At 48.4% G+C, this 288358-nt stretch overlaps 1 protein-coding gene across 3 annotated transcripts; it reads right to left on the bottom strand.

Moving 5' to 3' along the window:
• Nucleotides 1–25213: 25213 nt before the first annotated feature.
• LOC138516192 (basic proline-rich protein-like) lies at nucleotides 25214–224394 on the bottom strand. Of its 3 annotated transcripts, none has more exons than XM_069631132.1 (3): nucleotides 221652–224383; nucleotides 121320–121410; nucleotides 25214–25593 (listed from the first exon to the last, which is right to left on the bottom strand). In XM_069631132.1, the coding sequence occupies exon 1, from the start codon at nucleotides 224256–224258 to the stop codon at nucleotides 222684–222686; it is 1575 nt and encodes a 524-aa protein (XP_069487233.1). In that variant the 5' UTR covers nucleotides 224259–224383; the 3' UTR covers nucleotides 25214–25593; nucleotides 121320–121410; nucleotides 221652–222683. The 3 variants fall into 3 exon arrangements, with proteins under 3 accessions (XP_069487233.1, XP_069487232.1, XP_069487231.1); XM_069631131.1 differs by lacking the exon at nucleotides 121320–121410 and adding an exon at nucleotides 150623–150678; XM_069631130.1 differs by lacking the exon at nucleotides 121320–121410 and having other exon boundaries at nucleotides 221652–224394.
• Nucleotides 224395–288358: the final 63964 nt, after the last annotated feature.

Below are 288358 nucleotides of genomic sequence, written 5' to 3' on the forward strand. Positions count from 1 at the left end.
AGACGTTTTGTTATAATTTGTTCCATATAAACTATCATAAAACTGATGGAACACGAGGGAATCAAACGTTTCGTCAATACATTAACCACTGAGCTGTTTAAATGGTAAAATGCAGTAGTCTTTCAGACCCATCTTATTCAAAATACAATGAGGATAATTAAATGGATCCAAAGATAGAGAAATCATTCGTTTATTTATTTTACAGTGTTACATTGAAATATGTGGCACTTGATAGCGAATAAAAACAAGAGAAAAAACCAGTACCAAAAACGTCTCCCAAAAAAACCAAAATATTATTTTAAAACCACCACTGTGTGGTCAGAATTCTGTCTACAATCAAAACACAAGAGGCATGACTATGGGAATTGCACCACCAAATATCCTTCCACACTTCTCCAGGTAGGTTTAGTCAAAAAACACCATTCAGGACAGTGGTAGAAGTGTGGCAAAACAAAGCAGAGGAACTGTAACTCCAGCGGGGACGGGGTAGGCAGGAGGGGGCACGCTGCAACACATGTTTCAAGTGGTGGTGGATGGGCCAGGTTGACAGCCAACTGGGTGGAACAGGTAAAAGAAGGCAGTCCACTGTATTGTGTTGTTCATGCATTTCTCTCATTTATATATGGCCTTGTGAAAATGATCGCCTCTACTCTCTGATCTTAACTCTGCTGGAACCCATACTTAACACCTACTTGAACAGCAGCTGCTTCAACACACGCCTTCCACTAGAAAAATGTGTGCGTTCATGAATAGGATTTAGCAATTTATTACAAAACCTGGCTCCCAAGACTGAACATCTTTTATCTCCTCTGGTCTGAGAGAGTCAGAGGGATGCGTTGTCTCTGGTCCTGGAGAACCAAAAGGAGTGCATTAGAGTAGTCCAAGTGACTAGGCACTAAGGCTCCAACTATAACTGCACACTTGTCCATTGGCATGAAGGGAGAAACCTAATGTAGCCTCTTGTTTTAAAAATAAAAGAATTCCTGTGGTAATGGCCTGCACCTTTTTCAACTATAAAATCTAAGCATGTGGCATGAGATAACAATTTAACACGTTTTCCAAAAACCAGGTGGAGATTGGGTATTGTGAGAGATCATTTCTTAAATTTAGTAGACCTCCTTCAGCTTCTGATAGTTAAGACGAAGCCAGATAGAGTTCATCCAGGCTGAGATGTCATTCAGGCTTTGTGAATTTACAGTGAAACGAATTTCAGTTTAGCTGTTACAGCCGTAGGGTGGTAAAATAAAGAGGTATGCTTTAACTTCAAAAACAACCATTCCGGAATGGTGAAAATGGCACCACAAAATAGTGGAACTGTTAAAGGTAAACAAATCAAAGTAGTGGCACTCAGCTCCTGATAGCTCCCGCTCACTTCGACCACTGCTTCAGGAAGATTTTGCCCATTCTATTTTCTGGTGTTTTTGATAGTGTTGTGATAGTGGCACATGGCAGAGGCTGGTTTTGGTGCCAGTAAAGGCAAAGGGATCCTAATGTGACAATGGCCTGGCCCAATGAAATAGGAACAGAGCTTAATTGGGGACATCCACCCCCAGCCCTTCCTCTAGCGCTGCCGCTGGAGTGACCAATATTTTAGATGCAAGCCGTATTCCTAAAAACGAATATAGCACTTTAAACTATTCTGCGTTTTATAACAAATTAAAATTTCAAGGGGGTAATACTCCTTCCTAACTAGTCATGACAAACGAATCCATTAAGGTCTCCAGCTTAAAACTAGACTCAGACTGGTCTGCAGGGCAATGGCCAAAGTACAGACCACAATGTTAGTGTGGCCAAGGTCAGTTTGATGAGTTACTTCACTGTGCAACTAGTGACTGTGACTGGTTTAACTGAACAAGTATTCTTTAAAATACACAATTTCTAACGCATTGTACCCCAAACTACCTGTTGGGTACTACTAAAACAGTCTGCCACATTAATTGCAGTTTGCGACTTCTATGGGCCACTTTTTCATTGGTGCCCAATCCAATTTTATGGCCAAGTCCTATCCTGCTTAAACCCTAGTTTTGTTTTTCTGTGCCAGGCTTTGTAACTTCATTTACTTTCACTTGTCCATGACTTCTTCTTGGTGATCACGCCATGCAGAGACTACCCTTTCCATTAAGAAACATTTTTTGAGTTCTTCCACACATAGAAGATTAATTTTGGAGGTAAATAGGTCTATCATTGAATAGCTCAAATGTTCGAACATTGTATTCCCCAGTACATTGTTAAGCTCACACCTCATTTGCTTAGATAGTTCTCTTGAGTGTAGTAGACTCCTGCTAGGGGAAATGCTCCAGAGCTCAAGACCAGTACTCCATCTCTATGTGTCACCCTGGCCGTGGATGAAGGATATTGCAGTGGTATTGTCGGCCTGAATTCTGACTCTGCATTTATGAATACTTATTAAAGCTGTGCACAAAGGAAACACATAAATGACATTCTCCTCACCTTTCCTACCAGTCCGTCTTCCCCCCTGTTTCCCTTTGAGTAGTGGAGCCGGTGGTGACATTTTACACACTCGTATACTGGCAATGTCTTAGTATATTGAGAAGCCTTTGTGAACTGAGAGTCTGTCTGTTTTTACCTTCTGTATCTCTTTATAGCCTAGATATGTTGCACAATATATTTGTAAAGTTCATACTTGCAGGTATGTTTACTTTCTTTATCAGTAGAGCAGCACATTATCTCATTCGACAGGGTTGATGTTTTGTCTGTTCTTCCAAAAATGCCCACTGATGCACAGGGTGCTAAACAGATATGAGTCTGCAATTTCCCCATGTATGTGTATCCATGAGTCACCTCTGTCACTCTTAGCAGTGATACTATTGGGTCTGATTCAAACACTATTCCTGTTTTATCCTAAATCTTGTTCATCATATGATTTGGAAAAGATTGAACCAGGAGTGATGCCATGTAACCTTGTTTCCCAGTGCCACGCCAAATCTGGGCACCTCTTTCCCTCAAAAGGGCAGAATCTATTTCAAGGCAAAAAGGGGGCTTTCAGTTAAAACATATTTAGCTGTAGCTTCATGTCTTCTTAAGATCATAGATTGTGACACTATGGGCCCCCAACATGTCTTTCCATCTGACGAAGAATCATCAGCGATAATTACTTAAGAATTCAGAGGAAGAAAAGGTAAACTCACAAGGAGAATGGATTCCCATAAACCGCATTACAACCAGTACAAAATGGGATCCAGGATAGAGAACTGAGCTCACTGAGGGTCTTCCTCTAGAATCCAAAGAGAAGCCATGTGCACTTGAACATTTCTCATTTTCAAGTGGGTCAGGGATATTACACGCACACATGAGTCTTGACTCTTGGAGATCTTCGTAAGATCAACTTCTGAAGCATTGGTATATTTGTTGAAGGGGAACAGCCTTTTCAATGAGGAGGGGAGGTGTTGTGTTCATTAATACTCCCAGATGTGTGACCGTCTTTTTTTAATATTTATTGAGCTTGATGTAAGAGCTCCATCCTCTCTCAAATCAACAGTTAGCATCAATGGAATCCTTCCTCCACACTCTCAATACACATTCTTGTGTTACCATTGAGCAGGATCAGTACTTGATGGCAAAGAATGCAACACATCTTTCCCAACAGGAGTCTTTTTTTTCTTTTTATTAGTTATAAGTTTCCCTCTCAAAGCACATCGGGGCACAAGATGTTTACACTTTAACTTTCCTTCTCATGTTCCATACTTGTCCACTCACCAAACCACGCTGTGCCACTGAACACTTCTTCAACCCTATCAGGTTGACCATACCGGACATCCATCTTATTCCCAGTCACACCCCCCTTCACTCTCACCACATCCCCTATCTTGACACTCACAGATCTTGTTGTGCACTACCTTTTCCTCAATCTTGACTTCATTCACCTCTCTCTGCACCAATCACCTTACCCACGGAGGACACACGGGTGTATGCCTTTTCCCTCTCCTTAGTAATTCAAACAGTACCACACCCATCACTGCATGTGTTGTTAACTGTAGTCCCTTTACCCTTTCATTCACCACTTCCCTCCAACTGATTCCATAACTCACCACTGCTAGACACACACCTTCTATGAGACACCAGTTAACTCTCTCAACCACACCATTGGTGGGGATGATATAGTGGCACACACGTGTGCTTAATCCCTTGACTTTCACAATACTTCTTCATCTCCTCACACACAAACTGGGGTCCGTTGTCTGTCAAAATGCTGAACAGAATGCGTTCTATGACAAATACCTATTTCAGAAACTTCTCCACTCCACTCATAGTAGTTTCGTTAACCACCTTTACCTCCATTCATTTAGAAAATAGGTCCACTAACACCAACACATGCTTCTTCTCATGAGATTCCCCTACCTATGGGACCTAGAATATCCATGGCTACTTCCTCCCACACACCTTTCAGCAGTTCTGGAATTACTAAGTGTTGCTCCCCAACACACCGTCCTTTTCCCGACTCACTGCATGCTACACACTCCTTAAAGTTGTGTCCAACATATTTCTTCAACCCAGCCCACCGGTAATTAGCTTTCAAAAATGTTTTGGTCTTCGACATCCCAACATGCCCCTCATGGGCGATCTCAATAAACCTGTTCCTCAGGCTACTGGGAGTCACAACCCTTCCTTACTGATAGGTTACGTTATTTTCTACACTGAGTTCTTCACACACTTCCCAAAACCTTTTTAATCCTCACTCATACTTGCCTTCCTCAGCCACCCCCCACTTACAAAGTCCTTTACCATTTTGACTACTACATCGTTCTCACACTCCATTTCCCATTTTCTGCGTCCTATGACCCCATTATGTGTAGCACATACTTGCTCACTCCATCCTTCTTCCACATCTTCATCTCTCCCTCCTCCTCGTACCCTTGACAAGCGGTCAGCAAACACATTGCGTTTCCCTGGCACAACCTCCACATCAAAGTCACTGATGCGGGTTGCCCATTCTGTAAGATGCCTCAACACTTTGTCCCCCTTCTCTCAAACAATGCCTTAAGCCTTTGTGGTCTGTTCTCATTTCACTACCCACACAAATGTGTGAAACCGCTCTACCGCCCAAACACACCCAAGGATTTCCTTCTCGAAAATGGAGTATCTCCTCTCATTTCAAAACACTGGAAGTATGTGCAATTACATCTTCATCCCATCTTTGTTTATCTGCAACATTTGATGAATTTGGGAAATGTGCCCCTTCTTTCCAGGGGGGGGGGACCATCTCCTTTGATGCTAGGAATGCTAGGATGCTAGGAATGAGAGCCCGCTCAGCAAATCCCTCCTCATGGGTTTGGGAAAGTGGACCTCAATGGGAGTGACTCCCCTCTAGGGGGCAAGGACTTCCATTCCTATCCGTAACTCCCTCTAGAGAATACCTTGCCTGCCTATATGGAAATAGAAAGAACTGATGTTTTTTCAGTTGCTCTGCATTAAAAAAACACAAACATTACTTACCTAATGTTGGCTCCAGACAATGCTGGAATCTTTGCAAGCAGCTGACGGAGAACAGCCCCCCCCCCTTTTAAACACTGTGATGAGAATAAAGTGATGAGAAACCTTGAATGCAGATAAAAAGATTGTATGTAGAGGCAGGCCTCTGACGTGAGAACATCCTAGAGGGGCACAGCCGTGCTACGCCACAGAGCTAGCAGAGGCGTGCAGGAACCAAGAGAATAGAGAGAGAGAGACACCAGAAGGCCGACATTGGAAAAGGCAATATTACCGAGACGGAAGAAAAACCGTCTTACCTGGTGGTGTGACCACTCTGCAGCCGTGGTGGGCTTTGGGCCCACAAACAGATGCAGAGACCAGCAGGTAACAGAGAGACGAATCCTCTACTCTCAGGGCAAGGGCCGCTGATTGTGCCGAGACGGGTAGGATACAGGAAGAACATCCTTATGAGACGGCAAAGCCAAAGAGAGGGGCGAATGGCTACATCCCCGCTGAGCCGCCACTCCACTGGAGCGTTCCCAACAACAGTAAAGGTACCAGGGTTGCCCAGGGCAGAGTGAGGTGGACTGAACAAAGCGAGAAGACAAAAACTAACAAGGGTTATGGGTGTCCTAGAATTCTGAATGGTGAAGATTGGCAGAGGCCAAAGATAAAACCACAAAAGTTAAACAAGTCTGACAGCCTGAGGGGCCTGGCAAGTCCTAGAGAATGAAGTGACCTTTTTTCAACTTGTGAGCCCATCATCCCCGGGAGCAGGCATCCAGATATTTATTAAAACCTCAGCAGCCCCGGATAGGGGCTGTTTGGGTTCAGTCCTGGCGCCTTAGGCACCAGGCTCATAATAGAAATCAGTGCTGGCGCCATAGGCGCCAGGCTCATAGACATTACTTACCTCATGCAGACCATGCTGCAACTGAATCCAAGCCAACGTGAGGCTTGGATGGGACTATTTTGTTACAGGGATTATTTTTTACTCGGGTGTGGTTCTGGGGAACTTCTTACCTGGAACTACTTTGGAGGCTATTTAAACCACGCCCGATCAGCAACACACACTTTGTGTTATTTTGCATCCAGCAGCATAACGCTCACTGTGCCTGCAGTCAGCATACAGTCTTCAGCCACGCCCGTCTCGAATCCAGAGCTCCTAGCAAAAGAGGAAACAACAAGGAAAGGTTAGAACACCAACCTTATTTCAATTCTTACCGGATTCCGGATCCATCACGTCTTCGAACTTGAAAAGGACATTATTTCTGCACGCATCGCATCGCCAGCTGCAGCGCCGCGCCATACTCACCAGTCCTCACAGCATTTTTCGATCCGGCGCTGCCTCCATCATTTTCTTCGCCGAACACCAGCACCTGGGGGAAAACAAAAGAAACAACAAGGTGAGCTAAGAGAGCCGACAAATACAATCTCTTACCACCATAAGCTTACCTGATTTACCACCGGAGGCATTACCCTTTAATAAACCTCATCTTCATTTGCCGCACCTATAAAGGGAGAAAACAACAAGTTAAACTCATGCAACTTTTACCGGACAGTGTTCGGATATACAGACTCTTACCTGAACGCCATCTGCTGCCTCCAAGCAATATTCTTTTGAACCAGTTGCAATTCAACAAGGGAATGGAATAAGAGTGATCTGATCATCGGACATATTGAACTCTTTGAACTTTATAAACCCCCGAGTCAATATTCCTCCGGAACTCCTCCAGCACCTTCAAACCAGTAAAGTAACTGGTATCTACACGCCCCTGCATGCCATGCAGGATGGAGAGCTCATCATTTAAAAACATAAGGTGAGGTTACTAAAAGGGGATATCGGAGGTGACAAGAGGGGAGAACGAGAACAGTGGGAGGGGGCCATCACTAAAATCCACGGGTGGCTAAATTCCTTTCTCCACCTGCAGGAGAATACTTCTACGGATCAAGCAGATGAGATTAGGCGGGCCAGTCCAGACAGTCATCTCGGCACTACGCATCACGTTGGTGGAGACCGCAGATGTCCGGGTCCGATCGACGCCCCTGTGGGAACCAGGTGAGCGTAACACCTGAAGGGTTCAATCAGTCTGTCCAAGACATAAAACTAGTGGCAAGGAAACAACTAAGTTGGATATAGAAGCACTAAGGGAATCATCCCTCCACTCAAATAACTTGAGACATTTAAAGAGAGAGCTGACAACTTTCATTAGATGAACTGTGAGGAACCCAAGAGAGAACCAAGTAACATTGGCCGGACGAAGCCTGAACTAAGAGGCCATTATTCTGGCTTATATTTATGTATTTTTTCCGTTTCGTAGTAGGGCCAGATAGTGGATAGGTTTTTGGACTGAGGACTGATAGGCCGGAAAATCCCTCTTAGCGAGTTACAAGTCGGCATGTTTTCATTTAATTTAAATAAACAAGTCAGAGTCTGACTCCTTCTTCTGGTTTGCCACAGTCAACACAGCTCATAAACTGTCATGATGCCTACCCCCGGGTATCAGGATCAAGCCCATCAGCTCCGGGAGCAGCCATCCAGATACTTATTAAAACCCCAACAGCCCCGGCTGGGGGCTGTTTGGGTTCAGTCCTGGCGCCTTAGGCGCCAGGCTCATATTAGAAATCAGTCCTGGGGCCATAGGCGCCAGGCTCATAGACTTTACTTACCTGATGCAGACCATGCTGCTAGTGAGTCCAAGCCAACGTGAGGCCTGGATGGGACTATTTTATTACAGGGACTATTTTTTACTCGGGCGTGGTTCTAGGGAACTTCTTACCTGGAACTACTTTGGAGGCTATTTAAACCACGCCCGAACAACAGCATACGCTTCGCGTTATTCTGCATCCAGCAGCGTACCGCTCACCGTGCCTGCAGCCTGCATCCGGTCTTCTGCCACGCCCGCCTCGAATCTGGAGCTCCTAAAACAAAGAGGAAAGAAAAGGACAAGGTTAGAAAACAAACTATTTTCAAATTCCTCACCTGATTCCGGATCCATCTCGCCTCCGGACCTGGAAAGAACATAATTTCTGTATGCGTCGCATCTCCAGCTGCAGCACCGCGCCATACTCAACAGTCTTCGCAACATCTTTCGATTCGGCGCTGCCTCCATCATTTCTTCGTCGAACTCCGGCACCTGGGGGACAAAAGAAAACAACAAGGTGAGCCGAGAAAACCAACAAATATAACTCTTAACACCATATACTTACCTGATATACCACCGGAGGCATTATTCTATAACTCTCCACATCTTCATGTGCCGCACCTGCAAAGAGAGAGAAAATAACACGTTAAACACGTGCAACATTTACCGGACAGCGTCGGGTAATACAGACTCTTACCTGGGCGCACCAGCTGCCACGAGAGCATCTTCTATGATCTCAGCTGCAAGACAAGGAAGGAAGGGGGACAAGAGTGAAACATCGGACATATTGAACTCTATGAACTTGATACTTACTGGACCTTGCCAGGAACCTCAGAGTCAATACTCTCCGGAACTCTCCCACGCCTTCAAACCAGTGAAGTAACTGGCATCAACGCACCCCTGCAATCCATGCAGGATGGAGAGCTCATCTTTCTAGAATATAAGGTGAGATTGCTGAGAGGGCACTTCGGAGGTGATTAGTTGGGAGGACTGTGGGGGGTGCCATCACTTGAATCAACGGGTGGCTTAATCCATCCCTCCACTTTCAGGAGAATACTTCTACAGGTCAAGCAGACAAGATTAGGAGGGCCAGTCCAGTCAGTCATCTCTGCACTACGCATCACGTTGGTGGAGACCGCAACCGTCCGGATCCGACCGACGCCCCTGTGGGAGCCAGGTGAGCGTAACATAAGCCAACTTCACTAGCATATGTGGTAATAATCGTTTTTTAACATGTGTATTAAATTGCCCCAAAGGCCTAGCAAGAACAAATTCAGCCTTGATTTCCTCAAACTCTCTCTCACACCTAGCATCCAACTTGAAGACCCCAGTATTCCCTCAATGCCTTTCTCATTGCCTCCTCTTTCTCACAAACCTCTGGTACAATTGTGCAAGACTAAGAAATCACCTGAGTTCCACCTTAAACTTTGCAGCCTCAATTATTTTAATAGTCCCTACCAATTATTCCTTGGGCCTCACACCCTTTCTGGATATCCTGCAACCCAGGTACTCAACCTCCTACTTCCTGAATACACTGAATACTCATGGTTCCCTTTTAAGTGAGTGTGAGTCCACCTTCACTCAATATCCACAAAACACTATCCAAACAGCAATGTCATCTTGGAAACAGTAAATGGTTCGGACCTTCTTGAGCAATTTATACATAATCTTTTAAAAGACAGAGGCTGCAGACACTAGCCCAAATGGCATGCACAGAAACTAAAATATCCCCTCATGCAAAATGAATGCTCTCATATAACCTCAACAGATCATCCCCCACAACATCCCTCAAAGCCATGGGCTCAGTCCTCAATTTTATAAAAACTAGAAGAGTACCCTCACTGTTGTAACTATAACCACAGAGATTCAAGAAAAGCAGGACAAAACCATTCTTTGGCCTGATATCTCGGGCTGTTTAGAAAAGAAGTGAGTTGCTTAATTCTAGCAATCCCAAAATAAATCAGCAGCTCAATAAATCTTTACCACCCACTCGGGAGGTTGGTTCTAAACAGTTCAACAAAACAGTACAACATTTAAACCAAAAGTTGATAAGAAATGTATTTTAAGAATAAGAGTAAAAGACATCAGCAGATTTTTAGACAAGTTATAAACAGATAATACAGACAAGTTTCATCTATTTGGAACATAATCAAACAGCTCAAAACGAATAATGCTTCAAATTGAGTTCAATAACAAAGAACAAAAACAAAGTATACATGCATGTGCAATTTAGTGAAAAATTCATTGCATCGTGAAACCCCCTTCTTTGGTACATTAGTTCCTCATTAGTGGGGCTAGAGTTTTTTGATAAGAGAGTTAATGAGTTATGCAGGGTCTTTCGATGCAAGATATCTGATCAATTGCCAACGTGAACGTGATTAAATGCTAGTTGGTAGCGGAGGTTCCAACAGGCTGTAGTACAGGTAGATCACTGTTCCCTGTAATCGTCACGTTTCGGCGGACAAAGGTGGATGTATAGGCCTTCTTCATCAGGGCTCCAAGTCAGGGATCCTGTATAAGATAACATTGGTGTAATATGAGTGAGTCGTGAGCCACGAATGCCCTAGTTAATGGGGCATAAAGTAATACTGAGTTAGTTCTCATGGCAACCGGTTAGGAAACTTACTTGCCGGTGCACATTATCTCAAGCGCATTGGTGCGCCCACGCATTAGATAGGGAGAAGGACGCAAGGGCCAGTTGTGCAGGTGCTGGGTCAAGTGAATAAACTTCACAGTGAATGCGGAAGTTTCACAGGTAATCTTGAGGCTGTGAAAAGGAGAAGTCATGGAGGACAGCCATTGGTGACGGTAAGCCATCGTAACAATCATGGCATAAAGATCAAAAGGTAAGTAGTGCAAGGGTACCGCAGCCACATTTGAGTTCGGGTGGCGGTGAGTGCATAGAAGTAAATTCGGAGAAAGGGAAAGGGGGAGAAAAATTGGTATAGGGGCAGGATCGAACATTCTAAACTTTTGTTGTAACTTTGAGAGATTTATAGTCGCTCCGCTGGGGGCTGGTACATAAAATAGTAGTGAACAAACCCAAGGTGAGTAGCCCATATAAGTGACTATCATAGTGTTCAAAACGTCAGGGCTGCTGGTATCAGGTGCTAAAATGGAGTTAACTTCGTGCTGAGGGAGCAAACAATGTTGTGTTTTAGAAGATGTGAATTACGGGTCTCAAGCTTGTCCGTATGCTGATGATTCTCATACTGCATGCGAGCTGGAATTGGGTGCCGTGAGAATGATACATCAGCAAATTGAAAGAAGGGGGACAGGCGCGCACACGTGAACTGATCAAGAAGACCAGAGTAACACGTGTGCGCGCACGGTCAGGCGACCCATGGCTCACCTTATTCTTTCAGTGCGGCATGAGAGACGGCAGCTGCTCGAGTCTGTTCTGCCTGAGTGCGACTGGATCGCACTTGGAGATAATGAGGTGATTCAGAGGTTGTTGCAGTTGTGAGCAGTCCTCAATTTTGCCATGATGGGCTTGGCCCCATCTTTCAAGATGATCTTATGCACCATCCCCTTCAACTTCCCTGTCCTGTGCTGTCTGTCTGAGAAGGCACTCTGGATATTTCCTGACTTCCAACATAGTACCATGCCCACCCGTAACATAAATGTTTTTGATACTTGTGTGATTAAGCAAATTAATTAAAATATGATATTTTAGTGAAAGTATTGTCATATGTCATTAATTAGATTACACACAGCCCACATTTGCTAAGTGGATGTATGGTAGGTTTCAGATTTTAGAGGGTAACATGTTGTGTTATTAAGTATGTATATGTCTCTTCTTTTGATGAAATAGACTAGCATCTAAGCTACCACCCCACAGCCATTATGACCACCTTGGTAAAAGTCAGAGACCAGAGCTAAAGCAGAAAAAAAGCACTCTCATTGTTCATTTTAGTTCCTTGCCACAAACCGCATTTTCATATCCTACTGCAGCGTCATCCTCTATTGCACCCACCCAGACTCTTTACTCGGCCCTGGCCACACACTTCGCCGCCAAAACATAGGACATCCCGTCCTCCCTCGCCTCCGCACCCACTCATGCACCAACATCTCTTGGCCCCCCTCGGCCGCCCCAACCCCACCCCATCTTCTCTCCTCCCTCTCCCCTGTCACACCTGAGGAGGTCTCTAGACAAGTCCGGTCTATAAAAGCCTCTTCCAAACAGGTGGTCTCATGCTCCTCCAAAACCATCAAGGACAACATTGACACTCTCGCTCCAGCCTTGCAGACCTCTGTAACCTCTCCGTCGCCACTGGTGTTTTCCCCACTTCTCTCAAGCACTCTCTTGTGCACACTCTGCTAAAAAAAACTTCTGCGGGCCCTTCTATTCCGGCAAACTACCGCCCGATCACTATCACTCCTTTCCTGGGAAATCGCCTGGAGAAGTTAGCTATCTCTCAGCTTACCCTTCATACTGAATATGTTGGTTGTCTTCATGTCAATCAGTTTGGCTTTAGAGCATCTAGAGGCATAGAAACTGCTCTTCTGAGCAGATCTTCACAGCTGCTCTTAAACCTTGACTTTAACTCTCCCTCTGTCTTCATTCTTCTTGACCTCTCTTTTGCTTTCGATGCGGTAAACCACAACACACTGATCTCCCGTCTCCGTGATAACCTTCGCATCACAGATCAGGCCCCGGGGTGGCTTGCCTCCTTTCTCTCTGACCGTCCTTCCCAGGTGGAACTTGGGTCTTTTCTCTCTGCTATCACTGTCTCTACTTGTGGTGTCCCCCAGGGATCTAACCTATGCCCCTGGTTTTTCAATGTCTACATGGCACCTCTGGCCCGCAGGATCTCTGCCTTTACCTCCAACTTTCAGTGTTATGCGGATGACACACAGCTCACTTTCAGGCTACCCCAGGCCTCCTCCTCCTCGCTCATTCCTGACTGTCTGTCAGCAATTCAGTCTTGGTGTGCTGTGAACGATCTCTGCTTTAATGCCAGCAAGACAGAGATTGTCCTCATTGGGACCCCTGCTCCCGCCTTCACACACTCACTCTGGCCGACCTCCCTTGGCCCTGCACCCTCACTGAGCAATAAAGGGGCCCTGGATCATTTTATTCTAGTGAGCAAAAAATCTGGGGGTCATCTTCGACTCCACTCTCTCCTTCTCCTCTCACATCTTGGACATCTCTAAAAAGTCCCACTACCAGCTGCAACGCCTCAGAAGCATACTACCTTTTCTCACTTTCCGCCAGAGGCTGTCGCCAGAGCCCTGGTCCTCTCTAGACTGGACTACTGCAACAGTCTCTTTCTCAATCTGCTTACTTCTACTCTCCTACTTCTACAACACACCCAGAACAGAACTGCAAGACTTATCGTTGGCCTCAAGCTCAGGGACAGCATCTCTCTGGAACTGAAATCGCTCCACTGGCTCCCCGTGGCTGCAAGGATGAAGACCCTCTGCATAGTCCACAAGGCTTTCTGGGGCCGGGGCCCACATTATCTACAACTCTCTCTCCTTAAATACTCTCGTTCTAAGCCCTCAGTTCGTCCTCTTGCAACTCTCTGCGGGTGAGCTGTTTTTTCCAAACAGAGATTTGGGGGTAGATCATTATCCTCTGCAGGTGCTTCCCTCTGGAACAACCTCCCTGCCCCTCTCAGTCTTGAGCCTGATTTCCTTAAGTTCTGGAAACTCCACAAGACCTTCCTCATCTCTTCCACTTTCTCTCTCCCTCTCCCTTGGTAACCTCCTCCTTCTCTTCCCTAACTCTGCTCTGTTTTTGCTGACTGGTCACCTGGTGCACCTACACAGCCTCACAGGTCCCAGGTTCCCCCGCCAGTCTTTGCACTTGCCCCCGGGCCTCTGCACTCTGCTCACCACTACTGAACTTCTTGAATTCGTTCAATGAAAATGGTAATCTCTCCACGCTTAACCCAGGGAACTGTTTGACTAAGGCACACTTGTTCCCCTCCCATGGACTTCCTGTCTGCGCACTTACATTACCTAGAATGCACTAGGCCTAGTTCGCCTGGCCTAGTACGGTAGTAATTGTTTCTGTATGTCTTCACCTTCTCCCCCCCGCCCATCTCCTCACTCTTTGTCATGCACTTGCACTATCTGAAATGTCGCTGGCCTAGTACGGTAGTCTATGTGGATGGTATGTTCTCTCCCTCTCCTCCCCCGTTCGTCATACTTACTGTCATGCACGTCACTAGTAGTAATGCCGCCAAGCCTAGTATGCTAGTCATTTTTTGTTAGATTGTTTCGGAAACTTCAAGGCCTAAAAATGACTCTGTGTTCCCTTGTTCCCTTCCCGCCTTCTAGCGCTTTGAAGCAAACTTGTGTATAAGCGCTTTACAAATAAACAATTACAAACCAGAGTATTTCATCCAGGCTTCCAAGTAGTGCTATTGAAGTGCACATACTTTAAGTTGGTCATCTGAATCTGTTCTTCTGTTGGACTCTCCTCTATGGATCCTGGTAGCAGTAACTTGTAGGTTTCAAGAAGATCCAGAGTTATTGTCATAAACCTAGAGCTGGGCGATGGGTGGAGAAGAATAAATGGGAGCATGAAGCCCTGATTTAAAAGGGATAGCTGTAGGGTTGGATTGTGTTGTGTACTAAGCAGAAAGATGAAGAGAAGGATTGCCCTACACTGGTTAACAGAAACACCTTGATGGCTGACGTGTTGTCACAAATGTGTCTTTTGCTTTTGAGGCTGCATTTTAAATTCTGGAAGCTTTCTGCTGCCTGCCCCTTTATTCAATGGTGTAGCCGACATGTGGGCTCATATAGTTCGAAAATCTTCGAAAGCCCTGGATGTATCTTCAATTGTCCTTATAGAAAAGTGCACAATTAGCCTAGAAAGTCTTTTCAGCATTGAGGCTTTGCATTCATTATAGCCAGAGGTGCTGCTGTCTGAGCCTAAAGCATGCAGCTTGATGAGTTCGTCATTGATGCTATCTGGAAACAGTTTCTTGTTTCTTTCCATCAAAAGGGAAGAACTTTAGTGGATCATAACAAGGTATTTTCACTTATTACCACACTTAACGCCTCATTACAAGTTTGGGGGTATTTCAGCTGTAAATCCACCAAAACGGATTTACTGTTACCGCCATGGTCCTGCAGAATTACCGCTGGACTACAAGTGGTGGTACGTGGTGTAAGTCCCTATTTATTGGTGCTCCTAGGACTCCATAGGGATTTTGGCAGAATTACCACTGGCAGTAATTCCACCGATTTGGCTGTGTTTTGGTAGTAAGATGGAGGAATTACCTCCTGCATTCTGCTCGAGGTGTTTCCTCCACCTTACTACCAAACCTGTAGTTTGGCGGTGTGGTAATGAGACGGTAATACAGTGGTAACTCTGCCCTACGGCCTCATGAGTTTGGATGTGCAGTCAAAGACGGTGGTAATGCAGTGGTATCTGAGTAACCACTGTATTACTGCTGCAAACTATGGGTTTGGAGGTAAGGCGGAGGAAAATGCTGTAGGTAATTCCTTCCGTTTACCACCAACTAACTACCAAATTGGCAGAATTTCTGCCGGTGTAATTACCGTCTGTTGTAATTCCGCCAAAATTCCTATGGACTCCAATAAATGGGGACTAACACCATCTACCACCACTTGTAATCCGGCTGTAATTCCACCAGACCATGCAGCACTAACAGTAAGTCTGCCGCAGTAATGCCACCAATTCTGCAAATTTTTCAGCGTTGAGTGGTAAGATTTACCTCCAGGGATTTGCTGGACGTAAATCTTCCCTAGTGGTAAAATTGGAGGTAACTCAGTTACCTCCAATTTTACCACTTGCTGCCATCCTCGCAATGAAGCCCAGTTTCTAAATGTGCTAGTGCAAGTGGTCCTACTTGAAGAGCACCAAACCTAACCACACTTTGTCATCACAACCAGCGAACATTAGGTCAGCTTTAGTCATTCATAGTTGTAAGGCAGAATTTTGGCAAAACTTTTTTCGAGTAGAGACATGAAATCTAACTTTAATCCAACATGTCCTCAGCTGTTTGTATGGATGCTAAAACAATGAAAGATTGTGATGTATAGTGTGAAAAGACATACAAATGTTTTGTATGACATATGTCATGTTTGGTATCAATCTTTCGGTTAATCACTAGTTTTGAATCAGGCTTTTTCCAGATGAAAATAGAGGTGTGATACAGTCTGATTTTAACAGAATGTCTATTCTTCCACTGATCAAAGACAGTAGGACTGAGTCCAGCAAACTTGAAGGACTGATTCTTTAAGATTGAAGTTTAAAACGTTGGCTTAAATGACTTTCTTCTTCCGCTTCCCCAAAATTGATTGAGTTCTGAATCTGTGTCAGGATGCTGAGATGGGCCTAGTGTAAAATGTGTCAGGAAACATGGTGAGGTGGATGTTCTGTGCCTGGCTGTAGAAAAAGCCTGCCTAGGCAATGCTTTGCCAGAGTGTGGCTGAGGGTACCAGAATTGGAGCAGATGCAGGGGTCACAAGGGGCAATCTTACTGGTTGAATTTCGCTGATTACATTTGTGAAGTAGTCCCTTTCTACTATCAGATAACATGAACTTCGTCCATTCCTACGGTACAGATGCATTATCTCAGATGATCAAGACTATTCCAATAGAGCAAGACAGCTCCCAGACAAATTCCTCAACCGTGGTTATAATCCAGATTCTGTTCAAGAATGTGCCCAGAAAGCCATGAACATTACAAGAACAGAGGCCTTAAGTCCCAAAAATCGCACACCAAAAAACGACCTGGTATATGTGACCACATACTCTCAGCAGAGTCCCAAGATAAAGAAATTCATTAGACGCAACTGGAAAACTTTATCACTGGATCCAACACTAGCACGATTGTTTCCAACTCCCCCTCTCTGTGCACATTGCAAGAGTAAATCTATACCAGACAAACCTTGCAACTTTAAAGGCACTTTACCATGCAACAATTGCAATAATTGTCATAATGTGATTAAAGGAAAGACCATCACACATCCCCACAAAGGCTACAACATTGCCCTTCACCACACTTCCACCTGTGACTCCAGAAATGTAATTTATGGCATTAAATGCCTACATGGCCTTTATTATGTTGACATGACTTCAAGGAAAGCCAAAACACACTGGACTGAGCACAAATCCAATGTCAGACAAATATCAGAAAGATCACCAGTCGCACAGCATTTCAGAACGTTTGACACACCATTGCCCAAATGCAATTCATTATTCTTGAACAGATATGCCTACCCAGGAGGGGTGGAAACGTTACCAGATTATTGTTACAAAGAGAGATCTACTGGATTGATCGGCTTGACTCTATGTTCCCACTTGGGATGAATGTTGATTGGGATTTAAGTTGTCATTTGTAATTCAAGTGCTATTTAAATTACATCCTGTATTTACCTGCCTTTTAACATCATATACTCCTGAATGATTATGCTTACCCTACATCTATGTAAGATTTATTATGTTCTCTGAGATATTTGAAAGGTTGAGACAATAATGTAGTCGCGTCTATTCACCTTAGACAATAATGGTCATGTTGAAACATTTGAAGTGCTTCAACAAACGTTTCACTGACAATTGTCGCAGCCATTTGCTGTTTTTATTCATCCATTTGAATTGAAACTATGATATCCACCTTGAATTCTCACACTTAGTAGATCCATTATTCAGTTACACACACCATTCCTCAGACATCCACTCAAACATCGCGGTCTGCTTTACAAGCTTGCCAGACATCATATTTAACAGGACACATAAACGCATGCGCGCATTGCCCTGACTACACAGATCAACATCGCTCAACGCAAAAGGACAGACATTCCTGCGCTTCGCTTGCCAGACAGATCTCCACAAAATCAAGTAAGCACCTCTAAAGGCCCTCCCTATTTGGCCACACTTGTTCTGTTTATCTAAATCCCTGAGTCACTATTTGTCAGATGCAACAGCACAATTTGGACTCCACGTCTAGACTCCCACGTTACAGCATGCCGTTCACACAATGTTTTCCCCAAGTAAGGAGCACACCATACTCCGTATTAGTTTAGATACTCACTGCTACTATCCAGGATCTCCTGCCAGAGAACTGTTCAACTAATTCAATCAGTTAAAAGATGTCACCACCCATTATCAGTTACTGTGGATGATGACAACGTCTCGAAGTACAATCCACTTAAGTGAATCACGCTTCCCGATATACACGGTGAGTGCAATGCTCAAGTATCTGAACTCACCCTTACTTATTATACCAGCTTCCAGAAACTAGTGGTCTAGACGTGGGACCCAGCGCTACACTTTAGCAACTGAGCCCATGCCAGAGCACTCAATGCAAAGAGTTTTGAAATGTATCTGTCACATAGCTCATTCTTTAAACAGCCCCCCGCCACCCCTATTGTTGCCTTTTACAGTGCGAACTAGCAGCATTGGAAATAACATCTGACAAGCGTAGCCAGACACTGAACTTCCCACAATTGGCATTTCTCAGTGAAACTGCAGGTTAGTCTCAACTCTTAACTCTTCACAGGTCGTGAAGTATTTCTTAGATTTAAAGTTTTACTTACACATTATTATCATCTTTATTTTAGTTGAGAAAAACAGATATCCTCTACCTGATGAAGGGCATGATCGCCCAAAATGCATGGTACTGCACACACACAGACACATTAGGACACAGCAACTTGTCCCAAAGCAATAATCTTCTTGACAGTGATATCTGTCTTTATTAAGAAATCCTCCTTGATTGTCACTGTATATTTATCATGATCACGCATATTTACAAAGAATGCCTATGAAATGATGATGCACATGTTTTGTAAGTCTTGTTAACCATTATGTTTATCAACGAAATAGGTTGGTAATTTGTATATTGTCTAATTGATGAACATATTATTTTTTCTGAACTAACCCACAATTAAAATATTGCACTTTGTCAAACTGTTTCATTTTTGGTTGAATGTCAACAGGCAAGGTTTGCCGCTAGTGTGCCCTGGTCTTGTTCCTAAATTTTTGTGGGACCTTTTTCTCTCAAACTAGTTGGGATACATACCTTGGATGCTTCAGCAGTAAGTTCCTCCATCGGCCAATCAGTTATGCTAGTATGAGAGTTAACAGTGACCAGGGAAGGGTGAGAGGCAGCACCAGTCCCAGACACTCCATTCTGAGAATAGAACCACATGGATATTTTGTTTTTGGTGGAATGTAAGACTTTTTGCTGTTGAATCTGGGCAACTTGAGGAACAGTTGCTAAGACTGACAAGAACTGTTTTCTTTGAGAGAAACTGTTACTTCTAACCATTGGATCCAGATCCAGGAGGGATTCCTGGGACAACCAGAGACACCATTGGGAAGAACCAAGAGGGTAGGGCACTCCACCTATTTTTTTTACATTTTGTTAAGCGGCAGGACCAGTTTAGTGGATAGGTTATTCCGAGGACTACTTTTGATTTTGACAATAGACAAGCACCTTAGTTTAATGTTGTTAGGAAGGGACCTCCCTTTTAGCAGTACTGTCAGTGAGCCGTTTTTCCTTTTATTGAAATAAAACAATGTTTAAACCATGTTCTCTGGTCCGAGTCCTTCTTCTGGCGTGCCAGACAAGACATTTCAACAAATCAGAACATTCCACAGAGCAATTGAGGTTTAGATATTAGAAATGATGCTATGCAATCCACAGGGTAGAGATAGAGCCGCACATTGAAACAAGGGGAAATATGTTGTATCCGTTTTTTAAAACCAAGGCCTTACTGAAAATATCAAGTTTCAAGTAAGTAGCAAACACTGCGGGTACTGTTACTGTATAGCCAATGAACATGTCCTATGCATTAGGTACCTGTAAAATAATAGGGCCTCCACCTGGAGTGTATGGCGAAGAAAACTTCAGCATCTGCCTGTGTGCAATCCAAAACAATATACAAACATGACACAATGGATTGGAATTTAACCACACTGGCAGTACAATAATAAATACTAAAAAGTCACAAGGAAAGTGATGTAAAGCCTCCCTGTAGTGTCTTTTGTTAATTGTTCTTTTCCAACTCGGTGACACATAAGGCACCTATTTTCATGAATTATAGATGCACATAAACAGTAGTTGCAGGCCCTTTGCCCCAAATGAGTTACTTTAAAACACAAGTGTGTCTGTGCAATGGTGTTAATAAATATGTGCCCGGCAACAGATGTTCCAAGTTGTCAGTCTATCCTCTAGAACACATCATTTTTCTTTCATGCAGTATTTGTGGAACAATAGCATGCAGTATGTTAGTGTTCATTTAATTTCTAAGTATCTCTACAATTGGTTTATAAGCCACAGAACGTCAAAGATATAGTTGTTTGACCATGTTTGGTCAAGTGGGAAATCTGGGAGTGATCCTAGACCTTCCAATTTCAGAGTTGGCAGCTTTTCATTTACTCTCCTTTATTACCTATCCTCTCTTCTCTTCCTTTTCCACTCACCATTCTTACTTCTTTCGTTTCTCACCTTTCACCACATTGCCCTCTGCTCCTACCTGCTTCCCCGTATCCCATTTACCTATGGTCGTTTGAGTATGTTCCTTTTGGGTATGCATAGACGGAGAAGCTATCGAAAGAATTACAATCAAAGGCAATTCCATGATGGTGCAGATGGGCGATACCACCTGCGTGTGGGTGGGGATGTACTTCTATGGTGTGAGTTGCATGTGTGTGGTTTTATGGGATTGCCCCTTTGAGGTGTGGCCACAGTGTGGTGCTATGCCTGCTTAGAGATTGTTGTGGATGTAGAGTGGGAGAGTGGGTTGAGTGTTGCAATTTCTGGTTTGTTTGGATAGTGTGCAGAGATGTTCGGATAGATAGTGTGGGGATGTTGCTCTGAGAGTAGTGCTATGCCTGTGAGGATGCGGCTGGGCTAGATTCCTAAACAATATAATTTAAAAGATACCCAATTTGTAATTATTGCAAATGCTGCATGAGTCAATTATGGCTAGCTAATCCAGTCTAGCAGTCTTTAATATTACTAATGTGTTAGGTCAGAATTGCTAATCATCTGTCTCCTCTCACTTCTGCTAATCACTGGTCAATAGATCCTAATAACAAATCCCCTACCTACTCATTAGTAATGTTAACCATGCCTTATGTGGAAGCTTTCTAACGACCTACCGGCTCCATTAGTGCTGGTCTCGTGCTTACTTGTCAATATTGCAAATTCTGCTTCATGACCTCATTCCTAATCATGTATAATGGCCTTTCTTTCTAATCCTGTCTCACATCGTTATTGCTCTTTGAGAGAGAGAGTGGTATGGGCCTTAAAGTCTCACGAGAAAAATGTGTTTAACAAGCAATGTTAGAAACAATCTTAAACTGCCTTAAACTATTTATGCCTGCTTGCCTGCTTGCCTGCTCTGTGACTGTGTTTGATAGTGGAACATATTGCACAGTAATCCATGGTTTGTGGGGAATATTTTGTTTGACAGATGATTTTGCATGGCTGTGTTTCCTTCAGTCAAGTCTGACAGCAGCCATTACCTATTATTTTAAGAAGTGTCCTGCAGTGGTCAGTCAAGTCTACTATTGATAATTCATAACATGACCTATTGCCCCATTTGAAGCAGTGGGAAAGATGGCTGCATCCTGGAGACAACTGAAGAGATCACATTTGGGGCTATCTAACATTTTTTTATAAGCCTTATAGTGTCATCCAAGGCTTCAATGTATTAACATAAAATGATCCAGGGCCCATTTATTGCTCAGATGATTCCCACCCTAAGAGGAAAGAATAACCTGAAAGTCTAAAAAAGGCCCAGCACTGGAGAAAATCCCCTGATGTGGAACTTGAGCCATTAGAGCACTAGTTTAAAAAGAATTATAGTGTAAATATCGGAAAGCAAAAACGATGGCCACATATCCAGGGTTCCATGTGTTAATATCCCTGCAAAAAGATCGCCATACAAATATATTGCCATATTTTTGCAGCAATATTAAGGCATGGAACCTGCATGGGGACACCCCTGCAACCACCCTATTATTTTAAAAGGAGCAGGGGACACCCCCGCAACCCCCGCTCCCAAAAACCCTGATATTATCCCCGTTCCAGACGACCATATATACGGCGATATTTTTGGTGGGGATAATATTACCTGATACCATATCCAGGTACAGCAAGTGCAGATCGGCTAAATCACACCATGGTTGTAGATCTGCCGTTGTAAGACAGGGCTATGTGGAATGTGTGGGATGCCAGAAGGTTGTGTACGCGTGCCCATAATACCAGAAGAAAAGGTTCTGAAGCACAAGAAACAAGTACAAAAGGAGTGCTTGGAGCTATGGAGTGCCCAAGGGGATTCTGACCTTTTGTCCTTGTGCCTCTCTCCATCTGCTTATTAGACATATATGCTAGTACATCTTTCCATCTCTTAAGTGAAAGGGAGTATACAACCCATGTTAGAACCTATGTGTTAATTATTGTAGTGGTTGTTTTGCACCAATAGCCCTTAGCTCCTGTCCCCTAGGCAGCCACCTTCCAACATCGTTGTGTGTAGTAAAGCCCTGACGAGTTAGTAGGATCTCCAGTCTTCATACTTGCCAGTTGCGGACATACTATCATGACGGGAACAAGGGACTTCTTGTACCAGTAAAATGCCTACGAGAGCACCCAGTCTTGACCCCAAATCATAGACTCTTTTATATTATATTCTAACTTCTCTAAATTGTTTTTCAATGTAGCTGTGCAAAAAAACTCCACAAGAATAGCCGTTTCAGAGTAGAGCGTTTCCGAATGGATGTTGCATGGATCATATTCCGCTTTCAGTAGGCAAAACGCCCACCCCCTTCAAACCCATTATGCAGCACCATATCTTCTTGCACAAGGGGTTGAGGATCTGAAGCAGCAGATGTCATCTGTTGCAGACTGGGAAGTAGATATATTGCGATATGACCATATAGTCCGCAAACACTACCGCGTGGGTGCAAATTCTACAGCAAAAGCACAAGTTGGCCAAGAAAATGAAATGTCACTTACCTCGAAAAGTCTTACCCAGCATGTGCCCCCTATTCCTTCCACATCCAAGGAAATAAGAAGGACATCAAGGACTAGGAAATTCATTGACTTTATGGCTCAATGAAAAGCAGGCATCTTCTGTGTGTTGTTAGCATGCGGCTATTTTGAAGACGCACAAACAAATCTGAATGCTTATGAACCTTGTATTAGCAGTACTACTGATATATATATATATATATATATATATATATATTCAATGAAAAAACATAGTTAAACGGACGTTATGGTTAAGTTGCACTAATAGAAACCTATGAAATTCATTGAAAAAACATTGTTAAAGAGACGTTATCGTTACAAGTAAAACCGAAAAACCTCAGAAATTTGCCAGTTATGGTAAGCTAAGCACCCATAACTCACGCCACCACCGTGCACTGCTAAGACTAACACCCAGGACATCAAAGATGACATCACAAATGTCACATCACTGATGACATCATATGTGAAATTAATTTTGATGAAAAGTCCTTTTCCAAGATGGCCACCATGGAAAGGGAAGGCAGGGTTTCATACAGGGCACCTCTTCACTTTCCATGGCAGCCTGCAGAAGGCGAACAGAGAACCCTATGACCATATTTCCAAAAGCACATTTTTCTTCCCTTTCGACACTATCCCACTTTCGAATAACTTTGCCACAAAGCCGGTCCCAGGGGGACATGGTCACTTTAACCCCATGTGTTGTCCCTCGTGGTCATGTCCAGCAGCCAGATTATCCGGATCATGACCTTATTCCATGACCCAGACAATGTGGTCACTGCCCATGGCCACAGGCTACACCTCAGTCACCAAAGGTATATCTCTATTTTTTGTACCTACATTATGAAACTTGTCAAAAAATAAAACACGGGCATATTTGCAAAACCATGCTTTAAGGTCCTTGCCAATGCTCCTTACACATGTTTGGTGGAAAAGTGTCAAATGTATGCACATACAATAGTCATTTAACTTAGCCCCAACTTGACAAAATCCATTCAGATTGTACAAAAACATTTATATCTAGATCTAAAATCTTTTTGCAAACTTTTGTATAGATTGGTCAAATTGCACCACATTTATAAGCCGTTACAATATTTTGGGACCCTTTGTGTAGATTCGTCAAATGGCACCACATTTATAAGCCGTTACAATATTTTGGGACCCCCTCTCTAATTTTGCCCCCTATTGACAGAATCCCACCAAACTTTGCAAACTCGTTCTGAATCGGGTCGAGAATATATTTGCAAAGTTTCATGCAGTTTCATTAAGTGGTGCCAATGTTATAAGCCATCCAAGAACTGCTTTTCACCAACCCTGTAATGCAGAGGTGTCCGCAAACTTCACAGGACTGTTCGCGAACATCAGGACTGTTCGCTGACTTTTACGGTGAAAAACACCCGTTTTTTTTGCTTCTTTTAGCCATATCCCATCCCATCCTCAACACCCCTCACCTCCCCAGAGATTATTTGATAAGTTTGACAAGTGCAATGTTGTGTTTTTTAATATGTTTTTACTGCAATGTTCGTGGACACCGGCCGCTGTCTGCGAATCCAAGATGGCGGATGTTTCCAAAAATCTGATGCACTTCGTGCTTTTCACCACCCAATCAGTAGGCACGTCTGATGTCTGCGGACACCACATTGCCTTCTAAGCCAATCAGAGTCTGGTCCACGGACCGAACAGGGAAATGAGTCCGCGGACAGGACACAGATATCAATAATAATTTTTACTTACTTTTTGGCCGTTTTAAAAAAACTACTGGACAGATTTACACCAAATCAACAAAAGCACGCTTTTGGGACAAAGCTGTCGCTCCTGACGCAAATTTGGTGAAAATCCATCCAGCGGTTTGGGCTGTAGGCATGAGCAAAGGTTTTTTCCCATTATGTCTATGGGAAAAAAAACTATTTTGGAAACCCCCCTACAACTTCGCCCCCCCCCTTGACGAAACCTCACCAAACTTGGCAAAAAATAATTCAGAGTGGGCCATATACTTTTTTGCAAAGTTTTGTGACGATTCGTCCACAGGGAGCGAAGTTATAAGCCGCCCAAAAAGTGCTCTTACTATGAGTTGAGCAACTTATCTATAACTACATGTCCGCTACCGCAGGCCGTGTAATATAGCTGTGTGCTTTAGACACTGTAAAATATATTGGCTACTGCAGGCCATAATTAACCACTTTGTTACTGACGGTGTTCTTTATTATCTGTGCAACTTATTCATCGAACAGCTTTGGTTTTCTGTGTGCAGTGACTTAAGGTACTGGTCTGTTGATGTGCAAGCAAGTACTGAAGTTTTCTTGTTGTAGCCAATGAGCCATTTGTGCAGGCAAGGGTATGTGATAGGGTAAGTTGTTTAAAATGGCAAACCCTCGGTCAAATGCTTCTTTTAAAATGCTGCACATGTCTCCCATTGCTTGTTCAGGTCAGTGTGGTGTCCAATTAGAAGTTGTGTTGGTCCAGCTTCCCAATGATGCTTTCATGATTGTTCTGACTTCTGTGATTGGCATTCTCCATTGGTATTGTGGTACAACCCTTCTGGTAATCAGCAGCTGAAAAGATATATAGAGGCACACCATACTCAGTGTTATTTCTGGTTTAGTGAAAACAATCCACCTTATGGACAAAGTACGATAGTTTCCAGACGCATCAGCCACAAAAGGAGGGATGCAACCATATCCTACTCATTAGCTTTCAAGGAAAAGCTACTTAATTCTAGTTCACTATCATTGATATCGTCATTAAATTCATAATAAACACTTAATAGCGCCTGCAATCGGAGAGATCTTGGAACACTTAATTAAAATGTAACTTCCAAACACGTCCAAACAAACTGCTATAGTGGACGTTTTTTTCTTTAAAAAGAGTGAAGTTCCTACCTTCAAAAAGGTAAAGTCCACAAACATTTGGAATGACAATATTAGTTTTCCTATCAACACCCCAAAACAATAGAAATACAATCTACAAATGCTGGGAATAAAAACGTCAAGTTGCAAACAGTCCAAACCAACAGTTTCCCTAATATGAAGTCCATTCCAGTACAAATGAAACATTAACTCATGTCAACTACTCATGTCAACTCATGTCTACTACCTAATACTTAAAACGAATACTGTGATAGTGTGAATTAATGTTTCATGTACAAACTGGACTGCATTGCCACGATGCACACGGTAAACAGGTATTCCCTGACCTCATCCATTCCAACACCCCGAATGAAAATACAAGAGGTGAGAGGTTACCTAAAAAAGAACAAGTTACTTCTTACCTTGTAACGTTCTTTCGACTGGATGTTCCTCCGACGTATTCCTCATCTTAGATATCTCCTTCCAGCTCTGCAAGCCTCGGAAAATTTTTTCTCTCTAGAGGGCGCTGCGCGTCGACGTCCTCCGAGTCGGTGTCCCTCGACAGCCGCCGTATCGACGTCATCCTGCCTATAAAGGACGCGCGCAGCGTCCGTTGCTCAGTTCCGTTTTGTAGCCCACAATAATTCTTTCTGGACTAGACTAATCACCCTGAAGGAGCGTAAGCTGCAACAACAAGGGAAGTAGAACTGCAGGGATGGATGGGAGGGTTGATGAGGAATACGTCGGAGGAACATCCCGTCAAAAGAACGTTACAAGGTAAGAAGTAACTTGTTCTTCGAAGGGATTGTGTCCTCTGACGTATTCCTCATCTTAGATAGGCTCCCATAGCAGTATTCTATTATTGGAGGAGGGAGTACTGACTTCACGCTGTCTTCTACTGATGAATAGAATGTAGTACAGCCCTTCCAAACCTAGTCTCTTGACTGGAGGAGGAATCCAAGTTGTAAAATCGTGTAAAGGTATGGACAGACGACCATGTAGCGGCCGCACAGATGTCTTTAACCGGCACACCTCTTTTGAGGGCCGATGAAGCTGCAATACCTCTGGTCGAATGAGCCCTAAGGTTTTGAGGGGGCACTTTCCCTGCCAGTTTATAACATTCCAGAATGGCCAGAATGATCCATCTGGAAATGGTCTGCTTAGTTATTGGTAACCCCAGCTTGTGACCTGTGTAACCTACAAACAGCTGGTCTGCCTGTCTTATCCTGGCTAGTCTACTGATGTAAAAACTTAAAGCCCTTCTAGGGTCTAGCCTGTGTAACCTCTCTTCCTCTTTCCCCGGATGAGGAGGAGGATAGAAAGATGATAGGGTAATCTTCTGAGTGATATGGAATTCAGAAACCACCTTTGGGAGGAAATTAGGCTTCACTTGCAGGACAACTTTGTCTTTGTGAAAGATTGTGTGAGGGGGTTTACAAGAAAGAGCTTGTAATTCGCTCACCCTTCTAGCAGATGTAAGTGCTATTAATAAAACAGTTTTAAGGGTAAGGAATCTTAACGAACAAGAATGGAGTGGTTCGAAAGGTGTGCCCATCAGAAAAGTTAGGACTAAGTTTAAATCCCATAGGGGAACTTGGAATGGTCTTGGGGGATAAACATTGGTTAACCCCTTTAGAAACTGTATTACCAAGGGTAACTTGAAATAGGATGGTTCTTCCGCAGTGCGTTTAAAGATGGATAACGCTGCGAGATAGCCCTTAATGGTGCCAACTTGAAGGCCTGAATTCGCCAAATATAGTAGGAAGGACAAAACCATTGGAGTACCAGATGAAAAAGGGTTGATATTCTGTTCTCTACACCAGCTGCAAAATCTGTTCCAACGGCAGCGGTATAAAGACTTTGGTGCTGGCCTCCTTGCCGAAAGCAACACCTCCATAACATCATCAGGGAGGTCCCAATCCTTGTACCTCAGCCTTTCAGAAGCCAAGCGTGAAGGTTGAGGGTTTTGATGTCTGGATGGAGAACCTGACCTCCCTTCTGTGAGAGTAGGTTCTCTCTGAGTGGAAGTCGAATTGGAGGGCAGATGGACAAGTCTAGAAGGTCCGGGTACCACGTTCTCCTGGCCCAATCCGGGGCAAATAGGATCATGGTTCTCCGGAATCTTCTCAACCTCCTGATCATTTGAGGAATGATAGGGACCGGTGGGAACGCGTACAGAAGCGGAAACTCCCAGTCCACTATGAACGCGTCTCCCAGAGCTCCTCTCGGGGGAAATTCCCTTGAGCAGAACAGATCGCATTTTCTGTTGAGGCTGGTGGCGAACAGATCCACCTGAGGGGTTCCCCAAAGGGCGAAGATCTCTTGAAGGACTTCCTGAGCTAGCACCCACTCGTGGGAGACTGTGCTCTGCCTGCTCAGAGCGTCCGCTGTCAAGTTCTTCTCTCCGGCTAGGTGAACTGCCGATAGAGAGATTCCTTCTTGGATTGCCCAAAACCAGAGCTGCATGGCCTCTCTGCACAGGGGTAGTGATCCTACGCCTCCTCTTTTGTTGAGGTAATGCATGGCCACCGTGTTGTCCGTCATTATCAGGACGTTTTTCCCTTGTACAGCTGGCAGGAACGCCTTCAGCGCAAGTCTGATGGCTCTCAGCTCTAACAGGTTGATATGTAGTCTGGACTCCGATGGAGACCAACGACCGCTGATGGTCAAGTCGTTGGCGTGGGCTCCCCACCCCGTGAGTGAGGCATCCGTGACTACTGTTATCTCCGGCCAGGGTTGCCAAAAATGTTCTCCTTTCAGAATGTTCTCCTGACAGGCCCACCACTGAAGGTCTCGAGCCACCCTGTCGGGAACCTGAAGAAGATCTGTCATTCTCCCTGAGAATTGTGACCACTGAGTCCTCAGTGCCCACTGGAGGGATCTCATTCTCAGGCGAGCCTCTGGCACTAGGAAAATGCAGGATGCCATGAGGCCTAGCAACCTCAAAAAGTCGAAGGCTGGGAGACGTTGGGCATCTTGGAACTTGGTAACCATCTGTAGAATATCTTGAGCCCTCACCTCTGGTGGCGAGGCTTTTCCCAGGGAAGTGTCCAGGATCGCTCCTATGAACTGGAGTCTCTGCGATGGTATAATTTGTGACTTCTTTAAATTGAGGGGGATGCCCAGTTTGTGAAGGAAGTGGCACACGTGATTTAGCTGGATCTGAGCTTGTTCCGAAGAAACAGCCCTGATCAACCAATCGTCCAGTTAGGGGTAGACGTGAATCCCTTCCTTCCTTAGACTTGCCGCCACTACCGACATTAACTTGGTGAAGACCCTTGGGGCGGAGGTCAGCCCAAATGGCAGCACTCGAAATTGATAGTGAGAGTTGCCAATTGCGAACCTCAGATATTTCCTGTGTTTGAGATGGATAGGCACATGGAAATAAGCGTCCTGAAGGTCCAGAGATACCAACCAGTCCTGGAACTGAAGGGCCTGGAGGATCTGAGAAAGAGTGACCATCTTGAATTTGTCTTTCCTGAGGAATTTGTTCAATTCTCGCAAGTCCAAGATGGGTCTCAGCCCTCTGTCTTTCTTTGGAATGAGAAAGTAAGGGGAGTACCAGCCCTTGTTCCTCTCCGCTACAGGTACCGGTTCTATGGCACCTTTCTCTAGCAGGTCCAAAACTTCCTGCAAGAGGAGCGGATCTGGAGCTTTCTGAGAGCTGATCCCCGGTGGATGACTCTGAGGTATGCGTAGGAAAGGCAGGCAGTAACCTTGGGCAACAGTTTCCAATGCCCAAGCATCTGACGTGATAGCCTGCCATACCGCCAGATGCTGAGTCAACCTGCCTCCTACAGGTGTCCTGTGAGGGAAGTCCTCAGAGTGGTTTTGGGGCGACTGGTGCAGATGCTGATGGTAAAGAGGCACCTGCTGTTGCTGCGGCTTTTGAATATCTACCCCGTCCACCTCGGGTAGTTCTTCTTTGTCCCCTTTGAGCCGGTCGTCCTCTACCTCTTCCGAATGTGGAGTAGAAGCGAAAGGACTTACCCCTCGCAGAGGTTCCTGTGGGACGAAAAGGTGTCTGACGGATTGCAGCACCTAGGGATTTTGCTGCTGCTTTTGAAGTTTGCAGTTTCTCTAAATTGTCATCCGCCTTTTTCCCAAACAAAGAAGAGCCATCGAATGGCATGTTCAAGAGCCTGGCCTGCACATCTGGGGCAAAACCAGACTTTCTCAACCAAGCGAATCTCCTGGTTGTTGTACTTGCCGCCATTGCTCTGCTGATACTGTCAGCCGAATCAATGCCCGTCTGGAGGGATTCGCACATAGCGTCTTTACCGTCCTGTATGATATTCAGGAACGCCTCCCTTTCTTCTCCCTTCCGGGATGCAGTCAGCCGCTGTAGAAGCACACTTCCAAAGTGTATGGCTGAATCTAGCAAGGGTGCAAGTAGCATTAACAGATTTTAACGCCATGCTACATGCCGAAAAAACTTTCTTTGCCATAGCATCATATTTTTTATCGTCCCTGTCCTGCGGGACGGTAGGATAAGCCGTCTTGACATGGGTAGAAGATGCTGCCTGTACCACCAGACTTTCTGGGGATGGGTGTTTTGACAAAAACTCTGGGTCTGTAGAAGACACCCTGTATTTTGTAGACAGTTTTTTATTTACTGCCGGGACGACATCTGGGGTTTCCCAGTTCGTCATAATCTTCCTCTGAAGAGCTTTATGAAAAGGCACCACAGGATCCTCCTGTGGGCCTTTGTCAAGAATATCGGTGAGGTCATCTTGCTGGAAAGATTGTGAAGGTGCAGACCACCCCATAAACTCTGTGATCCTGGCCATTAAGGCTCTATAGGGGGTTTCCGCATGCTCCCCCGGGTCTGGCCTAGCAAACTCCACCTCAGGGGAAGTGTCTAACCCACTTGCCTCATGTAAGGAATCATGAAGATCCTTTAATATGCGTTCTTCAGAGGAAATTTCCTCTCTAATTGGGGTTACAGGTCCCTGGAACTCAAATGGGTCTTCCTGTTCAGACAATTCACCCTCTTCCATAATTGAGGACATAGTTCTCAATTGTTCTGAACTCATAAAGGGTGTAAAACCCATTTCCAAAGCAGAGGGTGCCGAACTTGTCATAATCGGCCTCGAAAATGTCGATGTCGTCGACGTCGAAGGCTTCGAGCGTGGCGTCGAAAACAAAGGCGGAGGCCTCGATGACCTCGACAGAATTGGGATTCTGCTCGACAATCTCGAAGCCATCGTCATCAAGGACCTGGGGATAGTCACTGGGTGTGTCGTAACCGTGACTTTTCCTGGCGTCGACGCCGGTGTCGAAGCTGGCGTCGAGTCGACAGCCCCGTGTGTCGAAGGTCCCTTCGACAATGGCGTCGAAGACACCGACCTCGGCGTCGACGGAACCTTCGTCGACGGAACCTTCGAGGAAGGTTTGGAGGTCATAATCCTACTCGAGGTTTCGGGACGCGCTCGAGAGGTTTCCTTCGCCGGGTACTGCGACTCGCAGTGTTTTTGACCTTCGGGTCTTTCGACCAGAGCATCGCTCTTGGCAGTCTTCGAGGGGGTTGAGGCCGCTTTCTCGAAGACGCTCATCATATTTTTGCGGAATTCCTCCCATTCAGCCCGGGAACTATGTTTCGTGGGGCAAGGGATTCTCTTTGGCGAAACAGAGGAAGAGGAAGACGGAGAAGGGGATCTTCGACGTCTCCTCTTCGAGTGCTTCGATCTCGAGTGATGGGACCCACTTCGAGACCTGGAGCGCGAATGGTGACGAGGTGACGAATGTCTCGACTTCGTCGACGAAGAAGAAGCTTTAAAAGTCTTACCTTTCTCCAGCTTCCCACTACGCACCTTCAGGGCCTTAGCTGTCATGGACATACAGTCCTCGCACTCCGAACAATGGTGTTCAGCTCCCAAACACCACAGACAAACTCTGTGACGGTCAGTCAGCGACATCTTTTTCCCACAATCTCGGCATTTTTTGAAGCCGGATCGAGGAGTTGTCGGATCCGACGAAGAAGCCACCGAGTATGGATCGAATAACTCGAGGTAAATAGGTAAAACCTGACAAAACTGAGCAACAGTATTCCGAGGCACTGAGTAAGCGCGGAAAAACGGAACTGAGCAACGGACGCTGCGCGCGGCCTTTATAGGCAGGATGACGTTGACGTCGATACGGCGGCTGTCGTGGGACATCGACTCGGAGGACGTCGACGCGCAGCGCCCTCTAGAGAGAAAAAATGTTCCGAGGCCAGCAGAGCTGGAAGGAGATATCTAAGATGAGGAATACGTCGGAGGACACAATCCCTTCGGAATGTCCTGATAAATGATTGAGCAGACTGTTTCTGAGATTTCGTCTGAACCAGCTAAGAACAAAGGAAATCCAGGCATTAAGAAAGCAGTCAGACTCTGACATCTGTGGTTTTTGCAACCAGAGAGACAAAGTAGAAACCAGTTAACATCTGCTGTTGGAATGCAGTACCCTAAAGGATGTCAGGTCAAAATACCTAGCCAGGGCACTAACAAACTATTCAAACCTGGAGGAAAACAAATTATGGTCACTCCTGACGAGTGGGGAAGACACTAGATGTGTGATTGGTGTGACTTTGTTTCTAAAACACTTGGACTTAAACAGCGGTGAATCAATTGGATAGACGAAACAACTCCAAAGTAACATGAATTTTGAACTTAAACAGATGTCTTGGAAAGGAGGATTTTAACAATGTTATTGTAAAAATTTCTATGCAATTAAATCAATAAAAAAAATATTTTTAGAGAAGGCTACAGGAAGCGTTGGCAGGAGTCCACAAGGGAAGCCAGCCGTCAACCATCAACTACAAGGACCAGTAAGGTAGGAGTGGCCTGGGTTAGGAGTAGATCAACAACTCTACCCTATAATCCTAGCCACTTAACAAACCAATATAAAACAGTGTTATTAGCTATAGACACTATACACTATACAGGTTTCCTAATTTATCAGTTTCTGTTCCCAAATTGTATTATAAGATATTCAGACTGCATTGATAGGCCCCTCTCCCACTATACAGATCTCCAAAATCTATCAAAGAGTTTCTGTTCCCAAACTGTATTATAAGTTATTCGAATTGCACTGATAGGCCTCTCTCCCACTATACAGGTCTCCCAAATGTATCAGTGTTTCTGTTCCCAAATTGTATTGTATGATATTCAGATTGCATAGACAAGCCTTTCTCCCAAATTGTATTGTATGATATTCACATTGCATAGATAAGCCTTTCTCCCAATACACAGGTCTCCCAAGTTTGACAGGGTTTATGTTCCGAAATTGTATTGTATGATATTCAGGTTACATTGATAGCCCTCCCCCCACCCAATAAACAGGTTTCCCATATCTAGGAGGGTTTCCGTTCCGAAATTGAATTGTATGACATTCCGATTGCACTATTAGGCCTCTCCCCCACTATACAGGTCTCCCAAATCCATCAGAGGTTCTGTCCACAAACTGTATTGTATGATATTCAGATTGCATTGATAGGCCTCTCTCCCACTATACAGGTCTCCCAAACTTATCAGGGGTTCCATTCCCAAACTGTATTGTATGACATTCAGATTGTATTGATAGGCCTCTCTCCCAAACTTATCAGGGGTTCCATTCCCAAACTGTATCGTATGACATTCAGATTGCATTTATAGGCCTCTCTCCCAGTATACAGATCTCCAAAATCTATCAAAGAGTTTCTGTTCCCAAACTGTATTATAAGTTATTCGAAATGCACTGATAGGCCTCTCTCCCACTATACAGGTCTCCCAAATGTATCAGTGTTTCTGTTCCCAAATTGTATTGTATGATATTCAGATTGCATAGACAAGCCTTTCTCCCAAATTGTATTGTATGATATTCACATTGCATAGATAAGCCTTTCTCCCAATACACAGGTCTCCCAAGTTTGACGGGGTTTCTGTTCCGAAATTGTATTGTATGATATTCAGGTTACATTGATAGCCCCCCCCCAATAAACAGGTTTCCCATATCTAGGAGGGTTTCTGTTCCGAAATTGAATTGTATGACATTCCGATTGCACTATTAGGCCTCTCTCCCACTATACAGGTCTCCCAAATCCATCAGAGGTTCTGTCCACAAACTGTATTGTATGATATTCAGATTGCATTGATAGGCCTCTCTCCCACTATACAGGTCTCCCAAACTTATCAGGGGTTCCGTTCCCAAACTGTATCGTATGACATTCAGATTGTATTGATAGGCCTCTCTCCCAAACTTATCAGGGGTTCCATTCCCAAACTGTATCGTATGACATTCAGATTGCATTTGTAGGCCTCTCTCCCACTATACAGATCTCCAAAACCTATCAAAGAGTTTCTGTTCCCAAACTGTATTATAATTTATTCGAATTGCACTGATAGGCCTCTCTCCCACTATACAGGTCTCCCAAATGTATCAGTGTTTCTGTTCCCAAATTGTATTGTATGATATTCAGATTGCATAGACAAGCCTTTCTCCCAAATTGTATTGTATGATATTCACATTGCATAGATAAGCCTTTCTCCCAATACACAGGTCTCCCAAGTTTGACGGGGTTTCTGTTCCGAAATTGTATTGTATGATATTCAGGTTACATTGATAGCCCCCCCCCCCCCAATAAACAGGTTTCCCATATCTAGGAGGGTTTCTGTTCCGAAATTGAATTGTATGACATTCCGATTGCACTATTAGGCCTCTCTCCCACTATACAGGTCTCCCAAATCCATCAGAGGTTCTGTCCACAAACTGTATTGTATGATATTCAGATTGCATTGATAGGCCTATCTCCCACTATACAGGTCTCCCAAACTCATCAGGGGTTCCATTCCCAAACTGTATTGTATGACATTCAGATTGTATTGATAGGCCCCTCTCCCAAACTTATCAGGGGTTCCATTCCCAAACTGTATCGTATGACATTCAGATTGCATTGATAGGCCTCTCTCCCACTATACAGGTCTCCCAAACTTATCAGGGGTTCTGTCCCCAAGTTGTATTGTATGATATTCAGATTGCATTAACAAGCCTCCCTCCCACTATACAAGTCTCCAAAATTTATCAGGGGATCTACTCCCAAATGTTATTGTATGATATTCAGATTGCATTGATAGGCCTCTCTCCCACTATACAGGTCTCCGAAATCTAGCAGGGGATCTATTCCCAAATCGTATTACATGATATTCAGACTGCACTGACAGCCTTTCACCCACTATACAGGCCTCCCAAATTTAACAGGGGTTCTGTTCCCAAATTGTATTGTATCATATTCACTCTGCATTGATAGGCCTCTCTTCCACTCTACAGGTCTACCAAATTTGGCGGGGGTCTGTCCCCAAAATAGCATTGTGCGATGTTCAGACTGCATTGATGGGCTTCTCTCCCACTGTGCAGGTCTCCCGGATTTAGCAGGGGTTATGTCCCAAGGGGTTCGGTCCCCAAAATTGCATTGTGTGATATTCAGATTGCATTGTTAGGCCTCTCTCCCACTATACAGGTCACCCAAATTCATCAGGGGTTCTGTTGCCAAGTTGTATTGTATGGTATTCAGATTGCATCGATAGGCCTCCCTCCCACTATGCAGGTCTCCCAAACTATTAGGGCTTCTATTCCGAAATTGCATTGTATGACATTCAGATCACTTTGATAGTTGTATGTATGACATTCAGATTGCATTTGATAGGCCTTTCTCGAACTATACAGGTCCCCCAAATTTGGCAGGGGCTCTGTCCCCAGACTGTATTGTGTTGTATTCGGATTGCATTAGGGGGCCTCTCGCCCGCTGTGCAGGTCTCCCAATTTTATCAGGGGCACCGTTCTCAAACTGTATTGTATGATATTCAGATTTCATCGATAGGCCTCTCTTCCACTATACAGGTCTCCCAAATTTAGCAGGGGTTCTATCCCCAAAATTGCTTTTTGTACCATTCAGATTACATTGATAGGCCTATCTCCCACTATACAGGTCTCCCAAATTTAGCAAAGACTTGATTCCGAATTTTTGACTCATTAGGATTACAATATTCCTTAGGGTCGCCCGTACCGAACGAGACTCCAGAACATAGTCAGAATTAGTCTCAAGCACAAACCTAGCTTAACCACCTTAACATACTCCTGTTGAGGACCAGACCGTGATAGAACAGTTCTACCGCCTTCACCCTTTCCGAGAGACCTACATAGACAGCACTGAACTTTGACCTACAACCCTGACAACAGTACGCCCAGCACCAAAACCCACCGGACAGCGTCCAGAGGATACACAAACTGACCCACCACTCAAGCCTACCAACACAAGAAGAAATACCAGCACTCCCATCACAAGACACAGCAGCCAACCACTCAACCGGCACCTCCGCACTGAGCACCAAAATGCCCCGGACCAGAAAGGGATGCCGAGAAAGGGCACAAGACAAAACTACCACCGAAGCAGCAACCTCAAATAGAGGAAACACAACACCAAAAACCAAAACGACCAGAACATAATTCCAAAGGGAAAATTCCTTATATCTCAGACCATACCTCACAACAACCCCAGAACCAGGATACCCTAACAACATAGAAACATCAAGACACACTAAGAATATCCCAGGACAACCAGGAAAAATAAGGGAACACTCAAGAAGAATGTGGCTAGAGTCCGACCCCATCACCCCATACATCACAAGAACAGAAGGACACCCGCGCCATACCGGACATAACGACGACAAAGATCTGATAACCAACAACCCAAACATGAACCTAACCGACCAATTCAACGAAGAAGAAGCCGTCACGGACTGTCACCTAACCAGCACAAACAGAGAAGCAACACCATTGAACAGCCAAGCTGCCAATCTAGCAGACCGCTCCAATGAAGATGCAGCTTCCGCTGATCCTCATACGCCCTCTTACAATGAAGATGCAGCCTTCGCTGATCCTCATCCACCCCCACTCAACGCCAATAACGATGCACCGCAACCAAACAATCACAAACCAAAACAAGGAACAACCAACAAACAAAACCACACCAAAAAGATCCACTGCAACCTCATCAATGCAAGGTCAATGTCCAAACATGCCACCGAGATATACGATCTGCTCTGCGACGGAGGGATCGACATCTTATTTGTAACAGAAACCTGGCTAGACGACAATTACAAGATCACCCTCAACAACTGCTTGCCTGAATACTTCAAATGCGTCCAATCAAACAGAAAGACCAAAAGAAGGGCAGGGCTGGCAATCATTCACAAGGAACACCTGGATATCAAACCGGAAGACCCACTAATCATCGATAAATGCAAATCCCTAATCATACTTCTAGCAGTAACACCCAAAACAAACTTGAAATTCGTACTAATATATAGACCACCAACCTACGATGCAACCTTCGTAGACTCCTTCACAGAAGCAAACACTGTCCTAGCCATCAAACACAATCACCTGGTAGTCCTAGGAGACTTCAACATCTGGTTTGAAGGAGAAAGCACGACCATACAAAAATCGCTAACCAGCCAACTAGCAGCAATGAACCTACAACAACTAGTCAAAGGAGCAACCCACTCGGCAGGGCGTACACTTGACGCAATCTTCACGAACAAACTACTCCTCACCACAGCACCCCCAATTCGAATACCCTGGAGCGACCACCTCATCATCCCCTTCGTAATCAAAATGACCACGCTAACAGTCAGTCAACCGGACAAAACAACGAAAACCATGAAAAACTCCAACCTGAACGAACTCCTGGAGCTAAACAAACCACACCCAACACACATGGAAGATGATGACCTGGACAAAAAGGTAAGCCTGCTGCATTCCTGGATTATAACTACTATAGACAACATCGCCAAAGAAAAACCCTTCGCTTCTTCTAATAAACTGTCAATGGCAAAATGGTTCTCCCCACTACTTAGCACCATGAAAAGAAAAAACCAAAGACTAGAACTTGATTGGAGAAAACAAAACGACGCGGCGAACACACTGAAATTCCTACAACACAACCGGGCTTACAAAAAGAAATACAAAAAGCTAAATGGAAACACTACGCCAACAGAATCTTCGAAGCACCAAACACGCTCTTCAAAATCATAAACGAAATCAAAAACCCTCCGGGATGTAACAACACACCAACTCCGTCCGCGAAACTTTGCAACAACCTTGCAGACCACTTCAAAAACAAAATCACCAACATCCAACAAACCATACAAAGCAGACCATCTGATCTGACCACAACCCCAACCTACACCTGGGAGGAGCACCCAAACAAACTATGAAGCTTTCCAGAAATATAAGTGGAGACATTTGTCAAACTGGTGAATGAAAGCAATAACTCAGGGTCCCCCGAAGACCCCTGCCCACCAGACATATACAAATCGATTCTTAAACAAGGAACGCCCATGGAATACCACAGGAACGTCCTCAACCATTCCATCGCAACTGGGAAAGTGCCACAAGCCTTCAAAACGGCGTACATCAGGCCACTACTCAAAGATACAGCGGGAAATGTAGAGGACCTCTCCAACTACAGACCCATCTCCAACATACCGTATACAGCCAAGCTGCTCGAAACGTACATATACAAAACAACCCAAGAGTTTATAGGCGAGCACGGCCTACTAGACCAGGCACAGGTTGGCTTCAGACCACTGAGAGGAACGGAATCAGCTCTACTCTCAATATGGGACGATCTAAAATTCAACGCAGACTCGGACAACAGCACTGCCTTGATACTCCTAGACCTATCTGCAGCATTTGACACAGTCAACCATGACACCCTCATAACGAGATTAGAAGGACTTCGAATAACATACACCGCCCTACTATGGATCAAATCCTTCCTAACAAACAGAACGGAAACCGTATGGATGAAACCCTTCAAATCCAGCCCGAGAGATTCCACCTGTGGAGTACCACAAGGATCATCCTTCTCCCCACTACTATTCAACAACTACCTGTATCTACTTATCAGAATCATCAAAAGCCACGGCCTCACCTGCTACAACTACGCTGACGATACACAAATAATCTTCAAAATACAAGACAACCCGGAAAGAAAATCAACGCTAGAAAATTGCCTCTGCAATGTATTCTTCTGGATGAACTCCAACTCTCTCAAAATCAACCCAGGCAAAACTGAAATAATGATTGTCACAAAAAATGGAAGAGAAAACCAATTCATCCCTTGGCCAAGGGAACTCGGGACAACCCCAGCACCCTTGTCAATTGTAAAAAACCTGGGGGTACTGATGGACAATAATCTCACGCTAGAGCCACAAAAACGCTCTCATCAAGAAATGCTTCTTCCTCCTGGGAGCAGCAAAGAGAATCTTACCTTTCCTATCGTTTGCCAACAAAACAACCACCATCATCGCCCTCGTCATGTCCAAGGTAGACTATGCCAATAGCCTATACCTAGGCATGCCTGAACGACTCCTAAAAAAACTACAACGTATTCAAAACGTGGCAGCCAGACTACTTCTGAAACTACCCCGAAGAGAACACACCGCACCAGCGCTGAAAACACTACATTGGCTACCAATAAAACAACAAATAAAATTCAAAACAATGTGCATTACGCACAGAGCAGTACACAACGAAGGCGCTGAGTTCCTAAGAGACAAACTGCGCCTACATCAACCAACAAGAACGCTCAGATCAAGCATGGACATCCGCCTAGAACCGAAGCCCTACAACAAAAGAAAACTTGGAGGATCCTCTTCTCTCACCATGCCCCGAAAACCTGGAACAACCTCCCAAGGTACATACGTAACACAAGAAACCACCTATTATTCAGGAAATTACTCAAAACTTGGCTCTTCACACCATAACTAGCACCGACATAAAAAAATTACATAAATGAACATAGAGCGACCGCGATACACACCGATCAATCAATGGGAAAAGCCAAGGTAAACATCCCACGACATACTAAAGGACCAAACGGGAGACAGCCGCAATACGACCAAAGACAGTAAACATAGCAAACTAAGACAGAAAGACTAGAAGGAATCATCAAGAGGACCATGACCCTAACTATTACCTCCCCAACAGCCCTAAGGACAAAATACAGAGGGGGGAAAGGAAGCACTGCACCACGGGCCCCAATGCAATGGGTGAGAAACAGAATGTTTCATCACTACACACTGTCCACCAATACATAACAGGAAGCACAATACCCCACCACAGAAAACCACAACTAAACAATAGCCCCAAGGATGGTCACCCCACGGAAACCAAAGAACCAGTCAGGATAGAAGGATACGAACGTCTGAATACACAGGCTCACCACGACGGATCCACCAGGACAACACATCAACACGACTCCAACCCTGAACCATTCAAAGCCTTAACCGACCAGGGTCACACTAGATAACCTGAGAATAGTTATTACCCACCCAGTCCCACACCTGAAGATTAGGTTCAGACGCACCTACCAATCCAAACTATACTCAATAGGATAAAGTTGGATCAGCGCAACATCACCAACATGAGTTGGCCCACAAGGAACCAGCAACACCCCAATCCACAGGTATACAACTGTAACGGAACCATATGTACCTGAATCAGGACACAGACCCCACTAACCCAACCGTCAATCTTCTGCATACTTAAACCCACACAAAACCACACAACCATCTCTCTCCCAGCAATCCGCACGGACTTTACCACATCGCATGAACAACACATAAACTTCACCCACAGCACTCGAGGCCTTTGCCCGATCCGATACTAGCACCAAAGCCCAGCACTCGGTGTATACCGAGCTGAAGCTGCCAACAGCACACCACCTCTCCCACTCTCCTTCTCCCCTCTTCCCGACTAACCCTACCCACCCTTCCTCTTTACAGATCCGCCAAAGCGCCTGGGGACCAATTCTGTTGGTGACGGTGCGCTATACAAGTACCGCTAACATAACATAACACTTGTAGTGCGGTTAACTTTATAGAGACAAGGAAAATAGTACATTTGGACTGAGTGTTTGGATTTTAACACTGACATTCCCAATGTTTGTAGACTTCCCCTTTGTAGGTATTATCCTTAACTGTTATTTACATTTAAAGTGGTCGCAAGCGAGAAAGAGTAAGGAGAGCTTGGAAATAGCAGCTAAAAAAATGAAATCATGGCTGATACTCGCAAAAAAACAGGAAATACACTGAAACAGATAAACAATTTGAATAATAACAACTTGAATGATGAGACAGCTGCAACGCAAGTCTATTCACAGGATTATACTATTAAAATCTTGCCTTTTTAAAAAGAAACCTCTAGCATCATTGTCACTTTGATAATACATATTTTGTGTTTGACTTTTTTGTTATTGCTAGTTGGTGCAAAGTTTTTTAAATGGTGTCCGGTCTTAAGTCACAACTTTTGAGATGACATCACAGCAAAGGGAAGGTTCAGGTGACCAGATATCCATATTTGCCAGCCCAATTCTGCACTTCTGTCCTGGCATCACAACAGTTTGGAATTAATGTAATAACTGTGATAACATTGAGCTAGTGGCTCTACTGTGTTGTGGCTTCTAAAGAACCATAGGCCTCTTCCTGCCTCTTAGGCACCAACTAGAATCTGGGGCTACATGAAAGTTTGGGGTGTGTTGGAGAACCGCTGAGAGGGAGGGAAGACAAACAGGGACAGATGCAAGGGCATGGGAAGGTAAAGGACTTGTTCCCACCATTAAACTGACACAGATGAACAAGCATGCGATGAGCAGTACTTGGCATTCCAGACAGCCTTTTAATGTGTAACCATTGTTTGAAATCAAACGCCACAAGCGACTTTCTTGACATTTTACGCCCTGTTAAGTGGTATTAAATGACCTTGGGATTCACGCAAGAGGTACTCAACAACGATTAACCAGGACCTTCAACGATTAATCAGTGACCCCACCTGCCACTGCTATCTGATAATGTTGTGCTCGCAACCCAATTTTCCCCAAAACATTAAGTACCTCTGCAAGTTGCAACTCCACTCGGGTGTCGAACTAAGAGGGGTGTGTGGCCTATGGACATATCCTTAATTACAGGTGATGTCTCCGCAGTCAACAAAAGAAAAGTAAATTCCCCCAAAATGCCCTCTCCCCTTGGCTGCTAGACAGCAGGCATGCACAACCTGCCACAAGAGACCTTGGCATATAGTACAGCATAAGCAAGCAAACCCCACAGCCACGAAGGCGAGCCCCATGTCCTGCAGATCTATTTTAACTCCCGACAAACACTATCCAGAAGCCCTACAGCTGCGCCTGCTTCAGAAAAAATACCTTTTTCTAGGAACAAGTTTTCATTGTTTTAATAAAGTAAAGAGCAATGCAACTTATTTTGCAACTAAATATTCTCATCCACCTGCGCAGGAAAGTACGCAAGAACCATCATAAATGACTCCCTCTCCTCAGGAATCTTCCCCGACGCCTTCAAAACTGCTCATGTCAAGCCTCTTCTAAAAAAACTTTCACTCGACCCTCTTGACCCCAAAAACTACCAACCCATCTCAAACACCAGGTTCCTTGCTAAACTCATCGATCGAACTGCATGCTCCCAACTAAATGTCTTTGTCGAATCCAACAATCTCCTAGACCCTGCACAATCAGGCTTCAGACCTCGACACAGAACCAAAACCACTCTGACCTCAACCTGGGACGACCTTAAGAACACCGCAGACTCTGTGGGATGCGCTGCACTAATCCTTCTAGACCTCTCCACCGCCTTTGACACAATTACCGCCGCCTTTGACACAATCAACCACTCAATCCTCCCTCGACCGCCTCCACTCCCTAGGAATCCATGGAAACGCTCTCAAGTGGATAGCATCCTTCCTCAACAAAAGGAATCAAATAACCCTCCTCTCCACCTTTGCTTCTGCCGCCCGACCAGTTGATACCGGAGTTCCGCAAGGAGCATGCCTATCAGCCCTCCTGTTCAACCTCTATATTTCCACCGTCCCAAGAATAATCCGCCTGCACAATATCTTGTGCTATAAGTATGCCGATGACACCCAATTAAGCCTAAAACTCCTCAACCCAAACCCCAACTGTCAGCCCAACCTCACAGCCTGCCTCCTTGACATTGATCGCTGGATGACCACAAACCACCTCCTCTTAAAACCCCACCAAAACCGAAATCATGGTATGCGGCAACACCGAGCTTCTCCCCCATCCTCTACTATGGCCATCATCCATGGGCAATCCACCCACCAACTCGACCACAGTAAAAAACCTTAGATGCACTCTCGACTCTGACCTAACCCTCTCTCGCCAAGTCAACGTCTCTAAGTCCTGCCATTACCACCTCAAAATTCTTAGACACATTTTTCCGTACCTCTCCTTTCACAACAGACTTGCTGCTGTCCAATCTATTGTAATATCGAGACTGGGCTATGACAACTCCCTCTACCTCGGGGTCCAAGCATACCACCTCATTAAACTACAAAGAGCACAAAACGCTGCAGCCAAATTGCTTTAAGCACTTGGCCCAGACCACACCTCTCCTGCTCTCAGAACTCTCCACTGGCTCCCGGTTGGATGAAGGGTGACTTTCAAAACCTCATGCATCTCCCACGAGCAGTGAATAAAACGGGTCCTCCATACCTACAGGACAAGCTAAAACCCTACTACCCACCCTGCACTCTAAGGTCAAGCTCCGCCCTCCTTTTAGTGATACCAAACACCACCTCAGTCAGGTTAGGAGGATCATCATTCTCAGCCTTGGCCCCCACTCTATGGAACTCGCTTCCACCCCACATTCGACACATCAAAGACTACCTGCGATTCTGCAAATTACTGAAAACATGGCTCTTCCCTTAAAGAATCGACACGTAGAGCAAATGGAATGAATAGCCAAAAAAACAGAAAACCAAGGTTGTTTGAACAAAGAAAATAAAAGAGCAAAGGGAGTCAATGGAACGGATAGAAAGACTAAAACGGATAGTGTAACTAAAACGGATAGTCTGAGTGAAATGGATAGAGTAAGTGAAAAGGATGGAGCGGATAGAGTGGATTGAGGGGATAGAGTGGATGGAGCGGATAGAGTGGAAGGAGCGGATAGAGTTGATGGAGCGAATAGAGTGGATGGAGCAGAAAGAGTGGATGGGAGCGGATAGAGTGGATGGGAGCGGATAGAGTGGATGGAACAGATAGTGGATGGAACGGATAGTGGATGAAACGGAAGAAGTGGATGAAAAGGATGCAGTGGGTGAAACGGATAGAGTGGACGAAACGGATGGAGTTGACGAAACGTATGGAGTGGATAAAACGGATGAAGTGGATGGAGTGAATGGAGCGGATGAGGGATGGAACGGATGAGGGTGATAGAACCGATAAAATGAATGGAATGGATGGAGTAGATGATGAGAACGGAATGGATGAAGTCGATGAATAGGACAAAGTGGATGGGAAGGATAGAGTAGATGGAACAATAGAATGGACGGAACGGATGAAGTAAATTGAACAAATGGAATGGATGTAATAGATGAAGTGGATGGAGCGGATGAAGTGGATGGAGCAGATGAAGTGGATGGAACGGATAAAGTGGATGGAACGGATGAAGTGGATGAAACAGATTAAGTATATTGAACAGATGAAGTGAATAGAACGGATGAAGTGGATGGGACAGATGAAGTGGATGGAACGGATGAAACGGATGAAGTGGATGGAACGGATAAAGTGGATGGAACGGATGAAGTGGATGAAATGGATGAAGTGGATGAAATGGATGAAGTGGATGGAAAGGATGAAGTGGATGGAACGGACAAAGTGGATGGAACGGACAAAGTGGATGGAATGGACGAACTGGATGGAACGGATGAGGGATGGAACAGATGAAGGGATAGAACGGTTGAAGTGAATGGAATGGATAGAGTAGATGGAACGGATGAAGTAGATGAAACGGATAGAATGGACAGAATGGATGAAGTGAATTGAACGGAAGGAGTAGAAGGAAAGATGGGAGTAGATGGAATGGATAGAATGGACACAATGGATGAAGTGAATTGAACGGATGGAGTAGATGGAATTGTCACGGTGCCTGCCCCCAGACATCAGGAGCAGACCAGTCGGTCCAGAGTACTGGCACCCATGGGGACCTTTAAGGTCCCAAATTATTGCCTAAGGGCTTCCTGGACTCAGTCCTGGCGCTGTTGGCGCCAGGCTCATACTGCCTTTTCAGGCAAGACAGGTTATCATAACAGAACCATGTACAGTCTAGTCTGAGGTTGGTTGAAGGGACTACTTTATCTGGGGACTATTTGATAAGGTGTGGTGCAGGGACTACTTTACCTGGGAACTACTTCTGGGAAGCTATTTAAACCATGCCCGAAGAACAGAACACGCTTTGCGTTATTCTGCACTCCTGCAGCGTAACGCTCACCGTGCCTGCAGCTCCAGTTCTGTCTTCAGCCACACCCGTCCTGGTCATCGTGATCCAAGCGTGCAAAGGAAGGATAGATCACAGATTAGAACAAGAGCTTTACCTGATACTCCATCGCCATCACTCAGTAGTCTCCGAATCTGCACATAAAGGAACATCAGTTAACTGCGCTACATAAGAACCAGCTAAAAGACAATTCGCATAGCGCAGCGTGATACTCACCTAAGCGCTGTATGTCCATACGATCCAACGAGGCATTCTCACACGATCGCCTTCCCGGTGCAGCCGCATCTGCAGAGCAAGGAAAGAACACAACAGGTGAGCTGCGCTTCGCTAAAGGACATTCAAATCTCACGCAGCATAATACTCACCAGAAGAAGTATTCCCTTGCGGTTCAGCGAGTCACCATTACACGACCTTCGCTCCGGGGGCGGCGCACCTGCAGAAATAAAAGGGGACAGCAAATTAATAGCACGAAAGAACAATATCACTTGTTAGACATTTTTTAATCGTGCAAGTATTGAAACTTACCTTGGCATTACCTCATTTTATCCGGAAGGGAGTTGCCTTTCTTCGGGTGTACCTCAAAGGGGAATCTGCAAAGAAAGGTACAGGAGTGAACTTTAAGACAACCAGAACTCTAAAGCATTTCACGCTAGTTAGGATTGGCATAAAGACTTACCTCAGAGTCACTGTTGTCTGGAACTCTGCCATAAGGCTACCGGATCAGTGAAGTTAACTGGATCCCTGAATCTCGACGCACCCCTGCATACAGTTGCAGGATGGAGAGCCCATCCTTCATAACATTAAGGTGAGACACAGTGAAGGGACATTGGGAGGTCACGCAGGTGGAAGTTAGCCCTTCTCCTTACGGCTAGTTAATTTATCACTTTCACCATTTAGGGCAAATCTTCCTTCGTGCCAGACAGACAAAACTAAAGGGGCAGGTGCAGTCACTCATCACTTCGCTACGAGTCGCGCTGGTAGAGACTGCCGCAGTACAGCTTCGTTCGGCGCCCCTGTGGAAACCAGGTGAGCGTAACAGTAATAGATGAAAAGAATGGAACGGATGAAGTGGATGGAACAGACGAAATGGGTGGAACGGACGAAGTGGATGGAACGGACAAAGTGAAGGAAATTAACTAAGTGGATGGAACAAACGAAGTGGATGGAACAGACGGAGTGGATGGAACAGATGGAGCGGATGGAGCGGATGGAACAAATGGAGTGGATGGAACGGTTGGAGTGGTTGGAACAGATGGAACAGATGGAACGGATGGAGTGGACGGAGTGGATGGAACCGATCGAATGGATGGAACGGATGGAGTGGATGAAACAGATGGATTCGATGGAATGGATGGAGTGGATAGAACGGATGGAGTGCATGGAACAGATGGAGTAGATAGAACGGATGGAGTGGATAGAACCGAAGGAGTGGATAGAACTGATGGAGTAGATAGAACGGCGAAGCGGATAGAACGGCAGAGTGGATAGAGTAGATGTAGTGGAGGGAGAGGTTGGAACAGATGGAATGGTTGAAGTAGATGGAATGGATGAAATGGATGGAACTGATGAAATGGATAGAACCGATAGAGTGGATGGAGCAGATAGAGTGGATGGAACGGATAGAGTGGGTTGAACGGATAGAGTGGATAGAAAGGATAGAGTGGATGGAAAGGATAAAGTGGATGGAACGGATAGAGTGGATGGAATGGATAGAGTGGATGGAACGGTTAGAGTGGATAGAACGGATAGAGTGGATGGAATAGATGAAAAAAATGGAACAGATGAAGAGAATGGAACGGATGAAGTGGATGGAACGAATGAAGAGGATGGAACGGATGAAGAGGATGGAACGGATGAAGTGGATGGAACGGATGAGGGGATATAACGGATGGAAAGGATGGAAATGATGGAGTAGATGGAAATAATGGAGTGGATAGAATGGACGGAGTGGATAGCACGGATAGAACGGACAGAGTGGATAGAACGGACGGAGTGGATAGAACAGACGGTGTGGATGAAACGGACGGTGTGGATGAAACGGACGGTGTGGATGGAACAGACTGTGTGGATGGAACGGACAGAGTGGATGGAACGGACAGAGTGGATGGAACAGACAGAGTGGATGGAACGGATGAAGTGGATGGAACAGGTGAAGTGGATGGAATCGGATGAAGTGGATTGAATGGATGAAGTAGATGGAACGGATGAAGTAGATGGAACGGATGAATGAAACAGATTGGAGTGGATGAAAAGGATACAGTGGATAGAGGATAGTGTGGATGGAGTGCTTGGAGTGGATGGAAAAAGAAGGGAAAGTATGGAAAGGATGGAACGGATGGAGTGGATATATCTCTGTATCTCTGTACTGCTATTTATGCTATTTATATGCTATGTTCCTATATCCCCCTGTTATCTGTATCACATGTTTACCCTATCCACCCAGTCGCTTTATATATGTATGCCGCTATGTAGGCCCTCCGTCCTGCTCTCATGCTTGGTCGCAAGCGATTTACTGATATCCACCATATAACACCACTACGCTTACTCTCTCCTATACACCATCATTCAACTAGAACATAGCTATACTATGACACATTCAGCTTAGCTGTTCTCATACTAAAATGACCCCACAAACTGCTCATCATCCTAATAAAACACAGCTAGCTGAGCACATACCGGATAGCTTAGGCGTCTCCTCAGGCTTAACGCAGCCAGAACTCAGTCTGGTTGTCGACCCTCCAGACTGAACACATCCAACTGATTTCCTCAAGAACCACACCTACCGCTAAGAAGCAGCTAACATGCAATAACCACACCAGCTGCACACATATTCGGTGCGCCCACTCGTTCAACCTACCTGCGCTTTGAGGTCATACCAATGATACATAAGGCGCTATATAAATGCCAAGTAACATAACATAACATAACTTTGCTTACTGCATTTTACCTAAACGTGTCTGATACCCCCAACATAAGCTGCATTCATGTGTTTCTGCACTGCGAAGTAGGTCTTTCCCTCCCTCCTGAACTGGTTTATTGGAAGGATTACACGTCCATTTTCTTATTGACACAGTTTGTGAAGAAATGGTTTTATGTCTTAAGATTTCATTAAAACTGTGTAGGAGACTTTTTTACGTCAGAAGCTGACAACAACCAACCTTCCAGCCAACAACATAGCAGTTATCAGCCAGCCTTTAGGGGAGCAGAGTGGATATATTTCCCTGTTGGGGGTGCCTCGTAAAGCAATGACTGGGTCCCACGGTATGTCTCTTTCCACTATTTCTCCCATTTACCTCAGTACATCTCTCCAAAGGGGGCATCTTCTCAGGCGTGTCAACTATACATGGTAGAAGGTCCCCACTCCACCACATTCCCTCCAGCAAGATTGTGATGTAGAGTTCTTCATTTTGTGAAATTTCTCTGGGTATTGGTACCATAGGTGTAAGAGCTTAAATGCTATTTCCTTAGATTGTATACATTTAGAAGAGTTCCTAGCTCAGGCTCAGATCTCTGTCAATTGTTCCCATGTTAAGGAGTGCCAAGGTCCTGCTCCCTTTCCCCTGCTGTTTTGGAACTGGGGACGGTGTAGCCTCTTCAATAATCCTGTAGATGCCTGAAATGAGGCCCCTTGTCTCCTCAAATATTTGGAGGAATGCTTCGAGTTTTGTTAATTTTCATATAGCCCTTGCCCTATTTTTTTGCGGATCACCCAGTGTCTTCAGTTGTTAAGTATTCAAGCCTATTTGTCTCGGTAAGGGCAAATTCTGCTTTTGAGTCTGCAAATGGTTTTATGGTGTTCTTTTGGAATAGGTCTTTTAGGAAAATGTACCCCTGCTCACCCCACCCTCCTTCCATCTAGTGAAGCTACCTGGGTCTACACCGGTTGAAAATTTCTGGGTTGTCGAATAAAGACTGGGAGTACCTCAAATTTTACCTCTTTAGTTGCTCTGTCTCACACCTCTAGAACGGATGCTGTCACTGGGCTGATATAGATTGAGGATGGTCTTTGCAGTTTGGGTGCCCAAAAAAGCTTCCATAGATATCGTCCCACCAGAGTCTCATCCATCTAGCACCAATGTTTCAACAAGCTGTGTTTTTATACATTCACCTGAAAATTCTGAGTTGGGAGGGCGCATAGTAGAGGTATAGATTAGGGCGGTATAATGTCCTTTCATCGCGGGATGTTTTTTCGTGGATTATTTTATGAAAAAAACTCATCACATTTTTTAGGGGGGGTTGGAATAATATATATTTGGGGTGTGGGTGTTCGTGATCATATAAAAAATAAAAGTAGATCGGGGGTTTTTTTCGTTGAAAATTCTGTGGTAAAAACCCTGCAAAAAAACATCCAGCAAGGAAATGGCATAGAACTGATTAGGGCAACCCAACCCTCCTTTTGAGTTCCTGCTTGTGACACATTTTCACATTATTCTGGGTTTTTGTCCTTTCCATACAAACTCAATGAGGGTTTTTTCCACCTTCAATAAGTCTTTCTGTGTCACCAAGAGTGGGAGGGCCTGGAATAGGTATAAGAGGCGTGGCCGTGCATTAATCTTTAAAATGTTGATTCTTCAGAACCACAATATTGACTTTTGTTTCAATTTTGCCATGTGCAATGCGATTTCGTCAAACACTTGGGCATAATTTAATTAGTACAAATCGGACACTCTGCGGGTCGTTTTAACTTGTAGGTATGTTACAGCTTTGGAAACCCAGCGGAATTATACATTCTCAGGTATCAAGGTTTTATTATGGGAGAAAACTTGTATCTCTTCTAGAACTTTTGGAAGAGTATGTAGTGGTTCTGAGATTGGGAAAAGTGATAATTTGTGTTCTTTGCTTCCAAATGTAATTCCTTTGATGGCTTGGTTTGCTCTTACTCGCCTGTGAAGGGTTCTATAGTCATTATAAAAAACTGTGGCGAAAGGGGGCATCCCTGTCTAGCCCCTCTCTTGATCTCCACTGCGTCAGACCTCGAACCATTTCCCTGTATCCTTGTTGTAGGGTGGTTATAGCAGGCCATTGTCCCTATCAAAATGTTTCCCCTAAAACCGAATTCCTCCAGTGTGCATCTCATAAAAGCCCAGTCAACCCTGTCAAATACTTTTACGCATCTAGTACCAACAGGGTGGAAGGATTACAGGTGAATATTGTAGGTTTATGTATTAGGTGGATGACCTTGCATACATTGTCAAATGTGTGCCTACCTTTGGCCAATCCTGCCTGGTCTCCTTGTATTATTTCTAGCAGTATTTCATACAACCTTGCTGCCCATACCTTGGTCTAGGACTCTGTTCCCAATGGGGCCTCCGTAGAACAACGCTTGTCAGACATTAGTTTTGCAATTAGGGAGTAACCAAGTCTGTTTGTCATTCCTGGGGTAACTTCCATGTATGATCTTGACAAAGGGGATACCCCTATGCTTCTGAGAGCAGTGATGTGCAGTAAAAAGAAAAATCATCTGAAAATGGAAAGAGGCCTATCAGCTGAGAAATTATTAGAAGACAAGAGAGGGGTTGGAGATGAGTAACAAGTATAATGACCACAACTTAACAGTGCTCTGTCTCTCCCGGGCTTGGCCTTGCAGGGATTTAGTTCCCCCCTCAGGATATGGTGTGTGGTTGGAGAGCTTCCCAAAAGCGAACTGGCGGAGTGTTAACTGGTCTGGTGGTAGACATGCACTTGCGGCTGCAACAAGAGTGGCAAGTGTCCCAGTCCCTTGACACAGGAGGAATGATGGTAAAGGTACAGAAAGGACTCTCGCCAAATAGGACCCATTGAAACTAGTGAGCGTGCCTGTGAAATGGAGCTACAGGTGGGTTACCGGTGGAGCACTGCAAAGTGGAATCAAGCTGCTAGTGATCAAGAGAAGCGTTGAGGGGCCACACTTTTTTGCTGTTGCTGGTGGAGTGACGCATGCCCTTGAGATCGCCGGACAGTAAACTCTCTCTGGGAGGGCGCATCTGGACCTTGCGAATTGCAGAAGATTGGATTGTCTTGTGGGTAATGTTTAGGAGTTTGAGTTCTATTTTAGTTTTTGGATAATTTGGATAGTTGGATAATTTGGAGCAGGTTTAGCTTTTCTGAGGACAGACCCATGTGGAGACAAGTATTTTAGTTTGGAGAGTATTAGGGCATTGGTGATGATGATCTTTTGGTGAACAACCAAGTAGGGGAGTACATTTCTGAGAGGATGTAGGAGGACGTTTGTTTTTTGGTGAGGTCTTTTTTTAAGTGGTTTAAGAGGTAGGTCAGTGACTATTAGGATTCCAAGACTCTGTGGTTCTAGAGTAGGTGAAGAGGTGGTTCCTTGGTCAGCAGTCCTAACAAAAGGAAGGTGGTGAATGTGTTGGGTACCAAAGACCATGACCTCTGTCTTGCTGGGTTTGAGGCATAAGCTGTTTTGGGACATCCATGTTTGTATGGGTGTAAGGCATTGGCCGATGGAGTTGTTGGATTCGATGTTTGGTGAAATGGAGAAGACAAATTCTGTGTAGCCTGCGTATCATTGAAATGTGGGTGGGAATTATTTTATAATGTGCATGAAGGGCTTGATATAGGCATTGAAGAGTCATTGGGATAAAGTGGATCCCTGAGACACTCCTTGAGTAGCTTCCCCAGAGATTGATGGGGAAACTCTCGGTTTTTACTGTGGTGGTGCGGTTTTGGACAATCTATTTCAGGACAATTGGAATTGCAGGTGTTTAAGAAGTGTGGGTGAATTACAGTGTGAGGCGGTGAAGAGAGGTATACAAGCGTCTGGCAGGCAGGAGTGTGGTTATCTTGTGCAAGATGAATGTGTTCTCTCATGTATAGAAGTGCAGTTTCAGTGCTTCTGTGGGGTCTGAAACCAGATTGATTGCTGTGGAGGAGGTTGTGTTTTTTTCTGAGAATTGGGTGAGTTGGGTGCATGATAGTGTCTCTGTGATTGTTGCTAAAAAGTGTAGATTAGAAATGGGTCTATAGTTGTCTGGGTTAGTCTTTATAGCGAGTGGTCTAACTATTGCTCTTTTGAGCTGCGTGGAGTGCAAGTCATTTGATCCAACAAACACACCTTAGGAGTACATTCAAAGCGCTCCCTCACACGGTCATTGATTTTCTCCATTACCCTTTGCCAGAATCTTATTATCACAGGGAACCTGCAGACCATGGTCCAGAACCCTGCTGACTCCTGTTGGCATCTAGGTCATCTGTGTGAGTTATCACATGTAATTTCTGGGGGTGATAAACCAAATCTAGCATTCCTTGACACTTTGCTAACTCGCAGGCAAATCTTGGACCATTCCCCCTCCACCAGAGGTTCACCTATATCTCTTTCCCATTTCTCTTTGACCTGTAGTTGGGGTCGGGTCTCGCTCTCTAGTAGTGCCCAGCACAAACTAGAGCTTGTGCAGTGGTGTAGCACAACATTTGGGCCCCCCCCTGAGAGTCATGCTGAGTGCCCCCCCAGATCGACAACAAATCACGGGTTGTGGACTTAGACTACTACACTTGTGCAATACGCACGATCATGCTGCTGCAGGGGCAATACCGCAAACTGCACTAGGAGAGACTATGGGCTTCATTACGAGATTGGCGGTAGACCCCACCGGTAGGTGGAGGGCTACCTGCGACCGCATCACACTGCTTCTGCTGCCCGATATCCCGGTGCTACCATAGTACTCCATGGTAATGGGAACACTAAAGCACTGTCACCGTTGAGACCCTATGTGTTTTAATGCATTATACAGCACACTTTCTGAGAAAAATTGACAAAAAAGCCTGATGCGGAAGCATCAGCGCCCTATTGTGATGAAAACTTCCCTGCTACCGCCATGGAGTGCGGAGGTAATCACTGCAATATTATGCCGATGCAAAACTCCCTGCCCACCCATGACACGGAACCCTGGATTCTTCCAAGTCATGAGGTGGGAGGAGCCTTCGAACTTCAGAAGGAAATAGTTTATTTTTTAAGTCACTGTCTTCATAAAGAAATTATTTCCGTACGAAATTATTTTCGTAACGGAAAGAATTTTTTTAATGAAGTCAGAGTGACTTAAAAATAGAAACAATTTATTTTTGAAGTCTGAAGGAGGGGGCCCCCATCCCAGAACATGTAGCTGTGGGCCCCCCTGCTTTGTTGGGGCTATGGGGGCCCCTGCTACACCCGCTACACCAGTGAGGTTGTGTGCCTTTCCCTCCCCATGGTCACTAGGGTATGAAGTATTGGCCTCACTTATGGCATGTATCGATTCCCAACGTGACTTTAGGGACCCAACCCGTAACTGCCCCCCTTCAAACAGGTCCCCTAATGATCAGCACCCTGCCCTCCAACATTTGTCACACATTTGTCGTCTCCCATGTCTCTAATTATGGCCTCCAACTGTTTGTCTGCCTTTATGGAAACATGTGGGCTGTAGCCCAATTCAGGCGAAGTCCAGAGCAGGTGCACTGCCACACCCATTGTACCACTTGCACTATGCATGATGCACCGGGTATGCCATGTCTCTCTAGAGCAGCCCAAGTCCCTGTCTGTGCCTCGGGATTTCCCCAATTAACATCCCGTCTTCTCCATTTACCATGGTGGCCCACGTGTTGACGTTGGGATGCTAAAAAGGAGAGTTCAAAATCGAGTATAGTGAGCCCTCCCGTCCACCCGATGCCTCCCTGCCAGCCACAATAATTTTGACAGTTTGCTATCGAAATGTTGTAATGCTTTTCACATGTAACGTTTTTGACTAAAACATGGAGTCTATGTGAAATGCTTTCTGGGTGAATTCAGCGCAGCAATGGACATTTTACTTCCTCTGTGAGATCTGCATTTTAATGCGAAGTCTGAACACTGTCTGTATACTTCCATTAGAAAACATGTTTTTCATGCCTATGCTAGTTTGCAGTGCTTTAAGGATGGTTTGAATAGCGATGCCAGCAGCTGTTTGATAACGTGGTAGTGCTGATGCTGTCTTTCGCGCTTCCACGAGAAAGGGAAGTGTTTACCTCTTGCAGTTTCGATGTGGCATTTCGGCTGAATGCCCATGGAGTCGAGCAACCGGTGGACTTGGAAAGTCAGAGCTTTCTGGAAAAATACCATCCTGCATTTGTGGGAGGTTTAAATTGGAGAGCACAAGATTAGGCAGATGGAAGAAGCTTTGGGGAAAGGGTGGACGCACCAGTTTCTATTGCCTGTTAAGCACAAATCTCTCTGTTCACCTGGTTTGGAGTTTCCCAGTGCAGTTCTGGCAGAGATGATGAGTTATCTGGCTGGCACTTCAACAGTGAAGTATAATTAACCTTTTTACATTAACCTTTTTATGTAGTTTATTTCTTTATGTATGCTGATTTCATAATAAATGGCCACAACAAGCCATTTTATATTCTGGCTGAGTGTTTTGTGTGAATAATTGCCTTTCAACGTGTAAACATTTTTCTCTTTTCGTTGTGCATTGGGGCTGTGAAAAAAGATTACTGTGCACATTTGAAAAGCAAAACAGACATCTAAAGGAAGTCTGATCATGTGTGCGATATTCGCAAATAGGTTCAAAAACCTAGGTAGGATCACCATTTTGCATATCACAATTTTCCCCATTAGTGACAGGGGGAGCCTATTCCAAAAGGTCATATTATCCTCCATCGTAGTGTGTGCCCCTACCGTGTTGTATTGGAATGTGTCTGCCGTTGTGTGATGGATGCGTATCCCTAAGTATCTAAAGGAGTCTGTTTCCCATCTAATCCCCACATTCGGGAGTTCTTCCAGCACTCTGTTTCAGTTTCACTAAAGGGAAGACCTCAGACTTCTCATTGTTAACCCAGAACCCTGACAGTCTCCCAATGTTTTCCTGGACTTCTAGCATGTATGGGATATACATCATCTGCGTACAGTGATATCTAACGTGGATGTCCCTCCACTACAATGTATGCATCCCCAAATTGCCTCCTAAAGATATTTGCAAGGGGTTCTAGTGCCAAGGCAAACAGTATAGGGGATGAGGGGCCTCCTGGACATGTTACACTCTCCAACCACTAACTCAGTGAGATTTCCTTCCCCATTTTCACCCTAGCCGTTGGCCGCAGTATAAAAGCCGGATCCACAACAGTATGTTCACACCCATCCTGTACTGTTCTAGGAATTGAAAGAGCCACTTCCACGTCAAACGCTTTAGTAGCATCGAGGGAGAGCACAGTCATATCATCCTCCGTGTTTCGAGTCATTTCTACAATGTGTTGTAGTCGACTGTTAAAATGAATTTCTAAACTCTGACCTGGTGGGCAGAAGCTTAGGAGGCCACCCTAGTTTAGTGGGACAGGGGAACCTTCTGGACAAACCAGACCAATCTACGGTAGCTTGGCAAGCGGTCAAGACTAAGGGCCTCATTACACGGACGGCGGTAACCATGGCGGTATTAGCGCCATGGTTGCCGCCGGTATTTTACCGATTCCGCCTTGGTGAATGGGGGAATTACCGCCCCATTCCAAGGTTGGCGGGGCGATAATTCTGGCCACACGTTAAGGACGGGACCCGCTGAGGGACCTCGTAGTATGGCGCTAAGAGATTACCGGCACCGGTGCCCTTACCAGTGCCGGTAATCCCTTAGCGCCATCCGTGTAATGAGGCCCAAAATCTCAGGAGGGGTGAGAGTGATCGGAAGCCCACAATGAGCACAGATATTAAAACTCCACAGATCACTCTTAGACAGATGCAACAGAAAGGCGTAAGTGCAACACAGATATCATATTAGGCAGTTCTTCGAAGCCAATCCCTATCTTATGCAGTCCAGCCCAAAGACGTGAGGAGCCTAAGTAAAGCAGTGCGTTAACAACACACGGTCGTGCGTAAAGCGAAAAGGGAGCTGTAGCTGCTCAGGAAGGGGGTTTAGGCGATGAAGAATAAAGTCCTACTCCTTGAAGAGGGTCTACCCCTGCTATAGAGCAACTTTCGGAGTTCGGGAATAGCTGGTGAGTGCAGGCTTGCCCAGCCAAGGTGAGTATCTTTTAAAGGATTCTCGTGCGTAAAAACAGATGGATGTGCAAGGGGGCTACCAGTAAGTGATGAAAGTACTGACCGACCCTCGACACACTCCAGACCAAACTTTTCCAGCCTAGTCCACTTGGCTAGTAGGTTTCACCCCTGCAGTTAGAGGATGGTCCGGCTCTCAGCGGCTGCAGGATGGGAAAATTGTCCGTGGCAGGACAGTTGCCTTTTCTCAGCTCTCGAAGAAAGGAGAAGGGTAGATCCATTGCAGTATGTCTCAGGACACAGTGGGGCAGGTCTTCAGGAACTTACAGGGACAGTCACCACAGCGGAGCGACACAGGGACCGCAAATGCTCACAGCGTGGCGCACTCTCAAATCGCGACCCAGATGATGCCAAGATACTGTGTAGCAACAGGTACCAAAGAGTATGATTAGATTCAATCCATGTCTCTGTGTACCCTGTCCTCCCGTCCTCCATTCCCTCCCCCACCCGATCACAAAACCACTTAATCATACAAATAACATGGAACTCAAACAAATCTTTGATGAGGTAAACTAACGTCTCAAAGAATACCTGCAATCTGTGTGAGCAGCAACCAGAAATCCCCCTGCTGGAAGGTACCTAGTCGTCTCACCCACAAGGGGGCAGGTTTGATCCTGGACCCCAAGTATATGTGAGGAACTCAGACCGGTGATGAGATTATTATTACAATCCACTGCCACATTGTCCCGCCTTCAGTAACACATGGCCCAACCTCAGCATGATGGCATAACAATTTCCCCTATAATGGGCAAGAAAAGACATGGGGAAAACAGAGTACAGCTGTGAGGATCATTCCCCGAATACAATTTTAAACTATAAAACTAGAGATCCCAACAGACTGTGTTATTTCTTGAAGCCTCGAGCAACACGATCAGTCTACACAATAAAAATCTATTTTATCCATTGTTAATATTTAAACCACAACAACACTGAATTCGACAAATATCTTTTTAATCTTTTCTTTAAACAAATATAAAAGTCATTCTAATTCATCAATAGGGAATACAAACATCTTGACAAGTTTTATTATATATAAAAAACTGTAAACAACACACACATTACCCCAATATCAACAAAGTGACAATTGCTGTGCAAATGATGATACTACTACTGTAAAACAATATAAACATCCTCTATATACAACACACTAATAAGAACGTATCTAATGTGCTGCATATTATTAACGTTGGTCAACAGTAGAATGCCTTTCTAGTTTATGGCCAGTGCCTACTTACAAAACAAATACCAAAACAAATACCTCATTAGTGGATCCCTCCGTTGGGGTCCTAACGGCAATTCAATATATTATTTCTGCACACTGTTTGTCATTACAGTGGTTTAACATTCCCAACATGTTTAATTCTCAAATAGGTAAAACATTGTACTAGAGAACTTCTTCAGGGGAACCAACATAATATATAGGGTCTTCACGCGTATTGATTACTGTAACAATTTCCTGTTCATTCATTTTGGCAGAGAAGGGCCCCTCCTGCGGCCCACCGCAGAACTCACTCAGGCTGCTCCTGTGCATCTCCCTCAATGGGGTTGCCCGCAGTCCCAGCAGTAGAGCCACCCCCCTCCCCACCAGTAAACTGTATGGTTCCATCCTCTGCTACAGTAACCCTCTCAGTTCCCATGGTGCATCCTCCGCGCTGCCCCCTGCCAACTGGCATTTGCGGCATCCATTTGTACGATACATTCCCCTTTTGTTTCTGGATCCTTTAGTGTCTGCCTTTTTAGACCAGCTGCCCTCTGTTTCATACCAGTCCCGTGCCTCCTCTGGGGAGTTGCAGAACCACTGGCGGTGTCCACGGATGATCTTAGGCCTGGCCGGGTATAGCAAAATCTATCTTATTTCATAATCAGTCAGAACGAGTTTTACTTCCAAAATGTTGACGCTGTTGTTGTGCCTTCTTTGTATAGTCCGGGAACACATGACCATAGCAGTGTCCATATTTTCCTCCAGCTTTTCTCTACCTGCAGGCCCGTGAAAGCGGGCCCTGCTGTTTTCCTTCTCCAAGTGAGCTTGCGGTGAGGTGAATATCCCATTTACCCAGCCCAGTTTATTATTATTTATTTGATTTTTTTCCCTTCCCTCATCCCCCCTGTATCCCCTCAATCTCTGTGCCTCCATTCCCATAGCTCGCTCCCCGGGCTTTCTTCCCACCCCACTCCCGCCCACCCCTTCCGTGACTGGTGCTGGCTCCTAGGAAGCAGGAAAGCTGCTCAGCAGACGCTCCATTCTCCACCTGCAGGCCCGTGACAGCAGGCCCTGCTCTTTTCCTTCTCCAAGCTTGCGGTGGGGTGAGTATCCCATCTAACATGCCCAGTTTAATTTAATTTAATATTTTCCCTTCCCTTATCTCCTGTGTGTGCCCTATCTCTCTGTGCCTCCATTCCCATTGCTCCCTCCCCTGGCCTTCTTCCCACCCCACTGATGCCCACCACTCCTGTGATTGGTGCTGACTCCCAGGAAGCAGAAGCATATAGGAGCCCTGCTTGGAAGATGCTCCTTTCTCCGCCTGCAGGCCCATGAGAGTAGGCCCTGCTCTTTTCTTTCTCCAGGCATTCTTGCGGTGGGGTGTGTATCCCATTTACCCAGCCCAGTTTATTTTTTTATTTTATTTTTTCCCTTCCCTTCCCTCATCTCTCCTGTGTTCCCTCGCTCTCTGTGCCTCCAGTCCCATAGCTCGCTTGCCCGGCCTTCTTCCCACTCCTCTGCCGCCCACCCCCTCCATGACTGGTGCTGGCTTCTATGAAGCAGGAGCATAGAGGAGCACTGCTCAGAAGATGCGCCTTTCTCTGCCTGCAGGCCCATGAGAGCAGGCCTTGCTCTTTTCATTCTCCATGTAGCTTACAGTGGGGTGAGAATCCCAGCTTAGTTTATTTTTTATTTATTTTATTTGTTCTCTTCCCTTCCCTCATCTCCCCTGTACCCCCTCGCTCTTCGTGACTCCATTCCCATAGTTCCCTCACCCAGTCTTCTTCCCACCCCACCCGTCCCGTAATTGGTGCTGGCTCCCAGGAAGCAGGTGAATAGAGGAGCGCTGCTGGGCCCCCTTGCTCTACTTTCTCTAGGTGTGCTTGGGCTTGGGGTCCCATATAACCTGTCGAGTTTTTTTGTATTTATGTTATTGTTTCCTTTCCCTTCCCTCATCTCCCGTGCCCCCACGCTCTTCATGCCTCCCTTCCCATAGCTCCCTCCCCCAGCCTTCTTCCCACCCCACTCCGCCCACCTCTCCCGTGATTGGTGCTCGCTCCAAGGAAGCAGCCCGCTTAACAAAGAGCCCCAGGGCACCCTTACCCAGCCATTTCCTGTTTGTGCCTGTTCGCTCTGGGTTCCCCAGCCAGCCAAACCCCAAAACAGTCTGTAGCAGCCTCCAGGTAAGAGATAGCAACGTTATTCTTATTCTCCTTCGCGTAACAAATGCAGTACTGTTAACGCCTGCCTTCAACTAACAGCACTCATTTGTATAGCAACTGTTTGATTCTAAGTGCATATGTAGAGTATAAAACAAAGGGGGGTCTGGGAATCTCTCTACCAGCACGAACACAGCCCAATGACTTGTTCTTGGGTGAATAACCCCTGGGAGAGACTCTACCAAGTCTTTAGCTCACTGTCCCTTTCACAGAGAAGAAATTTCCCCGCATATCAGCCTTTGTCCTGCCCAGGGGCAGACCAGCGCCGAAATGCTAGGCAATTCTCCTCTGAACAAGAGTACCATCAGTAACCCAATACACGTGTTTCAGCCTTGTTGGGCATCATCAGTGAGGTGAAACTGTTGCCTCTCTAAGAACAGTGAGCAAGGGGTCCACGTCTGGATCGCCCTGTTAACTTAGGGTGAAACCTAAAGTTAATTTATTCAAAACAAAGGGGGGTCTGGGAATCTCTCTACCAGCACGAACACAGCCCAATGACTTGTTCTTGGGTGAATAACCCCTGGGAGAGACTCTACCAAGTCTTTAGCTCACTGTCCCTTTCACAGAGAATAAATTTCCCCGCATATCAGCCTTTGTCCTGCCCAAGGGCAGTCCAGCGCCGAAATGCTAGGCAATTCTCCTCTGAACAAGAGTACCATCAGTAACCCCATACACGTGTTTCAGCCTTGTTGGGCATCATCAGTGAGGTGAAACTGTTGCCTCTCTAAGAACAGTGAGCAAGGGGTCCACGTCTGGATCGCCCTGTTAACTTAGGGTGAAACCCAAAGTTAATTTATTCAAAACAAAGGGGGGTCTGGGAATCTCTCTACCAGCACGAACACAGTCCAATGACTTGTCCTTGGGTGAATAACCCCTGGGAGAGACTCTACCAAGTCTTTAGCTCACTGTCCCTTTCACAGAGAAGAAATTTCCCCGTTGAATACCCTGGCTATAATGGGTCTGGCTCTGGATCCGGGTGTGGTTTCTGTAACAGCACTCTGTGGGCTTGTTCCACCGCAAACCATTGCAAGACTCTTGGCCCTGAAACTGTCCTGTATCCACTTTTCGAGGAAAAGCTCCATGGAGCCCCTACTCACCCTCCGGAAGCCCAACTATATGTAGGTTGTTCTTCTGTTATCGCCCCTCTGCATCCTCGGCCCTCGCCTATTGAGTCTTTGCCGTGAGTTACAGCTCCCAAACTTGTTGTTTCTATGATAACACTTCCCCTTGCATGACTGTTACCTTTGAGTTCATGGCCTTCTGCCATTCCAAGATCTTGTGTAAGTCAGCAGGGAGCAGGTATAGGTCTTCCCTGCGACAGAGGGTGGAGGTGGTCCTGTATTCGACATGGCGGGCCCACCACCAACGCTGCCACTGCAATGCATTGTCTCTCCTGTGTCCTGCCTACCTTAGAGATGCAGTGTTGTTGCAGGGGCCCAGTCCAAAGGAGGAGTGAGGAAGCCAGTTCAGAAGGTCCACCAGAGAAGGGAGGGCCAGGGGGAAGAAGCCCAAGCCAGGGGCTCCCACTCACTGCTGAGGAGTTGGGGAGGAGGGGGAGCAGGCAAGCTGAGAGACGTCCCATGGGCCGGCCCGAAGTGCCCATCAGGAATCCCTCTGTGTCTAAACAGGCCACAGCCTCACAAAATCAGCGACCAGAGGCCATCTTAGAGTCAGGAGACGGACCGCCCAGTCCAGTCGCATCTTTCCTGGTCCAGGGGGTGCACTACTCACATGCACATTCCCTCGATGAAGAAGGATCTTCCAGCACATCCAAGCGAATAGGAGGTGGTCCAGCTCACCTCATCCCAGATCTTCCCCTGTTGCGGCAGGGTGCCAGACCACCGGACGCTCCCTAAATTCTTGCACCGCTGCCATGTGTCTTGGAGCCTGTGAGGAAGGTAAGTTCCAGGATATTGCTGTATTTCAGTGGGCAGTGGCAGGGCGCTCCCAAGCTCCCGTCTACATCCTCTGCCTATCACTCGCTGCTATTATTAATCCCTCTGTCCAAGATTGAGCAATGTGCCCCTGTATATGGATTGAGAAAAAAAAGCTTTAATTCTAAGAAAACTCTTATCTAGGTCGCACAAACCAGGCAGGCCTGGTGTATCTTGATGTTAATTATATAATGTTGCTTGTTTGAGGGTAGCCTATGAATGGCAAAAACATCCTCTATGAAGAAGTGGTGGCAAATGTATATCCGAGTTCACGCTGCGTTTTGTGTCATAGCTTCCAAGAAAAGATAAGACCATGTTGCTTCTATCAGAACCTAACATGGAGGATGCCAATACCTGGGACAAATACATCTGGCCTTGTCTCTATTTCAGACTTATACACACCTATTGTTGCAACCCCAGTTTTTTCCTCTGAAAGTGGTAGTAAAGGATTCTTGCAGTAGGAGAGAGAATGCTGCATCTCTTCTTTGAATGGGCTGTTTAATCTTTTTCTGCTTTTAGGGAGCAGTTTAACCAAATTGGGCATGAGAAATGTACATATTTGCAAAACAATCATAAAATAATGATCCACTATGCAGATAAATACAGCAGAACACAACATCTTAAAACTGCCGTGGGTTTTCCCCCCCAGTGCCAAGGCCTTTTTTGGTGATTTCAGTATTTCATCATGCAAAGCCTTCTAACGTTTTCTCCTTCATTAAACCTAAAACACACCTTGCATGAAAAAAGCGAATACACCGGATAGGTTCGAAGCAAGTATGTTAAAGGCAAGGAGGCAGTGTACATTTGTTCCAGTCATCTAAAACAGTAATTGGATTAGACTGTTTGAAGACGCAAGAAAAAGAGAGGCTTTAAGGGAATTTTGCAAAACCTTGTAAGTGGCCACAAACTGTGACTCTCTACTACAGGTAAAATATTTTAAGGATGAAAATCTATCTAAAATTGTATTCAAACTGAGGGAGAGATTTGAGGAACTTGTAACGAAGGAAGTGATCAAAGCTACCTCTTTTTTAAAATTTAACAGAGTGCCTGGCCCAGCCCTTTCTTATAAATCCTTTTCTCTGGAATACAAAAAAGGTAGCAGGCGCCCCTCTCTCGAAAGAACAAGGCATGATAACCTGTTCAGTGGTTATTAACCACATTGAGAGTTCGCAGCCATTGCTTTTTGCTCACTGTACCGTCACAGAGGGGAAATATCCATTTGCATATCAGTCTTTGTCCCGCCCACAAGGGCAGTCCAGCACCGAAATGCTATGGCAATTCCTCTCTGAACAAGAGTACCATCAGCAACCCCATACACGTGTTTCAGCCTTGTTGGGCATCATCAGTGAGGTGAAGCTGAGCCTCTCTAAGCACAGTGAGCAGGGAGTCCACGTCTGGTTGCCCCCAGGTAACCTAGGGTGACCAACCCCAAGTTCCTTTCATAAATACAAAAAAGGTAGCAGGCGCCCCTCTCTCGAAAGAACAAGGCATGATAACCTGTTCAGTGGTTATTAACCACATTGAGAGTTCGCAGCCATTGCTTTTTGCTCACTGTACCGTCACAGAGGGGAAATATCCATTTGCATATCAGTCTTTGTCCCGCCCACAAGGGCAGTCCAGCACCAAAATGCTATGGCAATTCCTCTCTGAACAAGAGTACCATCAGCAACCCCATACACGTGTTTCAGCCTTGTTGGGCATCATCAGTGAGGTGAAGCTGAGCCTCTCTAAGCACAGTGAGCAGGGAGTCCACGTCTGGTTGCCCCCAGGTAACCTAGGGTGACCAACCCCAAGTTCCTTTCATAAATACAAAAAAGGTAGCAGGCGCCCCTCTCTCGAAAGAACAAGGCATGATAACCTGTTCAGTGGTTATTAACCACATTGAGAGTTCGCAGCCATTGCTTTTTGCTCACTGTACCGTCACAGAGGGGAAATATCCATTTGCATATCAGTCTTTGTCCCGCCCACAAGGGCAGTCCAGCACCGAAATGCTATGGCAATTCCTCTCTGAACAAGAGTACCATCAGCAACCCCATACACGTGTTTCAGCCTTGTTGGGCATCATCAGTGAGGTGAAGCTGAGCCTCTCTAAGCACAGTGAGCAGGGAGTCCACGTCTGGTTGCCCCCAGGTAACCTAGGGTGACCAACCCCAAGTTCCTTTCATAAATACAAAAAAGGTAGCAGGCGCCCCTCTCTCGAAAGAACAAGGCATGATAACCTGTTCAGTGGTTATTAACCACATTGAGAGTTCGCAGCCATTGCTTTTTGCTCACTGTACCGTCACAGAGGGGAAATATCCATTTGCATATCAGTCTTTGTCCCGCCCACAAGGGCAGTCCAGCACCGAAATGCTATGGCAATTCCTCTCTGAACAAGAGTACCATCAGCAACCCCATACACGTGTTTCAGCCTTGTTGGGCATCATCAGTGAGGTGAAGCTGAGCCTCTCTAAGCACAGTGAGCAGGGAGTCCACGTCTGGTTGCCCCCAGGTAACCTAGGGTGACCAACCCCAAGTTCCTTTCATAAATACAAAAAAGGTAGCAGGCGCCCCTCTCTCGAAAGAACAAGGCATGATAACCTGTTCAGTGGTTATTAACCACATTGAGAGTTCGCAGCCATTGCTTTTTGCTCACTGTACCGTCACAGAGGGGAAATATCCATTTGCATATCAGTCTTTGTCCCGCCCACAAGGGCAGTCCAGCACCGAAATGCTATGGCAATTCCTCTCTGAACAAGAGTACCATCAGCAACCCCATACACATGTTTAAGCCTTGTTGGGCATCATCAGTGAGGTGAAGCTGAGCCTCTCTAAGCACAGTGAGCAGGGAGTCCACGTCTGGTTGCCCCCAGGTAACCTAGGGTGACCAACCCCAAGTTCCTTTCATAAATACAAAAAAGGTAGCAGGCGCCCCTCTCTCGAAAGAACAAGGCATGATAACCTGTTCAGTGGTTATTAACCACATTGAGAGTTCGCAGCCATTGCTTTTTGCTCACTGTACCGTCACAGAGGGGAAATATCCATTTGCATATCAGTCTTTGTCCCGCCCACAAGGGCAGTCCAGCACCGAAATGCTATGGCAATTCCTCTCTGAACAAGAGTACCATCAGCAACCCCATACACGTGTTTCAGCCTTGTTGGGCATCATCAGTGAGGTGAAGCTGAGCCTCTCTAAGCACAGTGAGCAGGGAGTCCACGTCTGGTTGCCCCCAGGTAACCTAGGGTGACCAACCCCAAGTTCCTTTCATAAATACAAAAAAGGTAGCAGGCGCCCCTCTCTCGAAAGAACAAGGCATGATAACCTGTTCAGTGGTTATTAACCACATTGAGAGTTCGCAGCCATTGCTTTTTGCTCACTGTACCGTCACAGAGGGGAAATATCCATTTGCATATCAGTCTTTGTCCCGCCCACAAGGGCAGTCCAGCACCGAAATGCTATGGCAATTCCTCTCTGAACAAGAGTACCATCAGCAACCCCATACACGTGTTTCAGCCTTGTTGGGCATCATCAGTGAGGTGAAGCTGAGCCTCTCTAAGCACAGTGAGCAGGGAGTCCACGTCTGGTTGCCCCCAGGTAACCTAGGGTGACCAACCCCAAGTTCCTTTCATAAATACAAAAAAGGTAGCAGGCGCCCCTCTCTCGAAAGAACAAGGCATGATAACCTGTTCAGTGGTTATTAACCACATTGAGAGTTCGCAGCCATTGCTTTTTGCTCACTGTACCGTCACAGAGGGGAAATATCCATTTGCATATCAGTCTTTGTCCCGCCCACAGGACAAAGACTGATATGCAAATGGATATTTCCCATCTGTGAAAGGCACAGTGAGTAAAAGCAGTGGCTGCGAACTCTCAAGTGGTTAATAACCACTGAACAGGTTATCATGTCTGTTCTTGCGAGAGAGGGGCGCCCGCTACCTTTGTAAAACTATTTTTTAAGGAACCTGGGATTGGTAACCCTAGGTCTCCTGGGGGCAACCAGACGTGGTCTCCCTCTCACTGTGCTTAGAGAGGCATCAGCTTCACCTCACTGATGATCCCCAACAAGGGTGAAACACGTGTATGGGGTTGCTGGTGGTACTCTCGTTCAGATTGGAGTTGCCATTGTATTTCGGTGCTGGACTGCCCCTGGGCAGGACAAAGACTGATATGCAAATGGATATTTCCCATCTGTGAAAGGCACAGTGAGTAAAAGCAGTGGCTGCGAACTCTCAAGTGGTTAATAACCACTGAACAGGTTATCATGTCTGTTCTTGCGAGAGAGGGGCGCCCGCTACCTTTGTAAAACTATTTTTTAAGGAACCTGGGATTGGTAACCCTAGGTCTCCTGGGGGCAACCAGACGTGGTCTCCCTCTCACTGTGCTTAGAGAGGCATCAGCTTCACCTCACTGATGATCCCCAACAAGGGTGAAACACGTGTATGGGGTTGCTGGTGGTACTCTCGTTCAGATTGGAGTTGCCATTGTATTTCGGTGCTGGACTGCCCCTGGGCAGGACAAAGACTGATATGCAAATGGATATTTCCCATCTGTGAAAGGCACAGTGAGTAAAAGCAGTGGCTGCGAACTCTCAAGTGGTTAATAACCACTGAACAGGTTATCATGTCTGTTCTTGCGAGAGAGGGGCGCCCGCTACCTTTGTAAAACTATTTTTTAAGGAACCTGGGATTGGTAACCCTAGGTCTCCTGGGGGCAACCAGACGTGGTCTCCCTCTCACTGTGCTTAGAGAGGCATCAGCTTCACCTCACTGATGATCCCCAACAAGGGTGAAACACGTGTATGGGGTTGCTGGTGGTACTCTCGTTCAGATTGGAGTTGCCATTGTATTTCGGTGCTGGACTGCCCCTGGGCAGGACAAAGACTGATATGCAAATGGATATTTCCCATCTGTGAAAGGCACAGTGAGTAAAAGCAGTGGCTGCGAACTCTCAAGTGGTTAATAACCACTGAACAGGTTATCATGTCTGTTCTTGCGAGAGAGGGGCGCCCGCTACCTTTGTAAAACCTTTTCTCTGGAATGTGTGATACATTTATTCAATTCTTTCAAACAGAGGCTACAGACTTGATGAAGGAGGCAACTCTTAGAGCTTAATACTAAAAGAAAGGGACAAACTAAGAATGGTGTCTCATATAGGCTCATAGCGTAATTTGGGGGTCGATTCATGGAATTAATGTGCGCCGAAAATTCCCGCGCCTAGGTGCCAAAACGTGCGATTTGCAGTAAAAGTGCGAAAATCGCAGTGCAAGTGCGAAAATCGCAGGGGATCCAGCGCACATCGATTCATGGAAGTCCATGCGCGAGAAAAAACATTGGATGTCCGCTGAAAAAGTGCGCCGCGCACGCCGGCGCACAGGTCATCCAACAGCGTGCGCCACAGCCACTGCGAAATCGCACATAGCGCGGCGCACATCACAAAAGTAGGCGGAACACGGGGCGTAACACTTGGAATGGGGAACAACACGTGAAAATATGGGCATCACGGGGGAAGTACAGGAGGCAAGTGCGTGGAACGCCCACACGCTCGCCTACAACCCGTATTCATGGAATCGAATAGGGCAAACCAGTGCACGGTCAAAGACGCGCACAGGGCCAAACAAGTACGCCACAAGAAAGCAGGCGGTAGCGTCCCTGCGCCTGAAAAAAATGTGCGCCAAAATGTGCGCTAACAAAAAGCACCCATATACAGCCATGATGAATGGTCCATACAGTAGCCCTCTAGGACAAATGAGGTGCAAAGGGGTACCGACAAACACGGACACCCGCTGTGTGAAAAATAGCATGTTTGTGTGTTCCTGGGTGCGCAGGAAGTTCCACACGCGATTGGCCTGGGTACGTGTACTTCGGGGTGCGCGGGAAGTTCCACACGCGATTGTCCTGGGTACGTGTACTTCGGGGTGCGTGGGAAGTTCCACACGCGATTAGCCTGGGTATGTGTACTACGGGGTGCGCGGGAAGTTCCACACGCGATTGGCCTGGGTACGTGTACTTCGGGATGCGCAGGAAGTTCCACACGCGATTGGCCTGGCTACGTGTACTTTGGGTGTGCGGGAAGTTCCACACGCGATTGGCCTGGGTATGTGTATTCCGAGGTGCGCGGGAAGATTCACACACGATTTCAGCAGGGTACGTGTATTTCGGTGGTGCCGGGGAATGCTACACGTGATTTGGCCCTGTAGGTCCTCCCAGGTGTTCCCTCTACACCCTCCACGGCCCCTGAAGGCAGCCCATACCACAGGGGACTAACCTGCACCCCTGCTCATGTCCCACAGGCAACCCATCCACCATGGCCATGCCCCCCAGCCAACCCACATGTCACCTTGCACTACTGATTACCAACACATGTCTCCCAGCACCCCCACCCCCCAGCATCCAGGGGCACCCTCCACCAGGCCCCCACTCATGTCTCCCATCACCCCCACCCCCCAGCAGTGCAGGGGCAGCCTCCACCAGGCCCCCACACGTCTCCCACCACCCCACCCCCCAGCAGTGCAGGGCACCCTCCACCAGGCCCCCACACATGTCTCCCACCACCCCCACCCCCCAGCAGTGCAGGGGCAGCCTCCACCAGGCCCCCACTCATGTCTCCCATCACCCCCACCACCCAGCAGTGCAGGGGCAGCCTCCACCAGGCTCCCACTCATGTCTCCCACCACCCCCACCCCCCAGCAGTGCAGGGGCAGCCTCCACCAGGCCCCCACACATGTCTCCCACCACCCCCACCCCCAGCAGTGCAGGGGCAGCCTCCACCAGGCCCCCACTCATGTCTCCCATCACCCCCACCCCCCAGCAGTGCAGGGCACCCTCCAAGAGGCCCCCACACATGTCTCCCACCACCCCACCCCCCAGCAGTGCAGGGGCAGCCTCCACCAGGCCCCCACACATGTCTCCCATCACCCCCACCCCCCAGCAGTGCAGGGCACCCTCCACCAGGCCCCCACACATGTCTCCCACCACCCCCACCCCCCCGCAGTGCAGGGCACCCTCCACCAGGCCCCCACACAAGTCTCCTACCACCCCCACCCCCCAGCAGTGCAGGGCACCCTCCACCAGGCCCCCACACATGTCTCCCACCACCCCACCCCCCAGCAGTGCAGGGGCACCCTCCACCAGGCCCCCACTCATGTCTCCCAGCACCCTCACCCCCAGCAGTGCAGGGGCAGCCTCCACCAGGCCCCCACTCATGTCTCCCATCGCCCCCACCCCCCAGCTGTGCAGGGGCAGCCTCCACCAGGCCCCCACTCATGTCTCCCACCACCCCCACCCCCAGCATCCAGAGGCACCCTCCACCAGGCCCCCACTCATGTCCAACTCATGTCTCCCTGCACCCCCACCCCCCAGCAGTGCAGGGGCAGCCTCCACTAGGCCCCCACTCATGTCTCCCATCACCCCACCCCCCAGCAGTGCAGGGCACCCTCCACCAGGCCCCCACACATGTCACCCTGCACCCCCACCCCCCAGCATCCAGGGGCACCCTACACCAGGCCCCCACTCATGTCTCCCACCACCCCCACTCCCCAGCATCCAGGGGCACCAGGCCCCCACTCATGTCCAACTCATGTCTCCCACCACCCCCACCCCCCAGCAGTGCAGGGCACCCTCCACCAGGCCCCCACACATGTCTCCCACCACCCCACCCCCCAGCAGTGCAGGGCACCCTCCACCAGCCCGCCACACATGTCTCCCACCACCCCCATCCCCCAGCAGTGCAGGACACCCTCCAGCAGGCCCCCACACATGTCTCCCACCACCCCCACCCCCCAGCAGTGCAGGGGCAGCCTCCACCAGGCCCCCACTCATGTCTCCCATCGCCCCCACCCCCCCAACAGTGCAGGGCACCCTCCACCAGGCCCCCACTCATGTCCCCCTGCACCCCCACCCCCCAGCAGTGCAGGGCACCCTCCACCAGGCCCCCACACATGTCTCCCACCACCCCCACCTCCCAGCAGTGCAGGGCACCCTCCACCAGGCCCCCACACATGTCTCCCACCTCCCCCACCCCCCAGCAGTGCAGGGGTAGCCTCCACCAGGCCCCCACTCATGTCTCCCATCACCCCCACCCCCAGCAGTGCAGGGGCAGCCTCCACCAGGCCCCCACTCATGTCTCCCATCACCCCCACACCCCAACAGTGCAAGGGCAGCCTCCACCAGGCCCCCACTCATGTCTCCCACCACCCCCACCCCCCAGCATCCAGGGGCACCCTCCACCAGGCCCCCACTCATGTCTCCCATCACCCACACCCCCAGCAGTGCAGGGGCAGCCTCCACCAGGCCCCCACTAATGTCTCCCATCGCCCCCACCCCCCAGCTGTGCAGGGGCAGCCTCCACCAGGCCCCCACTCATGTCTCCCACCACCCCCACCCCCAGCATCCAGAGGCACCCTCCACCAGGCCCCCACTCATGTCCAACTCATGTCTCCCTGCACCCCCACCCCCCAGCAGTGCAGGGGCAGCCTCCACTAGGCCCCCACTCATGTCTCCCGTCACCCCACCGCCCAGCAGTGCAGGGCACCCTCCACCAGGCCCCCACACATGTCACCCTGCACCCCCACCCCCCAGCATCCAGGGGCACCCTACACCAGGCCCCCACTCATGTCTCCCACCACCCCCACCCCCCAGCATCCAGGGGCACCAGGCCCCCACTCATGTCCAACTCATGTCTCCCACCACCCCCACCCCCCAGCAGTGCAGGGCACCCTCCACTAGGCCCCCACACATGTCTCCCATCACCCCCACCCCCCAGCAGTGCAGGGCACCCTCCACCAGCCCCCCACACATGTCTTCCACCACCCCCATCCCCCAGCAGTGCAGGACACCCTCCAGCAGGCCCCCACACATGTCTCCCACCACCCCCACCCCCCAGCAGTGCAGGGGCAGCCTCCACCAGGCCCCCACTCATGTCTCCCATCACCTCCACCCCCCAGCAGTGCAGGGCACCCTCCACCAGGCCCCCACTCATGTCCCCCTGCACCCCCACCCCCCAGCAGTGCAGGGCACCCTCCACCAGGCCCCCACACATGTCTCCCACCACCCCCACCTCCCAGCAGTGCAGGGCACCCTCCACCAGGCCCCCACACATGTCTCCCACCTCCCCCACCCCCCAGCAGTGCAGGGGTAGCCTCCACCAGGCCCCCACTCATGTCTCCCACCACCCCCACCCCCAGCAGTGCAGGGGCAGCCTCCACCAGGCCCCCACTCATGTCTCCCATCACCCCCACACCCCAACAGTGCAAGGGCAGCCTCCACCAGGCCCCCATCCATGTCTCCCACCACCCCCACCCCCAAGCATCCAGGGGCACCCTCCACCAGGCCCCCACTCATGTCTCCCTGCACCTCCACCCCCCAGCAGTGCAGGGGCAGCCTCCACCAGGCCCCCACTCATGTCTCCCATCACCCCCACCCCCCAGCAGTGCAGGCACCCTCCACCAAGCCCCCACACATGTCACCCTGCATCCCCACCCCCGAGGATCCAGGGGCACCCTCCACCAGGCCCCCACTCATGTCTCCCACCACCCCCACCCCCAGCATCCAGGGGCACCCTCCACCAGGCCCCCACTCATGTCCAACTCATGTCTCCCACCACCCCCACCCCCCAGCATCCAGGGGCACCCTCCACCAGGCCCCCATTCATGTCCAACTCATGTCTCCCACCACCCCCACCCCCCCAGAAGTGCAGGGCACCCTCCACCAGGCACCCACACATGTCTCCTACCACCCCCACCCCCCAGCAGTGCAGGGCACCCTCCACCAGGCCCCCACACATATCTCCCACCACCCCACCCCCCAGGAGTGCAGGGCACCCTCCACCAGGCCCCCACACATGTCTCCCACCGCCCCCACCCCCCAGCAGTGCAGGGGCAGCCTCCACCAGGGCCCCACTCATGTCTCCCATCACCCCCACCCCCCAGCAGTGCAGGGCACCCTCCACCAGGCCCCCACACATGTCTCCCACCACCCCCACCCCCAGCAGTGCAGGGGCAGCCTCCACCAGGCCCCCACTCATGTCTCCCATCACCCCCACCCCCCAGCAGTGCAGGGGCAGCCTCCACCAGGCCCCACTCATGTCTCCCACCACCCCACCCCCCAGCATCCAGGGGCACCCTCCACCAGGCCCCCACTCATGTCCAACTCATGTCTTCCTGCACCCCCACGCCCCAGCAGTGCAGGGGCAGCCTCCACCAGGCCCCCACTCATGTCTCCCACCACCCCACCCCCCAGCATCCAGGGGCACCCACCACCAGGCCCCAACTCATGTCCAACTCATGTCTCCCTGCACCCCCACCCCCCGGCAGTGCAGGGGCAGCCTCCACCAGGCCCCCACTCATGTCTCCCATCACCCCCACCCCCCAGCAGTGCAGGGCACCCTCCACCAGGCCCCCACACATGTCCCCCTGCACCCCCACCCCCCAGCATCCAGGGGCACCCTCCACCAGGCCCCCACTCATGTCTCCCACCACCCCCACCCTCCAGCATCCAGGGGCACCCTCCACCAGGCCCCCACTCATGTCCAACTCATGTCTCCCACCACTCCCACCCCCCAGCATCTAGGGGCAACCTCCACCAGGCCCCCACTCATGTCCAACTCATGTCTCCCACCACCCCCACCCCCCAGCAGTGCAGGGGCAGCCTCCACCAGGCCCCCACTCATGTCTCCCATCACCACCCCCCCCAGCAGTGCAGGGCACCCTCCACCAGGCCCCCACGCATGTCCCCCTGCACCCCCACCCCCCAGCAGTGCAGGACACCCTCCACCAGGCCCCCACACGTCTAGCACCACCCCCAACCCCCAGCAGTGCAGGGCACCCTCCACCAGGCCCCCACACATGTCTCCCACTACCCCCACCCACCAGCAGTGCAGGGGCAGCCTCCACCAGGCCCCACTCATGTCTCCCATCACCCCCACCCCCCAGCAGTGCAGGGCACCCTCCACCAGGCCCCCACTCATGTCTCCCACCACCCCCACCCCCAGCAGTGCAGGGCACCCTCCACCAGGCCCCCACACGTTTCCCACCACCCCCACCTCCCAGCAGTGCAGGGCACCCTCCACCAGGCCCCCACACATGTCTCCCACCACCCCGATCCCCCGGCAGTGCAGGGCACCCTCCAGCAGGCCCCCACACATGTCTCCCACCACCCCCACCCCCCAGCAGTGCAGGGGCAGCCTCCACCAGGCCCCCACTCATGTCTCCCACCCCCAGCAGTGCAGGGGCAGCCTCCACCAGGCCCCCACTCATGTCCCCCTGCACCCCCACCCCCCAGCAGTGCAGGGCACCCTCCACCAGGCCCCCACACATGTCTCCCACCACCCCCAACCCCCAGCAGTGCAGGGCACCCTCCACAAGGCCCCCACACATGTCTTCCACCACCCCCACACCCCAGCAGTGCAGGGGCAGCCTCCACCAGGGCCCCACTCATGTCTCCCATCACCCCCACCCCCCAGCAGTGCAGGGGCAGCCGCCACCAGGCCCCCACTCATGTCTCCCACCACCCCCACCCCCAGCAGTGCAGGGGCAGCCTCCACCAGGCCCCCACTCATGTCCCCCTGCACCCCCACCCCCCAGCAGTGCAGGGCACCCTCCACCAGGCCCCCACACATGTCTCCCACCACCCCCACCCCCCAGCAGTGCAGGGGCAGCCGCCACCAGGCCCCCACTCATGTCCCCCACCACCCCCACCCCCCAGCAGTGCAGGGCACCCTCCACCAGGCCCCCACACATGTCTCCCACCACCCCCATCCCCCAGCAGGGCAGGGGCAGCCTCCACCAGGCCCCCACTCATCTCTCCCATCACCCCCACCCCCCAGCAGTGCAGGGCACCCTCCACCAGGCCCCCACTCATGTCCCCCTGCACCCCCACCCGCCAGCAGTGCAGGGCACCCTCCACCAGGCCCCCACACATGTCTCCCACCACCCCCACCTCCCAGCAGTGCAGGGCACCCTCCACCAGGCCCTCACACATGTCTCCGACCACCCCCACCCCCCAGCAGTGCAGGGCACCTTCCACCAGGCCCCCACACATGTCTCCCACCTCCCCCACCCCCCAGCAGTGCAGGGGCAGCCTCCACCAGGCCCCCACTCATGTCTCCCATCACCCCCAGCCCCAGCAGTGCAGGGGCAGCCTCCACCAGGCCCCCACTCATGTCTCCCTGCACCCCCACCCCCAGCAGTGCAGGGGCAGCCTCCACCAGGCCCCCACTCATGTCTCCCACCACCCCAACCGCCCAGCATCCAGGGGCACCCTCCTCCAGGCCCGACTCATGTCCAACTCATGTCTCCCTGCACCCCTGACCCCCAGCAGTGCAGGGGCAGCCTCCACCAGGCCCCCACTCATGTCTCCCATCACCCCCACGCCCCAGCAGTGCAGGGCACCCTCCACCAGGCCCCCACACATGTCCCCCTGCACCCCTACCCCCCAGCATCCAGGGGCACCCTCCACCAGGCCCCCACTCATGTCTCCCACCACCCCCACCCTCCAGCATCCAGGGGCACCCTCCACCAGGCCCCCACTCATGTCCAACTCATGTCTCCCACCACCCCCACCCCCCAGCATCTAGGGGCACCCTCCACCAGGCCCCCACTCATGTCCAACTCATGTCTCCCACCACCCCCACCCCCCAGCAGTGCAGGGCACCCTCCACCAGGCCCCCACTCATGTCCCCCTGCATCCCCACCCCCCAGCAGTGCAGGACACCCTCCACCAGGCTCCCACACGTTTCCCACCACCCCCAACCCCCAGCAGTGCAGGGCACCCTCCACCAGGCCCCCACACATGTCTCCCACCACCCCATCCCCCAGCAGTGCAGGGGCAGCCTCCACCAGGCCCCCACTCATGTCTCCCATCACCCCCACCCCAGCAGTGCAGGGGCAGCCTCCACCAGGCCCCCACTCATGTCCCCCTGCACCACCACCACCCAGCCGTGCGATTTGCCTGGGTACATGTATTCCTGGGGTGCGCGGGTAGTCTGCGATGCGATACCATCAGGGTACGTGTATTATGGGTGCGCGTGAACTTCTACACGCGACTGGGCCTGTGAGAGTGGGGTACGTGTATTCCAGGGGTGGGCAGGAATATTTACTCGCGACTGGGCCTGGGAGAGCGTGTTACATGTATTCCTGGGGTGGGCGGGAAGATTCACACGTTCGCCTACAACGCGCCGAAAAATAAATGATCCAATCCTGAAACACGTACGCCAGCATGAAGCAGGCGTACATCGACCCGCGCAGCATAAAAGTGCGCGCAAACAACAAACAAGCTCAGACGCCAGGATGAATATACCGTTCCTAGCAGCAGTGGCCGTGGGTTACCAAAGGAGGAGGAGGAGGATAGTGAGGGCCCGAATTTTCACTCCCAGAACCAGCCTTTTTGGGATGCTTGATGACCAGGTGTATGGGAGGTACAGGTTTCCACCACACATAATACTGGACCTGGCCAGTGAGTGGGAGTATGACCTCACATCACCCACCCTGTGCTCTCAAGCACTCAGCCCCCTGGAGAAGGTCCTCAATGTACTGCACTTCTTGGCCACAGGATCATTTCAGCGGACAAGTGCCATAGTGGGTGGGGTGTCACAGGCCACGCAGTCACGCTGCCTACAACAGGTCTTGAACATCATCACTGCACGCCCATCAGTCCGTAGGCACATATACCTGCCCAGGACACCTGCAGAAAGGCAGGCTGCCGCCCTCGATTTCTACGGTGTGGCACAATTCCCTAAAGTGCTAGGTGCCATTGACTGCACCCATGTGGCACTACGTCCCCCCAGGGCATCTGAGCACATCTATAGGAACCGCAAGCACTGGCATTCCATCAATGTGCAGGTAGTATGTAATGCCAAGGGAATCATCACCTCAGTATATGCCAACTATCCAGGGTCCACCCACGACAGCTTCATTTACCGAATGTCTACCCTAAGCCGGGACCTAGAAGCTTGGCGGCATGGCGATACATGGCTGCTTGGTGAGTATGAATGCCACTGCACATGCATGCATGTCAGATGCAGAGTTATGTCACTACCCCACTAATGATACCCATCACCTCCTCACCAGGGGACAGTGCCTACCCTCTGAGCACCCACATGATGGTGACAATTCGGAACCCCATCACGCCTCCCGGGGTAAGATACAACACAGCCCATATTGCAACCCGGGGCATAGTGGAGCGCACATTCGGAGTGCTCAAGTCACGCTTTCGCTCCCTTGACCGTTTTGGCGGGCAGCTGTTATATGCGCCCCCAGTAGTGTACAGGATCATAGTGGCAGCATGTGTCCTGCACAATGTTGCAACACGCCGGGGCCTGGCTGTGGACATGGTGGTGCCCCCACATCCCCAACCACATGCACGCCTGCTGCGCATGGGAGGGGAAAGGGCACGGGGTGAGGCAGCCCGTACGCAGCTGGTGGCTTATTACTTCACATAGAAATCACACCCCTGTGGAGTGCACACAGCCCTGGCACATACCATCTGATAAGCAATGATGATTCAACCTGACAATTATGACGAACAAAGGGACAGTCAACTGTTAGAACTATAGCAGCCTGAGATTGTTCATGTGGAAGTGTCACAATGTGTGCATCCCTACCTACACAAACACCACCAATGCAGTGTCATCAAAAGACACACTTCCATGCTGCAGAAATTAATACCCACTTGGAAAATACTACATGAGAACAGTGCCATGTCACCCAACCCCTCCCTGGCACGGCCACACAACACACCATGGCATGTCATGCAATGTGAGAGCAAACAAATTAATCCCCACAACATGCCCCAAATGTCACCAGCTACAGTGTCCCTAATGGAAACATGGCCACACATGAAATGCTCACAGTAATGCAGGACCTACAACACACATTACCAAATACTTACCAAGAATACCAATCACCTACACAACCTCCAACCTACCTTAAACATGACATTACAGACTTAAAAATTTGCTAGCCTCACTACCTGATGATGCCAGCACTTCGAACACTTCCAAGTATACATTGTTAGCGCCACGCAAGAGTGTAGGTGCACTGCTTACAACATGGACTCCAGTTCCAAAGTGGACCGCCTTGTGAAGACATGAGAAATGGACCTGCAAATTAGGAGGATGAGATGGATGCAGAGGCACATATCAATACACCATGCAGTGTACAATACAACAACAATATGCACTATGAATGTATACACAGTATTGACTACAGACTGCCCACACATCGAATGGGAGTCCAACGTCACCATGTACGTCAACGTCACTTGGGCACACCCTTTGCAAGCCCATGGAAACGGGAAGCAGGAGGGGTGTGTGTCACACAAACCCAAGCATCTGAACCACATTCATGACAAGCCTGCATGTGCCCAGCCACAATACAGCGTATGCCCACCGGAGCCACACAAGGCAACACACTGTCCAAAAAATAAAAATATATCAAAAATGGCCATTAATGGGCCCGGGGGGGGGTGAGGGGGGCCACCCAGGAGGTCCGAGGACAGGGTGCACACCAAAACCCACCTGTGTGGATTTTGCGAAAAAAAAACCCCTCCATGGGCTCATGTCCTACACGGCTACCCTATTGTGGGAGACTCACTGCTGTCGCTCTCCTCACCCTCTGCAGCTGCATCAGGAGGTGGTGGCACTATGGGAGGCAGCCCATGCAAAGCCCTAGTCTGTTCCTCCATGGCAGCAAGCATGCGGGTGTGGTAGGTCTCGTTCTGGAGGATAATTGTGCGTAGGTCCCCATGCAACAACTCACGGAATGCCCGGACCTCCGCCCTAGTTGCCTGCATCTCAGCTGAGAGCGTACGTGTGAGACGCTCCAGCTGCTGTTCTGTCCTTCTGTTTGTTGAAGCCTCAAGCTCAACAAGAGTCGTCCTGAGGTGAAGGAGTTCCACCCTCAGGGCTTCCCTGTGGCCCTGGGACTCTATAGAAATGGCTTCCCGCAGAGTCGCCAGTGCCGCCCGCCTGTCCCTGTTGGACGCCAACATGTCCTCCCTGTGTGACTGGCAGATGGAGTCTGTTGCCTGCTATAGTCGCTCCATCAGCCTTTCGGGGGGGACAATGGAAGTGGCCACCCTATCCATGGCCTGAGCCATCATCTCTGATGATGCTGCCTGTTGGGTTGCCATACCGTATATGGATTTCTCCCATGCGATATTGCCAGGTGGCGTACGGCCACCACGTTGGCGGGCACCACATCTGTCTGGGGCAAGGCGAACTGCGCCTTGCTGTGCCGGCACTGCCTGAGGCTGCAGGACTGCATTCCCCCTCTGATCTGCTGGCCCAGGAACAGGATCAGATGTTGCCGAGTGTGACCCTGCATCCGTAACCACTAAAGGGGTACGTGCCAACACTGACATCCCCATTGAGGGTTCTAACCCTGGTGCAGGTGGGTCGGACAGAACAGAATCCCTCCCAGGAACACTCACCTGCGACGGCACATAGGTCTCATCATCCGAATCGACACCTGAATACAGCTCGGGGGAGGTGCAGCCAGAGACACCCCTTGAGAGCACGACCTGCAGCAGTTGTGGGTTCTCACCCACCACCACACCATGTCCCTCACTGGTGGTCGGTCGGGCCTCAGACCCCTCCTGGGTTTGCACCATCTCCACAACCCCAGCAGTATCAAGTGCGTCATCCCCTGCAAAGACATAAAAGAAAACAAATGGAAACAGGCATTAGCACTATGGCACACAATTAGGGCTGAGAGGCTACAGAAACAGTACTTGATTGACACATGTCCCACATGACTAAAACCCTCCCATGCATGCACTGTCACTGCGTGTGAAGGGTAGGCAGATGGCACACATTGATGACACCAAGATGGAAGATGAACACATTTGCTGCATGCTGACTAGCAGAGGCATCACACATTGGCCAGTGATTGGCAGGTCAAATACACATGCCATCACACAGATGGCATGTACCCTAGCCATGAAGTGAAGAGGGAGAGGAGGGCACCAATTGTTCATTCAGTCCAGTTTGTTCATGAAATAGATTTTTTCATTGAAATGGTTCAAATGTTTAACCTGGAGCTGCCAGTCCAAAATGGTCCTATAGCACAGGGACATGTCTAAACAAATTATGTCCAGGAAACAAAGCCAGTCCACTGTACCATAGCCATGTCAGCCATGTGACAATAAGACTGAGAAATGCCTAGTAAAAGTGGTGGTATGCAAACAATCTGCCTGAATAAACAGAGGAAAATAAGCAACAATGTTGTGGCAAGATGACACTTCAAGGGCAACTGGGGTGGTGTTGGGCTGGATGTCTAATGTTGGCAGAAGGGATACTGCTATACCCAAATGCTGGAGCGCAGAATGTATTGGATGAGGCACATGGGTGACCCAAACCACTCAGGCACACACACCCTCACCTGGCACCCAAACAGAAACCCTCCCACACACACCATGCACATGGATGACACACACATGCATGTGCACTCACCGGACAATGCCTCGTAATCTGCCAGTTCTCCCACGCCTTGGATCTGTTCCTCCGTGACGTATGTCCCAGCAACCTGATCATGTGGCGTGAGTTCTATGTCCTCTGCTGGAGACCCACCTCCAGTTACTAGAGTTGCAGCATGACTTGAGGCCAGCTTATTCTTTGCCCTGCGCTTCAGGTCATTCCAGCGCTTGTAGCATTCAGTAGCTGTGCGCCTCACGATTCCAAGGGCACTTATGATGTCCGCGATGGTCTGCCAGTGTGCCTGACGTTGTGCAGGTGTGGTCTTGGATCCTGCAACAATCACCATTTCGCGGTCATGTGCGGACACATACTCTACAAGTGCATTCAGTTCGGCCTCATTGAAGCTGGGCTTCCTTGACGGGCCGGACTGTGTAGCCGTGTCTGGGGCATCAGCCTCCACTGGACGAGCACTCTTCCTCTTCCGCTTGGAATGTGGTGGAGATCCCGAGTGTCCTACGCCGCTCTGGACACTAGGGGCAGGAGCCCCGGTGGACTCTGTACTAGGAGTGTGGGATTGCACACTCAGCATGGGAGTTGGTGCAGGCATTAGCTCAAGTGTGATGGTGTCAGGGGGAATGTCAGCATGATGGACTTGGACCGACACTGTCCTGGCTGGGTGTGTGAGAGGTGGGGTGGATGGAGCCGCAGCTGCCCCTGTAGCCTCCCCAGCCTGCCTACGCGGGGCAGCATATGACCTAGCTGCCCCTGATCCACGTGGCCTGATGCCACCAACATGCACCGGCGCATGTGGCCTCCACCTGCTGACCTGGAAGCCATGGAGTCACCCTGTGCTAGGTCTGGTTCCACAGTGGGCTGGTCCAACAAGAGCTGAGCATGGATGGTGTCAGCCACGTTAGCCTCAACCGGGGGGGGGCATGGGTGTCCCTGACTGCTCCTCCACACATGGGGGGCTAGGGGCACCCTGCAAGTCACAGCCACGTCCCCTACCAGATCCACCACGGCCACCACTTGGGGCTCGGCCACCTTTGCCACCCTTACGGCTTGTTCGCCTCCCAGCCATGGGCACTGATGTTATTGTGCGTATGGGAGTCGATGTGAACTATTGTCCTGGGCAATTGGGGATCAAAGGGGTTGGATACCAGATGGTAATCGTACCCTAGTGCTCTAGCAAGGCTGTATGTCACCCCTGGGGAAAGATGACGGGTCACGCAACGCACAGGCACCCCAAAAAAGGGAAGTAAGGTGCACGCAACCCCTCCTAGACCACGTGTGTGGAAAAATAAACCTGCACTACGATGTGGCACCCAGAAACACAAGAATGAACGTATGCGTGTCACACGCAGCCTAGAATGACCTCTGAAGGGGTATGCGACACACGGGGCAAGCACAGATGTTAAATACGTGCACGACTCACCGTCTGCCGGAACAAAAGCGTGAAAAATATGCGCGTGTGCGCGTTGGCAACACCCCCGCCAAAAGAAGAATTGTACGCTGTCTGAGGAGACAGGAAAACAGTAGAAGGGAACGCTGTTTGAGGAAACAGGCCCAGGAAAAAGAGGAAAAGAGAAAAAGCTGTCAGAGGTAACAGAGAGTACGAACTTGAAACGCCGTGAAGTAAATCGCGTGTGAACCGACAAGAAGTACAGATTTCACCCACTCGCTCTCCACGAAAAGCATGTAAAAGGAAATGGCGTTCTACACGTACCTTTTATACACACGTCACAGACGCGCATACGCGATGAGGCCATTTCCACCAATTACACGCTTTGACACTCGGACGTGTATCTTTTTTTTTTACACGCGCCATTCTCTACGGCCATGCGCGTGACGTCATAGCTGCGCATGGGGGCCTTTGGGCCAATGAAATCGCGTATGCGTGCAGACGCGCTTACGCGCTCAGGGCCTTTCCTCGAATTACACGCAGACGTGCAGGATTTTCACGTGCCAAATCACTCCGTATCAAGCTGGCCACGCGTAAGCACACGGAAGACCACGCTCCTGCCCAGAAAGCCGATTTACTGCCCCCCAGAGCCCCGAGTACGCTCCCACCTGCCATCTGCTGCTGCCTGACTGCCTGCTGCCCACGTGCCCTGCCATTTGCTGTCTGCACATCAGCCAGGGGTGCTGTTGCTGTGGCCACCCCTGCTGGAACCGAAGACTCCCGACTGGGATTCCATCGCTCCACAGCCCAACCCCAGGACCCAGTTGCCCACCCGCTCCTGACTCTGGGGTTGTCATGTCAGCCACTGCAACATCTGGCACCACTGACAACCCCCGGCCAGAGAGGCAGAGGGGCATCAGCTTCAGTGCCAGGGAAGTTGGTGTCCTGGTGGAGCAAGTCCTGGGGCAGTATGATGCCCTCTTCGGAAGTCTGTGCGCTGACAAGGAAGGATGGACTCGGATCTGGACGGACATCGTGACTACCATTAACGCAGAGGGGGTGGCAGTCCGCGACTTCCAACATGTCAAAACGCGCTGGGAGGACTTCAGGTCCAGGACCCTGAACAAGGCCCGGCGCCTCTTGAAGGCAGCGGATGCTAAGGGGCGCCGGGGCCACTTGTCGGAAGATCAGATGAGGGTCCTGGAACGCATATCCCCAGCGCTCCACGTCCAGGTCCTTGAGAGGCAGACCCGTCTGGAGTCGAGCGGTAAGTGTACATGCATCATGATTGTAAGCTGTGCGTGTGGTGAAGTGCCAGTAGTGTGCCGGTTGCACATCTGTTTGTATGGGGCCGAGTATGGGTGGGGGTGTACAGGACCATGAGGCTAACACATGCGAGGGCTGTCATGTGTGAGACATGGATGGTGCTTGTGTGTGTAGGCTTGCATGCCAAATGCAGTTGTGTGGGCACACATGTTTGGATGAATGTGTATGTAAGTAGGCATGTTCGTGATGTCACGCATGTATGTTGTTTTCAGCTGCATGTATCAGCACTGTGTACATGTGCATGTGTGTGTATTTGACAAGGGTGCAACAGTGATGCAACATGGATGCATGTGACAGCGGGATGTGGAAGCCTGATTGGCAGATGTGACATGGATGCCCATCGGAACACTGCGACAGTTGGCTGAGGTGTACACATGCATGCAAGTGTGGTGGTGTGCGTGCATGTGTAGTGCACTCCCTGTGTTGTATGTGATGTCTGGCTCAACTTTGCCTGCTCATGCTGTTGTATGTGTATGGATGGTGCTGGCAGTTGCGATGTGGCTGTGGTATGGCTCATGTGTGCAAGTTGAAATGACATGTGTGTTGCCAATTGTGATGCCATGTCTGAGGTTTGCCAATGCCACTCATGTGCAACTGTCATGTGTGTATGTGTCCATTGTACAGTGCCCTGATGCCTGTGTTTTATTTCTCCCTGTCTGCAGCGTCAACTGATGAAGAGGGCGGAGAAGGTGCTGTGGAGCACAGCGGCAGGGATCGCACCGCCAGCCGGAGACGCAAGGCCCGGCTCCCCTCCCAGGTTGTGATCTCGTCGGGGAGTGAGGAGTCCGGTGCCGCATCCCAGGCCGCAGCTGCCGGGGGGAGGTCCAAGAGGCAGAGGTCGGAGTTGGACTCCTCGGCAGCAGAAGGGGCAGCTGGGACCCCACAGGGCCCAACGGGGGAAGATGGCACGGAGTCATCCAGGTTTGTGGGGGGTTTGGTGGAGGAGGAGGCCGTGCAAGCAACAGAGACGGGGTCTGGAGGTGGGGATTCCACTGGTGCTAGTGGTGCAGTGCAGGACCAGGGACAGGAGGCAGCACAGGTCGCCGCGGAGGTGCCTGTGTGCAATCCTGTCCCTGATCCTGTCACTGCATCATCTTGCACCAGCAGGGATGCCTACGTCCAGACCCGTTTTCAGGCAGGGGATGAGCTCACGACAACTGGCCTTCCTCTGCCTGCGGACGTGGCTATCCGGGTCTGGGTTGAGCCTGTCCTGACTGGTGTGGCATTGCGTCAACGGGCCATGCAAGGTGACCTGCAGTCTTTTCATGAGGAGACTGCACGTCATCTCGAATGGCTCGTTGACCACGTCGGCCTACTGGGACAGGTCACCCAGGCTGGATTCCTCCATTTGATGGGGCTTGCTCAGACCCCCTCCTCAACTGAACCCCCTATGCGCCAGTCGTCCTCCGTGCCATCTTCCCACCCATCAGTCACCTGGGTCGCCTGTGGAGCTGCCTCTGATGGTGCGGCCAGGCTGGTGGAGGAGGCATCCCTGCCACAGTCGGGAGTTGGACGTCCAGCATGGGGGCCACATCAACGACTGCACCCGAGCCAGCGGAGGATGTGCAGGCAGCAGGAGGCAGTGCACGGGCAGAGGCGCAGCAGCAGCAGCAGCAACGTGGTGGGAGCCATGGTGGCTCGGGGCCTTCGACATCGGAGGGGCAGGCATCGGCCGGAGGGCAGGAGGACCCAGGACGGGAAGTGTCTTCCGTGTGGCAGCAGTTGGGCCCCGCCATAGATGCGGAGCGGCAGCGGGCGGAAGAGGCATGGCTCACAATGGTCAGGGCGGAGAACTCCATGCGGAGGGCCCTGAGGCGAGCCGAGTGCCTCGAGGCAATCCGCAGGGAGTTTGGGGTGAACATGTGGACGGCCCTGCGGACCCTCGGGGCCATGGAGGAGGACCGCCTCCAGGACATTGAGCAGGAGTTCGATGATGCCCTGGCCCGGAACATCCCGAAGTGAGCCGTCGGACTAGCCCGCTGCCCTTGTAAATAGTTCTGTAGTTAGTGTTAGGTTTCCTTTGGTTTTGCATTTTTTTTTTACCTTTTGGACAATGGCCCACATATTTGTGTATAGTTTTTTTTTTTGTTATTAGATAGGTTTCATTTCTTCGGTTGGGATCATGGACCCTGGATTGTTTATCTGTATATAGTTGACTTTTGGATTTTCCATTTTTTTAATGATTTCCCCATGGAGCAATGGTTTTCGATTTTAATTTTCCATTGGATTTTCTTTTGTGGACTGTGACTTTGGACCCCTTTCCTTTGCATTATGACTTGCGGTTTTGCATTATTTTTTTTTTAAATATCCATTATTGTTTGTTTATTTTTGATTCAATTTATGTTGCTTTTAATACATATTTTTTCTTCAAAGTTCAATGTGTGGTATCATCTCATTGGTTTCATGCATATCATGATATGGGTTTTGACATTCACTGACACCCATTGGGTGTATGTGAGGGACATGTGTTCATTTCCAAACTTGCAATTGGGGTTCTATCATGTTTTTGCCATTTCTAAGTGGGTGGATGCAATACTCAGGTGGGTGTTTGGCATTTGGAGGCTGACCATAAGGGCCAGGGATCTACATTGTGGTGACATGTTGGCTGGGCGACATGAGTGGGGGCCTGGTGGAGGGTGCCCTGCACTGCTGGGGGGTGGGGGTGATGGGAGACATGAGTGGGGGCCTGGTGGAGGCTGCCCCTGCACTGCTGGGGGGCGGGGGTGATGGGAGACATGAGTGGGGGCCTGGTGGAGGGTGCCCCTGGATGCTGGGGGGTGGGGGTGGTGGGAGACATGAGTGGGGGCCTGGTGGAGGCTGCCCCTGCACTGCTGGGGGGGTGGGGGTGATGGGAGACATGAGTGGGGGCCTGGTGGAGGCTGCCCCTGCACTGCTGCGGTTGGGGGTGCAGGGAGACATGAGTGGGGGCCTGGTGGAGGCTGCCCCTGCACTGCTGTGGGTTGGGGTAGTGGGAGACATGTGTGGGGGCCTGGTGGAGGTTGCTCCTGCACTGCTGGGGGGTGGGGGTAGTGGGAGACATGTGTGGGGGCCTGGTGGAGGGTGCCCCTGGATGCTGGGGGTGGGGGTGGTGGTAGACATGAGTGGGGGCCTGGTGGAGGCTGCCCCCTGCACTGCTGGGGGTGGGGGTGGTGGGAGACATGTGTGGGGGTCTGGTGGAGGCTGCCCCTGCACTGCCGGGGGGGGTGGGGGTGGTGGGAGACATGAGTGGGGGCCTGGTGGAGGCTGCCCCTGCACTGCTGGGGGGTGGGGGTAGTGGGAGACATGTGTGGGGGCCTGGTGGAGGGTGCCCCTGCACTGCTGGGGGGTGGGGGTAGTGGGAGACATGTGTGGGGGCCTGGTGGAGGGTGCCCTGCACTGCTTGGTGGTGGGGGTGATGGGAGACATGAGTGGGGGCCTGGTGGAGGCTGCCCCTGGATGCTGGGGGGTGGGGGTGGTGGGAGACATGTGTGGGGGCCTGGTGGAGGGTGCCCTGCACTGCTGGGGGTGGGGGTGATGGGAGACATGAGTGGGGGCCTGGTGGAGGCTGCTCTTGCACTGCTGGGGGGGTGGGGGTGATGGGAGACATGAGTGGGGGCCTGGTGGAGGGTGCCCCTGGATGCTGGGGGTGGTGGGAGACATGAGTGGGGGCCTGGTGGAGGCTGCCCCTGGATGCTGTGGGGTGGGGGTGCAGGGGGACATGTGTGGGGGCCTGGTGGAGGGTGCCCCTGGATGCTGGGGGGTGGGGGCGCAGGGGGACATGAGTGGGGGCCTGGTGGAGGCTGCCCCTGCACTGCTGGGGGGTGGGGGTGGTGGGAGACATGAGTGGGGGCCTGGTGGAGGCTGCCCCTGCACTGCTGGAGGGTGGGGGTGCAGGGAGACATGTGTGGGGGCCTGGTGGAGGGTGCCCCTGGATGCTGGGGGGTGGGGGTGGTGGGAGACATGAGTGGGGGCCTGGTGGAGGCTGCCCCTGGATGCTGTGGGGTGGGGGTGCAGGGGGACATGAGTAGGGGCCTGGTGGAGGGTGCCCCTGGATGCTGGGGGGTGGGGGTGCAGGGGGACATGAGTGGGGGCCTGGTGGAGGCTGCCCCTGCACTGCTGGGGGGTGGGGGTGCAGGGAGACATGTGTGGGGGCCTGGTGGAGGGTGCCCCTGGATGCTGGGGGGTGGGGGTGGTGGGAGACATGAGTGGGGGCCTGGTGGAGGCTGCCCCTGGATGCTGTGGGGTGGGGGTGCAGGGGGACATGAGTAGGGGCCTGGTGGAGGCTGCCCCTGCACTGCTGGGGGGTGGGGGTGGTGGGAGACATGAGTGGGGGCCTGGTGGAGGCTGCCCCTGCACTGCTGGGGGGTGGGGTGCAAGGAGACATGAGTGGGGGCCTGGTGGAGGGTGCCCCTGGATGCTGGGGGGTTGGGGTGCAGGGGGACATGAGTGGGGGCCTGGTGGAGGCTGCCCCTGCACTGCTGGGGGTTGGGGGTGATGGGAGACATGAGTGGGGGCCTGGTGGAGGGTGCCCCTGGATGCTGGGGGGTGGGGGTGGTGGGAGACATGAGTGGGGGCCTGGTGGAGGCTGCCCCTGCACTGCTGGGGGGTGGGGGTGGTGGTAGACATGAGTGGGGGCCTGGTGGAGGCTGCCCCTGCACTGCTGGGGTTGGGGGTGCAGGGAGACATGAGTGGGGGCCTGGTGGAGGGTGCCCTGCACTGCTGGGGGGTGGGGTGGTGGGAGACGTGTGGGGGCCTGGTGGAGACTGCCCCTGCACTGCTGGGGGGTGGGGGTGGTGGGAGACATGAGTGGGGGCCTGGTGGAGGCTGCCCCTGTACTGCTGGGGGGTGGGGGTGATGGGAGACATGAGTGGGGGCCTGGTGGAGGCTGTCCCTGCACTGCTGGGGGGTGGGGGTGATGGGAGACATGAGTGGGGGCCTGGTGGAGGGTGCCCCTGGATGCTGGGGGGTGGGGGTGGTGGGAGACATGAGTGGGGGCCTGGTGGAGGCTGCCCCTGGATGCTGTGGGGTGGGGGTGCAGGGGGACATGTGTGGGGGCCTGGTGGAGGGTGTCCCTGGATGCTGGGGGGTGGGGGTGCAGGGGGACATGAGTGGGGGCCTGGTGGAGACTGCCCCTGCACTGCTGGGGGGTGGGGGTGCAGGGAGACATGTGTGGGGGCCCGGTGGAGGGTGCCCCTGGATGCTGGGGGTGCAGGGAGACATGTGTGGGGGCCTGGTGGAGGGTGCACCTGGATGCTGGGGGGTGGGGGTGGTGAGAGACATGAGTGGGGGCCTGGTGGAGGCTGCCCCTGCACTGCTGGGGGGTGGGGGTGGTGGTAGACATGAGTGTGGGCCTGGTGGAGGCTGCCCCTGCACTGCTGGGGTTGGGGGTGCAGGGAGACATGAGTGGGGGCCTGGTGGAGGGTGCCCTGCACTGCTGGGGGGTGGGGGTGGTGGGAGACATGTGTGGGGGCCTGGTGGAGACTGCCCCTGCACTGGTGGGGGTGGTGGGAGACATGAGTGGGGGCCTGGTGGAGGCTGCCCCTGTACTGCTGGGGGGTGGGGGTGATGGGAGACATGAGTGGGGGCCTGGTGGAGGCTGCCCCTGCACTGCTGGGGGGTGGGGGTGATGGGAGACATGAGTGGGGGCCTGGTGGAGGGTACCCCTGGATGCTGGGGGGTGGGGGCACAGGGGAACATGTGTGGGGGCCTGGTGGAGGGTGTCCCTGGATGCTGGGGGGTGGGGGTGCAGGGGGACATGAGTGGGGGCCTGGTGGAGGCTGCCTCTGCACTGCTGGGGGGTGGGGGTGCAGGGAGACATGTGTGGGGGCCTGGTGGAGGGTGCCCCTGGATGCTGGGGGTGGGGGTGGTGGGAGACATGAGTGGGGGCCTGGTGGAGGCTGCCCCTGGATGCTGTGGGGTGGGGGTGCAGGGGGACATGTGTGGGGGCCTGGTGGAGGGTGCCCCTGGATGCTGGGGGGTGGGGGTGGTGGGAGACATGAGTGGGGGCCTGGTGGAGGCTGCCCCTGCACTGCTGGGGGGTGGGGGTGCAAGGAGACATGAGTGGGGGCCTGGTGGAGGGTGCCCCTGGATGCTGGGGGGTGGGGGTGCAGGGGGACATGAGTGGGGGCCTTGTGGAGGCTGCCCCTGCACTGCTGGGGGGTGGGGGTGGTGGGAGACATGAGTGGGGGCCTGGTGGAGGGTGCCCCTGGATGCTGGGGGGTGGGGGTGGTGAGAGACATGAGTGGGGGCCTGGTGGAGGCTGCTCCTGCACTGCTGGGGTTGGGGGTGCAGGGAGACATGAGTGGGGGCCTGGTGGAGGGTGCCCTGCACTGCTGGGGGGTGGGGGTGGTGGGAGACATGTGTGGGGGCCTGGTGGAGGCTGCCCCTGCACTGCTGGGGGGTAGGGGTGGTGGGAGACATGAGTGGGGGCCTGGAGGAGGCTGCCCCTGTACTGCTGGGGGGTGGGGGTGATGAGAGACATGAGTGGGGGCCTGGTGGAGGCTGCCCCTGCACTGCTGGGGGGTGGGCGTGATGGGAGACATGAGTGGGGGCTTGGTGGAGGCTGCCCCTGCATTGCTGGGGTTGAGGGTTCAGGGAGACATGTGTGGGGGCCTGGTGGAGGGTGCCCCTGGATGCTGGGGGGTGGGGGTGCAGGGGGACATGAGTGGGGGCCTGGTGGAGGCTGCCCCTTCACTGCTGAGGGGTGGGGGTGGTGGGAGACATGAGTGGGGGCCTGGTGGAGGCTGCCCCTGCACTGCTGGGGGGTGGGGGTGGTGGTAGACATGAGTGTGGGCCTGGTGGAGGCTGCCCCTGCACTGCTGGGGTTGGGGGTGCAGGGAGACATGAGTGGGGGCCTGGTGGAGGGTGCCCTGCACTGCTGGGGGGTGGGGGTGGTGGGAGACATGTGTGGGGGCCTGGTGGAGGCTGCCCCTGCACTGCTGGGGGGTGGGGGTGGTGGGAGACATGAGTGGGGGCCTGGTGGAGGCTGCCCCTCTACTGCTGGGGGGTGGGGGTGATGGGAGACATGAGTGGGGGCCTGGTGGAGGCTGCCCCTGCACTGCTGGGGGGTGGGGGTGATGGGAGACATGAGTGGGGGCCTGGTGGAGGGTGCCCCTGGATGCTGGGGGATGGGGGTGGTGGGAGACATGAGTGGGGGGCTGGTGGAGGCTGCCCCTGGATGCTGTGGGGTGGGGGCACAGGGGAACATGTGTGGGGGCCTGGTGGAGGGTGTCCCTGGATGCTGGGGGGTGGGGGTGCAGGGGGACATGAGTGGGGGCCTGGTGGAGGCTGCCCCTGCACTGCTGGGGGGTGGGGGTGCAGGGAGACATGTGTGGGGGCCTGGTGGAGGGTGCCCCTGGATGCTGGGGGGTGGGGGTGCAGGGGGACATGAGTGGGGGGCATGGTGGAGGCTGCCCCTGCACTGCTGGGGGGTGGGGGTGCAGGGAGACATGTGTGGGGGCCTGGTGGAGGGTGCCCCTGGGTGCTGGGGGTGGGGGTGGTGGGAGACATGAGTGGGGGCCTGGTGGAGGCTGCCCCTGGATGCTGTGGGGTGGGGGTGCAGGGGGACATGTGTGGGGGCCTGGTGGAGGGTGCCCCTGGATGCTGGGGGGTGGGGGTGGTGGGAGACATGAGTGGGGGCCTGGTGGAGGCTGCCCCTGCACGGCTGGGGGGTGGGGGTGCAAGGAGACATGAGTGGGGGCCTGGTGGAGGGTGCCCCTGGATGCTGGGGGGTGGGGGTGCAGGGGGACATGAGTGGGGGCCTTGTGGAGGCTGACCCTGCACTGCTGGGGGGTGGGGGTGGTGGGAGACATGAGTGGGGGCCTGGTGGAGGGTGCCCCTGGATGCTGGGGGGTGGAGGTGGTGAGAGACATGAGTGGGGGCCTGGTGGAGGCTGCTCCTGCACTGCTGGGGTTGGGGGTGCAGGGAGACATGAGTGGGGGCCTGGTGGAGGGTGCCCTGCACTGCTGGGGGGTGGGGGTGGTGGGAGACATGTGTGGGGGCCTGGTGGAGGCTGCCCCTGCACTGCTGGGGGGTAGGGGTGGTGGGAGACATGAGTGGGGGCCTGGAGGAGGCTGCCCCTGTACTGCTGGGGGGTGGGGGTGATGAGAGACATGAGTGGGGGCCTGGTGGAGGCTGCCCCTGCACTGCTGGGGGGTGGGCGTGATGGGAGACATGAGTGGGGGCTTGGTGGAGGCTGCCCCTGCATTGCTGGGGTTGAGGGTTCAGGGAGACATGTGTGGGGGCCTGGTGGAGGGTGCCCCTGGATGCTGGGGGGTGGGGGTGCAGGGGGACATGAGTGGGGGCCTGGTGGAGGCTGCCCCTTCACTGCTGAGGGGTGGGGGTGGTGGGAGACATGAGTGGGGGCCTGGTGGAGGCTGCCCCTGCACTGCTGGGGGGTGGGGGTGCAAGGAGACATGAGTGGGGGCCTGGTGGAGGGTGCCCCTGGATGCTGGGGGCGCAGGGGGACATGAGTGGGGGCCTGGTGGAGGCTGCCCCTGCAATGCTGGGGGGTGGGGGTGATGGGAGACATGAGTGGGGGCCTGGTGGAGGCTGCCCCTGCACTGCTGGGGGGTGGGGGTGGTGGTAGACATGAGTGGGGGCCTTGTGGAGGCTGCCCCTGCACTGCTGGGGTTGGGGGTGCAGGGAGACATGAGTGGGGGCTTGGTGGAGGGTGCCCTGCACTGCTGGGGGGTGGGGGTGCAGGGAGACATGAGTGGGGGCCTGGTGGAGGCTGCCCCTGGATGCTGGGGGGTGGGGGCCTGGTGGATGCTAGCCTTGGATGCTGGAGGGTGGGGGCGATAGGGGACATGAGTGAGGGCCTGGTGGAGGGTGTCCCTGGATGCTGGGGGGTGGGGGTGGTGAGAGACATGAGTGGGGGCCTGGTGGAGGCTGCTCCTGCACTGCTGGGGTTGGGGGTGCAGGGAGACATGAGTGGGGGCCTGGTGGAGGGTGCCCTGCACTGCTGGGGGGTGGGGGTGGTGGGAGACATGTGTGGGGGCCTGGTGGAGGCTGCCCCTGCACTGCTGGGGGGTAGGGGTGGTGGGAGACATGAGTGGGGGCCTGGAGGAGGCTGCCCCTGTACTGCTGGGGGGTGGGGGTGATGAGAGACATGAGTGGGGGCCTGGTGGAGGCTGCCCCTGCACTGCTGGGGGGTGGGCGTGATGGGAGACATGAGTGGGGGCTTGGTGGAGGCTGCCCCTGCATTGCTGGGGTTGAGGGTTCAGGGAGACATGTGTGGGGGCCTGGTGGAGGGTGCCCCTGGATGCTGGGGGGTGGGGGTGCAGGGGGACATGAGTGGGGGCCTGGTGGAGGCTGCCCCTTCACTGCTGAGGGGTGGGGGTGGTGGGAGACATGAGTGGGGGCCTGGTGGAGGCTGCCCCTGCACTGCTGGGGGGTGGGGGTGGTGGTAGACATGAGTGTGGGCCTGGTGGAGGCTGCCCCTGCACTGCTGGGGTTGGGGGTGCAGGGAGACATGAGTGGGGGCCTGGTGGAGGGTGCCCTGCACTGCTGGGGGGTGGGGGTGGTGGGAGACATGTGTGGGGGCCTGGTGGAGGCTGCCCCTGCACTGCTGGGGGGTGGGGGTGGTGGGAGACATGAGTGGGGGCCTGGTGGAGGCTGCCCCTCTACTGCTGGGGGGTGGGGGTGATGGGAGACATGAGTGGGGGCCTGGTGGAGGCTGCCCCTGCACTGCTGGGGGGTGGGGGTGATGGGAGACATGAGTGGGGGCCTGGTGGAGGGTGCCCCTGGATGCTGGGGGATGGGGGTGGTGGGAGACATGAGTGGGGGGCTGGTGGAGGCTGCCCCTGGATGCTGTGGGGTGGGGGCACAGGGGAACATGTGTGGGGGCCTGGTGGAGGGTGTCCCTGGATGCTGGGGGGTGGGGGTGCAGGGGGACATGAGTGGGGGCCTGGTGGAGGCTGCCCCTGCACTGCTGGGGGGTGGGGGTGCAGGGAGACATGTGTGGGGGCCTGGTGGAGGGTGCCCCTGGATGCTGGGGGGTGGGGGTGCAGGGGGACATGAGTGGGGGGCATGGTGGAGGCTGCCCCTGCACTGCTGGGGGGTGGGGGTGCAGGGAGACATGTGTGGGGGCCTGGTGGAGGGTGCCCCTGGGTGCTGGGGGTGGGGGTGGTGGGAGACATGAGTGGGGGCCTGGTGGAGGCTGCCCCTGGATGCTGTGGGGTGGGGGTGCAGGGGGACATGTGTGGGGGCCTGGTGGAGGGTGCCCCTGGATGCTGGGGGGTGGGGGTGGTGGGAGACATGAGTGGGGGCCTGGTGGAGGCTGCCCCTGCACGGCTGGGGGGTGGGGGTGCAAGGAGACATGAGTGGGGGCCTGGTGGAGGGTGCCCCTGGATGCTGGGGGGTGGGGGTGCAGGGGGACATGAGTGGGGGCCTTGTGGAGGCTGACCCTGCACTGCTGGGGGGTGGGGGTGGTGGGAGACATGAGTGGGGGCCTGGTGGAGGGTGCCCCTGGATGCTGGGGGGTGGAGGTGGTGAGAGACATGAGTGGGGGCCTGGTGGAGGCTGCTCCTGCACTGCTGGGGTTGGGGGTGCAGGGAGACATGAGTGGGGGCCTGGTGGAGGGTGCCCTGCACTGCTGGGGGGTGGGGGTGGTGGGAGACATGTGTGGGGGCCTGGTGGAGGCTGCCCCTGCACTGCTGGGGGGTAGGGGTGGTGGGAGACATGAGTGGGGGCCTGGAGGAGGCTGCCCCTGTACTGCTGGGGGGTGGGGGTGATGAGAGACATGAGTGGGGGCCTGGTGGAGGCTGCCCCTGCACTGCTGGGGGGTGGGCGTGATGGGAGACATGAGTGGGGGCTTGGTGGAGGCTGCCCCTGCATTGCTGGGGTTGAGGGTTCAGGGAGACATGTGTGGGGGCCTGGTGGAGGGTGCCCCTGGATGCTGGGGGGTGGGGGTGCAGGGGGACATGAGTGGGGGCCTGGTGGAGGCTGCCCCTTCACTGCTGAGGGGTGGGGGTGGTGGGAGACATGAGTGGGGGCCTGGTGGAGGCTGCCCCTGCACTGCTGGGGGGTGGGGGTGCAAGGAGACATGAGTGGGGGCCTGGTGGAGGGTGCCCCTGGATGCTGGGGGCGCAGGGGGACATGAGTGGGGGCCTGGTGGAGGCTGCCCCTGCAATGCTGGGGGGTGGGGGTGATGGGAGACATGAGTGGGGGCCTGGTGGAGGCTGCCCCTGCACTGCTGGGGGGTGGGGGTGGTGGTAGACATGAGTGGGGGCCTTGTGGAGGCTGCCCCTGCACTGCTGGGGTTGGGGGTGCAGGGAGACATGAGTGGGGGCTTGGTGGAGGGTGCCCTGCACTGCTGGGGGGTGGGGGTGCAGGGAGACATGAGTGGGGGCCTGGTGGAGGCTGCCCCTGGATGCTGGGGGGTGGGGGCCTGGTGGATGCTAGCCTTGGATGCTGGAGGGTGGGGGCGATAGGGGACATGAGTGAGGGCCTGGTGGAGGGTGTCCCTGGTGGCTGGGGGTGCAGGGGGACATGCGTTGGTGGGCAGTAGTGCAAGGTGACATGTGGGTTGGCTGGGGGGCATGGCCATGGTGGATGGGGTGCCTGCGGGACATGTGCAAGGTAGGCCCCTGTGGTGTGGGCCACCTGCAGAGGCCGTGGAGGGAACACCTGGGAGGACCCACACTTGCAATTTACGTGTGGTGCTCCCCGCGCACCCCTGGAATAAACGTACCCTGATGGAATCGCATGTGATACTTCCTGCGCACCCCTGAAATACACATACCCTGCTGCTTTTGCGTGTGATACTTCCTGCGCACCCCTGGAATACACGTACCCTGCTGTTTTTGCGTGTGATACTTCCCGCGCACCCCTGGAATAAACGTACCCTGATGGAATCGCGTGTGATACTTCCTGCGCACCCCTGAAATACACGTAACCTGCTGCTTTTGCGTGTGATACTTCCTGCGCACCCCTGGAATACACGTACCCTGCTGCTTTTGCGTGTGATACTTCCCGCGCACCCCTGGAATACATGTACCCTGATGGAATCGCGTGTGATACTTCCCGCGCACCCCTGAAATACACGTACCCTGCTGCTTTTGCGTGCAATACTTCCCGCGCACCCCTGGAATACACGTACCCTGCTGTTTTTGCGTGTGATACTTCCCGCGCACCCCTGGAATACACGTGCCCTGATGGAATCGCGTGTTACTTCCCACGCACCCCTGATGTACACGTACACAGGACAATCGCGTGTGAAACTTCCCGCGAACCACTGAAATACACGTTCCCCGCTTGGCGTTTGCTGTTTGGCAGCCTTGTGAACTGATCCAGGGTTAGCGCAGCCCTTTGCGATGATTTGGGGATTTTGAAGGCTTTTCCTTGCGCGAGGGCGTTCTTGGGGGCGTTACTGGCGCTGCTGCAGGGTCGCTGCGCCACTCTGCGCCACGGCTGGTTTCGGAGGCTAAAATCCATGAATACGCTGTGCGATGAAAAGGATTTTTCCGCACGTGGCTGGCGCAGTGTATCGCACGGGGACACTGTGCGCCAGTCGCGTGTGCCACTTTTGTGTGAATTTCTATGAATTACCCTGTAAGTGTGCATATTAAGATTCATAAAAAGATCTTAGCTACCCATCTTGAACAGGATATACCTTTCCAGGTTCACAGGGATCGGGCTACATTTGTATGTGGCCGACAGACATTGGATAACATAAGGAAGGTTATCCATCTTTTGTAGACAGGGTAAGGGTGTTCCTGTTGGCCGAGACACTCTTCTTGATAAAAATACTCCCAACAAAAAATAGGAAATAGACGCAGGAACCTTGTGCCCCTGCTTTCACGCACACAGCTCCATGGATATGTTTGGACCAGTAGAACTACTATTATTACTGCTCGATCAGAAGAAGTAGACCTGTATCTTTTAATGTGCATGAATAACTAGGTGCAAAGAAACAATTATCACAAAAACATTTCAGTTTTCCAGTTAAAACATTTTTACAAGTGGGATTCGGGTGCAGTCTGCAAGAAATGGCTTGACATGGTGCTCCTATAAGAGCGAGGTGGACTAACAGCGCTTGATCTCATGCTGTATTGGGTCGCTGCGCAGGCCCAATATTCTACACTCTGATATCCGAGTCCCTTAACCCACCCACATGTCAAGCTGGAAACATTGGCTGCAGAGGGGACCAACATTATGACCCTGGTACTCCTGAGACTTTGCGCCTGACTCGCCATTTGGCCCAGTTGTGGCTATCTTGCACACCTGGGGCCACCTCCTCGACACAGTAGTGGACACCTGCCCTTATTATAAATGGCTTCCTGTTTGGAAATTCCCTGGGCTGGAAGCCACACATGACGCTGCCCTCACTCACCACTGGGCTGCTCTGGGATACCTGGCAATAACCGACTTCTTCCCTAACGGGAGGTTCATCGACCAACAGTCATGGAGACAGGGCCGCACGAGATCTGCACCTCAATTGCTACAGCACTACAGATGCTGCACCTCTTTCCGTGCTAGGTGGTCCACCTTTCCTGACGAACCTCCCGATTCCCCTGAGATTGCCTTCACAGCCAACTCTGGCGGCACTCAAAGCATTGTTTTGTCCCTATACAAATTATTGATAGCTCGGATCCCCCCCCCCCCGCCCCTCCCGCACACGTTCTGAGTGGGCGGATGAGTTGGGCTTGGAGATCTCTGACCACCTAAGGAAAAAGATGTGTTCCCACACCAAAAGAGTATCCTTGAACTTCCGCTACCGCCTTATCCAGTTTAAACTGCTTAACAGACTGTACTACACTCCTCGCAAACTCTCCAAATTTGCTGGTACTGATATACACACATGTCCCCGTTGCAAAGGGGAGGGTGCAGACCATTTCCACATGTTCTGGATGTGCCATAAACTGGTGGACTTCTAGGAGGGAATCCTCGGGGCCCTTGCTGACATCACGGGCGTCAATATTGATCCAATCCCGTTGGGGATCTTATTTGGAGTGTGGTATTCCGATGATACTAGGCGACAGGCTACATTTATTGACATAGGCTGTATGGTAGCCAAGAAATGCGTGCTACAAAGTTGGAATTGTCCCTTCCCCCCGACTTTCCAGAAATGACTCAGTGCACTTACCTGGTCCCGCACCTGTGAGGAGGAATACCTGACAATGCTCCCAATACACCCTCACCCCAAGAATGTGTGGTCAGCATTTAATAGTTATTTAAATAATCAATCTGAAAATGTGTCTGGTAGCAACTCTCCCGCTGCTCCATAATTGTTCTTTTTTTTGTACACTAGGCACCGGGTAGTTCCTATGTCTCTCTTTAATCAATGTATTGCCGGTCTTCATACGTGCTATGCGTTGTTAATGTCTGTACTATATAAGATGCTCTGGCGTGTGGGATTGCTGTATACTGCTGCCAATAAATAAAAAACTAAAAAAAACTAAAAAAACGCATATAAAATACTTGCATTGGGAATTGGATTTACATTTTTACTCCCTAAAAAATTATTTTACTCCCAACTTTAAAAAATAGGGATGGGGCGTGGCTAAGATGGCTGATGGGAGAGGAAGCCTGAACAGCAGCTCCGTTAACCCACAGCCCACAGGTCCCTGTAGCGGGTACATTTTAAGAAGAGGACACAAGCCTGAAGACATACTCCATGAAGTCAAGCCACACCAGATAGTTACAGAGGTGAGCTACAATGGGGCTTGGTGGAATCTGAGGATCAGGAAAAGAGACAACACGAGGCACAGAGGGTTCAGAGCGGAGGGGGAAGCAGAGTGGATGGCGGAAAAGTGTACCGGAGCACATGGGGGCCCCTCTCACATCAAGGCCAAGGGCTAAGATGTAAGCGGGTTAAGCCACACCCACCAGAAAGGAGAAGTGATGTGTTATAGACAAGGATGCACCATCAGGGAGAGGCACAATAAGCTAGAGGCCTCGGTGAAGCAGGGCCATTTCTGGTCCCACAACGAACATTCAATCAGTGAGCACACTCAGGGGTGAGTCATAAGTGAATGTCTGGAGGGTGCACCCCAAGTAATAAGGTGAAACAATAGAGAGCAAGCCAATAAATCCATAAAGCTACAACATGGCAATCTCTAATAAAAACATGAAAGCTGCATCAGTAACACCTTCCTTCAGAGCAACAACCTCCCAGAAAAAAGGTGAAGATTCAAAGAGGATATCAGCAGGGGAGGGGGGAATGGACTCGGACCGTCTGGCGAGCGGCATGATGGTCTCTATGATCCAGTCCTTCAAAGAAGATATCTCAACCCTTTTCAAGTCAGAGACCTCTGGTATCAGGGAAGAGCTCTCCAAAACAATCTTGGAAACCAAGAAGAAGATTTAAGATTTGTGACTTGTGGGACAGAGTATCCAGCAATGAAGAGGAGATTCCCTCGCTTGATAACGGCACGTCTCATGTCGCCCAGGAGATTCAGGTCCTGTCAGAGAATTACGAGACCATGCTGAATAGTTGCAACAATTTGGAAAACAGATCTGGAAGAGACAACCTGAGGACCAAGTGCCTAAAAGAGGGGGTGGAGGTAAACAATATCAAAAGATGTGTCACAGAGCTCTTTTACCAACTCCTCTGTGACTCTTCAATTACTCCGGCTTGAATCGATAGAGTCCACAGGGTGGGCACTAAAAGAGCAGAGCCAGTGTGGCCAAGGGATATTCTAGCTAAACTGCACAACTTCACAACCAAAGAGGGCATACTCAAGGAGGCGAGAAGGAAAGAGCCCATAGACTTCAAAGAAGGCACAGTCCAGATCTTCTAGGACATTACGCAGCTCACCTTTTCAACAAGGAGGAAAATTAAGCCTATCACAGAAGCACTGGCCAAGAGAGACATCAGGTACCTATGGACAAACCCATTTGGCCTGCAATTCAAGTGGACAAGGTGGTCACAGTATATAAAGCTAAGCAGGGGGTATATCTACTGGGTCTGGAGTTGGGACCAGAGGTGGAACCAGAAGAAACGGCGAGGAGGCCCAAAGGGCAGCAATTGGGGACAGAAGGCCTAAAGGAAGGCAACGTTGATACTTACTACAAGTGAAGGTCTGCTCAAGGCCAAAGAGTAAAGCTATGGGGCAAATGATAGCAAGACAAAGGGCAATATGGTTTCACTGAGGTGAGTTTGGGACCCAACATGACATGGGTGAGTTAACATTGATCTGGGGGAAGGGGGTACGTTATAGTAAAGGGTGTAATAGGGGGCAGGACTACCACAATAGCATCAGTGTAAGCATCCAAAACTGGACAGGAACAATTCAGCCTGGCCTGTCTGCAAGCCTTAGACAGATTCAGGGAGGGGGAGTGCTCCATTGCAGGCGACTGGAATTTTGCTGTGGAGGGTGACTGGGACAGATCATCACAATCCGAGTGTCCTCAGGTTGGAGAATTCTCTGGAGAGTTAGAAAAGGGGTTGAAGACATGGGATTGTTGGATGCTTGGAGGCACCTGCACCCCAGAGTGTGGAACTACACTCACTATTCCGCAGTACACAAGTCATATTCGTGCAGTGATTAAGTCTTTATGATGGTGACATCCCTCAAAGCCATTCAGGCACTAGACATCCGGGTCAGCACTATGTCAGACCATTCTGCGTTAGTGCTGGTGTAACAGATGGAAAGGGGGACAACAATCTCAGTTTAGCTGAAACTGAAATAAAATGTACTGAAAGATACAATAGTGAGGGACAATTCAAAGGAGGTGCAAAGTGACGGCAGACAGAAGTATCTCTTTGTCTGCAACCCTCAACAAAATTGGGAAAAGCAGGAAGTGATGCTAATAGCTAATAGCTGAGGTAGAGGAGCTGGAAATGCAACGATTCAGGATTTACCACAGAAAGTGATGCTGAAGAGAGGGGAGTTAAACAAATTTAGAGTGAATAAGGCAGAGAAACTACTGCTAAGGTCAAAACAGATGTTTTAACAAAGAGGGGGAAAGTGGATAGACTCCTAGAGAATAGGCTAAGAACTCAGGAAAGTCGATCCTTTATTCAAACAAATGTAGATGAAAATGGAAAAGAAAGCAGAGGGGAACAGCACAAACTAAAAGCCTTCTGGAACTTCTATAGCACCTTATACAAGGCAGAGGGATAAAGGGACAGAGCCAGGAGAGATATCTGTCGTCCGTCGAGCTGCCTACCACACCTGAAATAAATAGAGAGTGGTTAGATCGACTAATAGAGAGACAGGAAGTTCTGAAGCAATCAAGGGGTTGGTACATGGTAAGAGCCCTGACAGCCTTTTGCAAAGTAATGGCACCCATTATCCTAAAACCTATGCTGGATTTATTTAACTCACTGAGGGAAATGTTCTGCCGAATTTGAAGACAGAGGCGCAAATTGTACTCATTCCAAAAACCAGGGAAAGACCTAGGGAAATGGGCACATTTCACTACTCAACCAAGATGCAAAGATATACAAACATTTTAACTAATAGGTTGGGTATATTTATGCAATCTCTGATAGACCCGGAGCAACCAGTCTTTACAGGAAACAGGTAGACGGGGATAATATCAGGAAGATTAATCTGCTAATGGACAGGGTGGCTAAGAACAGGCAGTATTTCTGACATTAGATGCTGAAAATGATTTCAACCGGGTGGACTGGCCCTTCCACCGGAAAACTTTTTATGAAGTGGGTCTGTTTCCAAAAAATGAGCAAAATGATTATGGCTAACTACGCAGCCCCAAAGGTCAGAGCCAGTGTTAATGGTCAGATGACCAAGCCCATCATGCTGGGAAGGGGGACGAGGCAGGGTTCCTCACTGTCACCCATTTTATTTGCATTGGTAATGGAACTCTTTGCAGAGCGGGTTCGCACCGCCAAAAGAATTAAAGTGGGGCGAGTACAAAATAAGTATTTTTCCGGTTGATGTAGTACTCTCCCTCACACACCTAATATAGTCAGAGTCATCTAAAGCAGTTATGGAGGAAATCCGGTGGTTCAGCAGGGTATCAGGGTTCAAAGTAAACGTCCATAAGTCAGAGGTTTTGAACATCACAGGGTCGGAATCCACACTGGATAGCATAAGGCAATTAACACCCTGTGAATGGGCCAAAGGCATGGTGAAGTACATGGGCATCAACATTGCAAAGAGAGTAAATGATTTGGAAGGCGCCAACTATCCCGCCTTGCTCTAAGCGATAACTAATGACCTTGGTAGATAGACCAAGTTGTAATTTGCGTGTCTAGGGAGGCAAGCAGTGATCAAGATGAATGTGCTTCCAAAGTTGCTCTACCTGTTCCAGAATGTTCCTTTAGCCAAAGCCCAAAGCAAGCTTAAAACGAATTCAACTGTCCATCCTGGAGTATAAGGATGAGAAGGATGAAGGAAGAAGGAAGAACAGAGGGGGCTTTCGTGCCCAGATATCATAAGATACTATCTGACTTGTCAAATTTGGATTATTGCACAATGCCAATTTATACAAGCAACCTTGGTTGAACAGAAAACAGAGGGCGAGGGGCTCTGTCTAAATGTAATCTCAAGGGGTAAAATGGTGGCATGGGATCTGACATATTGCCTGGGTAAACTGATAACATTTCCATCGCTGTTCACTCCGTTGCACGGAACTACGGACTTCACATCGGCTCTCAGGGATAAAGGCTTTGAAAACTGGAAAAAAGGGATGCAGGAAAACAGGGGACACGGTGAGCGACGGCGACAACGTTTTTTGAGCAATGCAAGGAAGACTTTGGCATGGAGGAGGGGGACAGGATTAGGTACCACCATGTCAGAAACTGGATGCATGACCCAGTCATAAAGAAAGGGGCAAAAAGGCTGCTTTCACTCTTGAAAAAGTGTTAAAGGAAGCAGACAGTATGAAAGGTTTGACAGGTGACTATATATAGGTGCTTCACGGATTCTCCGGGAGAGGAAGAATGGCCTTATAAACATAAATGCGAGACTGAACTGGAGAGGGATATCTCGGATAAAGATTGGGAAACTATTGCAATGTTTGGAAAGGGTCCATCTGCACACAACCAGAGTTCAAAATTGAGGGGAGCTGGGTGCTATTTAGTTCCTGGTTATAGCCCAGGAGAGCCTGGTTGGCTTGTAACCAACAGCAATCATGAGCTTCATTTGGCCCCACATGCCAACTGGTGCCATACAAATGTATACATATGACATTAACCCTGTGCATTTAGGAATGTGCATAAATGAGCACTATGACACATCCAGGAGACGTTTAAAGTCTCATGGATGATATTTAATTGACAAATAGTTATAGTTTGCATCTCATGTGGGAGTAAAATTTGCAGAACCCTATAGAATAGCTCCTGGTATACAGAGGTAGCTCCTGCATACTGGGTTATGCCTGATACCAAGGAGCTGTGTTTAGCTCCTGCTAATCAAATCCTTATTTTGATCCTTGCACAATATAAAGAGGTCCAGGTCAAAACATAGATGGTACAACACCCCAGACCGGCTGTACAGATTCATACCAGATGCAAGCAGTTCATGCTGGGGTATGGGGTGGGTGCGGTGGGCAGGAGGGGATCTGCTAACGCACATCATGAGAACCTGCCCAAAAAAGAGTGAACTGTGGGGGGTTAAAGTGGAGTTGATTCACGAAGTAGGGGAGCTGGAATACACACTCTCAGGCTGGAATTCAACCTTTTGGGCCTCCCAGCTGAAGGCGAATGGGATGGAATGGAAATCCAAGTACGACTGGTTAAAAGTATGATAGTGGCTGCAAAGCAAGTGATGACCTCATTGTGGGGTAAGGAAGAGGCCCCGTCAATGGGTCAATGGATTCAAAAGATATGGGAAATAGCCGCCATGGAGAACCTTACGGCGATGATCAGGGGCAAACTTGGGAAACTTTAGACAATTTGGAACCCCGTGGCACAGCATTTGAACTCTTTATTAGGCTGGGATGTTTCAAGCTAAGATCAATAAGAACACTCTTCCAGGCCTGAGAATGAAGTAGGACAAAGGTGAATGTCTTCATGCCAAAGTCAAGGATTAAGAGTTCTATGGTCAAGGGCAATCTTGGGAAACTTTACACAATTTAGAATCCACTGACACAGCATGTGAGCTCTATTACGCCGAGTTGTTTCAAGCCAAGGTCAATACGAACACTCTTTCAGGCCTGAGAATGAAGTAGGACTAAGGTGAATGTCTTCATGCCAAAGTCAAGGATTAAGAGTTATGTGCAGTCTAGGTGCTGATGTGGGTATGATGGGGGGAAGATTGAGTGACGGAAGGGGAGGGCATATGTTACTCCCACTTCCAAATCTTATCTGGAGAACTGCTTGTAACGGTATGCTCTTCATCAGGTTCTTGTATCTTCGTTGGCTTTCCCCACGGTTACTTGTCTCTGTAGCTACGGTCTGACGTGTGCAGAGTTGGTGACTCGGGCTCCCTCATACGATCTGGTCTTGCCACTCGTTATCGGCCTCACATCCCACAACAGCTTGTTTGTAGTCGCGTCACCAGATGAGACGGGGCATTCCTGTCTCTGCTTCCTCTCTGACCCCGGTTCCTCGGTCGGCTAGAATGCCAACCCTCAGGCATTCAACTTGTAGCTTGGTTGCCCTTCTTGCTGCCATTGGCTTGGCGACCAAGCGTGACTCTGCTCCCCAAGACAACAATGATGCAGAAACTTGAATCTCCATAGTGGTTCTCCTTCCTCTGTAGGAGTTTCCTTTCTTATACGTTACAGAATAACCAGAATGGTGTCCTTCACTGACCATGGCGTTCAGGCTGTATTTTGCATTGCCTGTAGCCGATACATGTAAAAAGGATCTTTGTGGAATACAGTCGCTGCAGAAGACGTTGAAGTTTTTTCCAGATACATACAGGCAGACAAAGTGGTTTGGAGTTCAGCTCTGGAATGGAAGTCTTTGTCCTCAAGAGGGGAGACCCTCTCAGTAAGGGCCCACTTGCTAAGATACCTAGAGGGGGTCTTGCGTAGCTGGCTCACCTTCCTAGCCCCAAAAGGGGTGGCTCCCCTTTGGGGAGAAGGGACAGATTCTCCAGATTCGCCACACAGCCCTCAAAAAAGATTGAAGGTTAATGAAAGTACACCTGAACTGCTTGGCCTGAATATTGGGCAGGACGACTGCAGGCACATTTCAGAGACAGTGGGATTTACAACAGGAAAAATCTTCTTTAAAATTTCCAACTGTTCAGCTGCTGGCTGGCCACCGTGGGGGACCTATATAGACTTAACTATCCCCCACTGTTAGAATCTGTTACAGCATATATGAGAAGCTGTTTCACAGATTGGCAGGCTCAACATACTTGCAAAGTATTTGTTTCATGTCTCCCTAGACACTTTTCCATAAAAATAAGACTTGAATTAGAAAAAGGAGACGTTAACCTTTGTTTGCTTGGAGAGGGAAGAAACAAAGGGTAGTCAAAAGAATAATTTTGTCATGGTCAAATCGTGGCGGCATTGGGTGCCCTGAGTTGGAAAGTTACTATAAAATGGCAAAGCTGCGCATATTTGGCGAATGGACAAAGCAGTATCTACCTAAACATTGGTTCAGGATAGATAGTGCTGTTGGTGGGAAATATATGTGGGGTGTTATTTGGTTACCTAAATTAAGTACGCCACATTCTGTATATATTAGCCTACTAAGCAGGTTAGTCCTGGAGGAATGAGACTCAGGTGCTATTAGGGGAAACCTCACTATTTCCCATCTCCCCATTCACTTCACACATTGGGAATCCTGACTTCCCACCTTGAACCCTAAAAGGTAGTTTTCCACGTTGGAAATCAGGAGATTGCCTATCCCTAACAGACCCTATTTATCAAACTAGAAATAAAGTAATTCTAGGAATGTAAAGAGAATTCTGGGATTCCAGAAACAGGCAAATGGGAGTACTTACATTAGGGTGATGGGCACTGCAAAAATGAAGGAAGCTACTACAAGGTCCCTGACAAGCTTTGAACGCTCTTTTAAGTCATTTGTGGGCATGGAAGGGCTCATCATAAGAATCTACAGAGTCCTGCAATCAACCAGACCTCTATCCAGATGGAACTATCAAATGAAGTGGGAGGTGGAGTTGAGAGCTCCCTTAACTGATAAGCAGGGATATGGTTCAGGGCAGAGTCCACCGCAACATGTGTGCAGAACAAAGAAATTATGTATTACACTGCGGGTACATGACTCCAGATAGGTTGCATGCAATGGGATGGGTTTGGCACTGTCACCACTGCTGTTTAATTCCTTTATCTGCCATTGGTGCTCTGTGCACCTGGTTATCCTCTGATTTTGGGCCCAGGTCCCTGCCCCCCATGCCCCAGCCACACACCTTCACTGCCTCCTTTCAACCTTTGCACTTTGTATCTGTAACTCTAAAGTCCCCTTACCTGCACTTATCAGACACCCCTTGTCTGTGCTTTAAACCTTGCACTTGCCACCATGCTGGATGCACTCCCAGTTGTTTTTATCCCTTGCTCAGCATTTTCCACCTCTCCCCTCTCCCTTGCACTTTCCCCCATCACTCTCCCCTGCACTTGTGCGTTCTCAATGTCCCTGGGCCTAGTAAGATCGTTGTTTTTGCCGTTCCCTTGTTCCCCTCCTTTGTCTCGCTGTGCTCCGAAACACGTGCGTATGAGCGTGATACAAATAAAATATCATATCATATCATTTGATGGACATAATTAGTCAGTTTGGATTCGCATTTCATAGTTATGCTGACAAAACTAAAATGCTGGTCAAGTTATTGAAAAACAAAAACACTAGACGGGGGAGTGAAGGGCTGTCTTGTTTCTATCAAACACTGGATGGATACAAGCTATCTAAAATAATATCCTGATAAAAACAGAAATTTTAATTGTTAATGCAGCCTCGCACTCTTTGAACCCTTCTTTTTGGCCAGATTCATTTGGCTCATGCCCTACTCCAAAAGATGCAGAAAAAAATCTGGGAGTAATTTTTTGCACTGCACTCTCCCTGAAGAATCTGATCACCTCGGTATCTAAATCTTGTTCCTAGCACATGAGGAACATAAAACCTGTTACTAGCCTACCGCCATTGGGCCATGGGATTGAACCCCTTTATTTCTTCAAAGCTTGTTATTAACAAAGGCATCTGTCTGGGTCTCTTAGCCAAACTGATGTTGCACTTTCAGTGAGTAAAATGCCATGGCACGAATATTGCTCATTTTAAAGAAATTCGAGCTCACGGCTCCTGGCCTTACATTATCACCGTACATTAGCTTTCTACTATGCAAAGTTTTCATTGCGGGCTTCTAAACCATCCTAACTAACACATACATTGCAGTTTTATATCGTCCTTTTGAGATCTCAGTCCAGTAGGTTAATACAATGACACTCTATTCCAGGGGTCGGCAACTTTTGATTCTCCAGATGTTTTGGACTACAATTTCCATGATATCTGGTTATTGACTATGCTGGTCAGGGATGATGGGAGTTGTAGTCCAAAAAATCTGGAGAGCCAAAGGTTGAAGACCCGTGCTCTATTCTATAAACAAGCATTATTAATGGCAACAGTTTTAGCTTTTGTGTAGACATGGGAACGGTATTTGCCATGCATTGCTGTAATGTTACTGGCCCTTCATGGTAGCTGCTTGAAAATGGCGCGTGTTCCTGGGCATATAATAGCGGTCTGTAGACAAATGCCTATCTAATACCTTTAGCCAAGCCGACACGTTTGGCTTTGTTAATGCTTGTTTTTAACAGGACTTTAGTGAAGGACATGCATAGTTGTCTATAAATCAAGTGGCTAAAGGCAGACCTGATCAAGACGTTTTTATTACACCAGCAGCTTTTACAGCACCAATTAAAGCATGTGTTCTCATAAGGATCCTTTGAAAAAACCTTGGAAGGAACTTTCAGTGCAAAATTTGATTTTAAGGATTGAAAAAGATAGCTCGAAGAGATCCCAGGAGGGAGTGGTTTGGAGCAGGAAATGGCTGGGAATGGCCGCAGGGATTAGCATGGCTATGGGCAGTCAATGAGTGGGTACATAACCAAGCAGCAGCATTGTGTCCCTCATATGCCATCTCTCCCTAACTGTACTCCAATGCATTCACTTTGGATTATAGCAGGCGCTAAGGTGCCACCTTATAACCAAAACTAAAAAGAGAGGACTGAAGGCCGTTCCTTTTCTGTACTTGATAACAAAGGAACACCCTTCCTCCCTCTCTTTTTTCTGAACTAAACCTATTTGCATTTAGAAAGTGGGACAGTACTTATCAAAACTATCTTAACTTTGTTATTTAGCACCTACCCACGTTAGGCATATCTACTATAGCACCAAGATATCCTCAGGTGAAAGTTAGCTCTTTACAAAGCCCCCATATACAATAAAATATGCTCCCATACATTGATTGATTACACACATTCTACTCACAACTAAATTATTGATCGCAGTCATCTGGGGAAAGAAAGATGCCCATTCTTCAAATAAATGGTTGGCTAAATTCTTCCAGGTAATGGCAATGGAAAAAATGTTGGCTGATACACAGCAATATAGGGTGAGTTTCTGTGAAACATGCCAATTTCTATTAAAACTATATGACCCATAATAATAGAAATATGTTGTGCCCCACAAAACTTGGGGCACTGCAGTTATTTAACCCTCATTGAATATGTATCTACAATGTATGCTTTATTGACTCTTCAGCCTTTGACCCACTCGTATCTTCATTGTCTTTACTGGATATTGGTCGTCTATATATATTCTTGCTGACTTAGGAGTGAGATGAGGGTGGCAGTGGTTCAGTTGGTTAACGTCTGTTGTTAGAGCTGATTTATTGCATAATGCTTTTTTTTCTCTAAAATGAGTAAACATCAATAAAAACTACGTCAATGCAAAAGTAGCTGAAAAAGTAGCAGGAAGCTAAGCAATTGCGACACAGCATGAGAGTCTGTTGAGGTGCCTGGCCCAACAGACTCACACTTGAATGGAACACCATCCCAACCTCCCTCAGCAAGCATAATGGACATGGCGCTCCATCAACTAGCGTGCGCCCATGACTTGAGCCCTGCGTAAATGGGCACAGAGCAGGGAAGTAAATGTTGAGTTTTTTTGATGTTCTGCCCACATATTAAAAGCATGATTTTAATTTTAAAAAATGACTTTAACAAGATCACAATGAAAAAAAAAACATGAGTAATAAAACATGGCTACTACCTTGTACAGAATTTCTTTGGCCAAGATATATAAGGTGCAACTAATGACACCACCAATCAGAAACGCAGAAAGCAGATGGCTGTCAGCAGAGTGCATGTAAGAAAGATTGCAAAAGAAATGTGAGGGAGCTTAGGCTCACTTAAGACTAAACGGTTTACATTTTTTGTGTGTAAAAGCCAACTTAAGCTGAGACCACGTTTTTGGAAAAGATAGTCAAAACTAGTAGGTCTAGCTTTTTTCTGCAAGGAAAAGTTTGCCTGTGTTAAGAATTAAAATATACTAATAGGCTTTTCAACAAGGGGCGTCAGCATTGGGATGGGGTCAAATAGCTGAGCATACAGCCCAGTGATAGAAAAAGTCCTTCATTCTTGCAAGATCAATAAACCATTAAACTAGGAAATAACATATATTACAGCGGTTAAAAGAAGAAGTATAAATGTAGAAAATCATTTGATTGCTTCCTTTCATTAGTTCATATTTTAAAATATATGACCAGACTGAAGTGAGATGAAAACAAAGCAAGATAAGCTTTTTTACTTTGCAAAATTAACACAAGGCTAAGGTCGCCCAGATTCGCCACTGCTCTATTTTAAATTCCCCTTATTTTCTCAGCTGATACCGGCACGTGTGAAAATCCACCAATCAATGTTATTAGTGACATTATTAACAGGTTGGGGAGAGCAGGCGTGTCCCTCATGCAAGGAGAGATGGAGCACAGAGTGCAAGGATGGACATGATGCCTCTCGAATACTGTCCTGCTGCGCATGTGTGAGTTGTACTCCAATTAAGTCGCTTCTGTGCCTGAAATATTAAGGTACACCTTGCACTTATCTTACTGGGCCCGTGGTTTGATTGTGAGAGTTAAAACAGATATTCTACCCTGTTTAACTGTGACCTGAGCATACCACACCGGACTAATGGTTTATTGGTATACCATGTTTGTTATATTGTATGTCTCCTGTAGGCACTTAAGTGGTTAGGACACTCACACGGTTAAACCTAAAGCTTCAAACTTGACCTGGCTAGATACCAGGACAGGCGATTCCAACGCACAGCCACGGATCTGATGAGCTATTTTGTTATGATGCACATGACCTGCTTAGCGACACTGGCTTGCAGGATGAGATGTAAGGTGATGTTGTAATGTAAATGGCCTTGTATAACTTGCTTCTGCCATGTGTGTTTATGTGAGTGGGTGTATGTTACATACCAAAGTGAGAGATCGAGATAAGATCAGATGAAGTCAACCCTCTGATGACCTAGTTAGTCACTGGTATGCGGGGTGGGCAGAGGGGCTTGATGGGGCTAGTGAAGTGAGCATTGCTGTTGCTTCATTAATGCAGTGTGTTTGTAGGCAGCTCGGTTGAGTCAGAAAAGGAGTGGAAATTGTTAAGCGGGAGGGAACCACTGGGTTCCAAATTGTTAGTCCGGTGAGTATTTGTTTGTCTCTATGGACTAGGGTTCCTACTGTTCCAGTTTAGTTAAAACAGCACAGGAGAACAACTCAAATGAGTCTGATCCCCTATGCTCCTTCACTAACATGTGGTGTACTGGCTCCTTGCTTTTTCGCCACAGTATTGCTCTGATTCCATTTGAAGGTCACAGGGAGTCTGGTCTCCTCTAGCTTTTGGCTGACGTGCTGTGCATAGGTTTGTGGTATGCTCATCTTACTAGGCAGAGGAGATTTTGTCTGGTCGAAATTACAGAGAGAGTGTATCTGTTGGTTGTGTTTTTTTGTACTGGTCTCGTGCTGGTGACAACTGAATAACAAGGTTTTGAGGGATTTTCTGACGGCCAGGTGGTTTTATCTCTGTGCACAGATCTTGCCAAAGAATTCCATAGTTTGGTTGAGAGGAAAGAGAAGGAAGATACTCTTTGGCCTGTAAAAATGAATCTTGACAAAGTTACTAAAGGTGTGTTGCTACATGAAGGTGGCGTTTCCTGCAAAAAAGTGAAAAATGTAGGGAAATCCCGACCTACAATGACTTCCCCAGGGAGTCCAGGAATGATGGCTGAAAATATTAAACAGGACTCACCTCTGATGTTAATGTACACAGGTATTTTGGGGTATATTTAATTGTCCCCGTGTACACATGCAACTCTAACTAGAGTAGCGTTCTCGAGGTCCGTTGTGAACAAGTCAGCTCTTATGGAGGTTTGCTTGCTACCTGAGTCAATTAACACCTTGCCTTCACTTGCCTCCCATTCGCCCAAGCTTTTTCCTATGTGAAGTCAGCAGAGGACAGACATAAGCATAAGCTGAAGGTCTCTAGCTCTTCTTTGGGTTCTTCCCACTCTTCTCCCTTTAAAAGCCGATTTACATAGGCTCGTCTTTTAAATTATTTCGGACATTGCCTGGCCAAGTACCCAGCTTCTCTAGATGAAAAGAAGGTAAGCTGGGGGAGGGTGGGTGGTCTGCTTCCTTTAGGTTTCTCCCTTTTACTTTTGTCTCTACTTTTAGGGTCAGTTCTTTTGGCTTCTATTCTTTCCTTTGGTGTCCATTCCTTGCTTTTATATGACCCTACTTGTTTGTCTACTCCCTGAGGTTGGGTTCAGTGGGTAGGCTTGTAATCTTTCCATTCCTCACTTCGATGTACCGAGTGGAAGTGGTTGGCTGCATCCGATTGGTTTTGTGCAGTTTCAATGGCTATGGTTAGGGTAGGTCGACTTAAATTGTAATACAGCCATTCGCAAAAAAGGGTATAAGGAATTGGTGAATTGTTCTAATGTAATCATTTCTATTAACTATTCTAGGTATTTGTTACTGATCCAAAGGGCTACAGTGTTTTTGATACGTTCACCCATTTCAAGGGGTGGGGTTTCTCCGGGATTTAATCTAATTGCCCTCAATTTTTGCTGATAGAAATTACAAGTTTGACGCACTCTCTTTAATAGCCCTTCTTTGATGGATACAAAGGTGGCTCTGTGGGCAAGATGGAGTAGTTGGTAGGCGGTCTGTAGTTCACCTTTCAATAGAGGCCCCAAATAGCATCTTTTTAGGTTTTCTTCCCATCCTAACTGTTCGGCTAGCCGTTCGAAATTCAGAAAGAAGTTCCCTAGATCTTTGCCTTCTAGTTATGGTTGAAGTATCCCCTGTGGTAGTAGGGGTCTGGCTTGCAACTCAACCAATTTCGTCAAGTTTTCTTGAAGCCTAGCTTCAACCTGCATCTGTGATTTTTTCTGAATCAGAAAAAAAGCAGGTTTCGACTCCTTCAGATAAAGTTTCAAAGTCGTCTGATCCTTCTAAGTCTGATTCCGCCGAAGGGAATGGTTTTGGTAGGTTGGTCTTCAACCCTAATGGCCCTGCAACTGACAGTAATTGTGTACCAAAGAAAAGTTTCAGGAGCAGGGGGGTTTAGGGCACTAGGTCTAATGAACATAAATGCTGGTTGGATTTTCTATATTATTCGATCCTACTGTTGGCTATTATAATGAGAGAGTGGGAGGGTATCTAATAGTACTTGAGTTTTGTTTTTTAAAAACGTTATTTAGGTAACAGGCAGACAGGTAGCACATGACGTTCAATCTTTCTCATTAATACAATTTCGTTTTCTTGTGTCTGTACAATACATTTATGAATCCGGTTATTCAATTACATGTTATCACATTTTACTGCCGTGCTTCTTTCACATATTCCGGAATGGTCCCCAGATATCCTTAGGTCTACTCATTGTCCCTACTGTTCCGATATATCCCTCGTTCATCTTATGTACATAAGTCAGTTGAGCCATTCATTTATTGTTGGTGCTCATTTAGATTTCCACTGCAATAATACATACTTCTTTGCTATAACACATCTCATGTTAAACAGTCTGCGAGTGACATTAACCTTTCAGATATCTCCCAACAGGTATTTAATGGGAAGAAGAGTGGGGCAGATCTCCATCATTGTATGGAGTGCCTCAGCACCTTCCTGCCAGAATAGTATCACTTTTGGGCAACTCCAAAAACATATGAATTGTGTCTGCTCCCTCTGCCCTGCATTTCATACATTTGTCTGACGTTCCTGGGAAAATCGTCCCACCTTTGCTGGGGTATAATGCAGTCTATTTAATACTTTAAATTGTATGAGCCATAAGTGGGCATTAAGTGAGACGTCCTTCGTTAGACAGCAGAATCTCTGCCACTTAGTCTCATCTATACTCGTTGCAATGTCCCTCTCCCATTTTCCCTTCGCTGTGTTGCATTGCACCATACTGTTCTTTATCACCCCATACAGCCTTGAAATCAGCCCCTTCCGTTCATCTCCCAGAACTATAACCTCTATGCAGTCGCAGGGCTCTGGCTCCTGGGGAAATGATGGCCATATCTTTCGCACCGCATTCTAAAATATTCACTGGGTTATCTCCCAATGTTATCTTCCATTCCTCCTCGGTCACGAATCTGCCCTCTGGGTATAGATCTCCCATCTTCATTACCTTTCCTGGGTCCCACGAGACTTGAACATCTATATCGAATGTTGGGGGGAGGCCTGGACAGTTCCACAAGAGAATTTTGCTACTGTATGGGGCGGGTATATCCAAGCGTTTAAATATTCAGTGGCATGTGTTTACTGTCGTGCACACCAGATCAAACGCACATGTATCCATGTAATAGTCGTCTAAGATGACAGTTTTAAGGTCTGTCAGGGCCGCTCCATAGTGCTCCAGGGGTCGGTGTCACAGACTGGTATCCAGCCGGGACCAAAACCCTGCATAATAAGCCTGTGCCACCAGGTAATATAATTCGTAATCCGGGGCAGCTAGTCCTGCCCGGTCGTATGGTTCGGTCAATGTCTCCCAGCTCATGCAGGCCGTCCCACCCTCCCAGACAAATTGTGTTTCCAATGATCGGATCTTCACAAAGAATGTATGTCCATGTCATATTGGGATGCTATTGAAGTAATATAGTAGCTTGGGCACCACTACCATCTTGAGTAGTGGGACATTTAGAACTTTGACCATATGTCGAACTTCACTGCCAGTGCACTGAGATACGCTTCGTGATTCCTTTCATACAGCAATTTCTGTGTTTGTGACACCATAACTCCCAGATATTTTAGGCTAGTTTGAGCCCATCGGAATCGCATAGGTCTTCCGGTTAAGTAGTGCCTTCAGTTAATGGTAACTGCTACACCTTTGTGGTGTTGATCTTGTATACTGAGTGATGTGTGAACTTGGCTACCTCCTCCATGACTGGTTTAATATTTGACCCAGGGTTTTGCAAATATAATAAGGCGTCGTCCACGTAGAGGGAAATAATCGGTGGGGGCCCCACTATATGTATCCCTCTGTGCCCGTGACGGTCTCTCATTTGTCACGCAAGTGGTTCTATTGTTAGCGCAAACAGGAGGGGTGAGAACGGGCAGCCCTGTCGAGTTCCTCTGGCCAGTGAAATTGGCCCTGATATGCCCCCATTAGTACAGACATTAGCTGTCGGATTGCTATAAAGTAGTTTCACATACCCACTAAAACAATTCCCCAGCCCAAATCGCTTAAGCACACCAAATAAAAAGATCGAAAACACAGAGTCGAAAGCTTTTTCAGCATCAAATCAGGCCGCCACTACGGATGCATTGGGGTCTATCTGTGAAATAATCCCAAATAAACTCTGCAGATTTAAGGCCATGGGCCTACTAGGAATTAAGCCCGATTGGTCAGGATGTACCAGAAGGGACATATATGGCAGTAGCCTACTTGCCAAAACTTTAGTTGGTATTTTTGCATCAGAGTTAATCAGTGACAATGGGAGGAAATGAGGCTACATCCATCAGTGGTCTACCCGGTTTCAACAACACCTTTATAACCGCCTCGGTTATTGTTGGTGGGAGATTGCCATTTGTGCAAGACTCTTTCACATACCTTAAGTAGCCATGGGGTAAGGATATCCTTATATGGCCTATATAATTCCATTACCAGTCCATCTGGCCCCAGTGTTTTGCTCGAGGCCAGTGAAGAGATGGCCTCTTCTATTTCTTTTAGGGTCACCAGTCCATCGAACGCCTCACAGGCTTCTTTGCCAATATTAGTGGGTGCTATTCCATCTAAATACTGGTCCACCTCTTCCTTAGTAAAGGTATCTTTACTAGCATACAGTTCCTTGCAGTACTTCTCAAACACTGCATTAATCTCTTCTGTCTTTGTTAAGAACCGTCCCTTCAATGCCTGTAATAATCTGTGTGCCCCTATCACCTTGCACCACAACAGCTAGGTAGCGTCTAGGTTGATCTTCCTGCCCATATCTATGGGTTTGGACTGGTTTCGTCATAAGATGTGCGTCTTGATCCCCCAGTTTGCGCAACTTCAGCAGGTTTCCCTTGATAATTCCCAAGATGCCGTGTCCCCAGTTGTTCCATATTAATTTTCGAGCCTGAGCAGTTCCCGCTCTTATTCTCCTAACTCCCTTCTGGTATTTTTTTAAAGGAATGGTTCAGTCAAAATTTTTTATTGCCCCTACGGATCGGCTATGTGTTTTTAAGCCTAATTCGCTCAATTTTAGAAAAATTTCCTATGGACCTTACCCGAGTTTTCGTCCATTAAACGCACGCGAAAACAGGCATCAGGGAGCTGCCATTTTGTGATAATCCTATCCTTTCCCCCATCGCCCTGGCTGACCTGCTTTTGCGGCACTAAATCATATCCCCCGCCCCTGAGCCTGTCATCCTGTCATCAGCAGACGTGTACCGCCCATTTCACAACGCCAAAGCACGTCTCGTGTCAACATTCGCTGCGCTTCAGCTAATGCTGTGTCGCCATGGAAATGGCAGGACGCCTCTTTCCTCAATAAGTATAAATAGACCGCTGCACAACACACAGCAGCAGATTTTCGATTCCATTCCTCTCTCTGTGTTACTCTGGTCAGCTACCTTCGTTGCTTGTAGCCCGTGTGAACAGATACCAGTACCACCACTATAAATTATTTTAGTTTGTTTAACACACAATGGCTACAATAATGCCCTACATGTACGAGCCCGAGTATACCGAGGAGGAACTACTGGAAAGGGAAACACGCGAAAACGATGGGTCTTCGGACGGCAGTTGGGAGGACTATTCAACAGCACATGCAATCGGTGCAAGCTAATGCCAACCGAGGACGAGAACTACTGCTGCTGTGAAAACTCGGGATGCGTGGCCTACATTTCGGAAGGCGAGCCACGACCGCAATGTATCACCGAGCTGCCAAACTTCAGGGCAGCCTGCCTCACACGGTCCGTGTTGAGGATAATGATGGTACTTATGCACGAACTTCGCGCAACTGTTCGTCCTCGTAATCCGAGTAACGAGTAAGTATACTCTGCTTGTCATGCCACTCCAATTTCATGGTCTTCTACTATATCGAAAATTACATATACATATCATTGAAACGCACAAAAGTCATTCAATAGTGTGCAGTGTCTAGATAGCATTTGTCCGAGCAGAATGCCATTAGTTACAAGAATTGTCATTGACAACAAACGTTTATTAAACTTATCTTGGTTATTTATAAACAGTTTGTTTCAGTCCTTTTCACAGGTGGTACAGGCTGGTGGCCTGTCGTTCCTTTACATGGTGGCTTCACGGGAGGCTTGGACACCGCGTTCGAAGAGTAATACCCGCCTGTGCCGTTCGTGCCATAAGAGAAACGTTCCCGAGTGACAGCGGTCAGTACAGGGGATTTTCTCTCGCTGTGCTGCAACCTGAACTGTACAATGTTTAAAGTCTTGTATTTTTGTGTCATCAAAATAAGATACAAAATAAAACACCACATATATTTTAACAACGGTTGTTTCGATTTTTTAAATGAATCAAGTGTGTCTCCATTCAAGGATGGACGTCAGACATCTGTGCTCGGAATGGGTGAAGTTCAGGTCGATGTGAAGCGGGGTGGTCACTATCTAAGCTAACATAATATATTATCAATAATGCATACACTAAATAACACTTGTTCAAAGTCTTTCAGTCGGTTATGTCTCTATAAAAGTCACACATATATCTATACTATCAATTAACATTTGATTATACAGGCCTTAAGTCAAGGGTCTTGACCACTATAATACACTGTTTGAAGTGTGGGTCTGTGCTCACAAGAATCTCGGGTATGTGGCATTTGTTATTGATAGGCAACGATATACTGCAGTAGGGGTCTAATGTTAGTTGGGGATCTGCTAGGTGGGAATCATGGCGTGGTCAGTGTCTGGCACATGAAGAGAATACCTTGCAGGGACACAGGGTCAGAATGGCAGTAAGTTTCCACTGGCGAGGGTGCGTGGGCAAGGACACGTTTGTGGAGATGAACGAGCTATGTGCTTGGTTCAGGCCGGTTCACAAGTAGGACCGTGATCTCAGAGGAAGAGTGATGTGTTACATTTATTAGCTGTTGCAAATACCTCTGGAGTTTTCCAGTCAGAGTGGGAACGAGGGTGTGGGCCATGTGCTCTGCGCGCTGTACTATCGCAGTGAGGCCTGGTCACCAAGATGGAGTGGAAAGGGGGTACAAAAATGGATGCCCCGTGTCCTGCTCAGTGTTCCCATCTACGTGAATGTCATCCAAAGTTAACATCACATAAGGGCAAGGGGCGAACCCACTACTGGAGGCACTTGGTATGAGTTTCTACTGAGAAGTAAAGGATGAGAGGGGCCTGATGGCTCCCACACACTTGCCTGCACGCCCCAGGCCCATCCATCCCACCCCCTCTATTCGCACCCGGGGATGAGCGCTGGCATGGGGGGCTGTCACGGGCGCAAACGGCCAAGGTGCCAAACATCATGTACACTTCAAAGGTATCCCACGCCCAGGGGCCATCGCTCACATGGCCTCCTCAGACCTCGTGTCTCCAGGCAGGCCTCCCCTGAGGCAGGCCGCCCCCCTGCAATCCACATAAGAGTGTCTCCATTCAGCAGTCTTCCTGTGCCTTATCTGCACGCCCCAGGTCCATCCATCCCACCCCCTCTATCAAAAGCGGTTCGCACCCGGGGATGAGCGCTGGCATGGGGGGCTGTCACGGGCGCAAATGGCCAAGGTGCCAAACAGCATGTACACTTCAAAAGGTATCCCACATCCAGGGGCCATCGTTCACATGGCCTCCTCAGACCCCGTGTCTCCAGGCAGGCCTCCCCAGAGGCAGGCCACCCCCCTGCAATAAACATAATACCACGACATACACACGTCATTCATTCACAAACACACCCCTGTCTCTAATACTTTATAAACCACTTGATATGTCTCATGAGAACATCTTTGTGCTTTGCAAGTCAACTCCTGAACCTTCTACCTGAGAAGCACTGAGATCTATGCTAATCTGCTCGTCGCCGTGCTATCTGTGACCGCTTTGAGCAAACTCGTCAGTGTGCTACCTGTGGCCATCTACTGCTCGGCCTGCTGAATCCAACTGTTTGTTGGTCAAGGTAAGGCCATGTATACTAGTCATATTTCGGTCATTTTTACATTTCAATCTAGAGCTATGGTCATTGGTCTCATTGCTATTGAGTTGAGTTTCAATTGTTATGCTACCAATAGATCTATTTATTTTCATCTGTGTCAATTGTCATCGAATTGCATCCTTCGGGGGTCCAGTCTATAATGTAAGCATGTTTCCTTTTCGTGCAAGACAGAACATCCAAGGGACGAGTCACATGTTCAGAGTTTAGTCACATAATTTAAAAAATTTCTGTAACTTATGCAAATACTAAGCCGCACATGATGAACTGGTATAGTTCCGGCGACCAAAACAAACCTTGCATTGAGCATGGTATGGTTCATTTACTTTTTTATGACATTTTTATTCATCAAGGTTTTATAATAATCTTGATATTTACTTTTCAGTATTTTCAACAATGCCTGCCTGTTCGATTAGCGGTTGCCCTTCGAAGACCCATGCTAAATTTGAAGGCACTACAATACATGTATTCCCGAAAACTGTTGATCGAATAAGAGAATGGGTCAGACATTGCGGATATCCACTGGATGAGCTGGAAAGTAGAGTCCAACAAGTTTTTGAGGACAAGAGGGGTGATCGATACCGCATCTGCAGCCGGCACTTTCCCTCGAACATGTACACCACCTCTTGGGTAACAAAGAAGAATAAACGGCGATCAACACGGAAATTGCTCGCAAACGATACTCCCACTCTATTCGTCCACAATCCGCCACTGGTGAGTCAAGTGTCCGTTTTTAGCTTTAGGTCTTGCGGTAGTGTGTAGGTAGCCGAATGGATTCATTGATATTTTAGGTGTTGTTTCCAATTTGTAATACTTTCGACATTGATATGAGTGTATAGCTTTTTGAATAATGACATTTATCAATATATTATTTTTAGGTATCATAACCCACAAACGAAATCTATATATGGGCACAGGGAACTGTGCTATATTGCGCATTACTCAAGTATTCTGTCTCCTTACATGGCAATTTTAAATATTGGCATTTCATTATCAAACAATAATTTACATTTACAACTTCTTGACTATCCCTTGAATCTGAAGCAAGAACATTCTACTTCCGTCACATGCTCGCAGTTATCAACCACTTCTAGCGCGTATCAGGTAATCATATTTGTCAAGTAATAATTTGTATGTATCGTGTGATTATTTTACCAATTGTTTGGTTAGTGCTTTCCAAGTGATATACACCTTTGTTGTCGTCCCCTGGTGTTTGTTTTCAGTTATAATTAGTGTTATCCATGCAAATACTATGTGGGACCATGCGGATACGAATCGGCGCAACAGCTTTCGGAAGTGCGCACCACATTGACAACAGCCCTAGACATTCTTCAGCAGCACAAGTTATGGATACTGACAGATCCATCGAGCGTGATCATATAACGTGATTCCATTTGCTATACTTTCTTCCCCATTAACGCAAGTACTGTGTTTCAGGGAGACGATGGAGCTTCCACTACAATCACAAGATCCCATTTAGATGATGCAGATGTAAAGAAATCAGAGAAATAAGTCGATTAAATCTGATCATATTTAAATATTCCTTGATTCTTTTAGACAATGCAACATTTGTGGTTATCTCTTTCGATGTACCTGTGCCGTCGACCCCAAGTGTGTGTTATGTTTACAATATTGAAAACCATACTAACACAAGTACTTGTTTCAGGGAGTTGCTGATGCCTCCTCTTCAATACAATCATTCGTGGCAGTCCATGCAGAGCCAGAGGTATAGATACTGACAGCTCCATCGAACTAGGTCATCAGAGCTCGAATACTTGTCGTTTGATTGTTCCACACAATGTTTAAATCGTGTTTGGCTATTGAGATGTACATGTGTGTTTGTCCTCACGTGTGTTTTATGCTAACAATATTTTGATACACAGTAATGAAAATACTATGTTTCAGGGAGTCGATGGAGCCTCATTCCGTGCTGTCTATGCGGATACAGAAAATATAGTCGTTGTAGCGCAAGAGGAAGGGGAGACATGCGGATACGTATCGGAGAAACAGCGTGCAGATGTTGAAGGTCGAGTCAAAAAAGTTGCAAAGAAAAGAAACAAAAATAAGGTTAGTTACAAACAGTTCATAACTTTAGAAATGTTTTTGTGCTGGGGACTATTTTATGTTTTTTTCAAGTCAATTGTACTATACTTTATCTTGTGTTTAAACTGAACATCCCTTTTCCAATCTGTCCTCTAGTTACCCGTGGGTCTACGAACTATACATACACAGACAGTGAAGCGAATGAGAGATGTTGCTTGCCAGACCATTTACACTATGGAGGCTATGGAGGAACTATTAATTCAGTCGCGGCGTGTTGAGACTCGGGATGCTCATGTCCAATGTACAGAAAATAAAATGAATGTGTCCGGAGAATCCGGCAAAGTTGTATTGGACCATTGCTACAGTACGACCGCACCACCGCAACAACATGATACTGGATGTATTGAAGATAGCTCTGAAGTAGTCGCAGATCAATTCACACAATCTACACCCGCCAAAAAATTGCCACCAAAAAAGCTGTCGACATTGTTGTGTTCTCCCATCAATGTTGAAGTATCAGATGTTGAAATGACAGAGAATGAACCAGCAGCAGCATTCACCGACGCATCAGAACTTGATAGCAACAATATTTCTTTCAAATGTGGTGATATGTCCTCAACGTCACAGGCAGAAACAACTTTGACGCAGGATGACAGTCTAATGAAAGAGGACAAATACATAGTATTCGACAGTTGTTTGATGGATATTAGAAGTATGCTGAAATGTGGGCATTCCGTCAGAGGGAAAGTATGTGGAAAGCCATTGATTCATGTGACTCGTCAAAAACAAGGCAGTAACGTCACAATAAATGCCGCCTGTAGATTACATCATACGTTCTCATGGTCTGCACAACCGATGCTGGGGAAACTGCCAGCAGGCAATCAACTGTGTGCAGCTGCATCACTTTTTAGTGGCTCCAGTTTTAGAAAGTTAAAGTCTTTCTTTCAGTTTGTGGGACTCCATTTCATTTAAAAAACGCAGTACTACCAATACCAACATGATTATCTGTTTCCAGCCACTAGTGATGCTTGGAAAATTGAACAATTGTCTCTAGCAAGTACATTCGAAGGCAAACGATTCAGGCTAGCCGGCAAAGGACAGTGCGACAGCCCTGGTTTTTCTGCCAAGTACTGCACCTACCACTTTCAGGACATGGATAGTAAGAAAATTGTGAGTTTGGTGGTTGTGCAGGTAACACAATGTACATCCTCAGTGGCCATGGAGAAACTAGGATTTATTAAATCAGTGGAATATCTGCAATCGAGGGGAATGCACATCGACCTCATAGCCACAGACAGACACGTTTCAATTGCCAAGACAATGAGAGAGCAGTGGGAATTTGACGCATGGCATCTTGCTAAATCAATCAATAAGAAAATCTCGGCTGCAGGGGAAAAAAAAGGTTTGGAAAGTATTCCAGAGTGGTCCCAGTCTATCAGCAACCATCTTTGGTGGAGCTCCAAAACTTGTGAAGGGTCAGTGGAAATACTACTTGAAAAATGGCGGCCACTGATGCACCACTGTACCAACGTGCACCGCTGGTCAGAAAACCTACATTTCCACCAATGTGAACATGGCCCTTTGTCCCTAGTGGAGGCACAGAAGAAGAAGTGGTTGAATCCATCTTCACCGACACACAAAGCCATTGAGAAGATTGTTTTCCATAAAACTCTATCAAGAGATTTGAGGGGACTGACAGAATTCTGTCACACAGGAGGTTTGGAGGCGTTCCACAATATGTGCCTAAAGTACAGGCCAAAGCGCTTGCATTTCAGCATACAGGGCATGAGACATAGGACTCTACTAGCGGTCTTGGCCCATAACGAGAATCTCGGCCGTGAACAATCTAGGACTAAGGGTAATGTAAGGATGCCTCGCTACACTAAGGCCTTTTCAAAAAGAAGTAAGCAATGGGTGATCAAACCAGTCTATGAGGAAATGAAGTTCAACTTTGTCAAAAGCCTTATTGTTGCTGTATTAGAGAAGCACAGATATGGAATTTTGAACGTTTCTGTGCACAGCACTGATCCATTGCCACCCAACATTGCCACTGTGCCATGTCCACCCAAAGGAGAGCTGGTTGTGAAGTACAAATCCCGGTTTAAATAATTGTAATACGATTGTCTTTTTGTAAATAAATGTTATTGTACAGTGTGCATTCAAAGTACGCTAACCCTAACCCCTACCTTCACCATCCTGGGTGCCGAACAACCTGGGTGTCATCTTTGAATTCTCTCTCTATTCACCTCATATTGCTGACCTTGTCTATATGTGTATGTATATATTTTTGTTGATGTAACTAATTTTCGCAATCTCTTCTAAATGCTGGGCACTGTTAACCGAGGGGAGGCTTGCGTATTGCAAATAATAAAACAAACAAACAATAAATCTCACTTTCAACTCAACTCCTCGGGTATTTTATACTTTCACTGACCTTCCCCAAAAAATTAAAAGTCTCAATAGTTCTGGTTCTTTGGGGCTTCAAAGCTCACAGTCAACGAGGACAAAATTGGGGGCCTTAGAACGCGCCAAGCGAGCCGTTGGAGATGGGAGAAGCCAGTACGCATTTGCACATTGAGGCGCACTACATACATGGATTCGAAACCTTAAATTCTCACAGATGGCTTTACTACGGGATGTTGCAAAGAAAGAATGTATGCTCATTTCTAGTTAAGGTCAGCGGCTTTGATTTTCAGCTCGCGCCCTGAAGAGGCCCACAACTCGCACTGGCAGTATAAGGTTCTATTGTTTTTTGACCTTGAGAGACAGGGACCATGCCGAAAGAACTTCATTTGAAGGGAGGGGTGCAATAACGTAAGAGACGATAAGGCAGAAAATTCTGAAACTAGACCGAGTTTCATGTTAGTTCAGTATACGAAAAATCGTTGTCAAAAGCACAGTGGGATTTACGGACTGCATTACGCAGAGACACAATGGAAATTGCAAATATAATGTAAGTAACTCTTTAGACGCTTTTATACCAGAATGAAGAATTAATTAATGCATGCATGAATAAATGAATGAATGAAGAGCTTGGCAAACGTTTGTGGGATCGTCCTTATAGCGGGTAAAGGGGCATGCAGGTCCACATTCCACACGCATGTAGACAAAAAGTCGTTTCTCATTGTGTACTAACCTCGATTTATTTTGTTAGTTTTCGCATTGATTTTAGAGCCGAACATACTCCATTGCACTTGAATCCTTGAAAGCAAATAGTTTCAGCTCGGCTGTAATAAATAAAAATTAATAATATTAATAATATAATAAAGATCGGCTGGCGAGACTAATTATAAATTTTATGTTTTCAAAACAGGTATATCCTTCCCTTTTGCCACTGCCACCAGTTTCAGACACCGGCAGATGGTTTTTTTAACCGCCAGCTGCAGCTTAATGTAAACAACTGCACAATCCTGATGATTTTATGGGACTATCGCCAAGGGCCCATATGCCCTTACGCGGTACTAGCGGCTAGAAGCAACATATCAACCTTTACGCTGGCCTAGTGCCTACTTGATGGAACAGCCTTGCGGTTCAACGTGCGACAAAAGTGCTTCTTTGAACGAAAACCAACACCCTGTGTACCATAAAGGAACAACGCGCGATAAACTTTTACGGATTTGCGGATAGAGATAAAAGAAAATAAATGACTTTCGGAGTTCATATGGCAATTGCTGAATATTCTATAAACATTTAATGTCAAATAAATGTACTTTACCAAATGTACCGTGTTGCTGTTTGATTTTAAAGTACAGTTTCATATTCCGAATTGTGGCGCGCTGTGTTGTGAGTTGATCTGTGTTGGTTTCCGGGTCCTGTGTGAAGTCGCGTAGAAGACGACTGGGCGCGATTGCCTACGCAGCACAGAAAAGTCACAGAGAGAGGCGGGGAATATGAATGTTTTGATAATGTCAGGCTCAGGGGCGGGGGATATGATTTAGTACCGCAAAAGCAGGTCAGCCAGGGCGATGGGGGAAATGATAGGATTATCACAAAATGGCAGCTCCCTGATGCCTGTTTTCGCGTGCGTTTAATGGACGAAAACTCGGGTAAGGTCCATAGGAAATTTTTCTAAAATCGAGCGACTTAGGCTTAAAAACACATGGCTGACCCGTAGGGGCAATAACATTTTTTGACCGAACCATTCCTTTAAGATCACTGATGTGACCGAGATCGCCGTGCCCCATACCCATACTTTGAAAGTTTCCTATATTGTTGTGTATTGTGAGACCGTGCCCTCAGTGGTTTAAAAAAAACATCTCTATTTTTTGATGTCGGGCTGACACTAGGGCAGCTTCTAATAGGGCCGCTGGCGATGTCCTCCATAGTGGTCAGGGTTTTGGCATCGTGTTCAGTGAGATATGTATCACCAGCGGGGAATGGTCTGACAGAGTACACAGCAAGATCTTGCTGCTGCGCAGTCTGCCCATCCATATCGCCGAAATCAACCAAAAGTAAATGTTAGGCAATGGGCCACATTACCAGTGTGTCGGCCCGGTAACAACGGTGCCGGTAAGCCTACCGGCACCGTTGTTAGGGGAACGGCACACTACGGGTTTGCTTGCCGGAGCCGCTGAGCCCGACAGGGCAGACCCCGCTGGACGCAGAGGTCACGGTAAGCATTAACGGTGCCAGTGCTTCCGTGTTCTCCATTCCCATTGAGCCCTAGAGGACTTACTGGGAATGGGGAATTACAGGCACCTGACTTCCCGATCGCCGGACTCGGAATAGCCTGGTGGTACCGGGAAGTCAGGCGCTGGTAGTTCATTACATGTCAGGTGGCAATCTGCCGGTTTTACTGGCACGGTTACCGCCAGACCCGTAATGAGGCCCATTGTGTCGTGGACCGTCGAGTAATATGTGTATTTAGTTTCTCTGGGGTGCTCCTCCCTCCACACATCCACTAACCCATATGAAATCATTATTTGTCTAATCGTCTGGGCAGTCGCTGTGGTCCCGCGGTGTCTTGTGCTAGATCTATCTTTAGATATATCGAGGATTGTGTTGAAATCTCCTCCCCATATCATAGGGATATCCGAGGTGGGTGTAATACGTCTGCCGCCCCCACTTAGGTGCAAACCCCAAAGCATGTGTCTCCTGTAACATCACAATTTTAGGGGAGTGTCTTTCAATGTACGCTAAGATTTTTCTGGCTTTAACAGGGTTGGTTAGACCCGCACATTCCATGAGATCAGCACTGTTGGATCACCATTTGGTCTCTTGTTTTCGCCCAAATTCTCTATGCAATTGTACCCACTTTCTAATGACCGCAGTGCGCCCCTATTCCCATCTGTCAACCTGTCTGGCAACTTTTATATAACACTTCGGCTTCCCTTTATCCCGATGGGCCTTTCCGAACTGCCCGATCAGGGTCCCACCACCTCCCGATCTCCGAGCCTTATAAACTCCCACCTCCCTCCGCTCCGCCCTCACCATCTACCCCAACATGATGATGTACCCTTTGCATAAACATGGAACTTCCCTGGGATATGTTGCTAGCAGCTACCGCTACTCGGTCTGCCAATCTAGCGCCACTGTCCAAGCTTCAAATAAACCATCTTTTCGTGCCTGTACATTTGTTACAAACCAAAACCGTTATAATAAGTATACGGTAGAGCCTCCCACTCAGTCCCTCACATCCTCTAATCCCTCTTCCGCTCTTCGGGCCCGGTTCTGGTTTCCGCCGCGATCTGGTGGTGGAGGGGGAATAGATGCCTCCATGTAGGTCATAGCATCTGTTGGATTCTAAAAAAGTGTGCCCTCCCTCCGTGCTGAATTCGCAGTTTCGCCAGAAACATTAAAGCATATGGAACCCGCCGTGCTCTCAACAATCATTTCACCGGGTCGTATGTTCGTGTCTGGGCTTGTATCCCGGCCGGCAAAGTCTGGGTAAATGTGTATGTTGTTTGCTTCATAACGAAAAGTCCCTTGCTCTCTGGATAACTTCAGGATAAGGTCTCTATCTCTATAATTGAGCATTTTAGCAATAATTGTGCGTAAAGGGGAGCCCGGTCTTGGCGCAGGGGCATGGGTGCAGTGCATGTGCTCGACCAGAAAATGTGTAGAGAAAGCAGCCGATATGATAGGGTTTTCAGGAGTGTTTCAATGAATTGCTCCATTGGGCCAATGCATGCCGACTTCGGTACCCTGACAATGGGCACTTTGTTTCTCCTTGACCACAACTCCAAGTCTTCGCACTTGCCTCTTACTTTGGTAAGTTCCATCTTCAAACTAGCAATATCACAGTCGTGTTGGTCCACCTTGACTTCCACCTCACCAATTTCTGTCTCTTCTTCATTAATGCTACCATTCTCCTTTTCTAATTTGGATTTTGGGGATGCTATGGTCGCTACAATGTTGTCCAACTTTACGTTCACTGACATGAAGCCACTCTGCAAATGGTCTTCGCGGGCATTCTCGGTCGCTGCTTCCGGTCTGTCACCTCGGGGCAGAGCCGCCGCCCTTGGGGCAGAAGCCTGAGAGCTAGTAAAGGGGTCCATTGGGCCCTTTTTTTCATCATGTTGTACTGCTTCTTTTGAAAGGAATATGTCTCTCCGGGTACCTGAGGTGTTGTTATCTCCCTTCCCTGAATATGTCTGCGCCAGGTCCCCTCTGTGCGTATGTTGTCTCTAATGCCGCTCGGTTAATAGTGTTGTATCTATATACAATTGTCTATGGTAGGGCGGCAGATCTCTTCAATGATCAGTGCAGCTCAGGAGTTCTACACTCAGTTTCTGATTTCCTGTACTTTCCAGATTCTATTATTCAACAGGGGTGTAGTGTCTCATTCACTGGTTCCAGTCCTGCCTTCGGTTGCCTCACATTAAGGATGTCATCTGTCTTTAAATGTTCGCAATGCAATATTTGAAGAACCCCTTCTCAGGCACCTGTAGCACTCTGTCTATCCGGGGGCACCAATCCGATTCACTACCATCTATGATTAGGATATTTGCATGTATTAGTATTCTGTGGGAGCATGCCAGTTAATGAGGGGCTTATTATTGATGGTCAGTGGGGCATATGCCCTCTCTTGCTGGCAATTAAAGACCACTGTATAGCATCTGCAGTTGTTGAGGACGTGCCGCCGTGCGTGACGTTGATTATAGTTACTGCTGCTCAAACTTGACCGTCGGTCTCGTATTCGTCCTGCAGCTCACACTAAGGACACCCCTTTCACTGGGTTATATCAGATATGGAAAGCGCTGCAGCAGTCCATTCTGTGGAGCCCAGCCCAGTCACTCCGTTATTTATTGTGTATCCTGAATGTTTTAACAAATGTCCATGTTGCACTTGTAGTTCAGAGTCCTCCAAGTTCTGCCCCCTACTGTACCTTCCCCACGTTGTGGCCGCTAACGGATTGCACACATATTCCTGTTCTCAATGTGCTGCAGTCGCATGTTTCCCTGTGTGCCGTTTGCCGGATTGCCTCCCATCAGTACCTCCTTGGTTGTTCATGTTGTTCAAAGCTGCCTCAGCTGTAGTGCGTACCCATGATGAGGTGGCTCTGTGGTCTTGTGTTTAGGCTGCCACGTCCCTTGCTTATCATCGCCTCAGAGGGGAGGGGGTGGTGGGGGACACCAGCAACGGGCCGGAGGGTTGCTATATCACTTTGGGTGCCGCTGCCATTCTATTTTGCTGCAGTTGGGGAGGTTGGTGGGGGGGCCCACGACACCCAACCCGTGTTAGTCGGATTTTCGCTTGACTGGGTCTGGGTGAGTCGGGCAGTAGAGGGCATCTTGACTGGTGCAGTGGTGTTACCTGAATCTCCAGTTCTGGCGCGTTCCTTGCTTGTGTCTCTGCACTGCTGCTGAGCAGGGAGATGTTGCGTAGCCCGAACGAGTATCAGGCGCACACAGCCCCTCCTCCCCGCAGGCCACTTTAGCACCGGTCCCCAGCAGGACTTCCTCCTCCTTCTCTCGGAGGTCTGGGCCAGCGTGGGCAAGCATTCCACAGCGTTGATGTTGCCGTCAGTCACTCCGTCGCCAGCATTTCATTTTGAGAAACCAGCTTTTACCCTCCATTGGCTGGCCCGCGCATCTTCAACTATCCTCTGCTATGTGGAAAGTTCAGTCAGCAGGCACTTCAAAGGATATTATTATGTTTAGGATATTGCCTGGAATGGAGATCTCCGATCAGGCAGCCATTTTTTTTGCTGCTCAACAGCGCCCCTTTAGTACTTGAGTTTTTTTTTATAAAACATTTTATTTTCATTTAGTCATAACGTAGACATAATAGGCCAAAACCAAAAGAGAGGCGCAAAAGAAAGAAAAGAGAAAGGAGAAAAGAGAAAAAAAAGAGGCAGGAGGCCCACATGACCCATTCAGCAGTAGTAGTATATCATTACCGTTCACAGGGGACACACCTGCAATTCACAGTGTGAATATTCAAAAGGGGCAACTCTCAAGGCCTCACTCCTCAAGGCCCTCCCTCCTCCCATGCCGCCCATATTTTAGAGGCTTTGTTGGGACAGCCTCTTGCATTATAGACCCGTCTTTCAAACATAGCACATGTGTCCATGTCTATCGCCCATTGCTCCATCGTCGGAGATTCGGGGACTCCCCATTTTTGTGCAATGTTCCGCTTCATCAGGGCCGTCGCCGTATGCAATAAGAGTTCTCCCCATTTATTCAGTTCATACTCCCCTGGCGCTCCCAGGATTAGGACCTTCGGGTCAAGTTCTATTGAAGTGGAGAGTATCCGGGTCAGTTCCCGACAACAGGCCCCCCAGAAAGTTCGGATGCGGGGACAGGACCACAGAATGTGAAAGAAGGTCCCCTCCTCGATCCCACACCTAAGACAATTCGGGCTTGTTGCCCTCTTCCATCCAAACAGTGCAGTTCTAGGATAATACACTCTATGTAGTATTTTAAGTTGCACTAGTCTGAGTCTCGAGGAGATGGCAGTTTCCCTGGGGTGCATTAGTACCCGTATCCAGTCCTCAGGGTCAATGTTTCCTACATCTGTTTCCCACTTGGCCTTTAAGCTGATCAATTCAGGAGTCGCAAAGGATGTAATGGCATTGTAAAGAATGGATGTGCATTTGGAGGGGATGTATTCAGGTAGAATGTTACGTTCTATAGGTGAGTACTCCGGTATGCTGTCGTCCAGCGCTATGTGGACTCTTAGGGCATGGGACATTTGCATATGGTGGTATCTTTCGGTGTCAGGGAGTCGAAACCTGTGCTGCAGGACCGCAAACGGGGCAAGATTCTCACCGCTAAGAACATCTCCCACTTTCTGTATCCCAGCTCTCACCCAGCACGGCCAAGGTTCGAACCTCGCCATTTCCCTCAGGTTGGCATTTCTCCATAGGGGTTGCGCCGCTGATATCTTGTTCCCCCATCCCACAAAGTTGTGCACTTGCCTCCAAGAGGTAGTGATCTGTGCCCTCATCATTAGTGGGGAGGATCTAGGGGGGGTGTCGTACAGTAGCTGTAGTGGATCGGTGTCATGCATGGTTGCCACATCGGCCTTAATGTGGGGTAGTTCCCGGTCCCCATGCAGTAGGTCATTGACCACCACTAATTGTGAGGCCCAATAGTAGGTCTGAAGGCGGGGCACTCCGATCCCACCCTCCCAGATCGACCTCTGAAGTGTAGCCAGGGCTATGCGCGCTTGTCCACCACCCCACAAGAGCTCCCTAAGGAGAGTTTCCACCCGGGCAAATTCGGCCCCCGAGATCTGCAAGGGGGCGTTCTGAAGGACGTAAAGGAATCGCGGAAGAGCCAACATTTTAAAGAGAGCGGCTCTACCCATGAGGGTCAGGGGAAGAAGCTTCCAGTGCTGTACATCATTAGAGAATCGATCCAGGATTGGCCTGAGGTTATGCCTGCTATAGCCATTTAGGTCCGATGTGATCCAAATCCCAAGGTATCGGAAACCAAGTTGTTCTATTTGATAAGGGCATTCCTGAGGGTCGGGCTGTTCTCCTCCCTTCACTGGGAAGAAAACAGATTTCTTCCAGTTGATCCTTAGACCGCTAAATCTCCCATATCGGACAAGAATCTGGGTCACTATGGGGCAAGCTCGGGCAGGGTCTCCCAGGTATAACAGGAGGTCGTCCGCATATAAAGATATCCGGTCCTCGTGTCCCTCTGGCCATCTGAATCCCATCCAGGATGTGCTCTGGCGAAGCCATATAGCCAATGGTTCTATCGCCAGGGCGAAGAGAAGGGGGGAGAGGGGACACCCCTGCCGCGTGCCACGTCCCAGTCGAAAGGGACGAGAGGTCCACCCATTCACCTTGACCTCCGCCCATATATTTGTATACAGCAATTTCACCCATCCCATGAACTCCTCCCCAAAGCCCATACGTGCCATGATCTCCCAGAGGCTATCCCATCGGACCGAGTCGAAAGCCTTCTCAAAGTCAACTGCCAGAAGGGCCAGCGGAATGTCAATGGCGGGAGCCCTCTCTAACGCTAAATGGAGTCGACGCAGATTCATTCGGGTTGATTTGTGTGGCATGAAGCCACATTGGTCCGGGTGTATTAGGGTATGGGCCACTGATTGTAACCTATTGGCCAGGAGCTTGGCGAGGACCTTAGCCTCACCATTGATCAACGAGATCGGCCTATAGGAGGCACATTGTTCCTGGGGTTTGCTCGGTTTGGGGATGACCACGATGGTGGCCTTGCACAGATCCTGCGGGAGAGCGCCCTGTTCCCGGGCTGACAATAACATTTTATGGAGAGATGAGGCTATGCTGACCCCTCCCAGCTTCTGCCACGTCTCCACCGGAAACCCGTTCGGGCCTGGCGTCTTCCCGGTCTGCAGCTGGGCTATTGCGTCAGCCACCTCGGTCTCTGAGAGATCAGAGTCCAGCTTCACCCTTTGTTGTACTGAGAGAGTCGGGAGTGATATGTCATTTAGAAGGGACGGGTCCACCCGCGAGGTCGGAGCCCGATAAAGTGTTTCATAAAATTGGGCGAAAGCCTCAGCTATCTCTGCATCTGACTGAAACCTTTCACCCCGTGAGTTGACAATCTCACGAACACATCGTTGTCCCTCATCTCTCCTCTCCAACCAGGCTAGCATTCGGCCAGCTTTGTCTCCGGGCTCATAAATTCTGGCTCTGGAGTCCCAATGGGCTTGTTTAGCATTATCTAATAGGAGGTTTCGGAGCCGCTCGGTGGCTCGTTTAAGGGAGAGCTGGGTCTGCGGGGATGGGTCAAGGGTGTGCTTATTCTCACATTGGGCCAGTTCACCCTCCTCCTCTGTTACTTCCCGGAGCCTCTCTCGCCTATTATTTGCCACCCAGGAGATTAAGGCACCCCGCAAAACGGTCTTATAGGCCTCCCAAACCACCACTGGATCCTGTTCTCCGTTGTCATTAATTTCAAAATACTCAGTAGAGACTTCAGTGAGGTGATCAACAAGTTCGGGGGAGCCCAGATAGTAAGTATTCAGTCTCCATGTCCTAGGGGGGAAACACCCCGCGTGCGGATCTCCACCAGCAGAGGCGAGTGGTCTGAGATGCCCCGGGGAAGGAATTCCGCCGCCGTTGCCTTATAGAGATCTGTATGTGGAACAAAGAGATAATCAATTCTGGAGAGGGAACCGTGGGCACCAGAGTGGAAGGAGTATCCCCTGACGTCCGGGTGCAGTTCCCGCCATACATCACCCAGGCCCAAGGCAGAAGTAAAGGTAGAGAGCTTTGTGGGGGTGTCCGGGTTGCGGTGGCTGAGATGTGTACGATCAGTGGAATTGCACATGACATCATTAAAGTCTCCACCCAGAAACAGCTCGTCAGGTTGGTGTTTACCTATGAGGGCAGTCAATTCGTCCAGTAGCTCCTGCCCCAGTCCGGGCGGGGAGTACACCGAGACGAAGGCGACCCTTACGTTCCCAAGCGTACCAAGGATCAGCACATAGCGGCCCTGTGGGTCTTGCTCTAAGCACTGGAGGGTGAAAGGGACACGTTTATGTATGAGGATGAGAGTACCCCTGGATCCCATTGTATATCCCGCATGGAAGGCAGCCCTGTAGTTTGTGCGTTGGAAATGCAAACATTTCGAACCCGCCAAGTGGGTTTTGGATAGCAGGGCCACGTCGGGGGAGTGTCTACTGAGAATATGTTTAATCAAGCGCCTCTTGATCGCCGAGCCCATCCCATTTACGTTCCAGGTGAGCACCTTGAGAGACTTGGGATGTTCAGTCGGGGTCGACTGGGGTTGTAAAGGTGCCATCTAAGGACTCACACAAGAGATTGACCAGGTGTATTCCGAGGAGGGGATCCCCGTCAACAGTGGTGTATCGCAGTATGTGCCATGAATGCTGAGTGATGTGCTGCCTGAACCATTTGTAGCCTCGTGTTGCCGTGAACTTCAACTTCAACAAACCTCGGAGCTTGCGGTGACGCGTTGCTCCCGGGGTAACAGTGAACCCATTGAAACTTTCCTTTCCCACCCCCACCCCATACTCCACCCCAACACGAAGTACCTGTCGCCCCAACATCGCTGACCCTCAACAACGTAAGGTGACAGCCTTACAAACCCTTGTACAGATTAACACTAGAAGAAGTTAACGAATGGAGGGGGGCCCCGTTGCTTTCTCCACTTGCAACGGAAGAAGTGCCCCCGCAGACCGCACTATTAATGACCTAGACAACTTATAGCAGTGCTGTGGTACTCTCCCACACCCCCTGCAACATCAATTCGGGCGTGCTCCCGCTTGTGGGGGCAGACCCCTCCGTAAGGAGCAATCCTGTTCAATCTCCGGCCTCCGCCGGTTGGTTCAGTGAGGGTGGTTGACCCGGATCCGGAGGATGTGGAGGATGTGCCGGTGGTGGTCTAGGATTTCTGTCCCTGTTGGGCCGGGGCGCCGACCAGTCCCCTTCTATGTGCTGCTCTGCCCAACGCCAGGCCTCCCTTGGGTCGTTGAAGTGGACTGTTGTACCCCTGTAATATATTTTCAGCTGGGCCGGGAAAAGCAGGCCGTACTTGACTCCCATCGCTTGCAGCTGTCGCTTCAGCTTCTCAAAGGATTGCCTCGCTTTCTGGACCTCACGGGTATAGTCCGGAAAGAAGGCTATCTTGGACCCGTTGAATGTGGTCGTGCCCTTGGTTCGTGCGAGGTGCAGCAGCGCGTCTCGGTCTCGGTAGTTCAGTAGCTTTGCTATCACCGTTCGCGGTGGAGCACCAGGCACTGGTCTGCCAGTGGGCATTCGGTGTGCCCTCTCTACAGAGAAGAATTTAGAAAAGGATCGTTGGTCGAACAGGTCCATCAGCCATTGCTCCAAGAAAAGCTCCATACAGGGGCCTTCAGCTTTCTCGGGGATACCGAGGATGCGGATATTATTGCGCCTGGATCTGCCCTCTCCTTCTTCGACTTTGGCTTCCAGAGTTTTAAGTTTGGCGGTGACTCCTTGGAGCTGTTGTTGTACTGCTTGCAACCCGTCCTCCGTGTTGGAGATGCGCTGCTCCGCCTCCCCAGTGCGTGCCGATAGTTTCTGCAGGTCATGTCGGAGGAGGGACACGTCGAGACTGATTCCGTCCATTTTTTGCTCCATCGATGAGCGGGAGTCCGCTATAGCTGCCATGACATCCCTTAGGGAGAGCCCAGATGCAGAGTCCTCTTCGACCGACGGCAGCAGTGGAGTGTCAGGAGGTTGCGATGGGGGAACCGTATATTGGTCGATTCTGTTTTGCGTGGCCGGTCTTCTAATCTTGTCTTTCCCCATGGTCACTGCCTCACGGGCGCCCTCTTGCACACTGGTTCAGCCCCACCAGGACAGTTGCGCTGGGTTATGAGCGCTGTCCACACCTTCTGTGGACGCGGGCAGTCCCCCCGACCGAGGCGGGTGGGGGGAAGGGAAGGGCGTAGAGAGCCGGGTGGCGAACTCGTGTCAGTGGATGTGTTGGCCCGACCACCGGCGCTAGGGGGTTGTTATACCCCGTTGGGATGGAGGCCGCGTATCGGCGTATCCCCACCTTCTGTTATTAGATCCTCGGTGCTTGTAGTTCCGGGGGGGGCAGGAGAGACCCGAATGGCCCCCTCGGCTGCAGCAGAGACCCCCAGCCGTCTCTCCAGGCGTTGCCCGGCGGCGCGCCCCAGGGCCGCCTTCTCCCTCAACGTTATCACGTAGTATTTCCCAGGGGTCGGGGGGAGCAAACAAAGCCTCGCGGAGGCGTGGGCCCCGCCGGATGGTTCAGCCCGCGGTTTCAATATGTCTGCTCTCGGGGGGGGAGTTGTGTCCGGTGCTCGTGCCGGCTTCCCAGGATGGAGTCGGGTTTCGGGATTCCCAGCGAATTTGGGGTCTCCCGAGCAGGCGGGATGAGTCTCGCACAGGGACCCCCCAGCAACAGCAGCAGGCACTCACCGGCGGGGCCGCCGCGACAGTGCACGGGGCTCCCTCGCAGCGTTCAGCTGTCCGCTCCTTTCTTCGATCGGGCGGGCGGCTCCCCTCACTGGTTCCCTCGGGGGGCTCGCCTGCGCCTCCAACTCGCACAGGCACTCTGGCTCTTCGTCCCCGCCGGCTACGGAGATGCAGAGATGACCCGCTCCTCACCCAGAGCGCACCCCGGCGGCCATCTTGTTTCCTCCGCGGGCCGCAGCGGCGTTCCCCACCTTTGTTGCTGTCTCCGCGGTTCCTGGGCGTTTCGGGCTGGAAATCGCCCCAGATGCGCTCCAGGGTATCGGGCACTGGGGGGCTTATCTTGGGGGTCCCCCAAGCACTGCAAATGGTCGAATGTAGCAGGATGTTGGGCCGCGGTCGCGGGAGCTCCGAGAGCACACGTCTACTGCATCGCGCAGTTGGCCACGCCCCCCTAGTACTTGAGTTTTAAAGAACAAGTCTTGTTGACCAGTCGGGATACGTAGATGAGAGAGCAAAACCTCTTTCAAAGAGGATACATGGTCAGAGTCAAGGAGTTCATCGACTCTATTTTCCCCTTCTGGTGGTATGACGATTATCAGCATGGATTTTCAATTTGTATCAATTTAATCACATCCCACTACTGACACCACATGTAAGGAAGGCATGGTATCAACAGTAAACCTAATTCTACAGATGGGAGAAAGCTACCACCATCAAATAATAATAATAATGCAGTCCTTGTGGAGTCTTGACAAAATAAAAGGTCCTATACTAAAATAAACTATTGCCAATCCTTATAGCTAATTTACAAATGGTGTGAGGTAATGTTCAAGAAAAGAAAGAAGTGTTCACAAAATTATATGTCCCTTTGCCACGTTTTGAGCAAGGGGCAAGGCGGTTCACTCGAGCAAAGCACACACTCTGGCTTCTTCGGCACGAGGATACAGTTCTATTTCCAGCAACAGGGTCTGCTGTGCCCAAGTCTCTTTTCTCATCAAAGTCTCTTGATTTAGAGGGTCTGATGTACAAAAAATAAGATACACTGTTCCGTTCTTCTTACAAGTATTCACCCCTGGTTCTTCACCCTGGATCCCCGTCAGCTGGGCTCAGATCCATGTTATTTTACGATCGTTACTGCGGATCCCACTCTTCCGGGCTTAGATCCTACTTTTTACAAAATTCAGAGAATATTCGTTTTCTCGGGTGACTCACGGTTCACCCCCAGATTCCCCTCATCCGGGCTCGGATCCGTCCTCTTTGCCAATTAGTCTCCCTCAGGCGGGCTCGGACCAATTGTAGTTCACCTTGATTTATTGTAGACTTTCGAATGTGCACAGGATTTAGCTTGACCCGCTGCAGGACCACTTTGATACAAACCTCCCTTTTACAATACAGTCACCATTCAGTTGGATATCTAACAGAGACCTTCAAATGAGCACCCACGTGGCACCTGACCACTCTGTATATGGTATCTCGCTTGGCCTCCCCAAAGTTCATTCACTCCTTTGGTTTTCTAATTATGTTCAAGTTGCTCATCACATGCGTTTCACACACTGTCCTCTTTGGATTTCTTCATACAATGTTGCTGCTTGCAACCTCGGTTCAAGCACAAGCTGGTTTCGTATCAGTCTCTCCGACTCACCGGCTGTGCCGTCTTTACTGGCGCTGCTTTGTTGTAGAAGCCAAGGACAGTACCACAGCGGCAATCACTTCTCCCTGCCTTGATTATCGACACAGGAGAGCCCCGGGTATCTTCGATGCACAGTGTAGGTTTGTTCAGCTTTAGTTTCCGGTCTTAGGCTTCTTACTTTCAAAGGTTTGCGAAAGTAACAGTCTTTAAAGGTCAAGGGAACTTTCCTCCTTGTAACTCTCTCTGGTCTTGCCGTCTTTCTCCTTGTATTAAACTGCCTTCTTGGAACTGCTGTATCCTTGTGTGCTTTTCCTCGCTCAGAGTGTGCTTTCTTGCTCCGCCTTTTATTCATGTCGGGAAGTGTGATGGAAGTCAGGTCTGTGTAATGATCAGTAATTGCCTGACCCTGCCTGACCATTGTATTGGGACATGTCAGGTATAAGGTTCTGGTGTTAGTTCATTGTCGCTCAGGGTGAACTGTCTGTGAGAAAGTGTTTTTGTCTGGAAATGGAGGCGGGGGTTGAGTTCATAGGTATCCTGCCTGGTAGGATGGGGTAAAGGTGTTACAAGGAAGGGGATACCTATTCTCACCATCCGGTGCCCCATTTCCACTCCCTGAAGACACCTCATCCAGGTGATCCACCGACACTGGTCTCACCCCCCAGTAACTGGATCCAAAAGCGATGGCCGTCTCCTGGCCACCTGGATAACAGATCCCCGGGGACTAGCGGGTGAGACACCTTCAGGCTTCTCACAGATGGCAGTGAAGGCATGATTCACCAGATCATTCAGAAGAGACAGCAGGTGCTCCTTACAATGGCCTAAATCTGCTGTGTGAATGTTAGGTCATTGCCCATAAAGAGTAAGGTCTACAACAGCTTTCATAGGCTGCTGGCTTGGCCCCATTCGGGCCAAGAGATTGGTGTGGGTTTGTGTCAGGTTTCCTTCCCCTATTCAGGCTATTTTCCCTTATTCAAGTTTCTTTCCCATTATTTCTCTTTTATTATCCTTTTTAGATTAGCCTTGTGTGGGTGGGAAGTTTTCTATTGTAGTTGGTTTGGCCTTAACTTGCTGATTCAGAATCCTGGTTCTGACCCAAGGCAAAATGGTGTTTCACAGTGACAGCTCTGATTGGTTAGAAAACACTGCTGAACAACAATGAACATTATAAACTGTCACTCTTTGCCTTTCATCATCTAAACCCCAGCTGAGAGGACGTGTTTAGTGGCTGCTCCTGCTTTAGACTTGGGCCTGGTGGATTTTATCCTTCAGGCGTTAGCAGTTGAGCGGCTACTTTCTTGGGGGTTTCAGGAGAAGCTATCAGCTGTCAGGAATTCGTTTTGAAGACAGGAAACTCTGAAGATCTTTAAGAAATCGTTCTGGAGATAAGTGACTTTGTTTTAACTGCAGCTCTGTTTATCTTAATGACATTTACTTGGGAAATCGTAAAATGTTACCTTTGAATTTATATTATTGAACTCTCTGAGTGCGCTTGAACGCTATTTGTAAAACGCGTATTACGTGTAATCTGAAACTAATCGTTGAACCTTTGCGCGTGCAAGAGTATTCAACTGCGCGTGTGTTTTCCAGCACGTGTGCTTCCTAGCGCGAGAATCTGTTCGTCGCGTGAGAACTTTATAGCGCGTTTGTTTTCCAGCGCGTGTGATTCCTAGCGCGAGAATCGGCTCGCCGCGTGAGAACTCTATAGCGCGTGTGTTTTCCAGCGCGGGTGCTTCTTAGCGCGAGAATCGTTCGTTGCGTGAGAACTCTAAAGCATGTGTGTTTCCAGCGCGTGTGCTTCCTGGCGCGATAATCTGTTTGCCGTGTGAGAACTCTATTGCGCGTGTGTTTTCAAGCGCGTGTGCTTCAGCGCGAGAACTCAACTGCGCGTGTGGTTACCTGTGCGTGTCCTTTTTAACGCGTGTACTCGATCGCGTGTGAACTCTTTTGCGCGTGGGTTATAAGGCGCGTGTGAATAGGCGCGGAAATTCATCAGCGTGGGAATTTACTAGCGCATGGGTTTTCTGCGCGTGATCTCGTTTGCGCGTGAATTCTGCTTGGCGTGTTTTTGCAAGCGCGTGGACTTTTCTTACAGTGCGCATGTTCTTCAACGCAGGAAGTTTTCAACGTGCAAATCTTCTGTATTGAAATAATCTGCGTGTTTGTTTAGCACGTGTTTCTTCAAGAATTCACAAACTTTATTGAATTGTAAAAAGTTTGAAAACAAAAGAAAAGTTTGAAAGAAAAAGAAAGAAAAATAAAGACAATTTAACTGGACAACTAGTGAATTTTGGAAAAAAAGGCAAAGAACTAAACTTTCCAGATTTGCCCAAATTAAGAAGTTGCTGTGAATTTCAAGAGTCTCAAGTAAGAGAGATTTTCAGCTTCTTTACAAGCTTCTCTAAGAAATTTCAAGAGAAGAACCAGGTATGATTCTTAATTATTAGTTAAGGATTTAAAGTCTTTCCCACTCTTAAGGTTGAGCAAGTAATAAAAGGATTTGTATCTGCTTTTCTTATATCCTCTGCAGGTTCAGCTTTGGTTAGCCTTGACGCAGTCAGCCTGGTGTTGTTTTGTTATCCACTTCCCCCTTTCCCTTTGGGGTGTAGTTTGAGAGCTAAATTGAAATCTAGTTCTGGGAATTACATTTCAGGGGGATTGTCGGGGGTTCAGCAGCTTCCGCGGACACAGGACATCTCAGCTTGACAGAATGAAAGGCCAATAATTTTGTCCGCCCGAGCTGTCATGAACCCCGACGAATCCATGGAGGCATTAGGATCTTTGATCAGGGAGTTACGGGAGGAGTTGAAAATATCTCGGGATGAAAATGCCTTACTTAGTCAAAAGGTGGATGACTTGAGTGTTAAAGTAACACAAATTCAACAGAGGGGAGAAAGGAGAGAGGATGAGGTTTCAGGGGGCGCTGGTTCTCCACCTGAGCTAGAAAGGGAAGGTGGAGATCAATTACCACAAATACAACGGGCGCCTCCAGTGGCAGAAGGGGTAAGGAGTTTAATTATGCCAGTTCCTTTGGCGCCTCCAGAACGTTATCATGGGGATCCCAAGAGGTTTAGGGTGTTTTTGACGCAATGTGAATTACATTTCATGAGTAGACCAGAATTATTTCCCTCGGATGCATCTAAGATAACTTTTATGTTGTCCTATCTTTCTGGGGAGGCATCTGCTTGGGCTGGGTTGTTGGTGAGTCAAAAAAGTACGGTTTTAGGAAATTACACAAGTTTTTTAGAGATATTCCGAAAGATGTTTGATAGAAGACAGTTATCTCTGGAAGTGGATGGTGAACTTTTAGAACTCAAACAAGGTAATAGAGACTTGATTGCTTATATAACACAATTTAAGTCCCTTGTGTTAGAAAGCAAGTGGCCCGAGGATAAACAGGCCTCGTTGTTTTATCGGGGCCTTAGAGATGAATTAAAGGATGCATTGTCTGGAGTGGTTGAACGCCCTTCTACTTGTGAAGGTCTGATTGATTTGGTTATTCAATTGGACTTTCGTTTGAGTGAAAGGAAGGCAGAGAGGCGTCATTGTCAGAGTGACGTAAAGTCTCTAGTTAGAGTGGATAGATCTAAAGTAGAGAGTAGATCCAAAGGGAATAATCCACCTCCCAGGGTCCGAGGTCCTTTAACTGTGCAAGAAAAGGCTAGGAGGAGAGATAACAATCTGTGTTTATATTGTGGAAGAGGTGGGCACTTTTTAGGGAACTGTCCTTACAGTCCCAAGAAGACTTCTACTTCAGCGGTCAAGGTACAACAGATCGCCAATACTGTGCAGACAGCGGTTCCCCATATAACCGTAAATGTATCCTTGTTCTTTGAGTTGGAGTGTAAGGGAAATGGTCCCGTTATTCTTGACTCAGGTGCCACCGGGAATTTCATGGATTGGGGTCTGGCAAAATCTTTGGGAATTCCAATTCTTCAGAAGGAGGTTGTAGAGCAGGCTAGGGCTGTTGATGGTACGTCTCTATCTTCTGGTCCTATTACTCACAGGACTGGTTCTTTAACTTTGGAGTTATCAGGAGGTCACAGAGAGATAATTGTGTTTGAGTTAATTGATGCTCCTTTGTTAAAGATTATTTTGGGTATGCCTTGGCTTACTCTCCATAATCCTCTGATTGATTGGAGTGCTAGGACAATTGACATGCAGTCAGATTTTTGTAAAGAGAATTGCTTTTCAGGAAGTCTCTTTGAGGAAGATGTCAAACAAAGTAATTCAGTGTCTAGTTTTCTGGCTGAGACTGTAATTGGATGTCATGATGTGGGAGCTGTAGTGGGTCAACTTCCCCAGTGTTACAAAGATTTTTGGGACATATTTGATGAGAAAGTGGCAGGAGAATTACCACCCCATAGGCCCTTTGATTGTAAAATTGAGCTGGAGCCAGGAACAATTTTGCCTAGTAGTAGAGTATATGCTCTTACAGAGAAAGAGAATGATTATTTAAAAGAATATTTGACGGAAAACTTGGCCAAAGGGTTTATTCATCACTCTAAGTCACCGGCGGCCTCTCCTTTATTTTTTGTACCAAAACCGGATGGAACGCTTCGAACTTGCATCGATTATCGAGCAGTTAACAAAGTCACTGTTAAGAACCGGTATCCTCTTCCTCTCATCTCGGAAATGCTTAATCAAATACAAGGAGCAAATATTTTCTCTAAATTAGATTTGCGAAGAGCTTACTATCTTGTGCGTGTGCAGGAAGGGGACGAATGGAAGACAGCGTTTAAGACCAGGTTTGGGCTGTTTGAATACCAAGTTATGCCATTCGGTTTATGTAATGCTCCAGCGGCTTTCCAATTTTTTATTGATGAGGTTTTTAGAGAATACCTGGATATTTTTGTTGTCGTGTATATCGATGATATTTTGATTTTCTCTTCTGACCTGGATCAACATCAGAAACATGTGCGCTTAGTCTTACAAAAGCTGCGAGAAAACCATTTGTTTGCCAAATTGGAAAAAAGTCAATTCCATACAGATTCTGTGGAGTTTTTAGGTTTTATAATTTCCCCTAAGGGTTTAGAAATGAATCCTAAAAAAGTTCAAGCAGTTCTTGAATGGCCCTCTCCTACTAAGGTTAAGGAAATACAAAGTTTCTTAGGGTTTGACAATTTTTATAGGAGATTTATCGAAGGTTTTTCTCAGCTGGTTGCTCCTATAACGAGACTTTTGAAAAAAGGAGTGAAATTTGACTGGGACCATGAAGCAGAAAAAGCTTTTCAAGAGTTAAAACAAAAATTTACTTCTAGTCCGATTCTAATTCATCCTGATCTCTCTAAACCTTTTTTTGTGGAGGCGGACGCTTCAAATTTAGCGTTGGGGGCGGTGCTTTCTCAAAGGAATGAAACTACTGGTCAGCTACATCCAGTTGCATTCTTTTCTAGGAAGTTTTCTGCTGCTCAAGTGAACTATACAATTACAGATCGTGAACTATTAGCAATAAAGTCCGCTTTTGAAGAATGGAGAAATTTTCTGAAAGGGGCAAGACATACGGTAACGGTTCTTACTGATCATCGAAATTTATTGTTTTTAAAATCTGCAAGAACCTTGTCTCCACGACAACTTTGTTGGTCTTTATTCTTTGCCGATTATGATTTCATTGTGACTTTTAAACCCGGAAGTCAGAACAAAAAAGCTGATGCCTTATCCCGCCAATTTCCTGGTAGTGAGGCGAGAGAGATTCTGAAGCCAGAACCTCTAATTGCTCCAGAACGTTTTTTGTTAGCCGGAGCCATTAAAGAAATGGATTTTTTGAATGAAGTTCGCCAGAATATGTCCTTGCAGAAGATGGAGGAGTGGGTGAGACTGGATCCAGCCAGAAGTTTGAAAGACGATCTTCCATTTTTTGATAACAAGCTTTATGTACCTACTGAAGAGTTAAGAGAAAAGGCTTTGAGAAATTGTCATGAATCCATTTTATCAGGACATCCTGGTTTCAGAAAAACTCTGGAATTGGTTCGAAGGAGTTTTTGGTGGGAAAAAATTCGCCAAGACACATTGAACTTTGTTAAAACTTGTGTAGTCTGTACACAAGCAAAAAGTCAAGTTGGGAAGCCGCATGGTTTATTGGAGCCGTAACCTGTTCCTCCTCCTCCTTGTCACACTATTTCTATGGATTTCATTGTTGATCTCCCTCAAGATAAGGGTTGTACTACCATTCTTGTTGTGGTGGATCGTCTTACTAAAGAAGCGCATTGTTTACCAATGGAGGGAGAGGTTACCGCGGAAAAACTGGCTCATAGTTTTTTGCAAGGTGTAGTTCGACTACATGGACTCCCAAGTCAAGTTATCTCTGATAGGGGATCTCAATTTATTTCAAAATTTTGGAGGGCCTTCTGTAGGAAACTTGGGGTAGACGTTAGTTTGACTTCTGGGCATCATCTGGAGAGTAATGGACAAGTGGAGAGAGTAAATCAGTTTTTAAGGTGTTATTTACAAGCTGGAGAGGAATGGGTGGATTTGGTATGGTTGGCAGAATTCTCTTACAACAATTGTGGTAAAGATGCTACTTCTATGTCCCCTTTCTTTTTGGGTCGTGGGTTTCATCCTCGCTTTCTGAGTTTTGAGGTGTTGGAGGATTCCGGGAATCCTAGAGTGGAAGATCGTTTGTTGGTAATGAAGAATAACTTGGATAGAGCAAAAAAGGTGCTGGGAGAAAACAAGTTGAAATATAAAAGGTGTGCTGATTTGAGAAGGAAGGCTGGTCCTGAATATAAGGTGGGAGACTTAGTTTGGCTTTCTACCCGGTACCCCAAAAAATTAAGGGGAAGAATAAATTCAGTTCACGATTTGTAGGCCCATTCGAGGTAGAGAGAATCATCAACCCTGTGGCAGTACGATTGAAATTACCCAAGCATTTGAAGATACATCCTACTTTCCATGTTAGCCTTTTAAAACCAGTTTGTTCAGGAACTAGATTTAGAACATCACCTTCCCCTGTGATTTTGGAGGATTCATCTGAGGAATTTGTGGTTAAACAAATTTTGGATTCCAGGAAAGTGAGGGGAAGGTTGCAGTATTTAATTGATTGGGAGGGATATGGACCTGAAGAACGATCATGGGAAGATTCAGTTGATGTACATGCCCCCCGTTTAGTTGCTATGTTTCATGCAAAATATCCACATAAGGTAGGCCCAGAGACTGGGCATTAGGAGGGGGGTACTGTCAGGTTTCCTTCCCCTATTCAGGCTATTTTCCCATTATTTCTCTTTTATTATCCTTTTTAGATTAGCCTTGTGTGGGTGGGAAGTTTTCTATTGTAGTTGGTTTGGCCTTAACTTGCTGATTCAGAATCCTGGTTCTGACCCAAGGCAAAATGGAGTTTCACAGTGACAGCTCTGATTGGTTAGAAAACACTGCTGAACAACAATGAACATTCTAAACTGTCACTCTTTGCCTTTCATCATCTAAACCCCAGCTGAGAGGATGTGTTTAGTGGCTGCTCCTGCTTTAGACTTGGGCCTGGTGGATTTTATCCTTCAGGCGTTAGCAGTTGAGCGGCTACTTTCTTGGGGGTTTCAGGAGAAGCTATCAGCTGTCAGGAATTTGTTTTGAAGACAGGAAACTCTGAAGATCTTTAAGAAATCGTTCTGGAGATAAGTGACTTTGTTTTAACTGCAGCTCTGTTTATCTTAATGACATTTACTTGAGAAATCGTAAAATGTTACCTTTGAATTTATATTATTGAACTCTCTGAGCGCGCTTGAACGCTATTTGTAAAACGCGTATTATGTGTAATCTGAAACTAATCGTTGAACCTTTGCGCGTGCGAGAGTATTCAACTGCGCGTGTGTTTTCCAGCGCGTGTGCTTCCTAGCGCGAGAATCTGTTCGTCGCGTGAGAACTCTATAGCGCGTGTGTTTTCCAGCGCGTGTGATTCCTAGCGCGAGAATCGGCTCGCCGCGCAAGAACTCTATATCGCGTGTGTGTTTCCAGCGCGTGTGCTTCCTGGCGCGATAATCTGTTTGCCGCGTGAGAACTCTATTGCGCGTGTGTTTTCAAGCGCGTGTGCTTCATCGCGAGAACTCAACTGCACGTGTAGTTACCTGCGCGTGTCCTTTTTAACGCGTGTACTCGATCGCGTGTGAACTCTTTTGCGCGTGGGTTATAAGGCGCGTGTGAATAGGCGCGGAAATTCGCGCGTTCTTCAACGCAGAAAGTTTTCAGCGTGCAAATCTTCTGTATTGAAATAATCTGCGTGTGTGTTTAGCACATGTTTCTTCAAGAATTCACAAACTTTATTGAATTGTAAAAAGTTTGAAAACAAAAGAAAAGTTTGAAAGAAAAAGAAAGAAAAAATAAAGACAATTTAACTGGACAACTAGTGAATTTTGGAAAAAAAGGCAAAGAACTAAACTTTCCAGATTTGCCCAAATTAAGAAGTTGCTGTGAATTTCAAGAGTCTCAAGTAAGAGAGATTTTCAGCTTCTTTACAAGCTTCTCTAAGAAAATTCAAGAGAAGAACCAGGTATGATTCTTAATTATTAGTTAAGGATTTAAAGTCTTTCCCACTCTTAAGGTTAAGTAAGTAATAAAAGGATTTGTATCTGCTTTTCTTATATCCTCTGCAGGTTCAGCTTTTGTTAGCCTTGACGCAGTCAGCCTGGTGTTGTTTTGTTATCCACTTCCCCCTTTCCCTTTGGGGTGTAGTTTGCAGAGCTGAATTGAAATCTAGTTCTGGGAATTACATTTCAGGGGGATTGTCGGGGGTTCAGCAGCTTCCGCGGACACAGGACCTTTCAGCTTGACAGTTTGGAAGTGTGGTGCCACAAATTATAAGCAGGTTTTGGATGAACTAAGTGTCGGTCTGTTTGTTGTCATCCAGGAGTCAACATGCAGGAGGCATGGGCTAAGATCTGATGCCTTTTATGTAGAGCTGTTTGTGAGATTGAAGTGGATTTGGAGATCATCTGTGTAGTTGAAGCATGTGAGGCCTGAGCTATAGATAAATTCCAGAATCGGATTCATGTATATATTGAAAAGGAGAGCCGAGAGAATGGCTCCTTGGAGTAGACCACACGTGAGGTTGTGCAAAGATGAACAGAAGGGGAGTGTGGACCTCCTTACAAGTACAACGGTAAGTGGTAAAAGTTGCAGTAATTCCGTCATCGCCACTTTTACCACTTTGCCGAATTAAGCATTCCGAGAAATGGATGCTGATTCTAGCAGTCGAATAAGCGCCGGCAGAATTAGCAATGGTGGAATTTCTGCTGAAATACAGCAGAATTTGACCTGGAACTAATTCCACTGGTGGAATTACTGCCAGGAATAAAAATGGTAATTCCACCGTACTACAAGTGGAATTACTGCCAAAATACCTTGAAAAATGGGTCGTAATCCCACCAACAAATGGGTGCAGTTACGGCTGCCAAACAAGTGGAGGAAAATGCATTCAGGTGAAGAAAATGAAGCCACAGGTCCGTCCACCTGACTCATATAGGGTATGTAGGGGACACACCTGCCCCAGACTCACTTCCAACACCATGCAGCCCACAGCATTTGTAAACTATGATATCCAGGCACTCTTACTATATATATTGACCTAATGGGGATAGCGCATCAGCCGCAACAACGGAACCCACCGGGGCCAAGGAAGAGGAGACATGTGGGAAGGAGGGCCCCCATACCCAGAGTCAGACCATCACCCTGGACACTCACAGATGCGAAGTTGATAACACTGTATTAGCTCAACCGCCAAACAATTGCGCACCTCCTCATCCTTATCCAGATGGACATTGAGAGTACCATCAACATACGAACAGCCCTACCACCGCTGCTGAATCTGGTATCAGTGCGGCACTTCTGTGCCACAGGCACATATTAGTAAACCCTCTGCAAGCCATGTCACAACTAACATTTTCCAAAGTGCTGCTCTCTGCCCAGCACCCCTGCAAAGGTCCATGCCACGAAGGCTAGAATGTACACCACTGCCCACTTCCCCATTCTAATAGCAGCTCTGGACTGCACACATCTATCATTGGTGGCACCCCAGCTATCAGAGCATGTGTTTGGAAACAGTACCATTCCCTGAATGTGCACTGTACATGCGACACAGACCTCACTGTGACCCACTGCTACACCCGTTTCACAGTTTGCCGCTCTTTTTCTCTACTTAGCAAGCCCCGCCCACCTGGTGCCTTCCTGGTTGCCGCTCTTTTTCCCTACTTAAGGAGCCCTCGAGCCTCTTTTCCTTTGCAGATCGGGAGCAGGTGCAAGTGGATCTAGGTCACCTGGCCTAAGCCCCGCCCACCTGGCACCTTCCTGGTTGCCGCTCTTTTTCCCCACTTAGCAAGCCCCGCCCACCTGGTGCCATCCTGGTTGCTGCTCTTTTTCCCTACTTAAGGAGCCCTCCAGCCTCTTTTCCTTTGCAGAAGGGGAGCAGGTGCAAGTGGATCTAGGTCACCTGGCCTAAGCCCTGCCCACCTTGTGCCATCCTGGTTGCTGCTCTTTTTCCCTACTTAAGGAGCCCTCAAGCCCCTTTTCCTTTGCAGATGGGGAGCAGGTGCAAGTGGATCTAGGTCACCTGGCCTAAGCACCACCCACCTTCTTAGCCCAGCCTCTTCCTTCCTACTTTTAACTCTTAGATCAAGGGCGTCTCTGGCCCGGGCGTCCAAAGCGAAGGGCAGACAGAGAAAAGGGCAATTCCTGTTTGGACCTGTTCGGACCAGGAGGACCCAGCGCCCGACCCCTGCTCAAACAGCAGGTAAGCATGCACCAAAATGTGTTTACTCCCTCTGTCCCCTCAGGCCATCCCCACTCCCGCTCTCCCCCCTGTGATGTTCCCTTGTGCCCCCACCCTTCTCGGACACAGGTGTTGCCTGTTTTGCTTGATTCTTCTACCCTCTACACCCTCCATCCCCCTCCAGCCTACTTCTGCAAGAGTCTGTCCTGATACATTCTGGTTTCACCATCACGGTCTTGTGGCCAATTCTGGATTTCACTTTTATGGACTTCATTGATTCACAGTGCGTCACCCTTTCACAACTCTCATGCTGGACTTCCTTTGCATCTTGTACTCATGGTGGCCCTGAATCATACTGTTCCCATTGTTATCTTGTATCCTGGCTTGCAACATTATGTGTTACTACTGACTTCTGCAATTGTATTTGCTCTCCCCTCTTGCTTCTCCACTCTTTTTGACTCCTTACTCTCTGTGCTCTTCTCCTCTCCCTTTCTTCCTTTTCCTATCTCCTCTCCTCCTCCCCTTACTTTCTTCTATGCACTTACTCTATCAGAAGAGATCTTGAACCTTCCTGGACCTAGTATAGTAGTGTCTCCTCCCCTCTCACCTTACTTGTCCCCCCCCCCCTCCAGCACTATCTGAAATGTCGTCAGGCCTATTACAATAGTCGCTTGTTTTGTTCCTCCCCTCCCTTTCTGCACCCCTCTCCCTTACCTTTTGTTTTCTCCGGCTCTATCAGAAATGTCGTCCGGCCTAGTATGGTAGTCGCCTGTCTGTTTCCATTTCCTTCCCACTCTCCCCCTCCCTTCCTTATCTATGTCTTAGCTCTTGAAATGTTGTCAGGCCAAGTACGATAGTTAATTTCACATCCTTACTGTTCATGGCCTGTAAGAATGTCATTGTATTTTCCCATGTTCCCTCCCTTGCCTTGAAGCGCTTTGAAACATAGTGTATAGGCGCTATATAAATAAACTATCATATCATATCAAGTCATGACGCCATGGTGCACCACCCTTTCGGCGTACATGGAAACCCATGAGGACAGCACACATACTAGGTATGTATCCACAAAGGGGAATGTGGAGGTGATATGAGGAAAAGGGGGTTAAAGATCCACCATGCACATGTAGCACAAAGTATCCTGGGGAATGATCCATATGGGCATGCCATGCCCCCTCCACACCAAAGCAGTCAGGCTCAAGGGACCACATGTCCCACAATATATAGGGCACTGTACCTGAAAATGCATTTTTGTGGTAAAGCACCCCCTAGCAGATCCCTCAGTAATGATGCCGGACCCAGGTGGCCACACATGGTAGCAGAAAGGAAAGCACCTCACCATACCCTCTAGCACACAACAGTACAGAGACATACAAAACGCCAAGCAACCACACCACCACTGGCACACATCAAATACAATACAATGGCCAAGAAAGAGGCAGCACAGGCCGCAACATGCAAAGTAATCATTGGGATTTGGAGGGACGATTGGGGAATCCAGACCATAGGGATACATACATATGCTGCAGTGCAAAATTGGCACAAGTAATTGTTCTTTTTCAAATATAAGGGAAACACGCCCTGATGGCACTCAAGTGTGCTCAAATAACTGCATGGAAGTGAAAAGTATTCACCACTTAGTCAGGACATGGACGTACAACCATTAACTATTTGAAAGTAACACAGTTTCATTCCACTTGTGGGTGACTCCGGCTGCCCACAACTACTAGGGCTCATGAACCCAATAAGGAACCCTGGGAATCTACTTGCAATTGCCTACAACGAGGCGCACACAAGGACCAGGGTATGCATAGAATGCACCTTTGGACTCTTGAAAGGTAGGTTCTGGTGTATCCACCGAACTGGAGGGGCACTTATGTACAGTTCAGAGAATGTTGGGGAGTGAGTCCTTGTGTGTGTGATGGTGCATAATGTGTGCATCAGGAGGAATGTACCATTGCCTCCAGGGGAGGACCTGGCACAGGCAGACTCAGAGGGTGACAAGATATGGCCTGCAAGACCAGCACAGGATGGCCGTGCAGAAGGAAGGGATGGGCGCATGCGGCGTCAAGAATTGATAGACTATTTTTTCGGAAAACTATATCCACAATACACATTGGGCCTCATTACAAGTATGGCAGTAAGGCAACAACGGCACCGGTATCGCTACGGGCACCGTTGCTATCGTACCGCCATACTAGAGGTTCTGCTCGCGGGAGCCCTTGCAGCCACCAGGTCTGACCTGGTGGCCGTACCGGCACCCGCGAGCAGAACATGATGGTAGCACCGGTACCGTTAATAATGGTACCGATGCTACCACCCTCCCCATTCCCATTAAGCCCTATGGGGCTCAAATGGGTATGTGGATGTACCGGGCCTAGCACCCGCAAAAGGGCAATTACCGGGTCCGGCTGGGCCGGAATAGCCCGGTAATTGCCCATTCATGGGTGCCGGACCCGAATGCGGGTTTGGAGGTAGCCTTGCCGGTAAAACCGGCAAGGCTACCTCCAACCTCGTAATGAGGCCCATTGTAAATAGTTAATCACTGCATTAAAATCAATGACACAACCTAAAAGACTACCGTTCTTTTGATGAAAACTCTATTTATTAAGATGGTGAAACCCATGCCCTCCCATCTCCCGTCAACTTGTGAAATGGCTGTTATTCCACCGAACACCATGGCGGAACGATAATTCCATCCGGCAGAGTTAAAGCCCAATTTACCGCCCTATTTGTGATGAGGCCCTATGTGTGTTGCAGACCAGTCCAGGAGAAATGACGTGATCCACTATCATTTTATTAGCAGGATCTTCTGGCTGATAGTATCAAAAGCGGCGAGGGGGGTCCCAATTCCTGCCCCCCCAGCCCCCTCCCTCCAGTGTCACTGTCTTTCTTAGCAGTACCTGTCTGTCTCAATCCATGAACCTTTACAGACACATCATTTAAGCCAGAAACCAAGGAGCATCAAAGTTTGACTACTGAATCAGTGCCTACATTCGAGAGGCAAAGACAGAAACTTCACCATCATCCAGTGTCGGTATGGAAATAGTCGGCCCATTGGATCCCATCAAATCAGGCTACTGACAAATTCTGGTCATTGACGACTATGCAGCCCCTGGAAGCCTTCCGATGCAAAGAACCAAGGCAATACTCAAGGTACTCATTCCGTTTTTCATGCGAGTGGAGTTTCCCACAGAAATTCTGACTGATCAGGGGAGTAGTTTCATGTTGAAGCTGATGAATGAAATAAAAGAGCTTATGAAGAACCAAACCATGCAAACCTCAATTTATCCTTCCCAGACTGATGGCCTAGTGGAACAGTTGAACAAAACCCTGAAAGACATGCTAAGAAAGTTGATTTCTGAAGATGGACAGAACTGGGACTAGCAAATTCCGGGATCAATATTCTGGAATAATTGATGCCTCCATTGTAGCACCACAGGCTGTGGTGGCGCAGTTTGTTATGGGGTTGCAACCCAAGGTATCGGACGGCATATAATCAGGTTGAAAGAAAGTATTGAAGTGAAACTTATTGCATTGCAAATGCAGCAGTTACAGCGTTCCCAGGGAAGGGGAGGGTTCAGCTCCATGCCAGGAGGGCAGAGAAGGTGAAGCGGAAGTGGAGCTCCCCAAGCACATGAACACAGACAGAACAACGAGAGATACCACACAAACACATGCAGCGATCAGTGTAACTACTCTAAGGAGTTTGGACACTGGAAAGCTGACTGTCCAAATCAGCCTCAGTATGACAGTGGAGGCAGTCTGCCAACCGCACCAATTGGGTTGGCTTTAGCCCCGCCTCCACCACCATTGCCACAAAGCAATTGTTAGGATTGCCAAGGGGTTCCCGAACTTGTTGAACCACTTATTCTGCTTAATCCTGTTGCTCCTTATGTTGATTGTACTATTGCTGGACAAAAGATATCATGTTTGGTTGGGGCTGCAACCTCATGCTCAGCACTAAAGGCTTCTGAATTTCCCCATATTGTTCACTCTAATGGCATTGACAATGCTGCTGGGAATGGAGGTACTCCAATAACTCACCCTGTGTATCCCTCTCTTACGGTCACAGTGGGCCCTATATCTACCTGCTCCCCCGAGTACTTGTTTGGGTTAGATGTGTTATGTAAGTTGAGCTGTTTCATCTATTGTTCCCCCGATGGTATATTCCTCGACATCCCCACCCACCGAGAGCATGAGATTATAGCTATGCTACAGGAGTTTACCGATTCAAAATCTGGAGACACAGCCGGCACTCAATCTAGCACTTGAAAGTGTGTTGGACCGAGTACCTACCAAATTATGATTGACTCACACAAACAGAGGTGGTTACATGCCCAATGCTTAGCTGGTTAAAATTACCCTGAACCCAGCCAAACCTCTAGTACTCTATTTCTAGACAGGCCAAGGAAGGCATTAATCCTGGAATAGAATCCCTTCACGACAAAGGTATTTGTGTGCCGACCTGCAGCCTGTTTAATGCACCGATTCTGCCCTCAAAGAAGCCAGGAAAAGAGGTTTGTCGTTTTATTCAGGATCTGATGTATTACCAGCATTTCCCGTTGTGCCTAACCCGGGCTACCATCCTGACCTGCATTCCGTGCACAGTCACGTTTTTCACTGTTGTTGACCTGTGTTCAGCCATTTTCTCGATACCCATACACCCCGACAGTCAGTTTTACCCATAAATCTATGCAGTACATGTTCACTTGTCTTCGTATTGGAAAACCCAGATCTGATTCTGTTCGTAGAGGGTGTGTGTCTTCAGGTACATGGTGTTGTGCAAGATTTCAGAGTCCTCTGAAAGCATCGTGGGTACGTGACATCCACTGGCCCTCCTATATTGAATGGAAAATGTGTCAGCCCTATTGCATGCATTTTTGCCCCGTGCTGCCCTAGCAATCGTTAAATGCAAGGTGAACAATCCCTCTAAGTCTTTCACTGCACAAGAAAATGCCCTATCGGATTGTGCAGCTCGTTCAGAGGCCTTAAACTGGCCCCTGGCTCCTAATGAAACTCTTGTTTGTGTTGCAGTCAGTCACTGATGGCCTCCATTGACAGCTTGGCAATACTACAGGAACAGGCCCTTGAAGAAGAAAAGGTGACCTGGGTGCAGCAAGACTGTAAATTGGGAGTCGATTCCCTTTGGCATTCCCCAGACACCTGCCTAGTGGCTCCCAAGGTATTCATTCTCTACCTGGTCGGTGAGGCCCACGGCTTTGTGCACTCAGGTAAAAATGCAATGATTTTCACTGTCAATCGAGACTAGATTGACCCTGGTCTCACCACCACTGCACAAGATTACTGTGTAAGCTGTTCCATATGTTGACTTACAATGTTGGGAGAGCAGTGCCCACAAGGCTGTCTGCAAGTCCAGTACCGGAGGGTCCCTTCTTAAACATGCAGATAGATTTTATACAGCTCCCCGTGCGGAAACAATTTTCTTACTGCCTACTGATAGTAGTTGTGCTCTCTCTCGGTGTGTGGATGCCTACTTATGTAGGAGGGCTGATACTGTCACAGTGGCTAAATAGCTATTTGCAGAATTCATACCCCGATTCGTGCTGCCCCTGGTCATAGACAGTGACAGAGGCACCCACTTTGCTGGTCAGATAATTAAAGAGGTGTGCAAAGCACTAGGAATAAATCAGCAGTTCCATTGTGCCTACCACCCTCAATCGAGAGCTCATGTAGAACTGCTGTTTCAGCGTGCTCAGCCCCAGGCATTGCCCCAGCCCTGTCCGCCATGTCTAATAATCCCCAGTGCAAACACAAACTGTCTGAACATGAGATACTTACTGGTCGCCCCATGAGAGTAGGAACTGATCCCTCCCGCAGCTCCACATCTCCTGCACCTGCAATTAGAGGATGACACTGTGATTGAGTACTGTTGCATATTGATTAAAATTGTTTGACCTCTCCACACTCAGATCCGAGCTTCCCTGCCAGAACCGGCAACTGAACCCTGCCAACCTCTACAGCCTGGAGACTGGATCTTGGTAAAGGTCCATCAGTGGAAGTCAGCACTACAGCTCAGAAAGCAAACCCCCTATCAAGTCCTTCTGACTATCCACACTGCCCTCAGGTTTGCTGGACTGACAGCGTGGGCCTAGACTTAGACTCATAGCTCAGCCATCTGTTTCAGGTGGTGAGGTCCCTGCAGTAACTACTGCTCAGGCTCATTTGTCAAGTGATCGAGAACCCAGAGGGCATGACCCCGATTCAGATCCCACTCCTGACATACCACCTCCAGTGTGTGACGTCCCATCGATCTCACAACAAAGGTCCCAGAAGGTACGCTCTGTCGGATCGTTGGTGGCCGCCACAGTGTCAGTGATCCATGCTGGAGTGGCAACTGATCAGCCCGCTCGCCTCTGGGTCTGTTACCTCACAGATGACAAATTGACCAGATGTGGTGTTAAACTGGAAGTAGTTGGAAGCTGCTAACCCTGATATGCCAAGGCCTGCTGGTTTTGGTCCATGTTGCTATCACCTCTTGGTCATCCTCTTTGTCCTGATTACCATCATAAGCCTGTGGCTCTGGGTCTGTCGACATTTTTAGCTTGAACCTTTAGCAAAAGGAGCACTGTCACTACCATAACAATGAACCTGGAATTATAGAACTTTTGCTCATCACCTGATCCCACTTGGAACTTTGGAACTTCGATTTTTCCCTACCTTCAGAAACAGCCGCCCACAGGAACTTTGGACTGTTGAGCTCCAGAAACGGGCCATACTGTGCACCGCTGACGCTGTATGAACTGAACAGTATTAATTGGCTACTAGAACAGGCGTGGTGTCCCTGGCCAGGCTCTCTGGAACTCCAAACATGAGCCCCGAGCACACATTACGTCAGGCTATTTGACTACTGGTGTTATTAAAGTTAATGGTTTGTTACCATCTCACTGTGACTGCTGCTTTCCGAACCACCTGAACAATGGCCCATTTGCTCACCCTTGGTTTACAGTGAGAATACTTGCCTGCACCTCACCTAACAGTATGCCTTCATCTTCAATGTAACCAATTGTCTGGTGTGTGCCCATCTACCTCATGACTTGTCCTCCAAGTTTCTTGTAGCCCCCATTCCCTTCGAATGGGGCGATGTCTGTCTAGACCTAAAGCTGGTTACCAGGTCCTCAGGCCCTGCAGTGATGTGCATTTCCACTTAGGGTTTACCGGTCCACCGAATTTCCCGACCCATGTACTCATCAAGCCAGCAGCACTTCAACTCTCATCTCAGGCTACCGAACCTGTGTGGTATGTCAACTGGGGTCCGCTAGTCATGGGAAACAAGTGCCAATACTACTTGTCCAAGAGCACTATTGTGTGATCATTAATAATGTCACCTTTGCTTTTGATCCTGATTACGCCACTTAATCCAGGACCTACTTTATCTGTGGGGAAAAGACTTATCCCTGGCTGCCCCTCAATTGGGATGGGAGTTACATGGGATATGTTCTGGCTACTGTGCACCATACACGCTCCTTCCCAGCTCAGTCCTGCACTAAAAGAAGCTCCACCTGGGAAGAAATTGTCGCTGGGGTGAGTTATCCCATACCAGCCCTCCGAATCAAGGTAAACCAGGACCATCTGACCATATTGTCCTGATTGATCAAAGATATTGCAAATACCACTGCATCCTCAATCACCTTACTGTCCCGAGAACAGATATCCATTTGCACCATGGTGCTCCAGAACCGCATGCCACTGGACACACTCCTATATTCACAAAGGGGCATGCGCTCAATCATGAAGAGCGAATGCTGCACTTTTGTACCCAGTTATGCCAGCAACATCACCAACCTCATCACTCTCATCCGTAGCTCTGTGAGCCTCCTCCACACCAGTCAGGAGGCAACCTGGACGTTTGGGTCCTTGATCCTAGGATCCCTGGGTGCATCCATCGGTCAGATTCTGCTCATAATCTTGGTTCTGATCCTAAGTCTGTCATGTCTAATCATGGTCTGTAAATGTGTCTACTATCAAGTTTGTGCCCACTGCTCTAGGAATCACCACACCACAACAGTGTTTTACTGCCACACAAGTGAAGTCCAATGTTATGACATGCCTGAATGTGATGTTTACTCCCCGAAGATGCAATGGATGAGACTGGAGTGAAGGTCTCATAGGAGGGAATTGTGGGGGAAACCTGGGGTTCGAACATTTTAATAAACTGACCCTGTTGCGTTATACTGTTCTGCTTATGCAAACGCTAATGCAAACTGCCATGTTTAACAAGTGCTTTATTGCATTATGAGGTGATCTCTATGTTCTACTGCAAATGTTTTAAATTCAACATCTTCACCGCCTAGTGTTTAGCAGCGCTCCCCTCCAGAAATCTCGCCTCTGACGTGTTTCCCTTTTAGCATAAGTAAGCGTGTTCTAGTCTGCCGCTCTGCTAGGCAGGGTGGCTTTAGCAGACGGAAGTTATCATATAGTAAGCAGGCTTGTCTATCCGAACCGTGTGAGAACTGTAGAAGTAGCATACCATGCATGAATTACTGTATCATTATATGTCTTCCAGCCCGATTGTATTGTCCTGAGAGTGAGAACACAACCGCTGCCTGAGATTCTTATGCTGAGACACTGTCCTTCCACCAGCAACATTGTTTCTGTCTCTTGTCCAAACCTCCCTATCCATTGAAATGCATGTGCATCATGCAGTATAAAAACCAGCACATTGAGGGAAGAGAGTGTTGCATGCGTTGAGTCTCATACTGTTGGATTGTTGTTGTCCTGTGCCTTTGCTATTGATACTTAAACCATTCCCCAATCCACCAGAATTGTCTGTGGTTATTTTCCACAATAACTAGAATCAAAATGATGGCTTAGCCAAAGATAATATGCACCCTGACGAACCTGCACTCCCCAATACCAATGAAGGTCTCACTTGACATCGACAAACTAATGACCAACTTCCTATGGAAGGGGAAAAATCCATACAGTCTTGGTTCCCATGTTTTGAAGACCATTACAAGTACCTTCATCTTGCATCAGGCAGCAAGCCTCACTGTGTGAAGTGCAAAGAGGGGTCCGACTGGGTCAAGCTGTAACACGAAATGTACAACCATGAAGCTAGACTTCTCTTCTGGCACAAACTCAGCAATTGGCAGTACCTCCAAACATAACTATGATAACTAGAGGAGTCTTACAGTTGATAGTGAAAGTGCTCAGAAGTAACAAACTGAAGGTGGCAAATCTACCGCTGTGGCATAAACCCCATTGAACTGAAAAGAATGGTAAAAAAGTGGGATTACAACACTTCAGGGTGTAGAAAAAAGACTGAAAACTTGCCACCTCAGAACCCTGGACATACCTTTGCATAAGCATTGCTAAAAAGAAGAAAGCCTGCTCACACAACAGTGCAATGGGCTACCCGGAAAACAATCTATGGACAAGAAGTTGGTCATACTGCCTTAAGGATCCATAGAAGAATATTGTCAGACATCACAGGGTGCTTTGAGAAATGCAGACAAGACTGGAGCTTTGAACTAAATGTCACCATAAGCAATCAAAAGTGGTCAAAACTGAACAATGACATTTCAAAAGTGATCATAAGTTTGTTCCCATGTTTCCCTCAATTATTTTCTAATTATGCTGTGTAGAGGCCAATGCCCTAGAAAAGTACACAACTGCACACAATTCCCAGGATATTGAGCTCCTGCAACCATTTTATTTTTTCCTTAAGAGTATATGGTTAAACACTGTTCATCCTTTACAATATAATAACACAACCAGCAAAACTATAAAAGAGAAACCAACATTAAATAGTCATACGTTCAATTCATCATAAAATCTTTCCAACGAAATACATATTTTCTCATAAGGTCAATTCATTTAAAACAGGTCAAATGTTAGTTCCTAAAAATACCTTTGAATATTAAAAATACAACAATCACTTTCCTATAAGTTTTTGTAAATGAGTGGAATACAAAAATGAAAAAAGAATCACCTCTATTATATATCCCTATTTTATTGGGTTTCCACAAAAGGTGTGTGATGCCAGAATAATATAGGTGCCTCTGATCTACAGAATCAGGCCAATGTATTTTAGGAATTTACCCACAGCCGATGTGATATTTACATACTGCCTCCACTAAACAACATAGCCCACCTCGTTTCCTCAGTAAGCACTCTAAACTGATTCAGAATTTTTCCCCAAAATAACTCCCAGGCCTCCGCCAGAAATGGACAAGATAAGAATAGATATTTCAAGGTTTCAATTTCGGACAGAACAATGCAAAAGTCTTAGTTACTTACATGTAACTGTATTTCTCCAGCATTGATATCTTTCATAGATTCACATGCTTGAATATTCCCCGTTGTCAGACCGGGAATCCTCTGTGATTTGAAATAATTATTAATAATTAAATATATACATTATTTCCATAGAAAAAATGAATGGAGATTGTCCATTATGCCCAATAGGCATCCACTTGTGTAGTCCCTCCACCTCACTTTGGTCCTTTATGACCCTAACCAATGAGGTGGCAGGGCTTACGCTCCGACCCAGGCAGCCATCTTCAGATTTTGAGCCGTGTGTAGACTACATGTATGACTGCCGGGCCTTGGAGCAGCCCCTCAGGGGAGGCAGGTGGGCGCATGTGAATATAAGGAAGATACCAATGCGGGAGAAATACAGTTACAGGTAAGTAACTAATACTTCTCCAGCATTGGATCTTTCATAGATTCAGATGACTGAATAGAATACCAAGCAGTTAAGCACGCCCACATTACTATACATCCTGAAGGTAGTCTTCAGTGAACCTAGCATGCAGCAACTCAAATAGGTCAAATTTACTAGGGAAAGGCGGGAAAAGGCTGCTCCTACCTTACACAAAGAGGTGGCGGAGGACCGCCTGTCCAACCGCTGATTCCTTATTGGCATCTTCAGCCAAGCAGTAATGCTTGGCGAATGTGTGCAGTGTGCACCAAGTCGCGGCTCTGCAGATGTCCTTTATCGGTACTCCTGCGTGAAATGCGACCGAAGCTGGTCTTCCCCTGGTGGAGCGAGCTGAAGGAGGTCTGGCGAGTGGATCGCCTTTAGACTGATGACAGTGACTAATGCATTGAGTCTCCCAACGTGCAAAACTCTGTTTCGGGATATGCTGTCCTATTGTGTGACCAGAGAATGCTACGAAAAGCCTTGTAGAGGAGTGGAACTCCTTGGTCCTTTGTAAGTAAAATTTGAGGACTCGCGCTACATCTAGCGAGTGCAGTATTCTCTCTGCATTAGACATGTGGTTCATGAAAAAAGTCGGAAGCACGATACGCTCCGAGAGTGACATTTCCGACAGCACCTTGGGTAGGAATTTAGGGTGCATTTTAAGGATGATGCAGTACCTCTGGAACATGGTGAATGGAAGTCCTGATGAAAGGACTTGCAGTTCGCTGACCCTTCTGGCTGACGTGATGACTACTAGGAAAGTAGCTTTCCAGGATAGAAATGTCATGTCACACCTATGTATGGGCTCATATGGTGATTCCATGAGTGCTGCCAGGACCGTGTTCAGGCACCAAGAAGGAACCAGCGCTGATGTCGGTGGAAATGTACACAGCCACCCTAAATATCTTAATAGCCGGGTTGGTGAGTAAAGATGGTTGATTTGGATTTGTCGTGTAGACCGATTTAGCGGATACATGCACCTTAATGGAAGCCAGGGAGAGCCCTGCTTTAGCTAGTTGTAGGCGGTATGGTAGTACTTGTTCCACTGATGTAGTGAGTGGGTTCACCAGTGAGGTCTCACACCATTTGGTGAAACAAGTACATTTCCGGATGTTGTCCGTGTGGACGGAGCCCTAGAGGCCTTGATTATGTCCCTGCATTCTGGAGGAAGAGTCAAATTAGCTAGTTTTCGCTGCTCAGGAACCACGCCTTCAGCGACAGACTCGCTGGGTCGTGGTGGAGAACCTTGTGATTCTGCTGTGTCAAAAGGTCCTGGTGAGCTCTGAGGTGAATTGGGGTCCACTGTGACAAGTGCCGGAGAGTTGGTTACCAAACTTGACGTGCCCATTCCGGTGCTATTATTATCATTTTGCACGTTTGTTCCTTCAATCTGCAAAGTACTTGTGCTATCAGAGGAATCGGCAGGAAAGTATACAGAAACTTGCCTGTCCAGTTTACTGAGAAGGCATCCCCTAGGGACAGATGGTCTGGATAACTGGAGGTAAACAGGTGACATTTCTTGTTGCCCTTGGTGGCAAAGAGATCGATCTCCGGATGTCCCCACTCGCGGAATATCCGTTGAGCTTCTGCTTCGTCCAGTTCCCATTCGTGCAATGTTGTGTAGTCTCTGCTCCGCTTGTCTGCTAAGACATTGGGCCTCATTCCGAGTTTGGAGGTAGGCATGGCGCTATTAGCGCCATGGCTGCCTCCAAACCAGGGTCCGTGTCCGGTCTGGGTGAATGGGGACTTACCGGGACATTCCGACCTGTGCGGAACCCGGTAAATCCCCATTCAACCAACCATTCCCCATTCCCATTTGAGCCCCCATAGGGCACAATGGGAATGGGGAAGGCGCTAATTACGAGCCTGTAAATTACGGGCCCGTTATTAGCACCCTGGTCCCTTAGCGGGACCCGCAAAGGACATGTGGTCAGACCACATGGCCTTTGCGGGTCCCTCTAAGGGACCTCGGAATTGGGCGGTAAGGGTTTAACGGCACCGGTCTCCTTACCGATGACCGTTAACCCTTACTGCCCAACTCGGAATGAGGCCCACTGTCCACTCCCGACAGATGTTATGCTTTGATCTGTTCTTCGTGCTGTAGTGCCTAAGTCCATAGCCTCTGTGCCGCATGGGACAATATCTCTGATCTCGTGACACCCTGCTTTTTGGTAAAATGCATGGAGGTTGTGTTGTTCATCTGGATCGTTACTACCTGCCTTGCTAGTACAGGCAGGAAGGCTTTCAGTGGCCAGCATACTGCTCTGAGTTCCAGAACATTGATATGTAGTTCAGACTCCTGGCCCGAGCAGTGCCCTTTGTTTGCAGATCTGCCAGGTGTGCCCCCCAGGGTGGCTAGGAAGTCGTGTTTGTTTAAACATGGGAGTTCGTTTTGTAGTGATGTCATCTTGAATTTGATGTGCTTGATGAATTTGTTTAGCGCCCTTAAATCCAATATTGGTCTCCACTGGCCGTTCTTTTTTCTCACAAAGAAAAAACGGGAGTAGAAGCCTCTACCCATGTGTTTTTCTGGTACCAGTTCTATGGCTGCTTTTTGAAGCAACTTGCGGATTCCCATTGTCAAATGTTTCATGAGGTGCACCTTGCGTGGAATGGGAGCAAGGGATGGGGCTTGGCCCAGAAATTCGATAGTGTGACCTTCGCAAATCACTTGCAACACCCATTTGTCCAATGTTATCCTCCGCCAGTGATGGTAATGGCGGCTTATTCTTCCCCCCACTGGGGTGTGTTGTGGGTAGGGAAGATATGAGTTGTTAGTTTTGTTTGTTTTGTGTTTTGGCCTGGTTAGAGCCATGTCCCCCCCTTTGGTTGTACCTGGCTGTTGACTGACTGTATCTGTTATCTTGAAAGGTATTGCCCTGTGTCTTTTGACTGTAGGATGGACGGTTAAAAGCTCTGTACTTGGATGATGATCCTCTAAAGGATCGAAAGGATCTGCGTTCCTTGTCCTTATCCTTAAGAGAGCTGATAGCTCGAGCTGTATCAGTGTCCGTTTTAATTCCTCTGATATGGTCATCAATCTTCTTGCCAAAGAGATCGTGTCAATCGAAGGGCATATCCAGTATTTGAGCTTGGACCTGCGGTCCGAAGTTTGTTGCTTTAATCCAGGCTTGCCTTCTTAGGACTGTACCATGGGCCATTTGACAGAAACCTGATTCTGCTAAGTCTACTGCTGCGTCAATCATATGATTGGATGTAGCTTCACCATCCAATATAATTGCCTTAGACTCTTCTTGAAATTCCGCTGGTAGGTGTTTGGATAGCTTAGACACGCAAAGCCATAGTTCACGGTCAAGGAGTGCTATCATGGCCAGAGCGTTGGCTGCCCTGATGGTAAGGGAAGCTGACGAGGATACTTTCCTGCCCATAGCTTCTAATTTTCGAGCTTCCATTGTCAGGTGTGAATGACAAAGGAGAGGACGGGTTTGCCAATGTCTTTCTGGCTGCCACTGTGATTCCGGATTCCAGCTTCGTCTGCACTCTTAGACATAGTGGTGCCGTGTCTGGAGCTTTGTATTTCTTTTCCTGCCGCGAGACGAGAGCAGGTGTGGACAGAGGTGTAGATAATCTTTGCTCCTTAGTCCCCCATATGGTATCTAAAAGAGGGATAGTGGTGATTTTTCTTCTACACTTATCCCTATGTTCATTTAAAACAGACTTCTTTTCTTCTGACGTAACTTGTAACTTGAAAAGATCTGCCACCTTGCCGATAATTGTAAGGAACGATACCAAATTGTCAGGTGGCAAAGTCTCTCTTGGAGAATCCTTTTTCCTGGGTTTCTCTATAATGTAGTCGTCCCATTTGCTTTGTGTGTCTGGATCATGAGTAATCTCCCCTTCTTCAGGATCTGAGAAGTCTCTAAAAGGGTCCTCCTGCCAGTCTGGGATCAACGCGGTTGATGGCACTACCGTACGATCCCTTGGAGGTGAGCGTGGTCTTGGTCTAGGCGAAGACCTCGGTGGAGAGACTCTTGTCGTTGAAGCACTGCGTGTCCTGTTCCTAGATCTGTGAGGAGGTGCCAGTGAACGCTGCCTTTTTTTGAGTTCTGCTCCTGGGAGGAGAGCTTCTCAGCGTGCTATGATGAGGTGATTTGTCTCTCGGAGGAGATCTTGTGTCCCTCGGGGTAGAAGACAAATTCCTCTGTCTCTGGTGCCTGTTGAATTCGTCAATAATTCTTTGCATTGACCCCATGAGTGCTGGGTCGAATGGATCTGCAGGCTCCTCCGTAGTGGGGTGCCAGGGTGAACTATTCTCCTTACGGGTCAGAATAGGTTGTTCACGCATGAATTCGGTGTCAGGAAAATCTTCTTGTACAATGACGTATGGCAGCCCTGTCATCTCTCTTAAGGGAGACTTAGTTGTTCCTCGTGGGCCTCTGGAGTGTAAGGGGCCGTGCCAATTGGTTTATCAGTGTTATCCTCATTGGACGGCGTAACTAGGATTTCCGTGGACAGAGTCCCAGGCTTGTTTTTATCTGTTGAGTTGGTAGTTTCGTAGATGGTTTTGTTGACGGTTTTGTCGACGATTGCTTCGTGGATGACGATTTTGACGATGAGGACTCACTCGTCGATGACGATGTTTGAAGAGTCGTCGTGGGCATCTTCGGCTTTGTTGACGGTCTGGTCATTGACAAGCCCTTATCACTGGTGCCGCTCGTAGATGGCAGTTTCTTGGATGATTGCCCCCCCGACAAGTTTTTAGAAAACACCTCCTTAGAATGATGTTTTTTCAGGTCCCCAGACCTCAGAGAAGGTGTGAGAGAATTCATCAAACTAAACAAAAAATGAGACCAAAGGCGGGTTTACCGACACAAAGGTTCTGCCCAAAGCAAACAAAAAACAATCATGAAACGTAGGAACCAGTGTGTCTCTTCTGAACCTCCTCCTCTCTACCTAGGACTACTCAGCCCATACACCTAATAGGTACTGAGTATTCAAAACAACCTTGAAATGAAAGGCTGTCAACAAAATAAAAATGTTATTAAATCAATATGCAATAATTCAACCAAACATAATTATCATAAAAAACAATATACATTCACTTATTCTAAAAACATACATAGTGTCTTTCATCAATATAACAGTCATAAAACAATTCATGCATTATAAAATCATGAAAACGTGTTAAATTATCTAATTTCAATTACCACCTCTGAGTAGAATGTCGCCTACTGTGGATGAGTTTATCCCTAAAGTGCAAAGTGTATCTAAAAAAATGTGTATAAAAAAATGTGCAAAACAGACGTTGTAACACATAATCTAATGGACCTACTTAATTCTAGGTAACCCTTAGTACTAACTAATAGTGTACAGTAAATAAATCATTTCTCCACAAAACGAAGAAACACTATTATTGATAACTAATTTACAGCATTACCATCAATCACAATGCTCAATGACCCAACATGTTTCGTTCTTCGTAGGCTAGGTGTCTGAGAACTTCTTCAGGTGGCCAACATTTTACCACACCAATACACAAACAGATATGGCTTCTTAACATTCAATTGGAATATGCATGACACAACAAAGTCCTTGGTCTGGGGGAGAGAGAGAAAAAAAGAATAAAAGCAGCAATTACAAATCTGAACTCAGTTTCAGGCTGCTAAAAGCCTCAAAGGCAATGATATCTGCATTCTACGCACTTACCGTGCAAGAAATGCTGTATTATCCTGAGCACGGGACTGTTTGGATGTCCTATAACTGGACTCCTCTCTGGGGAACAACATAAAGCAAGACGTGGTAAGAGTATGAATCAAAGTCCTATTAATATACCATTGTGCAAATCTGATAGTCAGGGAGCCGACCGTACAGCATGGCTCCATGAGCGCTCCTGGTCCGCCCCGTCGTCGGAACGAATCCCTGCAGATCGTAGCCGCCACTGAGCCTACATCTGCCACGGCTTAAGCATGAATATCTACCCCCTCCGGTGAGGCGGGTCGGAGGCGGCACAGAGCGTCCCTCGTGGCCGGCGGGCTCCGGGATCTCCCACCGAACCAGCGGGAAGAAGGCCAAGATGGCGGGCGAGCGCCGGTATCGATTGCAGCTGCGGAGGGGGAGGGGCCGTGATGCTTAGTGTGGCCCAGGCCTTCAGCAGACTACCGTCAGCATCAACAGGCCGTGAGCCGCTGTAGGGGCTTGGATTCGCCCCCACAGAGCAGCGCCACCTCGAGAGCCCTGTGCGTGGCCCTGGGGGCACGCCCGGCAGGCTGCTGAAGCCGGGAGCTCCCGAGGCCGCGGATCCAGGAAGCCGGCGGGCGGGAACCCTGCGCCACCGCCCGGCGCCACCAGTGGGGATTCTGCGAGGGAGCGGCCTCCCCGCGTGATCAGGGCTGGGCGCGGACGCAGTGCCCCTGGCCCGAGGCTTCAGAGCGGCACACCGGTGGGCTGGGGCTCCGCTCCACCCCTCATATCATCATCCAGCCGGGTCCGGCAGCAGCGCCCGACCGCACACCGCACCAGGGGAAAATAAACACAAAGGCGGAGCTCAAGCCCCATCAAGGGGGCTCACAACAACCGCAGCATCCCACTCCCGTGGCCTGGGGGGCGACGGCAGATCCTTGGACACTCGGGCTGCTGCTCCATCCTGCGGATCTGTGTCGGCCGGGTCGCCGCCCCAGCGCTTCCCCGGCAGACTCCTGGAGCCAGCTAGTGAACCTGCAAGTGGCCCTTATAAAGGACAGTCCACATAAGAGGGAACACTAACGCGTGGGGCAGCCCACATCCACGAAAGTGCCGGACAGCTGCCGCTTGCCTCAGGCCATGAGCTTATTTGTAACTGCGCACCTTGTCCCATCTTGAATATCCCCCCTGCGTGCGCCAGCGCCGTCAAGCAAACCCGCGGGTGAGCCAACGGATTAGCCCGCAAGCAAAGTAAAGCACCATTCTCAATTAAAGCAGCCCCCACTCAGAGCTCTCTTCCCACATCGCTCTGCAGCATCAACACAGTACCGCCGGGAGCGAGACCAGAAATCTCCCCGGCCTCGTGGCCACGCATCAAGTGCAGCATCCCGGGGGGTCCCCTGGGGGACCCGGCTGGCGAGGCACCGGCCCGGCTGCGGGGAACTGCAACCCTAAAGCATCCCACCACTGCAGCGGAGTACGACAGGTCCCTAAAGCGCAATATGTACAGCCCCAGCGCACACAGCAGCCCTCACACCAGACCAGACGGTACAGCATCACAGAGGCGCACGCCAGCTCCCCTCAACACAGGGCCCAACCGGTGGAGCTCTACCCTCTGCCCCACGGGACCGCCTTGGAGATGTGAGCAGACGGAGAAGCCGCAGTACATCCATCTACACCTCCCAACCGGCGGAGCCATGTCAAAAAGTGGCAAAGCAGCAAACCAAGCGGACATAACAACAATGATGTCCAACACATGCCAGCATAAAGCAGGAAAGTCTGACCCCGCCGCAGGTGCAACATCTGGGGGCACCCACACAATGGAGCAACCGCAGACTGACCATTTAGCCACTAAAACGGATCTAAAAGATCTTCTACTAGCTCTCACCAAAGAGATCCAAAAGGGCACAGAAGAAGTCACCAAAAAGATTGCTTCTCTGGACAGAAGAGTGGAGGAGGTGGAAAAGCACACAGAGGAATGGAGAACGGCCTGTGCGATAACACATTCGAACTGGAGTGCGGCTTAAACAGAATAGCAGCCTTGGAAGCCAGGTGTGAGGCCTCGAAATCAAACAGGAGGATATAGAAAATCGATCCCGTTGCAACAACATCCGTATTCGCGGAATCCCTGCCGCAATCACTAACGCAGAGCTCGATGACTTCACCAAAGACCTGTTCAGGTTTATAATAACATTACCTGACACTGCCCCCCTAGAAATCGTCATAGTACAGCGCACGGCGCCAAGACAAGCATCATCCTCCCCTCCGGACGTTCTCGCCCGAACCCACTTTTTCAAGGTCAAGGAGAAGATAATGAGGGAGGCCAGGTCCTCAAAGCAAATCACCTTCAGAGGCGCCAAAATTGCTCTGTATGAAGACCTTGCAAGCATAACCCTCCAGAAACGGAGAGCCCTTGCAACCTAACAGAATGGCTGCAAGAAAGGAAAATACAATATCGCTGGGGCCACCCAACAGCCCTTTGCTTCGAATGGGAAGGCACCCGCAGGCAGAACCGCAACCCTAAGGAGGCGGAGCGGTTTCTGGGAAAGGGATCCGCCGACGAGGACTCCGAATCACAACCCGGCTCGCCAACATCCAGCCGCTGGTCACGTGCCAGCAGGCGCCGCAGGCCTCGGGCCCCCGGAAGCAGCACGATCCGAGTTAATCGGTGGGTCTCAGTAATCCGCCCGTAGCCAACATGAAAGGTTAGTGCCACACCCCCCCGGGGCACCGCAGGGACACGCGATCACCGACATTGCTCTGGATCCCCCGCCTCATCTGGGTGGGGGGGAGGTGTCCAGCACCCACAGGGATAGCCACAGGCACGCAGCTAAGCACACAACCTCACGGCAGCTTCATCCGCACCGTACCCAAGCCCAGAATGCCACAACCCTGCAGATATCTTCCATCTTTGCGGGGCGCAACTACTGACGACAGGGTTGGCTATCAACCCCACGGATGAGCTTCATGGTCTCATTCCAACAGTTTTTGGGGGCAGAGGGTAGTTAGGGGGCCCGGGAATAGTTTAGATCCCCAGGGGCCCCAGTTAACGGTTACAGTTTCACGCGTGGACATCGGTAATTGCAGCACATTATCACACACACAAGGGAACCCCTCAAAGGCTCCCCTGCTGCTGTACAACACTATCCGCACAGAACCAATCGCTCCCTCATAACTAACAGGCCCGGACAACATTAGAGATGTCTGCATCTTGACCTGGAACATCCAGGGTCTTAACTCTCCAAGAAGGCGCAAATCGGTGGAGAATAGATTGGCGGCGCTAAATGGGGACGTAGTAATTCTCCAGGAAACCCACCTTTTGCCAGTCGATGAGCATCGAATCAAATTCAAGCGCTTCAAACAGGGCTTCTTCGCGTCCAGTGGCGAGAAAAAGAGGGGGGTGGCGATCCTATTAAGCGACAAGTTTCTTCTGTCCGGCCCCACAGTCAAAAAGGACCCTGCGGTCAGATATCTCCTCATACGTGGATACATTGCCGAGCAGCCAATTACAATCGCTGGGATCTACGCCCCCAACGCAAATCAGGACAAATTCATACTGGAGCTACTCCCATCGCTGCTAACTTTCACCACGGGGTACCTCCTAATCGGGGGGGACTTTAACACAGTTCCAGACCCTGTAAGGGATAAATCACTGCCCCCATCCAACCCAGATATCACCCGAGGACTGGCCCTAGCCAGGTTGCTAAGAGAGTCGAGCACAGTCGACATATGGAGGGTAGCCAAACCAGAGACCCGCGACTACACATACTACTCAAACGCACATGGTGGGCAATCCCGAATTGATCTTTTATTAGCCACTAGCACTCTATTCCCCTGCTTTAGCAACATTGAAATCCACACACGCATGGTATCTGACCACGCACCAGTGTCAGCGGACCTTTCGATCCTAGGGAGCCCCGACCCACCTCCCAGATTCTGGAAGCTCAATGATACCCTTCTACTGGACCAGGTGATCAGGGGAGAGGCGGAAGACGCCTTAATTAATTACTTCAAGTTACAATAGGGCTACTATGGGTGGCTATGAAGCCAGCAATAAGAGGGGTGTTCCTCAGCACAGCTGCTGTGCAGGTCAGAGTCTCTAAGCTCCGCACACAAGCTTTGGAATATAAAGTCTCAACTCTAGAAAAAGAATTAAAGACCCATTACTCCAGAAAGGTGGACAGGGAATTAAAGAAAGCCAGAAGGGCGCTAGAGATGCATTGGGCCGACCGCACCGCGAAGACCTTGGTGTACACAAAACAATTCTATTACCATAAAAGCAATAAGGCAAACCAGTTACTAGCATACAAATTACAAAAGACACATAACAGAAACAATATCATAAGCCTCAAAGGGTCGAATGGGGAAAGTAAATTCACCACTCCAGACATAATAGAAACCTTGGTAAACCACCATGAATCTTTCATGCAGGGGCCGCCCTCATCTCCAGAGATAAGAGCCCAGCAGCAACGCTATCTAGTGTCATTTCACGCCCCGGATGTCACAGCCCCCCTCGACTCCCTAGAAGCCCAGATCTCCGCAGAGGAAATCCTAGACGCCATCAAATCACTAAAGAACACCGCCCCAGGCCCGGGGCGGATGGGCTGACGTCTTAAGTTTTACAAAACATTTGCACGCGTCCTAATTCCGCAACTAACACTACTGTTGAACTCCTTCCTATCCACCGAAAAGGTAACAAACTCCATGGCTGAATCAACTACCATCTTACTCCAGAAACCGGGGAAGGACCCCGAGCAGGCGGCCTCATACAGGCCCATAGCACTGATGAATACCGAGGGGAAAATCTATTCCAAGGTGCTAGAAGCTAGGCTAGTCAGGATTCTCCCCGAGTTAATACACAAAGATCAAACAGGCTTTATCCCGGGTAGAGGGACACACGATAATATTAGGCGAACACTAAATATTATCGAATCCGCAAATAGAATGAGGACCCCGCTGTTGATAATATCCCTCGTCGCACATAAAGCATTTGATCTAGTAAACTGGGACTACATCCGGGGCACCCTGGCAAGCATGGGAGGCCACAATTTCATAACCTGGACAATGGCAAATTACGTGTCCCTGTCAACGCAACTCCGAGTCAAAGGAAAGAAATCAGCGCCCATCCCCATATCCAGAGGGACCCGTCAGGGGTGCCCGCTGTCACCCATGATGTTCGCTCTGTCAATGGAACCGTTCGCCTAGAGGATTCGCCTTAACCCAAACATCAGGGGGGTCACCGTGGGCGGGATAGAGCACAAAGTGGCACTCTACGCGGATGATGTCCTCTTGACCATCACTGATCTGGATATATCACTGCAACCCCTGCTTGAAGAACTAAAGTCATTTGGGGCAATCTCCGGTTTCAGAGTGAACTATGATAAGTCCTCAGCATTACCGATCAACTTACCAAAGTGACAGAGAGACATTCTGTGCCCCGACCTTCCGATCCCATGGGCCTTTGCCTCACTGGAATACCTGAGTGTCCAAATTCCCAAAACTAGCGCACTGATCTATAAACACAATTTCCCGCAACTATTTAAAATGCTCCGAACAGATCTGAAACGGTGGAGAAAACAGGAGATCTCCTGGCTCGGTCGAGCGGCGGCGGTGAAAATGAACTTACTCCCTACAGTGTTGTACCACTGCCACGCACTCCCAACCCATATCTCGGAAGAGGATCTCATCTCCCTGCAGCGGGAAGTCATGAAATTCATCTGGGGGGCGGGGGGAGACCTTGCATCGCAAAGAAAATTATGACCTGGAGTCGTCAGCTGGGAGGACTGGGCGTCCCGGACATCCCTAGATACCGGCGAGCGGGCCAGCTCGCACATGCCTTTGCTTGGACTCGGATCGTAGACCGCCCCCGGTGGCTGCAACTGGAAGAAGCATGGTGCAAGTCACCCCTGCCCGACTTGCCACATATCCAGTCCTGGAGATCCTCCCCCACTCTGAACCCGCTACCAGCAACATGCAATACAGTGGACAGCTGGAGAGCTGCAGCCGGGAGATGGGGAACCAAAAGTTCACTGGGTCCACTGACCCCAATCTGGGGTAATCCGGGTTTCTCTCCTGGCCTTTGCAACCGCAGCTTTGCTAAGTGGAAGGAGGGCGGTCTTCACAGAATTTCAGACTTTCTTAAGGAGGGTCAACCACTCTCATTTCAAGACTGCAAGGCGAGGTTTAACATCCCCGAGGAGGAAAGGTTCCGCTACTCACAGATCTGCCACTGGATTTCCCAGCACATTGTTAAAGAGCATGGCTGCAGGGACCTAACGCCTCTAGAACTCACATTGACATCTTTCCCCCCCGAGGGGTAAGACATCCCCCCTCTACAAACTCTTGGAAAAGAATAGCCCAGAGACGAAAGAAAGATACATGTTGAACTGGGAGAGGGACCTGGGGCGCACCCTGGAGTCAGAGGCATGGAGCTAAATATGGTCAAGGCTTCACAAAGCACACAGTGCGATACCAACAGGGAAGGGGTATATAGGATACAGCCCAACTGTACAAAACGGGCGCAAGCCCATCACCGAACTGCTGGAGAGGCTGCCCGCGGGAGGGTTCGCTATTCCATCTCCTATGGGTCTGCCCTAAAGCAGCACACTACTGGAAAGGGGTGTTGAATCATATCCAGGCAATTACAGGTCTCAGTATCCCGTGGGACCCCGGAATAATTCTGTTGGGGGACACGGGAGATGGGGATTTACCGCTGTCAGGGAATGCAGCCCGCTTGTGTGCACACTTGCTAACAGCAGCCAACGTAGCCCTCGCCAGCCTTTGGAAGCACCCTGAGGGCCCCTCCATCCCACTATGGTGGGCCCAGTGTTGGGACATCGTTATAGCGGAAAGGATTACTGCAGTCCGTATGGGCAACCTCAATCCCATCCGAAACACTTCGGCCCCATTCATGAATTATGCAGAACGCTATCCAGCCCTCACGCAAAAGCCTCCAACCGCTCGTTGGCTAGACTGAACTACAAGTCGACGTACCCTCCCCTGCACAGAGCTTTTTTCTGCTTCCCCTGGCTCCACGGTCAAACAACACTACAAATTAAATATGTATTAACTTTATGATTTTCTTAACATTACAATGAACTGTGCCGTTTTAAGCTTGTGCCGATACTGATGTCTACTGTTTAATTGTTATTTCTTTGGTTAATAATAAATAAACTATCTATCTTGAAAAAAAAACTGATAGTCAGATGGCAACTCAAGTGCCACTTCAAGTCTCCATAAACTGTAAAACAGTGAGAGAGAGAACATCCAGTAATTTGTAAATAAACTGTGCTATGCGTCTTGGTATCCATCTCAGGTATACGCCATATAAAGTGTATACCACTAGTAGCAGCACTACTCGTCGTTTAAGTCATCTGAATAATACCTGCCTTGTTGCGCTTGGTTTAAAAAAAGGGTTATTTATTAGCTCTTGATTGTAATGGATCAAGGCAATTTTGCAAAGAAACCCCCAAGTGGGAGTTCGTCGATAATGCAGATCACTCTATCTGTAAAATCAACAAAGTGCCATCTGAAGTGGGATCGATGCTTGCGCAATAACGCTTACCGTGATACTGGAGGGCACTTCGAATTCACACCATCCGTAGTACACAGCTTCTTCCGTTAGGTGAAATGAACACCTGTGGTGTCCTTTTAACCCTGGTGCGTTCTTTGGCTTCCTACGCCGGATACACGCTCACTGAGTAGCTGCCGGAATGGGACAAAGAGAAGAGTTGTTGAATCTCCAGAAAAGCAAGTCAAAATCGCCAGTTGCAGTCCTGTCCTTCAACACACCGTTCAATACACGCCGCAACAAAGTTCACCGTATTCCGAATACCCAAACACTTCCTTGCATGTCGACTTCCGTACGTGCAGCGGTCACATCACCCCTGATACGTGAATGCTCCTTTTCAGTCTCTTTAGAACATGATCTAAATGTCACGTGACAACTAGTTGTGAAGATGCCATTGGGTGATCAAAAGCAACGAAAATGGCCACCTTGTTCGTAATCAAACAGTGGACGCACGAAGGCAAACTTGCAAAACACTGGTCCACATAAATCTGAAATCATCCGCGCCCCAAAGAATCAGAGGGGCCGCTTGGTAAGGAAATAAATGTATATATGTGGACGAACGTTAAGTGGGCTAATTATTATCTGAATTGGTCTTAATACTTCTACGCTTTAGGCAACGCCAAAACAGACTGCACAAAAAATGCACAAGTGCATCCTACTACGTATTACTTTAGCTTTAGGAGACCGTATGCAAGGGACGTTTAGGCTTGAGGGGACACTATGCAAGGGAGGTTCGTGGAGGCGCAACAAACCTAAATATGTGCGTGAACTAGCACGCTTAGTGTTAAAAGATGGTGAGGGGAAAACAACCTCGGTAAATTATAGCACTAGCTTGGAGGGAATCCTTAAAGTCTGACTAATACCTTCCAAAACAATAAGAGATAATTGTGAGAATGGAGGGACTTACGGGAGGGTAACAACAAAACTAGAACTGGCTTTTCAGCAATTCAACCATTCGACCGGTCCATTCAGACCCGTCTCTGAAGCATTGGTTAGAAAAACGAACCACTGTTCCTGGTTAAACAACCTTTTATTTGAACTCACATTTGTAGAGGCATTGGTCACCTGTTAGTAGTGCTGTCCATCTGAGTGTGTCACTATGATGTGCCATGGTCAAGAAGTGGCCTACTAGGGGTGCTGTTAATACTTTATTCTTAATATTGCTCCTGTGTTCGCTGATTCGCAGTTTAACTCTGCATTCCGTCATTCCTACATAGATGTTCGAGCAAGGACACCATACAGCATAAACTACATTAGTTGAATTACAGTTCGTAAATTGTAACTGGAACCATGGTTTGGCCAGACCTATGTCTACCTCAGTAGACCTCGAAGTGAACTTGCAATTAACGCACGACCCACGAGGTGAGTGTCCTTTCACTGGTGGGAGGCCCCAGCACTCAGTGATACTTTGTTGTCTCGATGGTCGCAATGAAATATAATTTTTAGTCAGGAGTTCCTTAAGATTTGATGCACGCTTAAAAGCGCAAAGAGGTTTCTCTACGGGGCATTCACCTCTTTGGATGCCAATTCTTTTAAATTATTCCAGTTACTTCATTGGATTTTGGAGAAAAGGTACTCACAAATACAATCCTTGTGTTATTTGTGTCTCTGGTTTTGTACACTAAAAGAGCTTCACGGTTGTTATTAGTCGACCTTTTCAGTGCCCTCTTAATTATCTTGCGAGCAGGGGCGTAGAAGACACATAAAATCTGGGGGGGACACCTTGAGGACTTGGCTTTTGTGTATGAGGGAAGTCCCCAAGGTGGACCTGAGGGAAGTGATGTCCAGAAGGTCGTCAGCAAAGCGCACATTGTAAGCCCCAGAACAAATGTAATATAGAACGAAATATATTGCTATGTTGTAGGTGCTGACTGGCAAAATGGGGGGTCAATGTCATCTGGAAGTTCAAGGCCCCTTGTAAATGTAATGTTTGAAAGACCCTTATCCTGCCCTGGGGGACCACCTTGTTTTTCCGGTTTTACCCACTTGGCCGTTGACTTGCACCAGCCTCAAGCCCTTGACATAAGTTGCACCATGTTCCCACTTACCCTGTGGTCTTCTTCCATCAGCCGCTCAAGCAGAACCCTTGGGCAATTTCCATGAATTTTGTCAATCATGAGGGGGTCGACGGAGCTGGGGGGTCCTTGCGGGCGAGGAGCCCTAGAGCACTATCGGAAGAGGACACCACCTTGTGCCGTGCGTGCGTGCGTGTCTGGGGCCCTGGTGAGATATAGCCACGTGCCCCCTGGGAGACCTCAGCGGTATGGGAGGGACATTATGCATGCCACACCAGGGAAGAGACTCAAGAGTGCAGAAGCCATGGGTGTCGCTTGGCTTGAGCAACATGTTTTGCAGCGTGTTAATCTCCGATCCATTCCACTTCCAGGCCCATTTCTTGGCCTGGCCCGAGTGCATTGCCATTGCTTTGCGGGCGCTATTGGTCTGGAGGACTGGGGCCAAGGCCAAGGGAACCTGACGCCTCCCCCCATGACATCACACACTCAGTCACGCTGCCCCCCTCGTCCAGACAGTCACACCACATCACACACACACTACTACTGGACAAACGCAGGCTGAGGCTACGCAGCAGTGCACTGCGCAGGGGCACGTGCAGTTTGTTCTCCGGCCTGGGCATGTACCAAATGCGCAGGCGCGTAGCATGCGAGCAGAAGTACTTTAAGCCTGCAGTCTGCAGAACTTGTACTTTTACACGGTGACGGCTGCAGCCTGCAGGCTCAAGTCGCGGGTACACGCGGGGGAACGGAGTCCACCCACTTTTTTCAGAGGGTGTACTCAGTCCCCCCCAGATAAATGATAAACAGTAAATGTCCTCATTGAATTTATGCATTAAAGACAACCACGGGGATCAAACCAGAGTGGTCAGGTTTGTAGGCCGGACACTTGACCATTGCATTATATAACCTGATGAAAAATAACAAACAACTAAAGGTAAAATGTCTCATTTCGGTACTGCAATTCCCAGAGAAAACATTTGTATTGGTTCTTGGAGTTTAAAACATGCACATCTTTTAATGTTTTCAAAAACACTATTAGAAGAAAAAATCCTCTCTGGGTTTTGTGTGTGTGTTGTTTTTATGAAAGGCAAATGACATTCGTCCTGTGCAATTTGGGAGGTTATGCAAAGCAAATGTAATGAAATGTGCATATTTCACCTTGATATGCTAATTTCTGGTGACGTCACGTCCCATTGCATTTGCTGACGTGTCCCCCCACTTTAATTTTTAGGACATGACCCCCGAGAAGTATAATTACACGCTGCAAACGTTTACGCGCTGCATGCACAACACTTACATATTTTACTTATATATTCTGGGGGGGATAAATACCATTATATCCCCCCACTTAAAATGGGGGGGGATTTGTCCCCTCTTTACCCCCATTTCCTACGCCCATGCTTGCAAGGGTATTTTCTAGCTTCTAATTTTGGACACAATACCTCTGCTTCTGCTCGAAATGTGTTGTTGTGCGTACTATTGTGCTTCAAACGCAAAAACTGGCCGAAAGGTAAATTCTCCCGCGTGTGACGAGGGTGACTGCTGTCAAAACATAAGAGGGCATTACGGTCTGTGGGTTTGTGAAAGGGACGTACTTGTAGTATTTTCTCTTGTGTATCGACACGGATAGTGATATCTAAAAAGTTGATCTCCGTATCACTGCAGATGAAAGTAAACTTCTAGAACGGGTTCTGCTGGTTCACCCACTCCATAAACAAAGCAAAAGATGCCTCAGAGCCATCCCAGATTATTAAAATGTCATCTATAAACCGCCTCCATAAAAAGAAGCGGTCAAAGAATGGATTTGTTTCCTGGTAGATGACTTGTGTCATCTCCACCTTTCTTTTGCTTTTATGAGACGGGGAAGTGCTCTTTTCCACTGAAGAGGCCCTTCTTTTTGAAGTTTGCCTCTCAGATGGTTTTATAGATGGAACAGGGGGTGTCTTGACAGATTCCTCATCAGAAGAGTGGCACTTAGACTCGAGGTGTAGTAAAAGTCTCCTGTGCCTGTCCTGCAAGGCTTTGTTGGTGAAGGTCTTGCAAATGTCACACTTGTGGATATCATGAGGGTATAGGCAGTAGATACACTGCTCATGAGGGTCCCTCATATAAACATGTTTCTTCTTGCATCTGGTGCAGTCGCTGAACAGGGAAGGCTTTTTGGCAGTTGGTATCTCCTCAGCCACAGTGTGAAGTGGTCTTTCACTCGACAAAAATAGGTCAAAATGTAGTGGTTTCTGGTGCCAGAACCACACAACCAGTAGCACTTGATCAGGAAATCAAAATAGGATATATTTAGAAAAATAGCTTGAAACAGCTATGGTTATAAAAACGAAACGCTCAGAGAGCTGAAGGATTCCTTCTGTCTGTTAGACTGCGGTGAAAAAATCTGAAGATGGCTGCCTGGGGTGGAGCTTAAGCCCTGCCACCTCATTAGTTAGGGTTATAAAGGACCAAATTGAGGTGGTGGGACTACACAAGTGAATGCCTATTGGGCATAATGGACAATCTCCATTCATTTTTTCTATAGAAATAATGTATATATTTAATTATTAATAATAATTATTTTTTTTATTGTATATGGTTACAAAATATAATCTTTCACAAACATACAAACAAATTCATAAGTATACAAATAAAATTCAGCCAGATAAAACAGTATTTAAATAGTATTTAAAAGGAAAAGAAAAGAAGGAGAAAAGGGGAGAAAAGGAAAAAAGGAAAAGAGCAAAGGAGCAAAAAGCTGAGGGAAAAACAGAAGAAACTTCCACAGGAAATCAAATTCACCACGGTTTGAAACTCCTTTTGCCCTTTTTTCCTTCCCCCTTCTCACCAGATCCCCAAACAGACATTTACATTGATTTTACAGTTCTAGTTTACAGTCCTCCAACATCAATTATTATTTATTATTTTAAATCACTGAGGATTCCCGGTCTGACGACGGGGAATCTTCATGCATCTGAATCTATGAAAAATCCAATGCTGGAAAAACAGCTGCTCTGTTCCTCCGTCTTCCATCCCTGACGGGAGCCCAAGACTTCTTCTTTTAGTAGATAACAGATTCAAGCGCAAGCTGAGAAAATTATCTCTTCATACTTGGCAAGGAAATTTCCCCAAATATTTCGGCAGAATGTTAAAAGACTTAACTTCATCCCTAAAGTTAAAAAATGTTTTGTACTTTGTGCATTGTGAGCACGTGTTGATCCAGTCATAAATCCAGAGCTTTTCTCTAGATTTTACCGGATTATTAAGAAACAGCTCCAAATCAAACTCTGCTCACTACATACAGTCTAAACTATATTATATGCATGATGATAGTGCATGGTCTGATCCTGAATGGATCGTTTCTTTAAGGAGAGGGAATAAAGAGTTCTGCTTTGCCGAAAAGCACCTCCTCAGGAAGGACAGCGCCTTCCATTTAACCATAATCGACAGAGATAAAAGGCCCAACTCGTAAAGTACCAATTGGATTGGGACACTCTGAGGAAGTCGCAAACCTTTTTTCCAAAACAATGATAAAAGGAGTGTCCAGTCAAGTTTGTATTAAAAATATTTATTCTATTAATCACAACAGGCAGTCTAACAACACTACGAAATACAACCCACCCTGTAAAGGAATGCAGAGGACAGACATTTTCAAAGAAGGAAAAGCGATGCACTGTGCATACAGATAGGAAGGTAGTCGGTATGTTTAATAACCACAACAGTTTGTTAAGGTTGCTTGGCTTCAACACAAAGGGAGCTATGGATCTTTATATTTCTCTAGGGGCCTTCTGGGAAGCAATAGAGGGACAGAACCGCAATGTACCTTGCGCTGTAGGTGTTCTTGTTGCTCGCCAGGGTGGAGGTAGCTTCAGGGTGCTTTGCAGGCTTGTGTGACAGACTTCAAGATCGGAGTCAGCTGCGGTATCAGGTGGCAGGACGGTTCAGCGAGCGAAGCTGGACAAACGGCTGCAGAGTGGCCTACACAGTGGCTCTCGTCAGTAATCGTTGTCTCGTGCTGATCAGCTGATTTGAAGCACTGCTCAAGATGTCTATTAGGCCTACCAGGAAATCTCCAGAGTTCCCTATAGGCCAGTCCACCCCTGTTCAGAGACCTTCTGGGACTTCCTATCCAGGAAGCTTGCTACAGAACCTAACAGGATACGCTGTGCGCTGGCTCTGGAGTGGCTGGAGGGTCCTCTGGGTCCCTCTGTTCCCTGGGAGATGTTTAGGGGAGGGATCTTGCTTCCCTCTTTGGAAACCCCAGTCTTCCTTCACTGGCGGAAGATCTAAGGCAGGCTGTACCTTCAGCCAGGGTCCAAGGTTGAGTTCCTCTTTGTTACTTCAGCCCTCATTTAAAGCCAAGTGGGCCACTGTGATTGGTGTAGGCTAAGCCTACCTTAATGAACCAATCCTGGGGTCCCTACCAACAATTTCCTGTATGCATAAGGTCATAACCAGAGTGCTTTGCAAGAGGAAAGGTAAAGGGGTGCAAATGTGGGATACTAAGTCCCTCCCACCCTCATGTCTGTTGTTGATCAAAAAGTCTCTCTGTTTAATTGATCTTTCTGTGGTTCCTGATTAAAGTGGCATGTCTTCCTTGAAGCTGGGGCGAGACCTGACTCTCTGGCTCTTGCAAACCACATTCTCGTACCTTATGAATGGGGTCCCCCTACCAGGGCAGCCTATTGTAAAAACACAGTCCCAGACAGGACAGCTCACTTTCATTGATACTGAGGGTAGGGGCTAGCTTCACGTTGACACAGTTACATATGAAAGGTTGTTGGGTTTCCGGTCTCCTTTGTTAACCTATGCAACTAGGCCCCATGTGGGCCTGTTTGAAGTAGCCTCTAATTGGTATGTTAATTGATGCCACCAGCTGCAGGGCCCAACAAAAGAGCAGGGCGCATCCATGGAGGCTTTGTTAGTTAATCAGGCTGGCCATGGCAGGGGGAAGCTTGGCCCTCCCCCTTCCTGGAGATAACATAGTGTACTCCTGGCTGTCACATTTCAACTAAATATGACAGGGCGGACTGTGTACACCCAGAGTGCATGGGTTTATGCGTTTGTCGTGGTGTGAGCATAGGAAAATGTGTGTCATTTAAACCCACACATTTTCCTGAGGTTGGTCTACCATCATTCCAATGAATTAAACATTTCAAAAAGCCTAGGGGAGCGGACGGCCACCATGTGGATGGTCGAATTCCTCACATAATGCCTTCCAAGACAGCTTATAAAGATCCAACTTACATTAAGCACCATAGGTCAAGGTCGACACCACCTTCTGTTTATAAAAGGTCAAGACTGAACCATGGGAATAACAGAAAATCTATGCAGGATAAACAGACCTAGGAAAGCAGCCAAATGCACCTTTTGGTGTAGGTGAACTATGATAGTTATGTCCCTGCAGTTGCTATTAACACAAAGACCCCAAAACCTGTGCTCATCTACAACAACTATATGGATGTTATAAACATGCCATTTAAACGTCAGCTTGCTGCAGGTACTTTTTAATTGAAATCTAAAGATATTAGATTTAGCTATTTTAATCTGAAAGCCATGTTTATCCACACATAGTGCTAATGCCAAGAGTTGCCTTTGCAGACCAATCGGCGACTGGTCCAAAAAGACCAGGCCATCCGCATTAAGCAACCATTGCATGGGGTGACCATTCAATCTGGTCGGGAAGGGACAGGTGTAGTTAAAGTGGCACTCAGGTCTGAAATAAATAAATTAAAAAGTGCCGGAGCCAAGATGCATATCAGCTTCAGACCGTGAAAAGTTGGGATTGATTGCATGAGCTTGCCGGAGAGGTCCATTCGAACTTGAAAGAGGTGTTCCTATACATTTCTTGCATAATCTTTACCAAATGTAACAGGCAATTCCTATCAAGCAGTTTTTCTCTGTCCGCGCAATCCAAGGCGGTCTGAAAGCCAATGAATGCTAGGAAAAGTGACGATCCCTGCAACAGAACTCTTTTCTTAAAAATACCTGGTATAAAAACACGTTTAAGGAGGTACCCATGCCAACTACGAACCCAGACTAATTCCAATCAAACCTGGAGCTCTCTCTCACCCACAAAAAGCAATTCCTCACCCACAAAAAGCAATTCCTCACCCACATAATTCCTCACCCACAAAAAGCAATATTCAAGCATCTGAATCTATGAAAGATCCAATGCTGGAAAAACAGCAGCTCTGTTGCTCCGTCTCCTCTAAAGTTAAAACATGTTTTGTACTTTGTGCATTGTGAGCACGTGTTGATCCACTCATAAATCCTGGATTTTTCCAATGCTGGAAAAACAGCAGCTCTGTTCCTCTGTCTTTCAGCCCTGACAGGAGCCCAAGACTTATTTTAGTAGATATCAGATTCAAGCGCAACCTGAGAAAATGATCGAAGAAATGGTCGAAGAAATAGCTTTCCTGGAGCATCAAGAAGGGTGATCGGCCTGAAGTTCTTAGGCGATGTCCGGTTGCCCTTCGTGAATATCGGCACAATCATCGATTTATACCCACACTGTCCACGTGAGAACGGGGAACAGTCCTAAGGCTGCATTGGAAGGCCAGGGGATAACACACATTGGATGAAGGGATAAGAATCATGACATGGAACGTCCGAGGTCTGAATAGCTATGTTAAACGGCTGAGGGTATTTGCTTACTTGAGAAGACAAAAGGTTGGGATAGCTTTGCTGCAGGAAACACATCTGAATGCACAAAAACGTAAGAAGTTGGGAGGCTCATGGGGTGGAGATGGTGGGCTCTACGTATTCAAGTTACGCAAGAGGGCTCTTAACATGGGTTAACCCTACTTTCCCATTCAAGAGATTGGGTACTAAGACGGACGATGAGGGAAGGATGGTTATATTACACGGCATGCTGGAAAATCGGGAGCTATGCATAGTCATCACTTATGCCCCCAACCATGATTCCACTGTATTTTTCAGGTCATTGTATGTGCAGATGGGCCCTTACAGGGTGGGAACCGTTATATGGGGGGTGACTTTAATTGTACCTTGAATCCCACTATTGATCAGTCCGACACTAAGTATAAAAGGTCAGCCCCGCCAGCCAAGGTCCTGCGTACCCTCATGCAACTCTTTCAGTTTGAGGATGTATGGAGGGCAATACACAGGGATAAAAGAGAATACTCACACTATTCCACACCCATAAAGTCTACACAAGACTAGATTATGGGCCTCATTACGAGTCCGGCGGTAACCAAGGCGGTAAAACCGCCTGGTTACCGCCGGACTCGTATTACCATTCCGCCTCCGTGATTCCCGGAATTACCGGGGCATTACAACCCCTGTTTTCCAGGAATCACGGAGGAGGAATGGTGTTAATCCCCATTCCCATTGAGTCCTATAGGACTCAATGGGAATGGGGATCATGGAAACCCCGGCAGTATCTCGTAATGCTGCTTGTGTTTCCTCGTTCGCCTGCAGGAGGGCGGTGTTAAACCCGCCAGGTCAAACCTGGCGGGAACATCACCTCCCGCCTGCAGGAGTCGGGATCAGGCGGTCCGGAAACAACGGTGGCGGTGGGTTTACCGCCACCGTTATTTCCGGACCACCTGATTTGTAATGAGGCCCTATGTGTTCACGGTGCAGGAATGTGTCAGGGAATTTGTAGGGGCAGAATACCAGGCTAGGGTCCTGCCAGACCATGCTCCCCTGGTGGCAGTTTGGAGGGTCGCACCCCCTAGACAGCCTATACCCACGTGGATATTGAGAAGCCAGTCCTTACAGGATAAGGTGTTTTTAGAACATATTAGGAAAACCACGGCTGAGTTTATGGAAACTAATCAAAGCAGCGTGAAACGGGTGGGCATGATTTGGGAAGCATATAAAGTGGTGATCAGAGGCGAGATGATAGCCACAGCTAGGGGAATACAGAAAGTTATCATTAATGAACTAAATGACGCAGAAGGGAAGTTGTTGGAAGTGGTATGGCGACGGGAAGTTAAAGAGGACCAACTGGAGGAGGTGATTAGACTGCGGCAGATGTGTATAACACACTAGCAAAGGTTGGGGAAATGTAGCTATACGAGATATCTAGAAAAAAGTCACGCGCAAGGAGATAAACCTGGGAGAATGTTAGCCTGGCTATGTAAGGATAGGAAAGTGAGATCTCCGATACACACCATCCGGAATGCAAAGCGGGAGGAGGTTAACGCACAAAATGGTATAAACAAGGTTTTTTCAGAATATTACAAGGATTTGTACACTGACCCGCATGGGGCGCAAGACGAGGAAATAAAGGATGCACTACACCTAATCACACTGCCGATGTTAGACGAGCAGCAGAAGAGCATCCTAGAAGAGCTGGTTACCCCTGAGGAAGGCTTAGCCCCCATTAGAACATTGCCCTCTGGGAAAGCACCTGGTACGGATGAGTTACTGAGGGAGTTATAAGGCTTATGTGGATATGTTGGCACCATTGGTGACCAGGGTTCACAATGAAGCATATAAGCTGGGCAGTCTCCTGGGAAGCTTGCGAGAGGCGGTGGTAATCCCACTCCTCAAACCGGACAAGGAAGACACAGATCCTAGCTCTTATAAACCACTGTCCCTATTAAATCAAGATAGCAAGATCCCGACTGCAGTACTGGCGAACAGGCTTAGGGAAGTGATGCTGATGCTAGTCCATCAAGAGAAAACAGGTTATGTCTGTGGGAGGAGCATAGCCAGGAATTTGAGAAGATTGCACCACGTAATCTTCTGTACGAATGACATGGAGGAGCAGTGCGCTGTTGCCTAATTGGACGCCACCAAGCCATTGAATCTGTCCATTGGGACTGGTTATATGCCACCATGGTTAAGACGGGAATAGGTCCAAAGTACATGAAGTGGGTGAAATTGATATATACTCAGCCGATGGCCAGGTTTAGGACGGGCTCCACATTCTCCGATTTATGGGAACTGCAGAAAGGGACGAGACAGTGGGTGTCCGCTGTCCCCAATGCTATACATACTGGCTGTGGAACTCATTGCAGCACTCTTGAGACAGGAATATAGTGACGCAGGCATAGAGATAGATGGGGTGCGGTATATAGTGTCGATGATATGCGGACGATATGTTACTGTACCTGAAGGACCCAGAGGTAAATCTGCCATATGTGTTGGAGGTGCTGGACAATTTCGATACGTTAACGCAGATATGAATAAACAAAAGCAAGTCTTGCCTATTCCCAATGGCAGAGACGGCGACACTTAAAGAGGCGGAAGTGCCGGTCCTACCCTTGCTGCGGAGTACGGACTCTTTTAAATACCTGGGTCTGAATACATACCGTGACCCTAAGCAGGAACATGAAGCTAACACAGTCAGGACCAAGGAGGGCATGAACAAATCAATGGAGGTTTGGGGCAAGCTATCCCTGTCGATGGTAGGCAGGGCGGCATTATTAAAAATGGTGGCATTGCCAAGACTAATGCACTGCTTTGGAAATGTGCCATATAATATCCCTTCACAGAACTAGAAAAAGCATGCAGGGGCTTCCTATGGCAAGCCGGGAGGCATAGAGTGGCATTGAATGTCTTATAGAGGCCATAAGCACAGGGGGGACTGAAGATCCTGAAATTTGAGCTAGCTATACTTCCTGGCATGCCAGCTGCAGTATGTGGTGCACTGGATGGCAGACGACCCTACTGGGGACACATTTCTCTTACAACCTGCATTACAAAGACTATTCCTCAGAGACCTGATTTGCATTTCCCCGAATGAGCAGGGTAGTTACCCTAATTTTGTCAGGTTAGGGATACAGGTATGGCAGAGGAAATGTAGATTAATGGGAATGGGAGACACGATATCGCCACAGACGCCTTTGGCAGCGGTGGTGTCAGAAATGCATGGACATAGGAAGAGAGTGAGGACACACTGGGAGGCAGGTGGGATAGCGACGATAGAAGATTTGAGGAACTATAAGGGATGGCTAGATTTTGCAGGGTTGAGGGAGAACACGAACATACATGAGGACCAACTCCTGCTACACAGGGCTATATTATGTACAACAAAAGACAGGTGGTCAGCCGTCACAGATGAGATTCTTGGATGTGAGACATGGAAACGCTCAAAAACATCTCTGACGGTGGGAACGCTATTTCTAGAATCTACTAAGTATTGATCAATTGTTCCTTGAGAGCACAACTGAAATGCAAGGGTAGGTGGGAGGAAGACTTGGGGAGAATGTTTGAAGAGAATGAATGGAAACGGATCGCTCTATATCACAAAAAAGTGTCTAGGAACGCCAGGCTACAGCTAATAAAATTGTACATTACACAAATGGCATACCTCACACCTGCAGCGATAGCTAAATTTAAAGAAGCCAAGAGCCAGGTGTGTCCTAGATGTAACAAAAAGAATGCAGGATTGATTAATATGTTCTGGGGTTGTCCAGTGATTCCGGTCTTCTGGGGGAGAGTGGCGAGTAAAGTAGCTCGAGGGGGCATCTCTTTGGATATCCAATCCCCGGAGGCCTGCATGTTGGGCTTGTTTAAGAGAAATGCTAAACAGAAAACCATGGCAAAGATGAAGGACCTCATTTACATACTAGCTAAACGGAGCATAGCAATGTGATGGAAAGCCGCCACAGAGCCCAGCATTGATAGATGGTGGGAGGACCTGAGGAAGTGGTCAATGGCAGAAACGGGTGTGTGGGAAAAAACACTGGGGGTACAAAGACAAGAATTTGGAACTGACATACTCCAACATATTGCACTGACTGTGACATTGTTTTATCAACAGGAAACAGATGGTACCACCCAAGGCACACAAAAGGCAGTCGGGAAAGTGTGGTAGAATGAATAAATGTTAGGAAACAAACAGGCAAGGGGTTAGCGCAGGGAGTTGGGTAGTTAAAAGGGAACAGTATGAAGCAATTGTGAATCATGTGATTATGTAATCGCTGTTTTGGTTATTGTCGGTTGTGGTTATGAAACAATTTATAAAAACTTAACAAGATAGCCATCAAGGAAAGACTGGCAAATACACAGCACACCGCAGACTGCCCCCAATTTGGAGCAACTATGTGGTGCTACACACTGTAGCTGGGTTTTTTGTTAAAGAACTCCTCCTCTTTCGCCAGGCAAGATGATAGCGAGCAAGGAAAGGCTGGCAAATACACAGCACACCGCAGACTGCCCCAAATCTGGACCAACTATGTGGTGCTACACGCTGTAGCAGGGTTTTTTGTTAGAGAACTCCTCCTCTTTCTCCAGGCAAGATGATAGCCAGCAAGGAAAGGCTGGCAAATACATAGCACACCGCAGACTGCCCCAACTCTGCACCAACTATTATTTTTTCAATTATCCAGTTGGTTGATAAACTTCAAGTTACTGTAGCTACTTCATATAATATCCCAAAACCATCACTAACAATAACTCAATTTTGTATATTTTCTATATTTAATTTCCTGAAGAATGTAGCATTAGTCTAATACAATTTCTCAATATCAGTATTAGCATCTCACTGCATAAGGCACAAAGAAGCATTTCACATAATGGGCCTCATTACGAGTCCGGCGGTAATTGAGCCGGAAAAACCGGCAGGTTACCGCCGGACTCGTATTACCATTCCGCCTCCGTGATTCCCGGCATCACCGGGGCATTACAAACCCGGTGACCTGGTAATTCCGGAGGCGGAATTCAGTAAATCCCCATTCCCATGGAGTCCGATTTGACTCCATGGGAATGGTGAAGGGGGCGTGGCCAGCACGCATGCCGTGAGGACAGGCTTCCACAGAGCTCCGTCCGTGATCCTTCGTTAAACGAATAATTATCGCCAATTCCAGGTCTGCAATACGAGGCAAAAGCAGAATATTGCAGGGGAACCGATTGCCGGCACTCGACAGCAATCTGGGGCAAAATCGGAGAGCAGACACCAGAAAACGGGAAACCCGAACCCGAGCCCCTGGGACTCCAATATGGTGGCGCCCACCGGAGCGGAGCAGAACTAAATCAGCCTCGGCCCCCAGGCCATCGGGGGCGCTGATACGGACGAGCCTGCCACCGGCCACATCCCGGCCCAAGCGGGCGGACACCTGAGAAGGGAGAACCGGAGCTGGGGACCGCTGCAGCCGCGGTGCCCCATGGAGGAACTGATGCGCGGGCGTGGCCTGGAGGAAGACTCACCCGCCGAGGCCGGGGGAGCAGGGGACACGCAGCTGTGCCCGCAACACTGACTCGCCCGCGCGCAGGTGAGTCCGGGTGGGCTCGCGGCTGAACGGAGTCACAGGAGCGCAGCGGAGGGCCCCCACATAACGCAGCACAAGGGGTCGGGACCCCTCCGCATCATTCCCTAACAGGATCACCCGACCTCGCCTCACACGACCAACCAGCATTTGGGAGTGGGGGGGAGGCCTGCTTCATCTTGGCCCCTGGACAGTGGGAAGGCGCGGGGGCCTGTGCCTAACAAAGCAGCCCACAACGAACGCATCACCGCAGTAGCTGAAGGCACAGGAGTGGGCTGGGGACCCCCCCTGGGGGACCGCACTGAAAGCGGCTGAGGACCGCCAGCTTACCAGAAACCTGGTGTCCCCCCAACCACACATTGGACATTACTGGCAGGCAAATGCCCTCCCCTAGATAATGGCAGCAGCAGGATAACCAAAGGGGCAATTGTCACCACCTGACACACGGCCACAGGGATACCCTCCACTGGAACAAGCCTCAAGCAAACATAAGGCACCCGGGGCTGGGGCACTGAGAAGGACAAGGCCTGCCCAATACCAACTTGAAAACCAGATTGAAACACAGCCTACCAGCACAAACCAACGAGCAAGATTTGAGGCAGAAAAGCCCGTATTACAACCTAAGCGGCTGGGTACTGGCCAGATAGGGAACCCCGCCAAGGGACCCCACCAAACAACACCGGATCCACAACACTAACTAACAGCAGTAAATAGGGGCCACGCAACCTGTGGATCAAGACCTGGAACAGACCACCGAAGGGTCCCCGGGAGGGAGATGTCACCCCCCAAGGGCAAACTGAAACTGGTCACAATTGACTTTTTCACGATGGCCAAACCCCAGAGACAACCACAACAGGCCCAGGAAACCTCGGGGGAACCCCCCCAGCAGGAAGAAGATCTGAAACATGCGCAGGTCCTACAGGCAATATCGGCCCTCCGCACATCGGCGGAGGGGAAGATAGAGGAGGTGAAATCGGACATACAACTCATGCGTCAGGATGCTCGCAACCTCACTGAAAGGGTCACGATGGCAGAAAATACGCTACAAGACACAGTGGAGGGTACCCAGGAATTGAAAACGAAAGTACAAGACCTTGAGCAAAAGGTGGAGAGGCTGGAGGCGCGCTCAGAAGATGCCGAGGGCCGAGCCCGCCGAAATAATATTTGCATACTAGGAGTTCCCGAGGACTTGGAGGGCCCAGACCCAACCGAATTCATTGAGACATTGTTACTACAGGAGATAGGCCCAGGGAAGCTATCCCAGTGGTTCTCCGTGGAGAGAGCCCACAGATCCCTTCAGAAACACCCACCACCAGGCTCACACCCAAGACCAATTATAGCCAAAATTTTGAATATCCGTGATCGCGAAACCATACTACGATACTCGAGAGAAGTAGGAGTAATCCAACGGAAGGACTCGACAATAGTCATATATCCGGACTATACACCCACTGTGCAGCGAGCCAGGAACTCCTTCATTCCAATAAAAGCATAATTACGGAAACTCAACCTAAAATACATGCTGGTATACCCGTCACGCCTCAAGGTCCTTCACAAAGGAAGAGCGATATTCTTGGAGAATCCCGCCGCAGCAAATTTGTGGCTGGAACACAACAACTTGGCTGATGGCAAAGATGACTCACCGAGATCAGAAATGGGATGACACCCCACCCGCCGCAACAAGAAAAACAGTGAGACCCCCCCCATACGAAGCCACCAAAGCGGACAATGAAATTACAGCAGAATTATACTGAGACGAAAGCTGGACCGGACGAGAACTCAAAGGATCCCACGAGCACGAAAAAGCGACCCACCCCTACGGACACTGTGTAGGTAATCCACCTACACGCATCCTGATCCGGAAGGCCAGGAGTGGCCTGGAAGGCCCGGGACCCCCTGAGCATTGCAAGTTAGAAGCAACTGTTGGGGGCAGTTCAAAGTTGCACCGTTTGCTGTTTCCATTCAAAAGAATGGACGTTACTACTGTTGGTAAGTCTCCGAAAGTGAAAAGAGGGAGGGGAGGGGATGAACTGAGGGAGGAGGAAGCCTGCACCCTGTCCCACACAGGGAAGGAATCATTAGCACCAATACCATGTACATGGATACAAAAAAGGGAAGAACAGAGCGATCAACATGCCCGCTTTAAACCACCATGACTTCAACGGCAATTAAAATATTGACATGGAATGTGCGAGGTCTGGGGACATTTATCCGCAGAAACAGAATCAAGATCTATCTGCACAGAAAAGGGGTGATGATAGCGTTATTACAGGAGACCCACTGCACGGCGGACTCACTGGCCAAACTCCAAACACACTGGGGAGGGCATGGATTCGGAACAACATACTCCAAATATGCCAGAGGAGTGTACACCTGGATACACCCACAGCTCCCCTTTAGCCTGACTAAATCAGAAGTAGACCCGGAGGGGAGATATGTAATGTTATGGGGGCACATGGAGCAGACAGAAATATGCATAATGAACTCCTATTTTCCCAACAGCAATATACCGGCCCACCTGGACTCACTATACCCCAAAATTGTGCAACATAGAGATAGCCTGCTCATATGGGGGGGCGATCTTAACTGTGTATGTGACCCGGCATTAGACAGATCCATTCCCCACTCGAAGGGCCCATCAGCAGCGACAATGGCACTGACCGCAATGATAGACAGGCTGGACCTGGCAGATGTATGGCGGGAAATACACCCAACACTAAGAGGATACTCATACTACTCTTCCCCACATAAACTATACACAAGATTGGACCACATCCTCATAGGTAGGGAACACCTGCCCCAAGTGGAAGGAGCGCAATATTTGGGAAGAACGATATCTGATCACTCCCCACTTCTAGTAACATGGAATCACAATGGCCCTAGACCCCCGATTCCCATGTGGAAAATGGCGGCGGAAGTTCTCAAAGACCCAACCTTTAGGGAGGAGTTACAAGACTCCATAGACAGCTACATAGAAATTAACGAGGGAAGTGTAGAACATAGCAGCACAGTATGGGATGCCCTGAAAATAGTGATAAGGGGGGAAATCATTGCGAAAGCAGGGGGAATCTGAAGACAGCTCAGGAAGGACCTAGATCAGCTGGAGAAGGAGATAGAAAAGCTGGAAGCAGCGCCCACAAGGGCTCGTAATAGGGAAACAGAACTTCGGAAACTCAGGGAGGAAAATGATATGGCGTGGAGTAGACTAGAAAAGCTCGACTACACGGCCAAGACAAATAGAACGCACACAGAGGCGGACAGACCGGGCAGGTTGCTGGCCTGGCTATGCCGAAGGGAACACCCTAGACACCCCATCACCTCACTGCGAGATGAGGAAGGGAACACACATCACATGCAGCAGAACATAAACGACACTTTTAAACGCTTCTATGCACAACTCTACTCACATGAGGAACAAGTCCCTCCAGAACAGATCACTGATACTCTGGATGAGATAGGGCTCCACAAGATGCCCTCAGAACAAGCTCTGATACTAGACGCTGAAATCATGCCTGAAGACATAACAGAAGCCATCAGGTCCCTGGCCACATGCAAGGCGCCTGGCACGGACGGTCTGCCCTCAGAGTTTTACAAAGCATATGAGCCATCCCTTACACCTCTGTTACACAAAGTATACCAAGCGGCATATGAGAGGGGAATGCTGCCCGAAAGCATGAGGGAAACACTAGTGGTCCCGATCCTTAAGCCAAACAAACCGGCAGATCTGTGTGACTCCTACCTCCCATTGGCAATGTTAAATTACGATGCGAAAATCTTAACTACAATACTAGCCAAGCGATTGTCCAGAATAATAGGGGACATAATACACATCGACCAGAGCGGCTTTATACCAGGCCAAAACACATCAATGAATCTGCGCAGGTTACAACACATCATAGCGCAAACTGATGAAGACGGGAGCTCATATGCATTAATGTCCCTAGATGCCATAAAGGCGTTTGACTCCATCTATTGGGAGTGGCTTGTGGCCATACTCAAGGGATTCGGCTTCGGACCTGGGTTTATTAGATGGGTTCAGATATTATACACCACACCAAGAGCTAGAGTGAAGTCCGGGAAACATGTATCAGAAGCCTAGGACATACAAAGAGGGACCAGGCAAGGCTGCCCGCTATCCCCAATGCTGTATATACTGGGGCTGGAACCCATAGCGATATACTTTAGGAAGCAGTTTTTTGATGCTGGCATAAGGCTAGGAGGGGTAGACCACACCATATCGATTTATGCGGACGATGTCCTCATATATGTAAGAGACCCACACCTCAACGTGCCCACCATGCTGGAAGTTCTGGATAATTACTCTAAAGTATCTGGGATACAATTCAGCAAGTCAAAATCTAGCATGTTCCCTCTGGCGGCCCTGAAACGTGTAGACATGGAGGCACTCCCGATGGTGGGGATAAAATGGCAAACCACCACATTCAGATACCTAGGCATCCAGCTAATGCATACCCCACACAGATGCATGAATACAACACAAAGGCAGCTCTCCCGGCTCTGCGCAGGTCCATGAGCTTTTGGTTGCGACTCCCCCTGTCAATGATGGGGAGGGCCTCAGTAGTCAAAATGATTATATTACCGCGATTCCTATATGGGTTCCAAAATGTACACTATTATATCAAAAAACCCTTTTTCCGACTGCTGGAGTCACTAATAAAGGAGTTCATATGGGGAAAAAACAGGCACAAAATAGCGCTGTCGATACTAACCCTACCATACGCCCAGCTTCCGAATCTAGACCCCCTGCTACAGACTATGAGTCTCCCGCTCCACCTGAAAGAACTGGTCTGGGTACCCTCTAAGCTGCTGGGAGTAACACCCTACATAGTCACCCTGTTACTGAAAATGCCAATAAACACATTTTAAAATAAATGGGGAAGGGGAAACACCGGCACCATGCTATAATGGTGCCAGTATTTCCACGTCTGCCTGCAGGCGGGTGATGTTAAACCTGCCAGGTCAGACCTGGCGGGAGTGACACCTCCCGCCTGCAGAACTCAAGATCAGCCGGTCCGGAAACAACGGTAGCGGCGGGTTTACCGCCGCCGTTCTTTCCGGACCGGCTGACTCGTAATGAGGCCCAATGTATTTAATATTCGTATACGTCTTCATGTATGTATTGTGACAATGCTGGTAACCTGGCCTTGTCAATAGGGGATGGGAATTCCTCTCAGCAGAGGATGGGAGGCTTACTAGGGAGAAATCCACTGCCAGTCCTACTCCTGAGGGCAGTTGAGACGGTTCCAGTTTCTGCCCCTCGCCCCCAGTGCCAGCACGTTTCTTAGCAGTACCCCTCTGTCTCAAGCCATGGACCTTTGCAAAATGCTTGACAGTTTTGTTCTGTTTCTTGTCGAGACACGCCATTCAAGCCAGAAACCAAGAAAGAGCAACCCAGTTTGAATCCTGAACCAGCGCTCTACATACATGAAGCAAAGGCAGAAGCTTGACCATCACCCTGCTAAAGCAGTGATCAGCTGCGCAGAGACCCTCAAAGGGAACAAGTTGAAAAACCTACATGGTCCTGGGCTGAAAATGAGCCCCAGCGAGGGGGGAAGGTGCAACAGAGAGAAGTCACATTCAGGCACAGCCCGCAGAAGGACTGCACAGTGCTGCCAGGAGATACCCCTGAGCACGAGCTCCAACCTTGACAATTCCTAGACCACCAAAGTCAAAAGGGCAAACAATAAAAATCCTTGACCAGTTTACTTACCTGAGGGGCACCTGGAATCGGTTCTGACAACTCAAATTCAAACATTTGCCATCCTTGGCCGCCAGTTTTGTATTTTGGTTCCCAGTCCACCCCTGTCTCTGAACCTACAACCAAGAACAAGGCAGCTTGCTGAAACACACTCCTCTCCTCTAGTTTGGGCATGTCTGCCTTAAAGGATGACACAAGCCCATTGAAGAAGTGGTGAGAAGTGCCTCGACCAGCATCTACCAACGTCCGCCCTAAGGAACATTTTTGAGCCAGTCAAGTTCGAGAGGCAGACCCACGTGGAAAAAGTAGGGCAGACGTAGCCCATTGCTCATGACCAGGCGGGGAAGACAGGGCCAGATTGGAATGGAAAGCCAACAGCAGCAGAAGAGGTGGGATATAAGCAGGCAGCAGGAAGTGTTTGTTATTTGGGTGAGGTCAGATGAAGTGGAAAAACAAGAGACCAACAGCAGGAAGGAAGAAGCGGCAGAGTGTGGAAGCTATTTCTGGAGCTGAACCTATAAGCCAAGAGTGTATGCAAAGACCAAAACATTTGCGCCTGCAGCCCTGTCTCTAAGAAGACCTCTCCGGACGATGTACCCAGGGCATATCTGCAACGTTACCAATCATCGAGAGACCATTCTACCGGATCGGTATGGAAATAGTCAGCAAATCGGATCCCTCCAAATCAGGCAACTGATATATTCTGGTCAACATCAACTATTCATCCCAATATTTGGAAGCCTTCCTGATACAAAGTAATACCACCAAGTCAATACTCAAAGTATTCATTCTGTTTTTCATAAGAAATTCGGACTGATCAGGCGAGTAGTTTCATGTCGGAGATGATGAACTAAATGAAAGAGCTGATGAAGATCCAAACCATGTGAACCTCAATTTATCTTTCCCAGACTGATGGCTTAGTGGGACACTTGAACAAAACCCTGAAACACGTGCAAGGAAAGTTGATTTGCGAAGATGGATGGAACTGGGACGATCAAATGCCCTGTGCCATTATTCTGGAATAATTGATGCTGCCACTGTAGTACCAAAGGCTGTGGTGGCGCAGTTTGTTATGGAGTTGCAACCCAAGGTATTGTATGGTATACAATCTGTGCTAATTGCGTGGGAGGAGAAGAAAATGGTGAACGTTTTGCTAGCTGTGCAGCACTTCCATGAAACGATTGAGAGGCAGAAAGAAATCATTGAAGCCGGGTTTATGGCTTTGCAAATACAGCAGTTACAGCCTTCCCAGGAAGGGGATGGATCAGCTCCATGCGAGGGGGCGGGGAAGGGGAAGAGGAGCTCCCCAAGCACACAAACTTTGACAGAACAATGAGAGATACCCAACAATTTGCCTCAGTAGGACAGTCAAGGCGGGCTGCCAACCGCACCAATTGGGTTGGGTGTACCCCCACCTCCACCACCAGCGCCGCAAAGCGATCGTTAGAATCTCCAAGGGGTTACAGAACTTGTTGCACTGGTATCCGGCTGCTCCTTATGTTGATTGTACTATTGCTGGACAAAAGATATGTTTGGTTGACATTGGAACCTCACGCTGAGCACTAAAGGCCTCTGAATTTCCACTTATTATGTACTCTGATGATATTGTCAATGTTGTTGGGAATGGAGGTACTCCAATACCTCACTCTGTGTCTCCCCCTCTCATGGTTACGTCGGTCCTACCTCGGACCACCATGCATTCCTGTTGAGTCGCTGCTCCCCTGTGAACTTGCTTGGGTTTGATTTGTTATGTAAGCTGAGCTGTTGCATCTTTTGTTCTCCCAATGGTATATTCCTTGACATCCCCACCCACCGAGAGCATCATGTTTTGGTACCGATTCGAAATCTGGAGAAGAGCAAGCACTCCCTTAGCGCGCAAGTGAGTATTGGACCTGGTGCCTACCAAATTATGGTCTACTCACACAAACAAAGCTGGCTGCATGCTCAATGGTTAGCCAGTTAAATTACCCTGGACCCAGCCATATGTCTGCTGTGTGTGCCAGCGTACCCTATATCTACACAGGCCAAGGAAGGCATTCGTCCTATAATAGAATCCCTTCTCGACCAAAGTATTATTGTTCGAGTCCGCAGCCTGTGTAATAAATGATTCTGCATACAAAGAAGCTTTATTCAGGATCTTCCATGTTACCAGCATTTCCCGCTGTGCCCAACCCAGCTACCATCCTGTCCAGCCTTCGTTACACAGCCATGTTTTTTTACGGCTGTTGGTAGGTGTTCAGCCTTTTTTCGATACCCATAAACCCCAACAGTGAGTACCTTTTTGCATTTACCCATAAATCTACGCAATACACGTTCACTCATCTGAAGAAGGATCTAGACTCAGTAGTATTCCCAGAAGGGGCCACACTGGTGCAGTACGTAGACAATCTGTGCCTTGCCTCCCGCTCCTTTGAAGCCTGCAAGCTAGACTCCCTCACACTATTGATAGTTCTTGCTGACACGGGTTACAAGGCATCTAAGGGTATGGTACAGCTATGTCTGCCACATGTGCAATACCTGGGCAATGAGATTTCAGCTGGGGAAAGATGCCTATCCCAGGATCGGATTACAGCAATCCAGAAAGTTCCAAAGGCATGGACCTGAAAGCAAATGCAAGGGTTCCTCAGGATGGTCAGTTACTGCAAGCAGTGGGTCTTGAGGTATGCCAACATAGTAAGCCCCTTCAGACCCTCACGCATGATTCGACCCATGCGCCCCTACCATGGTCCCAGGAAGCGGAAGATGCCTTTGTCACCATTAAGCAAGCACTCTCAACTGCACCAGGGTTCGTTTAGCCAGATTACAGCAAGCCATTTTTGTTATACTGTCATGAAAGTAATGGTTTTGCCCAACAAGTGTTGACACAACTGCACAGTGACAAGCATCAGCCCGTATCATATCACAGTGTAGCCCTAGACCTGGTATCAGCCAGACTCCCAGCTTATCTGCGCGCCATCGGCGCTGCTGCCCTGTTCATAGAAAAAAAGGACACACTGGTACATGGCCTCCATTTTAAAATCGCAGTCCCCCATGTTGTCCTGTCCCTACTGCTCAAAGGGAAGACCAAGCAGGTGTTGAACTCCATACTGACCGATACGAGAAAATGCTTATCTCAGAGGCCAATGTAACTGTGAACCAATGCCCTGCCTCTCTGTTGCGTACCCCACAGGACTGGGAATTACAATTACTGTTGTAGAAACGCATATGTCTCCCCACGCAGTCTTGCCAGACACCCCCTTGCAGAACCCTGATCTGATTCTGTTTGTAGCCGTTTCGTGTCTCTAGGTACCGGAAACTGGAGCTAGTCTCAAGTGTATTCTGTATGCACATCCCATGGAGTCCTAGAGGCATACGGTTTGACCACGGCTAAAGTTGCCCAGGTCACACAACTCATACCCATCACCAGGCATGTACCCTGTCTCCCAATATGTTCATGGTGTCGTGCACGATTTCAGAGTCCTCTGGAAACAGCGTGGGTACCGGACATCTACCGGCACTCCTACATTGAATGAGAAATATGTGTCAGCCATACTGCATGCATTATTGCTTTCTGCTGCCCTAGCAATTGTTAAATGCAAGGGACACAATCCCTCTCAGTATTTCACTCCCTAATGAAATGCCCTAGAAGATAGTGCAGCTCGTTCGGTTGTCGTAAATAGGCCCCTGGCTTCAAATTAAACTTGTGTTTGTGTTGCAGTCCAACAGTCACTGATTGCCTCCCTTGTCAGCCTGGCAATACTCCAGGACCAAGCCGCTGATGCAGAAAATGTGACCTGGGTGCAGCGAGGATGTATGTTGCAAATTGACACCCTTTGGCACTCCCCAGACGGCCGCCTGGAGGCTGCCAAGGTATTCATTTTATACCAGAAGGCTCACGGCATTGCGCACTCAGGTAAAAATGCAATGATTGTCACGGTCACTCAAGACTGGATGGACCCTGGTCCCACTACCATGGCACGAGATTACTGTTCCATAAGTTTGACTTACAATGTTGGGAGAGCGGTGCCTACAAAGCTGTCTGCAAGCCCAGTACTGAAGGGTCCCTTCTTAAACATGCAGGCAGATGTTATGCAGCTCCCCATATGCATGGAATTTTCTTAAGGTCTGGTGATCGTAGATGTGCTTTCTGGGTGGGTGGAAGCCTACCCATGTAGGAGAGCTGACGCTGTCACAGTGGCTAAGACGCTATTGGCACAATTCATACCACAATTCGAGCTGCCCCTGGTCATAGGCAGTGAGAGAGGCACCCATGTTACTGGTCAGATCATTAAGGAAGTCTGCAAAGCACTAGGAATAGCTCAGCAGTTCCATTGCGCCTACCACCCTTAGTCAAGCAGTCATATAAAATTCTGAAACGGCAACCTCAAACTCCACTTGTCTAAAGTGTATCAAGAAATTGGGTTGAAATGGCCCCAGACTTTGCCCCTAGCCCTGTTCGCCATGCCTAATAATCTTCAGCGCAAACACAAACTATCTGCAAACAAGATACTCACTGGTCAACCCATGAGAGTAGGAACTCCTCCCACTGCACCTCCACATCTCCTGAAGTACTGTTGCATGTTGATTAAAACGGTTTGACCTCTCCACATTCCGAGACAGAACCGGCAACTGAACTGTGCCATCCTCTACAGCTTGGGGGCCTTTTTCTTGGTAAAGGTCCATCAGTGGAGGTCAGCACTCCAGCCCAGGAAGCACAGCCCATATCAAGTCCTGCTGACTACCCACACTGCCCTCCATGTGTGCTGGACTGACATCACAGGGCCATGCTGCCCACTGCCTCATCACCCCCCAGACCAATGCCTCCACTTTGCCTGATCTCCCACGGCCTAGCCCCGGCCACACTGTGACCTCTGACAACTACGCCAGTGTCCCTACCTCCAGTCTGCCAGTGCGAGTCCTTTCCAGAACCAGCAGTGTAACCAACTAAATGCATCTTGCTCTGTTTCTGTATGAACTTCATTGTGTAAAACCCTTTTTAAACCGGGAGATTTCTGTGCTTGGGACCTCTTTCCTGGGACGGGGAAACTCTGCCGGTTTCTCTGGTCATTTCTGCACGGATGCTGCTACCTGACTTCCCTTATCAGAAATATTGGCAGGTTTCTACAAGAGAAATGAAAAAAATATATATTTTTACAAAAATTAAAGGGTAACTGAAATATCAAACAAAACTCCACTTGTCTAAAGTGTGTCAAGAAATTCACCCCCCAGACCAACGCCTCCACTTTGCCCGATCTCCCACGGACTAGCCCCGGCCGCACTGTGACCTCTGACAACTACGCCAGTGTCCCTGCCTCCAGTCTGCCAGTGCGAGTCCTTTCCAGAACCAGCAGTGTAACCAACTAAATGCATCTTGCTCTGTTTCTGTATGAACTTCATTGTGTAAAACCCTTTTTAAACCGGGAGATTTCTGAGCTTGGGGCCTCTTTCCTGGGACGGGGAAACTCTGCCGGTTTCTCTGGTCATTTCTGCACGGATGCTGCTACCTGACTTCCCTTATCAGAAATATTGGCAGGTTTCTACAAGAGAAATGAAAAAAATATATATTTTTACAAAAATTAAAGGGTAACTGAAATATCAAGCAAAAAAATCAAATTCCTAGTTCAGCAAAAGTGCATGTTGTTTCTATTCCTTTTTTGGCTAGCTAAATTGGCCTCAAACTCATCACTATTGTTCCACGGTATGTAAGTGAACTTTGCTAATCTGGTGCTATTTGAGGGCAATGGTGAGACAGTCCCAAACCAAGTAGCTAGCATTGCCGGGACTGGGCTGGAGTAAAGTAGCTGAGGTTCCAGTACAATTTTAGAGAACTAATTATGTTATTTTTTGTAAAGGTCAGCCGGTTGTGCAGCTGCCTACATCACCATTTTATCTGTGGACCAAGGGGATTAGACTACCCTGCAGAATTTGGCTTCACTAAGCGATCACAAATGCAATCTTTGTGATGGGACCTGTAGCCACATATTGTATCACAGGAGTTAACATTTTAAGTTGCAAGATAGGAGCCAGGTATAAAAGGGAACTCGGCTCCTCTATTCTCCACGTGTAGAGAGCAAACACTTTTCTTCTCACCAATTTTCATCTCACCAAGAGTGAATGATCACTTTCCAATGGCTATTAGAGCGTGCACATTTTTCAGCCTGGTACATCACATGAATGCCTTAGCACTCAGGGGAACAGGAGCGTGCAGTAAATTGGCAGATCAGTCTCTATTGAACAGATCTGCTGGAACTTTCACTTCAGACCTAAAGGTAGTCTGTGAACATGTTAAAGTGTTTATGATGAGTTGACATAATGTATTGAGAGGAGATGATCCATGCATGCTGTAAACAATGCCAGTATACATGATGAATGTACACAGGGAGGTCATGGGGTTCTTATATGGAGAGGAAATGATGTGTCCTGAAGATATGAATACTGCATAGGAACTAGATAATGCATTTTTGCTGAGTATTTGATGTCTGCATACTGTGACAAATCTGGAGGTTTTGTCCCTTCTTCCCTGTGGGAATCCACCCCCTTTGAGGGTAGGGAGGCGAGCCCGCTAAGCCAAACCCTCCCTGGGGGTTTGGGAAACCGGGTCCTCACTGGGAGTGACTACCCACCAGGGGACAGGGACTCCCATTCCTGTAAGGAACTCCCTATTACTGAGACATTATCCCCATACATAGGAATACCAGAACTGGATCTGTCCGCCAGCTGTGTAGCTACAAATAATGTAGGAAATATGTGTAAACAGTTATCTCAAGTCAATGCTGAACTTTCAAGGCACTGGTCTATCAAACGCACCCCTTTTGTATCTGATAAGGGTAAAAAGACGTACCAATTTTAACGGAGACACGATATGCAGGGGCGAGCCTTCCGTCATACTGACATCATTGGAAGGAAGAGCCGCACCTCCGAGCTGAGCCTACGGTAGTGTGGAGACAGACTCAGAAGATGTTCCAGACAGAGACCCAGAGAGACTCCGTTAGAGAAGCCCGAGAGGGATAGAAACTTGTCCGACAAGGCACAGGGTTGTGCAGAGTTGCCACGGTCGAGCTGAGCTGACCAAGAGGGAAGGCGTAACCACGAGGAGGACACTCCTGCTGGAATACTAGAGAGGACACAGGGGAGACGCAGAGAACACCAGCATCTGTGGAACAGATCCAATTGCAAAGAGCAGGACCTGCTGCAGAGTAGGTATGCAGGTTCCTGCCAGTCAAGGGGGGCACATAGACCAAACCCAGTCGAGGCGAGGAACAACGAAGAGTACCAAACTGTATGAGGAGCAACCCGGCGCAGAAGGGGAACCAGACACATATAATAAGAGCTGTTACGGGTACATTGAAAACCCGATCCTTAGAATCAGCCAAATGTCTCAAAGGCCCAAGCATAAACCAGGGGAAAGATGCCCCGGGAGGAGATATGCATATCCCTATGGATTGAAGGAGAATCTGGGGACAATAGAGTCAAGGGAGCTAGGAGGGCCCTTTAATGCAAAGCAAGGATCAGCCAAAGGGAAAGCAGAATCAAGCACAACTAGGCTTGCATGGGGAGAGACCCACATAGTTGGTAGAGGAAGATTAAGGAAATAGCCCTTCATCTACAACCTTGGAATTTAAGAATTCAGCATGGTTATTTATGAGGAAAACCCTTTTATTTATTTGTTGAACTGCGTCAAGATGGACATGAGCTGATAAACTTGTGAAAACCTATCTCCTCATAAAGAAACGTGATACGAGGAAAGATTCTTGGAGCCACTAGGAGACAGCAGAATAAAGAAGACTGAGGCAATCTATATTGCCTATTTTCCCTTTTTGGTAATTTGTCTAGGTGGTAGGGCCAGTTTAGAATTAAAGATGTGGACAGGCGGCAAACTTTATTATTTTGACTAGTATTAAGAGGCACCCTTAATTTAGTTTGTTAGGTAGGGAACTTCCCTATTAGCAGTAGGGTCAGCAAGGCATTTTTTTCAAGTTAAATAAAAGCATACTAAAATGAATATGTCTTCTGGTCCAAGTCTTTCTTCTGGTAGATGTGACGAATCGCGGAATTCCATCACTCCTCCCAGTGGGGAGCCTTTCTATGTGAGGAAATGAAGGCGAGCCCGCTACGCAATACCCTCTCCAGGAGTAGAGGCAAGCAGGACCTCACTAGGAGAGACTCCCACCCTCCCCCCTGTGGGCACAAGGATTCCTGTTCCGATGAGGAACTCCCTGCCCAAATATCGCAACAACCAAAGTTAGTGAAACCTGCCGGAAGAAAACAGGACAAATCGCTATACATTTGCTATTGTGATACTTCACCTGAGAAGAAGTACCTGTCTGGTAATGTGATGAAGAATAATGAATACCAGTCCAACACAAAAGACGGACTGTAACATTATGCAGGGGAAGCCCCAGCGCAGTGTCATAAGTTTTGGAGGCAGCAACGCCAGTGAGAGAGAAACCCAGGTGGTTCAAAGCTTCTGTGGAAGCGAAGCGAGAAGAGGAGGAAAATGTGCAGTTCCTACACAGGGAGGAAACTTGGGACACTGTGGTGCCCGATTCGCACCAGGAAACAGTAAACCTCTGGAGAGCCAAGCACATGTGTAGGTCTGCAGGAAGAGACATCCAGACCTGTCAACCGAGGAGCGAGTACTGGGAAACGCTTCCCAGACAGCAAATCCCTGCACGAAGCAACACCGCACAGGGTGTCGGAGAAAGAAACAGCTGAAGTTGCCTTCCTGGCCCACAGAGAATACTAAAAGAAGCGAACTACTGAACCAATGATGCAGTCCCAACGCCACAAAGGTAACGGGAAGAGCGGGAGACCCGTGGAGGACAGCGAGTATAACAAATACTTTACTCACATTTGCCTCAGTAAGGCACAAAGTAACCAGAAGAATGACAGTTATTACTGGGTCTGTCATACTCGTACCAGCGAGACGCCAAGTAACCAGAAGAATGACAATCAACACTGGATCAATCATACTTGTCATAGTGAGACGCAAAGTAACCAGAAGAGTGAGAGTCATTAATGGGTTCATCATACTCGTCCCAGTAAGAAGCAGAGTAATAAAAAAGAGAGAATCATCACTGGGTTCGTCATACTCGTCCCAGTGAAAAGTCAAGGGATAAGAGGATTGAGAACGCTGAGAAGAATAAGGTTGTTCATACTACTCAAAACTCATGTGAATGTCAGATAAAGAGAGACTCTCAAGTTGATATTGATATTGATATTTTATTTCTATCGCGCTCGTACACAAGTGTTTCAGAGCGCGACAAGGCAGGGGAGGGGAACAGGGGAGAACAACACAGCAATCTTACTAGGCCCAGTGACATTGAGAATGCGCAAGTGCATGGGAGAGGGGGAGGGGAAAAGTGCATGGAAAGAGGGAGAAGTGGAAAGTGCGAAGCAGAGGAGAAACAGATAAATAATAATAATTAAATAATAAAGGCAACAAACAGTGGTAGTGCAGCCAGCAATTTGCAAGTGCTAGGTTTAAGGCAGCAGACAGGGTAGGTCTGATAAGTGCAGGAAGAGAAAAGGGGGGGCTGTATGGGTACATATACAGACCCCAGTGCAAGGGGGGGCCTGGAGGCAGTGCGGGAGGGTGGCAGGGTGAGCAGGTACCTGGGCCCGGAGGACAGAGGGTGGCCAGGTGCACAGTGCCAAGAGAGAACAGATAAGCAAGGGAGAGGGGGAGCTAAGGTAGAAGAAAAGAGGAAGGTCTTGAGGTCCTTCCGGAACCAGAGATGGTTCTCCTCAAGTTTTAGAGTGGCTGGGAGGCTGTTCCACAGGGAGGCCCCAGCTGAAGACAGAGATCTACCCACAGCTTGTTTCTTTGAGAAACGACTGACCCTGAGGGAGTTAGAGGTAGAGGAGCGAAGAGCTCGAGAGGGGAGGTATTTGCGGAGGGATAGCTGAAGTTATTTTGGACCCAGGCCCCAGAAAGCGTTGTAGATAATGCAGAGGGTTTTGAATTTAATTCTTGCATCCACTGGGAGCCAATGAAGGGATTTCAGAGCGGGAGAGAAACGATCCCAGGGCTTGAGGCCAAGGACAAGTCTTGCAGTCCTGTTCTAGATTAGTTCCAGAGGGCGGAGGGTAGAGGCAGGTAGATTTAGAAAGAGGCTGTTACAATAGTCCAACCTATAGAGAACCAGAGCTTGGGATACCATGACCTTCTGGGGGAAGGAGCGGAAAGGCAGAGTACTTCTGTGGTGGTGCAGTAGGAAGTTTGACTTTTTAGAGGCCTCACAGATGTGGGCGGAGAAGGAAAGGGTGGAGTCAAAGATGACTCTGAGGTTCTTAGCCTTGCAGGTGGGGGGAGGAGGGCCAAGGGAAGCCGGTCAGAGAGTGAGGGGAAAGGATTGTGAAGGTGTGCCGATGAGGAGGATCTCAGTCTTGCTGGCATTCTGTAACGCTCACCTGATTCCCAGAGACGCTGACCCGAACTGGACTGCTACCGTTTCTTCTATCGTGAGGCGCAGGGCCCGGAAGATGCTCTGGACGGGGCCTCCGAATTTGGATTGCCTGTCTTGTAGAGTAGGTTTTCTGCAGGTGGAAGAAAAGGGATTGATTACCAGCTGGGGTGGATATGTGTTCCCACCAATCTCCCGTTTCTCACTCTTCTTGACACCCCAACTTGGTTTCTGCGAGCTCTCACCTTAGGTGTTGTAAAGATGAGCTCTCCATCCTGCTTCAGGTGCAGGGGTGCGTAGAATCCAGTTACGTCACTGGATGGGAAATAGTTGCGGACACTGTGTCCTTTCGTCTCTCCTGCGGTAGCCGTAAGTATGAGTGTCTTTTCTCCACAGGAGCCGGGGCCCAGAAACCTAAAGCAGGTAAGTCTCTTGGTGAGTATTTGTTCTCCGTGCTTAGTAGTGCTCACCATGTATTCCTCTTATGCAGGTGCTGGGATGTAGCTGGCGTCGCAGCTGCGGTGGAGGAAGGTAAGTGAAAGAAAAGCGACTGCTTACTTCTAATGATTGTCTTTTTCTGTTCTTCAGGTGCCGAGATGCTGCCGGCGACACAGCCGCTGTCGCGCGTGATGAGGCACGTAAGTAAGTGGAAGAAATGTGGCCGCTTTAGAGCGGGCACCTCTAATGACTGTCTTTTTCTGTTCTTCAGGTGCCGAGATGCTGCCGGCATCGTGGCCGCGGTGGAGTTCGGCGAGGCCACGGATGGGTAAGGCAAGGCGGCGCGGCTGCGAGCGTTTTAGAGCGCTGCTAATCTTGTACCTTTCCTTTGCAGGATCGTCGGAGGTAGGATTGCTGAGGCCGGATTCCGGTAAGTATAATTTCTAATGCTCGCCTTCTCTTTTCCTGTCTGTTTGCAGGTGTTCCGGGTGCTGGCGGGAGTGTCAGGAGCCAGGATGCAGGAGCCGACTCGGTGAGCGTCCTGCTGCTGATGCAGAATAACGCGAAGCACGTGTATTCCATCGGGCGTGGTTTAAATAGCAGAGAAGTGCTTCAGGTGTGTGTTCTTCCACCGGCCCCACCCAGGTAAGAAAAGAGTTCCTGAATAGAGGAAATAGTTCCTCCCAGCCCTGATGGCTGGGGACTTCAGCCAGACTGGATTGTTCTGGGTAAGTATGCAGCATGGTCTGCCTCAGGTAAGTCCACCCAAGCATTATTACACAGTTTATCAATATGAGCCCGGCGCCTATGGCGCCGGGACTGAAGTCCTTTATGAGCCTGGCGCCAAAGGCGCCAGGACACGGTCCAGAGGGCCCCTGTAGGGGTCTGCTGGGTCCGGAGATGTGGAAGAAGGGTCTGCTTCCGGGGACGCTGGGCCAGTCCTGGCTCCTCGGGAGTAGTGCTCATGACACATTCAGACAAAGATCATTAGCGGCACATCAATCTTGAATGGCAGGTAGGCAATCAGAGAGAGAGGGAGAAGAGGTGGCCGAGGGCAGCCTGAAAATGAGTTGAGTGTCATCAGCGTAGCACTGGAAATTTTAGCAGAAAATGGCAGTGCAGTGGCGAGAGTTGCCAGGTATTGGTTGAAAAGCCAGGGCGAGAGGTTAGACCCCTGGGGAACACCACAGGTAGAGAGGAAAATAGATGATAGGAAGGAACCAAGTTGGACCTAGGAGGGATGATCAGAGGAAAGAGGTCAGCCAGGCCAGAGCCTGATCAGTGATACCCAGGTTTTCACGGAGACGGTTGAACAGGATGGTATAGTTGACCGTGTTAAAGGCAGAAGAGAGATCGAATAGGATGAGGACAGAGGGAATGTTAGAGTCAAGGTTGGAGAGCAGATCTTCGCGGATGTTCAGGAGAGCAGTTTCCGTGCTTCTGGCAGCTCTGAAGCCAGACTGGTGATCATGGAGACAGCCAACAAAATTGGAATGAAGGTTAAGCTGAGAGATGGCCAACTTTTCCAGGCGTTTGCGCAGAAAGGGAGTAATGGAAATTAAGCGATAGTTAGCTGGACAAGAAGGATCAGCTGTGCGTTTCTTGAGAAAAGGATGCACAAGGGAGTGCTTCCGAGGGGAGGGGAAGGATCCTGAGTCAAAGGAGTGGTTGCAAAAATCAGCAAGGGCCAGAGCAATGGTATCAATGTGGTCCTTGATGGTTTTAGAGGAACAGGGATGAACCTGTTTTGATAAGGCTTTCATAGATCGGACTTGTCTAGCCACCTCGTCAGTGGAGAAAAGAGGAAAGGACGAGAAGGATGGTGGGGGGCGTGGCTAAAGGAGGGTCAGCAAGCACAGATGGAGAGGGGAGAGGAGGGGTTGGGGTGGAGAGAGTGGACAGGATGTCCTGGGTTTTTTAAATGAAGTGAGAGGCAAGGGCATTGCAAAGAGCCTGGGAGGCAACAGGAGGGGTAGAGACTGCAGCAGGGTTGGCCAGCTCCTTTCAGATTTTAAAGAGTTCGGTTGAGTTGTTAGATGCCGGAGAGACACGAGCTTGAATGTGGACTCTCTTCTTGGTGAGGACAGAGAGTCGGTATTGCCTTTGTAGCAGGCGACAGGCCAGTTTGTCAGAGGATGAACAGGAAGCCCTCCATTTCCTCTCAGCCGCCCTACACTTAGGTTTAAGTGTAACTAGGTCAGAGTCATACCAGGCACTTGGCTTTGGACTTCAAACAGATCCTCATGACAGGGGCAAGAGCATCAAGAGTATCAGAAATTGAACAGTACAGCAGAGACAGGGCTGTGTCAGGATCTGAGACAGCCAGAGGTAGAGGGGGAGGGGGTAGGGAGAAAGTGGCAGGAAAAGCCTCAACTGACACCCGCTTCATGGGCCGGATGTCCGAGAAGGTGGGTGGCAGTGTTGGGGTAGGCTTGGCTTGGGGGGAAGAGAGGGCGAGATGAGAGGAGAGGGGGGAGTGATCACTCCAGGAGAGAGGAGTGGTCAGAGGGATGGAGAGGGGGAGGTCAGAGGAGATCAAGACACCGAGTGTGTGCCCTGCACAGTGAGTCGGGCCAGAGGGGAGGTTGCACAGGGAGAGGGAGTCGCAGAGTTCACAGAAGAGAACAGTGGAGGAACAAGGAGAGTCTAAATGTATATTGAGGTCACTGAGGAGGAGGAGTTGAGTGGTAGAGGCTAGGAGGGAGGAGTAGAGGTCCGCCCACTCAGAGAGAAATGAGGTGATTTGACCAGGGGGCTGGTAGATGGTAGCCACAGTAAGAGAATGGGTAGGCGAGAGAGAAAGCCTACAGACAAGGCATTCAAAAGAGGAGTAGGTCTGAGTGTGAATGATAGAGGCAGGAATCCACTCAGGAAAGATCAGGGCTACCCCCCACCAGACCGGGATGATCTGGGTGCAGAGAGGATCTTGTAGCCATCAGGGAGGAGAGTGTGAAAGCTTGTGACTGAGCTGGCCATGAACCATGTCTCACTAAGACCAAGGACATTAAGGTCTAGTTCTTCAAGGAGGTGGCAGATGTCAGAGGAGTGTTTGACAGCAGAGCGAGAGTTGAGAGTGGCAATATGAAGAAGGTTGCTAGCCTTAAAGAACTTCCGGGGAGGGGTACAGATCAGAGGTACGCCCCGCAGAGGAGAAAGAGCCCTAGGAGGTGCAGAGGAGGAGGAGGAGAGAGAGGGCAAGGTAGCTAAGGGGGGGCAGGAGGGGACAGCAAGAGAGGAGGAAATTGAAGAGGTGAGGGAAGCGCCTATCATAGAGGAGGAGATTGGCCTGAGGGCCTTGGACCATGACAGTGCCATTTAGGTAGACATTAATGATGACTTTAGAGGAGTCGAAGGAAGCCATGAGAACTTCCCAGCGAGTTCCACCATTAATGGGAGTGGAGGCGATGGGACAGAATACAGAGATCGAATAAGGAGTCCATAGATCTGGCAAAGGAACGACAAAGAGGATGTCGGTGAGGGTCTGTCTGGTGGAAGCCTTGGAGTAGGTGTCAGCGATAGGAAGACCAGGGTTAGAGGCCAAGATATCCTTTTTGAATTTCTTCCTACCAGACTTAGTGAGAAGGGAAGGATAGTCAATGGAGAAGCAGTTGGAAAAGATAGGAGAAACAGAAAGTGCCATGGGGGTGGAAGTGAGGAGAGGATGGAGAAACTGGGGGGGGCTAAGGCAGGTAGGTTTGGGACAAAAGAGAGTGGTGAGGTCACTGGGCTGGCAAGTTACAGAGAAGCATCAGTACACAAGCAAAATATAGAGAATGTCGCAATGGGCAGCAAGATTTGACTTTTTAGCACAAAGCAAACACAGCAGATTTGACTTTTTAGCACAAAGAAAACACAGAAAGATTTGACTTTTTAGCACAAAGCAAAAACAGCAAGATTTTACTTTTCAATCTTGGATTCAGATGTTAGGAAAGGGTTTTAGGAAGCACTGCGCATCAGGATGACAACATGGCAGTAACAAGCAGAAAGAACAGTGATAGTCAAAGGTGGTAGGAGTGAGTCCATGGGGGGGAACTAACCCATAGCTCTGGAGGAGGCAAAGTCAAGGCAGTCCAGATTTCTTAGAGGAGTGAGGTGGCAGCATCATTGTGGTTAAGGTGCAGGAAGGACCCTAATTAGCGTTACAGAAGCAGACAGGGAGCAGGCAGGGGCCTTAGAAGTTGGTTTTTGCTGAGAGGGCCGGCTAAAGCCTTCCAGTCCCTGATTGGATGCAAGAAAACACTCAGCAACCAATGGAAGTTCTGCACAGGGAGAGGTGGTTCAGCATAGCCTGACTACACAACAAAGAAAACCATGGCGGCCATCTTGGAAGGGCCAAAAAACAGTCAAATAAGCAGGCAATAGTGGGAAAACTTGTGCTTTCAAAATAGCAAGGCAGCTCTGGGTATTAAAAAGCTCACAAAAGGGCAGCAGAGTGAAAATGCAAAATGAAACAGTCCTTTCAAACAATTTTATGCAAATGTTGTTGGTTTTTTTCGTCTTTTTTTCAAATTTCGATTTTTCAGGTTCAATAATTCCCCTGGAGGTGCAGTAATGCACAGAAAGTGCACCTGCCTAATGGAATGGTCAGCAGCCAGCCACAAACTCTGCATGTGCAGGAAAACAACAGATGGCCAGGAGGGTGGAAAGAGGATCTCACTCTCAGTGAAAAGCAGATGAAAGTTCATGTGATAAAGTCACAGTGAAAGTAGCTCTAGGTATCATGGATCATGAAGTCAGGCATGCAGGGGTCGCATGCACAGGAGACCTGGGTGGACACTGTCCTGGCGCCTTTGGCGCCAGGCTCATGAACAAAAGTAAACAGGAACATCCATTTAAAAGCTTTTATTATGGACATGGCACTTCAGATGCATTAACCTTGAACATTCCATCCATTAAGCAGCCGCAAGTGTATTCTTGGGTGTGGCTGCTAATGGATTGCCTTCGCACATGCTCACTCTCTAGGAGTGGCAGGGTGTAGCTGGTAAGCCGGCCCTAACGGGCGTGCCCACGATCTCAGCTATATAAGCTGCCCCGATCCTCAAGACAGACGCTTTGTGTTATTCTGCACTTGCAAGCAGCGTAATTCTCACTGTCGCCTCAGGTCAGACTTACCTTTGAAGATCCTGCTTCCTGGACATCCTGCTTCCTGCCAGCATTCTTACCAACTGGGGAAAGCTGTTCTTACCTGTACATCTCTTCAGCAAACCAAGTATTCATCTTTACACTTTCCGGAACGCCGAAATCTTCATCTTGGCACCACAGCACGACATGCTCCCTCGTCGACAGCAACTCCTGCAGGTAAAAACAGAAGACAAGGTTAGACATCGAAAAAGCAGTCAGTTTAAGGTTGTGCTTTGCCATACTTCGCGCTTTTCCTTAAACCATCACTTACCTGCTGTTGAACATTGCGGTAGCGTCCATCTTCCATCCGGCCGCGTCTCACGTTTCACAGCTGCATTGAGGCCACATTTCCATCTAAGGGAAGAAAACAGAAGAGAGACATTATTGCAGGCATAAATAGGAGCAACATATAAAGACATTAAACAGAACGAACAGCATCACAAGAGCTCAAACTGGACTAATCCTTATCAGGGATCAGTGAAGTAACTAGATCCCATTCCACATGCCCCTGCTAGAAGTAGCAGGACAGAGAGCTTATCTTCCATAATTCACAGGTGAGCTTTATGGGCCGGTGTATGCTCACAGAAACCGTACTTTGGGGTGAAGGGTTCGAGGTACAACAATCACAGATTGGCGCACTCACACACTGTTATCTCCAAGCAGGAGCAGTATCACCACATACCACCACTCACAGCTTTTCTACTGAGGAAGAGGCCTGAAGGGGGTGATTCAAGTTCATGGAGGGCTGCAACCGTGCCCCAACGCCTCCGCAGAGACCAGGTGAGCGTAACAGAACGCAAAGCCTCTAATACTCTCTGCCTGGGCGTTATGGAAACTTCAGAAACAGATCAGTAGCCCTCTTACTAGGGGAATAACGGGCTGAAGTAAATGCTTCAAGACAGGAAACCCTTGCATTACGGAGGGATCTTATTGTAACTCGAGAAAGAACTGACAAATTGGCAAGACAAATGCTACAAGCACAAGCAGGACAGGTTCCAGTGCCTGCAGCAACCCATTCTTTTCATTCTTCCACACCACAACAATCAACACCGGTACAGGTGGTTCTTCTAGGAGCAGTGCCTCTAGCGCCCTCATTCTTCCACACCACAACAATCAACACCGGTTCAGGTGGTTCTTCCAGGAGCAGTGCCTCTAGCCCCTCCCAAACGCTTCATCAGTGTCCAAAACAAGTTAGCTGTATTTATGTACCAATGTCGCCTTCATTTCTTGTGCAGACCAGGAGCCTTTCCCTAATGACCAAGCCAAAGTGGCGTTTGTACTCTCGTATTTAGGATGTAGTGTGGCGGACTGGTCTATACCTTTGGTAAATCAAGATGACCCTTTACTTTGGGAATTTTCAACATGAGTTGAGAAATTATTTGCCTATCATACTCAAGGACAAGCTCTGGACAACAAGTTGTTGTCACTCAGACAATGGAGTCAAGATCTATTAACCTATATTGCAACCTTCAATTGTCTCATAGCCCAGACCAACTGGCCAGATGAGAAGAGGACTACACTCTTTTACCGATGGTTACCTTGAGAACTTGAGGATGTGTTGGCGCAAGTGGTGAATCCCCCTGAGAGGTGTGCGGACTACATAGACCTGACGGTGCAACTCAATCATATGTTGCAGAATCAGAAAATGGATCGTGCTAGATCAGAGGGACGGTCAGTTTACGTACGACCTCGTGAGAATCAGACTAAACCACATGAGCAGTCTGAGCCAATGCAAATTGGTAAATTATGAAGTCCCCTTTCCAAAGCAGAAAGGGAAAAAAGAAGACAACAACAGCTTTGCTTATATTGTGGACAAGCAGGTCACTTCCTGCGTAACTGCCTGGTAAAATCACCCAAGAAAACGGTTGGGGCAACAGACAAAACTGATGAAGAACAGAACTCGGGAAACGCCAATGCCCGGCAAGTGTAGGGGTCCGCTTGTCAAGCATGAAAAAGGAATCCGTACAAACCTCATGTCATAACCACTGTGAGGGGGCAGAAGTTGTGCCACAAGCAGGCTCCCACCAGAACCCTTAGGGCCTTAAAACCACTGCAAAAGGGCTCCTGGAGCCAGTCCTGGCACCTTTGGCACGAGGCTCATATGTAGGAAGGAAGGGCTGTTCAAACTAGGTCCCATTAATATAGATGGGCCTTTACATCCAACATGGAAGCACCCACACAGTCTAGTTCTAAGAACCAAGCCATGCGGTCTAGTGTTTTGGGTGTGGCAGGCCTGGAACTACTTTCCCTGGTACTACTTTACCTGGGCTATATAAACCACGCCCTGACTGCAGAACACGCTTCGTGTTATTCTGCAACCAGCAGTGTGATGCTCACCGTGTCCAGCTCCTGGTCTTCAGCATCTTCCTGTAAACCTGCAAGAACAAAAACATGATTATACTCTTTTACCTGAGAAAACACCATCCAGCACTCAGCATCTCAACTGGGCTACAATCTGAGGAAGCCGAGAAAAGAAGAAAGATCACTCACCTGTGAGTACTAGCTTAAGGACTTCCGGCGAACCGCTACCACAGCTGCTGTTCGAACATTGCGACCTGCAATAACGAGAAAGGGAAAAACAATATTAGAACATGCGCTTCCAAAACATCGAATTTCATCAGTTTTACCTGAATTCCATTGCGCTACGCCACACTTCCATCCGGAACACCACAGCAACATCTGCAAAGGAAAAGAGACATATTCAGGTTTGCTTTCAATATTAAACAAACGCACAGTGCTGTACTTACCATAACGGATTCCGGGGGCCTGTTTTTCATCACGCTCTCATCCACTCGCAGCACCACAGTGGCCTGTGAGGAGAAGAAGAAGAAAACACAGGTTAGCTTTAAAAGACAATAAAGGCGCTATGCTTTGCGCTTTCTCTTACCTAGAAACGTGCCTCTCCATCCGGCACGCCAGCATCAAGACCTTCTCACCTGAAAAGAAGGAGATAAAGACATTAACGAATTCCCAACATAAGCAGAACAAAGACTTACAATTAACAAACCTACCTGCATACCAGCAGATTCGGGGTCACAGCAGGCCTGGGCCCAAGGAAGGCGTACTGCACTAGTGAAGCAACTCGGGCAGCTCACCAATAAATGTCAAGCGCCCCTGCACAAGAAAGGCAGGACAGATAGCTCACCCTACAAATAACTAAAGTGAGAAAAGAACCCAGTGGGAAGGGAATCGGTCAGAGGGAGGTGGGAGATTCACCCATTAGAGACAGTTATCACAAATCCTCCCTTCTGTAATTGCAGATTCATTCAGCACTGGGCAACTACGCATCCAGGGTTCCAGATCTCAGAGGCTTCCAGACGCCCCCCAGGGATATCAGGTGAGCGTAACACACATCTAGTCCTCCTTCCAGTGCTTTTGCTGAATCACAAGCAACCATCAAAAATACATGCCTTGGAGGCATATATTGATTGTGGAGCTGTGGGTAACTACATTGACCAAGATTTGGCTCTCCGAATAGGCCTTCCTCTCTGACAGAAGCAGAAATCGGAAAACGTCACTGCTGTGGATGGTTCTCAGCTATCATCCGGCCCGGTGACACAATACACTGAGAAAGTCAAGCTTCTATGTCAGGACGGGCATCAAGAGGACATTACTTTCGATCTCATCAGTGCTCCTCAGTTCCAGATGAAATTGGGAATGCCCTGGCTGGAGACCCGCAATCCGAGGACCGACTGGCAAAAACGAGTTCTGACATTTCCTCATGATTGTGCCGACACATGTTACAAAAAAGATGACAGCAATCTGAAACCGAAGAAAGGAATCGTGTTGGGCTTCATCAGCTCCTTACCGCTTGAATACCAAGATTACCAGGATGTCTTCAAAAAAGAGCAAGCCAACGTTCCGCCCACGCACAGACCCTACAATTGTCAAATAGATCTTGTACCCGGAGCCCAGATCCCTTGCAGCCGAATTTACGCTCTGACAGAACAGGAAAATAAGCATCTTAGAACTTACCTGGATCAGTACCTGGCGAACGGTTTCATTCGCCCGTCCAAGTCACCTGCCTCCTCGCCCTTATTCTTCGTGCCTAAAAAGGAAGGGGACTTAAGAACTTGCATCAACTATAGAGCCACAGTAAAAAAATCGATATCCTTTACCCCTTATACCAGAGCTCCTGGACCAAGTGAAACATGCTCAAATCTATGTAAAACTGGATTTAAGAGGAGCATACCATCTTTTAAGAGTAAAAGAGGGAGACGAGTGGAAAACAGCATTCCGCACGAAGTACGGCCTCTTTGAATACCAGGTCATGCCCTTCGGGCTATGCAATGCCCCCGCTGTGTTCCAATTCTTTATGAATGATGTACTCCGTGAACTACTGGACATTTCCGCTCTTGTTTACATTGAAGACATTCTTATCTACTCAAATTCCATGGAAGAACATGTAAGCCATGTCCGGGCAGTCTTAGAGAAGCTTTGACAACACCAATTGTATGCCAAGTTGGAAAAATGTTTTTTCCATGTAACTGAGGTCGAGTTTCTCGTTTTTATGCTCACACCACAAGGTGTACATATGGATACACGAAAGGTGGATGCAATCCTCCAATGGCCCTGACCAGCATCCAGGAAAGGAGTGCAAAGCGTGCTCGGATTCGCCAACTTTTACCATCAGTTTATACCTGGGTTTTCACAAATTGTACATCCAATCCAAGGCATAAAATAAGCAGTGTCGTGGAGCAGTTTGCTATGCAATTCTGTAGGTTTGCTAATTAAATTGGCACTTGTGTAGCAAAGTTAGCTATTTAAGTTACCGTGTTCAATGAAGGCACAGCTCACACTGCATTCCTCTCTTGCCTTCAGAGCTCTCTCTGCCCTCTTTTCTCTGTTCACTGCAAGTTCAAAGGGGCTAATGGAGGGAGTGCAGCAGTAATCATCCCCTTCACTCATGTGCCAAATGGTCTGTGTGGAAGTGCTACGCACATTTTATTTTTCAAATAATTGGAAACCAGAAATAATCGGGATAATACTGTTATTAAGCTAACTGTATCCTGTCTGCCAAAGACCAGTATATGTTTGTTTTTTTTGTTTTTTTACAAAAGGCTTTCAATTCCTTTTCTAAAACTGCAATAGGTTACATAATGCATAATTACAGTATTGCTACTGCAAAACACTGCACTGTCTCCATGCTTTACAGTGAAGTGTAGCTAAATCTCATTGTCAACTAGATTTCATTTTGTTGGGAAAGATGCATCATATCAACGAGTGAACACTTGAAAATGTACATGACAATGCGGCCAAATGCTTTGATGGCAAACCTAGTCCTGTGGCCTGCTGGTTACATACAGCTTGCAACTGGTGCTCAGCCCATGAGCTGATCCCATCTATCTTAGCATGTTGATTTATACCGGCTACCCTGAAAGGGAGATAGCCACAAACTACAAAATTGTGCCTAGTTTGCCCAGTTCTCTGCCTGCTACGCCATCCACTCTGTTTTGTCTTTTACATAATGAATACACAAAGCTAACTTGATATTTACTTAAAGTAGCGATTAATCGTTTCATCCAGTCTGTACATCTACAGACCTACTGCAAAACTGTACACTGTAGTGGGCCTCCAGAGCTCACTTTGCTCTATATCATGATTGCATTATATATTTGCACCTGCAATAGAGTGAGCTGGTCAAACTGTTTTCAGAGCCTTTTTTATCATATCTATTTATTTGTGTCCATTCATGCAGCTAACCTTTTTACAGACACTCATCCAGGGCTCGCAAAGCAGTTTTGCCCACTCGCATAGTAGAGTAGATTTTAAGAAGGGCCAGTACTATTTGCAGGGGATGTTGGAAGCTTTTATTTAAACTTTACTTTGTTTGCAGTAAATGTCAAATACAGGTTTCACTGGCCTCTAGGTGGCAGCAGTGTGCCAAACTAAAGTGGGTTTGTGGTGACATGCACCATTTTACAGAAAGAATTTGCAAGGCCTAACTTATCTTACTAATGTCTTACTTCAGCGGTATACAAAACTGCTCTATTGTTGGCAATTTTATATCTTGGGAAGAAGTATCTTCTAGTGGCATTAAAAACATTAGTACAAAATTGCTAATCAAATGGGTTTGTTTGCTAATCAAGAAAAATTTTATTAGCAAACTTTGCTAATCAATTTTTGAAAACTAATTTATGCCTTGCAATTACTTCCTTTTTAAAGAAAAATCAAAAGTTCCATTGGTCGAAGAAGCCTTCCAGAAGTTGAAACTAGCATTCACTACAGCACCAGCCCTTCGACACCCACAACCAGACCTACCTTGCATAGTTGAGACAGATGCTTCAAAAATAGCCATGGGAGCAGTATTGTCACAACGAGACCCTGAAAAAGGACAACTACACCCCATTGCATTCTGGTCCCGCAAATTTTCAGCCACGAGTTGAACTACGCAATCACAGATAAGGAATTACTGGCGATTAAAGCAGCATTCAACGCCTGGAGACATTACCTTCTTGGGGCGAGACATACTGTCAAGGTCATCACGGACCACCGTAACTTATTTCAATACTTGAAAACCGCCAAAGCACAATCCTCGCATCAAGTTCGTTGGGGTCTCTTTTTCACGGAATACGATTTTATTATCACTTATAGACCTGGAGTACGCAATGGGAAAGCAGGCGCTCTATCAAGCATGAGTGAAGAAAAAGGGGCTTTTACAGCATCCGACACCGCGGCCATAATTCCTGAGAAAAGGATTCAAACCAGAATAGCTGCCACCACGTGTGTGGATGACCAAAGAACCAGTTTGCAGTCCCCGGTGATCAATCAACACAAAAGGAATGGCTGTTAAAAGGTGACCAGTACACCATCGAAGACAATCTACCGTATTTCCAAGGACGATTATATGTCCAGGACCAAGAACTGCAAAAGCGAATCATCACAAATTACCACGATTCATTACTGAAAGGACACCCAGGAATAGCCAAAACTCAGGCTAAGGTAAAACAAAACTACTCGTGGCCAACCTGGCGTAAAGACATTGCCCAATTTATTGAAACCTGCGCTGTCTGTGCACAACACAAGTCTCAGAAACAGAACCCCACTGGCTTACTGCATCCCCTAACAGTACCGCCAGCACCTTGGCATACCCTGTCGATGGACTTCATCACGGATCTTCCACCCTGCAATGCTTCACGTTATTCTGCACTTGCAAGCAGCATAAGGCTCACCGTCGCCTGAGGTCAGACTTACCTTTGAAGATCCTGCTTTCTGGACATCCTGCTTCCTGCCAGCATACTTACCAACCGGGTGAAACTGTTCTTACCTGTACATCTCATCGGCGAACTAAGTATTCATCTTTACATTTCCGGAACACCGAAATCTTCATCTTGGACTGCAGCACGACACGCTCAATCGTCGACAGCAGCGCCTGCAAAGAAAAATAGAACACAAGGTTAGACATTGAAAAAACAGTCAGTTTAAGGTTGCGCTTCGCCATACTTTGCGCTTTTCCTTAAACCATCACTTACCTGCTGTCGAACATTGCGGTAGCGTCCATCTTCCATCCGGCCGCGTCTCACATCTGCATTGAGGCCGCATTTCCATCTAAGGGAAGAAAAAAGAAGAGACATTATTGCGGGCATAAATAGGAGCAACATATAAAGACATTAAACAGAACGAACAGCATCACAAGAGCTCAAGAAAGACTTACCAATCATAAGGAGAAGCATAGTCGCAGCTGGACTGGACTAATCCTTATCAGGGATCAGTGAAGGAACTAGAACCCATTCGACGCGCCCCTGTCATAAGTAGCAGGACGGAGAGCTTATCTTCCATAATTCACAGGTGAGCTTTATGGGCCAGCGTATGCTGACAGAAACCGTACTTTGGGGTGAAAGGTTCGAGAAGTACAACAATCACAGATTGGCGCACTCACAAACTGTTATCTCCACGCAGGAGCAGTATCACCACTCACATCTTTTCTACTGAGGGCGATTCAAGTTCAGGGAGGGCTGCAACCATACCCCAACGCCTCCGCAGAGACCAGGTGAGCGTAACACTAGGAAAAGAAACACCTTTAAAGAGGATTTTGAAAGATAGGCCAAAAGAATTGGAAGAATCACCTAAGGGAATTAAATGAATGGATACAGGTGATAGCCAAGAACTATCTAAAGAGTCTGTATTGTCGGAAACGTGCTGAGAAAGTGAGTCATTCCCCTGGACTTTAGTTATTTTGTATTAGAGGTAAGGTCAGAGTAGGTAAGATTTGGACTGAGGACAGACTATTACTTTTGGACTTCACAACTGATCGACGAGCACCCCAATTCGTTTTGTTAGGTAGGAAAACCCATAGTTTAGGGAAAGTGAGGCAGCTTTCATATCATTTAAATAAAACCCACTTGAGAATGGAAAAATCGAGTATGTCTCCTTGTTCTGAGCCTCCACATATGGTGTCAGAACTGAGATGCCGTCCAGCTGACAAAAGTTGGGGAATCCCTACAGTTTAAAAAACTAAGTCCCAAAGCCTATGCACCCACAATACAGTGACCACTGTCGAATCTATAGGTTTTGATCTACAAAGTACTGCTGAAATAACAATACAAGCCGGGGAAAGGCATACTTCCCACTGGGCTAGACTTGTCTCCCCCTAGAGGAACCTTTATACGATTGGCTTCAAAGTTTGGTTTGGCCTGGAGACAAGGCTTAGAAGTAATGGCCGGAATCATTGCCTCCGACTATAGGGATGATGTGAAAATACTTTTACACAACCATGGGAACAACCCATATACAGTTAAGGAAGGGGAGAAGGTTGCACAGAGAATTTTGGAAAAAGATATTTTTCCCCATCCCTCAGGAAGTACAAGAACAGAATGTCAGGACTCTGGCTGGGTATGATTAATAAACTTTGTAAATCAGGTCTTTGGTTGGGAATGATTAATAAACCTTTGTAAATCCTTGTGTTTGTTTTTTAAAGTAGATTATTTATTTGGTTCCAGTTTTCGTTTCATTTTAATTAGTCCTTAACTCAGTCCATTCAGAGTAAGGTGGGATTCCGAAGCCAAGATGGTGGAGGTAGTCAGAGGTCTTGATTGGTTGTGACTATAACAAAGGGGAGGGTAAACCATTCTAAATTGCCTTTCATCAAGATTTGTTCAAGAGACTGGTCCTGTATATATTTTCTGTTGTGTAATATCCTATCTTTGAAGGAATACAACTTTGAGAAAACTTAATTCCAGTTGTAAAAAAAAGAAATAAGTAACCAGCAAGCAGTGGAAGAAAAGCAGCTGGAAGGTTTGGACCGTACCATCTTCTTTTCAGATAGGTGCATTTTATTTTAATAAAAAGAGAAAATAACTAGAACTAAATAGCTTTCTCTCATTATAAACGTCATTATAATTCATTTTAGTTTTAAGGTTCTAGTTTCTCTGTGCCTTCGTATGATAATAGGCTAGTATTGTGAAGATGGGATTTGGAGCATGTGCGTAGAGAAAAAAGTCTGTTTATTTCCATTCAGGAAGTTGATTAATTGAGCTCGCGTTACTTTCTTTTCAGCGATTCGCAGCTATTTGTTTGGTTTTCGCTTCATTTCCGGGTTCGGATTCAGACGCGCTCATTATTTAAACTCAGGTTTGGCGGTGGAGTTAAGGTAAGAGTTTTATTAACATTATTTTAATTCATAGATAGTGTTTGTGTTAGATCTGAAACTAGTGTTTTCAGTTTATTTTCAGTTACGTTACGTGCGTGATATTGGAGGTGCATTGTTTTTTCGGCGAGCGAGTTGGTGCTTAGTTCGCTTGTACAGTTCTTTCAGAAGTGCCTATTTTCACGTTCAGTTCTGTTCTATGGAAGTTCAAGTAAGGTATTCATTTTAGTGTAGGACTTCGTTAGATCTGATTGTTCAGATACTTTAGGGAGTTGATTACTATTTATGCAGTGTTTAAAGGTGACTTGCTCAGAACTTCATTCTTGAGACCCCACTATGTTTAATGAAATATAATAGCATTTTAGTTTGCTTGGTATCTCAGGTAAATAGTTTAATAAATAGAAAAAAGAATTTAAAAAATGTGTAAAATGAACACTCCTGCAGCACAGAAGATAATTCCTCACATATGAATCTGCAAGAGGAATATTAGTCAACATTATAGTGTTAGGAATTAGGTCTCTTTTTGAAGAAGTGACTACTCAATTCAGAATAACTTCAGAAGGAAGAAGGTATTTTGGAGGACTTTCAGACTTTTTAATTAAAGAAAAGGAAACCAGAGGATTCTTCGAATCGGAACAAGAATAAATGTTTAACATATCTCTTCAGGAAACAGACAATAAGACATAGCAGAAGAGATAATTCTTGGACAACTGCATTTAAGAAGACTCAGGTTTCCTAGCGTAAGATTGCAGTGGTTCTATTCCTCTAAGCTTGCGCAGAGGAATTCTCAGGTATACTAATTATACTATTTTAGGGAGATGAGGTTGGAGAGGAGATGTGTTATTTCTTAAAACACACATGTATTTTATGTTCTTTTTCTTTCATGCAGATATCAGCCCATAAGAAGAGGGCAAGCCAGTGTCGGAGTTTATTATTTTATCCCATTTTCCCCTTTCCCCGAGGGGTGTCTTGGGTCCAGCTGTAATCCTAAACAGTTGGGTACTGGACGCTTTTGTGGGTCTGTGGGGCTCAGCAGCTTCCGAGGAATTGCGAAGTCAGGACCTGACAGAGAACAAGACCAATAGTGGCTCACACGGATTTGGGAAGGCAGATCAACCAAAGAAAGACAAACCTTCACAGGAAACAGAGGAAGTGGGTCTTCTTCCTGATCTAGCTTTCGCACAGCGTAACAACCCCATTGTAGTTCTCCAACGTAATTTCAGAGAAGTACAGTAAAGGTCAAGTTGGTCCTTTCTATCCTAAGAAAAGGCCATTTGTATAGGGGTGACGTCACTCCAGAAGGGAAACCAAGATCGCAACTAGTATTTCCCCGAAGGCACTGGAGAGTGGTCTTGGAAAAAGCTCATTCCCATTTAATGGCAGTCCTCAGACACAGATAATTCCAAGGTTCATTTGGCCATGGGTATACGCCAATGACAAACATTTTGTGTTGCCCTGTCCCCTTTGCCAAAAGACTGCAGCCACTCCAGCTACACCACTCCCTTTACAACTTCTCCCTATTATTGAAGTTCCCCTTTCTTGCATCGCAATGGATTTAGTGGGACCCCTTGAACCATCAAAATTGGGCAATAAATGTATCATTGTTATTTTTGACTATGCCACCAGATATCCTGAGGCCTTTCAGCTGAGAAATAACACCAGCAAGCACATTTTAAAACAACTCATTCCCTTCCTTTCCCAAGAAGGATTCCCTAAAGAGATTTTGGCGGATCAAGGTAAAACCTTTATGTCCTGCATTATGTCTGAGGTGAAGGAGATCCTACAAATAAAAACCCTGCGGACCTCAGTGTATCACCCTCAGACTGACAGTCTTGTTGAACGCTTTAATTAAACCCTGGAGAGGATTCCAAAAAAACTTGTGGAAGCAGACAGCAAGAACTGGGACACTATGATCCCATGGGCGCTCTTTGTTGTAAGGAAGAGCTCTCAGGCCTCTTTGGGATATTCACCCTTTCAGTTGCGTTATGGGAGAGAGCCCAGGAACGTTCTCGACATGCTCTGGGAAACGTGGGAGGAGAGGGAAGAAGCCATGATACCCATTTCCCAAATGGCACAAAACCTAAAGCAACACATCGCACAGTGAGGGAGATTGTAAAGAAACATTAGGGCAAGCCCAGGAAAACAAGAAGACTAACTATGATAAGAAGGCAGTGTCACACTCCTTTTCAGTGGGTCAAATGGTTTTATTGTTATTGCCTACCATTGACAATAAAATGCTGTCAAAATGGTTTGGACCATATAAGATCTTGCAAAAAAAGGTCCCCTGTAATTACCTTGTTTCTCAACCCGGCTGGAGACAGAAAATACAAGTGTATTACATGAATCTTTTAAAGGAATGGAGAGTAGACCCCAGTGAGAGTTTCACTATAACTATAGCCACCTTGCTTATAGATGTTGGACAGGAAAATAGCCTAATACCACCAGACCTGAACCCCACCCACCAAGAAGACATCACCCTATTAGATCAATTCACAGATGTCTTAAGGGACCAACCAGGAAGGGTCAAAAACATCTTTCATACTATAAGAACATCCCATGGGAAGCTATTAAACCTTCGACCATACCAAATTCCTGGGGCTAGGAAAGAAATAATTTAACAGAAGTAGAGAATATGATTATGGCTGATATTATCGAGCCTTCTGAGAGCCTATGGTCTTTGCCAATAGTCTTAGTTGCAAAACCCAATCAATCATGGAGGTTCTGCATTGATTTCTGGAAGCCGAATTCAATCTCGCAATTTGACAACAATCTGATTCCCTGAATAGATGATTTTATTGACAAATTGGGCAGTGCTAAGATTATCTCCATGAGTGATCTTACTTATTGGCAAGTCCCTCTCAATCCTTTGCATAGATAAAAGACTGCTTTCTCAACCCCTCAGGGGTTATTTCAATTCAAGTGTTACCTAAGAAGACAGTTATTTTCTGACCAGCAACAGGCGTCAATGACACTGACTCAACTCAAGATGTTTAGTTTTTGCACAAGCCTTGCTCCCCCCCTGAACTCAAGGCCCCAACCGGCATTGTCAAGACAGCAGACTGCAACACTGCCACCGTTATATGAGTAGCAGGTTTATTAACATAATCCACGATGACCCCCAGGCTTTGTGTGATCCCAGAGACTAATATGTCTTCTGAAAGGCCAAAAGCAAATTACTGACGTCCACCCACATAAACTGGCAAAATCGGACCACACTCCTTATGCAGTGGTGCCAACTTCTGAAAATCAAAGCCAGAGTGTGAAACAGAAAGTGCTGGTACTGATCGGCTGCGTAACAAATAGGCTGCCTGCACCCCTTCATTAATTCAGATAACAAAATTGCAGGGGTGAGTCTCAAAAATAAGTTTGCAGCTTCACAACAGCCACACAACAGTACACTTATAGAGAGAAACACTACCCCTTTTGCAGCAATACTTTTGCAATACTTCACACCGCATATGGCAACCAGGCAGATTAGTCCAACATTAACAGAAGTCTGTGGGAAGACTAGGCAAATCATGTAATGCAGAAATTACCTTTTACAGTCACTAGCATCCTCACAGCTTTTTGCCGCAGCTCCCAATATTGAGCCCCCAGTGCTGATAACCAAGCAAAGTCAGCGCTTCACCTCACTTCGTGGGTGTACCTGCTGACTGAAGACTCAAGAGATCCACTTATCTCCCGGTGGTCGCCCCCAACAGCCACAAAAGCACTCAGAGGCACGCTGTGGCGCTCTGCACCGTTCAGGGGATGTTGGAGCCTTGTGTGTCCCAGCATGCAGAAGGAACAGTTCCGTTGCACAACATGTTCCACAATGTGCTCTCTTTCCAGACAGACCCTGCAACACTGCAGCCTAAAATCAGGTGGCAGCAGCAAGTAGAACTGCTTCAATTCCAGAACATCTCTGTGGCCACGTAGGCAAAGAGATCAACATACATTTGTCTAATAACCAGTAGCATGCCAAATTGCAAAATCACATGTTTCAGCATCTGCAGATGGAGTGTGCATATCCTACAGATCTACTGGCCACCTTCAATGGTCCTTCTAGGGCCAACAACATCTAACATGTTTAATAAAATAAAACAAAATTGCATGAGCCAATACCAAATTAAAAGGCAAAGAAATGTCATTGAACAGGGCATAGGAGTGTTCATCAGTGGAGAATAGTTAACCTATTCAATCATAGATTTATAATTCTATAAAACAGACCAGTACTCTATTATGTCTGCCATTACTTCTTTTTAACTAGATTAGGATTTTCACAGGCAGTTATTCTATATAGGTTTAACTCAACAGAATAGTGCTCACACACACGCATGAAAAGAAGAACCACCTCTGCATGTACTTGATCCTCAATTAGTCTTAGTTCTGAAAATAAGGTGTTTTGCATAGCAGAACAGATCTTGATATACAAATTCAGTGTATTCCATTTTAAGAATGAAACACAGGATCTCAAACCCAAGTGCTATTATGGTGAACTTCAACACTGAGCGCCAAACAAAGCCTTCCAACCATTTCCAATTGTTCACATCAGGTATCTTTAAGCCAAAAAGAAGGCTTGGGGTAACTTTAGATTTATAAAAGTCGAGCATTGTTTGCATCGAATAGCGTTTAAATTTACACATAATGATTTTCATTTGTGCTATAAGAGATCCTAACTTCAGTCTCATCTTATTTTTCAAAACAATTAGATGTTTATTGGCAACTAAAAAAACTAAGTAGCTAAATGTATTTACTTCTTCTAATTAGAAACCACAGAAAGACCACCCAGAGCCATCATACTTGTTGTCCCTTTGGTTTTAATTGGATTTACTTTTAGATTGTTTGGGGATGAATAAACATCAGAACGATCCATGCTCCTTAGGAGACCCATAGGTATTGAGTCTAAAAGAAGTGTCAGCATTCACAGTTCAACCAATGTGCAAATTACCCAATTTGGGAGGAATTAATTTCCCATCAATTCCTCTTGGATATCTGCTATGTACATATTAAACAGGCAGGGGGCAGAACACAGTTCTGTCTAAGTCCTCGGAATGTAGCCTGACCTGGGATGTTCTATTGCAGCGGAGGAACATAACTAAGAGATTCGAAAGCTCCTCAGGAATATCCCAGGAGGCGTGTTTTCTCCATAAACAATTTCTACTGTCAAAGGCAGCAGTCAAATTCATACAGGCACACTATAATGGAAGATCCAGAGATTTGACCACTTGCTTTTGACAGAAATATGACACCAGTCCATTTAATGACGTGCCTATATTCTTTCTAAATCCAGTTTGAAAGAATCCTGAGTTTTGTAGTGGTGTTGGCCCAAGTAGTCTTTCAACACAAGAGGCCAGGACCATGCTACCAATAAAACAAATATATATAGTAAATACTATAACAATAATAGTGGAGGTCCACCATGCATGTTTAGCACTTTTCCAATGGTTACAGAAAAAGAGATAAAATAAGGAAAACAGAGCTGAGAATTCATTCCGGCCACCCACCCACCCCATAACATCACAGATCCAGCATCACAACACATAATGCCTGCACTTGTTGGCGGGACACTTAAGATGGGAGAGTGAGGACAAGCTGCAGGATAAAGAGAGCAATAATAAGTGAGGTGAGATTCCTTTTAAGCTGATGAGGGTGAAAAAAGCAAGGCAAGGGGGTAAAACAGATAGCTACAATGGGGAATAGAGTAAAGGCAGCGAGGGAGGGGGAGAGTAGGGAGTGAAAAGGTGTGAGTCCAAGTAGTGAGAGGGGGGAGAGAGTTCCTATGGGAAGAAAGGACAAGAAAGAAGCAGTGAGCTAGTAAAGTCAGAATTGTTGAAGGGGATTGTTACTAAGACTTGGGGAAAGTAAGAGAGCTGACGAAGGGGAGTTCCCAAGAAAGCAGGGAGAGGTGACATTCAGGCAGGGCTACAGGGGAAAGGGATGCGATGGGAAGAATCACAAAAGAATGGAAGGAAGAATGAACAAGATGCAGCTAGATGGGTGGTGACCGTAGGAGGCTAGAATTGGCAAAAGGACAGGGGGAAGCCGAAGAGAACAGAAGGAAAAGATGGATAAGAGACAGCTTGTGTGTGGAGATGCTTGATTACAAAGTACACAGAGTGAGGCAGCGAATGAGGGGTCATCTGAGGCGGGGAGAAGGTGAAGAAGAACCACTGAGGGGAAATATAGTGAGGGTTTGTTAAGAGCTGATGAGGACAGTGGCAGATGGGGAGAACCAATGAAAACTAGTTGAGGTGGGAACAAGGATGCTGTAAAACTGAGAGTTTTGGGGGAGTTTGAAGGGAGAATGGATAAGAAATATTAAGTGGGCGTCAGAGGGTTTGAAGGTGACAGAAGCAAAACAAGTGAAAGAGTAAAAGCAGGGAGGGGTAGGTAAAAAAGTGAGCTGTATCTATGTATTTTATTTGAGCACTATTACATCTCCTGGTGGTCAATTTGTGTAACTGCTTGCCATGTTTCGCTGCCTTTCTCGCAGCCCATATGGATTGGTTCCTAATGTTGGTATTCTTAAGGGACGTGTTAGGGTCTACCTTGATAAAACATCCTTGTTATGTGAGAGTGTGTGTGTGTGTGTATACATATATATACATATTTATATAATTGGCCTAGTCAATGCAGCGTGATTTTCGGGTGTCAGAGCCTGGTCCTTGGCTGAGAGGTCTATGTGGGGCAGAGGGTGGGAGTCCCGTTGAATAAGTACAGAAGACAAAGATTTGCCTGAAAAATGCTACCTTTCTAAAGGTTACATACCTCTGTTGGGATATAAGGGCAATCAGGAGTTGAGGTTATTGTACCCTGATGGAAGAGCCTCTTCATTTTATCCTCTGAATTGTTTTGGGTAGATGAAATGGGGAAACATATTTCGAGGTCTTCATTCTCCATTCTTTTATCACCACATGTTGTGTGCATGGTGCGCTTAATTTATAGTGTAGCAATGTATTCCACTCAGAGACAGTGGAGTGGTCTCAAGGCAAGTGTGGCATGTTCAACTCCTTACAAGGAAGGCATAACCTACCTCCAGGCTTCTGCATTGATCGCAAGTTCGATCATTCTTTTGGGAAGATTCAATAAGGAGTGAGATAGAAGAGTCAAGTGTACCTGGCAGGAAGAGTGGAAGGGAGTTAATTAAACGGTCATGGATGGGCAGAGGAGAGAGTTTGAAAAGTTAAAGAGAGAAGAGAAGGGTGGTCTGGAAAGTTAAAAGAGCAGTGGGGGGAGGGGGTTGTCATGTAAGGCTGAAAAAATGTGTGAATAGGTGGTTATAAAGGGGGGTATCAAGGGCCAGTGGAGCACAGTGCAAAACCATCAGGCACAGAACGAGAAATGCGGGGGCGGGTCATCGGAGAAAAAAGTGAACAAGAGGCCATGTGAGCTGAGAATGTGTTGTGAATCACCACACTATCCTACTGTTATCATCCCAACCATATTCTGTAACAGCGCAATCAATTGTGTAGTTCCAGCTACATCCCTACCCAAAATGGCGGATCACTGAAAAGCCTTCTGTCCTGAATCACTCACCATTTTGGTCTTCCATCTGGCTTCTTCCCAGGATTCCTTGGCATCAGCGCAGCTTACGTGCATTCAGAAAAGGGCTGCACCATGTGGATGAAAGTGAATAGATCCAGGGACAGGAGAACATATTGGATGGTTGAAATGTAAATGCTAGGTAGTCAATACCACAGTTAAGAATTACTATTCCCACTGCCACACTTGGTCTTAGTGCTGAATGGCAAACATTTTATGTAGTGAAGAGTTGTTATTTACTGGAATTGCAATCATGCAAGGAGAAGGCCATTGTTTAAGTTTTAGTTGCAACAAAGTAAACCTCCAGTAACTAATATTAATGATATGGGGCAGTAACTTAAGGAAAGTCATGTATGGGGAGGACGGGAAGGAGTGAAGTGTTAGCTCCTCAGAAAAAAGTACAGAATCAGAGAACACGGATTCCAAAGTAGATGTCAAATAATCCCTAACATTAAAGGACATTTCAAGAGCATGAATTCCTAGGGCCCAATGCATGAGGGCATTGAATAGAGAAGGTAGAACCGAGGCATGTATTCATGGATCCAGGCAAAGCAGAACAGGAACTTTTGGAACCGATAGGCCAAAATATCTAAGGCTATGGGAGAAGTGCACGTGCTGCTGGCAGAGCAGGCAGAGCTGTCATAGGGGACTGTATTTCTGGAAGCTTGGACATAAGATCCGGTATTTCTTGTGGAGCTCATACAGGAGGAAGTATCTCTGGGGCATATATTCTCCTGAGGTGAAAAAAGGTGTTGGTATTATCTACCAATCATTCAGTGAGGCCGGCATTTCCAGAGAAGGTAAATCAGGGATCAGAGTTCCTGGAGAAGGAACCATACGACCGATTACATCTTCAGGCGCCTCTGCAGGTGGTACTGTCATGAGGGCAGACATTGTTTGAAGATCGGCAGGCTCGAACACTGGCTGAATATCCAGAGAGGGCTCCAAAGGGAGATAAGTATTGGTATTCCCTTTGGCGCAAGCAGGGTGTACAGTATTCCAAGAAGATGAATGAGATTAGGTGTCCTATGGTGGGGGGGCATCAGGGGCAGGTTCTGCGGGAGCTGGAGGGGCGTCAGGGGCCGGTTCTGCGGGAGCTGGAGGGGCGTCAGCCGCTGGTGCAGCTGGGGGTGCGTCAGCCGCTGGGGCAGCTGGGGGTGCGTCAGTCGCTGGGGCAGCTGGGGGTGCGTCAGACGCTGGGGGAGCCGGGGGTGCATCAGCGGCCGCTGGAGGTGTGGCATTCGCTGGAGGGGGTACAGAAGGGTCAGCAGTAGCGGGTTTATCTGGTGAAGCAGGTGGGTCACATGGTTCTTCTTTCGCAGGAGGCGGGGTGGTGCCTGTCTTCGATGGCGAGGGCGCAGCGGCCGCGTTCTCTGTGGGAGATGGAGCCATGGCACTTTGCGAGGTGCCGGTTTTGCAATCCTTTGCCAAAGGGGATTGAGCAATATTGGCACAGGGGTTATACAAATCTGGGGTAGAAGGACGTTTGTTATCCCCTAGGCATGAACGAGACACAACCCTCTTCTGTGAGGGGCAAATAATGGGACACACGTTTGCGGAAGCGGTAGGGCAGATATTTTCTCGACTGGGACAGACAGAAGGGCTCTTGGTCGGACATATATTTTCCCAGCTGGGACAGACAGAAGGACTCTTGGTCGGACAGATATTTTCTCGGCTGGGACAGACAGAAGGACTCTTGGTCGGACAGATGTTTTCTCGGCTTGGACAGACAGAAGGAGTCTTGCGCGGACAGATATTTTCTCGACTGGGACAAACAGAAGGAGTCCTGGAGCAAGATGAATTTCTTGACGAGCGGTCAGAAGCACATTCACTATCTGAAGCATCGGGACTGTCCGCGGTAGCAGCGCACGGGTCGTACTTAGGCATAGGACACGGGCCGGGACCTGCAGGGCGCTTTATGTTGGAGCAGGCATCATCTGGGGAATCATCATCATCTACACTACAAACAGAGGCGTCATCGCCATCTGAATCCTCTTGGCAGGCACTCTTAGGGGGAGGCGAACAGTCTTCGTCATCCTCATCTTCTAGGTAGGAAGTGTAAGACTCATCCTCTTTGACAGTACAGGTCGTTTTTGAAGCAGCACAGACATCATCAGCTTTGTTGCGGCTCATGGTACGACAGATGTCGCTGCCAGATGAAGGTGTTTTAGTGGCGGCATTGCCCGATTTGGATGCAGAATGTGCAGGTGAAGCGGGCGCGGCGCCCTGTTCTTTCGTCTGTTCTGGGGGGCAATCATCCGGTTTCTTTTCCGGCGAAGGTGCCTTAGAGGGGTCTCCTGGAGGGGATGCTGCCGGTGGTGGTGAACCAGGGGGAGCTGCCGGTGGCGGGGCTGCCGCGGCGTCTGCTGGCGGGGCTGCCGCGGCGTCTGCTGGCGGAGCTGCCGGGGGTTCTGCTGGCGGAGCTGCCGGAGGTTCTGCTGGCGGAGCTGCCGGAGGTTCTGCTGGCGGGGCCTCTGCTGGCGGGGCTTCTGCTGGCGGGGCCTCTGCTGCCGGGGGTTCTGCTGGTGGGGCTTCGGCTGGTGGGGCTTCGGCTGGCGGGACTTCCGCTGCCGGGGCGTCGGGTGGTGGTTGGTCTGCCATGCCCGGTTAAAAAGAAGGGGTAACGTACAAGAACTAAACTAGATTGGGTTATTAAGGGCAAAAAAAGGGGGAAGGGCGGGGACGTACGAAAAGCGCGGGAAAGTGCGCGCGTCTAGCACGTGGGGTAAGTTACTGTGAGCTAGGCTATTTCAAACGTGTACCCATGTCAGAGGACGTCTGTGGGGGCACGTGACCAATGCCGTAACGTGGTGCGAGACCCTTTGTCTCCCTCTGTGAGGATTCAGTGACAATGACACCCAGGAGACCAATCATCTCCTCTCTGTCTTTGAGTCACGAAGTTCTCCAGCTGAAGCACAAAACTGTTCCCAATATGCAAATTGTGGCCGGACGCTGTCTAGTGTTTTCTTTGAGGTGACAGACGCAGCGCTTAATAAACGAATGGATCTCACAGTGTGTTTGTTCCCCTTGTCTCGATCACAAGCGGTTTGCCTTCAAGTTGTTGCCACTGACTGAACATCTGTGTATCCTGCCGACCCACTGGGGTTAAAAGTCTCACAGAGATGCCAAGGTCAAAACGTGCTTTTTTTTTACTGGAGGTTTTTCCTCTGTCCAACCTGACACAGCCCATACATGTTTTTCTAAGTTTTCATTTTTGGAAATGTATCACAACGTGCCTAAAAAGGATGAATAAACATTTTAGCAGCCAATACTTTTTCATGTATTCGCTGGTTCTGAGGTAGCCCATGCTTGTTTCCATTGCTGCCAAAACATTGACGATGAGGATGCTGTGCTCCAAGCACAATTCCCACTCACTGAGGTCATGAATCTGGAGCCTGAAAAAACCTTACTATCACAAAACGATGCTCGCGATATGTGTTGAATCTGCTTAAGATGGGAAGCTCTTGGCTGTGAACGACAGCAGACAGAACTGTGCCTGTTAATTGTTTGGGGAATAGCAGCACCTTTACATGAGAAGCTCTTAGTTGTTAACGGCAGCAGAGAGAACTGTACCTGTTAATTTGGCGATAAGAACTGATGGCAGCATTTGCATCGGAAAACATCCACAATGCAGTAAGCTACACAGACACGCGGCAACTATGTGACATGGCCACAAAGGAATTTGCTTTTTGGGAACTTCGTTTTTTTTTACATCATGCGTAATAAAAAGTATTTTTCAAACAAGGACTGCAAGCAGGTGACCGTACCACACTTTCTTGTGCTGTGTGTGCGAGTCTTGAATGTACAATTGCACACTTTCCTTTGCATTCTGGTGTCACCTTCCATTCAGAATGGGGAACATAATACATTTGTCAGAGTTGTCATGATGGTTTATCACGTGATGTGTATTTTCCAACTTCTATCAAATCTATTTTTATTTTAGCTACCAAAAGCCAAACCTTCACATTTGTGTAACAACTAGAGCTGAGAAGATGGTAAAGTGCCCGAATTGCATATTCTTGGGCACATTATTTTCACTGAATGCGCCTTAGCGGACAACATTGGTAATAGATGTATGAAACCAGTCATAAAATAATGGTTTACTCATAAGAAAACAGTATGCCATGTGTATATTGTGTAGGGACATTAACTTTTTGTTTTTTTTAACAGAATTGCCACAGAAACGTATGTAATTTACCAAAATACTTTATTGTTTCTGAAAGAAAAAATCTTTTAAGAGCATTGTATTCAAGTGTGTATTTTTTTCTCATTAGTCTATGTATTGGTGTATGTATAGTGAGGTTCTTAAAACGGGCACATATTTTGTTCACTGTATGTAATTAATAGTATAAAACACGGTGTTGAGAAAAAGACATGTAAACAAACGCCATTTTGTTGATCTCACCTATTTACCTACATTGACCTGCGATGGCTGCACTTGGTATCGTCCCATGATGGGGGGACCCTGCGTGACTTCGTAAGGTAAAGGAATATTGTATGTATCTGCTGTCAAGCCCTCTGGGGACAGCATGTAATGGTGCGGCCCTCTCGTCATTGACAGAAGAAAAACCCGTGTTTTGGAACTGAGGGAAAGGGCGAAAAGGGATTTGAAGAGAGAAGGATCCGCGTCCATCGCTTTCTCCATCAGCCCTGCTATTGGTTCCTAGACCTTACTGTTTAGCCCTATTGATCCAGTCATGCTCCCTCCTACTAGATGGGGGGTTTGAGGAGGGAGAACAGGGAAAGAAGTGGAGTGGATAGAGACCAAGCTGCTGAATAAGTTGCTCCTATCAGCTCGGTGCTAAGTCTGAGTGTTTGCGGCAGAGAGACTGGTAGAAAGGGGTGTGATAAAGACTGCTGCCAGGAGTAGTGGGTTCCATGCACAAACTAAGTTCTGCCACACCAGGCCCCTTGCCTGAGAGGGCCCTGCCGTTTTTCTGTAGACTCCAAGAAGAGTTGCATTTAAATCAGAAGTGTGAGAAAAAAACAAAATAAAGAAGTGAGACACTGCAGGATGGTTCTCTCAGTCCTAGGGTAACGTGAGAGTTGAGCTGATGGAAGGGTGTGACAGATAGAGGGATACAACATTGAGGGGGTCAGCGGCTCTGGAATGGAGGCAGGGCCAAATTGTTCTGCACGTGGTTTAAAAGGCAGATCCGATGGCTTTGGCAAGTGCCAAGTACCCCCAACAAGTCAAAACACCATGAGGCCTTGCAACTTACTTTGGATCACTCGGGATTGTCACAAGTGGTACTATCTGCATACTATAAATAAACCTCCCACTGGTTCAGTTTATGCATAAACTTCTGTCTGTAAATACATTTGTCTCTCAATTGGGATATAGACAATTCTCTCAGTGAGTAAATCAGCTTCATTGTGTAGAATGCAGAGGCCTCGCAGTCATCCACATGACCTTGTGGCCCTTCACGAAACTTGACGTCAGCAACACTGGCTCCTTCAAAGTGCTCTCCTGCCACTTACCACTCTCCCTAACCAACAGTTTCCTTCCATCTCATCTACAGACCACCCAAACCCAACATCACCTTCATCAGAGACTTCACCAACCTGGTCACCACCATGTGCCTCACGCACGGCAACATCTTCCTAGGCGACTTCAACCTCCCAAGCAATAAGCCCACCAAACTGATGAAGGAAGCACTCCTGGGCCTTCTCGATACCCTCATCCTCACACAGCACATTAAAGACCCAAAGCACGAGAAAGGTAGCATCCTCAATCTAATCATCATTTAACTGCCCTTCCTCCACTACAGCTCTCTTCTCCTGCTTGACTGTTCTGACCACCTTTCCACGGCTTTTAACATCCTGCACACCACCCTAGTCAAGCACTCCCAACAGAAACCCATCAGACAAACCTTCAGGTCTTTCAAGAACGTCCCAGTGGAAACCCTCATGGAAGACCTTGCCAACCTCCACCTCAAATAGACCTAACACCCACAACCGAACTGCGACTCTACTGGAAGCACTCCACCCCACCCTCTCAGCCTCCATCGATCAACATGTGCCTTTGAAACAACGCCCCTACAAACCAAAACCGCCAGCACTCTGGAACTCAACCTCAAGAAAAGAGTCATCAGAAAACAAGAGAAAACCTGGTGCCGCTCCAGGACCGCATCCAACCTGGCATGGCATTCCCCAAGGAACCCTGAGCAACCCGCCAACAACTTATCAAAGCAGCCAAAGCGTCCTACTATCAGAAACCATACCAGAAGCCAACAACAAAAGCGGAGCCTTCTTCAAAGCGGTCAAGCACTGCGTCAACCACACTGGGAGGCGGAAGCCGGCCCAGCCAATTGAAGGCCCACATCAAGGCACTGGGGAATTCCTTTCTTCATCAAGAATCACACTGGAAACAGCTGATGCAAGTGCTCCAGCAGGCCCACTTTTTGTTCTGCTGGGCACTCAATCTTCCATTAAGCAGGTAAGCCTGTCTGTGGCTTCTCACAGGGGCGCGCACCGCCCCCTGCATTTCCTATCAAGCTGAAAAAGAAATAAATGTGATTTGCCATTTATTTGATGTGTTTTTACATTTTGCAAAGATCACCTGCAAATGACGCAAACAAACACACTTGTGTTTGTGGGACTCTGCACAACGTTGTTTTCACTGATTGAGCATGCAGGCTGATCTTAAGGCATGATGGGGCTTTTTCCCCTGCATTGGCCCCGATCTCTTATCCCTTCCAAGATGTCCGACCTAATTTAGTGTTGGAGGCTTTTCCTTTGGCCTCAGCCTGCTCCTCTACCATTGGCTAGCATTGCCTTTTTCAGCCAATCGAAGGCCAGCATCGAAGGCCCTGTCTGTCCCTGTCATTACCTGGACGTGCTCCGGGCCAAACTTCATGGACCATTCAGTCAACACGTGCTCCCAAAAAAAATAAACATATTCAGACCCAACATTACGCTTGACTTTTTTTCTTCCCGAGCTGTCGCCATCAAGTGAGTTAATTGGCTGCCTCGTCCCCATCAATTCTCTTTCTCTGCCTTCCAAGTTATCAACTTCAATAATGCCCCATGTTCTACAGTGACTCTGCTCTCTGCCTGCACTCATTGTTTCCCACTTCACCATCCACTGTATTGTCGTGCTGCTCCTGCTGTGCCCTTCAAAGTCTGTTGTTTGTATGAAAATCGTTGCCCCCTTGCTGCCTAGAAAGTGCCTGTTTGTCTGGAAATCGTTTTTGACCTTGCCCCCTTGCCACCTAGAAAGTGCCTGTTGTATGATCATTGTTTTTAGCCTTGCCACCTAGAAAGTTCCTGTTGTATGATCATCGTTTTTAGCCTTGCCCCGTTGCTGCCTAGAAAGTGCCTGTTTGTATGAAAATAATTTTAACCTTGTCCCCTTGCTGCCTAGAAAGTGCCTTGCCTGTTTGTATGAAAATCGTTTTCAACCATGACCCCTTGCTGCCTAGAAAGTGCCTGTTGTATGATAATCGTTTTTAGCCTTGCCCCCTTGCTCCTAAGAAAGTGTCTGTTTGACCCGTTACGCCACCCTCCATTCCCTACACCCATTGCCCCACCCCCAACCCTCCATACAGGTGCCCCAGTGTATCAGCCTGGTAAGTGTCCTCATCACCAGTGCAGCTAGCTATGTCACTATCTAGCTCTTCTATCTTCTCTAACTGCTTCTCTATTTCCTATCCCTCACCTATCACTAAATCTGGCCAGAAGAAACTTAAGAAGATCATACTGGGGGTGTGCAGTCATAATGTCAAAAATAAAAAGTCGAATGACAAAAATGTCGAAAAAAAATGTCGAAAAAAACGTTTTTTTTTTATTTATATGTATTTTTTGGGTTTGGTAAGTATAAAAAATGGGTAAAATAAAAAAAATAAATAAAAGAGGAGTTGGGGGGAACCCCTCCATTAAAAAAAAAAAACGTATAGAAAAAAAAATGTGACTTTTTTTTCAACATTTTTTTTCGACATTATGACGTTCGACATTTTTGTTTTCGACCAAATGACTATAAACCCATACTGGGCTTCAACCCAGGCCTTCCTATTGCAGACACCTATGTCACAGTTTCCGCCAGAGAGACTCTCACAGACATCCTCTTTGTTGTTCCCTCACCGACCTATGAACCCAGCACATGGCCGCCTTTCTCTCTCCTATCGCCTCTTCTCCCATTAATGGTGGCACCCGTTGGGAGGTCCTGCTCAACCTCTTCACCATTTCCAGGGTCATCATCAATGCCTATCTGAATGGAACCGTCATGGTGCAGGGCCCTCAACCCAACCTTCCTCTCTTTGACGGGATCCTACCTCGCCTCTCAAACCTTACCTCTCCCCATGAACAGGCTCCCTTGCCTACAGTCCCCTCCTCCTCCTCTGCACAGGCTCCCTTGTCTGCTGTGCCTTCCTCCTCCTCTGCACAGGCTCCCTTGCCTGCTGTGCCTTCCTCCTCCTCTGCATAGGCTCCCCTGCCTTACTGTCCGGGCTCCCCTGTTGGTCTTGGCTCCCCCACCATCGTCTACTATTCCTCCTGCTCTCCTGCCACCCTTCTGGGGGACCACAGTCCCCTGCGTCCCCCCTAAGGAAGAACTTCAAAGATGGCAAGATGCTCCATATTGCCGCACTAAACTCTTCCTCTGCTGTGAAACACTTGTCCGACATCTGCAACCTCCTTGAACTCATGGATATTCATGTCCTTGCCATCACAGAGACATGGTTCAAGGACAGCTCTGTCACAAGCTTTGACACGCTCCTCCATGAAGGATACAAGATCCTTTCTGTCGCCAGGCCCAGTGGGTCAGGAAGGGGCGTGGCATTGACCTTCCCAGAATGGATACCTGTGTCCATCCCCACTCAGGCCTACTCCTCTTTCAAATGCCTTGTTTGCAGGCTCTCCCTCTCTCATAAATCCTCTCTCCTTATGGCCACCTTACATTGTGCACCAGGACAATCCACTCTCTTCTTCTTGGAATGGGCTGACCTAACCTCCTCTCTACTCTCTTCATCCTCTCAATCCCTCCTGTTGGGTGACCTCAACATCCATCTGGACTCAACCAACTCCTCAGGACCTTTCCGCAAACTATGCGATTCCCTCTCCCTGTCTATGTTACATTCTGGCTCCATGCACACAGCGGGCCACACTTTGGATGCTCTCATCTCCACTGACATCCCTCTCTCTATCCCTCTCACCACCTCTCTCTCTTGGAAGGACCACACTATTCTCTCTTCACACTTGAAGCTCTCCTCTCCCGTTGCAACAGCACTCTCCTCGCGGCCACTCAGATTCAAAGTCACCAGACTCATGAAAAGAGTGACAGTGGCTGCCTTTGCTTCCACCTACACTCCGCCTCCTGTTCCTGTGGCTGAGTACCACCCTGACACAGCCCTCGCCAACTTCAATCTCTCTATCTCCAACACCCTTGACACTCCTGTCCCTGTCATGAGGGTCCGTCTGAAGCCTTCCACAAAGTGAAACTCTTGGTACGACTCTGATCTGGCTGCCCTCAAACGCAAGTGAAGGGCAGCTGAGTGGAAATGGAATGCATCTATCTGGCACACCCTCTGACAAACTGGCCTGTTGCCTCCTTCAAACGCAATATTGACTCTGCATCTACACCAAGGAAAGAGTCTTTATTCAAGCTTGCATCTCAGTGGCATCAAACAACACAGCCAGACTTTTCAAAGTCTGTAAGGAACTGGCCAATCCTGCAGTAGCCTCCTCTTCTGTCACACCCATCCAGGACCTCTGCTCGGCCCTGGCCTCTTACTTCACTGCAAAAACCGGCGACATCTTTTCCTCTCTCACTCTCACACCACATCATATACCAACACCTTTGTTGCCTCTCTTGGCCCCTCTATCACTTCTCATTTCTTCTCTCTCTCCCATCACACCTGATGAGGTCACCAGACAAGTCCGGTCTATTAAGACCTCTTCCAAACAGGTGGACCTTTACCCCTCCAAAACCATTAAGGACAACATTGACTCTCTCGCTCCAGCCTTGGCTGATCTCTGTAATCTCTTCTTCGCCACTGGAGTTTTCCCAACCTCTCTCAAGCACTCCCTTGTGCACCCTCTTCTTAAGAAACCCTTGGCCGACCCTGCCATTCTGGCAAACTACTGCTCCATCTCCATCACCCCTTTCCTGGGAAAACTCCTGGAGAAGCTGTCTTTCTCTCAGCTCACCCGCCACCCTGAATCTGTTGGTTGCCTCCACGACCATCAGTCTGGCTTTAGAGCATCCAGAGGCACAGAAACTGCTCTCCTGAACACCCGTGAAGACCTGCTCTCAAATCTTGACACCAACACCCCATCTGTCCTCATTCTTCTTGACCTCTCCTCTGCCTTTGACACAGTAAACCACAACATCCTGATTGCATGTCTCCCGTGACACCCTGGGAATCACAGGTCAGGCTCTGGCTTGGTTAGCCTCCTTCCTCTCCGGCCGCCCATCCCATGTAGAACTTGGGTTCTTACTCTCTACTATCGCTCTTTCAACCTGCAGCATCTTCCAGGGTTGTAACCTGTCCCCCTGGTTCTTCAATGTCTACATGGCAGCCCTGGCACGTATGATTGCCAGCTTCACCTCTGACATCCAGTGTTTTGTAGATGACACGCAACTCTCCTTCAGGCTACCCTCTGCCACCTCCTGTACCTAACTCTTATCTGACTGCCTGTCTGCAATTCAGTCATGGTGTGCTGCAAACAACCTCTGCCTCAACATCAGCAAAACTGAGATCATTCGCATTGGGACACCTGCCCTCGCTTTCCCATTCTCACTCTCGCTGGCCTCCCTCAGCCCTGCGCCCGCACCTCACCTTCCCCCAGAGGCTCACTGCCTCCAGAGCCCTAGTTCTCTCAAGGCTGGACTACTCCAACAGCCTCTTTCTCAACCTTCCCACCTCTGCTATGCGCCCTCTGCAACTCATCCAGAACAGAACCGTGAGATTTATCCTTGGCCTCAAGTCCTGGGACTGCATCTCTCCCAGCTGAAATCCCTCCACTGGCTCCCCGTGGCAGCAAGGATCAAGTTTAAGACCCTCGGTATTGTCCACAAGGCTTTCTGGGGCCTGGGCCCACCTATCTGCTTCAATGCCTTCCCAAATAATGTCCCTCCCAAGCTCTCGGCTCATCTACCTCCAACCTTCTGCGGGTGAGCCGGTTCTCTAAGGAGAGATTTGGAAGGAAGATCTTCATCCTCAGCACAGGCCTCCCTCTGGAACAGCCTCCCTGCCGCCCCCCATCTTGAACCTGATCTCCTTAAGTTCTAGAACTCCTTAAGACATTCATCTTCTCCTCTTCCTTCTCTCTCCGTCTGCCCTGCTAACCCCTCTCCCCTTCCACAAATCATGCCAACTGCCTGACGGGCATACCCTTTCTCCCTCGCCAGTCATCCAGCACTTGCCTCAGAGCCTGCACCTGCCCCATTTCTACTGCACCTGATCAATGACCCATGAGAACGACTTCTCTCAGCACTTACCAGTTTCTCTGACTTACCGGTCGCATTTGTTCCCCCCTGCACTTATTCCCCCCTCCCCTCTCCTGTACCTGCTATGCACCCGCACAATCTGATCGTACCATGCCTGAAGATTATCTCTCATTTCCCCCCTGTCTTCCCTCCTGCATGGTTGTGCTCTATGTTCTTGGAAAAATTGCAGAATCGTTGTCAGACCTATTTGCTGTTATCTACCCTGTTAGATGTTTTATGCACTTACTCTGCCTGGAGGGCAGACTTGTATCATTCAGAAATTCAAGGGACCTGAATGACTGTTGTATTTCTCCCCTTGCTCCCTCCCTTCTTGAGTGCTTTGAAACACTCGGCTTGTGTATAGGAGCTATACATATAAACATTACCATTGCCATTACCTGACCCTGCCGTGCCACACTCCATCAAAAAATCCACCGCCATCAACACCTTCATCGACAAAATCAGCAAGATTCGCCAGTACATAAACACCAGCTTGTTACGCTCACCTGGCTCCCACAGCGGCGTCGATCTGGACTGGACTGCTGCGTTCTCCACCAATGTGACGCGTAGGGCCGAGATGACGGACTGGACTGGCCCACCTAGCTTTGTTTGCTTGGCCCGTAGGAATATTCTTCTGCAAATGGAGAAAGGGAATTAACCACCCGTGGAGTTGAGCGTAAATCCCCCCACCCCGCTGTTCTCCCCAATGATCACCTTGGATGTCCCATATTATAGTCTCACCTGATGATTTGAAAAGATGAGCTCTCCATCCTGCACTGAGCGCAGGGGCGCGTAGATAACCAGTTGCTTCACTGGCTCGAAGGAATTGGTGAGTTCCAGGACAATATTGACTCCGATATTTCCGGCAAGACGCCGAAAGTATGTAGTTCGTAAGAGTTCAAATGCCTGACTCTCACTCTTGTCCGATTCCTTGCAGGTTGCAGCTTGACCCTACTGAAGAGTTCCTTGTGGCAACCGGTAATGTTCTGGTAAGGATTTGTATTATCCAACACAGTTCGATAAAATAATGTCCATATGTAACCTGTTGCTTTCTCCCTTATTCAGGCGCTGAGAGAAAGTATAAAGTCTCGGGGAATAATGCCTCCGGCGGTAAAATCAGGTAAGGAGGGTTCCCCTTGTTAGTCCCTTGTTTCACCTTGCTGTCCTTTTGTTTCCCCTTAGGGGCCGAGGTTTGGCTAGGATGCAGTGCAAGCTGCGCCGACCCGTGAAGAATAGTACCCCGGTGGTGAAATCAGGTAAGTCTATGGGGGGTATTGCTCTGTGTATTCCCTTGGCTCACCTTGCTGTTCTTGTCTTCTCCTTAGGTGCCGGAGTGCGGCGGGAACATGCAGGAGGATGCAGTGAAATGTAGAGATGCTGCAAAGGCCGGTGAGTTCAGCGCGGCGCTGCAGCAGGCGTGGCGACGCGCATAAAATAACTTCTTTCTTCCAGCTCGAAGGCGCGATGGATCGGGAATTCAGGTAAGGATCAAAGGTACTGCTCTTGTTCTAACCTTTTCTCCTTCTTTCTCCCTTTTTCCAGGAGCTCCAAACTCGAGGCGGGCGTGGCAGAAGACTGGATGCAGACTTGCAGGCACGGTGAGCGTTACGCTGCTGGATGCAGAATAACGCGAAGCGTGTGCTGCTCTTCGGGCGTGGTTTAAATAGCCACCAAAGTAGTCCCAGTAAGTATTCCTCCCCAGCCCCACCCGAGTAAAAAAAAATAGTCCCTAGGTAAAATAGTCCCTTCCAAGCCTCGTTTGGCTTGGAGCTCTTGCAGCATGGTCTGCATCAGGTAAGATTGCAGCATAGTCTGCATCAGGTAAGTTTGGCGCCAGGACTGACTCTCCATATGGGCCTGGCCCAATAGGTGCCAGGACTGCACCCAAATAGCCCCTAGCGGGGGTTGTTGGGCTTGCTTGGGGTAACTTGATGCCTGCTTCTGGGGTTGCTGGACTTGGTCTGGGTCCCCGGGGGTAGGCATCATGACACAGCTTGGCATCCACAGACCAACCTCACATCACTCCTCGTGAAATCTCTACACCCAGACAACATTCAAGACACTAACTAAAACCCTGGCCGCCCTCATAGCCACATCGTATACCAATGACATCCTACCAGCATCCATCCTCAAGACCCTCTCTGCAGGAGCTCTCATTCCCTATGTGGAGATCATCAACAGCTCCTTAACTTAAGGCATCTTCCCATCGTCCCTAAAGACAGGACAACCTATGTAACTATCACCCCATGACCCATCTTCCCTTCCTAGGTAAGATCATTTAGAAAACGTTAGCCGTGCAACTGCAGCAATAAATCGACACCAACAATTTCTCCCAAACCTACCAAGCCGGGTGTGATAAGGCGGTGGAAAGGAAGGGAGATCAGAGCCAGGTCAAGGCCTCAAGCAAGAAGCTTATCAGACCTTGGGGATGAGGTCATAATGGAGGGAGGGACTTTACAGCCTAGGAGTGACAGACAACTGAGCCAATTATAATGATATAGAACAAGGACTCTAAGAATGCCACCCTGATGCAAGTGTTCTGTGTTTTCTTTTGAATCAGAGAGAGGAGTTGGAGGAGGGACCGGTACCTGAGGAGGAGGTGACATATGAGTGGGCCTATTGACTGCCAGCCCCCCTGAAGAAACTGAGGTTCTTAAGGCACCTGTTGTGCCCAGTTCTGTTGTGTTGAGTTCGAAAAGGATAGATAAGTGATTGCGCAAAAGGAGAAAAGAAGTCGGCGAGTGGTCCAGCGCCGATAAGGTTAACAGACTTTCAGGCCTGACAAGAGCAGCTGTCAACAGCTAGCATCGCCGGAGAAGCTGCCGGGTCCACGGTTCCCCTCTTCAGCCCCCACCTTCCTGGAGGAGGAGCCGCGAAGCAAGCCTCCCCTGTTGAAGTCTCAGCAGGGACAGAGGGCCCGACTCGCACAACGAATCAGCAACTCCGGCGACCGAATGGCTGTTGCCTTGCCGAGCCCAGAAGCTTCCCTTGAGCGAGCGAGGAGAGGCGGAGCGCTCGGGGCAAGGAGAAGCGCAGCTGGTGAAGGTACTGGATGGAAGATGAGCGGCGTGAGAGTGGTGATGGAAGTGAACGGAGAGGAAGGTAGCCGACCGAATAACGCTTTATAAGGAATTATAGACTTTTAGAAGAAATGATGAACCGATGAAAACAGGGACTTCCCTTGCTGAGAGGCAACCAATCTGTGAGAGTAACCTGATAGAGCAGACTAGACCACACTAAAATAGAGAGTTCGATCCTCTGAAGAGGGGAGCCGAGCACCAGTTGAATACTTCCAAAGTTAAAGAAGGCCATTATTTTCCCAAAAATAAATGCCAGTTGTGTTTGAAGAATCAAAGAGTGGTGTGCTTATTTTCAACTACTCACACCGGGTTCATACCCAGATTCAACACAGAGACGGCAACCATACAGGTGGTCGATGACACCCTCAACATCCTTGACGACAGCCACCCCAGCCTCCTTTTTCTACTCAACCTCTCAGCGCTTCTGACACAATAGACCATCAGGTGTTCGCAGACACCATACATCCGTGATTGGGGAGCAGAGACTTTGTCCTGCGCTGGTTAAAGTCCTACTTCACCAACCGCTAGTAGTTTGTTCATTTGGACTCCTATAGATCGCCAGTGCTACCCGTCACCTTTGGAGTCCCACAGGGTTCCATCCTCTCCCCAGTGATCTTCAATCTATACATGGAGCTGCTGGGAGCCCTTCTAGCCACACACAACATCCACATCCACCAATACGCCGACGTCACACAGCTTTTTATTTTTTAATTTGTTTTATTATTTTCAAAGTTAAACCACAAATAAACTTGGCACCACATATACAAATGTCTAGCTATCTATCTAAATCTGCTATTTCAAGCATCACCTGCTTGTGCAGCTCTAGGGCCCCCTCCCCCTTCTCAGGTTCCGTATTCTTCTCCATCACCTGCTTCTTGGTTGTAGCAAAGCTGTCCAGGGTCGGTTGAGTAGCCTTAGTTTTGGTTGATTTAGGAGGCATCCAGCCAGCCACCTCACTCTCACGTGCCCCCCAAGTTCACACGTGTCTGCCAAGGGCCCGAGCCTGACTGTGCTATGTGCACCGCCTAATTTCGCTCGAGCAGTGTCTCATACGATTCTGCCACCACTGCTCCTCCAGGTGGCCCGCTCCCAAGTGATGTTCCAAGGGGCGGAGCACCACGATGCCTCTATCGCCGGTGGCGACTCAAAGCGCTGTGTCAGCACTGATGTGTGCTCGCCCTGAACCTCTTCGGGCGCACAGCTCTTTGTTGCTCTCACCACCCTCAGTTTTGGGCAGCAACCGCATTGATTGTTGTGCCTTTATCTCTTACTCCATGGTGTCTATTCTCTGGTGCTATTAAGGCTCCTCCCTGGGTTCCGGCCACCAGCTGCGTATGCGCAGTCGCTCCACCAGTGAATACAAACTCTTGGAGCCCCTACCGGCCTCTGCCGTGGCCTAAGCTAAATTCCTTGGAACAACATCCGTGTTCCCTCACTGTGCTGCGCGCCACTATAGAGCCAGTCCCGTCCGCTGTGGCTCCATGCACCATGTACGACGCTAGCACAAAGATACCTGCGGTATCCCCAGTGTCTCAGCAAGTCCTGGAACCTCAAATTGGGCAATCTGCCTGCCCCACACTTCCAAGAGGTTCTTGGCGCCTTTACTCCTGCAGGCTGGCCCTCCTGTGCCTGGGTCATCCTGTCTGTTTTCACCCTTGAGCCTGGGTTCACATTCTGGTTTTCCCCAGCCTCTCCTCCTCACCAACAGTCAATTCAGCATACCTGAGGCAACTCTCGTCCCGGCTCACCGTGTCTGTCTGCAAGAGTCTTCCTGTGTCCAGGATGTTGTACTTCAACAAGTCCCAACCCTGAGATGCCTCTTTCCTCCAGGAGCCCTCTATAGAACTCCTCATGCAACTCCCAGCTTTGCTCTGATAAGGTTGCTAGGTCGCAGGCCTTCAATCTTCAGGCAATATCTGCCGTGCTCCTTACCCACAGAGTGCCACCCTTGTGAAGCAAGCCCGTCAGATGCGATGCTCCTCTTCAGATCCACATGGGGGAGCTAGCTCTTATTCAGAGTGCACGCACTGTGCGTTGCACTGCATAGTTCCCTGCATTTGCGACTAGCGAACGCTGCATTCTCCATCTTACTGTACGAGCAGCCCAGTGTCATGCACTTCACTGCGGTGAACACTATTTATTTTAAACTGTTTATTTTATAAAGGAGGAACATATGATCATTCCGCCAAGTGTTCTGTGCATCTCCCTCCTTCCCCCCTCACTGTCAGTGCCACTCGCACACCGTTGTCAACGATCCCCAGCTTGCACTCGCCCTCTGACACCGCTACTGTGTCCAAGGGCATATAAATACATCCGGTAGCCTATTACAGCATTTACCAGGTCCGCAGCTCCAGTTACGCAGTATTGTCCATGTGCCTCCTTGTTGTGGCCTCAAAGGACGACAGGACGCCCAGGGTAGTTGCAACTGCTTTTATTCAACAATAGAACGCGGGATAGCAATAGTCCAGGAGATGGGACAGGGCGGGTACTCACAGTCTTGGCTGGGCTTTCCAGTTAACCGCACTGGAAGCGGAGTGTGCAATTGACTGCACGCTGTGTAGTTCCAGGGCCCCCAGGAGGCCTCCTATGGCATTGGACTTACGCCCTGGAAGTGAGCTGGTTTTGGTTTGTGCCTTAAGTCACAATGGCTCCTCATAAGGAGCAGAGCTGTCCAGACCGACTTGTCTGGCGCTCCGCCAGCCTCCTACTGGCGCCAAGAGTTCCCGCTCGCAGAGCGCGGGTCTGCGAGATCACGTTGGGCCGAGATCTCGCGAGACCACGCTCCCGCGATCATGTGATGTCCCCACACACCTCCTTTGCTGGGAAAAAGGACAGAGGGTCATCCCATGACGAAGTCTGCAAACCTGCTGGGTTTTCTTTTCTCCCTTTGCGGTCTGCCTGGGTCTAGGCGTGGAGCAGGGTTGTGGGGGTACTCCTGGGGAGGTTTAGGTGATTTGGATCCTCCTTGTCTTGCTTTCTGCTGCAGCTCCCTGAGTGGAGCGGGGAAGCTGCTGCTTGAGGACTCACTGCTGTAGGGTGGCTCCGGGACATCCCTTTCTGGCTGGCAGGGACTTTCAGGTGGCTTTGGAGGGTCTTGGTCTCCTCCAGTTTCCCAAGGTGGCTGTACGCAAGGTTCCTTGCAGCGATACATGGCCACCCTTTCTAGGTTCCATTTTCTTCTGTCGCTGGTGCAGATGTGGTTTGGCCCTTTGGCTGCGACTACCTATGGGACTGCTGTACCTGGAGTCTGTCATTGTGTCCTTGTGGGGAAGCCGTATCTTGACCAGGTCGCCTTTGTTGACTGGTGTGCGACGGGCAGCCCGCCGCATGTCTCCTTGCGTCTTCATGGCTTCCTTGCTCCGCTGCATGTGGAAGACTACGTCTTCCATGTCCACTTCTTCGTCAGCTCTCACTTGCTGGATCCACGGTGGTACCAGTGTGGATGCTGCCCTTCTCCCCCTCAGCAGCTGCAAAGGTGACACGCCGGTGACAGCGTTGGGAGTGATGCGATGGGCTGCGATGGCCTCTTTGACCGTCTTGTATGGGTCCAAGCCTGAGGCATTCGCAAGTTGCAGCACCCCTTTGATGAAGCGGTTCGTCCGATCGACCAGGCCGTTGGCCTGAGGATGGTAGAGACTTGCTCTTTGCTGTTGGATGTTGTTAAGTTTGAGAAATGTTTCCATTTCACAAGAGGTAAGCTGGACCCCATTGTCCGTCACAATTTCTTCGGATAGGCCCTCGCGCTGGAATATGGCGGTGAGTGCTTCAATGACAGTTTTGGTGGTGATGTCCGAAGTGAAATCGACTTCGACCCACTTTGAGAAGTAGTGTACCGTGACTATCCCGTATAAGTGTTCTGGGGGCATGCTGTCCAGCGGTCCGATGAAGTCCAATCCCAGTTTTTGCCACACACCTTTGGGGACCTCGGTGGGCAGCATGGGGGCTTGCCTTACGGACAAGTACCTGTCGCTGTTGGTGCACTTGTGGCACCTCAACCATTTGTCATATGTCCTGATCCATGCCTGGCCACCAGTAGGCATTGCGTATTCTGCGCCGGGTCATGTTGCACCCCAAATGGCCTGAGTGCGCTCTGCACAGTATCACTTTGCGAATCCCGTTGGGCGGGATCACTCGGTCGCCTCTCAAGATGAGGCCGTTCATGGCAGTGATTTCTTCGTTCACCTTCCAGTAGGGGCGTGGGCCTTCGGGAACCGCCCTTTCGTCAGGCCATCCTCCACAGACCCAGGCTGTTACGCACCTTAGGGCATCGTCCTGATCACTCTCCTCCTGCCAGTGGCGCTCACTCATGTCCATATACTCGCCGTTCCTTAGGTCGCTTATTGAGGCTACGACACATTCGTCTTCTAGGAATGTGGTCCCTGGGGCGTCTTGGTTCAGGAGCCTGGACATGCAGTCCGCTTGTGCTTTTTTCCAGCCCGCAATGTGGGCTATTTCGTACGTGTATTCTTGGAGTTTTGCAGCGATCCTGGCCAGTCTCGGGTTGGCAGTCTTGGTGCCGCCTGGTCTCAACATGTGGATGAGGGGCTTGTGGTCGATGACCAGCCTAAACTTCATGCCCCAAACGTAAGACCTGAAGTAGTCGACGGCCCAGGCACACACCAACATTTCTTTCTCCACGGTGGAGTAATTCTTCTCTGCTGGCGACAGAGCCTTGGATGCTAAAGCCACAATGTTTTCAGTGTCACCCTTTCTCTGGGTCAGGGTGGCCCGAGTCCGTATGCGCTAGCATCCGTGGTGATGCAGGTGTCCCATTCAGGGTTGAAGGGCTTTAGGCACGGTGCGTGCAGAATTCTGCGTTTGATTTCAGAGAAGGCCCCGTCTTGCTCTGGGCCCCAAGACTAGGTTGCCCCTTTCTTCAAGAGATCCCTCATGGGGGACGTGGTTTCGGAAAACCTAGGGACGAACTTCGCGGAGTACTCCGCCAGGCCCAGGAATGAGCGGAGTTCCTCTCTGGACTTCGGAGCTGGGGCATCCGCTATGGCCTCCATCAGGTTTTTCTTGGGGATCACTCCTTCGCTCGAGATGCAGTACCCTAGGTATTCTACTTTCCTGACTCGGAAGACACATTTCTCGTGGCGAAGATGAACTCCTGCTTCCTGAAGCCTGCTTAGGACTGCCTTGAGGGCCTTGTCATGAGTCTCGCTGTCTCTGGCATATACGAGGATGTCGTCCTGAAAGAATGAGACATTTGTGAGGTCCTTGAGGAGGGCATTCATCATCCTTTGGAATGCTGACGCTGCCGAGGACAGCCCAAACGGCATGCGGGTGTATTGAAAGGTGCCGAATGGAGTGATGAAAGCCATTAGGGGGCGCAAAGACTTGTGCAACGGAATCTGGTGATAAGCGTCACGCATGTAAATCTTTGAAAAAATTGTTGCTTCCTTCATCATCAAGACAATTTCACTGATACTGGGTAGCGGAAAGCTATCGGTAACAACCTCTAGGTTTAGACTCTGCAAGTCGATGCATATTCTGAGGTCGCGGTTGGATTTTTTCTTGTCTAGAACCACCGGACTCAGCCACTCTGAGGATTCCACGGTCTCCATGGTCCCTTCTTCGACCATCTTTCGGAGATGGACCTCTAACGCTGGTCTTGCTGTGGCCGGCACCGGTCTAACCTTGTGTTTCACAGGCACAGCATTTGGTTTCAAACGAATCTTGTGAACAAAGTCTTTCACTTTCCCCGGTTTCTCGGAAAACAGGCTTGGGAACACCTCCTTGAAGTTTAGCGCTGCTCCTGAGGAGACCATGAGTACCTGTTCCGGAGTGCTGGGGTCTAGTTTGATGCTGAGTCTGTGTTGATCGTCCCACCTGAGCATGGCCGGCCCTCTGGTTGAGAAGTACACTTTGGAGTTGGTAGACCTCCCTGTCATGATGCCTACCCCCGGGGACCCAGACCAAGTCCAGCAACCCCGGAAGCAGGCATCAAGTTATCCTAAGCAAGCCCAACAACCCCTGCTAGGGGCTATTTGGGTCCAGTCCTGGCGCCTATAGCGCCAGGCTCATATGAGGAGTCAGTCCTGGCGCCATAGGCGCCAGGCTCATAGATTAAAACTTACCTGATGCAGACCATGCTGCAAACTTACCTGATGCAGACCATGCTGCAAGAGCTCCAAGCCAAAAGAGGCTTGGAAGGGACTACTTTACTTAGGGACTATTTTTTACTCGGACAGGGCTGGGGAGGAATACTTACCTGGGACTACTTTGGAGGCTATTTAAACCACGCCCGAAGAGCAGCACACGCTTCGCGTTATTCTGCATCCAGCAGCATAACGCTCACCGTGCCTGCAAGTCTGCATCCAGCCTTCTGCCATGCCCGCCTCCAGTTTGGAGCTCCTAGAAAAAGGGAGATAGAAGGAGAAAAGTTTAGAACAAAAGCAATACCTTTGATCCTTACCTGAATTCCCGTTCCATCGTGCCTTCGAGCTGGAAGAAAGAAGTTATTTTATGCGCGTCGCCTCGCCTGCTGCAGCGCCGCGCTGAACTCACCGGCCTTTGCAGCATCTTCACATTCCACCGCATCCTCCTACATGTTCGCGCCGCACTCCAGCACCTAAGGAGAAGACAAGAACAGCAAGGTGAGTCAAGGGAATACACAGAGGAATATTAGGTACCCCCCATAGACTTAACTGATTTTACCACAGGGGGTACTATTCCTCTTCACGGGTCGGCGCAGCTTCCACTGCATCTTCGCCGAACCCCAGCCCCTAAGGGGAAACAAAAGGACAGCACGGTGAAACAAAGGGACTAACAAGGGGAACCCTCCTCACCACAATAGACTTACCTGATTTTACCGCCAGAGGTATTATTCCCCGAGACTTCATACTTTCTCTCAGCGCATGAATAAGGGAGAAAGCAACAGGTTGCATATTGACATTATTTTATCAAACTGTGTTGGAAAATACAAATCCTTACCAGAATACTACCGGTTGCCACGAGGATCTCTTCATTAGGGTCAAGCTGCAACCTGCAAGGAATCGGACAAGAGTGAAAGTCAGGCATTTGAACTCTTACAAACTTTATACTTACAGCGTCTTGCCGGGAATCTCGGGAGTCAATATTGTTCTGGAACTCACCAATTCCTTCGAGCCAGTGAAGCAAATGGTTATCAACGCGCCCCTGCGCTCAATGCAGGATGGAGAGCTCATCTTTTTAAACCATCAGGTGAGACTATAAGAGGGGACATCAAAGGTGATCTGTGGGGAGAACAGCGGGGGTGGGGGGATTTACGCTCAACTCCACGGGTGGTTAATTCTCTTTCTCCATTTGCAGAAGAATATTCCTATGGGCCAAGCAAACGAAGCTAGGTGGGCAAGTCCAGTCCGTCATCTCGGCCCTATGCGTCACATTGGTGGAGACCGCAGCTGTCCAGTTCCAATCGATGCCTCTGTGGGAGCCAGGTGAGCGTAGCACTCCCTTTGAATTCAATTTTGGCCCTGATGTAGCCCAGTAGGTCGACGGTTGCACCACCGAACACCGTCGGTTTTTGTCAGGTCGATCTGATCTCGACTTTGTCCTTCCCCATCATCTCCTTGTGTGTGTCTATTGGAAGGATGGTGAGGTCCGAACCGGAGTCCGCCATGATGCGTGTTTCCAACCCGTCGACTTTAATGGTGCAGCGGGGCTTTTCCCTCCTGGCGTGAAGAGTGTTGACCATGACGACCATCGGTCTGTCCTGTGGCTCGTCCTCATCGCTTGAAGCATGGTCGCCATCGATGCGGGAAGTGGTCTTTTCCTGCCACGTGCATGTAGGAGCCACGTGACCAATGCACCCACACTTCGAGCATTCCTTGTTTCTGGCGGGGCAGTCGCGATCATTCACCATGTGTTTGGTGCTGGCACACATGTAGCATTTGGGAAAATCCCTTTGCTTGCGGCCCTTTTCCCTGGGGCTGTCGCGGGACTGCTTGTCTCTGCGCCCTCTCCATTGTAGCGCCGTCAATTCGGGTGCGGGTGAATGACTTCCCGCATCCTTGCGCCTGCTGGAGGTTTCTTCTTCCGCCCTGGCGATTTGGATAGCCTTCTCGAGGGTTACCTCCTTTTCTTGTATGACCTTGTCTTGTACTTTTCTAGAGTTGGTGTGGACGACCAGCATGTCGCAGATGACCTGTTCCGTGTTTTCACCGAAAGCGCATAAGGACGCCAGCTCCCTCATCCGGGTGATATAGTTGTCCACAGGTTCGCTCCCTTCTTGTTTGCGGGTGTAGAACCTCAGCCTGTGTAAGACTGTTCTCCTTGTTGGTGAACCGCTTTACAATGCGACGGACCGCCTCTATGCAGACGTTGCCGTCGTTGTCATCCACTGGTATGGCTGTCAAACTGGCAAAAATGCGCTGCCCTTCGACTCCCATTGCGTTCAGCAACATCGCCTTCTTCCTGGCGGGGGCGTATCCTGTGCCGCCTACCACCTCAAGGTACGTAGAGAAGAGTGGCTCCCACTGCGTCCACGGAATTGCCGGGGTGCCAGGTGAGGGGAGAAACGCTGGGGCGGTGGGGTACCTTGCATGGTGGGCCGTGGGTATTCAGGTATCCTCGTCACCAGTTATGTTGTGGCCTCAAAGGACGAGAGGACGCCCAGGGTAGTTGCAACTGCTTTTATTCAACAATCGAACGCGGGATAGCAATAGTCTAGGAGATGGGACAGGGCGGGTACTCACAGTCTTGGCTGGGCTTTCCAGTTAACCGCACTGGAAGCGGGGTGTGCAATTGACTGCACGCTGTGTACTTCCAGGGCCCCCAGGAGGCCTCCTATGGCATTGGACGTATGCCCTGGAAGTGAGCTGGTATTGGCTTGGGCCTTAAGTCACATTGGCTCCTCATAAGGAGCAGCGCTGTCCAGACCGACTTGTCTGGCGCTCCGCCAGCCTTCTACTGGCGGCAAGAGTTCCCGCTCGCGGAGCGCAGGTCCGCGAGATCACGTTGGGCCAAGTTCTCGCGAGACCGCGCTCCCGCGATCACGTGATGTCCCCACACTCCTTTGTCTGCCTTCAGCATCCACCCGCCATCTTTCTTGGGAACAGCTTCAGAGGACACTTCAGTCCGCATTATAAATCTTGCTAGTCTGCAATCCGCCTCCCTCAGTGCTACTCCCTCGCACTCTCCAGAGGTTCACACAGGGGCACAGCCTGTTAGAACACCGGATCCACCCTGTAAATTGACTTTTTTGAGTGATCAACGAGGATCAGGCAGGAGCCCTCTCTGGAGCAGACTTACTCCATCTGCCTCTTGCGACGACACACAGCTCTACTTCAAGATCTTATCCATCCAGAACATCCACAGGCTCAAAACCTGCCTCTCGCTGATCCAGTCTTGGATGTCCAGTGCATACATGAAGATCAACCCCTCCAAGACCGAATTCCTACTCCTCACCAACAACAACGAACACCCTGACATACAGACCTGGCTATCAACTATGAACCTCAAGGGCTTCACCCCTGAGCTCACGGCCTGCGCCAAGTCCGTCAAGTTTCACATCAACAAACACCCACCTCTCCTTCAAGACACACATAGCTAAGAAAACTCAGACAGCTTGGTATCAGCTCTCCCCCCTGCCTAAAAGAAATCAAGCCTGCCTTCCTCCCCCAGACAGCTTTAGCTCCACGGTTCAAACACTGGTCCTATCCCAGCTGGATGGGGTCAATGCCCTCCTTGAAGGCCCCCCGTTGTCCTCCCTTCTGCCCTTGAGAAGTGTCCTACATGCGGCTGCACGCCTCATCAAGGGTTTATTTAGATATGCCCACATAAGCCCAGGCCTCATTGACCTTCACTGGCTCCCACTGCACACACAAATCACCTTCAAGTCTTGCTGCATCATCTATAAGGCAGTCACCCTCAAGTCACTCAGCTACCTCATAGAGAAACTCAACATCTCCGGCGGACAGCGCACCACCAGAAGCCAGGACTGTGCTGACTTGAAATCCGCCGCTGCAAAAAGGAAAAGACCAGAAAACAAGCCTTTTTTGCCTACGCCCCAACACAATGGAACCTCCTCCCGTCAACACCAGACTCGCGCCCACGCTCTTACAATTCAGAAAAGAACACAAGTCCCACCTCTTCAAGGAGTCTCTCCTCCACCCGACCCACTAGACGCCGTCTGCTCCTCTCCTCCCTGCCACCCTGTACAGCTGTACCTCTCCTCTGTGCCCCTCTGTATTCTAAACCCCGCTGTATATCTGGTCCGTTTTTACCTCTGAAAAGCGCTCTGTTATGCATCTGTACTGTTGTATACCTCAGTAAAGCACTCTGTTGTTTCTCAAAGCTAGGTCTGCACTCAATAAATACAATATTAATAACAATAATCATAATAATAATAATAGATGATCCAGGACCAGCAGGCTTGATACATTTTTCAAGAGATCATTTTAGCCATTCAGCTTTCCTGCTGCCTGCCTGTCCCTTGATAATTTGCGCATATTAACCCCCTTTCACATGCCACAGTAGGAAGCCACATCATGTGAGCTATAGCCTGCACCACCCGGCGGTAGCAGTAATAAAAGTTATACGCATGTATGCTTAGCGATTCATTTATTAGGGCCCGTACATCAGTTCTAATGGTTATAATGGTAGTCGCCACTGTTGCTATCGACAAATTCCAACTGTCATTCACCTGCACTCGTGTGCGCAAGGAGCCACAGGGGGCGGGGGATGTATCTAGGAGACACAGATTTCTTACCCGCTGTGAGCGCTCAAGAACACAGAGAGAAACTTGCGCCATTATTTGTTTCGAGCGGCGCAGTGCAACGCCATTTTTGTATACATTCTATGCAATTCCAAGTGCACACATGTGTGTACTAAATACATGCCTTCCCCTGAATACAAACCTTTGTTGTCGTCGGATCTGGTATGAAAGGGAGAGTTTGTTGTGGTTGGAAGGCTTTGTGTAAAAGGGAGATGTGGTTGGATCCGGTATGAAAGGGAGCTGCTGTATTGTAAGTCTTGTCTTGGCACTGGCCTGGAGTGCTTGCTTTCAGAATGTTGATGTATGAATGAGCAGCTCAGTAGAATTGTGTGTGGATCTGTGAGTGAATGTTCTAGGAGTGTCAGTTGGGGCCTGAGCTGGGTATGATAGGATGGCTGGTGGGTCTACTCCTCTATATGTATTGTTATTACCCATAAATGTACCTGTCATATTCCATATGTGACTGTATATACCCAAGAGTAACTGGATTATGTATATAATGTACAATCTGTATAATAAAGCTCTACCTGGACCAATCTGAGACTCCATAGCAGGTCTGTGTATGAGTGCTAAGCTTATTGAATACAGATAGACTTTACAACAACCTTACCCTTCACCCGCTCAGTGAAAGTGCCCGTGCAGCACACATTTCTTGGCATGACTGCCGAAAGGGCCTACTCGGCTTCTGCACACAAGGAGGCCCGTGTTCCCTTCTCTCACTGTCACGGACTGCTTGGCCCTTTCCCCTCACCCGTAAAGTGTGTCTATAGCTTGCTTGGGTTGAGGGAAGACCTCTGCTCGAGGTGTTTTTTTTCTATAGTTTGCCTTCAACCTGTCTCCCCCATGTGTGTCTTGGGGGCCCATCCTCTTTCAGACAGCTCTTTCATGAAAGGAGTCATGTCAGCTCCCAATAGCAGTGAGGTAAAGAAGACTGTAGGTAAGGAGGGGGACATAGTGTCACGGTTCATACAAACCTGGCCTTCAGGAATCATGTAGGGAGTACACCAAAGCCAGGAAGGAAAGAAGGTTATGATTTTAAACAACCAACAGCCCCCTTGCAATTCCCGCCTTGGTGCAGAAAGGATTTTCTTAGGAGTGCAGGGAAGCGTAGGTGGGCAGCTCTTCAATGCAGAACATTTGTAGAGAAGGGGAAACAAAGGTAATACATTTTAGAAAGAATTTGAAGACTCTCCCCTCCTCCTTACCTTCCTTAGATGTATATATTACCTGACTGGGAGGTCAATCCGTCCGGGAAACGGGACCCCACAATACTGCAGTAGCAGTACTGTGTAGCTGACATCAGGAGGAAACAAATCAAGGTAGGTTTACATGGATAGCACTCCGTAAGAATCCGGCACCATAATCCACAAGGCTGGCTGACTGCAGTGAAAAAATAAGTAAAGTTGCCGGTTTACCAGCTCAAGAAATGACACATGAGGAATTGTCAAATTTGCCAGAGTGTTGGCACAGGAACGGAAAACTGATTAATTACCTACTTGTGGCAGTACTCAGCATTAGTTGGAGGTGCAATGGGAGTCCTGAAGTACCTCGAGTTTCTCATAGGTTTGGAGTGGTCCGTGAACAGAGCAACGGTCCTTCATTGCTAAGGGGAATACAAGACGCTACAGGAAGAAATAGGTGTGCCCAAATCCATTTCCGTTTGAGATGCCAAACGGACCGGAAATAACTTGCCCACCATTATTAAGTGGTGTGCCTCGTAGGGGAAAGCTATCAGGGACTGTATCTGTAGGTCTAGAAGGGCTGCCACAGCAGTCCTGGTAGCAGGTAGCTGGCAGCGTGTTGTGTTATAGTTCCGATGAGGAGAGTGGGGGGAAGGTCCGCAAGGACCAAAAGTTCAAAAAATTATACCACCAGCATCGAACACCAAAAGTTCAAACCTTTGGTGGTAGCATTGCAGGTATGTAAAAAAAAATTCAAAAATATACTGCGGGGGTGTCCCCCGCAACACCTCACTCACTATACTGTGTGGTATAATGAGCGGGATGTTGCGGAGGACACCCCCGCAGCACACCCACAAAACACAGAAAAAAACGGGCTGAGGGGGTGCCCCCCGCAACACCCCGATCACTATACTTCACAGTATAGTGAGCAGGGGTTGCGGGGAAACCCCTGCAGCCCCCCTAGTATGTACGTGTGTTCACATGAGAAAGGTGCAAACTTTTGGTAGTTTACACCTTTCTCATGCAAACGTTCTGACCGTGGCAAAAGCAGCTGCGGTCAGGTGGGGCGCTGTTGAGCAGCCCAGAAAATGGCTGCTTAGCCTGTGAGCTCCGTGGATTGCCTGCCTTCATCCGCAAATATCGGCGGACATCCATTGTGTTGCCGGCCATCACTCCTCAGGCTAACTGCTAACGCCCTGCTCTGCACATACCTGTGATTCTGTGGAAAATCGGCGTCAGGGACCCGAGTTACGGCCGCCAGATGTTTGGCCCGCTGTGCGGGCTGGGCCGCATGGTCTCGCGGGGTGGACCGGCCGCTGCCCTGCCTCATTGGGCGTTCACTCACCAGGGCATACAATTCTGGCTTCCTGCTCCTGCGGGGACTGCGGAGCATACCCTGGAGCCATGCCCCTGGTGAGTCTGCCTACCTGCTTGCCCACGCCTGCTGGGGCGGCGCTGGGAGGGTCCCTTGCCCCAGAGACATCCTGCACCCGGCGATGCTTCGGTGTGCGCCGGGCCGCCCCGCGCTGCCCTGTCCTCGTTGCTGGGCCAAGCTAATCCGGCTGACTGCGGCACCTCACGGGGAGCGCTGGAGCCTCCCTGCGGGCCCCTGCTGCACACGCCGCCTCCAGGAGCCGTCCCGGAGACCTAGCTGGCTGCCTGCCCTAGTCCCCACCGCCATAGGGGTAGGCGGCTGACGCCTGTGCATAGCACTTGTGTACGAGCGCGATACAAATAAAATATCATATCAAGGACTGGGTCACTGTCTCACGGCCCGTGGCGCACTCTCCCTCCCGCGCCCCTCAGTACTGGCACTTGTGGAGGCCAAGGAAATAGAGCTGGAAGGACACAGCGTGTTGCTGCCGTTCCCCTGGACTTGCACCGGATGCCGCGGCTGATACAGCACAGCCACCCCGAAGGCTGAGAGGTGGGTGCTGGGGGCCCGCTCATGAACTGCTACTGGTGTCTCTCCAATTGTGCTCCTCTGCCCCAACAGTCCTATCACCTCCCTATACAACTCCCATCACTGGACCAGGGGCGACCCATTGACGGCTGATCCTGCGAGAGGCCACCTGCGTACTGTGGCAACCGCCCTGGGCTGCTGTGTGAGGGCCAGGGCAGACGCACTAAGCTCCAGTCCCTTACTGTGGCAGGCTCTGAGCCCTGGGGACTAAGCCCACACCTCACTATCTGGAGTGCCAGACATCGCTCCTACACACGCGGCACCCCATTGACACTTTACCCTTTGCAGGGCACCCAGTTGGGCAGGCGGTGGGGCGAGATCACCCATACTTCTCCTCTGCCAGCCCCCGCCTGCACCACCATTGCTAGAACTTCAAACCACAGCCCGACCTGCAACACTATATTGGAATATCCACTCTTCTCAGCGGAATGCACATAATTAGCGCACCAAACTTAATTCTCCTACGACGACGCATTGGTACGTCCACAGGGCTACATGCTTCACTGCCACCACGGCCTCATAAATACCCCTTGGTCCCCATCCACGTGGCTGCTGTACTACAACACTTGGACACCCACCAGTGGTGAACACCTTACATCTACCTACATTGTCATGTCTAGCAGATCCTGGGGTGCCACTAAGACCAAAGCCATGGATAAGTTCACTAAAGCAACGCCTAAATCGGACCGGGGCCACGCATCTTCCAATCAAGATGACTCCACCTCACCCATGCCTGCCCAGGCACCTGACCATGCGGCGATACTTGAGTCCATGACTAAGAACTTTGCCTCTTTTCATGAGAAACTTTACGATATTAATGCTAACGTGGCGCAGCTCAAAACCCAACTAGACCACACTGGCACCAGAATTACTGAGGCGGAAACACGAATAAGTGCCAATGAAGACAACATACACACCCTCCAGGACCCACCAGGACACTGTTACCTCCCTCAGCCGGGACATGAAAATGGTCAAGGCCAAATGCGACGACCTGCAATCGAGATCACGCAGGAACAACGTACGCATAATTGGAGTTCCAGAAAATGCCCTCAAGGGCTGCATGGAACTGGCGGTGAAAGGAACTGCTTGACAATCCCGCTCTCTCCCCTTTTTTCATGGTGGAGTGTGCTCACCGAGCCTTGTCATCACGCCCCGCACCCGGAGACTTCCCCAGGCCTATCATTGCAAAAATACTCAATTACAGAGACAGGGACCTTATCCTACGCCTATCCGGTGAAAAGGGGGAACAGCGCATGGGGTTCCAGACAATCAGGATCTTCCCTGACTTCTCTGTGGCGGTACAGCAGGAGAGGCGCCAGTTCTTAGGGGTCAAGAAGATGTTGCGAGAACGGAGCATCCCCTATGCAATACTGTTTCCGGCACGATTGAAGTTTACATTTAAAGGGAAATTATGCTTCTTCACGGTTCGCGAAGAGGCAGTGAAGTTCACAGAAGCACAGATACCGCTCAACGACCCCCCCTGGGGTCCCATGGACATGGATAACGACTGATCCGGCTCTCGTCTGTCTTCTAGGTCTTCAACAATTTAACAACTTCTACTTTTTGTCATTTGATCTGCTATGCTGCACAGCCCAACCCTGAAGCCGCTCTGTAGCACCCAGCTCGACCATGAAGTGACACTGGCTCATACTCCTATACGTCCCGTCGCTCTCCAGCTGAGCTGATCGATACTACTGGGTCTGTGCTACTCATGTCATACATCCATCCGCTGGCTTAGATGTTTTCTAAGGGAAAAACCACGATCTACGGACCTACAATGCCGAACACTCATACCCCTGTGGTACCTCAATACTCCTTTTTGTTTTTCTATTGTCAACACGGCAACAGCATACCCCACTGCAGTTGCAAACTTATGTTAGAACGTTTGGTTGGTGTGGGCCCCCGTTGGGCCAAAAAGGTGGCCGGTTCGTGTTGGGATCGGTGCCGCTGACACCTATTTTTTGGGGGATGTTAGAGGTGGGTGGGAGTGGGAGGGAACGGGAGCCCCTGGTCATTACTGGGCGGCAACGGAGGTGGGAGGCGGGTCTCTGGGAAGTTACATTGCGAAAGGCAGATGCAGACTGACAGAACGTGCTATGTTGAAGCGTTGTAAAAGTTATCACATAAATTGCAAATACATGCCACAACAAGTGAGCTGGGATGTACCCTAGACAAGTGAAATGCCCACTACCATAATGTCCTGGAATGTCCGGGGATTGAGTAATCACACCAAGGCCTACAAGATTATGGCTTATTCCAATAGACATGGCTGCAAAATACTGCTGCTGCAAGAAACACACTCCACGGGCCGTCTGGTGGGAAGTATGGCACCATCATGGGGCCCTGACAGATACTTCACTTCCTACTCCACTCAAGCCAGAGGCGTGCTGACAATGATCCACAAATCCATTAAATTTACACTACACAAGAGCTACATAGATCCCGATGGAAGATATTTCATATTACATTGTACCATAGCAAATAGGGAGTACCTTCTCGTGAACTTGTATGGCCCCAATGTAGATGCCCCTGAGTTTGTGGACACTGTGGCGACCATACTGCTGGGCTATGTTGGTATCCAGATTATATGGGGGGGACATGTATCTAATATTGGACACTGAACTGGACAGGACCGGGACCGCTGTCAGATCCCTGTCCGGCGTTGCACGCAGACTACAGTCACAGCGCAACACTCAACATTCGTGACGCCTGGATGACACTGTACCCTCAATGGCGCGAATATACCTATTACTCCTCTGTCCACGATAGTTCCTCCAGAATTGACATGTTCCTAGTATCAAGTGAAGTGATGGGCAGGGTGGAGGGGGCACAGATTTTAGCTGGCACATTATCTGACCACGCCCCAATCACCTCATTGGTAGAACTGGGTACATCTATCCTGACATTTAGCACATGGTGTTTTAAATCTTCGGCCCTTAAGGACATCGTGTTCAAGGCTGACATACTGGCTGACATTGAGTCCCTTTTTGAGCATAACACCCCCCAAGCTACTTCCATTGGCATCAGGTGGGACGCCTTCAAGGCATATATCAGGATGATGTCAATATCCAGAGAAGCGGGAGTACTAAAAACGTTAAGAGCTGCCTTTGGTCACTCTGAAACCAAATTACGTCAGTTAGAACTGGAATGTTCTACCGCTGCTGACCCCGCAAAACTTGCCCTCATTAGCGATGAACTCCAGACATACAACACACTTGCAACCAGTGAAGTCCAATACTTTTGCCGCCCCCAGGCTGCTCGTAAATATGGCAAAGGGGAAAGACCCGGGAAAACACTTGCAACTCTCATGAGAGGGGAATGGGGTCAGGCCCAGATCGCCTCTATTAAGGATGAACAGGGTATCCCACAGTGGTCGGACCAACAGATATTGGACATATTCACTGAATTGTACACAACCTTATATTCTCAGCCCCCCGAACATTCTGAACAACATATGCGGGATCTACTCGATCAGATACACACAATGGGCCTCTTAGGACCCAGGCGGTAAGGGGTTTACGGCGGCGTAAACAGCGCCGACCCTTACCGCCTGATTCCGAGGTCCCTTAGCGCCATGGAGGTTTTAACACCTGCTTTTAGCAGGTGTTAAAATCCATGGCGCTAAGGGACCTTGTTGTTAATTACGCCACCGTAATTTACGTGGCGTAATTAACGCCCTCCCCACTCCCATTATGCCCTATGGGGCAAAAATGGGAATGGGGAAGGGTAAATGGGTTAATGGGGACTTACCGCCCCACTCACCTCGGAATGGGGCGGTAAGTCCGCCAACCACCATGGCGTAAACATAGTTTACGCCATGGTGGTAAAGGTACAACCCAGGCGGTAACTTACCGCCTGGGTCGTAATGAGGCCCAATGAGTGTCTCCTCCTCCACCAGAGACCAGCTTGACTCCCCGATCACCCTGGACTAGATAGTCGAGGCCATTTCAGGCTTCCCTAAGGGTAAAGCTGAGTGTCCTGTCGGACTCACTGCAGAATTCTACCAGGAACACATTGCCGTACTAACCCCCAAGTTGTTGGAGGTCTGGGATGAGTCGCTCTGCGTGTCCATTCTTCCTCCGTCTTTGCGTGAAGCCGTTATAACGGTATGTGCTCAAGCCTGGCAAGCCCGACGATGAATGTGGGTCATATAGGCCACTTTCTCTTATGAACCTAGACACTAAGATTTTCGCCAAGGTGATAGCGAACTGTTTCCTCCTGTTTATGACGCATTTGGTCCATGAAGACCAAGCAGGCTTTGTACCAGGGAGGTCCACCTCTCATAACATCAGGCGGCTATTTAATGTGATGTCCCTTATTGACCAGGACGCGCACGCCGTTGTGGTCACGCTCAACGCTCAGAAGGCGTTCGATATGGTATCATGGAGGTACATGTGGCTGGTGTTGGAGACAATGGGCATTGGCCCTAATATGATCGGATACATTAAATTACTATACACCTCCCCTGTTGCCAGGGTGCGGGTCAACTCCCTAACATCTGCTTTGTTCACACTCTTCAGGGGCACCCGCCAGGGATGCCCCTTCTCCCCGATCCTCTTTGCTCTAGTGATAGAGCCAATGGCAGAGCATATTCGAGCACGTCACTCCCATAGGGGGATAAGACTAAAAGATACTCCCGAAATCATATCCCTCTATGCAGGCAATGTATTACTGTACATTAGGGACCTTACCACCCACCTTAACGCCATATTACGAGATATTACACGCATAGGCTCCCTCTAAGGGTTCACAATTAATTACACTAAATCTGAGGTTTTTCCGCTCACTGTCTCCACCCAACAACCAGCTACCGAATACCCTCTCCGCTTGTCCCCCGACAGAATCAGATATTTGGGAGTCCAGATGTCTTTATCTAAGCCCACCCTCCTTGCAGATAACTACCTGGCCGCAGCGCAGCTAGCTGAAACAAAAATGGTACGTTGGCGCTCTCTCCCATTGTCATTGGCGGGAAGGCTCTCCCTCATCAAGATGGTCCTATTTCCCAAGCTGCTCTATACCTTCAGTAACATACCCATATGGCCCGGGGGGAAATACTTCACAAGACTGCATAAATCATGCACACAGTTCCTGTGGCACTCCGGTGCAGTGCGCAAGAAATGGTCCGATATGACGTTTCCATACAAACAAGGGGGTTCACTGCTCCCGACCTAATACTCTATTGGACAGCGGCTCAGGCCCAACATGCCACTCACTGTTACCCCGGCTCTCCTGTCCGCCCACATGTTAAACTAGAAATCCTGGCAGCAGCCGGTGTTAACATAATGTCCTTCATACTACACCAGCACTATGCACCTGACTCCACCATTGACCCAGTCGGCACCACCTTGCGGGCATGGAAATGACTGCTACATCACAAAGTGGAATCCCCTCCATATTATAAATGGCTCCCTGTGTGGGCTTTCCCTGGACTGGAACCTACACGACACTGCTCTAGCCCGGCACTGGGGGACTCTAGGTTACCAAACATTGGCAGACTTTTACCCCAAAGGCAGGTTTATTGACCCTCAGACATGAAAGCCAGGCCACTCTGGGTGTGCTTTGGAGCTCCTGCAATACTACAGGCTCCGGTCCGCATTTCGCGCTGCAATGCCCTCCTTTCCTAATGAACCCCTGACACCCCAGTGATTGCATACATTGCCAACTCGGGCGGCGCCCGTGGTGTTGTCTCCTCTTTATATAAGTTGACACAAGGGAACGCCCCAACCCAGGTTTACGGGGCACGCAGTGAATGGGCAGAGGAACTGGGCCTGGAGATCCCTGACCAGATGTGGGAGAAAATGTGCTCACACACTCAAAAGCTTTCCCTCACTTTCTGCTATCGGGCCATGCAGTATAAACTACTGAACAGGTTGTACTACACCCCTCACAGGATCTCACAAGTTTGCGCACACCATCGCACATTCCTGTCCCTGCTGCAAGGCGGAGAAAGCGGATCACCTTTACATGTTCTGGACTTGCCATAAATTGGTGGAATTCTGGGGAAAAATTCTAGAGACACTTGCCGAGGTAATTGACACTACAATCAACCCTGATCCACTGGGGATCCTGTTTGAGGTTTGGAAAACCAACAATATCAAATGCATGGCTAAATTCCTCAATATAAGCTGCATGATGGCTAAGAAATGCATACTTCAAAGTTGGAAAAGCTCTTCCCCTCGACATTCCAAAAGTCGCTGAGCTTGCTTACATGGTCCCAAAACTGTGAAGAAGAGTACCTCATAAAGCTCCCTACTCATTCCTGCCCCAAGAACATATTGACCACATTAAATAGCTACCTAAACAATCAAAAGGAGAGGACTTCTGAGATTGGCTCGTCTCCGTCCCCACTTGGAAATGCCTGAACATCATGTACCATTACACCCTGCTTGCTCCCCATGCATTATCGCTTTAACATGTGTGTCTGTTGTAAAACTATGCCATAAAAAAAAAGTTAAAAAAAGCAGACGCAGTCAGATCACGTAGATCCGAGTGGGGGGCTAGTTACGCAACAACCTTCCGTTCGTAAGTCTGAGGCTAATGACATACACAGGGTTATGCAAGAGTCGACATGGATAGTGCCATCTGGAACCTTAATAATACTGTGGCCTCTGCTTTGGACCACCTTGTAACGTGTATGTCTGATTGCCAGGCAGGGGTTATGACACCAGAAGAGGTTCCTCTCATGAAAGGGGCTAGACAGGGGAAGTGTATGGCTAAGACCAAACATATTGGGACCATGCCAACATCAGAAGGGGTTCCCGACAAGGTCCCTAGTTCCAATTTCCATAAGAGGCATATGAGCAAGAGTAGAGGTGCTTCCCCCTCAGGATCCTCTTCCTCGTTGGATGATTCTGACTCTCCGTCTAAGTGGAAGAAACTAAAAAAGGAGAAACCCATGATAAACAATGGGCACTTAGGGATATGCTTGGGCATCCTATGGATATCCAACATCCGTGCTCCGCAGAATGGCCTCCGTCAGTGGGTTGCTGTATTAGTCACTGGGTCAGGAAGACCATGGTGAAAGCTGACCAGAATAAGTTACAGTCTGAGTGTCTGCGACCTAGCCTTCCAGACAAGATAGCCATAACGTATTAAATTGACTAGTCAATGGTAGATTTCCTCACAAAAAAAGGGAAGGACCCTAGGAAAGGGATTGATAAGGCCTTGCGGGCTTGCCAAGATAAGCTGTTAGATATCTTGGGAGCTCTTACGGAGGTATTTGAGATATTAGAAGAAAAATTGGTGTATGATACCTTAGCTGATCATTCAGGTACTCTTGTATCTCATTGCAGTTGATGTATCTCTCCGTAGAGAAACAAAAGGGGAGAGGGGACCCATAATTAAATCTGTACCAGGGTCTAGGGGGTCCGCATAAACATGCCAATTAGCAAAGACAAGAGACCCTGAGTTATTTATCAAAACTAATTCTAACACTTTGTAAACAAATTCATGAATAGTCATGGTAAACAGTGTTCACAATTAAAATTAATATTTGCCCGAAAAGCTTGGATAATTGTAATTGTAAACACTGCCTGCCATGCGAAAATGGCAGGCAGTGTTTACAATGGGTCCCTAAGGGGTCCGCCTGCTTTATCCATGAAGCAGGCAGAGCCTTTAGGGATCTTGTGCATTTTCATCGGCATGAAAATCTATGCTGGCGCAAATGCTGGAACATTTGTATGGTGGAGAGGAACAAAGGAGGCAGAAACGCAAGTTCTTTTCCCTGCTACTGTCCTCCCATGAATGAAAATGGAGGGTAACGTTAACGGAAGGAGTAAAAACCTTACGCAAGGCTTTTATACCTTTCATTAACATTACACCCCCATACAAAATTTGCTCCAATGTCTCTTAATGTGTAACTTTGAAAGTTCTTCTATAATGAAATTACAACACTAGCTGTCTGCTGTACACCTTGCTTGACTAGGTAAACAGATTCCAGGTGCTAACACTTACCCTTAGCTGACAAGTTCCAGTCAAAGTACAGCTCAACTCTAAATTGCTCATTCAACCCTATCAGTCCCTTGCTGTTCGTCGGTGTTCCGTTAGCTATTCACTGTACAATCCTGCTGCGTCAGCGTATGTCGTGGAAATACACATATTTAGCACAATACTCTGGCTTTCTGGGTTGGTCTTGGCATTTCAACTTGTTCTATTTCCATTACTGACTGTGTAGGCCTATACTCTTTGGCATTTGAATTGTCTTTGGAGTGTTGTTGACTTTCACCCATTTTGAATCTGTTACTGTCTTAGCATGCAACTGTTGTGAGGGAGAGGGGCGGGGCGGGAGGCGGAGGGGAAGCGGGAAAGTTGGGGACGGCAGTTGTTAATTAATAAAGAAGGTGTTCAGATATGTCCTGTCTCCGCGCTTCTTTTAGGGCCTAGCTAGCGCGTAACAACTGGCGACGAACACGGAGACGGACCGTGATGCGCAGGTGAGCCACGGAGGGGCTCCACACCTCAGGAGGCAGACGGGGACGCCTGTGAAGAGGCCCAGCGGCCGCCGTCACGAGGGAGCCACGCACGGAAGAACGCTCAGAGCTGCCGGAGTGAGGCGGAACCCGACGCTTCAGGAGCCCAGCAGAGGCGCAGTGCACAGAGGTAACCGCGACCACGAGCCGAGGACAGAGTCGGCGCCAGCGTGCACGCAGCCGGAGTCAAGGAGGGACCCGACGCGTGTGAGCGCAGAGGTGCGGTGCTGGAAGACGACCGCAACGGACATCCACACAGCAGCCGGAGTCGAGGAGGGACCCAATGCGTGTGAGCGCAGAGGTACAGCGCAGGAGGACGACTGCAGCAGGCACCCAGAGTGGCAACCTGGAGCAGCAGCACACGGCACGAGCCAGCCGTGACACGAGGTGGCCCACACCGGGTGAGAGGGCAAAGGGAGATGACCCAGCAACGCAGCCCAGAGCAGCAGGACCGCACTGAACAAAACCACAGGTACGGAGCACAAGGGGCCCGGCCCAGTGAAAGGGCGGCATAACAGCAGTACTGTAACGTACGTCATAGAGACACGAAGAAGCATCAGTCATTGTCATAAGCCACTAGAAAGCGAGGAACCCCGCCAAGCAAGCATCAGTTATTGTCATAAGCCACTAGAAAGCGAGGAAACCCACCAAGCAAGCATCAGTCATTGTCATAAATCACTAGAAGGCGAGGAAAATCTCCAAGCAAGCGTCAACCAGTTTCCTACGCCACTAGAAAGCGAGGAAAGCCACCAAGCAAATGTCAGACTTTGCCATCAGCCACTAGAAAACGAGGGAAACGCCAAACAAGCGTCTCTACAACACGAGGGCACGATAACACACAATGGCCCTCGTGACAACCATAACCACAGCCGGTCGACATGTCACAGCCAACAGACGCAGCATTGGACACCACAGCACCCGCAAACCCAGGGGTAACACCCACTAACCCCATGTCATTCCTTCGTCGTCCAAACCCATTTGCACTAGAACCGCAAGAGAACCAAGGCCAGAGATGGCAAGAATGGATGGACGAATTTGAAGAATTTATGAGAGCGGTAGGGAACCACGATGCGCCCAATAAGCTGGACATATTCACAAACTTGGTTGGGAAGGACATTAAGAGCGTCATCAAGACCATTCCGCAAACGGAAAGGACTACATACCTGAAACTTATCGAAGCCATCAACAGTTGTCTAATAATAGTCCCAAACAGGGACTACGAACTCTACATATTCAATCAGTGCACCCAGATGCCCCAAGAAACAGTTGGTCAGTTCATATTGCGCCTCCAAAGAAAAATCACATACTGTGACTTTGCCAACTTTAATGACGATGAGGCCATCCGTTTGAGAGTCATAGAAGGATGTTTGTTATCAATATTCCGTAAACACCTGCTGAAAAAACCACTACCCCTGAAAGAAATAGCTGAACTGGCCAGAGTGTACGAAAGGGTAGATGTCCAAGCAGCCCACATTGAAAACCCAAAAAAGATAGGCTCCATCGCTGCCGTCACCACCAATCAATCAAGCCGCTAATACACCAACACGTACAGACAAGACCAAGGGAATACCGTCAGACGTCCTCCACCAGAACGACAATGTTATCGGTGCGGATTCGAATTTCCACACAAGGGCCAATGCCCTGCAATAGGACAAATGTGCATGAAGTGTGGTCAAGAAAATCACTTTTAGAGCATGTGCCGGGAGAAGACACCCCCACTGCCAGCGTACCGACCACCCAACCAACATGCAACCACGAGAAGGTTTGAGGCGCCGAGACCGCTCAATCCAGGGCCATACCCTGAACGAGAATACAACAAGCCCTTCACCAACCCAAGGCCCACGAATAACGCGGGGTTCATCAGGCCAATAGAAAACCTACAGGTGGATCAGACGGACGAGACACGCGTCAACCAGGAACAAATGTATCAAATGCAAGCATATCCCGAAGAACCCCAAAGGGAGTATGCCACCAGCGACCCATATGAGAACCCACCAATTGAGGAAAGCTCGATGGAACAGGCACAATATGCGGAACACGACCAATACAGCAGAGAATACGTCTGACTCATCTCAGATGCCTCAGATGACAGCACAGCGCCCAAGGTGACGGTTCACCTAGGAGGAATAGACACACCATTCCTGGTGGACACGGGCGCAACCGTCAATGCTATGAACAATCTAACATACCAACACTTAGAAGACAAATTCCTACTGCAGCCGTCGCACGCCCAAATATTCCAGTGGGGTGCAGCACAGCCGCTAATGTCAAAAGGACAGTTTGCATGCGACCTCGTCCATAGAGGAGCACAAATACAGATAGTGATACATGTCATACACAGTCCCGCGATGCGAAGGTGCCTCCTGAGCCACAAGACCGCTCTCGCTCTAGGACTCATTGACATTTACTACGATGAATCAGAAGCCATTCAATGTATACCACCCGGCTCCCAACTGATACAGGCCATCCATCACGAGACCCTAAACATCGAAGACCTGAAGGCCACCTACCCAAAGCTATTTGAAGGAGTAGGGATGCTAAGGAACAGCGGCATCAAGCTCCACATAGACCCAAAGGTACAGCCAGTACCACAACACCCCAGGAGAGTAGGGTTTCACCTACAGGCGAAAGTAACCCACGATCTACAGACACTGCTGGACAATGATATCATTGAAAGAGTAACAGGACCCACACCATGGGTGTCACTACTGGTAGTCGTCCCCAAGGCAGACGGATGCCACCGCGTCTGCGTGGACATGAGGATCCCGAACACAGCTATCCAGCGGGAGAGACACCCTGGCCCTAACATTGAGGACATGTTGATCAGACTCAACCAAGCCACCAAATTCTCGAAACTGGATCTCAATCAGGGATACCACCAACTTGTCATCGACCCGGCATCCAGACCCATCACCACATTCACCACCCACGAAGGCCTGTTTCGATACAAACGTCTCAATTCTGGGATCTCATCCGCAGCCGAAATTTTTGAAGAGACAATTCACAGACTTATTAGCCCCGTCACCAACGCGTTCAATTACAGTGACGACATACTCATATTCGGCGTCACCCAAGACCAGCACAACACCGCTTTACATCAGGTCTGCCGCATCCTCCAAGACGCAGGACTCACTCTAAACAGCCAGAAGTGCGAGATCAACACACGCACTCTATGCTTCTTTGGCCACATCTTCTCGGACCAAGGCATCAGGGCGGATCCGGAGAAAATCAGCGCCATAACAAACCTGCCCAGTCCAAAGGATGTCTCCGAACTACGCTCATTCCTGGGTATGGCCGGATACTGTGCATGCTACCTACCACAGTATGCCTCACTCACGAGCCCGCTGCGGCAATTACTAAAAAAGGATCAGCCCTTCCTATGGACAGACCACTGTCAACAAGCTGTCTCTACCATAAAACAGAGCTTGCCGCCAACCGACAACTGGCGTACTTCAATCCACAATGGCACACAGAGATCACGGTAGATGCCAGCCCAGTGGGGCTGGGTGCAATTCTAGCCCAAACAGATCCGCAGGACAACACCAAAACCCACATTGTAGCATACGCCAGCCGTGCTCTCAATGCCACCGAACAAGCATGCTCGCAGGCGGAGCGTGAGAGCCTGGCGGCCTTGTGGGCATGCGAGAAGTTCCACCACTTTGTTATCGGACAAACCTTCACCCTCATAACAGATCACCAGGCCCTGCTGGCCCTCTTTGGCAACCCAAGAATCAAAATGCCTCCACGCATCGAAAGATGGGGCATTCGCTTCCAAGAATATGACTGTCATGATGCCTACCTCTAAGGAGCCAGGCCGGGCCCAGCAACCCCAGAGGCAGACATCATTTTCCCCAGGGAAGTCTCAGCGGGCCCAAGTCGGGGCCCTTTGTATTCAGTCCTGGCGCCTTAGGTGCCAGGCTCATAGCGGACCCCAGTCCTGGCGCCTTAGGCGCCAGGCTCATAGAAGAGGATATGTGTTTAAGTGCTTGGGTGCACACTTACCTGATGCAGACCTTGCTGCTTCATCCAGGCCCTCTTGAGGCCTGAATGGGACTATTTAACCTGTAGGACTACTTCACCACCTGGGAGTGGTCGGGGAAGGATACATACCTGATTGGTGGAAGGATACATACCAGGAACTTCTTCCAAGGCTATTTAAACCCCACCCGAACAGCCACACATGCTTCGCGTTGTTCTGCACCTAGCAGCTGGACGCTCACCGTGTCAGCTCCTGCATCCTGACTTCAGCCACGCCTGCCAGCACCCTGGAACACCTGCAAGGGGAGAAAGGAAGAGAATAGGAGAAGAAAAGCCCTTACCTGCTAAATCTGCATCCCGGAGTCATTTCTCCAACGGCCCTGAAAAGGAAGACATCATTTTAAAGGCATTTCGTTTCGATCGCTGCAGCGCTGCATTTTACACACCTTTGCAAGGCGCTTCCATCTTCAGCAGCGATCTTCTGGATTCAGCTACGCCCCGGCGCCTAGAGGAAAAAAGACAAGAACAAAGGTGAGAGGGAGAAAAGGAATAAGGAAAGCTCAGTTTCCTTTTAAGTCTTACCTGTTGGATTATTCCCACTGCATTTCGGGTCCTGCCGCTTCCTGGCATCTCCGGACCCCGGCCCCTATGGGGAAAAAAGACAAAGACATTGAATGAGCGAATGCAAAGACATTACCTGAGCGCTCATCCAGAACTGTTTCACTTCGGGTCGGAGCCATATCTCCGGCACTCCGAACCCCGGCCCCTAAGGGGAAAAAGACATAAGCATTAGCGCTTGCTGCAATTAGACAACAAACATTATTATTAAGCTTGAACTTTTGAACAGAACTTTTACAGCGCCTTACCTGAACAGTCAAGCTTACCTGAACTCCCATCAATCCTCAATCCAGTGAAGTAACTGGGTTTCAACGCGCCCCTGCATCAGAAGCAGGATGGAGAGCTCATCCTTCCAAACCCTAAGGTGAGGCTTCACGGGGAATCGTGGAGGAGGTATCGTGAAGGGTTGGAAGGGAGTGGGAGGCTTGAGCATTGTTCCACAGTTGGTATTACTCCCTTTTCAAGCACAGGAGGGTATCCAAAGAGCCAGGGAAGCCAGAATAGAGGGGCCCTTCCTGTCCATCTTCAGAGTTCTGCGCCTTCGACGCCGCGCCTCCGTGGGAACCAGGTGAGCGTTACAATGACTACACCATTGTCCACAAACCTGGAGGCGATGCCAACCCAGCCGACTATCTGTCACGACACTCGGACGAAGCACCCGACACCATGATACAGGGAGAAGCCGACGGATATGTTGCATAGCTGTCACACAATGCCTTTCCTCCGGCCATCACAGCACAACTATTCAGAAAAGAGCCGAGCTGACCCCACCATCAAGGCAGCAGTTCACCTCACGAATACAAACAGGTGGCGTCTAGCAGCCAACGAACACTTTGAGCCGGGGGAGGGGGAGGAAGTCGACAGAAGAGACCTTGCCAGAATGGAGAGGATACACAATGAACTGGCCACGACAAGTCAAGGCATACTACTCAGGAGGAACCGCCTGGTAGCACCCAAAAGCCTAAGGAAGCCACTAGTAATGATCATGCACGAAGGCCATTGAGGTGTCGCCAACACAAAAAAAATACTACGGAACCAGGTGTGGTTTCCCCACATGGACACCATCGTGGACGACATACTAAGACACTGCAACCCATGCCAAGTGAATGCAGCTGGTACACCACCCTGCCCGCTGCGCATAGTTCCGCTCCCCGATGGACCATGGCAACGCATGGCACTTGACTTTTACGGCCCGCTGGAAGAAGGAGGCTACCTGCTAGTCGCCATAGACGAGTACTCCCCTTTCCCATTAGTGAAGCACGTACAGTCTACAGCCTTCCACCACGTAGTAGGTGTAGTAGATGAGTTATTCAGCGAGTGGGGCATCCCCAACGTAGTGAAAACAGACAATGGGTCCCCATTTCAAGGACAAGAATTCAAAAGATTTGCGACACATCTCGGATTCCACCACCAAAAAATCACGCCACTATGGCCCCAGGCCAACGGGATGGTGGAACGGTTTATGGCGAATATCAAACGCACGCGCCAGAAAGCAGCAACCGACCAGGCCTCAATGCCACAGGCCATCTCACAGATGCTATGGAGCTACAGGCACACGCCACATGAAGCGACGGGTCACACTCCAGCCGAGCTCATGATCAAATATAAACCACGGTCCCGACTTCCCCAACTGGAAGACTACACCCAGAGGAAGATGAGGAGATCCGGAGACAAGAAGCTGACAAGAGACAAAGGGCCAAAGAATGGACTGACAGAAAGCGAAAAGCAAAGGAACCCCTGATCCCAATAGGGGAAACCGTGCTAGTCAGATGAACCCAACGCCAGAAAATGGACTCGAGACACCGTTCTGAGCCCATGATAGTGACAGAGGTGAATGGACCCGTGGTCACAGCCTCAGGAGACCAATGCGAAATGACCCGAAACGCCTCACACTTCAGGCGATTGTTTCAGGAAGACGACAACGAGGACATGCCTCTAGGAGAAGAGGACTCTGGGGATCCGGAGCCTCCGCCGGACCCCCCGGAGGAGACCCCGCCGGACCCCCCGGAGGAGACCCCGCCGGCTGGCCGGGACCACAATGAGGACGGGCCCACGGGACGACCCCATCGGGCAGCCAGGCGACCCGCCAGACTCATCGAAGAAATGTGAACTTGGACTCAGTTGATAAGTAAGGGGGGGATGTTGTGAGGGAAAAGGGACACAGACCCTTTAAGGGAAGTTAAGAGGGAAAGAGGGAGAGGGGCGGGGTGGGAGGCGGAGGGGAAGCGGGAAAGTTGGGGACGGCAGTTGTTAATTAATAAAGAAGGTGTTCAGATGTGTCCTGCCCCCGCGCTTCTTTTAGCTCCTAGTTAGCGCGTAACAGCAACTCTCTCTACCAGTCATCAGGTTCCCACTCTGTCAAGGCAGTACATGTTGAGGACCTTGTACAAACACACTCTGTTTTGTGCTTTGGACACAATGGATATAATAATCAGTGCCACACTCCCACGAATGTGACCCACAAGTCCCACCCTGCCAGGTAACTCTGTTGTGTTTCCACCACTGCCAACCCTTGATCTGTGATGCGGGTAACTGTTGTTGGACAGCTAGCACCTTTCCCATCTTTATAGCATCATCTCTGACACCAGTGACTTAAAATATCTTTCCTCCTCAGAGACCCAGATAAGCAAGCGTTATATTATAACACTAAACAGCAGGCACATCGGCCATGGCGTTTCCGTCTGCGGCAATGCCCAGCGGTGCTACTCAGTCTCCAGGTGGATACATCTGTACAGCAAGCAGTGGTTCCTGTCGACAGTAATATTTCATAGGGCCCTGTCCAGTGTTCAGCTAGACAGTTCTTCCTTTTGTACTTTTTTATTTTTTATTTTTTAATTTTTTTTATTTATTCATTTCACAGATTTATATGGTTTTCCTTATTTTAAACATTTAATCTGTTGTAGACCAAGTTTCCGTGATTTGTCTACCGCTTTTGTTTAGCTCACACGTCTTTAGTAATTGTCCCTTTGTCTGTATCACTACGTAGCCCTTCACATTTTTTAAGTATTAAAATCACCAGTCTTACAAGCGCTATATTGATTTTCATTATTTCCCCTTCTATGAGGATCTTCCACCAGTCTTCCGCGCTCCTTGTAACAAAGCTTCTCAGGGCATTGCCCAAACATTGCTCACGAGCTTCTCGTAGTCCCGTGCAATGGAGTGTGAGATGTTTCAGGGTTTCTTTTTCTCCTTCGATTTCACAAACTCTGCATTTTGCGTCTCTGTTCATGACTTTCCTCCTTTGTAATATTTCTCCCCTTGGCAGGATGTTCAGTCTGAATCTTAAAAAGAGAGCTTGAAAGTACCAGTTCGGGAATAAAGTCAAATAGCTCGGAATCTGATTCAATTTTCGCGGTTGTGCCCAGAAGTCTTCATAGCCTTTGTATTTGCCGATGGTTTCCTGGGTTTCTATCCAGTCTGCCATGTATAATTCTTTCTTGGTTTTATCTGGGTTTATCCACAGATCATCATCTGATTTGTTTAAGTTCACCAAGATCTCTCGACACGCTCCTTGCCACTCTGTTAGTATTGCGTCTGTTTTTTCTTTTATTGCTTTGTTCAACACTTTGAAACCTCCGGTTGCATTTTCCTTCAGGCATTTTCGATAGAAGGTTAGCATTTCCAATTTAAGTGAAGTTAATGCCAACTTTCTCCTTATCAGCTCTATTGGCACAGATTTGGGGAGTTGTAGTACTTTTCGCCAAAACTGGCCTTCCAGAATTGACCATGTTTGTGTCGATATGGGTCTTGGTGATTCAACTCCATATGTCAATGTGGGCACAACTTTCATCCTGTAGAAAGTTTCCAATGGTGTTAAGGTAAATCTACAGTATCTTTTCATCAGGATTTTCCCTTGAGACGCTAAGTTGTTTGCTTTCCGTTTTAGCCCTTCGATTCTTGGTTTTTCGCTTTTCATGTTATTTATGCAGACTCCCAGATATGTCAATGCCTCCACTTCCAGAATTCTTTTACCGTTTAGAAGCCAACCTGACTTTCTCGTTCTGTTTTTTCTCCCTCCTGAGCGCAGCTTTAGGATCCTCGATTTTCCTGGATTAATTACCAAGTCGTTTGTGTCCACATACTGTTGCAACGCCGTCAGCTGTCGTTGGAGGCCTATTTGGGTCTGGTCCATAAGGACGATGTTGTCTGCATAGAGCAGTCTCCCTATTGAGGTCCCTGCAATCTTAGGTGGAAAGCAGCGTGTAAATTGAAAGGAGTCCTCGATGTCTGATGTATACAAGTCATAAAGTTCTGGTGCGAGTGGGCACCCTTGTTTTAGGCCCGTTCTTATCGGGATTTGGTCTGTCAATGTTCCTGCTTTGTCCAATCTGACTCTTATGCTTGTGTCTGTGTACAGGTCTTTGATGTTCTCTACCAGTATCTGCGGGCATTTCCAGTTCTCCAGTTTCTCCCACAACCTGGCTCTTTTAATTGTGTCAAAAGCTTTTGACAAATCGATAAAAGCAACATAGATTTCTTGGTTTTTGTTCCTTATTGTTCTTGCTTTCATCAGGTTGATCAGAAAAATATTGAGTCCAGTACCTCTCCCCCTCACAAATCCAGACTGCCAGGGGTCTCTTCGTCCACTTTGCTGTACCCAGGTGGTGAGAGCTTTCAGCAAGGTTGATGCAAAAACTTTCCCCCCGACGTCCAGGAGTGCGATCGGTCTGTAGTTGTCTGGCGATGTTCGTAGGCCCTTTTTGAAAATCGGTACCACTACCGCTGTCCTCCAGGAGTCTTGAATTTTCTCGGTATGTAGGATGTATTCAAACAGGATGTGTAGGAACTTTTCCCACTCACTGGTATTACTCTTTAGTATTGTATTCGTCAGCCCGTCAGGTCCCGGAGCTCTCGAGTCTTTTAGTTTCTTTAAGATGTTTTCAATTGCCTCAGTGCTAATGTCTATTATCACGTTTTCCTTACTTGGCACCGGTTTTCTCTTGGATGGTGTGTAAGTATCTTCTTGTTGCTGTGAGTAATGTTCACACCACAAGGTGGCTCTTATTGGGTTTGATAAGCTTGTCTCCTGGGGTTGGTCTGCTCCATTGATGGTAGCCCATATTTCTGCAGTATTTTTTGTTCTTATTTTTTCTAACATGCTTTCTGCATCCTGGTTCAGCATGGTTTTCTTATGTAAATAAAGCCAGTTGCGGTACCTCTGTTTTAACTTGTTTATCTCCTTGCTCGAGTAGCTGTTTTTGTTTTTTGTTTATTTTTAATCTCCTGATGTTTCTTCTTAGTTCTTTTTTCTTTTTCCTTATCTGGCTGTCATGTAGATGTTGATGGTTCTTAGTGGGATGATTACTTCCCGGTTTTCTTTCTATAACAAAGGCTCTGAAGAGTGGTGTGTAGTCAATCCTTTGTATTTCTTGTTCTGTTTCGAGCAGTTGGATCATGCCTTTTAATTTGTTATTTAGCTCTTTGATTTTGTCTGGTCTGATCCTTATTTTCTTTCCTCCTTGGACTGTGACTATATCCTGGTTGTAAACAAAAAAGCAAAAGACCAAGTAGGATACAAGGTCACACAGCCGCTCTCCAGGACACCCAATCTGGGTATATTGGTTATGCAAACTTTCAAAAGCTTAATATTTTCCAAAATTCAATGTTCGCATATTCGGAAAAAATGATGATAACCACGAAAATCCATTGATTCTTCAAAAAAGATTTTTATCAACAAGTAGTTTTGTGAAAGAATAATAATACGTCTCGTGATGTGAGGCGTTGCTAATATCTTCTTAGCGAGGAAGAAAAAGCCACTAGCATCTTATATCAGACTAGAACATTTGCCAATGCATTTCGGATTTACATATCCTTCATCAGGGCAAGTCTGTAATTGTACATGTGTCATTCCATAATATTCCAAAAGATGGTGTGTCAACAATATGCATTCATATAAGTAAAATAAATGACATACCAATCATTGTTGTGGTGGAAGAGGTCAAAATTGATAGATGCAAAGAATATGAAACAGAAAAAGAAAACAGCAGTAAGAAGGCTGTTACATGTAAAGTTGGCAGTAACAAGAAGTGCGGATAGCATTTACCGAGCAAATGGTAGAATGCTTGCATAGGTGGTGGCTTGGTGTACGAAAACCATGAGAACGGCAGAAAACTGCCCAGGAAAATGTCAGCGCTGTGGCGCAGCCTTCAGTATAGGCTGAAATGTGTTGGGTGTTCTGGAGAGCGGCTGTGTGACGTTGTATCCTACTTGGTCTTTTGCTTTTTTGTTGATTTCGAATTTGGGTGTCTCCTTATTCATCTCAGCCGGCTCCCTTTTACAATTTATGGACAAGGAATTTCATAGGAAATTAATTTTCTAACAGAAATCATTATTTGAGTAACGATCACATCCTGTAGTGGTGCCCACTTCTTTTTGCTATTTATATCCTGGTTGTAGACACAAATCTTGTTGTTACTGATGTTGTTACATGTCAATTTCATCAGATTGTGGTCACTTTCTGTCGTTGTTATGACTTCCAAGGTCTGAATGTTCTCTGGCAGATTACTCGAAATGCAGATGTAATCCAAGATTTCTGCTGATTGAGCCCCTTTCCATGTGGGGTTAGCTGGTACATCACCTTTCACTTGTCCATTAAGTATAACACAGTCTCTTGATTGCAGCATGTTGTTCCACCTTGTTCCTCTATTTTCCTTCGCTGTGGCGATTGTTGCCACATACTCTGTTTGGTTGTCTTTGTTCACGCAGGTACAGTTTAGATCCCCCATCGGTATGTATAGCGGATCTGTCCCCTTCTCTCTCTGTTCATCTATTAGTTCAGCTATTTCCTCAGGTAACCTTTCACATGCGATGTTAGCTGGGTTCCAGTAAATATTGATCAGTATCAATACTCTCACTGCGTCTTTGTTAAGCTGTATCACTATCATCTGGATGAATGGGGTTGGATTTGCTGCCTCCAGCACTTTCCAGTTCAAGTCGTTCTTAATGGCTACAAGGAGGCCTGACATCGGTCTGCCTATTTGACCTTTTACAGCTGGATTTAGTAATACCACGTATCCTTCCAGTGCTGGTTCTTGCCGCAACCATGTTTCCTGTAGGCACAAAACTTTCAGATTCTCCTTTTGTATCTCTCCATTAGTAAAAATGTGGTTGGAGCCTCTTGTGTTCCAGCTTCCTAGGCTCCACAAACATACACTTTTTACTGTTTTATGTTATTGAGTGTTCATTTTGTCGTCAATGAAGTTTTTCAACCATTTCCATCTTGCCGCTTCATTTTCTTCTCCTTGTCTTTTGTTTCTATTATCTGGGCTTCGAATGTTTTGTTTAACGCTTTTTCCTGATGTTTCCCTATTTGTCTTAAGGCTGCCGAAATCTTTGTCTATTTTGTTGGTCTTTCTTGGTGGATATTTCTGTACTTTCTCCTGCGGTTTTAGAATTTCCTTGCTTTCCTGCAAATCAAAACCCATTGGTCTTAATTGGGGAGCTTCTTCCAGGAGCAGTTGTCTCACCAGGCTTGACCTTGAATGCAGAATCACCTTATCGGTGCGAGTCTCGTCGACGAACTCCACAATTGCTAAGTCATCTGTGTGGATTAGACTTAGTTCTGTAATATGATGTAAAAGTCTTATTACGTTAGTTCTATTTAGGATTCACCCATCGTCGTAATGGAGAATTCTTTCCAAGACCAAACCTGGTTGCTTTTTGGGGTCTACCGTTTAGGCTTTGTGTGCTTGGCGAGGTTGATGTTGTTTTTCCGCCTCGTATGTGTTCGTCCATTCTCTTCTATCCTCTATCGCCATTTGGTTATTACTATTTCTCGTTTCTCTATCCGACCTGATTCCAATTTTTGAGTTCCCTAATTGGCCAATGTTCCTTCCTTGTGCTTGGCCGTTCTTCTGTGCTCTCCCTTTTTTATTAGTTATCATTTCTGGTTGCTCTTGTTGCATTTGAGTATTTCGTCTTCTTCCACTTTCCCCCTGTTTTTCTTGTTCAACGGATGCTTCCGTTACTATTGAAATATCGCTCTCAGTGTCATCAATACACTCCTCTCTCGTCAATTTGTCTTCCACTGGGTTAATGTTTTCATGTTCGATTGCCCCCTGTTTCTCTTCTACATCTGATATTGTGTATGTTGAGAGGTCCAGCAGATCAGCTTCGGAACATTCATCGTCTCCGAATTCTATAGTATTCAATTCTACTCTCATCTTTTTCTTGTTGTTTATCAACTGCTCCATTATACTCAGCTGTTCTTTAGGTATTTTCAGGTTTTTGATGAACGCCCGAGTTTTACTGCTGGTAGAAGTCTTCAATAATGCTTGATTTTTTTGTTTTTTTATTGTGACTCCTCACCTCTGGCCACCTCCTGTTTTTATTTCTACATTCGCTGTTTGGTTTAATTTTGTTTGACTATCCTGTTTTTTTCTTCCATTATTTGTATCTCTTTTTTTGAAGCTTTCACAGACACTCCCATTTTTCTTTTCTTTCTCTGGGGGCTTGTCCAAATTTTTGGGTTCATCTGTCCGTGTTGTTTCCGTATTATTAGACACCACCTGTGTCTGTGGCAAATTTATTTGGCAGTTGCAGGCGGATCTGTTTGTCGGTCTTTCCAAGTTCTCTGGTTTCTTGGCATTTTCTGTACCCGGACTCAAGGTTTTAGATTGTATTTGTTTTTCTTCTCTCACTGCTCCCTTGCTGGTTGCTTCTGTTGTAGCCGCGGTTCTGTCGTCCCACTGTTTTTCCCCATCCGTATCTTCGCTTGGGGCTACCAAGTTGCTTGTTGAAGTTTGACTCTTTATTTCGTTGTTATCGTGCATTTTTCCCATCACTACTGGGGTCCCTTCACCATTTCGTTCTATCTCTTTTGCTTTTGCGTCATTTAGATTTTCTACTTCAATTGCAACTGGTAGTGTATTTGACGTATTGTGTTCTTTACTTGTGGACTCCTTTCCTCTTTGATTCGCTCTTGCTAATTTTCTCTCTTTTAAAATTGGTTCTATTATGTCACGCAGGAGTTGAGTAAGGTTTGCTGTACTGTTATTCAGGTTGTTTTGGATTGCTGAGATGAATCCTTCCACGAATATTGTTTTTGAATGAACCATTGCGAGTATTGTGGAGTGATCTCTTAGGGTAACCACAATGTCCTCATACAACTTCATAAAAGGGGCTAAAATTCCAGACAGTGTCGTTACCAGTAGGACGTTATCATCCTCTGAATGACCTGATTTCGATATATACTCATTTTCCACTAAATCTAAGGGCTGGTTTGAGGTTGTGATGGTTCCATTCCTATTCTCTGTTGGCTGCGTCGTCTGGTCTTTTTTAACGCCGTTACAAGTCGACCCACTCCGCTTATCAAGTTGTGAGGTTGTTGTAAACTTCCCTCTGATTGTATTCTCTATGTCTATTGACGTCTCCAGCAGTACTGCGTCAGGTATTTCAACTCTGGTTGTTCTTTTTGTTCCAGTTGGATTGGCCGATCTTCCGTTATCAAATGTAAAGCTTGGTGTTAGCTGCGCTTTTGATGCAGACCATAGGTTTCCACTGTGTGCAGTTTTTAGGGTTGTTTTTAGGGTTGTGGGCAGCACAATGTCTGGGTTTTTCATCGTTGGTCCTGTCATAAAGGGTTTCCATGTAACCTTCCTCCCGGTATCTTCTATTTCATTATTCACGTATTTAGTCCTTTTAACTGTGTATCTGACCGGGGGGCTTGTGAGTAACCCCGAGTTTCCCTTTCATGTACTTGTGTTTTTGACACTCCCCACTGTAACCCTTCTTCCTCTTCTATGTTATTGAGGTTTTTCCTTTTCAGGAAAGACGGTTTCTGAGCCTCCTTGTTTATTCTGGACTTCGATTGGCCTCTGGTATTTATTTCCGTGGCTGGGCTGTCGTTGCTGTCCGACCTTTGGTCCTTTGTCCTTCCCGGGTTTTCATTTGTTTGAGAATTGTTTGGTGTTGGATCCGGAAGACTCGCCAGGTTACATTTCAATTCCACAGTTGTTTTTTGAGCAGGCGTTTGCGTTGCCTGCGTTGGTGTTTCCTGATCACCTGACTGTGGAATGTTTGTCGCCATTGCTGTATCGTCCGTTGTAGTCTCTGTAGTTGTTATTGGTGTTCCATTATTCTGGTGCCCCGGTAAATTGTCTATGTATTGTGACGTGATTGCTCTTATTTTTACTTGGATGTTGAAGGGGCACTTTTTTTGATTGTCCTGTGTTTCCAGGGCAGTCGTCTGTATCTCTGCCTCTGCTGCCCACGAAGGTGTGGAGCAAGTCATATCTGGACTTCCATCTATTACCTCTTTTCCCTCCTCTCCTGTCTCCAGGTCAAGTCCATTCCTTTGATACAACATTTGAGGATCTAGTTGACGTTTGATTTCCAGTTTGTTCTTACCTTCTTGTCTATGGGTTCTCGGCTAGCGCAGCCGTGACTGGCAATCCGCACTCCGCCTGTCGCCAGACACTCAGACACACTCCGCTACGCTCCGCTTTGCTTCCGGTTTATGAAAGCAGGCGGGTGTAGGGAGGAGGAGTGTTCTCCGGTGGTGTCGGCGAAAGTGCAGACGGACTCCTCGTAGTTTGGCAAAAGTAACAAAAATAGCAGCTGGCTCCTCGTAGTTCCGCCGGCTCCTCGTTCACCAAGTTCAATCTTAATCTCTCAGCCAGTCACGAGCAAGCAGATTCAAGTTGTTTTTTGCTCCCACATCTCCATCTGGTGTTTTGCGCCCGAATAAAATCCCCAACTTAATCTAAGCCAGACAAGACCATTCAGATTGCACTCACACTGACAGACAACCAACCATTCCCGCTTCTATATTTTAATATATCCCAACTGTCCAGGTTGGAAAATGTGGTGGGTTGTGTGGCTTTTGGGTAAGGCTTCCTGGACCTGCTGGTAGATGGATCAAACCGTTTTCATTAACGTTTCGCATTAATCAAGCACTCAGGCATCTGCTCACAGTACCTTGCCCCCATTTAAAGGCATTGGCAGATGTTCCGGCAAAAGCATTGGCCTGCCATTCAGTATCTCGTAAGGGCGTACTCCTGTTATTCTGCTTCATTAGCGATATTGTAATGTGTCTGGTCATTTCAAGCTGGTTTCTGCACACATCCTAGTTATTTTTCCCTTGGGAATCCCATGCTGGCATTCCACTAGCCCTGCTGACCGTGTGTGGTATAGACAGTGGAGCTTCTGCTGTATATTCAGTAGAGTACATAGCTCTTGAATCTGCTTTCCTGTGAAATGGGCCCCTCTATCACTGTTCATACTGGTACCTGCAGCCATTATAACCAGCACACATTCCAGGGGTGTCACTTTCGGCATCTCAATAAAGTCACACTGGAGTTGCTGTTCATTTGGTGTCTTTCCTCTATTCTGAAGTATTCATATCAAGCATTTCTGATTAACTCTTTTATGATTTGTGAAAAACCTGTGACAAACATTCTCTTTCCATTCTATTTACCACTCCCCCTTTCTCCTTTCAAACCATGTGCTACCCCATTAGCATTTGTACAAAATATATTTGTAAAGGTTTGAGAAAAACTAAATGGTCTTCAGGCGAACACCACAACCTATCACTAAAAAGAGAACATCCCACTTTTCCCCATGCATTATTTTCTGTATCTGTGCCTAGCTTTTGCAACACTAACAATTTTCTAGTGTTTCATATGGTGCTTTTATTGCCTACACTTACCTCTGATGCATTGCTTTCTATGCCAAGGTTTCTAGGGAAAGGGTAGAAAGGGTAGTCCCCCTCGATATTTATTCAATGAGCGCATTCACTTTACTGACGTTATTCCGTGGGCTTGGTGTGCGGCACACTTTAAGACCACCATTTCTTTTGTATGCTTTATTGACTCTATGACTGCATTGGCATAATTTGCATACTTGATAGGAGTTTCTGCTGAAGTTACATACCCTCGCCCCTTCCACAAGCTACCATGATCAGGAAATTACACCAAAGACATGGTAAGAATCAGTGTAAATGTTGACTCACTTGCCTGCTGCTATGGTGCATGCTGCCAGGTCCTACGTAGGCTGAAAAGTGTGAATTTCACAGAAGCTGCCAAACCTTGCAGGCCCTTACTGGTGTTTAGATTACAGCAGATGTTACACAGCTGTACTCAAAACACCTTTGGGGAAGGGGAATTGGACAATTTAACAAACAACACATGATCTTCTTTTCCTCTTTTCCTTCAACTTGAGAACCTGCAGAATGGATTAGGGGAATGGGGGATTTAAATAGGATATGGTTAATTCTCTTTTGATACTCTTCTTGCTACTTTGATACTTTTTCTTTTATATATTTATTGTGATTTACAGATTCTGCTGCCAAAACATTCCCGACAGTTAACAGTGAAAACTTTAGCAATCACAGTAATACATTTTGAAATAGAGGAATAACAGCAAGTAGTAAAAGAAAAGAAGACCCCCTCTCCCCTTCAAAGATCGGGTGATACTTTTTCTTGATTTATAATGTTCTTTCCCCCTTCTTCCATTACATCTGGTGCTCTGTAAGGAAGGCATGATATCAAACGGTGAAGGCAGACACAAGTGATCACAGTTCAAGGGTGTTTATTGCACTTCAATGGGTTGGTTGAATACCTATCTAAACCTAAATCTAAGGATGGGAACAAGCTACGACCATCAAATAATAATAACGCAGTCCTAGTCAAGTCTCTGTCAAAATAAAAGGGCCTATGCAAATAAACCTATTGCCATTCCTTACTTCTAAATTCAAAATGGTGTGGGACAATAATGTATACAAAAAGAAAAGTGTTCAAGAAATAATATGTCAGGATAATTGAGCAGTTGGCTTCCCTTCCCCACGTTTTCAGCACGGGACAAGGCGGCACGTTCAGCAAGCTTTGCACACACTCTGGGTTCTCTGCCACGAGGATGCAGTTCAAAGCAAAGGTATCAGGGCCTTCTGCCAAAGCCTCTTTCCCAATAACAGTCTCTTACTGCAGAGGGTCTGTTGTAACAAACAAGCACCAAAGCTCCTTTCTTATCAGAATGTTCACATCCACAAGTTCTCGCTTCCAGTGTTCATCATGGATCTGCCTCCTTCAGACTCAGACCCCTTTTTACCACAATCTTCACAATTGGTCTTCTCCGATCAGGCTCAGCCAATGGATCTCCCTCGTTCTGGCTCTGACCCCTTTTAGTACAATATTCACATTTGGTCTCCATCATTCAGGCTCGGACCATGGATCTCCCTCGTTCGGGCTCGGACTATGTAATCTCACTTTCTACATTTTACTCTTGATATAAACAATCGAAGACTTTTGAATGTGCTATGGTTTTTGTTTAAACTGTCACAGGACCACTTTGATTAATTTCACACAATGTTCTTACCAATCTTCTACTTTCGTTTCTGGCACTTATTGGCTGGATACCTTACATAAACCTTCAATTGAGCACCCTTGCGTTGCTGGACTACTCTGTCACTGGTATTGTATCTTTCTCTGTAAATGTTCAAACAGCCACCAGCAATTAAGCTTTCCTCGCGTCTTTCATCACATGCGTTTCAATCTTCGTTCCTGCGATCTTTATACAATATTGGCACTTGCAACATTGACTTCGACACAGGCCGGTCTTGCATCTGTCTCCCCAACTCACCGGCTGTGTTGATCTCTCTGACACTGCTTTTTATCTTGGAGCCAAGGACAGTACCACGGCGGCTGCTGTTCCTCCCCAACTCGGTCAGCCATGCAGGAGTGGCCTAGGTATCTCCGACACACAATACAGGATTCTTTCATCTGGTTTCCTTGCTTTATGCTTTCTAATTTGAAGGGTTCCGGAAAGTAACTGCCGAAAAGGCCAAAGGTATTTCCCTCCTTGCGTACCCTTCTTGGTTTGCTGTCTTTCTTCCATCTTTCAGCTGCCGTTGGGAAAGTACTGTTCCATTGTGTGCTTTTCCTCGCTCAGAGTGTGCTCTCATGCTCTGCTTTTTATGCGTGTGGGGAAGTTTAATGGAAGTCAGGCGTGAGTGATTGTTAGGCAGCATCCTGTGCAGTTCCCTTAGGGAGCACTACAGAAGATTAAGACTACAGGTGAGAGCAATACACCCCCCTTGTTATCAGTCTGTACCACAAAGATTTAGTTGGTAGCTGTGGCTGAGCAGCCAGACTTATCTCAAGAGGGAGATGAGCAGTATTCAGGGTTTACACAATAGGCCTACAATACTATGGCACAAGGAAACACTGACCAAAGCTTTGTATTAAAAAGTATATATATATATATATATTTATTTTTTACACTTCTAGTAAAACACATTTATCACAGTTATCAAGCAAATTAAATTAAGTCAAGGAAAAATATACACACTCCATAGTTAAATTGTAGACCAAGTGAACCAGGTTGAAAACTGAGCAAAAACGGCACAGAGAAAACCACACACAAGGGATACTCTAGCAATTTCTCACAAGGGAGGGAAAGCACAAGTTATATAGAAATGGTTTCTTACACACCCTAGCAACACTTCCCATAAGTTTGTGAACCAGATTAAGCAAGCCAGTGCACCAGTATAGGCATTACCTAAATGAAAACTGAGCAAAATGGCATGTCACAAGGTTTAGAAAGGGGAAGAAAATGGTAGTTATAAGACGTAGGTGCATCAACACAAGTCTAGTTGAGAATCAATCTAAAGAAGGCAGTTCTAACAAATGTAGCCAGAGTCAGTGGTACAGGGCAAGGGCCCAGGAGAAAAATGTTCTTGTAGCTGCAGTCAAGCCTTTGGTTAACGATTTTGAAAAGGTGGATGCAGAAGGTGAAAGACAATGTTAAGAGAGAGGGGCGGCCAACCCAACAGGTAGGTAAAGGATTTAAACACCTTTAGGTCTACCGCGAAGAAAGGGCGGCCTGGCGGAGCAATGTACCTTTAAAATGAAGAAGTGGCTTCTGCGGTGGCGGTTGTTCCTGGTAGCTCAGTTCAGGGGATCCAGCAGAGGAAGAGAGGCTCTTGTCGTGGAAGAAGGTTCGAGTGACTGCACTACCCAGGGATGAAACCAGCCGCGGTGCTACCCAACGAATAAAAGGTATGCTCCTTTAAATTGCGGTCGGGGTGGACTGGTGACTGGCTATCTGGCCTCCGAGAACAGGGCACGGGAGATTGGACCAAGGCAGGTCCGTGAAGGCAATTGGCAAACTGGTTGGCCCCACCAGCTCAAGGGAAGAAGGCTCTTGCAGATGAAGATCTTCTCTCGTCGTGTGGAGAAAAGTGGTGAGACGCTGCGGCAGGGCTTCACTAGTGGTTCAGTCGTTGCAGATGTCTTTGGCTTCTCTCCTCTTCGGCTTCTTAGTTCCAGTGGCGACGTCTTGCTCTTCCAGTCCTCAGGACCCTGCTTTTATGCAAAAAGATCCCCATTCATACAGCCTAGCTGTCACTCACACAGTGGAGTGGTCATCTTGGCGGGAGATCCTCCAGCCTATCAGGATAGAGTGCGACATGGGTTGCTGAGGCAACCCTGTCCAGGGGTCCTACTCCCCCTCCCACACAATGGACCCACCCCAGACTCAGTGACGCCGAAAGGAGGGCTTCTTGGCAGAAGCCCGCCAAAAGAACGAACAAAGGATCCCCGACCTGGGTTAGGATTTTAGAGAAAGACACAAGAAAGAAGTTATATTAAAGTTCTGGCAAATGAAACCTACCGGAGCAAAGTAAATATTAAAATATTTACACCGGCGGTATGTTAGAGGCTGTCAGAAAATGTGGTAGCCACGAACAATGGGAAAATCCCATAGGAAAATATTTGCGATTGAATATTTATGGTAGTAACCACTGCCACCAGCCAGAAACTTTTGAGAGAGGGACTGTACAGTACCCTCTCGAAAATAAACATAAGGGAAAACCTATTAACCCTTTCCAGTACCTCCATAGTAAGATGGGTTGTACTGGTTTAGTTCATAAAAATTGACTAGTAAAGTCAATTGGGACTTTACATGCCCTGGGAGACAGTAGTCAGTCCCAGGGTATGGAGTATATGTTTGGGGGTCGCTACAACACCCCTGTGTCACTGCACAGAGGGTGCTGTGTAACACATGTGAATAAAGATGGTTCCTATGGCGGTGAGAAAATCCCATAGACATTAAACACAAAAATAGCCTAGAACACACATAGCAAAAATGCCTGAGAGTGGGAAAACGAGTCTTACTCTTAGCAGGAAAAAGAAACAAACTCTTCAAATCCAGCAAAGCTGCTGGGGGACTCTATAGGTAAGGGAAATTAGCCATAGAATGAGAATTCTCCCTAACAGTGATTACCAGTAATTGCCTGACCATAGTAGTGGAACATGCCAGGTACAATGCTCGGCTGTGATTCCGTTTTCTCCCAGAGCGGGCTGTCCATGTGAAAGTGTTCAAGAAGGGACGGGGGTAAAGTTTCTAAATATCCTATTTGGTAGGATGGGGTAAAGGTGTTACATGTTACAGGGAGGGGGATAGGGTCCATCGCCATCAGGTGTCCAACTCCCACTCCTCGAAGACCCCTCACCCAGTGATCATCCCGTACAGGTCCACCCCCAGGAACTGGATCCAAAAGTGATGGCCGTGTCCTGGCCACCTGGATGACAGATCGCTGAGGACTAGCGGGTGAGACACCCTCTGCTTTCTCACATACCCTTCCCCTGTGCGAGGTGGATACACTTGGTCTTTTCTAAGGTCCTCCAATTTTAGGACCTTGGAGAGAAGAAGGCAAAGATGTATCCAGGCATTTTTGCATATTCCATGGGTTTCTGGTAGAGGCGGGTGTTCCTATTTGTCTGCCAAATGTATCCTACAAACTGGGATTGAGGTGGTGATTTTGTTATCAGGTATTCTTGAGGCTTTGAGGGTACCTCTTGGCGAAGGATAGGTTCCCGAGATTCTGTTTTCATCCACTCTCAGACTGGAGAGGTTTAGGAGTAACAATCAAATTTCCAATACTCTTGTGCATACATTCCCTTTGGGGTTTTGGAAGTTCTTGTAAGAGAGTAGAGAATGCAGGCAAATCCCTTCCCAAAAGGACTTTTTCGGGGAGCCACAGAATAATGACTGATGACACCAGCCTTGATTCTCCTCTAATGCTAATGTACACGGGTATCTTGGGATAGCCCTTGTTATATCCGTGTACACATGTGACTCTAACTCTCTAACTAGAGTTGCATTCTCTAGGTCTGTTGTTGGAACCAAATCGGCCCTTATGGCGGTCTGCTTGCTGCCTGAATCAATTAGCGCCTTTACAGGTCTTCCATTCACAAGGGCTTTTTCATATGTAAAGTCAGTTGAAGACTGGCATAGACATATGCTGAAGGTTACTAGATCTGCCTCAGTTTCCTCCCACTCATTCCCTCTTAGGCACCCTATTTCCATAGGTTCTACTTTTAGATTGTGAGGGTGTCGGGCCAAATGTCCCATTTCTTTACATGAAAAACAAATAGGAGGTGACAGTTTAATTCCTTTAAGTTCCTCTCTCCTGCTTTCCTCTCTACTCTTCAGGTCAGGTCTTCTGACTTCTATTCTCTCTTTCGGGATCTATTCTTTGGGTTTAGAGAGCCCTCCCCTTCTATATAGTGCCTGGGATTGGGAGCGGTAAGCGGTTTTGTGATTTTTCCGCTCCTCGCTTCTGTGTACAGAGTGAAAGTGTATCATCTGAGTGGTTTTGGGCAGTCTCAATAGCCATGAAGAAGGTGGTTTAGTTTAGCTGTAATACTGCTTTCTGTAAAAAGGGAGGCAAAGAATTGGTGAATTGTTTCAGAGTGATCATTTCTACTAGTTCTTCCATGGTCTTGTTGTTAATCCAAAGGAATACTGTGTTCTTAATTCATTCCCCCAATTTCAGAGGGGTTTAATCTAATGGCCCTTAATTTCTGTCGATAGAAGTTTCAGGTTTGGCCTTCCCTTTTAAGAAGTCCCTCTTTTATGGATATAAAGGTAGCCCCCTGGGCAAGGGTAAGTAGTTGGTAAGTAGTCTGTAGTTCGGCTTTCAATAGGGGTCGCAAATAACATTTATTTAGATTTTCTTCCCATCCCAATTGCTCAGCTAATCGCTCGAAATTCAAAAAGAAATTCCCTAGGTTTTCCCCCTCCTGATAAGATTGTAGTATCCCTTGAGGCAGTAAGGATCCTGCCTGTAACTTGACTAATTTTGTTAATTTTTCTTGAAGACGTGCTTTGGCCTGAATCTAATGGGTAGCCAATTGGGTCATGATAGCTTCAAGGTTAGCCATGTCTTCCGGGGGAGTAAGGGTTCCTTCTGTGATACTTTCTGAATTGGAGAAAAAAAGGGTCTCAACTTCTTCTGAGAGGGTCTCAAAGCCATTTGAGTCCTCCGAGCTTGATCCTGATCGAGGGGAGGATCTGGGTATGTTGATCTCTAAACCAGATAGAACTAGCCTGGTAACAAAGAGGAAAGGTTTGTGAAAAGGCAGATTTAGGGTGCTAGGTCTAAGGAAGATGTGTGAAGGTCTTTTTTTTAACACTATTCGATCCCATTGTTGGATGTTATATTGGGAGATCAGAATTGTATCTAACAATACCTGGGTTTTGAAAAACAAATCCTGTTGGCCAATTGGGACTTGAAGCTGGAAAAACAAGGCTTCTTTTAGAGTCGATATTTGTAAGTAACTGTATTGTGTCACCATGTTGCAGTTCCACGAGCTGCGTGTTCGTATCTCGTGGAACTGGAATGCGGGGTATGAATGTTTTTATGGTTGGTGAAGCTGAGCGGAGGTGGGCCCGCTTTAATAAAGCTTACCTTAAAGCTATTAATGTCCTTGCATCTTTTCAGCGGCGATGAGGATTATAGAGGGCCTGCCACACGCTGAATACTGCTGGAGGTCCGGTGTAGCTGTACGTTACCGGCGAGCAGCTGATCGCTGCGTCAGGAGGAGCCCCCTGCACTCTCAGCCAAGACCCGTTGGGAACCAAGACAGGGGCAGCCGTGACAGCAGTCACGGCATACGCCGCTCCACCCCATCCATGGGTGTAGAAGTGGTCGACGTGCACGGCAAACAAAGGGTACTGCAGCTGGACCTGGGACATCTACATGCTGCCCCCATGCAAGCCGCTCCGCTCCCTGGCAAGCGCTGATGTGGCCAACGTGACGTTGGCGTGCTCTCGTTTTGGCCCGCTCACTTGTTTTGGAGGATCTATTTGTTTACAGTATTAACTGTAATAGAGAGGCAGTTGACCCAGACGGTAATGAAGAGATTTAGTACCGCGTGTACTGTAGTACAGTAACAAGCAGCAATTGGGAAATAGCTTGTCTTTTAAGACTGGAACTGCCAAAACTCCTACAATATAATGAAATTTTATAGCACTAAACCTGTACAGCATTAAGTGTACCACCTGGGGAAGGACAGTAAGGGAGCTGAACTGTTGATTGAGTAGCAGTTAAAGGTAAACACTTTGGATAAATCATGGCACAGTGTCTGAAGCTGTGTATTTGCCCCCATATCCTGCAAAGTTAACAGCAGAGACTCTGCCACCTGGGAAGAAAAGACAGAGGTGCCAAGCTGTGAATTGTCTGGGCACAAAGAGTACAGACTTTAGCTCCTACCTGAGTTCGTGCTGTGATCATGGCAGTCGCCAGTATGCCTCCTCCCCCACCTTTCTTATCTGAACCAGGTACTCCACTGATCAGATGGGACAGATGGAAGAAATTATTCGACACTTACCTGGTTGCCATTGTGGGAGATACGTTTGCTCCGGCTAGGAAGGAAGCTGTCTTGCTACACAACTTGGGAACGGGAGGGCGCAGTGTCTTTGACGGCCTAGCAGAACCCACGGAGATAGGTCAAGGGGAAGAGGATCAGTTTTCTGTGGCAATCAGGAAATTGCAGTTACATTTTGAACCGAGGAAAAATGACACTTTTGAGAGACAAGTTTTTTTCAAGAAGCCAAGAACCTCATGAACCTGTGGAAACATGTATTGCAGTACTCTGCACTTTCAGTCACTCATGTGAATTCGGACATCTGGCGGAATCACTCATTCGAGACCAGTTAGTGCGCTGCACTAACAACAGCAGAGTGCAAGAAAAGCTGCTGTCAAAGGACCTACCCCTGGAGCAAGCAGTGGAAGTGGCTACAGGTATGGAAGAGACGTCTAAATATATGGCTAGCATGAGGACGGACAAACAGATCAATGAAGTGGCAGCGATTAGCAATAACAAAAAGACCAACTACACATGAGGTGTAAAATGTTTTAAGTATGGCAGTAACAGACACATCTCATCTAATCCATTTTGTCCGGCACATAATGCGAATTGTCTCAAGTGCAAAAGGAAAGGACACTTTGCCAGAGTTTGCAAAGAGAACTCTTCGGTGGAGAACATTGAGGCAAATACCAATACTAGGTATCCTGAACAGGAATAAAGTGTTGGAAAATACCAACAAGTTAAACATGTGTTGGAAATTGGAGAATTTTCCAGTCAGGATAAGGGACTGATTGATGTATTCATGGTCAATGGTAGGGTAGTCACAATGAAAGTGGACAGGTGTTCTCCATGGACAATTATGTCTAGGAAAACTTTTGAGAAATGTGTGAATGGAGACATCAAACAATTGGAGCTTCCGGGCATAGAAACATACGCGTATGGCAATGTTAAAATAGAATTACTAGGGAAGTTTCCGACCACCATAAAGTTTAAAGGTAGAAGCTGTGAAGCAGATGTGTTTGTCACCAAGGAAGGATCATCATTGCTAGGCTGGTCCGAACAGAAAAAGCTTGGCATAAGGATCCAGGCTAATGCCGAGAGCTCAGTTACTGTTGTGTGAGTGAGAGACCAGTGGGAAAGAGAGTTTTCCAATGTATTCACAGAGGATCTGGGAAGACTGGAAGGTTACGAACATCGTATCAGAATAAAAAAGGGAGCTGTTCCAAAAATACACAAAGTTAGTCTGGTCCCACAGAATCTCAAACAAAAGGTGAAGGAGGAAATTGAAGTATTACTTCAGAAGGACATTGTGTTCCAGTTCCACGAGCTGCGTGTTCGTATCTCATAGAACTGGAATGCGGTATTTGAATATTGTTATGGTTGGTGGAGCTGAGCGGAGGTGGGTCCGCTTTAATAAAGCTTACCTTAAAGCTACTAATGTCCTCGCATCTTTTCAATATTCTATCAGACTCAAGGAGTTCAATAATCCTATTTCCTCCTTCTGGTAGTATGACGATTACCAGCATGGATTTTAATCTTTTGTCAATTGAATCATTTCCCACTACTGACACGACATGTAAGGAAGACATGGTATCAAACAGTGAAGACAGACACAAGTGATCACAGTTTAAGGGTGTTTATTGAACTTCAATGGGTTGGTTGAACGACTATCTAAACCTAATAATAACGCAGTCCTAGTCAAGTCTCTTTCAAAATAAAAGGGCCTATACCAATAAACCTATTGCCAAACCTTACTTCTAAATACAAAATGGTGTGGGACAATCAGAGGTGTTGCTGGGGGGATTTAAAGGGGCTATAGCCCATTGGTCTTTTGGTTGTAGCTCCAGATAGAATCTCAGGAGCTACAACCAAAAGGCTGGCTAGCCCTCAGTCCCGACAGTTCTGACATTAGCGTAGCCCCGGGTCTTTTCCAGACCTAGCAACACCCATGGGGACAATAATGTATGCAAAAAGAAAAGTGTTAAAGAAATAATATGTCAGGATAGTTGAGCAGTTGGCTTCTTTCAGCACGGGATAATGTGGCATGTTTGAGCTTCACACACACTCTGGCTTCTCTGCCACAAAGATACAGTTCAAAGCATAGGTATCAGGGCCTTCTGCCAAAGCCTCTTTCCCAATAACAGTCTCTTACTGCAGAGGGCCTGTCGTAACAAAGAATCCCCAATGTTACTTTCTTTCCAGGATTTTTACATTCACAAGTTTCCGCTTCCACTGTTATTCATGAGCGTCCCTCCTTCATGCTCAGACCCCTTTTTACCACAATGTTCACAATTGTTCATTCTTGATCGGGCTTGCACCAAGGATCTCCCTCATTCGGGCTTGGATCCGTTTTAGTACAATATTCACATTTGGTCTCCTTCGTTCCGGCTCGGACCATGGATCTCCCTCCTTCGGGCTTGAACCCCTCTAGCACAATGTTCACAATTGGTCTCCCTCATTCGGGGTCGGCCCATGTAATCTCACTTTCTACGTTTTCCTCTTGATATAAAAAATCGAAGACTTTCGAAAGTGCAATGGGTTTTGCTTAAACCATCGCAGGACCACTTTCATTAATTTCATACAATGTTCTTACCAATCTTCTACTTTCGTTTCTGCCACTTCTTGGCTGGATACCTTACAGAGACCTTTGATTGAGCACCCTTGTGGTGCTGGACCACTCTGTCACTGTTATTGTATCTTTCTCCGTAAATGTTCAACCATCCATCAGCAAATAAGCTTTCCTTGCATCTTTCATCACACGCGTTTCAACCTTCGTTCTTGCGCTCTTTATACAATGTTGACGCTTGCAACCTTGACTTCCACACAGACTGGTCTTGCATCGGTCTCCCCAACTCACCGGCTGTGTTGATCTCTCTGGTGCTGCTTTTGATCTTGGAGCCAAGGACGGTACCACGGCGGCTGCTGTTCCTCCTTGACTGGGTCAGCTCTGCAGGAGAGCCCTGGGTATCGCTGACATACAATATAGGATTCTTCAATCTGGTTTCCTGGCTTTATGCTTTCTAATCTGAAGGGTTCTGGAAAGTAACGGTTTCTCGACGAAAAGGTCAACGGTATCTCCCTCCTTGCCTACACTTCTTGGTTTGCCATCGTTCTTCCCTCGTTCAGCTGCCGTCGGGAAAGTACTGTTCCATTGTGTGCTTTGCCTCGGTCAGAGTGTGCTCTAGTGCTCCGCTTTTCATCCGTATGGGGAAGTTAAATGGAAGTCAGGTGGGAGTGATTACCAGTAATTGCCTGACCTTGCCTGACCATAGTAATGGGACATGTCAGGTGCAGGGGGGGTAGAGTTTCTAAATATCCTATCGGGTAGGATGGGGTAAAGGTATTACAGGGATGGGGATACCACATCTCGCCATCAGGTTTCCCACTCCGATTCCCTGAAGACCGCTTATCCAGGTGATCCTACCGCACTGGTCCACCCCCAGGAACTGGATCCAAAAGCGATGGCGATGTTCTGGCTACCTGAATGACAGATACCAGAGGACTAGCGGGTGAGACACCTTCTGGTTTTTCACAGCTCTGAAAATCCCCTGAAGGAGTGTACTTTCTCTAGTGCTTAATCTAATTTGCTTTTATTATTATATGCAAAATGTACTCTCTCTAATTACTTGTTCTTGTATTTACTATTCACTATAACTGAGTATGTCTTTCTCGCCCTAGTAGGATCTTCTAACTACTACAACTATGGTTGTGAGGGTGCTCACTGAACAGTTACCAGTTAAAAGTAACATGGATTTATGGTTGAAGGAACTATGAAAACAAAAAAACAACTGTCTTCTTTTGTGTAATTGACTGTAGCTCTCCAATCTTTCTCGATGAGCGTTTTGCGCTTCAGTGACTCAAATGTGCACTTTTCCCACTGTTTTCGCTATGCACAGTGGTATCCACACTCAATTGTTATTAACTGCATTGCTGTAGACTAGTGTTTAGATCCTATGCACGTGCTGTGCTCACATATGGATGTTCCATCCACGTGCATCGAGTAGTGTCTCCCATTGCCACCTCTGTACGGTGTGAGTGTTGTTCCAAGATGCTGCTTACTGGGGCGTGACGCAGTTTCTTGTTAAACTGAGACTACACCTCAAGTGAGCTACACATGTTTCTTTGGCTTGAATTGATAAACTTTAGCTTCAGTAAATAACTTCAAGGTAATACATAAATATATATTTATTTACAACACGTTCACTCATCTAACTCAGTGCTCCCCAACTGTGATATTTGCTGACTATGTCCCAAAGTGAATCTGTACATTCTTTGGATTTTATTCTGGTACTAAAATCCTCTCTTTCACCAGACTCTTAAATGTTCTTCTTCTTCAGAATGTGCCCAACTCAGGATGCCTCAAGGAACAGGACCTTTTAGTCCAAAGGCTATGATGAAAGGCAGTTTAAAATGCCACCAAAGTTCCTTCCTGCCCCCATGCTACAGTCTTTAAAATGGTGTATTGTTCTGTCCATCTTGCTTTGGGAACTGGGCTTCCTCCTGGCAAGTTATTAAGGAAAATACACATAGGAACATATATATTCCGAAAGTCTTTTAAAACCCAAGTCTAGGTTTAACCCTACTGTTGCCACTGGTAGCAGTATTGAGGCCTTTCAGACTCTTGTCATTGAGGATCTTAAACACATATGGACAACGAAGAACAAGAGTCCATATGAAAACATGTCTTTGACCAACAAAATTGCTTTGAAGGAATTACATGATCTTTCCGAATGTATCATCAAACTGTCAGATAAGAGATGCAATATATTCCTCATGAAAATATGTGACTATGTTAAAGAAGCAGACAGACAACTAAATGACACAAAATGTTATGAAAGGTTAGCTCAAAATCTGATCAAAAGCCTAGAGAGTAAAGTTAAAACTTTCATAATGGAATGGGAGAAGAAGGGCATACTAGAGAAAAACAATTGCAGGTTTCTATTTACCACCAATACTGTCATGCCAACTATATACTTCCACCCCAAAATACACAAAAGCACCTTAAAACCCCCTGGCAGACCAATTGTCACCCTCTCTGGCTCTTTACTTGAAAATATGTCAAAATGTATTGATGAAGTACTTTTTGCTTTCGTTTCATCACTTCCCTCCTATGTAAGAGATACCACTGACTTTCTGTCGCATATTGATGATTTATCTTGGAAACACAACTACATATTAGCGACCATGGACGTGGTGTCCTTATACACCTCCATAGGTCGTGACTATGCCAAGAAAGCTTATAGGCATTACCTCAATACCAGGTCATTGAACTACCTTCTACACACTGAAATGATACTTGGTATGATAGATCTCTGCCTGAGAAAGAACTTGTTCTTATTCAATAATGAATACTTTCACCAGATACAGGGCACCGCCATGGGCACGACCTTCGCGCCGGTCTATGCGAATCTGACTATGGGATTTTGGGAAAAGTCTGCTCTGTGGACTGAACAGAATGAGGCTGCAATGGAAAATGTGGTAATTTGGCTCAGGTACATTGATGACCTGTTCATCATTTGCAAGGGCAGTGAGCATCAATGGGTGGATTTTGTCAAGTTACTTAACACCAATGAGAAAAATCTGAGATTTACTGAAACACACAGCTGTACCTATATCACTTATCTTGATATCACCTTGAGAGTAGTAGACCATAAATTAACAATGGAACTACACAGGAAACCCACGGGCACAAACGCT

The sequence above is a fragment of the Ambystoma mexicanum genome, chromosome 6q (genome assembly GCF_040938575.1).
Source record: "Ambystoma mexicanum isolate Mex_15411 chromosome 6q, UKY_AmexF1_1, whole genome shotgun sequence".
Lineage (NCBI taxonomy): Eukaryota > Metazoa > Chordata > Amphibia > Caudata > Ambystomatidae > Ambystoma > Ambystoma mexicanum.

Excerpts from the sequence above, each read along its gene's own strand:
- LOC138516192 (XM_069631130.1), bottom strand. The coding sequence starts at position 224,258 with ATGGCAGACCAACCACCACCCGACGCCCCGGCAGCGGAAGTCCCGCCA.